The sequence below is a fragment of the Macaca fascicularis genome, chromosome 18 (genome assembly GCF_037993035.2).
Source record: "Macaca fascicularis isolate 582-1 chromosome 18, T2T-MFA8v1.1".
NCBI classification, from domain to species: domain Eukaryota; kingdom Metazoa; phylum Chordata; class Mammalia; order Primates; family Cercopithecidae; genus Macaca; species Macaca fascicularis.
The window spans coordinates 33,144,652-33,433,009 of record NC_088392.1 but is presented as its reverse complement, the minus strand read 5'-3'; positions in this window follow the sequence as shown (position 1 = coordinate 33,433,009).

Genomic DNA, 288,358 nt, shown 5'->3' with positions numbered 1-288,358 from the left:
AAAGTGATATTTGGAAGCCCATAGAGGGTATGGTGAAAAAGGAAATATCCTCACATGAAATATGGAAAGAAGCTTTCTGAGAAACTGCTTGGTGTTCTGTTAATTCATCTCACAGAGTTCCATCTGTATTTCGTGGATCTCTTTGCGAGCCTTATTTCTGTGGAATCTGGGAACAGATATTTCTGATCCCTTAGAAGACTCTAGGGCCAAAGGAAATATCCTCCGATAACAAAGAGAAAGAAGCTTTCTGAGAAACTTCTTTGTGTTCTGTGAAATCATCTCACAGAGTTACAGTTTTCCCCACTTGAAGCCTTTCGCTATGATAGTTCTTGTGGAGTTGGCAAAGTGATATTTGGAAGCGCATAGAGGGCTATGGTGAAAAAGGAAATATCCTCAGCTGAAATCTGGAAGGAAGCTTTCTGAGAAACAGCTTAGTGTTCTGTTAATTCATCTCACAGAGTTACATCTGTATTTCGTGGATCTGTTTGCTAGCCTTATTTCTTTGGAATCTGAGAACAGATATTTCGGATCCCTTTGAAGACTGTTGGGCCAAAGGAAATATCCTCCGATAACAAATAGAAAGAAGCTTTCCGAGAAACTTCTATGTGTTCTGTGAAATCATCTCACAGAGTTACAGCTTTCCCCTCAAGAAGCCTTTCGCTAAGACAGTTCTTGTGGAATTGGCAAAGTGATATTTGGAAGACCATAGAGGGCTATGGTGAAAAAGGAAATATCCTCAGATGAAATCTGGAAAGAAGCTTTCTGGGAAACTGCTTAGTGTTCTGTTAATTCATCTCACAGAGTTACATCTGTATTTCGTGGATCTCTTTGCTAGCCTTATTTCTGTTGGATCTGAGAAGAGATATTTCGGATCCCTCAGAAGACAAAAAACCAAAGGAAATATCCTCCGATAACAAAGAGAAAGAAGCTTTCTGAGAAACTTCTTTGTGTTCTGTGAAATCATCTCACAAAGTTACAGCTTTCCCCTCAAGAAGCCTTTCGCTAAGACAGTTCTTGTGGAATTGGTAAAGTGCTATTTGGAAGCCCTTAGAGGGCTAAGGTGAAAAAGGAAATATCCTCAGATGAAATCTGGAAACAAGCTTTCTGAGAAACTGCTTAGTGTTCTGTTAATTCATCTCACAGAGTTACATCTCTATTTCGTGGATATCTTTGCTAGCCTTATTTCTCTGGAACCTGAGAACAGATATTTCGGATTCCTTAGAACACTACAGGGGCAAAGAAAATATCCTCCGATAACAAAGAGAAAGAAGCTTTCTGAGAATCTAATTTGTTTTCTGTGAAATAATCTCACAGAGTTACAGCTTTACCCACAAGAAGCCTTTCGCTAAGACAGTTCTTGTGGAATTGGAAAAGTGATATTTGGAAGCCCATAGAGGGCTATGGTGAAAAAGGAAATAGCCTCAGATGAAATCTGGAAAGAAGCTTTCTGAGAAACTGCTTAGTGTTCTGTTAATTCATCTCACAGAGTTACATCTGTATTTCGTGGATCTCTTTGCTAGCCTTATTTCTGTGGAATCTGAGAACAGATATTTCGGATCCCTTTGAAGACTATAGGGCCAAAGAAAATATCCTCCGATAAAAAATAGAAAGAAGCTTTCCGAGAAACTTCTTTGTGTTCTGTGAAATCATCTCACAGAGTTACAACTTTCCCCTCAAGAAGCCTTTCGCTAAGACAGTTCTTGTGGAATTGGCAAAGTGATATTTGGAAGCCCATAGAGGGCTACGGTGAAAAAGGAAATATCCTCAGATGAAATCTGGGAAGAAAGTTTCTGGGAAACTGCTTAGTGTTCTGTTATTTCATCTCACAGAGTTACATCTGTATTTCGTGGATCTCTTTGCTAGCCTTATTTCTGTGGAATCTGAGAACAGGTATTTCGGATCCCTTAGAAGATTATAGGGAGAAAGGAAATATCCTCCCATAACAAAGAGAAATAAGCTTTCTGAGAAACTTCTTTGTGTTCTGTGAGATCATGTCCCAGAGTTACAGCTTTCCCCTCAAGAAGCCTTTCGCTAAGACTGTTTTTGTGGTATTGGCAAAGTGATATTTGGAAGCCCATAGAGGGTATGGTGAAAAAGGAAATATCCTTAGATGAAATATGGAAAGAAGCTTTCTGAGAAACTGCTTAGTGTTCTGTTAATTCATCTCACAGAGTTACATCTGTATTTCGTGGATCTCTTTGCCAGCCTTATTTCTGTGGAATCTGAGAACAGATATTTCTGATCCCTTAGAAGACTATAGGGCAAAGGAAATATCCTCCGATAACAAAGAGAAAGAAGCTTTCTGAGAAACTTCTTTGTGTTCTCTGAAATCATCTCACAGAGTTAGAGTTTGCCCTCATGAAGGCTTTCGCTAAGATAGTTCTTGTGGATTTGGCAAAGTGATATTTGGAAGCGCATAGAGGGCTATGGTGAAAAAGGAAATATCCTCAGGTGAAATCTGGAAAGAATCTTTCAGAGAAACTGCTTAGTGTTCTGTTAATTCATCTCACAGAGTTACATCTGTATTTCGTGGATCTCTTTGCTAGCCTTATTTCTGTGGAATCTGAGAAGAGATATTTCGGATCCCTTAGAAGACAATAGAACCAAAGGAAATATCCTCCGATAACAAAGAGAAAGAAGCTTTCTGAGAAACTTCTTTGTGTTCTGTGAAATCATCTCACAGAGTTACAGTTTTCCCCACTTGAAGCCTTTCGCTATGATAGTTCTTGTGGAGTTGGCAAAGTGATATTTGGAAGCGCATAGAGGGCTATGGTGAAAAAGGAAATATCCTCAGCTGAAATCTGGAAGGAAGCTTTCTGAGAAACAGCTTAGTGTTCTGTTAATTCATCTCACAGAGTTACATCTGTATTTCGTGGATCTGTTTGCTAGCCTTATTTCTTTGGAATCTGAGAACAGATATTTCGGATCCCTTTGAAGACTGTTGGGCCAAAGGAAATATCCTCCGATAACAAATAGAAAGAAGCTTTCCGAGAAACTTCTATGTGTTCTGTGAAATCATCTCACAGAGTTACAGCTTTCCCCTCAAGAAGCCTTTCGCTAAGACAGTTCTTGTGGAATTGGCAAAGTGATATTTGGAAGACCATAGAGGGCTATGGTGAAAAAGGAAATATCCTCAGATGAAATCTGGAAAGAAGCTTTCTGGGAAACTGCTTAGTGTTCTGTTAATTCATCTCACAGAGTTACATCTGTATTTCGTGGATCTCTTTGCTAGCCTTATTTCTGTTGGATCTGAGAAGAGATATTTCGGATCCCTCAGAAGACAAAAAACCAAAGGAAATATCCTCCGATAACAAAGAGAAAGAAGCTTTCTGAGAAACTTCTTTGTGTTCTGTGAAATCATCTCACAAAGTTACAGCTTTCCCCTCAAGAAGCCTTTCGCTAAGACAGTTCTTGTGGAATTGGTAAAGTGCTATTTGGAAGCCCTTAGAGGGCTAAGGTGAAAAAGGAAATATCCTCAGATGAAATCTGGAAACAAGCTTTCTGAGAAACTGCTTAGTGTTCTGTTAATTCATCTCACAGAGTTACATCTCTATTTCGTGGATATCTTTGCTAGCCTTATTTCTCTGGAACCTGAGAACAGATATTTCGGATTCCTTAGAACACTACAGGGGCAAAGAAAATATCCTCCGATAACAAAGAGAAAGAAGCTTTCTGAGAATCTAATTTGTTTTCTGTGAAATAATCTCACAGAGTTACAGCTTTACCCACAAGAAGCCTTTCGCTAAGACAGTTCTTGTGGAATTGGAAAAGTGATATTTGGAAGCCCATAGAGGGCTATGGTGAAAAAGGAAATAGCCTCAGATGAAATCTGGAAAGAAGCTTTCTGAGAAACTGCTTAGTGTTCTGTTAATTCATCTCACAGAGTTACATCTGTATTTCGTGGATCTCTTTGCTAGCCTTATTTCTGTGGAATCTGAGAACAGATATTTCGGATCCCTTTGAAGACTATAGGGCCAAAGAAAATATCCTCCGATAAAAAATAGAAAGAAGCTTTCCGAGAAACTTCTTTGTGTTCTGTGAAATCATCTCACAGAGTTACAACTTTCCCCTCAAGAAGCCTTTCGCTAAGACAGTTCTTGTGGAATTGGCAAAGTGATATTTGGAAGCCCATAGAGGGCTACGGTGAAAAAGGAAATATCCTCAGATGAAATCTGGGAAGAAAGTTTCTGGGAAACTGCTTAGTGTTCTGTTATTTCATCTCACAGAGTTACATCTGTATTTCGTGGATCTCTTTGCTAGCCTTATTTCTGTGGAATCTGAGAACAGGTATTTCGGATCCCTTAGAAGATTATAGGGAGAAAGGAAATATCCTCCCATAACAAAGAGAAATAAGCTTTCTGAGAAACTTCTTTGTGTTCTGTGAGATCATGTCCCAGAGTTACAGCTTTCCCCTCAAGAAGCCTTTCGCTAAGACTGTTTTTGTGGTATTGGCAAAGTGATATTTGGAAGCCCATAGAGGGTATGGTGAAAAAGGAAATATCCTTAGATGAAATATGGAAAGAAGCTTTCTGAGAAACTGCTTAGTGTTCTGTTAATTCATCTCACAGAGTTACATCTGTATTTCGTGGATCTCTTTGCCAGCCTTATTTCTGTGGAATCTGAGAACAGATATTTCTGATCCCTTAGAAGACTATAGGGCAAAGGAAATATCCTCCGATAACAAAGAGAAAGAAGCTTTCTGAGAAACTTCTTTGTGTTCTCTGAAATCATCTCACAGAGTTAGAGTTTGCCCTCATGAAGGCTTTCGCTAAGATAGTTCTTGTGGATTTGGCAAAGTGATATTTGGAAGCGCATAGAGGGCTATGGTGAAAAAGGAAATATCCTCAGGTGAAATCTGGAAAGAATCTTTCAGAGAAACTGCTTAGTGTTCTGTTAATTCATCTCACAGAGTTACATCTGTATTTCGTGGATCTCTTTGCTAGCCTTATTTCTGTGGAATCTGAGAAGAGATATTTCGGATCCCTTAGAAGACAATAGAACCAAAGGAAATATCCTCCGATAACAAAGAGAAAGAAGCTTTCTGAGAAACTTCTTTGTGTTCTGTGAAATCATCTCACAGAGTTACAGCTTTCTCCTCAAGAAGCCTTTCGCTATGACAGTTCTTGTGGAATTGGCAAAGTGATATTTGGAAGCCCCTAGAGGGCTATGGTGAAAAAGGAAATATCGTCAGATGAAATCTGGAAAGAAGCTTTCTGAGAAACTGCTTAGTGTTCTGTTAATTCATCTCACAGAGTTACATCTGTATTTCGTGGATCTCTTTGCGAGCCTTATTTCTGTGGAATCTGAGAACAGATATTTCGGATCCCTTAGAAGATTATAGGGCCAAAGGAAATATCCTCCCATAAGAAAGAGAAAGAATCTTTCTGAGAAACTTCTTTGTGTTCTGTGAAATCATCTCACAGAGTTACAGCTTTCCACTCAAGAAGCCTTTCGCTAAGACAGCTTTTGTGGTATTGGCAAAGTGATATTTGGAAGCCCATAGAGGGTATGGTGAAAAAGGAAATATCCTCACATGAAATATGGAAAGAAGCTTTCTGAGAAACTGCTTGGTGTTCTGTTAATTCATCTCACAGAGTTCCATCTGTATTTCGTGGATCTCTTTGCGAGCCTTATTTCTGTGGAATCTGGGAACAGATATTTCTGATCCGTTAGAAGACTCTAGGGCCAAAGGAAATATCCTCCGATAACAAAGAGAAAGAAGCTTTCTGAGAAACTTCTTTGTGTTCTGTGAAATCATCTCACAGAGTTACAGTTTTCCCCACTTGAAGCCTTTCGCTAAGATAGTTCTTGTGGAGTTGGCAAAGTGATATTTGGAAGCGCATAGAGGGCTATGGTGAAAAAGGAAATATCCTCAGCTGAAATCTGGAAAGAAGCTTTCTGAGAAACAGCTTAGTGTTCTGTTAATTCATCTCACAGAGTTACATCTGTATTTCGTGGATCTGTTTGCTAGCCTTATTTCTTTGGAATCTGAGAACAGATATTTCGGATCCCTTTGAAGACTATTGGGCCAAAGGAAATATCCTCCGATAACAAATAGAAAGAAGCTTTCCGAGAAACTTCTATGTGTTCTGTGAAATCATCTCACAGAGTTACAGCTTTCCCCTCAAGAAGCCTTTCGCTAAGACAGTTCTTGTGGAATTGGCAAAGTGATATTTGGAAGACCATAGAGGGCTATGGTGAAAAAGGAAATATCCTCAGATGAAATCTGGAAAGAAGCTTTCAGGGAAACTGCTTAGTGTTCTGTTAATTCATCTCACAGAGTTACATCTGTATTTCATGGATCTCTTTGCGAGCCTTATTTCTGTGGAATCTGAGAAGAGATATTTCGGATCCCTCAGAAGACAAAAAACCAAAGGAAATATCCTCCGATAACAAAGAGAAAGAAGCTTTATGAGAAACTTCTTGTGTTCTGTGAAATAATCTCACAGAGTTACAGCTTTCCCCTCAAGAAGCCTTTCGCTAAGACAGTTCTTGTGGAATTGACAAAGTGCTATTTGGAAGCCCTTAGAGGGCTACGGTGAAAAAGGAAATATCCTCAGATGAAATCTGGAAAGAAAGTTTCTGGGAAACTGCTTAGTGTTCTGTTATTTCATCTCACAGAGTTACATCTGTATTTCGTGGATCTCTTTGCTAGCCTTATTTCTGTGGAATCTGAGAACAGGTATTTCGGATCCCTTAGAAGATTATAGGGACAAAGGAAATATCCTCCCATAACAAAGAGAAATAAGCTTTCTGAGAAACTTCTTTGTGTTCTGTGAAATCATGTCCCAGAGTTACAGCTTTCCCCTCAAGAAGCCTTTCGCTAAGACTGTTTTTGTGGTATTGGCAAAGTGATATTTGGAAGCCCATAGAGGGTATGGTGAAAAAGGAAATATCCTAAGATGAAATATGGAAAGAAGCTTTCTGAGAAACTGCTTAGTGTTCTGTTAATTCATCTCACAGAGTTACATCTGTATTTCGTGGATCTCTTTGCTAGCCTTATTTCTGTGGAATCTGAGCACAGATATTTCGGATCCCTTTGAAGACTATAGGGCCAAAGAAAATATCCTCCGATAAAAAATAGAAAGAAGCTTTCCGAGAAACTTCTTTGTGTTCTGTGAAATCATCTCACAGAGTTACAACTTTCCCCTCAAGAAGCCTTTCGCTAAGACAGTTCTTGTGGAATTGGCAAAGTGATATTTGGAAGCCCATAGAGGGCTACGGTGAAAAAGGAAATATCCTCAGATGAAATCTGGAAAGAATCTTTCAGAGAAACGGCTTAGTGTTCTGTTAATTCATCTCACAGAGTTACATCTGTATTTCGTGGATCTCTTTGCTAGCCTTATTTCTGTGGAATCTGAGAAGAGATATTTCGGATCCCTTAGAAGACAATAGAACCAAAGGAAATATCCTCCGATAACAAAGAGAAAGAAGCTTTCTGAGAAACTTCTTTGTGTTCTGTGAAATCATCTCACAGAGTTACAGCTTTCCCCTCAAGAAGCCTTTCGCTATGACAGTTCTTGTGGAATTGGCAAAGTGATATTTGGAAGCCCCTAGAGGGCAATGGTGAAAAAGGAAATATCCTCAGATGAAATCTGGAAAGAAGCTTTCTGAGAAACTGCTTAGTGTTCTGTTAATTCATTTCACAGAGTTACATCTGTATTTCGTGGATCTCTTTGCGAGCCTTATTTCTGTGGAATCTGAGAACAGATATTTCGGATCCCTTTGAAAACTATAGGGCCAAAGGAAAATCCTCCCATCACAAAGAGAAAGAATCTTTCTGAGAAACTTCTTTGTGTTCTGTGAAATCATCTCACAGAGTTACAGCTTTCCACTCAAGAAGCCTTTCGCTAAGACAGTTTTTGTGGTATTGGCAAAGTGATATTTGGAAGCCCATAGAGGGTATGGTGAAAAAGGAAATATCCTCACATGAAATATGGAAAGAAGCTTTCTGAGAAACTGCTTGGTGTTCTGTTAATTCATCTCACAGAGTTCCATCTGTATTTCGTGGATCTCTTTGCGAGCCTTATTTCTGTGGAATCTGGGAACAGATATTTCTGATCCCTTAGAAGACTCTAGGGCCAAAGGAAATATCCTCCGATAACAAAGAGAAAGAAGCTTTCTGAGAAACTTCTTTGTGTTCTGTGAAATCATCTCACAGAGTTACAGTTTTCCCCACTTGAAGCCTTTCGCTATGATAGTTCTTGTGGAGTTGGCAAAGTGATATTTGGAAGCGCCTAGAGGGCTATGGTGAAAAAGGAAATATCCTCAGCTGAAATCTGGAAAGAAGCTTTCTGAGAAACAGCTTAGTGTTCTGTTAATTCATCTCACAGAGTTACATCTGTATTTCGTGGATCTGTTTGCTAGCCTTATTTCTTTGGAATCTGAGAACAGATATTTCGGATCCCTTTGAAGACTGTTGGGCCAAAGGAAATATCCTCCGATAACAAATAGAAAGAAGCTTTCCGAGAAACTTCTATGTGTTCTGTGAAATCATCTCACAGAGTTACAGCTTTCCCCTCAAGAAGCCTTTCGCTAAGACAGTTCTTGTGGAATTGGCAAAGTGATATTTGGAAGACCATAGAGGGCTATGGTGAAAAAGGAAATATCCTCAGATGAAATCTGGAAAGAAGCTTTCTGGGAAACTGCTTAGTGTTCTGTTAATTCATCTCACAGAGTTACAACTGTATTTCGTGGATCTCTTTGCTAGCCTTATTTCTGTGGAATCTGAAGAGAGATATTTCGGATCCCTCAGAAGACAATAGAACCAAAGGAAATATCCTCCGATAACAATGAGAAAGAAGCTTTCTGAGAAACTTCTTTGTGTTCTGTGAAATCATCTCACAGAGTTACAGCTTTCCCCTCAAGAAGCCTTTCGCTAAGACAGTTCTTGTGGAATTGGCAAAGTGATATTTGGAAGCGCATAGAGGGCTATGATGAAAAAGGAAATATCCTCAGATGAAATCTGGAAAGAATCTTTCTGAGAAACTGCTTAGTCTTCTTTTAATTCATCTCAGAGAGTTACATCTGTATTTCGTGGATCTCTTTGCTAGCCTTATTTCCGTGGAATCTGAGAACAGATATTTCGGATCCCTTTGAAAACTATAGGGCCAAAGGAAATATCCTCCGATAACAAAGAGAAAGATGGATTCTGAGAAACTTCTTTGTGTTCTATGAAATCATCTCACAGAGTTACAGCTTTCCCCTCAAGAAGCCTTTCGCTAAGACAGTTGTTGTGGAATTGGCAAAGTGATATTTGGAAGCCCAAAGAGGGCTATGGTGAAAAAGAAAATGTCCTCAGATGAAATCTGGAAAGAAGCTTTCTGAGAAACTGCTTAGTGTTCTGTTAATTCATCTCACAGAGTTACATCTGTATTTTGTGGATCTCTTTACTAGCCTTATTTCTGTGGAATCTGAGAACAGATATTTCGGATCCCTTTGAAGACTATAGGGCCAAAGGAAATATCCTCCGATAACAAAGAGAAAGAAGGTTTCCGAGAAACTTCTTTGTGTTCTGTGAGATCATCTCACAGAGTTACAGCTTTCCCCTCAAGAAGCCTTTCTCTAGGACAGTTCTTGTGGAATTGGGAAAGTGATATTTGGAAGCCCTTAGAGGTCTATGGTGAAAAAGGAAATATCCTCAGATGAAATCTGGAAAGAAGCTTTCTGAGAAACTGCTTAGTGTTCTGTTAATTCATCTCACAGAGTTACATCTGTATTTCGTGGATCTCTTTGCGAGCCTTATTTCTGTGGAATCTTGGAACAGATATTTCTGATCCCTTAGAAGACTCTAGGGCCAAAGGAAATATCCTCCGATAACAAAGAGAAAGAAGCTTTCTGAGAAACTTCTTTGTGTTCTGTGAAATCATCTCACAGAGTTACAGTTTTCCCCACTTGAAGCCTTTCGGTAAGAGAGTTCTTGTGGAGTTGGCAAAGTGATATTTGGAAGCGCATAGAGGGCTACGGTGAAAAAGGAAATATCCTCAGCTGAAATCTGGAAAGAAGCTTTCTGAGAAACAGCTTAGTGTTCTGTTAATTCATCTCACAGAGTTACATCTGTATTTCGTGGATCTGTTTGCTAGCCTTATTTCTTTGGAATCTGAGAACAGATATTTCGGATCCCTTTGAAGACTATTGGGCCAAAGGAAATATCCTCCGATAACAAAGAGAAAGAAGCTTTCCGAGAAACTTCTATGTGTTCTGTGAAATCATCTCACAGAGTTACAGCTTTCCCCTCAAGAAGCCTTTCGCTAAGACAGTTCTTGTGGAATTGGCAAAGTGATATTTGGAAGACCATAGAGGGCTACGGTGAAAAAGGAAATATCCTCAGATGAAATCTGGAAAGAAGGTTTCTGGGAAACTGCTTAGTGTTCTGTTATTTCATCTCACAGAGTTACATCTGTATTTCGTGGATCTCTTTGCTAGCCTTATTTCTGTGGAATCTGAGAAGAGATATTTCGGATCCCTCCGAAGACAAAAGAACCAAAGGAAATATCCTCCGATAACAAAGAGAAAGAAGCTTTCTGAGAAACTTCTTTGTGTTCTGTGAAATCATCTCACAGAGTTACATTTTTCCCGTCAAGAAGCCTTTCGCTAAGACAGTTCTTGTGGAATTGGCAAAGTGATATTTGGAAGCGCATAGAGGGCTATGATGAAAAAGGAAATATCCTCTGATGAAATCTGGAAAGAAGCTTTCTGAGAAACTGCTTAGTGTTCTGTTAATTCATCTCACAGAGTTACATCTGTATTTCGTGGATCTCTTTGCTAGCCATATTTCTGTGGAATCTGAGAAGAGATATTTCGGATCCCTTTGAAGACTACAGGGCCAAAGGAAATATCCCCCGATAACAAAGAGAAAGAAGCTTTCTGAGAAACTCCTTTGTGTTCTGTGAAATCATCTCAAAGAGTTACAGCTTAACCCACAAGAAGCCTTTCGCTAAGACAGTTCTTGTGGAATTGGCATAGTGATATTTGGAAGTCCAAAGAGTGCTATTGTGAAAAAGGAAATATCCTCAGATGAAATCTGGAAAGAAGCTTTCTGAGAAACTGCTTAGTGTTCTCTTAATTCATCTCACAGAGTTACAACTGTATTTCGTGGATCTCTTTGCTAGCCTTATTTCTGTGGAATCTGAAAAGAGATATTTCGGATCCCTCAGAAGACAATAGAACCAAAGGAAATATCCTCCGATAACAAAGAGAAAGAAGCTTTCTGAGAAACTTCTTTGTGTTCTGTGAAATCATCTCACAGAGTTACAGCTTTCCCCTCAAGAAGCCTTTCTCTAGGACAGTTCTTTTGGAATTGGGAAAGTGATATTTGGAAGCCCATAGAGGTCTACGGTGAAAAAGGAAATATCCTCACATGAAATCTGGAAAGAAGCTTTCTGATAAACTGCTTAGTGTTCTGTTAATTCATCTCACAGAGTTACATCTGTATTTCGTGGATCTCTTTGCTAGCCTTTTTTCTGTGGAATCTGAGAACAGATATTTCGGATCCCTTTGAAGACTATAGGGCCAAAGAAAATATCCTCCGATAAGAAATAGAAAGAAGCTTTCCGAGAAACTTCTATGTGTTCTGTGAAATCATCTCACAGAGTTACAGCTTTCCCCTCAAGAAGCCTTTCGCTGAGACAGTTCTTGTGGAATTGGCAAAGTGATATTTGGAAGCCCATAGAGGGCTATGGTGAAAAAGGAAATATCCTCAGATGAAATCTGGAAAGAAGGTTTCTGGGAAACTGCTTAGTGTTCTGTTAATTCACCTCACAGAGTTACATCTGTATTTCGTGGATCTCTTTGCTAGCCTTATTTCTGTGGAATCTGAAAAGAGATATTTCGGATCCCTCAGAAGACAATAGAACCAAAGGAAATATCCTCCGATAGCAAAGAGAAACAAGCTTTCTGAGAAACTTCTTTGTGTTCTGTGAAAACATCTCACAGAGTTACAGCTTTCCCGTCAAGAAGCCTTTCGGTAAGACAGTTCTTGTGGAATTGGCAAAGTGATATTTGGAAGCGCATAGAGGGCTATGGTGAAAAAGGAAATATCCTCAGATAAAATCTGGAGAGAAGCTTTCTGAGAAACTGCTTAGTGTTCTGTTAATTCATCTCACAGAGTTACATCTGTATTTCGTGGATCACTTTGCTAGCCTTATTTCTGTGGAATCTGAGAACAGATATTTCGGATCCCTTTGAAGACTATAGGGCCAAAGAAAATATCCTCCGATAAGAAATAGAAAGAAGCTTTCCGAGAAACTTCTTTGTGTTCTGTGAAATCATCTCACAGAGTTACAGCTTTCCCCTCAAGAAGCCTTTCGCTGAGACAGTTCTTGTGGAATTGGCAAAGTGATATTTGGAAGCCCATAGAGGGCTATGGTGAAAAAGGAAATATCCTCAGATGAAATCTGGAAAGAAGGTTTCTGGGAAACTGCTTAGTGTTCTGTTAATTCACCTCACAGAGTTACATCTGTATTTCGTGGATCTCTTTGCTAGCCTTATTTCTGTAGAATCTGAAAAGAGATATTTCGGATCCCTCAGAAGACAATAGAACCAAAGGAAATATCCTCCGATAGCAAAGAGAAACAAGCTTTCTGAGAAACTTCTTTGTGTTCTGTGAAAACATCTCACAGAGTTACAGCTTTCCCGTCAAGAAGCCTTTCGCTAAGACAGTTATTGTGGAATTGGTAAAGTGATATTTGGAAGCCCATAGAGGGCTATGGTGAAAAAGAAAATGTCCTCAGATGAAATCTGGAAAGAAGCTTTCTGAGAAACTGCTTAGTGTTCTGTTAATTCATCTCACAGAGTTCCATCTGTATTTCGTGGATCTCTTTGCTAGACTTATTTCTGTGGAATCTGAGAAGAGATATTTCGGATCCCTTAGAAGACTATAGGGCCAAAGGAAATATCCTCCGATAACAAAGAGAAAGAAGCTTTCCGAGAAACTTCTTTGTGTTCTGTGAGATCATCTCACAGATTTACAGCTTTCCCCTTAGAAGCCTTTCTCTAGGTCAGTTCTTGTGGAATTGGCAAAGTGATATTTGGAAGCCCATAAAGGGCTGTCGGGAAAAAGGAAATATCCTAAGATGAAATCTGGAAAGAAGCTTTCTTAGAAACTGCTTAGTGTTCTGTTAATTCATCTCACAGAGTTACAACTGTATTTCTTGGATCTCTTTGCTAGCCTTATTTCTGTGGAATCTGAGAACAGGTATTTCGGATCCCTTAGAAGATTATAGGGACAAAGGAAATATCCTCCCATAACAAAGAGAAATAAGCTTTCTGAGAAACTTCTTTGTGTTCTGTGAAATCATGTCCCAGAGTTACAGGTTTCCCCTCAAGAAGCCTTTCGCTAAGACAGTTTTTGTGGTATTGGCAAAGTGATATTTGGAAGCCCATAGAGGGTATGGTGAAAAAGGAAATATCCTAAGATGAAATATGGAAAGAAGCTTTCTGAGAAACTGCTTAGTGTTCTGTTAATTCATCTCACAGAGTTACATCTGTATTTCGTGGATCTCTTTGCTAGCCATATTTCTGTGGAATCTGAGAAGAGATATTTCGGATCCCTTTGAAGACTACAGGGCCAAAGGAAATATCCCCCGATAACAAAGAGAAAGAAGCTTTCTGAGAAACTCCTTTGTGTTCTGTGAAATCATCTCAAAGAGTTACAGCTTAACCCACAAGAAGCCTTTCTCTAAGACAGTTCTTGTGGAATTGGCATAGTGATATTTGGAAGTCCAAAGAGCGCTATTGTGAAAAAGGAAATATCCTCAGATGAAATCTGGAAAGAAGCTTTCTGAGAAACTGCTTAGTGTTCTCTTAATTCATCTCACAGAGTTACAACTGTATTTCGTGGATCTCTTTGCTAGCCTTATTTCTGTGGAATCTGAAAAGAGATATTTCGGATCCCTCAGAAGACAATAGAACCAAAGGAAATATCCTCCGATAACAAAGAGAGAGAAGCTTTCTGAGAAACTTCTTTGTGTTCTGTGAAATCATCTCACAGAGTTACAGCTTTCCCCTCAAGAAGCCTTTCTCTAGGACAGTTCTTTTGGAATTGGGAAAGTGATATTTGGAAGCCCATAGAGGTCTACGGTGAAAAAGGAAATATCCTCACATGAAATCTGGAAAGAAGCTTTCTGATAAACTGCTTAGTGTTCTGTTAATTCATCTCACAGAGTTCCATCTGTATTTCGTGGATCTCTTTGCTAGACTTTTTTCTGTGGAATCTGAGAACAGATATTTCGGATCCCTTTGAAGACTATAGGGCCAAAGAAAATATCCTCCGATAAGAAATAGAAAGAAGCTTTCCGAGAAACTTCTTTGTGTTCTGTGAAATCATCTCACAGAGTTACAGCTTTCCCCTCAAGAAGCCTTTCGCTGAGACAGTTCTTGTGGAATTGGCAAAGTGATATTTGGAAGCCCATAGAGGGCTACGGTGAAAAAGGAAATATCCCCAGATGAAATCTGGAAAGAAGGTTTCTGGGAAACTGCTTAGTGTTCTGTTAATTCACCTCACAGAGTTACATCTGTATTTCGTGGATCTCTTTGCTAGCCTTATTTCTGTGGAATCTGAAAAGAGATATTTCGGATCCCTCAGAAGACAATAGAACCAAAGGAAATATCCTCCGATAGCAAAGAGAAACAAGCTTTCTGAGAAACTTCTTTGTGTTCTGTGAAAACATCTCACAGAGTTACAGCTTTCCCGTCAAGAAGCCTTTCGGTAAGACAGTTCTTGTGGAATTGGCAAAGTGATATTTGGAAGCCCATAGAGGGCTATGGTGAAAAAGGAAATATCCTCAGATAAAATCTGGAGAGAAGCTTTCTGAGAAACTGCTTAGTGTTCTGTTAATTCATCTCACAGAGTTACATCTGTATTTCGTGGATCACTTTGCTAGCCTTATTTCTGTGGAATCTGAGAACAGATATTTCGGATCCCTTTGAAGACTATAGGGCCAAAGAAAATATCCTCCGATAAGAAATAGAAAGAAGCTTTCCGAGAAACTTCTTTGTGTTCTGTGAAATCATCTCACAGAGTTACAGCTTTCCCCTCAAGAAGCCTTTCGCTGAGACAGTTCTTGTGGAATTGGCAAAGTGATATTTGGAAGCCCATAGAGGGCTATGGTGAAAAAGGAAATATCCTCAGATGAAATCTGGAAAGAAGGTTTCTGGGAAACTGCTTAGTGTTCTGTTAATTCACCTCACAGAGTTACATCTGTATTTCGTGGATCTCTTTGCTAGCCTTATTTCTGTAGAATCTGAAAAGAGATATTTCGGATCCCTCAGAAGACAATAGAACCAAAGGAAATATCCTCCGATAGCAAAGAGAAACAAGCTTTCTGAGAAACTTCTTTGTGTTCTGTGAAAACATCTCACAGAGTTACAGCTTTCCCCTCAAGAAGCCTTTCGCTAAGACAGTTATTGTGGAATTGGTAAAGTGATATTTGGAAGCCCATAGAGGGCTATGGTGAAAAAGAAAATGTCCTCAGATGAAATCTGGAAAGAAGCTTTCTGAGAAACTGCTTAGTGTTCTCTTAATTCATCTCACAGAGTTCCATCTGTATTTCGTGGATCTCTTTGCTAGCCTTATTTCTGTGGAATCTGAGAAGAGATATTTCGGATCCCTTAGAAGACTATAGGGCCAAAGGAAATATCCTCCGATAACAAAGAGAAAGAAGCTTTCCGAGAAACCTCTTTGTGTTCTGTGAGATCATCTCACAGATTTACAGCTTTCCCCTTAGAAGCCTTTCTCTAGGTCAGTTCTTGTGGAATTGGCAAAGTGATATTTGGAAGCCCATAAAGGGCTGTCGGGAAAAAGGAAATATCCTAAGATGAAATCTGGAAAGAAGCTTTCTTAGAAACTGCTTAGTGTTCTGTTAATTCATCTCACAGAGTTACAACTGTATTTCTTGGATCTCTTTGCTAGCCTTATTTCTGTGGAATCTGAGAACAGGTATTTCGGATCCCTTAGAAGATAATAGGGACAAAGGAAATATCCTCCCATAACAAAGAGAAATAAGCTTTCTGAGAAACTTCTTTGTGTTCTGTGAAATCATGTCCCAGAGTTACAGCTTTCCCCTCAAGAAGCCTTTCGCTAAGACAGTTTTTGTGGTATTGGCAAAGTGATATTTGGAAGCCCATAGAGGGTATGGTGAAAAAGGAAATATCCTAAGATGAAATATGGAAAGAAGCTTTCTGAGAAACTGCTTAGTGTTCTGTTAATTCATCTCACAGAGTTACATCTGTATTTCGTGGATCTCTTTGCCAGCCTTATTTCTGTGGAATCTGAGAACAGATATTTCTGATCCCTTAGAAGTCTATAGGGCAAAGGAAATATCCTCCGATAACAAAGAGAAAGAAGCTTTCTGAGAAACTTCTTTGTGTTCTCTGAAATCATCTCACAGAGTTACAGTTTTCCCCTCATGAAGGCTTTCACTAAGATAGTTCTTGTGGATTTGGCAAAGTGATATTTGGAAGCGCATAGAGGGCTATGGTGAAAAAGGAAATATCCTCAGATGAAATCTGGAAAGAATCTTTCAGAGATACTGCTTAGTGTTCTGTTAATTCATCTCACAGAGTTACATCTGTATTTCGTGGATCTCTTTGCTAGCCTTATTTCTGTGGAATCTGAGAAGAGATATTTCGGATCCCTTAGAAGACAATAGAACCAAAGAAATATCCTCCGATAACAAAGAGAAAGAAGCTTTCTGAGAAACTTCTTTGTGTTCTGTGAAGTCATCTCACAGAGTTACAGCTTTCCCCTCAAGAAGCCTTTCGCTATGACAGTTCTTGTGGAATTGGCAAAGTGATATTTGGAAGCCCCTAGAGGGCTATGGTGAAAAAGGAAATATCCTCAGATGAAATCTGGAAAGAAGCTTTCTGAGAAACTGCTTAGTGTTCTCTTAATTCATCTCACAGAGTTACAACTGTATTTCGTGGATCTCTTTGCTAGCCTTATTTCTGTGGAATCTGAAAAGAGATATTTCGGATCCCTCAGAAGACAATAGAACCAAAGGAAATATCCTCCGATAACAAAGAGAAAGAAGCTTTCTGAGAAACTTCTTTGTGTTCTGTGAAATCATCTCACAGAGTTACAGCTTTCCCCTCAAGAAGCCTTTCTCTAGGACAGTTCTTTTGGAATTGGGAAAGTGATATTTGGAAGCCCATAGAGGTCTACGGTGAAAAAGGAAATATCCTCAGATGAAATCTGGAAAGAAGCTTTCTGATAAACTGCTTAGTGTTCTGTTAATTCATCTCACAGAGTTCCATCTGTATTTCGTGGATCTCTTTGCGAGCCTTATTTCTGTGGAATCTGGGAACAGATATTTCTGATCCCTTAGAAGACTCTAGGGCCAAAGGAAATATCCTCCGATAACAAAGAGAAAGAAGCTTTCTGAGAAACTTCTTTGTGTTCTGTGAAATCATCTCACAGAGTTACAGTTTTCCCCACTTGAAGCCTTTCGCTAAGATAGTTCTTGTGGAGTTGGCAAAGTGATATTTGGAAGCGCATAGAGGGCTATGGTGAAAAAGGAAATATCCTCAGCTGAAATCTGGAAAGAAGCTTTCTGAGAAACTGCTTAGTGTTCTGTTAATTCATCTCACAGAGATACATCTGTATTTCGTGGATCTCTTTGCGAGCCTTATTTCTGTGGAATCTGAGAACAGATATTTCGGATCCCTTAGAAGATTATAGGGCCAAAGGAAATATCCTCCCATAAGAAAGAGAAAGAATCTTTCTGAGAAACTTCTTTGTGTTCTGTGAAATCATCTCACAGAGTTACAGCTTTCCACTCAAGAAGTCTTTCGCTAAGACAGCTTTTGTGGTATTGGCAAAGTGATATTTGGAAGCCCATAGAGGGTATGGTGAAAAAGGAAATATCCTCACATGAAATATGGAAAGAAGCTTTCTGAGAAACTGCTTGGTGTTCTGTTAATTCATCTCACAGAGTTCCATCTGTATTTCGTGGATCTCTTTGCGAGCCTTATTTCTGTGGAATCTGGGAACAGATATTTCTGATCCGTTAGAAGACTCTAGGGCCAAAGGAAATATCCTCCGATAACAAAGAGAAAGAAGCTTTCTGAGAAACTTCTTTGTGTTCTGTGAAATCATCTCACAGAGTTACAGTTTTCCCCACTTGAAGCCTTTCGCTAAGATAGTTCTTGTGGAGTTGGCAAAGTGATATTTGGAAGCGCATAGAGGGCTATGGTGAAAAAGGAAATATCCTCAGCTGAAATCTGGAAAGAAGCTTTCTGAGAAACAGCTTAGTGTTCTGTTAATTCATCTCACAGAGTTACATCTGTATTTCGTGGATCTGTTTGCTAGCCTTATTTCTTTGGAATCTGAGAACAGATATTTCGGATCCCTTTGAAGACTATTGGGCCAAAGGAAATATCCTCCGATAACAAATAGAAAGAAGCTTTCCGAGAAACTTCTATGTGTTCTGTGAAATCATCTCACAGAGTTACAGCTTTCCCCTCAAGAAGCCTTTCGCTAAGACAGTTCTTGTGGAATTGGCAAAGTGATATTTGGAAGACCATAGAGGGCTATGGTGAAAAAGGAAATATCCTCAGATGAAATCTGGAAAGAAGCTTTCAGGGAAACTGCTTAGTGTTCTGTTAATTCATCTCACAGAGTTACATCTGTATTTCATGGATCTCTTTGCGAGCCTTATTTCTGTGGAATCTGAGAAGAGATATTTCGGATCCCTCAGAAGACAAAAAACCAAAGGAAATATCCTCCGATAACAAAGAGAAAGAAGCTTTATGAGAAACTTCTTGTGTTCTGTGAAATAATCTCACAGAGTTACAGCTTTCCCCTCAAGAAGCCTTTCGCTAAGACAGTTCTTGTGGAATTGACAAAGTGCTATTTGGAAGCCCTTAGAGGGCTACGGTGAAAAAGGAAATATCCTCAGATGAAATCTGGAAAGAAAGTTTCTGGTAAACTGCTTAGTGTTCTGTTATTTCATCTCACAGAGTTACATCTGTATTTCGTGGATCTCTTTGCTAGCCTTATTTCTGTGGAATCTGAGAACAGGTATTTCGGATCCCTTAGAAGATTATAGGGACAAAGGAAATATCCTCCCATAACAAAGAGAAATAAGCTTTCTGAGAAACTTCTTTGTGTTCTGTGAAATCATGTCCCAGAGTTACAGCTTTCCCCTCAAGAAGCCTTTCGCTAAGACTGTTTTTGTGGTATTGGCAAAGTGATATTTGGAAGCCCATAGAGGGTATGGTGAAAAAGGAAATATCCTAAGATGAAATATGGAAAGAAGCTTTCTGAGAAACTGCTTAGTGTTCTGTTAATTCATCTCACAGAGTTACATCTGTATTTCGTGGATCTCTTTGCTAGCCTTATTTCTGTGGAATCTGAGCACAGATATTTCGGATCCCTTTGAAGACTATAGGGCCAAAGAAAATATCCTCCGATAAAAAATAGAAAGAAGCTTTCCGAGAAACTTCTTTGTGTTCTGTGAAATCATCTCACAGAGTTACAACTTTCCCCTCAAGAAGCCTTTCGCTAAGACAGTTCTTGTGGAATTGGCAAAGTGATATTTGGAAGCCCATAGAGGGCTACGGTGAAAAAGGAAATATCCTCAGATGAAATCTGGAAAGAATCTTTCAGAGAAACGGCTTAGTGTTCTGTTAATTCATCTCACAGAGTTACATCTGTATTTCGTGGATCTCTTTGCTAGCCTTATTTCTGTGGAATCTGAGAAGAGATATTTCGGATCCCTTAGAAGACAATAGAACCAAAGGAAATATCCTCCGATAACAAAGAGAAAGAAGCTTTCTGAGAAACTTCTTTGTGTTCTGTGAAATCATCTCACAGAGTTACAGCTTTCCCCTCAAGAAGCCTTTCGCTATGACAGTTCTTGTGGAATTGGCAAAGTGATATTTGGAAGCCCCTAGAGGGCAATGGTGAAAAAGGAAATATCCTCAGATGAAATCTGGAAAGAAGCTTTCTGAGAAACTGCTTAGTGTTCTGTTAATTCATTTCACAGAGTTACATCTGTATTTCGTGGATCTCTTTGCGAGCCTTATTTCTGTGGAATCTGAGAACAGATATTTCGGATCCCTTTGAAAACTATAGGGCCAAAGGAAAATCCTCCCATCACAAAGAGAAAGAATCTTTCTGAGAAACTTCTTTGTGTTCTATGAAATCATCTCACAGAGTTACAGCTTTCCCCTCAAGAAGCCTTTCGCTAAGACAGTTTTTGTGGTATTGGCAAAGTGATATTTGGAAGCCCATAGAGGGTATGGTGAAAAAGGAAATATCCTCACATGAAATATGGAAAGAAGCTTTCTGAGAAACTGCTTGGTGTTCTGTTAATTCATCTCACAGAGTTCCATCTGTATTTCGTGGATCTCTTTGCGAGCCTTATTTCTGTGGAATCTGGGAACAGATATTTCTGATCCCTTAGAAGACTCTAGGGCCAAAGGAAATATCCTCCGATAACAAAGAGAAAGAAGCTTTCTGAGAAACTTCTTTGTGTTCTGTGAAATCATCTCACAGAGTTACAGTTTTCCCCACTTGAAGCCTTTCGCTATGATAGTTCTTGTGGAGTTGGCAAAGTGATATTTGGAAGCGCCTAGAGGGCTATGGTGAAAAAGGAAATATCCTCAGCTGAAATCTGGAAAGAAGCCTTCTGAGAAACAGCTTAGTGTTCTGTTAATTCATCTCACAGAGTTACATCTGTATTTCGTGGATCTGTTTGCTAGCCTTATTTCTTTGGAATCTGAGAACAGATATTTCGGATCCCTTTGAAGACTGTTGGGCCAAAGGAAATATCCTCCGATAACAAATAGAAAGAAGCTTTCCGAGAAACTTCTATGTGTTCTGTGAAATCATCTCACAGAGTTACAGCTTTCCCCTCAAGAAGCCTTTCGCTAAGACAGTTCTTGTGGAATTGGCAAAGTGATATTTGGAAGACCATAGAGGGCTATGGTGAAAAAGGAAATATCCTCAGATGAAATCTGGAAAGAAGCTTTCTGGGAAACTGCTTAGTGTTCTGTTAATTCATCTCACAGAGTTACAACTGTATTTCGTGGATCTCTTTGCTAGCCTTATTTCTGTGGAATCTGAAGAGAGATATTTCGGATCCCTCAGAAGACAATAGAACCAAAGGAAATATCCTCCGATAACAATGAGAAAGAAGCTTTCTGAGAAACTTCTTTGTGTTCTGTGAAATCATCTCACAGAGTTACAGCTTTCCCCTCAAGAAGCCTTTCGCTAAGACAGTTCTTGTGGAATTGGCAAAGTGATATTTGGAAGCGCATAGAGGGCTATGATGAAAAAGGAAATATCCTCAGATGAAATCTGGAAAGAATCTTTCTGAGAAACTGCTTAGTGTTCTTTTAATTCATCTCAGAGAGTTACATCTGTATTTCGTGGATCTCTTTGCTAGCCTTATTTCCGTGGAATCTGAGAACAGATATTTCGGATCCCTTTGAAAACTATAGGGCCAAAGGAAATATCCTCCGATAACAAAGAGAAAGATGGATTCTGAGAAACTTCTTTGTGTTCTATGAAATCATCTCACAGAGTTACAGCTTTCCCCTCAAGAAGCCTTTCGCTAAGACAGTTGTTGTGGAATTGGCAAAGTGATATTTGGAAGCCCATAGAGGGCTATGGTGAAAAAGAAAATGTCCTCAGATGAAATCTGGAAAGAAGCTTTCTGAGAAACTGCTTAGTGATCTGTTAGTTCATCTCACAGAGTTACATCTGTATTTCGTGGATCTCTTTGCTAGCCTTATTTCTGTGGAATCTGAGAACAGATATTTCGGATCCCTTTGAAGACTATATGGGTAAAGGAAATATCCTCCGATAACAAAGAGAAAGATGCTTTCTGAGAAACTTCTTTGTGTTCTATGAGATCATCTCACAGAGTTACAGCTTTCCCCTCAAGAAGCCTTTCGCTAAGACAGTTGTTGTGGAATTGGCAAAGTGATATTTGGAAGCCCAAAGAGGGCTATGGTGAAAAAGAAAATGTCCTCAGATGAAATCTGGAAAGAAGCTTTCTGAGAAACTGCTTAGTGTTCTGTTAATTCATCTCACAGAGTTACATCTGTATTTTGTGGATCTCTTTGCTAGCCTTATTTCTGTGGAATCTGAGAACAGATATTTCGGATCCCTTTGAAGACTATAGGGCCAAAGGAAATATCCTCCGATAACAAAGAGAAAGAAGGTTTCCGAGAAACTTCTTTGTGTTCTGTGAGATCATCTCACAGAGTTACAGCTTTCCCCTCAAGAAGCCTTTCTCTAGGACAGTTCTTGTGGAATTGGGAAAGTGATATTTGGAAGCCCATAGAGGTCTATGGTGAAAAAGGAAATATCCTCAGATGAAATCTGGAAAGAAGCTTTCTGAGAAACTGCTTAGTGTTCTGTTAATTCATCTCACAGAGTTACATCTGTATTTCGTGGATCTCTTTGCGAGCCTTATTTCTGTGGAATCTTGGAACAGATATTTCTGATCCCTTAGAAGACTCTAGGGCCAAAGGAAATATCCTCCGATAACAAAGAGAAAGAAGCTTTCTGAGAAACTTCTTTGTGTTCTGTGAAATCATCTCACAGAGTTACAGTTTTCCCCACTTGAAGCCTTTCGGTAAGAGAGTTCTTGTGGAGTTGGCAAAGTGATATTTGGAAGCGCATAGAGGGCTACGGTGAAAAAGGAAATATCCTCAGCTGAAATCTGGAAAGAAGCTTTCTGAGAAACAGCTTAGTGTTCTGTTAATTCATCTCACAGAGTTACATCTGTATTTCGTGGATCTGTTTGCTAGCCTTATTTCTTTGGAATCTGAGAACAGATATTTCGGATCCCTTTGAAGACTATTGGGCCAAAGGAAATATCCTCCGATAACAAAGAGAAAGAAGCTTTCCGAGAAACTTCTATGTGTTCTGTGAAATCATCTCACAGAGTTACAGCTTTCCCCTCAAGAAGCCTTTCGCTAAGACAGTTCTTGTGGAATTGGCAAAGTGATATTTGGAAGACCATAGAGGGCTACGGTGAAAAAGGAAATATCCTCAGATGAAATCTGGAAAGAAGGTTTCTGGGAAACTGCTTAGTGTTCTGTTATTTCATCTCACAGAGTTACATCTGTATTTCGTGGATCTCTTTGCTAGCCTTATTTCTGTGGAATCTGAGAAGAGATATTTCGGATCCCTCCGAAGACAAAAGAACCAAAGGAAATATCCTCCGATAACAAAGAGAAAGAAGCTTTCTGAGAAACTTCTTTGTGTTCTGTGAAATCATCTCACAGAGTTACATTTTTCCCGTCAAGAAGCCTTTCGCTAAGACAGTTCTTGTGGAATTGGCAAAGTGATATTTGGAAGCGCATAGAGGGCTATGATGAAAAAGGAAATATCCTCTGATGAAATCTGGAAAGAAGCTTTCTGAGAAACTGCTTAGTGTTCTGTTAATTCATCTCACAGAGTTACATCTGTATTTCGTGGATCTCTTTGCTAGCCATATTTCTGTGGAATCTGAGAAGAGATATTTCGGATCCCTTTGAAGACTACAGGGCCAAAGGAAATATCCCCCGATAACAAAGAGAAAGAAGCTTTCTGAGAAACTCCTTTGTGTTCTGTGAAATCATCTCAAAGAGTTACAGCTTAACCCACAAGAAGCCTTTCGCTAAGACAGTTCTTGTGGAATTGGCATAGTGATATTTGGAAGTCCAAAGAGTGCTATTGTGAAAAAGGAAATATCCTCAGATGAAATCTGGAAAGAAGCTTTCTGAGAAACTGCTTAGTGTTCTCTTAATTCATCTCACAGAGTTACAACTGTATTTCGTGGATCTCTTTGCTAGCCTTATTTCTGTGGAATCTGAAAAGAGATATTTCGGATCCCTCAGAAGACAATAGAACCAAAGGAAATATCCTCCGATAACAAAGAGAAAGAAGCTTTCTGAGAAACTTCTTTGTGTTCTGTGAAATCATCTCACAGAGTTACAGCTTTCCCCTCAAGAAGCCTTTCTCTAGGACAGTTCTTTTGGAATTGGGAAAGTGATATTTGGAAGCCCATAGAGGTCTACGGTGAAAAAGGAAATATCCTCACATGAAATCTGGAAAGAAGCTTTCTGATAAACTGCTTAGTGTTCTGTTAATTCATCTCACAGAGTTACATCTGTATTTCGTGGATCTCTTTGCTAGCCTTTTTTCTGTGGAATCTGAGAACAGATATTTCGGATCCCTTTGAAGACTATAGGGCCAAAGAAAATATCCTCCGATAAGAAATAGAAAGAAGCTTTCCGAGAAACTTCTATGTGTTCTGTGAAATCATCTCACAGAGTTACAGCTTTCCCCTCAAGAAGCCTTTCGCTGAGACAGTTCTTGTGGAATTGGCAAAGTGATATTTGGAAGCCCATAGAGGGCTATGGTGAAAAAGGAAATATCCTCAGATGAAATCTGGAAAGAAGGTTTCTGGGAAACTGCTTAGTGTTCTGTTAATTCACCTCACAGAGTTACATCTGTATTTCGTGGATCTCTTTGCTAGCCTTATTTCTGTGGAATCTGAAAAGAGATATTTCGGATCCCTCAGAAGACAATAGAACCAAAGGAAATATCCTCCGATAGCAAAGAGAAACAAGCTTTCTGAGAAACTTCTTTGTGTTCTGTGAAAACATCTCACAGAGTTACAGCTTTCCCGTCAAGAAGCCTTTCGGTAAGACAGTTCTTGTGGAATTGGCAAAGTGATATTTGGAAGCGCATAGAGGGCTATGGTGAAAAAGGAAATATCCTCAGATAAAATCTGGAGAGAAGCTTTCTGAGAAACTGCTTAGTGTTCTGTTAATTCATCTCACAGAGTTACATCTGTATTTCGTGGATCACTTTGCTAGCCTTATTTCTGTGGAATCTGAGAACAGATATTTCGGATCCCTTTGAAGACTATAGGGCCAAAGAAAATATCCTCCGATAAGAAATAGAAAGAAGCTTTCCGAGAAACTTCTTTGTGTTCTGTGAAATCATCTCACAGAGTTACAGCTTTCCCCTCAAGAAGCCTTTCGCTGAGACAGTTCTTGTGGAATTGGCAAAGTGATATTTGGAAGCCCATAGAGGGCTATGGTGAAAAAGGAAATATCCTCAGATGAAATCTGGAAAGAAGGTTTCTGGGAAACTGCTTAGTGTTCTGTTAATTCACCTCACAGAGTTACATCTGTATTTCGTGGATCTCTTTGCTAGCCTTATTTCTGTAGAATCTGAAAAGAGATATTTCGGATCCCTCAGAAGACAATAGAACCAAAGGAAATATCCTCCGATAGCAAAGAGAAACAAGCTTTCTGAGAAACTTCTTTGTGTTCTGTGAAAACATCTCACAGAGTTACAGCTTTCCCGTCAAGAAGCCTTTCGCTAAGACAGTTATTGTGGAATTGGTAAAGTGATATTTGGAAGCCCATAGAGGGCTATGGTGAAAAAGAAAATGTCCTCAGATGAAATCTGGAAAGAAGCTTTCTGAGAAACTGCTTAGTGTTCTGTTAATTCATCTCACAGAGTTCCATCTGTATTTCGTGGATCTCTTTGCTAGACTTATTTCTGTGGAATCTGAGAAGAGATATTTCGGATCCCTTAGAAGACTATAGGGCCAAAGGAAATATCCTCCGATAACAAAGAGAAAGAAGCTTTCCGAGAAACTTCTTTGTGTTCTGTGAGATCATCTCACAGATTTACAGCTTTCCCCTTAGAAGCCTTTCTCTAGGTCAGTTCTTGTGGAATTGGCAAAGTGATATTTGGAAGCCCATAAAGGGCTGTCGGGAAAAAGGAAATATCCTAAGATGAAATCTGGAAAGAAGCTTTCTTAGAAACTGCTTAGTGTTCTGTTAATTCATCTCACAGAGTTACAACTGTATTTCTTGGATCTCTTTGCTAGCCTTATTTCTGTGGAATCTGAGAACAGGTATTTCGGATCCCTTAGAAGATTATAGGGACAAAGGAAATATCCTCCCATAACAAAGAGAAATAAGCTTTCTGAGAAACTTCTTTGTGTTCTGTGAAATCATGTCCCAGAGTTACAGCTTTCCCCTCAAGAAGCCTTTCGCTAAGACAGTTTTTGTGGTATTGGCAAAGTGATATTTGGAAGCCCATAGAGGGTATGGTGAAAAAGGAAATATCCTAAGATGAAATATGGAAAGAAGCTTTCTGAGAAACTGCTTAGTGTTCTGTTAATTCATCTCACAGAGTTACATCTGTATTTCGTGGATCTCTTTGCTAGCCATATTTCTGTGGAATCTGAGAAGAGATATTTCGGATCCCTTTGAAGACTACAGGGCCAAAGGAAATATCCCCCGATAACAAAGAGAAAGAAGCTTTCTGAGAAACTCCTTTGTGTTCTGTGAAATCATCTCAAAGAGTTACAGCTTAACCCACAAGAAGCCTTTCGCTAAGACAGTTCTTGTGGAATTGGCATAGTGATATTTGGAAGTCCAAAGAGCGCTCTTGTGAAAAAGGAAATATCCTCAGATGAAATCTGGAAAGAAGCTTTCTGAGAAACTGCTTAGTGTTCTCTTAATTCATCTCACAGAGTTACAACTGTATTTCGTGGATCTCTTTGCTAGCCTTATTTCTGTGGAATCTGAAAAGAGATATTTCGGATCCCTCAGAAGACAATAGAACCAAAGGAAATATCCTCCGATAACAAAGAGAAAGAAGCTTTCTGAGAAACTTCTTTGTGTTCTGTGAAATCATCTCACAGAGTTACAGCTTTCCCCTCAAGAAGCCTTTCTCTAGGACAGTTCTTTTGGAATTGGGAAAGTGATATTTGGAAGCCCATAGAGGTCTACGGTGAAAAAGGAAATATCCTCACATGAAATCTGGAAAGAAGCTTTCTGATAAACTGCTTAGTGTTCTGTTAATTCATCTCACAGAGTTCCATCTGTATTTCGTGGATCTCTTTGCTAGCCTTTTTTCTGTGGAATCTGAGAACAGATATTTCGGATCCCTTTGAAGACTATAGGGCCAAAGAAAATATCCTCCGATAAGAAATAGAAAGAAGCTTTCCGAGAAACTTCTTTGTGTTCTGTGAAATCATCTCACAGAGTTACAGCTTTCCCCTCAAGAAGCCTTTCGCTGAGACAGTTCTTGTGGAATTGGCAAAGTGATATTTGGAAGCCCATAGAGGGCTACGGTGAAAAAGGAAATATCCTCAGATGAAATCTGGAAAGAAGGTTTCTGGGAAACTGCTTAGTGTTCTGTTAATTCACCTCACAGAGTTACATCTGTATTTCGTGGATCTCTTTGCTAGCCTTATTTCTGTGGAATCTGAAAAGAGATATTTCGGATCCCTCAGAAGACAATAGAACCAAAGGAAATATCCTCCGATAGCAAAGAGAAACAAGCTTTCTGAGAAACTTCTTTGTGTTCTGTGAAAACATCTCACAGAGTTACAGCTTTCCCGTCAAGAAGCCTTTCGGTAAGACAGTTCTTGTGGAATTGGCAAAGTGATATTTGGAAGCGCATAGAGGGCTATGGTGAAAAAGGAAATATCCTCAGATAAAATCTGGAGAGAAGCTTTCTGAGAAACTGCTTAGTGTTCTGTTAATTCATCTCACAGAGTTACATCTGTATTTCGTGGATCACTTTGCTAGCCTTATTTCTGTGGAATCTGAGAACAGATATTTCGGATCCCTTTGAAGACTATAGGGCCAAAGAAAATATCCTCCGATAAGAAATAGAAAGAAGCTTTCCGAGAAACTTCTTTGTGTTCTGTGAAATCATCTCACAGAGTTACAGCTTTCCCCTCAAGAAGCCTTTCGCTGAGACAGTTCTTGTGGAATTGGCAAAGTGATATTTGGAAGCCCATAGAGGGCTATGGTGAAAAAGGAAATATCCTCAGATGAAATCTGGAAAGAAGGTTTCTGGGAAACTGCTTAGTGTTCTGTTAATTCACCTCACAGAGTTACATCTGTATTTCGTGGATCTCTTTGCTAGCCTTATTTCTGTAGAATCTGAAAAGAGATATTTCGGATCCCTCAGAAGACAATAGAACCAAAGGAAATATCCTCCGATAGCAAAGAGAAACAAGCTTTCTGAGAAACTTCTTTGTGTTCTGTGAAAACATCTCACAGAGTTACAGCTTTCCCGTCAAGAAGCCTTTCGCTAAGACAGTTATTGTGGAATTGGTAAAGTGATATTTGGAAGCCCATAGAGGGCTATGGTGAAAAAGAAAATGTCCTCAGATGAAATCTGGAAAGAAGCTTTCTGAGAAACTGCTTAGTGTTCTGTTAATTCATCTCACAGAGTTCCATCTGTATTTCGTGGATCTCTTTGCTAGCCTTATTTCTGTGGAATCTGAGAAGAGATATTTCGGATCCCTTAGAAGACTATAGGGCCAAAGGAAATATCCTCCGATAACAAAGAGAAAGAAGCTTTCCGAGAAACCTCTTTGTGTTCTGTGAGATCATCTCACAGATTTACAGCTTTCCCCTTAGAAGCCTTTCTCTAGGTCAGTTCTTGTGGAATTGGCAAAGTGATATTTGGAAGCCCATAAAGGGCTGTCGGGAAAAAGGAAATATCCTAAGATGAAATCTGGAAAGAAGCTTTCTTAGAAACTGCTTAGTGTTCTGTTAATTCATCTCACAGAGTTACAACTGTATTTCTTGGATCTCTTTGCTAGCCTTATTTCTGTGGAATCTGAGAACAGGTATTTCGGATCCCTTAGAAGATTATAGGGACAAAGGAAATATCCTCCCATAACAAAGAGAAATAAGCTTTCTGAGAAACTTCTTTGTGTTCTGTGAAATCATGTCCCAGAGTTACAGCTTTCCCCTCAAGAAGCCTTTCGCTAAGACAGTTTTTGTGGTATTGGCAAAGTGATATTTGGAAGCCCATAGAGGGTATGGTGAAAAAGGAAATATCCTAAGATGAAATATGGAAAGAAGCTTTCTGAGAAACTGCTTAGTGTTCTGTTAATTCATCTCACAGAGTTACATCTGTATTTCGTGGATCTCTTTGCCAGCCTTATTTCTGTGGAATCTGAGAACAGATATTTCTGATCCCTTAGAAGACTATAGGGCAAAGGAAATATCCTCCGATAACAAAGAGAAAGAAGCTTTCTGAGAAACTTCTTTGTGTTCTCTGAAATCATCTCACAGAGTTACAGTTTTCCCCTCATGAAGGCTTTCACTAAGATAGTTCTTGTGGATTTGGCAAAGTGATATTTGGAAGCGCATAGAGGGCTATGGTGAAAAAGGAAATATCCTCAGATGAAATCTGGAAAGAATCTTTCAGAGATACTGCTTAGTGTTCTGTTAATTCATCTCACAGAGTTACATCTGTATTTCGTGGATCTCTTTGCTAGCCTTATTTCTGTGGAATCTGAGAAGAGATATTTCGGATCCCTTAGAAGACAATAGAACCAAAGAAATATCCTCCGATAACAAAGAGAAAGAAGCTTTCTGAGAAACTTCTTTGTGTTCTGTGAAGTCATCTCACAGAGTTACAGCTTTCCCCTCAAGAAGCCTTTCGCTATGACAGTTCTTGTGGAATTGGCAAAGTGATATTTGGAAGCCCCTAGAGGGCTATGGTGAAAAAGGAAATATCCTCAGATGAAATCTGGAAAGAAGCTTTCTGAGAAACTGCTTAGTGTTCTCTTAATTCATCTCACAGAGTTACAACTGTATTTCGTGGATCTCTTTGCTAGCCTTATTTCTGTGGAATCTGAAAAGAGATATTTCGGATCCCTCAGAAGACAATAGAACCAAAGGAAATATCCTCCGATAACAAAGAGAAAGAAGCTTTCTGAGAAACTTCTTTGTGTTCTGTGAAATCATCTCACAGAGTTACAGCTTTCCCCTCAAGAAGCCTTTCTCTAGGACAGTTCTTTTGGAATTGGGAAAGTGATATTTGGAAGCCCATAGAGGTCTACGGTGAAAAAGGAAATATCCTCAGATGAAATCTGGAAAGAAGCTTTCTGATAAACTGCTTAGTGTTCTGTTAATTCATCTCACAGAGTTCCATCTGTATTTCGTGGATCTCTTTGCGAGCCTTATTTCTGTGGAATCTGGGAACAGATATTTCTGATCCCTCAGAAGACAATAGAACCAAAGGAAATATCCTCCGATAACAAAGAGAAAGAAGCTTTCTGAGAAACTTCTTTGTGTTCTGTGAAATCATCTCACAGAGTTACAGCTTTCCCCTCAAGAAGCCTTTCTCTAGGACAGTTCTTTTGGAATTGGGAAAGTGATATTTGGAAGCCCATAGAGGTCTACGGTGAAAAAGGAAATATCCTCACATGAAATCTGGAAAGAAGCTTTCTGATAAACTGCTTAGTGTTCTGTTAATTCATCTCACAGAGTTCCATCTGTATTTCGTGGATCTCTTTGCTAGCCTTTTTTCTGTGGAATCTGAGAACAGATATTTCGGATCCCTTTGAAGACTATAGGGCCAAAGAAAATATCCTCCGATAAGAAATAGAAAGAAGCTTTCCGAGAAACTTCTTTGTGTTCTGTGAAATCATCTCACAGAGTTACAGCTTTCCCCTCAAGAAGCCTTTCGCTGAGACAGTTCTTGTGGAATTGGCAAAGTGATATTTGGAAGCCCATAGAGGGCTACGGTGAAAAAGGAAATATCCTCAGATGAAATCTGGAAAGAAGGTTTCTGGGAAACTGCTTAGTGTTCTGTTAATTCACCTCACAGAGTTACATCTGTATTTCGTGGATCTCTTTGCTAGCCTTATTTCTGTGGAATCTGAAAAGAGATATTTCGGATCCCTCAGAAGACAATAGAACCAAAGGAAATATCCTCCGATAGCAAAGAGAAACAAGCTTTCTGAGAAACTTCTTTGTGTTCTGTGAAAACATCTCACAGAGTTACAGCTTTCCCGTCAAGAAGCCTTTCGGTAAGACAGTTCTTGTGGAATTGGCAAAGTGATATTTGGAAGCGCATAGAGGGCTATGGTGAAAAAGGAAATATCCTCAGATAAAATCTGGAGAGAAGCTTTCTGAGAAACTGCTTAGTGTTCTGTTAATTCATCTCACAGAGTTACATCTGTATTTCGTGGATCACTTTGCTAGCCTTATTTCTGTGGAATCTGAGAACAGATATTTCGGATCCCTTTGAAGACTATAGGGCCAAAGAAAATATCCTCCGATAAGAAATAGAAAGAAGCTTTCCGAGAAACTTCTTTGTGTTCTGTGAAATCATCTCACAGAGTTACAGCTTTCCCCTCAAGAAGCCTTTCGCTGAGACAGTTCTTGTGGAATTGGCAAAGTGATATTTGGAAGCCCATAGAGGGCTATGGTGAAAAAGGAAATATCCTCAGATGAAATCTGGAAAGAAGGTTTCTGGGAAACTGCTTAGTGTTCTGTTAATTCACCTCACAGAGTTACATCTGTATTTCGTGGATCTCTTTGCTAGCCTTATTTCTGTAGAATCTGAAAAGAGATATTTCGGATCCCTCAGAAGACAATAGAACCAAAGGAAATATCCTCCGATAGCAAAGAGAAACAAGCTTTCTGAGAAACTTCTTTGTGTTCTGTGAAAACATCTCACAGAGTTACAGCTTTCCCGTCAAGAAGCCTTTCGCTAAGACAGTTATTGTGGAATTGGTAAAGTGATATTTGGAAGCCCATAGAGGGCTATGGTGAAAAAGAAAATGTCCTCAGATGAAATCTGGAAAGAAGCTTTCTGAGAAACTGCTTAGTGTTCTGTTAATTCATCTCACAGAGTTCCATCTGTATTTCGTGGATCTCTTTGCTAGCCTTATTTCTGTGGAATCTGAGAAGAGATATTTCGGATCCCTTAGAAGACTATAGGGCCAAAGGAAATATCCTCCGATAACAAAGAGAAAGAAGCTTTCCGAGAAACCTCTTTGTGTTCTGTGAGATCATCTCACAGATTTACAGCTTTCCCCTTAGAAGCCTTTCTCTAGGTCAGTTCTTGTGGAATTGGCAAAGTGATATTTGGAAGCCCATAAAGGGCTGTCGGGAAAAAGGAAATATCCTAAGATGAAATCTGGAAAGAAGCTTTCTTAGAAACTGCTTAGTGTTCTGTTAATTCATCTCACAGAGTTACAACTGTATTTCTTGGATCTCTTTGCTAGCCTTATTTCTGTGGAATCTGAGAACAGGTATTTCGGATCCCTTAGAAGATTATAGGGACAAAGGAAATATCCTCCCATAACAAAGAGAAATAAGCTTTCTGAGAAACTTCTTTGTGTTCTGTGAAATCAAGTCCCAGAGTTACAGCTTTCCCCTCAAGAAGCCTTTCGCTAAGACAGTTTTTGTGGTATTGGCAAAGTGATATTTGGAAGCCCATAGAGGGTATGGTGAAAAAGGAAATATCCTAAGATGAAATATGGAAAGAAGCTTTCTGAGAAACTGCTTAGTGTTCTGTTAATTCATCTCACAGAGTTACATCTGTATTTCGTGGATCTCTTTGCCAGCCTTATTTCTGTGGAATCTGAGAACAGATATTTCTGATCCCTTAGAAGACTATAGGGCAAAGGAAATATCCTCCGATAACAAAGAGAAAGAAGCTTTCTGAGAAACTTCTTTGTGTTCTCTGAAATCATCTCACAGAGTTACAGTTTTCCCCTCATGAAGGCTTTCACTAAGATAGTTCTTGTGGATTTGGCAAAGTGATATTTGGAAGCGCATAGAGGGCTATGGTGAAAAAGGAAATATCCTCAGATGAAATCTGGAAAGAATCTTTCAGAGATACTGCTTAGTGTTCTGTTAATTCATCTCACAGAGTTACATCTGTATTTCGTGGATCTCTTTGCTAGCCTTATTTCTGTGGAATCTGAGAAGAGATATTTCGGATCCCTTAGAAGACAATAGAACCAAAGAAATATCCTCCGATAACAAAGAGAAAGAAGCTTTCTGAGAAACTTCTTTGTGTTCTGTGAAGTCATCTCACAGAGTTACAGCTTTCCCCTCAAGAAGCCTTTCGCTATGACAGTTCTTGTGGAATTGGCAAAGTGATATTTGGAAGCCCCTAGAGGGCTATGGTGAAAAAGGAAATATCCTCAGATGAAATCTGGAAAGAAGCTTTCTGAGAAACTGCTTAGTGTTCTCTTAATTCATCTCACAGAGTTACAACTGTATTTCGTGGATCTCTTTGCTAGCCTTATTTCTGTGGAATCTGAAAAGAGATATTTCGGATCCCTCAGAAGACAATAGAACCAAAGGAAATATCCTCCGATAACAAAGAGAAAGAAGCTTTCTGAGAAACTTCTTTGTGTTCTGTGAAATCATCTCACAGAGTTACAGCTTTCCCCTCAAGAAGCCTTTCTCTAGGACAGTTCTTTTGGAATTGGGAAAGTGATATTTGGAAGCCCATAGAGGTCTACGGTGAAAAAGGAAATATCCTCAGATGAAATCTGGAAAGAAGCTTTCTGATAAACTGCTTAGTGTTCTGTTAATTCATCTCACAGAGTTCCATCTGTATTTCGTGGATCTCTTTGCGAGCCTTATTTCTGTGGAATCTGGGAACAGATATTTCTGATCCCTTAGAAGACTCTAGGGCCAAAGGAAATATCCTCCGATAACAAAGAGAAAGAAGCTTTCTGAGAAACTTCTTTGTGTTCTGTGAAATCATCTCACAGAGTTACAGTTTTCCCCACTTGAAGCCTTTCGCTAAGATAGTTCTTGTGGAGTTGGCAAAGTGATATTTGGAAGCGCATAGAGGGCTATGGTGAAAAAGGAAATATCCTCAGCTGAAATCTGGAAAGAAGCTTTCTGAGAAACTGCTTAGTGTTCTGTTAATTCATCTCACAGAGATACATCTGTATTTCGTGGATCTCTTTGCTAGCCTTATTTCTGTGGAATCTGAGAACAGATATTTCGGATCCCTTTGAAGACTAAAGGGCCAAAGAAAATATCCTCCGATAAGAAATAGGAAGAAGCTTTCCGAGAAACTTCTTTGTGTTCTGTGAAATCATCTCACAGAGTTACAGCTTTCCCCTCAAGAAGCCTTTCGCTGAGACAGTTCTTGTGGAATTGGCAAAGTGATATTTGGAAGCCCATAGAGGGCTATGGTGAAAAAGGAAATATCCTCAGATGAAATCTGGAAAGAAGGTTTCTGGGAAACTGCTTAGTGTTTTGTTAATTCATCTCACAGAGTTACATCTGTATTTCGTGGATCTCTTTGCTAGCCTTATTTCTGTGGAATCTGAGAAGAGATATTTCGGATCCCTCAGAAGACAATAGAACCAAAGGAAATATCCTCCGATAACAAATAGAAAGAAGCTTTCCGAGAAACTTCTATGTGTTCTTTGAAATCATCTCACAGAGTTACAGCTTTCCCCTCAAGAAGCCTTTCGCTAAGACAGTTCTTGTGGAATTGGCAAAGTGATATTTGGAAGACCATAGAGGGCTACGGTGAAAAAGGAAATATCCTCAGATGAAATCTGGAAAGAAGGTTTCTGGGAAACTGCTTAGTGTTCTGTTATTTCATCTCACAGAGTTACATCTGTATTTCGTGGATCTCTTTGCTAGCCTTATTTCTGTGGAATCTGAGAATAGATATTTCGGATCCCTCAGAAGACAAAAGAACCAAAGGAAATATCCTCCGATAACAAAGAGAAAGAAGCTTTCTGAGAAACTTCTTTGTGTTCTGTGAAATCATCTCACAGAGTTACATCTTTCCCGTCAAGAAGCCTTTCGCTAAGACAGTTCTTGTGGAATTGGCAAAGTGATATTTGGAAGCGCATAGAGGGCTATGATGAAAAAGGAAATATCCTCTGATGAAATCTGGAAAGAAGCTTTCTGAGAAACTGCTTAGTGTTCTGTTAATTCATCTCACAGAGTTACATCTGTATTTCGTGGATCTCTTTGCTAGCCATATTTCTGTGGAATCTGAGAAGAGATATTTCGGATCCCTTTGAAGACTACAGGGCCAAAGGAAATATCCCCCGATAACAAAGAGAAAGAAGCTTTCTGAGAAACTCCTTTGTGTTCTGTGAAATCATCTCACAGAGTTACAGTTTTCCCCACTTGAAGCCTTTCGCTAAGATAGTTCTTGTGGAGTTGGCAAAGTGATATTTGGAAGCGCATAGAGGGCTACGGTGAAAAAGGAAATATCCTCAGCTGAAATGTGGAAAGAAGCTTTCTGAGAAACAGCTTAGTGTTCTGTTAATTCATCTCACAGAGTTACATCTGTATTTCGTGGATCTGTTTGCTAGCCTTATTTCTTTGGAATCTGAGAACAGATATTTCGGATCCCTTTGAAGACTATTGGGCCAAAGGAAATATCCTCCGATAACAAATAGAAAGAAGCTTTCCGAGAAACTTCTATGTGTTCTGTGAAATCATCTCACAGAGTTACAGCTTTCCCCTCAAGAAGCCTTTCGCTAAGACAGTTCTTGTGGAATTGGCAAAGTGATATTTGGAAGACCATAGAGGGCTATGGTGAAAAAGGAAATATCCTCAGATGAAATCTGGAAAGAAGCTTTCAGGGAAACTGCTTAGTGTTCTGTTAATTCATCTCACAGAGTTACATCTGTATTTCGTGGATCTCTTTGCGAGCCTTATTTCTGTGGAATCTGAGAAGAGATATTTCGGATCCCTCAGAAGACAAAAAACCAAAGGAAATATCCTCCGATAACAAAGAGAAAGAAGCTTTCTGAGAAACTTCTTTGTGTTCTGTGAAATAATCTCACAGAGTTACAGCTTTCCCTTCAAGAAACCTTTCGCTAAGACAGTTCTTGTGGAATTGGCAAAGTACTATTTGGAAGCCCTTAGAGGGCTAAGGTGAAAAAGGAAATATCCTCAGATGAAATCTGGAAAGAAGCTTTCTGAGAAACTGCTTAGTGTTCTGTTAATTCATCTCAGAGAGTTACATCTCTATTTCGTGGATCTCTTTGCTAGCCTTATTTCTGTGGAACCTGAGAACAGATATTTCGGATTCCTTAGAACACTACAGGGGCAAAGAAAATATCCTCCGATAACAAAGAGAAAGAAGCTTTCTGAGAATCTAATTTGTTTTCTGTGAAATAATCTCACAGACTTACAGCTTTACCCACAAGAAGCCTTTCGCTAAGACAGTTCTTGTGGAATTGGAAAAGTGATATTTGGAAGCCCATAGAGGGCTATGGTGAAAAAGGAAATAGCCTCAGATGAAATCTGGAAAGAAGCTTTCTGAGAAACTGCTTAGTGTTCTGTTAATTCATCTCAGAGAGTTACATCTGTATTTCGTGGATCTCTTTGCTAGCCTTATTTCTGTGGAATGTGAGCACAGATATTTCGGATCCCTTTGAAGACTATAGGGCCAAAGAAAATATCCTCCGATAAAAAATAGAAAGAAGCTTTCCGAGAAGCTTCTTTGTGTTCTGTGAAATCATCTCACAGAGTTACAACTTTCCCCTCAAGAAGCCTTTCGCTAAGACAGTTCTTGTGGAATTGGCAAAGTGCTATTTGGAAGCCCTTAGAGGGCTACGGTGAAAAAGGAAATATCCTCAGATGAAATCTGGAAAGAAAGTTTCTGGGAAACTGCTTAGTGTTCTGTTATTTCATCTCACAGAGTTACATCTGTATTTCGTGGATCTCTTTGCTAGCCTTATTTCTGTGGAATCTGAGAACAGGTATTTCGGATCCCTTAGAAGATTATAGGGACAAAGGAAATATCCTCCCATAACAAAGAGAAATAAGCTTTCTGAGAAACTTCTTTGTGTTCTGTGAAATCATGTCCCAGAGTTACAGCTTTCCCCTCAAGAAGCCTTTCGCTAAGACTGTTTTTGTGGTATTGGCAAAGTGATATTTGGAAGCCCATAGAGGGTATGGTGAAAAAGGAAATATCCTAAGATGAAATATGGAAAGAAGCTTTCTGAGAAACTGCTTAGTGTTCTGTTAATTCATCTCACAGAGTTACATCTGTATTTCGTGGATCTCTTTGCTAGCCTTATTTCTGTGGAATCTGAGCACAGATATTTCGGATCCCTTTGAAGACTATAGGGCCAAAGAAAATATCCTCCGATAAAAAATAGAAAGAAGCTTTCCGAGAAACTTCTTTGTGTTCTGTGAAATCATCTCACAGAGTTACAACTTTCCCCTCAAGAAGCCTTTCGCTAAGACAGTTCTTGTGGAATTGGCAAAGTGATATTTGGAAGCCCATAGAGGGCTACGGTGAAAAAGGAAATATCCTCAGATGAAATCTGGAAAGAATCTTTCAGAGAAACGGCTTAGTGTTCTGTTAATTCATCTCACAGAGTTACATCTGTATTTCGTGGATCTCTTTGCTAGCCTTATTTCTGTGGAATCTGAGAAGAGATATTTCGGATCCCTTAGAAGACAATAGAACCAAAGGAAATATCCTCCGATAACAAAGAGAAAGAAGCTTTCTGAGAAACTTCTTTGTGTTCTGTGAAATCATCTCACAGAGTTACAGCTTTCCCCTCAAAAAGCCTTTCGCTATGACAGTTCTTGTGGAATTGGCAAAGTGATATTTGGAAGCCCCTAGAGGGCAATGGTGAAAAAGGAAATATCGTCAGATGAAATCTGGAAAGAAGCTTTCTGAGAAACTGCTTAGTGTTCTGTTAATTCATCTCACAGAGTTACATCTGTATTTCGTGGATCTCTTTGCGAGCCTTATTTCTGTGGAATCTGAGAACAGATATTTCGGATCCCTTTGAAAACTATAGGGCCAAAGGAAAATCCTCCCATAACAAAGAGAAAGAATCTTTCTGAGAAACTTCTTTGTGTTCTGTGAAATCATCTCACAGAGTTACAGCTTTCCACTCAAGAAGCCTTTCGCTAAGACAGTTTTTGTGGTATTGACAAAGTGATATTTGGAAGCCCATAGAGGGTATGGTGAAAAAGGAAATATCCTCACATGAAATATGGAAAGAAGCTTTCTGAGAAACTGCTTGGTGTTCTGTTAATTCATCTCACAGAGTTCCATCTGTATTTCGTGGATCTCTTTGCGAGCCTTATTTCTGTGGAATCTGGGAACAGATATTTCTGATCCCTTAGAAGACTCTAGGGCCAAAGGAAATATCCTCCGATAACAAAGAGAAAGAAGCTTTCTGAGAAACTTCTTTGTGTTCTGTGAAATCATCTCACAGAGTTACAGTTTTCCCCACTTGAAGCCTTTCGCTATGATAGTTCTTGTGGAGTTGGCAAAGTGATATTTGGAAGCGCATAGAGGGCTATGGTGAAAAAGGAAATATCCTCAGCTGAAATCTGGAAAGAAGCTTTCTGAGAAACAGCTTAGTGTTCTGTTAATTCATCTCACAGAGTTACATCTGTATTTCGTGGATCTGTTTGCTAGCCTTATTTCTTTGGAATCTGAGAACAGATATTTCGGATCCCTTTGAAGACTGTTGGGCCAAAGGAAATATCCTCCGATAACAAATAGAAAGAAGCTTTCCGAGAAACTTCTATGTGTTCTGTGAAATCATCTCACAGAGTTACAGCTTTCCCCTCAAGAAGCCTTTCGCTAAGACAGTTCTTGTGGAATTGGCAAAGTGATATTTGGAAGACCATAGAGGGCTATGGTGAAAAAGGAAATATCCTCAGATGAAATCTGGAAAGAAGCTTTCTGGGAAACTGCTTAGTGTTCTGTTAATTCATCTCACAGAGTTACATCTGTATTTCGTGGATCTCTTTGCTAGCCTTATTTCTGTTGGATCTGAGAAGACATATTTCGGATCCCTCAGAAGACAAAAAACCAAAGGAAATATCCTCCGATAACAAAGAGAAAGAAGCTTTCTGAGAAACTTCTTTGTGTTCTGTGAAATCATCTCACAAAGTTACAGCTTTCCCCTCAAGAAGGCTTTCGCTAAGACAGTTCTTGTGGAATTGGTAAAGTGCTATTTGGAAGCCCTTAGAGGGCTAAGGTGAAAAAGGAAATATCCTCAGATGAAATCTGGAAACAAGCTTTCTGAGAAACTGCTTAGTGTTCTGTTAATTCATCTCACAGAGTTACATCTCTATTTCGTGGATATCTTTGCTAGCCTTATTTCTCTGGAACCTGAGAACAGATATTTCGGATTCCTTAGAACACTACAGGGGCAAAGAAAATATCCTCCGATAACAAAGAGAAAAAAGCTTTCTGAGAATCTAATTTGTTTTCTGTGAAATCATCTCACAGAGTTACAGCTTTACCCACAAGAAGCCTTTCGCTAAGACAGTTCTTGTGGAATTGGAAAAGTGATATTTGGAAGCCCATAGAGGGCTATGGTGAAAAAGGAAATAGCCTCAGATGAAATCTGGAAAGAAGCTTTCTGAGAAACTGCTTAGTGTTCTGTTAATTCATCTCACAGAGTTACATCTGTATTTCGTGGATCTCTTTGCTAGCCTTATTTCTGTGGAATCTGAGAACAGATATTTCGGATCCCTTTTAAGACTATAGGGCCAAAGAAAATATCCTCCGATAAAAAATAGAAAGAAGCTTTCCGAGAAACTTCTTTGTGTTCTGTGAAATCATCTCACAGAGTTACAACTTTCCCCTCAAGAAGCCTTTCGCTAAGACAGTTCTTGTGGAATTGGCAAAGTGATATTTGGAAGCCCATAGAGGGCTACGGTGAAAAAGGAAATATCCTCAGATGAAATCTGGAAAGAAGGTTTCTGGGAAACTGCTTAGTGTTCTGTTATTTCATCTCACAGAGTTACATCTGTATTTCGTGGATCTCTTTGCTAGCCTTATTTCTGTGGAATCTGAGAAGAGATATTTCGGATCCCTCAGAAGACAAAAGAACCAAAGGAAATATCCTCCGATAACAAATAGAAAGAAGCTTTCTGAGAAACTTCTTTGTGTTCTGTGAAATCATCTCACAGTGTTACAGCTTTCCCGTCAAGAAGCCTTTCGCTAAGACAGTTCTTGTGGAATTGGCAAAGTGATATTTGGAAGCGCATAGAGGGCTATGATGAAAAAGGAAATATCCTCTGATGAAATCTGGAAAGAAGCTTTCTGAGAAACTGCTTAGTGTTCTGTTAATTCATCTCACAGAGTTACATCTGTATTTCGTGGATCTCTTTGCTAGCCTTATTTCCGTGGAATCTGAGAAGAGATATTTCGGATCCCTTTGAAGACTACAGGGCCAAAGGAAATATCCCCCAATAACAAAGAGAAAGAAGCTTTCTGAGAAACTCCTTTGTGTTCTGTGAAATCATCTCACAGAGTCACAGCTTAACCCACAAGAAGCCTTTCGCTAAGACAGTTCTTGTGGAATTGGCATAGTGATATTTGGAAGTCCAAAGAACGCTATTGTGCAAAAGGAAATATCCTCAGATGAAATCTGGAAAGAAGCTTTCTAAGAAACTGCTTAGTGTTCTCTTAATTCATCTCACAGAGTTACAACTGTATTTCGTGGATCTCTTTGCTAGCGTTATTTCTGTGGAATCTGAAGAGAGATATTTCGGATCCCTCAGAAGACAATAGAACCAAAGGAAATATCCTCCGATAACAATGAGAAAGAAGCTTTCTGAGAAACTTCTTTGTGTTCTGTGAAACCATCTCACAGAGTTACAGCTTTCCCCTCAAGAAGCCTTTCGCTAAGACAGTTCTTGTGGAATTGGCAAAGTGATATTTGGAAGCGCATAGAGGGCTATGATGAAAAAGGAAATATCCTCAGATGAAATCTGGAAAGAATCTTTCTGAGAAACTGCTTAGTGTTCTTTTAATTCATCTCAGAGAGTTACATCTGTATTTCGTGGATCTCTTTGCTAGCCTTATTTCCGTGGAATCTGAGAACAGATATTTCGGATCCCTTTGAAAACTATAGGGCCAAAGGAAATATCCTCCGATAACAAAGAGAAAGATGGATTCTGAGAAACTTCTTTGTGTTCTATGAAATCATCTCACAGAGTTACAGCTTTCCCCTCAAGAAGCCTTTCGCTAAGACAGTTGTTGTGGAATTGGCAAAGTGATATTTGGAAGCCCATAGAGGGCTATGGTGAAAAAGAAAATGTCCTCAGATGAAATCTGGAAAGAAGCTTTCTGAGAAACTGCTTAGTGTTCTGTTAGTTCATCTCACAGAGTTACATCTGTATTTCGTGGATCTCTTTGCTAGCCTTATTTCTGTGGAATCTGAGAACAGATATTTCGGATCCCTTTGAAGACTATATGGGTAAAGGAAATATCCTCCGATAACAAAGAGAAAGATGCTTTCTGAGAAACTTCTTTGTGTTCTATGAGATCATCTCACAGAGTTACAGCTTTCCCCTCAAGAAGCCTTTCGCTAAGACAGTTGTTGTGGAATTGGCAAAGTGATATTTGGAAGCCCAAAGAGGGCTATGGTGAAAAAGAAAATGTCCTCAGATGAAATCTGGAAAGAAGCTTTCTGAGAAACTGCTTAGTGTTCTGTTAGTTCATCTCACAGAGTTACATCTGTATTTCGTGGATCTCTTTGCTAGCCTTATTTCTGTGGAATCTGAGAACAGATATTTCGGATCCCTTTGAAGACTATATGGGTAAAGGAAATATCCTCCGATAACAAAGAGAAAGATGCTTTCTGAGAAACTTCTTTGTGTTCTATGAGATCATCTCACAGAGTTACAGCTTTCCCCTCAAGAAGCCTTTCGCTAAGACAGTTGTTGTGGAATTGGCAAAGTGATATTTGGAAGCCCAAAGAGGGCTATGGTGAAAAAGAAAATGTCCTCAGATGAAATCTGGAAAGAAGCTTTCTGAGAAACTGCTTAGTGTTCTGTTAATTCATCTCACAGAGTTACATCTGTATTTTGTGGATCTCTTTGCTAGCCTTATTTCTGTGGAATCTGAGAACAGATATTTCGGATCCCTTTGAAGACTATAGGGCCAAAGGAAATATCCTCCGATAACAAAGAGAAAGAAGGTTTCCGAGAAACTTCTTTGTGTTCTGTGAGATCATCTCACAGAGTTACAGCTTTCCCCTCAAGAAGCCTTTCTCTAGGACAGTTCTTGTGGAATTGGGAAAGTGATATTTGGAAGCCCATAGAGGTCTATGGTGAAAAAGGAAATATCCTCAGATGAAATCTGGAAAGAAGCTTTCTGAGAAACTGCTTAGTGTTCTGTTAATTCATCTCACAGAGTTACATCTGTATTTCGTGGATCTCTTTGGTAGTCTTATTATTGTGGAATCTGAGAACAGATATTTCGGGTCCCTTTGAAGACTATATTGCCAAAGGAAATATCCTCCGATAACAAAGAGAAAGAAGCTTTCTGAGAAACTTCTTTGTTTTCTGTGAAATCATATCACAGAGTTACAGCTTTCCCCTCAAGAAGCCTTTCGCTAAGACAGTTCTTGTGGAATTGGCAAAGTGAGATTTTTGAAGCGCATAGAGGGCTATGGTGAAAAAGGAAATATCCTCAGATGAAATCTGGAAAGAAGCTTTCTGAGAAACTGCTTAGCGTTCTGTTAATTCATCTCAGAGAGTTACATCTGTATTTCGTGGATCTCTTTGCTAGCCTTATTTCTGTGGAATCTGAGAAGAGATATTTCGGATCCCTTAGAAGACAATAGAACCAAAGAAAATATCCTCCGATAACAAAGAGAAAGAAGCTTTCTGAGAAACTTCTTTGTGTTCTGTGAAATCATCTCACAGAGTTACAGCTTTCCCCTCAAGAATCCTTTCGCTAAGACAGTTCTTGTGGAATTGGCAAAGTGATATTTGGAAGCCCATAGAGGGCTATGGTGAAAAAGGAAATATCCTCAGATGAAATCTGGAAAGAAGATATCTGAGAAACTGCTTAGTGTTCTGTTAATTCATCTCACAGAGTTACATCTGTATTTCGTGGATCTCTTTGCTAGCCTTATTTCTGTGGAATCTGAGAACAGATATTTCGGATCCCTTAGAAGACTATAGGACCAAAGGAAATATCCTCCGATAACAAAGAGAAAGAAGCTTTCTGAGAAACTTCTTTGGGTTCTGTGAAATCATTTCACAGAGTTACAGCTTTCTTCTCAAGAAGCCTTTCTCTAGGACAGTTCTTGTGGAATTGGCAAAGTGATATTTGGAAGCGCTTAGAGGGCTATTATGAAAAAGGAAATATCCTCAGATGAAATCTGGAAAGAAGCTTTCTGAGAAAGTGCTTAGTGTTCTGTTAATTCGTCTCACAGAGTTACATCTGTATTTCGTAGATCTCTTTGGTAGTCTTATTATTGTGGAATCTGAGAACAGATATTTCTTTTCCCTTTGAAGACTATAGGGCCAAAGGAAATATCCACCGATAACAACGAGAAGGAAGCTTTCTGAGAAACTTCTTTGTGTTCTGTGAAATCATCTCACAGAGTTATGCTTTCCCCTTAAGAAGCCTTTCTCTAAGACAGTTCTTGTGGAATTGGCAAAGTGATATATGGAAGCCCTTAGAGGGCTATGGTGAAAAAAGAAATATCCTCAGATGAAATCTGGAAAGAAGCTTTCTGAGAAACTGCTTAGTGTTCTGTTAATTTATCTCACATAGTTACATCTGTATTTCGTGGATCTCTTTGCTAGCCTTATTTCTGTGGAATCTGAGAAGAGATATTTCGGATCCCTTAGAAGACAATACAACCAAAGGAAAGATCCTCTGATAACAAAGAGAAAGAAGCTTTCTGAGAAACTTCTTTGTGTTCTGTGAAATAATCTCACAAAATTACAGCTTTCACCTCAAGAAGCCTTTCGCTAAGACAGTTTTTGTGGAATTGGCAAAGTGATATTTGGAAACTCATAGAGGGCTATGGTGGAAAAGGAAATATCCTCAGATGAAATCTGGAAAGTAGCTGTCTGAGAAACTGCTTAGTGTTCTGTTAATTCATCTCACAGAGGTACATCTGTATAGCGTGGATCTCTTTGCTAGACTTATTTCTTTGGAATCTGAGAACAGATATTTCGGATCCCTTTGAACACTATAGTTCCAAAGGAAATATCCTCCGATAACAAAGAGAGAGAAGCTTTCTGAGAAACTTCTTTGTGTTATGTGAAATCATCTCAAAGAGATACAGCTTTCCTCTCAAGAAGCCTTTCGCTAAGACAGTTCTTGTGGAATTGGCAAAGTGATATTTGGAAGCCCATAGAGGGCTATGGTGAAAAAGGAAATATCCTCAGATGAAATCTGGAAAGAAGCTTTCTGAGAAACTGCTTAGTGTTCTGTTAATTCATCTCACAGAGTTACATCTGTATTTTGTGGATCTCTTTGCTAGCGTTATTTCCGTGGAATCTGAGAGCAGATATTTTGGATCCCTTTGAAGACTCTAGGGCCAAAGGAAATATCCTCCGATAACAAAGAGAAAGAAGCTTTCTGAGAAACTTCTTTGTGTTCTGTGAATTCATCTCACAGAGTTACAGCTTTCCCCTCAAGAAGCCTTTCGCTAAGACAGTTGTTGTGGAATTGGCAAAGTGATATTTGGAAGCCCATAGAGGGCTATGGTGAAAAAGGAAATGTTCTCAGATGAAATCTGGAAAGAAGCTTTCTGAGAAACTGCTTAGTTTTCTGTTAATTCATCTCTCAGAGTTACATCTGTATTTCGTGGATCTCATTGCTATCCTTATTTCTGTGGAATCTGAGAACAGATATTTCGGATCCCTTAGAAGACTATAGGGCCAAAGTAAATATCCTCCGATAACAAAGAGAAAGAAGCTTTCTGAGAAACTTCTTTGTGTTCTGTGAAATCATCTCACAGAGTTACAGCTTTCCCCTCAAGAAGACTTTCGCTAAGACAGTTCTTGTGGAATTGGCAAAGTGATATTTGGAAGCGCATAGAGGGCAATGGTGAAAAAGGAAATATCCTCAGATGAAATTTGGAAAGAAGCTTTCTGAGAAACTGCCAGTGTTCTGTTAATTCATCTCACAGAGTTACATTTGTATTTCGTGGATCTCTTTGCTAGCCTTATTTCTGTGGAATCTGAGAACAGATATTTCGGATCCCTTTGAAGACTATAGGGCCAAAGGAAATATCCTCCGATAACAAAGAGAAAGAAGCTTTCTGAGAAACTCCTTTGTGTTCTGTGAAATCATCTCACAGAGTTACAGCTTTCCCCTCAAGAAGCCTTTCGCTAAGACAGTTGTTGTGGAATTAGCAAAGTGATATTTGGAAGCGCATAGAGGGCTATGGTGAAAAAGGAAATGTCCTCTGATGAAATCTGGAAAGAAGTTTTCGGAGAAAATGCTTAGTGTTCTGTTAATTCATCTCACAGAGTTACATCTGTATTTCGTGGATCTCTTTGCTAGCCTTATTTTACTGGAATCTGATAACAGATATTTCGGATCCCTTTGAAGACTATAGGGCCAAAGAAAATAAACTCCGATATCAAAGAGAAAGAAACTTTCTGCGAAACTTCTTTGTGTTCTATGAAATCATCTCACAGAGTTACAGCTTTCCCCTCAAGAAGCCTTTTGCTAAGACAGTTCTTGTGGAATTGGCAAAGTGATATTTGGAAGCCCATAGAGGGCTATTGTGAAAAAGGAAATATCCTCAGATGAAATCTGGAAAGAAGCTTTCTGAGAAACTGCTTAGTGTTCTGTTAATTCATCTCAAAGAGTTACATATGAATTTCGTGGATCTCTACGCTAGCGTTATTTCTGTGGAATCTGAGAACGGATATTTGGATCCTTTGAAGACTCTAGGGCCAAAGGAAATATGCTCCGATGACAAAGAGAAAGAAGCTTTCGGAGAAACTTCTTTGTGTTCTGTGAAATCATCTCACAGAGTTACAGCTTTCCCCTCAAGAAGCCTGTCGCTAAGACAGTTATTGTGGAATTGGCAAAGTGATATTTGGAAGCCCATAGAGGGCTGTGGTGAAAAAGGAAATATCCTAAGAGGAAATCTGTAAAGAAGCTTTCTGAGAAACTGCTTAGTGTTCTGCTAATTCATCTCACAGAGTTACATATGAATTTCGTGGATCTCTTTGCTAGCCTTATTTCTATGGAATCTGAGAACAGATATTTCGGATCCCTTAGAAGAATATGGGGCCAAAGGAAATATCCTCCGATAACAAAGAGAAAGAAGCTTTCTGAGAAACTTCTTTGTGTTCTGTGAATTCATCTCACAGAGTTACAGCTTTCCCCTCAAGAAGCCTTTCGATAAGACAGTTCTTGTGGAATTGGCAAAGTGATATTTGGAAGCCCATAGAGGGCTATGGTGAAAAAGGAAATGTTCTCAGATGAAATCTGGAAAGAAACTTTCTGAGAAACTGCTTAGTTTTCTGTAAATTCATCTCTCAGAGTTACATCTGTATTTCGTGGATCTCATTGCTAGCCTTATTTCTGTGGAATCTGAGAACAGATATTTCGGATCCCTTTGAAGACTATAGGGCCAAAGTAAATATCCTCCGATAACAAAGAGAAAGAAGCTTTCTGAGAAACTTCTTTGTGTTCTGTGAAATCATCTCACAGAGTTACAGCTTTCCCCTCAAGAAGACTTTCGCTAAGACAGTTCTTGTGGAATTGGCAAAGTGATATTGGGAAGCGCATAGAGGGCAATGGTGAAAAAGGAAATATCCTCAGATGAAATTTGGAAAGAAGCTTTCTGAGAAACTGCTTAGTGTTCTGTTAATTCATCTCACAGAGTTACATCTGTATTTCGTGGATCTCTTTGCTAGCCTTATTTCTGTGGAATCTGAGAACAGATATTTCGGATCCCTTTGAAGACTATAGGGCCAAAGGAAATATCCTCCGATAACAAAGAGAAAGAAGCTTTCTGAGAAACTCCTTTGTGTTCTGTGAAATCATCTCACAGAGTTACAGCTTTCCCCTCAAGAAGCCTTTCGCTAAGACAGTTGTTGTGGAATTAGCAAAGTGATATTTGGAAGCGCATAGAGGGCTATGGTGAAAAAGGAAATGTCCTCAGATGAAATCTGGAAAGAAGTTTTCGGAGAAAATGCTTAGTGTTCTGTTAATTCATCTCACAGAGTTACATCGGTATTTCGTGGATCTCTTTGCTAGCTTTATTTCAGTGGAATCTGATAACAGATATTTCGGATCCCTTTGAAGACTATAGGGCCAAAGAAAATAAACTCCGATATCAAAGAGAAAGAAACTTTCTGCGAAACTTCTTTGTGTTCTATGAAATCATCTCACAGAGTTACAGCTTTCCCCTCAAGAAGCCTTTTGCTAAGACAGTTCTTGTGGAATTGGCAAAGTGATATTTGGAAGCCCATAGAGGGCTATTGTGAAAAAGGAAATATCCTCAGATGAAATCTGGAAAGAAGCTTTCTGAGAAACTGCTTAGTGTTCTGTTAATTCATCTCACAGAGTTACATATGAATTTCGTGGATCTCTACGCTAGCGTTATTTCTGTGGAATCTGAGAACGGATATTTGGATCCTTTGAAGACTCTAGGGCCAAAAGAAATATGCTCCGATGACAAAGAGAAAGAAGCTTTCGGAGAAACTTCTTTGTGTTCTGTGAAATCATCTCACAGAGTTACAGCTTTCCCCTCAAGAAGACTTTCGCTAAGACAGTTCTTGTGGAATTGGCAAAGTGATATTTGGAAGCGCATAGAGGGCAATGGTGAAAAAGGAAATATCCTCAGATGAAATTTGGAAAGAAGCTTTCTGAGAAACTGCTTAGTGTTCTGTTAATTCATCTCAGAGAGTTACATTTGTATTTCGTGAATCTCTTTGCTAGCCTTATTTCTGTGGAATCTGAGAACAGATATTTCGGATCCCTTTGAAGACTATAGGGCCAAAGGAAATATCCTCCGATAACAAAGAGAAAGAAGCTTTCTGAGAAACTCCTTTGTGTTCTGTGAAATCATCTCACAGAGTTACAGCTTTCCCCTCAAGAAGCCTTTCGCTAAGACAGTTCTTGTGGAATTGGCAAAGAGATATTTGGAAGCCCATAGAGGGGTAAGTTGAAAAACGAAATATCCTCAGATGAAATCTGAAAAGAAGGTATCTGAGAAACTGCTTAGTGTTCTGTTAATTCATCTCACAGAGTTACATCTGTATTTCGTGGATCTCTTTGCTAGCCTTATTTCTGTGGAATCTGAGAACAGATATTTCGGATCCCTTTGAAGACTCTAGGGCCAAAGGAAATATCCTCCGATAACAAAGAGAAAGAAGTTTTCCGAGAAACTTCCTGTGTTCTGTGAAATCATCTCACAGAGTTACAGCTTTCCCCTCTAGAAGCCTTTCTCTAGGACAGTTCTTGTGGAATTGGGAAAGTGGTATTTGGAAGCCCATGGTGGGCTATGGTGAAAAAGGAAATATCCTCAGGTGAAATCTGGAAAGAAGCTTTCTGAGAAACTCCTTAGTGTTCTGTTAATTCATCTCACAGAGTTACCTCTGTATTTCGTGGATCTCTTTGCTAGCCTTATTTCTGTGGATTCTGAGAAGAGATATTTCGGATCCTTTAGAAGACAATAGAACCAAAGGAAATATCCTCCGATAACAAAGAGAAAGAAGCTTTCTGAGAAACTTCTTTGTGTTCTGTGAAATCATTTCACAGAGTTACAGCTTTCCCCTAAAGAAGCCTTTCGCTAAGACAGTTCTTATGGAATTGGCAAAGTGATATTTGGAAGCCCATAGAGGGCTAAGGTGAAAAAGGAAATATCCTCAGATGAAATCTGGAAAGAAGCTTTGTGAGAAACTGCTTAGTGTTCTGTTAATTCATCTCACAGGGTTACATCTGTATTTCGTGGATCTCTTTGCTAGCCTTATTTCTGTGGAATCTGAGAACAGATATTTCGGATCCCTTTGAAGACTATAGGGCCAAAGAAAATATCCTCCAATAAAAAATAGAAAGAAGTTTTCTGAGAAACTTCTTTGTGTTCTGTGAAATCATCTCACAAAATTACAGCTTTCACCTCAAGAAGCCTTTCGCTAAGACATTTTTTGTGGAATTGGGAAAGTGATATTTGGAAACTCATAGAGGGCTATGGTGGAAAAGGAAATATCCTCAGATGAAATCTGGAAAGAAGCTGTCTGAGAAACTGCTTAGTGTTCTGTTAATTCATCTCACAGAGGTACATCTGTATTGCGTGGATGTCTTTGCTAGACTTATTTCTGTGGAATCTGAGAACAGATATTTCGGATCCCTTTGAACACTATAGTTCCAAAGGAAATATCCTCCGATAACAAAGAGAGAGAAGCTTTCTGAGAAACTTCTTTGTGTTATGTGAAATCATCTCAAAGAGTTACAGCTTTCCTCTCAAGAAGCCTTTCGCTAAGACAGTTCTTGTGGAATTGGCAAAGTGATATTTGGAAGCCCATAGAGGGCTATGGTGAAAAAGGAAACATCCTCAGATGAAATCTGGAAAGAAGCTTTCTGAGAAACTGCTTAGTGTTCTGTTAATTCATCTCACAGAGTTACATCTGTATTTTGTGGATCTCTTTGCTAGCGTTATTTCTGTGGAATCTCAGAGCAGATATTTTGGATCCCTTTGAAGACTCTAGGGCCAAAGGAAATATCCTCCGATAACAAAGAGAACGAAGCTTTCTGAGAAACTTCTTTGTGTTCTGTGAAATCATCTCACAGTGTTACAGCTTTCCCCTCAAGAAACCTTTCGATAAGACAGTTCTTGTGGAATTGGCAAAGTGATATTTGGAAGCCCATAGAGGGCTATGGTGAAAAAGGAAATGTTCTCAGATAAAATCTGGAAAGAAGCTTTCTGAGAAACTGCTTAGTGTTCTGTTAATTCATCTCACAGAGTTACATCTGTATTTCGTGGATCTCTTTGCTACCCTTATTTCTGTGGAATCTGAGAACAGATATTTCGGATCCCTTTGAAGACTACAGGGCCAAAGGAAATATCCTCCGATAACAAAGAGAAAGATGCTATCTGAGAAACTGCTTTGAGTTCTGTGAAATCATCTCACAGAGTTACAGCTTTCCCCTCAAGGAGCCTTTCGCTAAGACAGTTCTTGTGGAATTGGCAAAGTGATTTTTGGAAGGCCATAGAGGGCTATGGTGAAAAAGGAAATATCCTCAGATGAAATCTGGAAAGAAGCTTTCTGAGAAACTGCTTAGTGTTCTGTTAATTCATCTCACAGAGTTACATCTGTATTTCGTGTATCTCTTTGCTAGCCTTATTTCTGTGGAATCTGAGAACAGATATTTGGGATCCCTTTGAAGACTATAGGGCCAAAGGAAATAAACTCCGATATCACAGAGAAAGAAACTTTCTGAGAAACTTCTTTGTGTTCTGTGAAATCATCACACAGAATTACAGCTTTCCCCTCAAGAAACCTTTCGCTAAGACAGTTCTTGTGGAATTGGCAAAGTGATATTTGGAAGCCAATAGAGGGCTATGGTGAAAAAGGAAATATCCTCAGATGAAATCTGGAAAGAAGCTTTCTGAGAAACTGCTTAGTGTTCTGTTAATTCATCTCACAGAGTTACATCTGTATTTTGTGGATCTCTTTGCTAGCGTTATTTCTGTGGAATCTAAGAACAGATATTTTGGATCCCTTTGAAGACTCTAGGGCCAAAGGAAATATGCTCCGATAACAAAGAGAAAGAAGCTTTCTGAGAAACTTCTTTTTGTTCTGTGAAATCATCTCACAGAGTTACAGCTTTCCCCTCAAGAAGCCTTTCGCTAAGACAGTTCTTGTGGAATTGGCAAAGTGATATTTGGAAGCCCATAGAGAGCTATGGTGAAAAAGGAAATGTTCTCAGATGAAATCTGTAAAGAATCTTTCTGAGAAACTGCTTAGTGTTCTGTTAATTCATCTCACAGAGTTACATCTGTATTTCGTGGATCTCTTTGCTAGCCTTATTTCTGTGGAATCTGAGAACAGATATTTCGGATCGCTTAGAAGATTATAGGGCCAAAGGAAATATCCTCCGATAACAAAGAGAAAGAAGCTTTCTGAGAAACTTCTTTGTGTTCTGTGAAATCATCTCACAGAATTACAGGTTTCCCCTCAAGAAGCCTTTCGCTAAGAGAGTTTTTGTGGAATTGGCAAAGTGATATTTTGAAGCGCATAGAGGGCTATGGTGAAAAAGGAAATATCCTCAGATGAAATCTCGAAAGAAGCTTTCTGAGAAACTGCTTAGTGTTCTGTTAATTCATCTCACAGAGTTACATCTGTATTTCGTGGATCTCTTTGCTAGCCTTATTTCTGTGGAATCTGAGAACAGATATTTCGGATCCCTTTGAAGACTATAGGGCCAAAGGAAATATCCTCCGATAACAAAGACAAAGAAGCTTTCTGAGAAACTTCTTTGTGTTCTGTGAAATCATCACACAGAGTTACAGCTTTCCCCTCAAGAAACCTTTCGCTAAGACAGTTCTTGTGGAATTGGCAAAGTGATATTTGGAAGCCCATAGAGGGCTATGGTGAAAAGGGAAATATCCTCAGAAGAAATCTGGAAAGAAGATTTCTGAGAAACTTCTTTGTTTTCTGTTAGTTCATCTCACAGAGTTACATCTGTATTTCGTGGATCTCTTTGCTAGCCTTATTTCTGTGGAATCTGAGAACAGATATTTCGGATCCCTTTGAAGAATATAGGGCCAAAGGAAATATCCTCCGATAACAAAGAGAAAGAAGCTTTCTGAGAAACTCCTTTGTGTTCTGTGAAATCATCTCACAGAGTTACAGCTTTCCCCTCAAGAAGCCTTTCGCTAAGACAGTTGTTGTGGAATTAGCAAAGTGATATTTGGAAGCGCATAGAGGGCTATGGTGAAAAAGGAAATGTCCTCAGATGAAATCTGGAAAGAAGTTTTCGGAGAAAATGCTTAGTGTTCTGTTAATTCATCTCACAGAGTTACATCGGTATTTCGTGGATCTCTTTGCTAGCTTTATTTCAGTGGAATCTGATAACAGATATTTCGGATCCCTTTGAAGACTATAGGGCCAAAGAAAATAAACTCCGATATCAAAGAGAAAGAAACTTTCTGCGAAACTTCTTTGTGTTCTATGAAATCATCTCACAGAGTTACAGCTTTCCCCTCAAGAAGCCTTTTGCTAAGACAGTTCTTGTGGAATTGGCAAAGTGATATTTGGAAGCCCATAGAGGGCTATTGTGAAAAAGGAAATATCCTCAGATGAAATCTGGAAAGAAGCTTTCTGAGAAACTGCTTAGTGTTCTGTTAATTCATCTCACAGAGTTACATATGAATTTCGTGGATCTCTACGCTAGCGTTATTTCTGTGGAATCTGAGAACGGATATTTGGATCCTTTGAAGACTCTAGGGCCAAAAGAAATATGCTCCGATGACAAAGAGAAAGAAGCTTTCGGAGAAACTTCTTTGTGTTCTGTGAAATCATCTCACAGAGTTACAGCTTTCCCCTCAAGAAGACTTTCGCTAAGACAGTTCTTGTGGAATTGGCAAAGTGATATTTGGAAGCGCATAGAGGGCAATGGTGAAAAAGGAAATATCCTCAGATGAAATTTGGAAAGAAGCTTTCTGAGAAACTGCTTAGTGTTCTGTTAATTCATCTCAGAGAGTTACATTTGTATTTCGTGGATCTCTTTGCTAGCCTTATTTCTGTGGAATCTGAGAACAGATATTTCGGATCCCTTTGAAGACTATAGGGCCAAAGGAAATATCCTCCGATAACAAAGAGAAAGAAGCTTTCTGAGAAACTCCTTTGTGTTCTGTGAAATCATCTCACAGAGTTACAGCTTTCCCCTCAAGAAGCCTTTCGCTAAGACAGTTCTTGTGGAATTGGCAAAGAGATATTTGGAAGCCCATAGAGGGGTAAGTTGAAAAACGAAATATCCTCAGATGAAATCTGAAAAGAAGGTATCTGAGAAACTGCTTAGTGTTCTGTTAATTCATCTCACAGAGTTACATCTGTATTTCGTGGATCTCTTTGCTAGCCTTATTTCTGTGGAATCTGAGAACAGATATTTCGGATCCCTTTGAAGACTCTAGGGCCAAAGGAAATATCCTCCGATAACAAAGAGAAAGAAGTTTTCCGAGAAACTTCCTGTGTTCTGTGAAATCATCTCACAGAGTTACAGCTTTCCCCTCTAGAAGCCTTTCTCTAGGACAGTTCTTGTGGAATTGGGAAAGTGGTATTTGGAAGCCCATGGTGGGCTATGGTGAAAAAGGAAATATCCTCAGGTGAAATCTGGAAAGAAGCTTTCTGAGAAACTCCTTAGTGTTCTGTTAATTCATCTCACAGAGTTACCTCTGTATTTCGTGGATCTCTTTGCTAGCCTTATTTCTGTGGATTCTGAGAAGAGATATTTCGGATCCTTTAGAAGACAATAGAACCAAAGGAAATATCCTCCGATAACAAAGAGAAAGAAGCTTTCTGAGAAACTTCTTTGTGTTCTGTGAAATCATTTCACAGAGTTACAGCTTTCCCCTAAAGAAGCCTTTCGCTAAGACAGTTCTTATGGAATTGGCAAAGTGATATTTGGAAGCCCATAGAGGGCTAAGGTGAAAAAGGAAATATCCTCAGATGAAATCTGGAAAGAAGCTTTGTGAGAAACTGCTTAGTGTTCTGTTAATTCATCTCACAGGGTTACATCTGTATTTCGTGGATCTCTTTGCTAGCCTTATTTCTGTGGAATCTGAGAACAGATATTTCGGATCCCTTTGAAGACTATAGGGCCAAAGAAAATATCCTCCAATAAAAAATAGAAAGAAGTTTTCTGAGAAACTTCTTTGTGTTCTGTGAAATCATCTCACAAAATTACAGCTTTCACCTCAAGAAGCCTTTCGCTAAGACATTTTTTGTGGAATTGGGAAAGTGATATTTGGAAACTCATAGAGGGCTATGGTGGAAAAGGAAATATCCTCAGATGAAATCTGGAAAGAAGCTGTCTGAGAAACTGCTTAGTGTTCTGTTAATTCATCTCACAGAGGTACATCTGTATTGCGTGGATCTCTTTGCTAGACTTATTTCTGTGGAATCTGAGAACAGATATTTCGGATCCCTTTGAACACTATAGTTCCAAAGGAAATATCCTCCGATAACAAAGAGAGAGAAGCTTTCTGAGAAACTTCTTTGTGTTATGTGAAATCATCTCAAAGAGTTACAGCTTTCCTCTCAAGAAGCCTTTCGCTAAGACAGTTCTTGTGGAATTGGCAAAGTGATATTTGGAAGCCCATAGAGGGCTATGGTGAAAAAGGAAACATCCTCAGATGAAATCTGGAAAGAAGCTTTCTGAGAAACTGCTTAGTGTTCTGTTAATTCATCTCACAGAGTTACATCTGTATTTTGTGGATCTCTTTGCTAGCGTTATTTCTGTGGAATCTCAGAGCAGATATTTTGGATCCCTTTGAAGACTCTAGGGCCAAAGGAAATATCCTCCGATAACAAAGAGAACGAAGCTTTCTGAGAAACTTCTTTGTGTTCTGTGAAATCATCTCACAGTGTTACAGCTTTCCCCTCAAGAAACCTTTCGATAAGACAGTTCTTGTGGAATTGGCAAAGTGATATTTGGAAGCCCATAGAGGGCTATGGTGAAAAAGGAAATGTTCTCAGATAAAATCTGGAAAGAAGCTTTCTGAGAAACTGCTTAGTGTTCTGTTAATTCATCTCACAGAGTTACATCTGTATTTCGTGGATCTCATTGCTAGCCTTATTTCTGTGGAATCTGAGAACAGATATTTCGGATCCCTTAGAAGACTATAGGGCCAAAGGAAATATCCTCCGATAACAAAGAGAAAGAAGCTTTCTGAGAAACTTCTTTGTGTTCTGTGAAATCATATCACAGAGTTACAGCTTTACCCTCAAGAAGCCTTTCGCTAAGACAGTTGTTGTGGAATTAGCCAAGTGATATTTGGAAGCGCATAGGGGGCAATGGTGAAAAAGGAAATATCCTCAGATGAAATCTGGAAAGAAGCTTTCTGAGAAACTGCTTAGTGTTCTGTTAATTCATCTCACAGAGTTACATCTGTATTTCGTGGATCTCTTTGTTAGCCTTATTTCTGTGGAATCTGAGAACAGATATTTCGGATCCCTTTGAGGACTATATGGCCAAAGGAAATATCCTCCGATAACAAAGAGAAAGAAGCTTTCTGAGAAACTCCTTTGTGTTCTGTGAAATCATCTCACAGAGTTACAGCTTTCCCCTCAAGAAGCCTTTCGCTAAGACAGTTGTTGTGGAATTAGCAAAGTGATATTTGTAAACGCATAGAGGGCTATGTTGAAAAAGGAAATATCCTCAGATGAAATCTGGAAAGAAGCTTTCTGAGAAACTGCTTAGTGTTCTGTTAATTCATCTCACAGAGTTACATCTGTATTTCGTGGATCTCTTTGCTAGCCTTATTTCTGTGGAATCTGAGAACAGATATTTCGGATCCCTTTGAGGACTATATGGCCAAAGGAAATATCCTCCGATAACAAAGAGAAAGAAGCTTTCTGAGAAACTCCTTTGTGTTCTGTGAAATCATCTCACAGAGTTACAGCTTTCCCCACAAGAAGCCTTTCGCTAAGACAGTTTTTGTGGAATTAGCAAAGTGATATTTGTAAACGCATAGAGGGCTATGTTGAAAAAGGAAATATTCTCAGATGAAATCTGGAAAGAAGCTTTCTGAGAAACTGCTTAGTGTTCTGTTAATTCATCTCACAGAGTTACATCTGTATTTCGTGGATCTCTTTGCTAGCCTTATTTCTGTGGAATCTGAGAACAGATATTTCGGATCCCTTTGAAGACTATAGGGCCAAATGAAATATCCTCGGATAACAAAGAGAAAGAAGCTTTCTGAGAAACTCCTTCGTGTTCTGTGAAATCATCTCACAGAGTTACAGCTTTCCCCTCAAGAAGCCTGTCGCTAAGACAGTTATTGTGGAATTAGCAAAGTGATATTTGGAAGCCCATAGAGGGCTGTGGTGAAAAAGGAAATATCCTAAGAGGAAATCTGTAAAGAAGCTTTCTGAGAAACTGCTTAGTGTTCTGCTAATTCATCTCACAGAGTTACATATGAATTTCGTGGATCTCTTTGCTAGCCTTATTTCTATGGAATCTGAGAACAGATATTTCGGATCCCTTAGAAGAATATGGGGCCAAAGGAAATATCCTCCGATAACAAAGAGAAAGAAGCTTTCTGAGAAACTTCTTTGTGTTCTGTGAATTCATCTCACAGAGTTACAGCTTTCCCCTCAAGAAGCCTTTCGATAAGACAGTTCTTGTGGAATTGGCAAAGTGATATTTGGAAGCCCATAGAGGGCTATGGTGAAAAAGGAAATGTTCTCAGATAAAATCTGGAAAGAAGCTTTCTGAGAAACTGCTTAGTGTTCTGTTAATTCATCTCACAGAGTTACATCTGTATTTCGTGGATCTCATTGCTAGCCTTATTTCTGTGGAATCTGAGAACAGATATTTCGGATCCCTTAGAAGACTATAGGGCCAAAGGAAATATCCTCCGATAACAAAGAGAAAGAAGCTTTCTGAGAAACTTCTTTGTGTTCTGTGAAATCATATCACAGAGTTACAGCTTTACCCTCAAGAAGCCTTTCGCTAAGACAGTTGTTGTGGAATTAGGCAAGTGATATTTGGAAGCGCATAGGGGGCAATGGTGAAAAAGGAAATATCCTCAGATGAAATCTGGAAAGAAGCTTTCTGAGAAACTGCTTAGTGTTCTGTTAATTCATCTCACAGAGTTACATCTGTATTTCGTGGATCTCTTTGTTAGCCTTATTTCTGTGGAATCTGAGAACAGATATTTCGGATCCCTTTGAGGACTATATGGCCAAAGGAAATATCCTCCGATAACAAAGAGAAAGAAGCTTTCTGAGAAACTCCTTTGTGTTCTGTGAAATCATCTCACAGAGTTACAGCTTTCCCCTCAAGAAGCCTTTCGCTAAGACAGTTGTTGTGGAATTAGCAAAGTGATATTTGTAAACGCATAGAGGGCTATGTTGAAAAAGGAAATATCCTCAGATGAAATCTGGAAAGAAGCTTTCTGAGAAACTGCTTAGTGTTCTGTTAATTCATCTCACAGAGTTACATATGAATTTCGTGGATCTCTACGCTAGCGTTATTTCTGTGGAATCTGAGAACGGGTATTTGGATCCTTTGAAGACTCTAGGGCCAAAGGAAATATGCTCCGATGACAAAGAGAAAGAAGCTTTCTGAGAAACTTCTTTGTGTTCTGTGAATTCATCTCACAGAGTTACAGCTTTCCTCTCAAGAAGCCTTTCGCTAAGACAGTTCTTGTGGAATTGGCAAAGTGATATTTGGAAGCCCATAGAGGGCTATGGTGAAAAAGGAAATATTCTCAGATGAAATCTGGAAAGAAGCTTTCTGAGAAACTGCTTAGTGTTCTGTTAATTCATTCTCAGAGTTACATCTGTATTTTGTGGATCTCTTTGCTAGCGTTATTTCTGTGGAATCTGAGAGCAGATATTTTGGATCCCTTTGAAGACTCTAGTGCCAAAGAAAATATCCTCCGATAACAAAGAGAAAGAAGCTTTCTGAGAAACTTCTTTGTGTTCTGTGAAATCACCTCACAGAGTTACAGCTTTCCCCTCAAGAAGCCTTTCGCTAAGACAGTTGTTGTGGAATTGGCAAAGTGATATTTGGAAGCCCATAGAGGGCTATGGTGAAAAAGGAAATGTTCTCAGATGAAATCTGGAAAGAAGCTTTCTGAGAAACTGCTTAGTTTTCTGTTAATTCATCTCAGAGAGTTACATCTGTATTTCGTGGATCTCATTGCTAGCCTTATTTCTGTGGAATCTGAGAACAGATATTTCGGATCCCTTAGAAGACTATAGGGCCAAAGGAAATATCCTCCGATAACAAAGAGAAAGAAGCTTTCTGAGAAACTTCTTTGTGTTCTGTGAAATCATATCACAGAGTTACAGCTTTACCCTCAAAAAGCCTTTCGCTGAGACAGTTGTTGTGGAATTGGCAAAGTGATATTTGGATGTCCATAGAGGGCAATGGTGAAAAAGGAAATATCCTCAGATGAAATCTGGAAAGAAGCTTTCTGAGAAACTGCTTAGTGTTCTGTTAATTCATCTCACAGAGTTACATCTGTATTTCGTGGATTTCTTTGCTAGCCTTATTTCTGTGGAATCTGAGAGCAGATATTTTGGATCCCTTTGAAGACTCTAGTGCCAAAGGAAATATCCTCCGATAACAAAGAGAAAGAAGCTTTCTGAGAAACTTCTTTGTGTTCTGTGAAATCATCTCACAGAGTTACAGCTTTCCCCTCAAGAAGCCTTTCGCTAAGACAGTTCTTGTGGAATTGGCAAAGTGATATTTGGAAGCCCATAGACGACTATGGTGAAAAAGGAAATGTTCTCAGATGAAATATGGAAAGAAGCTTTCTGAGAAACTGCTTAGTTTTCTGTTAATTCATCTAACAGAGTTACATCTGTATTTCGTGGATCTCATTGCTAGCCTTATTTCTGTGGAATCTGAGAACAGATATTTCGGATCCCTTAGAAGACTATAGGGCCAAAGGAAATATCCTCCGATAACAAAGAGAAAGAAGCTTTCTGAGAAACTTCTTTGTGTTCTGTGAAATCATCTCACAGAGTTACAGCTTTCCCCTCAAGAAGCCTTTCGCTAAGACAGTTCTCGTGGAATTGGCAAAGTGATATTTGGAAGCGCATAGAGGGCTATGATGAAAAAGGAAATATCGTCAGATGAAATCTGGAAAGAAGCCTTCTGAGAAACTGCTTAGTGTTCTGTTAATTCATCTCACAGAGTTACATATAAATTTCTTGGATCTCTTTGCTAGCCTTATTTCTGCGGAATCTGAAAACAGATATTTTGGAACCCTTTGAAGACTATAGGCCCAAAGGAAATATCCTCCGATACCAAAGAGAATGAAGCTTTCTGAGAAACTTCTTTGTGTTCTGTGAAATCATCTCAGAGAGTTATATCTGTATTTTGTGGATCTCTTTGCTATCCTTATTTCTGTGGAATCTGAGAACAGATATTTCGGATCCCTTTGAAGAATATAGGGCCAAAGAAAATATCCTCCGATAACAAAGAGAAGGAAGCTTTCTGAGAAACTCCTTTGTGTTCTGTGAAATCATCTCACAGAGTTACAGCTTTCCCCTCAAGAAGTCTTTCTCTAAGACAGCTCTTGTGGAATTGCCAAAGTGATATTTGGAAGGGCATAGAAGGCCATGGTGAAAAAGGAATTATCCTCAGATGAAATCTGGAAAGAAGCTTTCTGAGAAACTGCTTAGTGTTCTGTTAATTCATCTCACAGAGTTACATCTATATTTCGTGGATCTCTTTGCTAGCCTTATTTCTGTGGAATCTGAGAACAGATATTTCGGATCCCTTTGAAGACTATAGGGCCAAAGGAAATAAACTCTGATATCAAAGAGAAAGAAGCTTTCTGAGAAACTTCTTTGTGTTCTGTGAAATCATCTCACAGAGTTACAGCTTTCCCCTCAAGAAGCCTTTCGCTAAGACAGTTCTTGTGGAATTGGCAAAGTGATATTTGGAAGCCCTTAGAGGGCTATGGTGAAAAAGGAAATATCCTCAGAAGAAATCTGGAACGAAGATGTCTCAGAAACTTCTTAGTTTTCTGTTAATTCATCTCACAGAGTTACATCTGTATTTCGTGCATCTCTTTGCTAGCCTTATTTCTGTGGAATCTGAGAACAGATATTTTGGATCCCTTTGAAGACTCTAGGGCCAAAAGAAATATCCTCCGATAAAAAAGAGAAAGAAGCTTTCTGAGAAACCCCTTTGTGTTCTGTGAAATCATCTCACAGAGTTACAGCTTTCCCCTCAGACTCCTTTCGCTAAGACAGTTCTTGTGGAATTGGCAAAGTGATACTTGGAAGGGCATAGAGGGCTACGGTGAAAAAGGAATTATCCTCAAATGAAATCTGGAAAGAAGCTTTCTGAGAAACTGCTTAGTGTTCTGTTAATTCATCTCACAGAGTTACATCTGTATTTCGTGGATCTCTTTGCTAGCCTTATTTCTGTGGAATCTGAGAAAAGATATTTCTGATCCCTTTGAAGACTATAGGGCCAAAGGAAATAAACTCCGATATCAAAGAGAAAGAAACTTTCAGAGAAACTCCTTTGTGTTCTGTGAAATCATCTCACAGAGTTACAGCTTTCCCCTCAAGAAGCCTGTCGCTAAGACAGTTGTTGTGGAATTGGCAAAGTGATATTTGGAAGCCCATAGAGGGCTGTGGTGAAAAAGGAATTATCCTCAGATGAAATCTGGAAAGAAGCTTTCTGAGAAACTGCTTAGTGTTCTGTTAATTCATCTCACAGAGTTACATCTGTATTTCGTGGATCTCTTTGCTAGCCTTATTTCTGTGGAATCTGAGAACAGATATTTCGGATCCCTTAGAACACTATAGGGCCAAAGGAAATATCCTCAAATAACGAAGAGAAAGAAGCTTTCTGAGAAACTTCTTTGTGTTCTGTGAAATCATCTCACAGAGTTACAGCTTTCCCTTCAAGAAGCCTTTCGCTAAGACGGTTCTGGTGGAATTGGCAAAGTGATATTTCGAAGCGCATAGAGGGCTATGGTGAAAAAGGAAATATCCTCAGATGAAATGTGGAAAGAAGCTTTCTGAGAAACTGCTTAGTGTTCTGTTAATTCATCTCACAGTGTTAAATCTGTATTTCGTGGATCTCTTTGCTAGCCTTATTTCTGTGGAATCTGAGAACAGATATTTCGGATCCCTTTGAAGACTATAGGGCCAAAGGAAATATCCTCCGATAACAAAGAGAATGAAGCTTTCTGAGAAACTTCCTTGTGTTCTGTGAAATCATCTCACAGAGTTACATCTGTATTTCGTGGATCTCTTTCCTAGCCTTATTTCTGTGGAATCTGAGAACAGATATTTCGGATCCCTTAGAAGACTATAGGGCCAAAGGTATTATCCTCCGATAACAAAGAGAAAGAAGGTTTCTGAGAAACTTATTTGTGTCCTGTGAAATCATCTCACAGAGTTACAGCTTTCCCCTCAAGAACCCTTTCGCTAAGACAGTTCTTGTGGAATTGGCAAAGTGATATTTGGAAGCGCATAGCAGGCTATGGTGAATAAGGAAATATCCTCAGATGAAATCTGGAAAGAAGATTTCTGAGAAACTGCTTAGTGTTCTGTTAATTCATCTCACAGAGTTAGGTCTGTATTTCGTGGATCTCTTTGCTAGTCTTATTTCTGTGGTATCTGATAACAGATATTTCGGATCCCTTTCAAGACTATTGAGCCAAAGGAAATATCCTGCGATAACAAAGAAAAGAAGCTTTATGAGAAACTTCTTTGTGTTCTGTGAAATCATCTCACAGAGTTACAGCTTTCCCTTCAAGAAGCCTTTCGCTAAGACAGTTCTTGTGGAATTGGCAAAGTGATATTTGGAAGCCCAAAGAGGGCTATGGTGAAAAAGGAAATATCCTCAGATCAAATGTTGAAAGAAGCTTTCTGAGAAACTGCTTAGTGTTCTGTTAATTCATCTCACAGAGTTACATCTGTATTTCGTGGATCTCTTTGCTACCCTTATTTCTGTGGAATCTGAGAACAGATATTTCGGATCCCTTTGAAGACTACAGGGCCAAAGGAAATATCCTCCGATAACAAAGAGAAAGATGCTATCTGAGAAACTGCTTTGAGTTCTGTGAAATCATCTCACAGAGTTACAGCTTTCCCCTCAAGGAGCCTTTCGCTAAGACAGTTCTTGTGGAATTGGCAAAGTGATTTTTGGAAGGCCATAGAGGGCTATGGTGAAAAAGGAAATATCCTCAGATGAAATCTGGAAAGAAGCTTTCTGAGAAACTGCTTAGTGTTCTGTTAATTCATCTCACAGAGTTACATCTGTATTTCGTGTATCTCTTTGCTAGCCTTATTTCTGTGGAATCTGAGAACAGATATTTGGGATCCCTTTGAAGACTATAGGGCCAAAGGAAATAAACTCCGATATCACAGAGAAAGAAACTTTCTGAGAAACTTCTTTGTGTTCTGTGAAATCATCACACAGAATTACAGCTTTCCCCTCAAGAAACCTTTCGCTAAGACAGTTCTTGTGGAATTGGCAAAGTGATATTTGGAAGCCAATAGAGGGCTATGGTGAAAAAGGAAATATCCTCAGATGAAATCTGGAAAGAAGCTTTCTGAGAAACTGCTTAGTGTTCTGTTAATTCATCTCACAGAGTTACATCTGTATTTTGTGGATCTCTTTGCTAGCGTTATTTCTGTGGAATCTAAGAACAGATATTTTGGATCCCTTTGAAGACTCTAGGGCCAAAGGAAATATGCTCCGATAACAAAGAGAAAGAAGCTTTCTGAGAAACTTCTTTTTGTTCTGTGAAATCATCTCACAGAGTTACAGCTTTCCCCTCAAGAAGCCTTTCGCTAAGACAGTTCTTGTGGAATTGGCAAAGTGATATTTGGAAGCCCATAGAGGGCTATGGTGAAAAAGGAAATGTTCTCAGATGAAATTTGGAAAGAAGCTTTCTGAGAAACTGCTTAGTGTTCTGTTAATTCATCTCACAGAGTTACATCTGTATTTCGTGGATCTCTTTGCTAGCCTTATTTCTGTGGAATCTGAGAACAGATATTTCGGATCGCTTAGAAGATTATAGGGCCAAAGGAAATATCCTCCGATAACAAAGAGAAAGAAGCTTTCTGAGAAACTTCTTTGTGTTCTGTGAAATCATCTCACAGAATTACAGGTTTCCCCTCAAGAAGCCTTTCGCTAAGAGAGTTTTTGTGGAATTTGCAAAGTGATATTTTGAAGCGCATAGAGGGCTATGGTGAAAAAGGAAATATCCTCAGATGAAATCTCGAAAGAAGCTTTCTGAGAAACTGCTTAGTGTTCTGTTAATTCATCTCACAGAGTTACATCTGTATTTCGTGGATCTCTTTGCTAGCCTTATTTCTGTGGAATCTGAGAACAGATATTTCGGATCCCTTTGAAGACTATAGGGCCAAAGGAAATATCCTCCGATAACAAAGACAAAGAAGCTTTCTGAGAAACTTCTTTGTGTTCTGTGAAATCATCACACAGAGTTACAGCTTTCCCCTCAAGAAACCTTTCGCTAAGACAGTTCTTGTGGAATTGGCAAAGTGATATTTGGAAGCCCATAGAGGGCTATGGTGAAAAGGGAAATATCCTCAGAAGAAATCTGGAAAGAAGATTTCTGAGAAACTTCTTTGTTTTCTGTTAGTTCATCTCACAGAGTTACATCTGTATTTCGTGGATCTCTTTGCTAGCCTTATTTCTGTGGAATCTGAGAACAGATATTTCGGATCCCTTTGAAGAATATAGGGCCAAAGGAAATATCCTCCGATAACAAAGAGAAAGAAGATTTCCGAGAAACCCCTTTGTGTTCTGTGAAATCATCTCACTTAGTTACAGCTTTCCCCTCAAGACGCCTTTCGCTAAGACAGTTGTTGTGGAATTGGCAAAGTGATACTTGGAAGGGCATAGAGGGCTACGGTGAAAAAGGAATTATCCTCAAATGAAATCTGGAAAGAAGCTTTCTGAGAAACTGCTTAGTGTTCTGTTGATTCATCTCACAGAGTTACATCTGTATTTTGTGGATCTCTTTGCTAGCCTTATTTCTGTGGAATCTGAGAACAGATATTTCGGATCCCTTTGAAGACTCTAGGGCCAAAGGAAGTAAACTCCGATATCAAAGATTAAGACACTTTCTGAGAAACTTCTTTGTGTTCTGTGAAATCATCTCACAGAGTTAAAGCTTTCTCCTCAAGAAGCCTTTCGCTAAGAGAGTTTTGTGGTATTGGCAAAGTGATATTTGGAAGCGCATAAAGGGCTATGGTGAAAAAGGAAATATCCTCAGATGAAATCTGGAAAGAAGCTTTCTGAGAAACTGCTTAGTGTTCTGTTAATTCATCTCACAGAGTTACATCTGTATTTTGTGGATCTCTTTGCTAGCGTTATTTCTGTGGAATCTGAGAACAGATATTTTGGATCCTTTGAAGACTCTAGGGCCAAAGGAAATATCCTCCGATGACAAAGAGAAAGAAGCTTTCTGAGAAACTTCTTTGTGTTCTGTGAAATCATCTCACAGAGTTACAGCTTTCCCCTCAAGAAGCCTTTCGCTAAGAGAGTTCTTGTGGAATTGGCAAAGTGATATTTGGAAGCGCACAGAGGGCTATGGTGATAAAGGAAATATCCTCAGATGAAATCTGGAAAGAAGCTTTCTGAGAAACTGCTTAGTGTTCTGTTAATTCATCTCACAGAGTTACATCTGTATTTTGTGGATCTCTTTGCTAGCGTTATTTCTGTGGAATCTAAGAACAGATATTTTGGATCCCTTTGAAGACTTTAGGGCCAAAGGAAATATCCTCCGATAACAAAGAGAAAGAAGCTTTCTGAGAAACTTCTTTGTGTTCTGTGAAATCATCTCACAGAGTTACAGCTTTCCCCTCAAGAAGCCTTTCGCTAAGACAGTTGTTGTGGAATTGGAAAAGTGATATTTGGAAGCCCATAGAGGGCTATGGTGAAAAAGGAAATGTTCTCAGATGAAATCTGGAAAGAAGCTTTCTGAGAAACTGCTTAGTGTTCTGTTAATTCATCTCACAGAGTTACATCTGTATTTCGTGGATCTCTTTGCTACCCTTATTTCTGTGGAATCTGAGAACAGATATTTCGGATCGCTTAGAAGATTATAGGGCCAAAGGAAATATCCTCCGATAACAAAGAGAAAGAAGCTTTCTGAGAAACTCCTTTGTGTTTTGTGAAATCATCTCACAGAGTTACAGCTTTCCCCTCAAGAAACCTTTCGCTAAGACAGTTCTTGTGGAATTGGCAAAGTGATATTTGGAAGCCCAGAGAGGGCTATGGTGAAAAAGGAAATATCCTCAGAAGAAATCTGGAAAGAAGATTTCTGAGAAACTTCTTTGTTTTCTGTTAATTCATCTCACAGAGTTACATCTGTATTTCATGGATCTCTTTGCTAGCCTTATTTCTGTGGAATCTGAGAACAGATATTTCGGATCCCTTTGAAGAATATAGGGCCAAAGGAAATATCGTCCGATTACAAAGAGAAAGGAGATTTCTGAGAAACCCCTTTTTGTTCTGAGAAATCATCTCACTTAGTTACAGCTTTCCCCTCAAGACACCTTTCGCTAAGACAGTTCTTGTGGAATTGGCAAAGTGATACTTGGAAGGGCCTAGAGGGCTACGGTGAAAAAGAAATTATCCACAAATGAAATCTGGAAAGAAGCTTTCTGAGAAACTGCTTAGTGTTCTGTTAATTCATCTCACAGAGTTACATCTGTATTTCGTGGATCTCTTTGCTAGCCTTATTTCTGTGGAATCTGAGAACAGATATTTCGGATCCCTTTGAAGACTATAGGGCCAAAGGAAATAAACTCCGATATCAAAGAGAAAGAAACTTTCTGAGAAACTTCTTTGTGTTCTGTGAAATCATCTCACAGAGTTAAAGCTTTCTCCTCAAGAAGTCTTTCGCTAAGAGAGTTCTTGTGGTATTGGAAAAGTGATATTTGGAAGCGCATAAATGGCTATGGTGAAAAAGGAAATATCCTCAGATGAAATCTGGAAAGAAGCTTTCTGAGAAACTGCTTAGTGTTCTGTTAATTCATCTCACAGAGTTACATCTGTATTTCGTGGATTTCTTTGCTAGCCTTATTTCTGTGGAATCTGAGAACTGATATTTCGGATCCCTTAGAAGACTATAGGGCCAAAGGAAATATCCTCCGATAACAAAGAGAAAGAAACTTTCTGAGAAACTTCTTTGTGTTCTGTGAAATCATCTCATAGAGTTACAGCATTCCCTTCAAGAAGCCTTTCGCTAAGACAGTTCTTGTGGAATTGGCAAAGTGATATTTAGAAGCGCATAGAGGGCTATGGTGAAAAAGGAAATATCCCCCGATGAAATCTCGAAAGAAGCTTTCTGAGGAACTGCTTAGTGTTCTGTTAATTCATCTCACAGATTTACATCTGTATTTTGTGGATCTCTTTGCTTGCGTTATTTCTGTGGAATCTGAGAACAGATATTTTGGATCCCTTTGAAGACTCTAGGGCCAAAGGAAATATCCTCCGATAACAAAGAGAAAGAAGCTTTCTGAGAAACTTCTTTGTGTTCTGTGAAATCATCTCACAGAGTTACAGCTTTCCCCTCAAGAAGCCTTTCGATAAGACAGTTCTTGTGGAATTGGCACAGTGATATTTTGAAACGAATAGTAGGCTATGGTGAAAAAGGAAATATCCTCAGATGAAATCTGGAAAGAAGCTTCCTGAGAAACTGCTTAGTGTTCTGTTAATTCATCTCACAGAGTTACATCTGTATTTCGTGGATCTCTTTGCTAGCGTTATTTCTGTGGAATCTGAGAACAGATATTTTTGATCCCTTTGAAGACTCTAGGGCCAAAGGAAATATCCTCCGATAACAAAGAGAAAGAAGCTTTCTGAGAAACTTCTTTGTGTTTTGTGAAATCGTCACACAGAGTTACAGCTTTCCCCTCAAGAAACCTTTCGCTAAGACAGTTGTTGTGGAATTGGCAAAGTGATATTTGGAAGCCCATAGAGGGCTAGGGTGAAAAAGGAAATATTCTCAGAAGAAATCTGGAAAGAAAATTTCTGAGAAACTTCTTAGTTTTCTGTTAATTCATCTCACAGAGTTACATCTGTATTTCGTGGATCTCTTTGCTAGCCTTATTTCTGTGGAACCTGAGAACAGATATTTCGGATCCCTTTGAAGAATATAGGGCCGAAGGAAATATCCTCCGATAACAAAGAGAAAGAAGCTTTCTGAGAAACCCCTTTGTGTTCTCTGAAATCACCTCATAGAGTTACAGCTTTCCCCTCAAGAAGCCTTTCGCTAAGACAGTTGTTGTGGAATTGGCAAGGTGATATTTGGAAGCCCATAGAGGGCTATGTTGAAGAAGGAAATGTTCTCAGATGAAATCTGGAAAGAAGCTTTCTGAGAAACTGCTTAGTGTTCTGTTAATTCATCTCACAGAGTTACATCTGTATTTCGTGGATCTCTTTGCTAGCCTTATTTCTGTGGCATCAGAGAACAGATATTTTGGATCCCTTTGAAGACTATAGGGCCAAAGGAAATATCCTCCGATAACAAAGAGAAAGAAGCTTTCTGAGAAACTTCTTTGTGTTCTGTGAAATCATCTCACAGAGTTACAGCTTTCCCCTCAAGAAGCCTGTCGCTAAGACAGTTGTTGTGGAATTGGCAAAGTGATATTTGGAAGCCCATAGAGGGCTGTGGTGAAAAAGGAAATATCCTAAGATGAAATCTGTAAAGAAGCTTTCTGAGAAACTGCTTAGTGTTCTGTTAATTCATCTCACAGAGTTACATCTGTATTTCGTGGATCTCTTTGCTAGCCTTATTTCTGTGGAATCTGAGAACAGATATTTCGGATTCCTTAGAAGAATACGGGGCCAAAGGAATATCCTCCGATAACAAAGAGAAAGAAGCTTTCTGAGAAACTTCTTTGTGTTCTGTGAAATCATCTCAGAGAGTTACAGCTTTCCTCTCAAGAAGCCTTTCGCTAAGACAGTTCTTGTGGAATTGGCAAAGTGATATTTGGAAGCGCATAGAGGGTTATGGTGAAAAAGGAAATATCCTCAGATGAAATCTGGAAAGAAGCTTTCTGAGAAACTGCTTAGTGTTCTGTTAATTCATCTCACAGAGTTACATCTGTATTTTGTGGATCTCTTTGATAGCGTTATTTCTGTGGAATCTGAGAACAGATATTTTGGATCCCTTTGAAGACTCTAGAGCTAAAGGAAATATCCTCTGATAACAAAGAGAAAGAAGCTTTCTGAGAAACTTCTTTGTGTTCTGTGAAATCATCTCACAGAGTTACAGCTTTCCCCTCAAGAAGCCTTTCGCTAAGACAGTTGTTGTGGAATTGGCAAAGTGATATTTGGGAGCCCATAGAGGGCTATGCTGAAAAAGGAAATATTCTCAGATGAAATCTGGAAAGAAGCTTTCTGAGAAACTGCTTAGTGTTCTGTTAATTCATCTCACGGAGTTACATGTGTATTTCGTGGATCTCATGGCTAGCCTTATTTCTGTGGAATCTGAGAACAAATATTTCGGATCCCTTTGAAGAATACAGGGCCGAAGGAAATATCCTCCGATAACAAAGACAAAGAAGCTTTCTGAGAAACCCCTTTGTGTTCTGTGAAATCATCTCACAGAGTTACAGCTTTCCCCTCAAGACGCCTTTCGCTAAGACAGTTGTTGTGGAATTGGCAAGGTGATATTTGGAAGCCCATAGAGGGCTATGGTGAAAAAGGAAATATCCTCAGATGAAATCTGGAAAGAAGCTTTCTGAGAAACTGCTTAGTGTTCTGTTAATTCAACTCAGAGAGTTACATCTGTATTTCGTGGATCTCTTTGCTAGCCTCATTTCTGTGGAATCTGAGAACAGATATTTCGGATCCCTTTGAAGGCTATAGGGCCAAAGGAAATAAACTCCGATATCACAGAGAAAGAAACTTTCTGAGAAACTTCTTTGTGTTCTGTGAAATCATCACACAGAGTTACAGCTTTCCCCTCAAGAAACCTTTTGCTAAGACAGTTCTTGTGGAATTGGCAAAGTGATATTTGGAAGCCCATAGAGGGCTATGGTGAAAAAGGAAATATTCTCAGAAGAAATCTGGAAAGAAGATTTCTGAGAAACTTCTTAGTTTTCTGTTAATTCATCTCACAGTGTTACATCTGTATTTCGTGGATCTCTTTGCTAGCCTTATTTCTGTGGTATCTGAGAACAGATATTTCGGATCCCTTTGAAGAATATAGGGCCGAAGGAAATATCCTCCGATAACAAAGAGAAAGAAGCTTTCTGAGAAACCCCTTTGTGTTCTGTGAAATCATCTCACAGAGTTACAGCTTTCCCCTCAAGACGCCTTTCGCTAAGACAGTTGTTGTGGAATTGGCAAGGTGATATTTGGAAGCCCATAGAGGGCTATGGTGAAAAAGGAAATGTTCTCAGATGAAATCTGGAAAGAAGCTTTCTGAGAAACTGCTTAGTGTTCTGTTAATTCATCTCACAGATATACATCTGTATTTCGTGGATCTCTTTGCTAGCCTTATTTCTGTGGAATCTGAGAACAGATATTTCGGATCCCTTTGAAGACTATAGGGCCAAAGAAAATAAATTCCGATATCAAAGAGAAAGAAACTTTCTGAGAAACTTCTTTGTGTTCTGTGAAATCATCTCACAGAGTTACAGCTTTCCCCTCAAGAAGCCTTTCGCTAAGACAGTTCTTGTGGAATTGGCAAAGTGATATTTGGAAGCCCATAGAGGGCTATGGTGAAAAAGGAAATATCCTCAGATGAAATCTGCAAAGAAGCTTTCTGAGAAACTGCTTAGTGTTCTTTTAATTCACTCACAGAGTTACATCTGTATTTTGTGGATCTCTTTGCTAGCGTTATTTCTGTGGAATCTAAGAACAGATATTTTGGATCCCTTTGAAGACTCTAGGGCCAAAGGAAATATCCTCCGATAACAAATAGAAAGAAGCTTTCAGAGAAACTTCTTTGTGTTCTGTGAAATCATCTCACAGAGTTACAGCTTTCCCCTCAAGAAGCCTTTCGCTAAGACAGTTGTTGTGGAATTGGAAAAGTGATATTTGGAAGCCCATAGAGGGCTGTGGTGAAAAAGGAAATGTTCTCAGATGAAATCTGGAAAGAAGCTTTCTGAGAAACTGCTTAGTGTTCTGTTAATTCATCTCACAGAGTTACATCTGTATTTCGTGGATCTCTTTGCTAGCCTTATTTCTGTGGAATCTGAGAACAGATATTTCGGATCCCTTAGAAGATTATAGGGCCAAAGGAAATGTCCTCCGATAACAAAGAGAAAGAAGCTTTCTGAGAAACTTCTTTGTGTTCTGTGAAATCATCTCACAGAGTTACAGGTTTCCCCTCAAGAAGCCTTTCGCTAAGAGAGTTTTTGTGGAATTGGCAAAGTGATATTTGGAAGCGCATAGAGGGCTATGGTGAAAAAGGAAATATTATCAGATGAAATCTCGAAAGACGCCTTCTGAGAAACTGCTTAGTGTTCTGTTAATTCATCTCACAGAGTTACATCTGTATTTCGTGGATCTCTTTGCTAGCCTTCTTTCTGTGGAATCTGAGAACAGATATTTCGGATCCCTTTGAAGGCTATAGGGCCAAAGGAAATAAACTCCGATATCACAGAGAAAGAAACTTTCTGAGAAACTTCTTTGTGTTCTGTGAAATCATCACACAGAGTTACAGCTTTCCCCTCAAGAAACCTTTCGCTAAGACAGTTCTTGTGGAATTGGCAAAGTGATATTTGGAAGCCCATAGAGGGCTATGGTGAAAAAGGAAATATTCTCAGAAGAAATCTGGAAAGAAGATTCCTGAGAAACTTCTTAGTTTTCTGTTAATTCATCTCACAGTGTTACATCTGTATTTCGTGGATCTCTTTGCTAGCCTTATTTCTGTGGAATCTGAGAACAGATATTTCGGATCCCTTTGAAGAATATAGGACCGAAGGAAATATCCTCCGATAAAAAAGAGAAAGAAACTTTCTGAGAAACCCCTTTGTGTTCTGTGAAATCATCTCCCAGAGTTACAGCTTTCCCCTCAAGACGCCTTTCGCTAAGACAGTTGTTGTGGAATTGGCAAGGTGATATATGAAAGCCCTTAGAGGGCTATGGTGAAAATGGAAATGTTCTCAGATGAAATCTGGAAAGAAGCTTTCTGAGAAACTGCTTACTGTTCTGTTAATTCATCTCACAGAGATACATCTGTATTTCGTGGATCTCTTTGCTAGCCTTATTTCTGTGGAATCTGAGAACAGATATTTCGGATCCCTTTGAAGACTATAGGGCCAAAGAAAATAAATTCCGATATCAAAGAGAAAGAAACTTTCTGAGAAACTTCTTTGTGTTCTGTGAAATCATCTCACAGAGTTACAGCTTTCCCCTAAAGAAGCCTTTCGCTAAGACAATTCTTGTGGAATTGGCAAAGTGATATTTGGAAGCCCTTAGAGGGCTATGGTGAAAAAGGAAATATCCTCAGATGAAATCTGGAAAGAAGCTTTCTGAGAAACTGCTTAGTGTTCTTTTAATTCATCTCACAGAGTTACATCTGTATTTTGTGGATCTCTTTGCTAGCGTTATTTCTGTTGAATCTAAGAACAGATATTTTGGATCCCTTTGAAGACTCTAGGGCCAAAGGAAATATCCTCCGATAATAAAGAGAAAGACGCTTTCTGAGAAACTTCTTTGTGTTCTGTGATATCATCTCACAGAGTTACAGCTTTCCCCTCAAGAAGCCTTTCACTAAGACAGTTGTTGTGGAATTGGCAAAGTGATATTTGGAAGCCCATAGAGGGCTGTGGTGAAAAAGGAAATGTTCTCAGATGAAATCTGGAAAGAAGCTTTCTGAGAAACTGCTTAGTGTTCTGTAAATTCATCTCACAGAGTTACATCTGTATTTCGTGGATCTCTTTGCTAGCCTTATTTCTGTGGAATCTGAGAACAGATATTTCGGATCCCTTAGAAGATTATTGGGCCAAAGGAATTATCCCCCGATAACAAAGAGAAAGAAGCTTTCTGAGAAACTTCTTTGTGTTCTGTGAAATCATCTCACAGAGTTACAGGTTTCCCCTCAAGAAGCCTTTCGCTAAGAGAGTTTTTGTGGAATTGGCAAAGTGATATTTGGAAGCGCATAGAGGGCTATGGTGAAAAAGGAAATATCCTCAGATGAAATCTCGAAAGAAGCCTTCTGAGAAACTGCTTAGTGTTCTGTTAATTCATCTCACAGAGTTACATCTGTATTTCGTGGATCTCTTTGCTAGCCTTATTTCTGTGGAATCTGAGAACAGATATTTCGGATCCCTTTGAAGATTATAGGGCCAAAGGAAATATCCTCCGATAACAAAGAGAAAGAAGCTTTCTGAGAAACTTCTTTGTGTTCTGTGAAATCATCACACAGAGTTGCAGCTTTCCCCTCAAGAATCCTTTCGCTAAGACAGTTCTTGTGGAATTGGCAAAGTGATATTTGGAAGCCCATAGAGGGCTATGGTGAAAAAGGAAATATCCTCAGTAGCAATCTGGAAAGAAGATTTCTGAGAAACTTCTTTGTTTTCTGTTAATTCATCTCACAGAGTTACATCTGTATTTCGTGGATCTCTTTGCTAGCCTTATTTCTGTGGAATCTGAGAACAGATATTTCGGATCCCTTTGAAGAATATAGGGCCAAGGGAAATATCCTCCGATAACAAAGAGAAAGAAGCTTTCTGAGAAACCCCTTTGTTTTCTGTGAAATCATCTCACAGAGTTACAGCTTTCCCCTCAAGAGGCCTTTCGCTAAGACAGTTCTTGTGGAATTGGCAAAGTGATACTTGGTAGGGCATAGAGGGCTACGGTGAAAAAGGAATTATCCTCAAATGAAATCTGGAAAGAAGCTTTCTGAGAAACTGCTTAGTGTTCTGTTAATTCATCTCACAGAGTTACATCTGTATTTCGTGGATCTCTTTGCTAGCCTTCTTTCTGTGGAATCTGAGAACAGATATTTCGGATCCCTTTGAAGGCTATAGGGCCAAAGGAAATAAACTCCGATATCACAGAGAAAGAAATTTTCTGAGAAACTTCTTTCTGTTCTGTGAAATCATCACACAGAGTTACAGCTTTCCCCTCAAGAAACCTTTCGCTAAGACAGTTCTTGTGGAATTGGCAAAGTGATATTTGGAAGCCCATAGAGGGCTATGGTGAAAAAGGAAATATTCTCAGAAGAAATCTGGAAAGAAGATTTCTGAGAAACTTCTTAGTTTTCTGTTAATTCATCTCACAGTGTTACATCTGTATTTCGTGGATCTCTTTGCTAGCCTTATTTCTGTGGAATCTGAGAACAGATATTTCGGATCCCTTTGAAGAATATAGGACCGAAGGAAATATCCTCCGATAACAAAGAGAAAGAAGCTTTCTGAGAAACCCCTTTGTGTTCTGTGAAATCATCTCACAGAGATACAGCTTTCCCCTCAAGAGGCCTTTCGCTAAGACAGTTCTTGTGGAATTGGCAAAGTGATACTTGGTAGGGCATAGAGGGCTACGGTGAAAAAGGAATTATCATCAAATGAAATCTGGAAAGAAGCTTTCTGAGAAACTGCTTAGTGTTCTGTTAATTCATCTCACAGAGTTACATCTGTATTTCGTGGATCTCTTTGCTAGCCTTCTTTCTGTGGAATCTGAGAACAGATATTTCGGATCCCTTTGAAGGCTATAGGGCCAAAGGAAATAAACTCCGATATCACAGAGAAAGAAACTTTCTGAGAAACTTCTTTGTGTTCTGTGAAATCATCACACAGAGTTACAGCTTTCCCCTCAAGAAACCTTTCGCTAAGACAGTTCTTGTGGAATTGGCAAAGTGATATTTGGAAGCCCATAGAGGGCTATGGTGAAAAAGGAAATATTCTCAGAAGAAATCTGGAAAGAAGATTCCTGAGAAACTTCTTAGTTTTCTGTTAATTCATCTCACAGTGTTACATCTGTATTTCGTGGATCTCTTTGCTAGCCTTATTTCCGTGGAATCTGAGAACAGATATTTCGGATCCCTTTGAAGAATATAGGACCGAAGGAAATATCCTCCGATAACAAAGAGAAAGAAACTTTCTGAGAAACCCCTTTGTGTTCTGTGAAATCATCTCCCAGAGTTACAGCTTTCCCCTCAAGACGCCTTTCGCTAAGACAGTTGTTGTGGAATTGGCAAGGTGATATTTGAAAGCCCATAGAGGGCTATGGTGAAAATGGAAATGTTCTCAGATGAAATCTGGAAAGAAGCTTTCTGAGAAACTGCTTACTGTTCTGTTAATTCATCTCACAGAGATACATCTGTATTTCGTGGATCTCTTTGCTAGCCTTATTTCTGTGGAATCTGAGAACAGATATTTCGGATCCCTTTGAAGACTATAGGGCCAAAGAAAATAAATTCCGATATCAAAGAGAAAGAAACTTTCTGAGAAACTTCTTTGTGTTCTGTGAAATCATCTCACAGAGTTACAGCTTTCCCCTAAAGAAGCCTTTCGCTAAGACAATTCTTGTGGAATTGGCAAAGTGATATTTGGAAGCCCATAGAGGGCTATGGTGAAAAAGGAAATATCCTCAGATGAAATCTGGAAAGAAGCTTTCTGAGAAACTGCTTAGTGTTCTTTTAATTCATCTCACAGAGTTACATCTGTATTTTGTGGATCTCTTTGCTAGCGTTATTTCTGTTGAATCTAAGAACAGATATTTTGGATCCCTTTGAAGTCTCTAGGGCCAAAGGAAATATCCTCCGATAATAAAGAGAAAGACGCTTTCTGAGAAACTTCTTTGTGTTCTGTGATATCATCTCACAGAGTTACAGCTTTCCCCTCAAGAAGCCTTTCACTAAGACAGTTGTTGTGGAATTGGCAAAGTGATATTTGGAAGCCCATAGAGGGCTGTGGTGAAAAAGGAAATGTTCTCAGATGAAATCTGGAAAGAAGCTTTCTGAGAAACTGCTTAGTGTTCTGTTAATTTATCTCACAGAGTTACATCTGTATTTCGTGGATCTCTTTGCTAGTCTTATTATTGTGGAATCTGAGAACAGATATTTCGGATCCCTTAGAAGATTATTGGGCCAAAGGAATTATCCCCCGATAACAAAGAGAAAGAAGCTTTCTGAGAAACTTCTTTGTGTTCTGTGAAATCATCTCACAGAGTTACAGGTTTCCCCTCAAGAAGCCTTTCGCTAAGAGAGTTTTTGTGGAATTGGCAAAGTGATATTTGGAAGCGCATAGAGGGCTATGGTGAAAAAGGAAATATCCTCAGATGAAATCTCGAAAGAAGCCTTCTGAGAAACTGCTTAGTGTTCTGTTAATTCATCTCACAGAGTTACATCTGTATTTCGTGGATCTCTTTGCTAGCCTTATTTCTGTGGAATCGGAGAACAGATATTTCGGATCCCTTTAAAGAATATAGGGCCAAGGGAAATATCCTCCGATAACAAAGAGAAAGAGGCTTTCTGAGAAACCCCTTTGTGTTCTGTGAAATCATCTCACAGAGTTACAGCTTTCCCCTCAAGAGGCCTTTCGCTAAGACAGTTCTTGTGGAATTGGCAAAGTGATACTTGGTAGGGCATAGAGGGCTACGGTGAAAAAGGAATTATCCTCAAATGAAATCCGGAAAGAAGCTTTCTGAGAAACTGCTTAGTGTTCTGTTAATTCAACTCACAGAGTTACATCTGTATTTCGTGGATCTCTTTGCTAGCCTTATTTCTATGGCATCAGAGAACAGATATTTTGGATCCCTTTGAAGACTATAGGGCCAAAGGAAATACCCTCCGATAACAAAGAGAAAGAAGCTTTCTGAGAAACTCCTTTGTGTTCTGTGAAATCATCTCACAGAGTTACAGCTTTCCCCTCAAGAAGCCTGTCGCTAAGACAGTTGTTGTGGAATTGGCAAAGTGATATTTGGAAGCCCATAGAGGGCTGTGGTGAAAAAGGAAATATCCTAAGATGAAATCTGTAAAGAAGCTTTCTGAGAAACTGCTTAGTGTTCTGTTAATTCATCTCACAGAGTTACATCTGTATTTCGTGGATCTCTTTGCTAGCCTTATTTCTGTGGAATCTGAGAACAGATATTTCGGATCCCTTAGAAGAATACGGGGCCAAAGGAATATCCTCCGATAACAAAGAGAAAGAAGCTTTCTGAGAAACTTCTTTGTGTTCTGTGAAATCATCTCACAGAGTTACAGCTTTCCTCTCAAGAAGCCTTTCGCTAAGACAGTTCTTGTGGAATTGGCAAAGTGATATTTGGAAGCGCATAGAGGGTTATGGTGAAAAAGGAAATATCCTCAGATGAAATCTGGAAAGAAGCTTTCTGAGAAACTGCTTAGTGTTCTGTTAATTCATCTCACAGAGTTACATCTGTATTTTGTGGATCTCTTTGCTAGCGTTATTTCTGTGGAATCTGAGAACAGATATTTTGGATCCCTTTGAAGACTCTAGAGCCAAAGGAAATATCCTCTGATAACAAAGAGAAAGAAGCTTTCTTAGAAACTTCTTTGTGTTCTGTGAAATCATCTCACAGAGTTACAGCTTTTCCCTCAAGAAGCCTTTCGCTAAGACAGTTGTTGTGGAATTGGCAAAGTGATATTTGGGAGCCCATAGAGGGCTATGCTGAAAAAGGAAATGTTCTCAGATGAAATCTAGAAAGAAGCTTTCTGAGAAACTGCTTAGTGTTCTGTTAATTCATCTCACGGAGTTACATGTGTATTTCGTGGATCTCATGGCTAGCCTTATTTCTGTGGAATCTGAGAACAAATATTTCGGATCCCTTTGAAGAATACAGGGCCGAAGGAAATATCCTCCGATAACAAAGAGAAAGAAGCTTTCTGAGAAACCCCTTTGTGTTCTGTGAAATCATCTCACAGAGTTACAGCTTTCCCCTCAAGACGCCTTTCGCTAAGACAGTTGTTGTGGAATTGGCAAGGTGATATTTGGAAGCCCATAGAGGGCTATGGTGAAAAAGGAAATATCCTCAGATGAAATCTGGAAAGAAGCTTTCTGAGAAACTGCTTAGTGTTCTGTTAATTCAACTCAGAAAGTTACATCTGTATTTCGTGGATCTCTTTGCTAGCCTTATTTCTGTGGAATCTGAGAACAGATATTTCGGATCCCTTAGAAGACTATAGGGCCAAAGGAAATATCCTCCGATAACAAAGAGAAAGAAGCTTTCTGAGAAACTCCTTTGTGTTCTGTGAAATCATCTCACAGAGTTACAGCTTTCCACTCAAGAAGCCTGTCGCTAAGACAGTTGTTGTGGAATTGGCAAAGTGATATTTGGAAGCCCATAGAGGGCTATAGTGAAAAAGGAAATATCCTAAGAAGAAATCTGGAAAGAAGCTTTCAGAGAAACTGCTTAGTGTTCTGTTAATTCATCTCACAGAGTTACATCTGTATTTCGTGGATTTCTTTGCTAGCCTTATTTCTGTGGAATCTGAGAACTGATATTTCGGATCCCTTAGAAGACTATAGGGCCAAAGGAAATATCCTCCGATAACAAAGAGAAAGAAGCTTTCTGAGAAACTTCTTTGTGTTCTGTGGAATCATCTCACAGAGTTACAGCTTTCCCCTCAAGAAGCCTTTCGCTAAGACAGTTCTTGTGGAATTGGCAAAGTGATATTTGGAAGCCCATAGAGGGCTATGGTGAAAAAGGAAATATCCTCAGATGAAATCTGGAAAGAAGCTTTCTGAGAAACTGCTTAGTGTTCTTTTAATTCATCTCACAGAGTTACATCTGTATTTTGTGGATCTCTTTGCTAGCGTTATTTCTGTGGAATCTGAGAACAGATATTTTGGATCCCTTTGAAGACTCTAGGGCCAAAGGAAATATCCTCCGATAACAAAGAGAAAGAAGCTTTCTGAGAAACTTCTTTGTGTTCTGTGAAATCATCACACAGAGTTACAGCTTTCCCCTCAAGAAGCCTTTCGCTAAGACAGTTCTTGTGGAATTGGCAAAGTGATATTTGGAAGCCCACAGAGGGCTATGGTGAAAAAGGAAATATCCTCAGTAGAAATCTGGAAAGAAGATTTCTGAGAAACTTCTTTGTTTTCTGTTAATTCATCTCACAGAGTTACATCTGTATTTCGTGGATCTCTTTGCTAGCCTTATTTCTGTGGAATCTGAGAACAGATATTTCGGATCCCTTTGAAGAATATAGGGCCAAGGGAAATATCCTCCGATAACAAAGAGAAAGAAGCTTTCTGAGAAACCCCTTTGTGTTCTGTGAAATCATCTCACAGAGTTACAGCTTTCCCCTCAAGAGGCCTTTCGCTAAGACAGTTCTTGTGGAATTGGCAAAGTGATACTTGGTAGGGCATAGAGGGCTACGGTGAAAAAGGAATTATCCTCAAATGAAATCTGGAAAGAAGCTTTCTGAGAAACTGCTTAGTGTTCTGTTAATTCATCTCACAGAGTTACATCTGTATTTCGTGGATCTCTTTGCTAGCGTTATTTCTGTGGAATCTGAGAACAGATATTTCGGATCCCTTTGAAGGCTATAGGGCCAAAGGAAATAAACTCCGATATCACAGAGAAAGAATCTTTCTGAGAAACTCCTTTGTGTTCTGTGAAATCATCTCACAGAGTTACAGCTTTCCCCGCAATAAGCCTGTCGCTAAGACAGTTGTTGTGGAAATGGCAAAGTGATATTTGGAAGCCCATAGAGGGCTGTGATGAAAAAGGAAATATCCTAAGATGAAATCTGGAAAGAAGCTTTCTGAGAAACTGCTTAGTGTTCTGTTAATTCATCTCACAGAGTTACATCTGTATTTCGTGGATTTCTTTGCTAGCCTTATTTCTGTGGAATCTGAGAACTGATATTTCGGATCCCTTAGAAGACTATAGGGCCAAAGGAAATATCCTCCGATAACAAAGAGAAAGAAACTTTCTGAGAAATTCCTTTGTGTTCTGTGAAATCATCTCACAGAGTTACAGCATTCCTCTCAAGAAGCCTTTCGCTAAGACAGTTCTTGTGGAATTGGCAAAGTGATATGTAGAAGCCCATAGAGGGCTATGGTGAAAAAGGAAATATCCCCCGATGAAATCTCGAAAGAAGCTTTCTGAGAAACTGCTTAGTGTTCTGTTAATTCATCTCACAGAGTTACATCTGTATTTTGTGGATCTCTTCGCTAGCGTTATTTCTGTGGAATCTAAGAACAGATATTTTGGATCCCTTTGAAGACTCTAGGACCAAAGGAAATATCCTCCAATAACAAAGAGAAAGAAGCTTTCTGAGAAACTTCTTTGTGTTCTGTGAAATCATCTCACAGAGTTACAGCTTTCCCCTCAAGAAGCCTTTCGCTAAGACAGTTGTGGAATTGGCAAAGTGATATTTGGAAGCCCATAGAGGGCTATGGTGAAAAAGGAAATGTTCTCAGATGAAATCTGGAAAGAAGCTTTCTGAGAAACTGCTTAGTGTTCTGTTATTTCATCTCACAGAGTTACATCTGTATTTCGTGGATCTCTTTGCTAGCCTTATTTCTGTGGAATCTGAGAACAGATATTTCGGATCCCTTAGAAGATTATAGGGCCAAAGGAAATATCCTCCGATAACAAAGAGAAAGAAGCTTTCTGAGAAACTTCTTTGTGTTCTGTGAAATCATCTCACAGAGTTACAGGTTTCCCCTCAAGAAGCCTTTCGCTAAGAGAGTTTTGTGGAATTGGCAAAATGATATTTGGAAGCGCATAGAGGGCTATGGTGAAAGAGGAAATATCCTCAGATGAAATCTCGAAAGAAGCCTTCTGAGAAACTGCTTAGTGTTCTGTTAATTCATCTCACAGAGTTACATCTGTATTTCGTGGATCTCTTTGCTAGCCTTATTTCTGTGGAATCTGAGAACAGATATTTCGGATCCCTTTGAAGACTATAGGGCCAAAGGAAATAAACTCCGATATCAAAGAGAAAGAAACTTTCTGAGAAACTCCTTTGTGTTCTGTGAAATCATCTCACAGAGTTACAGCTTTCCCCTCAAGAAGCCTTTCGCTAAGACAGTTCTTGTGGAATTGGCAAAGTGATATTTGGAAGCGCATAGAGGGCTATGGTGAAAAAGGAAATATCCTCAGATGAAATCTGGAAAGAAGATTTCTGAGAAACTTCTTTGTTTTCTGTTAATTCATCTCACAGAGTTACATCTGTATTTCGTGGATCTCTTTGCTAGCCTTATTTCTGTGGAATCTGAGCACAGATATTTCGGATCCCTTTGAAGAATATAGGGCCAAAGGAAATATCCTCCGATAACAAAGAGAAAGAAGATTTCTGAGAAACCCCTTTGTGTTCTGTGAAATCATCTCACTTAGTTACAGCTTTCCCCTCAAGACGCCTTTCTCTAAGACAGTTATTGTGGAATTGGCAAAGTGATACTTGGAAGGGCATAGAGGGCTACGGTGAAAAAGGAATTATCCTCAAATGATATCTGGAAAGAAGCTTTCTGAGAAACTGCTTAGTGTTCTGTTAATTCATCTCACAGTGTTACATCTGTATTTCGTGGATCTCTTTGCTAGCCTTATTTCTGTGGAATCTAAGAACAGATATTTTGGATCCCTTTGAAGACTCTAGGGCCAAAGGAAATATCCTCCGATAACAAATAGAAAGAAGCTTTCTGAGAAACTTCTTTGTGTTCTGTGAAATCATCTCACAGAGTTACAGCTTTCCCCTCAAGAAGCCTTTCGCTAAGACAGTTGTTGTGGAATTGGCAAAGTGATATTTGGAAGCCCATAGAGGGCTATGGTGAAAAAGGAAATGTTCTCAGATGAAATCTGGAAAGAAGCTTTCTGAGAAACTGCTTAGTGTTCTGTTAATTCATCTCACAGAGTTACATCTGTATTTCGTGGATCTCTTTGCTAGCCTTATTTCTGTGGAATCTGAGAACAGATATTTCGGATTCCTTAGAAGAATATGGGGCCAAAGGAATATCCTCCGATAACAAAGAGAAAGAAGCTTTCTGAGAAACTTCTTTGTGTTCTGTCAAATCATCTCACAGAGTTACAGCTTTCCTCTCAAGAAGCCTTTCGCTAAGACAGTTCTTGTGTAATTGGCAAAGTGATATTTGGAAGCGCATAGAGGGTTATGGTGAAAAAGGAAATATCCTCAGATGAAATCTGGAAAGAAGCTTTCTGAGAAACTGCTTAGTGTTTTGTTAATTCATCTCACAGAGTTACATCTGTATTTTGTGGATCTCTTTGCTAGCGTTATTTTTGTGGAATCTGAGAACAGATATTTTGGATCCCTTTTAAGACTCTAGAGCCAAAGGAAATATCCTCTGATAACAAAGAGAAAGAAGCATTCTGAGAAACTTCTTTGTGTTCTGTGAAATCATCTCACAGAGTTACAGCTTTCGCCTCAAGAAGCCTTTCGCTAAGACAGTTGTTGTGGAATTGGCAAAGTGATATTTGGAAGCCCATAGAGGGCTATGCTGATAAAGGAAATGTTCTCAGATGAAATCTGGAAAGAAGCTTTCTGAGAAACGGCTTAGTGTTCTGTTAATTCATCTCACAGAGTTACATCTGTATTTCGTGGATCTCATGGCTAGCCTTGTTTCTGTGGAATCTGAGAATAGATATTTCGGATCCCTTAGAAGACTATAGGGCCAAAGGAAATATCCTCCGATAACAAAGAGAAAGAAGCTTTCTGAGAAACTCCTTTGTGTTCTGTGAAATCATCTCACAGAGTTACAGCTTTCCACTCAAGAAGCCTGTCGCTAAGACAGTTGTTGTGGAATTGGCAAAGTGATATTTGGAAGCCCATAGAGGGTTGTGGTGAAAAAGGAAATATCCTAAGAAGAAATCTGGAAAGAAGCTTTCAGAGAAACTGCTTAGTGTTCTGTTAATTCATCTCACAGAGTTACATCTGTATTTCGTGGATTTCTTTGCTAGCCTTATTTCTGTGGAATCTGAGAACTGATATTTCGGATCCCTTAGAAGACTAGAGGGCCAAAGGAAATATCCTCCGATAACAAAGAGAAAGAAGCTTTCTGAGAAACTTCTTTGTGTTCTGTGAAATCATCTCACAGAGTTACAGCATTCCCCTCTAGAAGCCTTTCGCTAAGACAGTTGTTGTGGAATTGGCAAAGTGATATTTAGAAGCCCATAGAGGGCTACGGTGAAAAAGGAAAAATCCCCCGATGAAATCTCGAAAGAAGCTTTCTGAGAAACTGCTTAGTGTTCTGTTAATTCATCTCACAGAGTTACATCCGTATTTCGTGGATCTCTTTGCTAGCCTTATTTCTGTGGAATCTGAGAACAGATATTTCGGATCCCTTAGAAGAATATAGGGCCAAAGGAAATATCCTCCGATAACAAAGAGAAAGAAGCTTTCTGAGAAACTTCTTTGTGTTCTGTGAAATCATCTCACAGAGTTACAGCTTTCCTCTCAAGAAGCCTTTCGCTAAGACAGTTCTTGTGGAATTGGCAAAGTGATATTGGGAAGCCCATAGAGGGCTATGGTGAAAAAGGAAATATCCTCAGATGAAATCTGGAAAGAAGCTTTCTGAGAAACTCCTTAGTGTTCTGTTAATTCATCTCACAGAGTTACATCTGTATTTTCTGGATCTCTTTGGTAGCGTTATTTCTGTGGAATCTGAGAACAGATATTTTGGATCCCTTTGAAGTCTCTAGGGCCAAAGAAAATATCCTCCGATAACAAAGAGAAAGAAGCTTTCTGAGAAACTTCTTTGTGTTCTGTGAAATCATCTCACAGAGTTACAGCTTTCCCCTCAATAAGCCTTTCGCTAAGACAGTTGTGGAATTGGCAAAGTGATATTTGGAAGCCCATAGAGGGCTATGGAGAAAAAGGAAATGTTCTCAGATGAAATCTGGACAGAAGCTTTCTGAGAAACTGCTTAGTGTTCTGTTAATTCATCTCACAGAGTTACATCTGTATTTCGTGGATCTCTTTGCTAGCCTTATTTCTGTGGCATCAGAGAACAGATATTTCGGATCCCTTTGAAGACTATAGGGCCAAAGGAAATATCCTCCGATGACAAAGAGAAAGAAGCTTTCTGAGAAACTTCTTTGTGCTCCGTGAAATCATCTCACAGAGTTACAGCTTTCCACTCAAGAAGCCTTTCGCTAAGACAGTTCTTGTGGAATTGGCAAAGTGATATTTGGAAGCCCATAGAGGGCTATGGTGAAAAAGGAAATATCCTCAGATGAAATCTGGAGAGAAGCTTTCTGAGAAACTGCTTAGTGTTCTGTTAATTCATCTCACAGAGTTACATCTGTATTTCGTGGATCTCTTTGCTAGCCTTATTTCTGTGGAATCTGAGAACAGATATTTCGGATCCCTTAGAAGAATACCTGGCCAAAGGAATATCCTCCGATAACAAAGAGAAAGAAGCTTTCTGAGAAACTTCTTTGTGTTCTGTCAAATCATCTCACAGAGTTACAGCTTTCCTCTCAAGAAGCCTTTCGCTAAGACAGTTCTTGTGGAATTGGCAAAGTGATATTTGGAAGCGCATAGAGGGTTATGGTGAAAAAGGAAATATCCTCAGATGAAATCTGGAAAGAAGCTTTCTGAGAAACTGCTTAGTGTTCTGTTAATTCATCTCACAGAGTTACATCTGTATTTTGTGGATCTCTTTGCTAGCGTTATTTCTGTGGAATCTGAGAACAGATATATTGGATCCCTTTGAAGACTCTAGAGCCAAAGGAAATATCCTCTGATAACAAAGAGAAAGAAGCTTTCTGAGAAACTTCTTTGTGTTCTGTGAAATCATCTCAAAGAGTTACAGCTTTCCCCGCAAGAAGCCTTTCGCTAAGACAGTTGTTGTGGAATTGGTAAAGTGATATTTGGAAGCCCATAGAGGGCTATGCTGAAAAAGGAAATGTTCTCAGATGAAATCTGGAAAGAAGCTTTCTGAGAAACTGCTTAGTGTTCTGTTAATTCATCTCACAGTGTTACATTTGTATTTCGTGGATCTCATGGCTAGCCTTATTTCTGTGGAATCTGAGAATAGATATTTCGGATCCCTTAGAAGACTATAGGGCCAAAGGAAATATCCTCCGATAACAAAGAGAAAGAAGCTTTCTGAGAAACTTCTTTGTGTTCTGTGAAGTCATCTCACAGAGTTACAGCTTTCCCCTCAAGAAGCCTTTCGCTAAGACAGTTCTTGTGGAATTGGCAAAGTGATATTTGTAAGCCCATAGAGGGCTATGTTGAAAAAGGAAGTATCCTCAGATGAAATCTGGAAAGAAGCTTTCTGAGAAACTGCTTAGTGTTCTGTTAATTCATCTCACAGAGTTACATCTGTATTTCGTGGATCTCTTTGCTAGTCTTATTTCTGTGGAATCTGATAACAGATATTTCGGATCCCTTTGAAGACTCTAGGGTCAAAGGAAATATCCTCCGATAACAAAGAGAAAGAAGCTTTCTGAGAAACTTCTTTGTGTTCTGTGAAATCATCTCACAGAGTTACAGCATTCCCCTGTAGAAGCCTTTCGCTAAGACCGTTGTTGTGGAATTGGCAAAGTGATATTTAGAAGCCCATAGAGGGCTACGTTGAAAAAGGAAATATCCTCCGATGAAATCTCGAAAGAAGCTTTCTGAGAAACTGCTTAGTGTTCTGTTAATTCATCTCACAGAGTTACATCTGTATTTCGTGGATCTCTTTGCTAGCCTTATTTCTGTGGAATCTGAGAACAGATATTTCGGATCCCTTAGAAGAATATAGGGCCAAAGGAAATATCCACCGATAACAAGGAGAAAGAAGCTTTCTGAGAAACTTCTTTGTGTTCTGTGAAATCATCTCACAGAGTTACAGCTTTCCTCTCAAGAACCTTTCGCTAAGACAGTTCTTGTGGAATTGGCAAAGTGATATTTGGAAGCCCATGGAGGGCTATGGTGAAAAAGGAAATATCCTCAGATGAAATCTGGAAAGAAGCTTTCTGAGAAACTGCTTAGTGTTCTGTTAATTCATCTCACAGAGTTACATCTGTATTTAGTAGATTTCTTTGCTAGCGTTATTTCTGTGGAATCTGAGAACAGATATTTTGGATCCCTTTCAAGTCTCTAGGGCCAAAGAAAATATCCTCCGATAACAAAGAGAAAGAAGCTTTCTGAGAAACTTCTTTGTGTTCTGTATAATCATCTCACAGAGTTACAGCTTTTCCCTCAAGAAGCCTTTCGCTAAGACAGTTCTTGTGGAATTGGCAAAGTGATATTTGGAAGCCCATAGAGGGCTATATTGAAAAAGGAAGTATCCTCAGATGAAATCTGGAAAGAAGCTTTCTGAGAAACTGCTTAGTGTTCTGTTAATTCATCTCACAGAATTACATCTGTATTTCGTGGATCTCTTTGCTAGCCTTATTTCTGTGGAATCTGAGAACAGATATTTCGGATCCCTTTGAAGACTATAGGGCCAAAGGAAATATCCTCCGATAACAAAGAGAAAGAAGCTTTCTGAGAAACTCCTTTGTGTTCTGTGAAATCATCTCACAGAGATACAGCTTTCCACTCAAGAAGCCTGTCGCTAAGACAGTTGTTGTGGAATTGGCAAAGTGATATTTGGAAGCCCATAGAGGGCTGTGTTGAAAAAGGAAATATCCTAAGATGAAATCTGGAAAGAAGCTTTCAGAGAAAATGCTTAGTGTTCTGTTAATTCATCTCACAGAGTTACATCTGTATTTCGTGGATTTCTTTGCTAGCCTTATTTCTGTGGAATCTGAGAACTGATATTTCGGATCCCTTAGAAGACTATAGGGCCAAAGGAAATATCCTCTGATAACAAAGAAAAAGAATCTTTCTGAGAAACTTCTTTGTGTTCTGTGAAATCATCTCACAGAGTTACAGCATTCCCCTCTAGAAGCCTTTCGCTAAGACAGTTGTTGTGGAATTGGCAAAGTGATATTTAGAAGCCCATAGAGGGCTACGTTGAAAAAGGAAAAATCCCCCGATGAAATCTCGAAAGAAGCTTTCTGAGAAACTGCTTAGTGTTCTGTTAATTCATCTCACAGAGTTACATCCGTATTTCGTGGATCTCTTTGCTAGCCTTATTTCTGTGGAATCTGAGAACAGATATTTCGGATCCCTTAGAAGAATATAGGGCCAAAGGAAATATCCTCCGATAACAAAGAGAAAGAAGCTTTCTGAGAAACTTCTTTGTGTTCTGTGAAATCATCTCACAGAGTTACAGCTTTCCTCTCAAGAAGCCTTTCGCTAAGACAGTTGTTGTGGAATTGGCAAAGTGATATTTGGAAGCCCATAGAGGGCTATGGTGAAAAAGGAAATATCCTCAGATGAAATCTGGAAAGAAGCTTTCTGAGAAACTGCTTAGTGTTCTGTTAATTCATCTCACAGAGTTACATCTGTATTTTCTGGATCTCTTTGCTAGCGTTATTTCTGTGGAATCTGAGAACAGATATTTTGGATCCCTTTGAAGTCTCTAGGGCCAAAGAAAATATCCTCCGATAACAAAGAGAAAGAAGCTTTCTGAGAAACTTCTTTGTGTTCTGTGAAATCATCTCACAGAGTTACAGCTTTCCTCTCAAGAAGCCTTTCGCTAAGACAGTTGTTGTGGAATTGGCAAAGTGATATTTGGAAGCCCATAGAGGGCTGTGGTGAAAAAGGAAATATGCTCAGATGAAATCTGGAAAGAAGCTTTCGGAGAAACTGCTTAGTGTTCTGTTAATTCATCTCACAGAGTTACATCTGTATTTTGTGGATCTCTTTGCTAGCGTTATTTCTGTGGAATCTGAGAACAGATATTTTGGATCCCTTTGAAGACTCTAGGGCCAAAGGAAATATCCTCCGATAACAAAGAGAAAGAAGCTTTCTGAGAAACTTCTTTGTGTTCTGTGAAATCATCTCACAGAGTTACAGCGTTCCCCTCAAGAAGCCTTTCGCTAAGAGAGTTGTGGAATTGGCAAAGTGATATTTTGAAGCCCATAGAGGGCTATGGAGAAAAAGGAAATGTTCTCAGATGAAATCTGGACAGAAGCTTTCTGAGAAACTGCTTAGTGTTCTGTTAATTCATCTCACAGAGTTACATCTGTATTTCGTGGATCTCTTTGCTAGCCTTATTTCTGTGGCATCAGAGAACAGATATTTCGGATCCCTTTGAAGACTATAGGGCCAAAGGAAATATCCTCCAATAACAAAGAGAAAGAAGCTTTCTGAGAAACTTCTTTGTGCTCCGTGAAATCATCTCACAGAGTTACAGCTTTCCACTCAAGAAGCCTTTCGCTAAGACAGTTCTTGTGGAATTGGCAAAGTGATATTTGGAAGCCCATAGAGGGCTATGGTGAAAAAGGAAATATCCTCAGATGAAATCTGGAAAGAAGCTTTCTGAGAAACTGCTTAGTGTTCTGTTAATTCATCTCACAGAGTTACATCTGTATTTTGTCTATCTCTTTGCTAGCGTTATTTCTGTGGAATCTGAGAACAGATATTTTGGATCCTTTGAAGACTATAGGGCCAAAGGAAATATCCTCCGATGACAAAGAGAAAGAAGCTTTCTGAGAAACTTCTTTGTGTTCTGTGAAATCATCTCACAGAGTTACAGCTTTCCTCTCAAGAAGCCTTTCGCTAAGACAGTTCTTCTGGAATTGGCAAAGTGATATTTGGAAGCCCATAGAGGGCTGTGGTGAAAAAGGAAATATCCTAAGATGAAATATGTAAAGAAGCTTTCTGAGAAACTGCTTAGTGTTCTGTTAATTCATCTCACAGGGTTACATCCGTATTTCGTGGATCTCTTTGCTAGCCTTATTTCTGTGGAATCTGAGAACAGATATTTCGGATCCCTTAGAAGAATACGGGGCCAAAGGAATATCCTCCGATAACAAAGAGAAAGAAGCTTTCTGAGAAACTTCTTTGTGTTCTGTCAAATCATCTCACAGAGTTACAGCTTTCCTCTCAAGAAGCCTTTCGCTAAGACAGTTCTTGTGGAATTGGCAAAGTGATATTTGGAAGCGCATAGAGGGTTATGGTGAAAAAGGAAATATCCTCAGATGAAATCTGGAAAGAAGCTTTCTGAGAAACTGCTTAGTGTTCTGTTAATTCATCTCACAGAGTTACATCTGTATTTTGTGGATCTCTTTGCTAGCGTTATTTCTGTGGAATCTGAGAACAGATATATTGGATCCCTTTGAAGACTCTAGAGCCAAAGGAAATATCCTCTGATAACAAAGAGAAAGAAGCTTTCTGAGAAACTTCTTTGTGTTCTGTGAAATCATCTCAAAGAGTTACAGCTTTCCCCTAAAGAAGCCTTTCGCTAAGACAGTTGTTGCGGAATTGGTAAAGTGATATTTGGAAGCCCATAGAGGGCTATGCTGAAAAAGGAAATGTTCTCAGATGAAATCTGGAAAGAAGCTTTCTGAGAAACTGCTTAGTGTTCTGTTAATTCATCTCACAGTGTTACATCTGTATTTCGTGGATCTCATGGCTAGCCTTATTTCTGTGGAATCTGAGAATAGATATTTCGGATCCATTAGAAGACTATAGGGCCAAAGGAAATATCCTCCGATAACAAAGAGAAAGAAGCTTTCTGAGAAACTTCTTTGTGTTCTGTGAAGTCATCTCACAGAGTTACAGCTTTCCCCTCAGGAAGCCTTTCGCTAAGACAGTTCTTGTGGAATTGGCAAAGTGATATTTGTAAGCCTATAGAGGGCTATGTTGAAAAAGGAAGTATCTTCAGATGAAATCTGGAAAGAAGCTTTCTGAGAAACTGCTTAGTGTTCTGTTAATTCATCTCACAGAGTTACATCTGTATTTCGTGGATCTCTTTGCTAGTCTTATTTCTGTGGAATCTGATAACAGATATTTCGGATCCCTTTGAAGACTCTAGGGTCAAAGGAAATATCCTCCGATAACAAAGAGAAAGAAGCTTTCTGAGAAACTTCTTTGTGTTCTGTGAAATCATCTCACAGAGTTACAGCATTCCCCTCTAGAAGCCTTTCGCTAAGACCGTTGTTGTGGAATTGGCAAAGTGATATTTAGAAGCCCATAGAGGGCTACGTTGAAAAAGAAAATATCCTCTGATGAAATCTCGAAAGAAGCTTTCTGAGAAACTGCTTAGTGTTCTGTTAATTCATCTCACAGCGTTACATCTGTATTTCGTGGATCTCTTTGCTAGCCTTATTTCTGTGGAATCTGAGAACAGATATTTCGGATCCCTTAGAAGAATATAGGGCCAAAGGAAATATCCACCGATAACAAAGAGAAAGAAGCTTTCTGAGAAACTTCTTTGTGTTCTGTGATATCATCTCACAGAGTTACAGCTTTCCTCTCAAGAAGCCTTTCGCTAAGACAGTTCTTGTGGAATTGGCAAAGTGATATTTGGAAGCCCATAGAGGGCTATGGTGAAAAAGGAAATATCCTCAGATGAAATCTGGAAAGAAGCTTTCTGAGAAACTGCTTAGTGTTCTGTTAATTCATCTCACAGAGTTACATCTTTATTTTCTGGATCTCTTTGCTAGCGTTATTTCTGTGGAATCTGAGAACAGATATTTTGGATCCCTTTGAAGTCTCTAGGGCCAAAGAAAATATCCTCCGATAACAAAGAGAAAGAAGCTTTCTGAGAAACTTCTTTGTGTTCTGTGAAATCATCTCACAGAGTTACAGCTTTCCCTTCAAGAAGCCATTCGCTAAGACAGTTCTTGTGGAATTGGCAAAGTGATATTTGGAAGCCCATAGAGGGCTACGGTGAAAATGGAAATATCCTAAGATGCAATGTGTAAAGAAGTTTTCTGAGAAACTGCTTAGTGTTCTGTTAATTCATCTCACATAGTTACATCTGTATTTCGTGGATCTCTTTGCTAGCCTTATTTCTGTGGAATCTGAGAACAGATATTTTGGATCCTTTGAAGACTCTAGGGCCAAAGGAAATATCCTCCGATAACAAAGAGAAAGAAGCTTTCTTAGAAACTTCTTTGTGTTCTGTGAAATCATCTCACAGAGTTACAGCTTTCCCCTCAAGAAGCCTTTCGCTAAGACAGTTCTTGTGGAATTGGCAAAGTGATATTTGGAAGCGCTTAGAGGGCTATGGTGAAAAAGGAAATATCCTCAGATGAAATCTGGAAAGAAGCTTTCTGAGAAACTGCTTAGTGTTCTGTTAATTCATCTCACAGAGTTACATCTGTATTTCGTGGATCTCTTTGCTAGCCTTATTTCTGTGGAATCTGAGAACAGATATTTCGGATCCCTTAGAAGAATATGGGGCCAAAAGAATATCCTCCGATAACAAAGAGAAAGAAGCTTTCTGAGAAACTCCTTGGTGTTCTGTGAAATCACTTCACAGAGTTACAGCTTTCCACTCAAGAAGCCTGTCGCTAAGACAGTTGTTGTGGAATTGGCAAAGTGATATTTGGAAGCCCATAGAGGGCTGTGGTGAAAAAGGAAATATCCTAAGAAGAAATCTGGAAAGAAGCTTTCTGAGAAACTGCTTAGTGTTCTGTTAATTCATCTCACAGAGTTACATCTGTATTTCGTGGATTTCTTTGCTAGCCTTATTTCTGTGGAATCTGAGAACTGATATTTCGGATCCCTTAGAAGACTATAGAGCCAAAGGAAATATCCTCCGATAACAAAGAGAAAGAAGCTTTCTGAGAAACTTCTTTGTGTTCTGTGAAATCATCTCACAGAGTTACAGCATTCCCCTCTAGAAGCCTTTCGCTAAGACAGTTGTTGTGGAATTGGCAAGGTGATATTTAGAAGCCCATAGAGGGCTACGGTGAAAAAGGAAAAATGCCCGATGAAATCTCGAAAGAAGCTTTCTGAGAAACTGCTTAGTGTTCTGTTAATTCATCTCACAGAGTTACATCCGTATTTCGTGGATCTCTTTGCTAGCCTTATTTCTGTGGAATCTGAGAACAGATATTTCGGATCCCTTAGAAGAATATAGGGCCAAAGGAAATATCCTCCGATAACAAAGAGAAAGAAGCTTTCTGAGAAACTTCTTTGTGTTCTGTGAAATCATCTCACAGAGTTACAGCTTTCCTCTCAAGAAGCCTTTCGCTAAGACAGTTCTTGTGGAATTGGCAAAGTGATATTTGGAAGCCCATAGAGGGCTATGGTGAAAAAGGAAATATCCTCAGATGAAATCTGGAAAGAAGCTTTCTGAGAAACTGCTTAGTGTTCTGTTAATTCATCTCACAGAGTTACATCTGCATTTTCTGGATCTCTTTGCTAGCGTTATTTCTGTGGAATCTGAGAACAGATATTTTGGATCCCTTTGAAGTCTCTAGGGCCAAAGAAAATATCCTCCGATAACAAAGAGAAAGAAGCTTTCTGAGAAACTTCTTTGTGTTCTCTCAAATCATCTCACAGAGTTACAGCTTTCCTCTGAAGAAGCCTTTCGCTAAGACAGTTGTTGTGGAATTGGCAAAGTGATATTTGGAAACCCATAGAGGGCTATGCTGAAAAAGGAAATGTTCTCAGATGAAATCTGGAAAGAAGCTTTCTGAGAAACTGCTTAGTGTTCTGTTAATTCATCTCACAGAGTTACATCTGTATTTCGTGGATCTCATGGCTAGCCTTATTTCTGTGGAATCTGAAAATAGATATTTCGGATCCCTTAGAAGACTATAGGGCCAAAGGAAATATCCTCCGATTACAAAGAGAAAGAAGCTTTCTGAGAAACTCCTTTGTGTTCTGTGAAATCATCTCACAGAGTTACAGCTTTCCACTCAAGAAGCCTGTCGCTAAGACAGTTGTTGTGGAATTGGCAAAGTGATATTTGGAAGCCCATAGAGGGCTGTGGTGAAAAAGGAAATATCCTCAGATGAAATCTGGAAAGAAGCTTTCAGAGAAACTGCTTAGTGTTCTGTTAATTCATCTCACAGAGTTACATCTGTATTTTGTGGATCTCTTTGCTAGCGTTATTTCTGTGGAATCTGAGAACTGATATTTCGGATCCCTTTGAAGACTCTAGGGCCAAAGGAAATATCCTCCGATAACAAAGAGGAAGAAGCTTTCTGAGAAACTTCTTTGGGTTCTGTGAAATCATCTCACAGAGTTACAGCTTTCCCCTCAAGAAGCCTTTCGCTAAGACAGTTGTGGAATTGGCAAAGTGATATTTTGAAGCCCATAGAGGGCTATGGAGAAAAAGGAAATGTTCTCAGATGAAATCTGGAAAGAAGCTTTCTGAGAAACTGCTTAGTGTTCTGTTAATTCATCTCACAGAGTTACATCTGTATTTCGTGGATCTCTTTGCTAGCCTTATTTCTGTGGCATCAGAGAACAGATATTTCGGATCCCTTTGAAGACTATAGGGCCAAAGGAAATATCCTCCAATAACAAAGAGAAAGAAGCTTTCTGAGAAACTTCTTTGTGCTCCGTGAAATCATCTCACAGAGTTACAGCTTTCCACTCAAGAAGCCTTTCGCTAAGACAGTTCTTGTGGAATTGGCAAAGTGATATTTGGAAGCCCATAGAGGGCTATGTTGAAAAAGGAAATATCCTCAGATGAAATCTGGAAAGAAGCTTTCTGAGAAACTGCTTAGTGTTCTGTTAATTCATCTCACAGAGATACATCTGTATTTTGTCTATCTCTTTGCTAGCGTTATTTCTGTGGAATCTGAGAACAGATATTTTGGATCCTTTGAAGACTCTAGGGCCAAAGGAAATATCCTCCAATAACAAAGAGAAAGAAGCTTTCTGAGAAACTTCTTTGTGCTCCGTGAAATCATCACACAGAGTTACAGCTTTCCACTCAAGAAGCCTTTCGCTAAGACAGTTCTTGTGGAATTGGCAAAGTGATATTTGGAAGCCCATAGAGGGCTATGTTGAAAAAGGAAATATCCTCAGATGCAATCTGTAAAGAAGCTTTCTGAGAAACTGCTTAGTGTTCTGTTAATTCATCTCACAGAGTTACATCTGTATTTTGTGGATCTCTTTGATAGCGTTATTTCTGTGGAATCTGAGAACAGATATTTTGGATCCCTTTGAAGACTCTAGAGCCAACGGAAATATCCTCTGATAACAAAGAGAAAGAAGCTTTCTGAGAAACTTCTTTGTGTTCTGTGAAATCATCTCAAAGAGTTACAGCTTTCCCCTCAAGAAGCCTTTCGCTAAGACAGTTGTGGAATTGGCAAAGTGATATTTGGAAGCCCATAGAGGGCTATGCTGAAAAAGGAAATGTTCTCAGATGAAATCTGGAAAGAAGCTTTCTGGGAAACTGCTTAGTGTTCTGTTAATTCATCTCACAGTGTTACATCTGTATTTCGTGGATCTCATGGCTAGCCTTATTTCTGTGGAATCTGAGAATAGATATTTCGGATCCCTTAGAAGACTATAGGGCCAAAGGAAATATCCTCCGATAACAAAGAGAAAGAAGCTTTCTGAGAAACTTCTTTGTGTTCTGTGAAGTCATCTCACAGAGTTACAGCTTTCCCCTCAAGAAGCCTTTCGCTAAGACAGTTGTTGTGGAATTGGCAAAGTGATATTTGTAAGCCCATACAGGGCTATGTTGAAAAAGGAAGTATCCTCAGATGAAATCTGGAAAGAAGCTTTCTGAGAAACTGCTTAGTGTTCTGTTAATTCATCTCACAGAGTTACATCTGTATTTCGTGGATCTCTTTGCGAGTCTTATTTCTGTGGAATCTGATAACAGATATTTCGGATCCCTTTGAAGACTCTAGGGTCAAAGGAAATATCCTCCGATAACAAAGAGAAAGAAGCTTTCTGAGAAACTCCTTTGTGTTCTGTGAAATCATCTCACAGAGTTACAGCTTTCCACTCAAGAAGCCTGTCGCTAAGACAGTTGTTTTGGAATTGGCAAAGTGATATTTGGAAGCCCATAGAGGGCTGTGGTGAAAAAGGAAATATCCTCAGATGAAATCTGGAAAGAAGCTTTCAGAGAAAATGCTTAGTGTTCTGTTAATTCATTTCACAGAGTTGCATCTGTATTTCGTGGATTTCTTTGCTAGCCTTATTTCTGTGGAATCTGAGAACTGATATTTCGGATCCCTTAGAAGACTATAGGGCCAAAGGAAATATCCTCTGATAACAAAGAGAAAGAAGCTTTCTCAGAAACTTCTTTGTGTTCTGTGAAATCATCTCACAGAGTTACAGCATTCCCGTCTAGAAGCCTTTCGCTAAGACCGTTGTTGTGGAATTGGCAAAGTGATATTTAGAAGCCCATAGAGGGCTACGTTGAAAAAGGAAAAATCCCCCGATGAAATCTCGAAAGAAGCTTTCTGAGAAACTGCTTAGTGTTCTGTTAATTCATCTCACAGAGTTACATCCGTATTTCGTGGATCTCTTTGCTAGCCTTATTTCTGTGGAATCTGAGAACAGATATTTCGGATCCCTTTGAAGAATATAGGGCCAAAGGAAATATCCTCCGATAACAAAGAGAAAGAAGCTTTCTGAGAAACTTCTTTGTGTTCTGTGAAATCATCTCACAGAGTTACAGCTTTCCTCTCAAGAAGCCTTTCGCTAAGACAGTTCTTGTGGAATTGGCAAAGTGATATTTGGAAGCGCATAGAGGGCTATGGTGAAAAAGGAAATATCCTCAGATGAAATCTGGAAAGAAGCTTTCTGAGAAACTGCTTAGTGTTCTGTTAATTCATCTCACAGAGTTACTTCTGTATTTTCTGTATCTCTTTGCTAGCGTTATTTCTGTGGAATCTGAGAAGAGATATTTTGGATCCCTTTGAAGTCTCTAGGGCCAAAGAAAATATCCTCCGATAACAAAGAGAAAGAAGCTTTCTGAGAAACTTCTTTGTGTTCTGTGAAATCATCTCACAGAGTTACAGCTTTCCCTTCAAGAAGCCTTTCGCTAAGACAGTTCTTGTGGAATTGGCAAAGTGATATTTGGAAGCCCATAGAGGGATACGGTGAAAAAGGAAATATCCTCAGATGAAATCTGGAAAGAAGCTTTCTGAGAAACTGCTTAGTGTTCTGTTAATTCATCTCACAGATTTACATCTGTATTTCGTGGATCTCTTTGCTAGCCTTATTTCTGTGGAATCTGAGAACAGATATTTCGGATCCCTTTGAAGACTATAGGGCCAAAGGAAATATCCTCCGATAACAAAGAGAAAGAAGTTTTCTGAGAAACTTCTTTGTGTTCTGTGAAATCATCTCACAGAGTTACAGCTTTCCCCTCAAGAAGCCTGTCGCTAAGACAGTTGTTGTGGAATTGGCAAAGTGATATTTGGAAGCCCATAGAGGGCTGTGGTGAAAAAGGAAATATCCTAAGATGCAATCTGTAAAGAAGCTTTCTGAGAAACTGCTTAGTGTTCTGTTAATTCATCTCACGTAGTTACATCTGTATTTCGTGGATCTCTTTGCTAGCCTTATTTCTGTGGAATCTGAGAACAGATATTTCGGATCCCTTAGAAGAATATGGGGCCAAAGGAAATATCCTCCGATAACAAAGAGAAAGAAGCTTTCTGAGAAACTTCTTTGTGTTCTGTGAAATCATCTCACAGAGTTACAGCTTTCCTCTCAAGAAGCCTTTCGCTAAGACAGTTCTTGTGGAATTGGCAAAGTGATATTTGGAAGCCCATAGAGGGCTGTGGTGAAAAAAGAAATATCCTCAGATGAAATCTGGAAAGAAGCTTTCTGAGAAACTGCTTAGTGTTCTGTTAATTCATCTCACAGAGTTACATCTGTATTTTGTGGATCTCTTTGCTACCGTTATTTCTGTGGAATCTGAGAACAGATATTTTGGATCCTTTGAAGACTCTAGGGCCAAAGGAAATATCCTCCGATAACAAAGAGAAAGAAGCTTTCTTAGAAACTTCTTTGTGTTCTGTGAAATCATCTCACAGAGTTACAGCTTTCCCCTCAAGAAGCCTTTCGCTAAGACAGTTCTTGTGGAATTGGCAAAGTGATATTAGGAAGCGCTTAGAGGGCTCGGTGAAAAAGGAAATATCCTCAGATGAAATCTGGAAAGAAGGTTTCTGAGAAACTGCTTAGTGTTCTGTTAATTCATCTCACAGAGTTACATCTGTATTTCGGGGATTTCTTTGCTAGCCTAATTTCTCTGGAATCTGAGAACTGATATTTCGGATCCCTTAGAAGACTATAGGGCCAAAGGAAATATCCTCCGATAACAAAGAGAAAGAAGCTTTCTGAGAAACATCTTTGTGTTCTGTGAAATCATCTCACAGAGTTACAGCATTCCCCTCTAGAAGTCTTTCGCTAAGACAGTTGTTGTGGAATTGGCAAAGTGATATTTAGAAGCCCATAGAAGGCTACGGTGAAAAAGGAAATATCCCCCGATGAAATCTCGAAAGAAGCTTTCTGAGAAACTGCTTAGTGTTCTGTTAATTCATCTCACAGAGTTACATCTGTATTTCGTAGATCTCTTTGCTAGCATTATTTCTGTGGAATCTGAGAACAGATATTTCGGATCCCTTAGAAGAATATAGGGCCAAAGGAAATATCCTCCGATAACAAAGAGAAAGAAGCTTTCTGAGAAACTTCTTTGTGTTCTGTGAAATCATCTCACAGAGTTACAGCTTTCCTCTCAAGAAGCCTTTCGCTAAGACAGTTCTTGTGGAATTGGCAAAGTGATATTTGGAAGCCCATAGAGGGCTATGGTGAAAAAGGAAATATCCTCAGATGAAATCTGGAAAGAAGCTTTCTGAGAAACTGCTTAGTGTTCTCTTAATTCATCTCACAGAGTTACATATGTATTTTGTGGATCACTTTGCTAGCGTTATTTCTGTGGAATCTGAGAACAGATATTTTGGATCCCTTTGAAGTCTCTAGGGCTAAAGAAAATATCCTCCGATAACAAAGAGAAAGAAGCTTTCTGCGAAACCCCTTCTTGTTCTGTGACATCAGCTCACAGAGTTACAGCTTTCCCCCCAAGACGCCTTTCGCTAAGACAGTTGTTGTGGAATTGGCAAGGTGATATTTGGAAGCCCATAGAGGGCTATGGTGAAAAAGGAAATGTTCTCAGATGAAATCTGGAAAGAAGCTTTCTGAGAAACTGCTTAGTGTTCTGTTAATTCATCTCACAGAGTTACATCTGTATTTCGTGGATCATTTTGCTAGCCTTATTTCTGTGGCATCTGAGAACAGATATTTCGGATCCCTTTGAAGACTATAGGGCCAAAGAAAATAAACTCCGATATCAAAGAGAAAGAAACTTTCTGAGAAACTTCTTTGTGTTCTGTGAAATCATCTCACAGAGTTACAGCTTTCCCCTCAAGAAGCCTTTCGCTAAGACAGTTCTTGTGGAATTGGCAAAGTGATATTTGGAAGCCCATAGAGGGCTATGGTGAAAATGGAAATATCCTCAGATGAAATCTGGAAAGAAGCTTTCTGAGAAACTGCTTAGTGTTCTGTTAATTCATCTCACAGTGTTACATCTGTAGTTTTTGGATCTCTTTGCTAGCGTTATTTCTGTGGAATCTGAGAACAGATATTTTGGATCCCTTTGAAGACTCTAGAGCCAAAGGAAATATCCTCTGATAACAAAGAGAAAGAAGCTTTCTGAGAAACTTCTTTGGGTTCTGTGAAATCATCTCAAAGAGTTACAGCTTTCCCCTCAAGAAGCCTTTCGCTAAGACAGTTGTTGTGGAATTGGCAAAGTGATATTTGAAAGCCCATAGAGGGCTATGCTGAAAAAGGAAATGTTCTCAGATGAAATCTGGAAAGAAGCTTTCTGAGAAACTGCTTAGTGTTCTGTTAATTCATCTCACAGTGTTACATCTGTATTTCGTGGATCTCATGGCTAGCCTTATTTCTGTGGAATCTGAGAATAGATATTTCGGATCCCTTAGAAGACTATAGGGCCAAAGGAAATATCCTCCGATAACAAAGAGAAAGAAGCTTTCTGAGAAACTTCTTTGTGTTCTGTGAAGTCATCTCACAGAGTTACAGCTTTCCCCTCAAGAAGCCTTTCGCTAAGACAGTTCTTGTGGAATTGGCAAAGTGATATTTGTAAGCCCATAGAGGGCTATGGTGAGAAAGGAAATATTCTCAGAAGAAATCTGGAAAGAAGCTTTCTGAGAAACTTCTTAGTTTTCTGTTAATTCATCTCACAGAGTTACATCTGTATTTCGTGGATCTCTTTGCTAGCCTTATTTCTGTGGAATCTGAGAACAGATATTTCGGATCCCTTTGAAGAATATAGGGCCGAAGGAAATATCCTCCGATAACAAAGAGAAAGAAGCTTTCTGAGAAACCCCTTTGTGTCTGTGAAATCATCTCACAGAGTTACAGCTTTCCCCTCAAGACGCCTTTCGCTAAGACAGTTGTTGTGGAATTGGCAAGGTGATATTTGGAAGCCCATAGAGGGCTATGGTGAAAAAGGAAATATCCTAAGATGAAATCTGTAAAGAAGCTTTCTGAGAAACTGCTTAGTGTTCTGTTAATTCATCTCACAGAGTTACATCTGTATTTCGTGGACCTCTTTGCTAGCCTTATTTCTGTGGAATCTGAGAACAGATATTTCGGATCCCTTAGAAGAATATGGGGCCAAAGGAATATCCTCCGATAACACAGAGAAAGAAGCTTTCTGAGAAACTTCTTTGTGTTCTGTGAAATCATCTCACAGAGTTACAGCTTTCCTCTCAAGAAGCCTTTCGCTAAGACAGTTCTTGTGGAATTGGCAAAGTGATATTTGGAAGCCCATAGAGGGTTATGGTGAAAAAGGAAATATCCTCAGATGAAATCTGGAAAGAAGATTTCTGAGAAACTGCTTAGTGTTCTGTTAATTCATCTCACAGAGTTACAACTGTATTTCGTGGATCTCTTTGCTCGCCTTATTTCTGTGGAATCTGAGAACAGATATTTCGGATCCCTTTGAAGAATACAGGGCCGAAGGAAATATCCTCCGATAACAAAGAGAAAGAAGCTTTCTGAGAAACCCCTTTGTGTTTTGTGAAATCATCTCACAGAGTTACAGCTTTCCCCTCAAGAAGCGTTTCGCTAAGAGAGTTCTTGTGGAATTGGCAAAGTGATAATTGGAAGCCCATAGAGGGCTATGTTGAAAAAGGAAGTATCCTCAGATAAAATCTGGAAAGAAGCTTTCTGAGAAACTGCTTAGTGTTCTGTTAATTCATCTCACAGAATTACATCTGTATTTCGTGGATCTCTTTGCTAGCCTTATTTCTGTGGAATCTGAGAACAGATATTTCGGATCCCTTTGAAGACTATAGGGCCAAAGGAAATATCCTCCGATAACAAAGAGAAAGAAGCTTTCTGAGAAATTCCTTTGTGTTCTGTGAAATCATCTCACAGAGTTACAGCTTTCCACTCAAGAAGCCTGAAGCTAAGCAGTTGTTGTGGAATTGGCAAAGTGATATGTGGAAGCCCATAGAGGGCTGTGGTGAAAAAGGAAATATCCTCAGATGAAATCTGGAAAGAAGCATTCTGAGAAACTGCTTAGTGTTCTGTTAATTCGTCTCACAGAGTTACATCTGTATTTCGTGGATTTCTTTGCTAGCCTAATTTCTCTGGAATCTGAGAACTGATATTTCGGATCCCTTAGAAGACTATAGGGCCAAAGGAAATATCCTCCGATAACAAAGAGAAAGAAGCTTTCTGAGAAACTTCTTTGTGTTCTGTGAAATCATCTCACAGAGTTACAGCATTCCTCTCTAGAAGTCTTTCGCTAAGACAGTTGTTGTGGAATTGGCAAAGTGATATTTAGAAGCCCATAGAAGTCTACGGTGAAAAAGGAAATATCCCCCGATGAAATCTCGAAAGAAGCTTTCTGAGAAACTGCTTAGTGTTCTCTTAATTCATCTCACAGAGTTACATCTGTATTTCGTAGATCTCTTTGCTAGCATTATTTCTGTGGAATCTGAGAAGAGATATTTCGGATCCCTTAGAAGAATATAGGGCCAAAGGAAATATCCTCCGATAACAAAGAGAAAGAAGCTTTCTGAGAAACTTCTTTGTGTTCTGTGAAATCATCTCACAGAGTTACAGCTTTCCTCTCAAGAAGCCTTTCGCTAAGACAGTTCTTGTGGAATTGGCAAAGTGATATTTGGAAGCCCATAGAGGGCTATGGTGAAAAAGGAAATATCCTCAGATGAAATCTGGAAAGAAGCTTTCTGAGAAACTGCTTAGTGTTCTCTTAATTCATCTCACAGAGTTACATATGTATTTTGTGGATCTCTTTGCTAGCGTTATTTCTGTGGAATCTGAGAACAGATATTTTGGATCCCTTTGAAGTCTCTAGGGCCAAAGAAAATATCCTCCGATAACAAAGAGAAAGAAGCTTTCTGCGAAACCCCTTCGTGTTCTGTGACATCATCTCACAGAGTTACAGCATTCCCCTCAAGACGCCTTTCGCTAAGACAGTTGTTGTGGAATTGGCAAGGTGATATTTGGAAGCCCATAGAGGGCTATGGTGAAAAAGGAAATGTTCTCAGTTGAAATCTGGAAAGAAGCTTTCTGAGAAACTGCTTAGTGTTCTGTTAATTCATCTCACAGAGTTACATCTGTATTTCGTGGATCTCTTTGCTAGCCTTATTTCTGTGGCATCTGAGAACAGATATTTCGGATCCCTTTGAAGACTAATGGGCCAAAGAAAATAAACTCCGATATCAAAGAGAAAGAAACTTTCTGAGAAACTTCTTTGTGTTCTGTGAAATCATCTCACAGAGTTACAGCTTTCCCCTCAAGAAGCCTTTCGCTAAGACAGTTCTTGTGGAATTGGCAAAGTGATATTTGGAAGCCCATAGAGGGCTATGGTGAAAATGGAAATATCCTCAGATGAAATCTGGAAAGAAGCTTTCTGAGAAACTGCTTAGTGTTCTGTTAATTCATCTCACAGAGTTACATCTGTAGTTTGTGGATCTCTTTGCTAGCGTTATTTCTGTGGAATCTGAGAACAGATATTTTGGATCCCTTTGAAGACTCTAGAGCCAAAGGAAATATCCTCTGATAACAAAGAGAAAGAAGCTTTCTGAGAAACTTCTTTGTGTTCTGTGAAATCATCTCAAAGAGTTACAGCTTTCCCCTCAAGAAGCCTTTCGCTAAGACAGTTGTTGTGGAATTGGCAAAGTGATATTTGGAAGCCCTTAGAGGGCTATGCTGAAAAAGGAAATGTTCTCAGATGAAATCTGAAAAGAAGCTTTCTGAGAACCTGCTTAGTGTTCTGGTAATTCATCTCACAGTGTTACATCTGTATTTCGTGGATCTCATGGCTAGCCTTATTTCTGTGGAATCTGAGAATAGATATTTCGGATCCCTTAGAAGACTATAGGGCCAAAGGAAATATCCTCCGATAACAAAGAGAAAGAAGCTTTCTGAGAAACTTCTTTGTGTTCTGTGAAGTCATCTCACAGAGTTACAGCTTTCCCCTCAAGAAGCCTTTCGCTAAGACAGTTCTTGTGGAATTGGCAAAGTGATATTTGTAAGCCCATAGAGGGCTATGTGGAAAAAGGAATTATCCTCAGATGAAATCTGGAAAGAAGCTTTCTGAGAAACTGCTTAGTGTTCTGTTAATTCATCTCACAGAGTTACATCTGTATTTCGTGGATCTCTTTGCTAGTCTTATTTCTGTGGAATCTGATAACAGATATTTCGGATCCCTTTGAAGACTCTAGGGTCAAAGGAAATATCCTCCGATAACAAAGAGAAAGAAGCTTTCTGAGAAACTTCTTTGTGTTCTGTGAAATCATCTCACAGAGTTACAGCATCCCCTCTAGAAGCCTTTCACTAAGACCGTTGTTGTGGAATTGGCAAAGTGATATTTAGAAGCCCATAGAGGGCTACGGTGAAAAAAGAAATATCCTCCGATGAAATCTCGAAAGAAGCTTTCTGAGAAACTGCTTAGTGTTCTGTTAATTCATCTCACAGAGTTACATCTGTATTTCGTGGATCTCTTTGCTAGCCTTATTTCTGTGGAATCTGAGAACAGATATTTCGGATCCCTTAGAAGAATATAGGGCCAAAGGAAATATCCACCGATAACAAAGAGAAAGAAGCTTTCTGAGAAACTTCTTTGTGTTCTGTGAAATCATCTCACAGAGTTACAGCTTTCCTCTCAAGAACCTTTCGCTAAGACAGTTCTTGTGGAATTGGCAAAGTGATATTTGGAAGCCCATGGAGGGCTATGGTGAAAAAGGAAATATCCTCAGATGAAATCTGGAAAGAAGCTTTCTGAGAAACTGCTTAGTGTTCTGTTAATTCATCTCACAGAGTTACATCTGTATTTAGTGGATCTCTTTGCTAGCGTTATTTCTGTGGAATCTGAGAACAGATATTTGGGATCCCTTTGAAGTCTCTAGGGCCAAAGAAAATATCCTCCGATAACAAAGAGAAAGAAGTTTTCTGAGAAACTTCTTTGTGTTCTGTGAAATCATCTCACAGAGTTACAGCTTTCCCCTCAAGAAGCCTTTCGCTAAGACAGTTCTTGTGGAATTGGCAAAGTGATATTTGGAAGCCCATAGAGGGCTATATTGAAAAAGGAAGTATCCTCAGATGAAATCTGGAAAGAAGCTTTCTGAGAAACTGCTTAGTGTTCTGTTAATTCATCTCACAGAGTTACATCTGTATTTCGTGGATTTCTTTGCTAGCCTTATTTCTGTGGAATCTGAGAACTGATATTTCGGATCCCTTAGAAGACTATAGGGCCAAAGGAAATATCCTCTGAAAACAAAGAGAAAGAAGCTTTCTGAGAAACTTCTTTGTGTTCTGTGAAATCATCTCACAGAGTTACAGCATTCCCCTCTAGAAGCCTTTCGCTAAGACAGTTGTTGTGGAATTGGCAAAGTGATATTTAGAAGCCCATAGAGGGCCACGGTGAAAAAGGAAAAATCCCCCGATTAAATCTCGAAAGAAGCCTTCTGAGAAACTGCTTAGTGTTCTGTTAATTCATCTCACAGAGTTACATTCGTATTTCGTGGATCTCTTTGCTAGCCTTATTACTGTGGAATCTGAGAACAGATATTTCGGATCCCATAGAAGAATATAGGGCCAAAGGAAATATCCTCCGATAACAAAGAGAAAGAAGCTTTCTGAGAAACTTCTTTGTGTTCTGTGAAATCATCTCACAGAGTTACAGCTTTCCTCTCAAGAAGACTTTCGCTAAGACAGTTCTTGTGGAATTGGCAAAGTGATATTTGGAAGCCCATAGAGGGCTATGGTGAAAAAGGAAATATCCTCAGATGAAATCTGGAAAGAAGCTTTCTGAGAAACTGCTTAGTGTTCTGTTAATTCATCCCACCGAGTTACATCTGTATTTTCTGGATCTCTTTGCTAGCGTTATTTCTGTGGAATCTGAGAACAGATATTTTGGATCCCTTTGAAGTCTCTAGGGCCAAAGAAAATATCCTCCGATAACAAAGAGAAAGAAGCTTTCTGCGAAACCCCTTCGTGTTCTGTGACATCATCTCACAGAGTTACAGCTTTCCCCTCAAGACGCCTTTCGCTAAGACAGTTGTTGTGGAATTGGCAAGGTGATATTTGGAAGCCCATAGAGGGCTATGGTGAAAAAGGAAATATCCTCAGATGAAATCTGGAAAGAAGCTTTCTGAGAAACTGCTTAGTGTTCTGTTAATTCATCTCACACAATTACATCGGTATTTCGTGGATCTCTTTGCTAGCCTTATTTCTGTGGAATCTGAGAACAGATATTTCGGATCCCTTAGAAGAATATAGGGCCAAAGGAAATATCCACCGATAATAAAGAGAAAGAAGCATTCTGAGAAACTTCTTTGTGTTCTGTGAAATCATCTCACAGAGTTACAGCTTTCCTCTCAAGAACCTTTCGCTAAGACAGTTCTTGTGGAATTGGCAAAGTGATATTTGGAAGCCCATGGAGGGCTATGGTGAAAAAGGAAATATCCTCGGATGAAATCTGGAAAGAAGCTCTCTGAGAAACTGCTTAGTGTTCTGTTAATTCATCTCACAGAGTTACATCTGTATTTAGTGGATCTCTTTGCTAGCGTTATTTCTGTGGAATCTGAGAACAGATATTTTGGATCCCTTTGAAGTCTCTAGGGCCAAAGAAAATATCCTCCGATAACAAAGAGAAAGAAGCTTTCTGAGAAACTTATTTGTGTTCTGTGAAATCATCTCACAGAGTTACAGCTTTCCCCTCAAGAAGCCTTTCGCTAAGACAGTTCTTGTGGAATTGGCAAAGTGATATTTGGAAGCCCATAGAGGGCTATATTGAAAAAGGAAGTATCCTCAGATGAAATCTGGAAAGAAGCTTTCTGAGAAACTGCTTAGTGTTCTGTTAATTCATCTCACAGAATTACATCGGTATTTCGTGGATCTCTTTGCTAGCCTTATTTCTGTGGAATCTGAGAACAGATATTTCGGATCCCTTTGAAGACTATACGGCCAAAGGAAATATCCTCCGATAACAAAGAGAAAGAAGCTTTCTGAGAAACTCCTTTGTGTTCTGTGAAATCATCTCACAGAGTTACAGCTTTCCACTCAAGAAGCCTTTCGCTAAGACAGTTGTTGTGGAATTGGCAAAGTGATATTTGGAAGCCCATAGAGGGCTGTGGTGAAAAAGGAAATATCCTAAGATGAAATCTGGAAAGAAGCTTTCAGAGAAAATGCTTAGTGTTCTGTTAATTCATCTCACAGAGTTACATCTGTATTTCGTGGATTTCTTTGCTAGCCTTATTTCTGTGGAATCTGAGAACTGATATTTCGGATCCCTTAGAAGACTATAGGGCCAAAGGAAATATCCTCTGATAACAAAGAGAAAGAAGCTTTCTGAGAAACTTCTTTGTGTTCTGTGAAATCATCTCACAGAGTTACAGCATTCCCCTCTAGAAGCCTTTCGCTAAGACAGTTGTTGTGGAATTGGCAAAGTGATATTTAGAAGCCCATAGAGGGCAACGGTGAAAAAGGAAAAATCCCCCGATGAAATCTCGAAAGAAGCCTTCTGAGAAACTGCTTAGTGTTCTGTTAATTCATCTCACAGAGTTACATCCGTATTTCGTGGATCTCTTTGCTAGCCTTATTTCTGTGGAATCTGAGAACAGATATTTCGGATCCCTTAGAAGAATATAGGGCCAAAGGAAATATCCTCCGATAACAAAGAGAAAGAAGCTTTCTGAGAAACTTCTTTGTGTTCTGTGAAATCATCTCACAGAGTTACAGCTTTCCCTTCAAGAAGCCTTTCGCTAAGACAGTTCTTGTGGAATTGGCAAAGTGATATTTGGAAGCCCATAGAGGGCTACGGTGAAAAAGGAAATATCCTCAGATGAAATCTGGAAAGAAGCTTTCTGAGAAACTTCTTAGTGTTCTGTTAATTCATCTCACAGAGTTACATCTGTATTTCGTGGATCTCTTTGCTCGCCTTATTTCTGTGGAATCTGAGAACAGATATTTCGGATCCCTTTGAAGAATACAGGGCCGAAGGAAATATCCTCCGATAACAAAGAGAAAGAAGCTTTCTGAGAAACCCCTTTGTGTTCTGTGAAATCATCTCACAGAGTTACAGCTTTCCCCTCAAGAAGCGTTTCGCTAAGACAGTTCTTGTGGAATTGGCAAAGTGATATTTGGAAGCCCATAGAGGGCTATGTTGAAAAAGGAAGTATCCTCAGATGAAATCTGGAAAGAAGCTTTCTGAGAAACTGCTTAGTGTTCTGTTAATTCATCTCACAGAATTACATCTGTATTTCGTGGATCTCTTTGCTAGCCTTATTTCTGTGGAATCTGAGAACAGAAATTTCGGATCCCTTTGAAGACTATAGGGCCAAAGGAAATATCCTCCGATAACAAAGAGAAAGAAGCTTTCTGAGAAATTCCTTTGTGTTCTGTGAAATCATCTCACAGAGTTACAGTTTCCACTCAAGAAGCCTGAAGCTAAGCAGTTGTTGTGGAATTGGCAAAGTGATATGTGGAAGCCCATAGAGGGCTGTGGTGAAAAAGGAAATATCCTCAGATGAAATCTGGAAAGAAGCATTCTGAGAAACTGCTTAGTGTTCTGATAATTCATCTCACAGAGTTACATCTGTATTTCGTGGATTTCTTTGCTAGCCTAATTTCTCTGGAATCTGAGAACTGATATTTCGGATCCCTTAGAAGACTATAGGGCCAAAGGAAATACCCTCCGATAACAAAGAGAAAGAAGCTTTCTGAGAAACTTCTTTGTGTTCTGTGAAATCATCTCACAGAGTTACAGCATTCCCCTCTAGAAGTCTTTCGCGAAGACAGTTGTTGTGGAATTGGCAAAGTGATATTTAGAAGCCCATAGAAGTCTACGGTGAAAAAGGAAATATCCCCCGATGAAATCTCGAAAGAAGCTTTCTGAGAAACTGCTTAGTGTTCTGTTAATTCATCTCACAGAGTTACATCTGTATTTCGTAGATTTCTTTGCTAGCATTATTTCTGTGGAATCTGAGAACAGATATTTCGGATCCCTTAGAAGAATATAGGGCCAAAGGAAATATCCTCCGATAACAAAGAGAAAGAAGCTTTCTGAGAAACTTCTTTGTCTTCTGTGAAATCATCTCACAGAGTTACAGCTTTCCTCTCCAGAAGCCTTTCGCTAAGACAGTTCTTGTGGAAGTGGCAAAGTGATATTTGGAAGCCCATAGAGGGCTATGGTGAAAAAGGAAATATCCTCAGATGAAATCTGGAAAGAAGCTTTCTGAGAAACTGCTTAGTGTTCTCTTAATTCATCTCACAGAGTTACATATGTATTTTGTGGATCTCTTTGCTAGCGTTATTTCTGTGGAATCTGAGAACAGATATTTTGGATCCCTTTGAAGTCTCTAGGGCCAAAGAAAATATCCTCCGATAACAAAGAGAAAGAAGCTTTCTGCGAAACCCCTTCGTGTTCTGTGACATCATCTCACAGAGTTACAGCTTTCCCTTCAAGACGCCTTTCGCTAAGACAGTTGTTGTGGAATTGGCAAGGTGATATTTGGAAGCCCATAGAGGGCTATGGTGAAAAAGGAAATGTTCTCAGTTGAAATCTGGAAAGAAGCTTTCTGAGAAACTGCTTAGTGTTCTGTTAATTCATCTCACAGAGTTACATCTGTATTTCGTGGATCTCTTTGCTAGCCTTATTTCTGTGGCATCTGAGAACAGATATTTCGGATCCCTTTGAAGACTATAGGGCCAAAGAAAATAAACTCCGATATCAAAGAGAAAGAAACTTTCTGAGAAACTTCTTTGTGTTCTGTGAAATCATCTCACAGAGTTACAGCTTTCCCCTCAAGAAGCCTTTCGCTAAGACAGTTCTTGTGGAATTGGCAAAGTGATATTTGGAAGCCCATAGAGGGCTATGGTGAAAATGGAAATATCCTCAGATGAAATCTGGAAAGAAGCTTTCTGAGAAACTGCTTAGTGTTCTGTTAATTCATCTCACAGAGTTACATCTGTAGTTTGTGGATCTCTTTGCTAGCGTTATTTCTGTGGAATCTGAGAACAGATATTTTGGATCCCTTTGAAGACTCTAGAGCCAAAGGAAATATCCTCTGATAACAAAGAGAAAGAAGCTTTCTGAGAAACTTCTTTGTGTTCTGTGAAATCATCTCAAAGAGATACAGCTTTCCCCTCAAGAAGCCTTTCGCTAAGTCAGTTGTTGTGGAATTGGCAAAGTGATATTTGGAAGCCCATAGAGGGCTATGCTGAAAAAGGAAATGTTCTCAGATGAAATCTGGAAAGAAGCTTTCTGAGAACCTGCTTAGTGTTCTGGTAATTCATCTCACAGTGTTACATCTGTATTTCGTGGATCTCATGGCTAGCCTTATTTCTGTGGAATCTGAGAATAGATATTTCGGATCCCTTAGAAGACTATAGGGCCAAAGGAAATATCCTCCGATAACAAAGAGAAAGAAGCTTTCTGAGAAACTTCTTTGTGTTCTGTGAAGTCATCTCACAGAGTTACAGCTTTCCCCTCAAGAAGCCTTTCGCTAAGACAGTTCTTGTGGAATTGGCAAAGTGATATTTGTAAGCCCATAGAGGGCTATGTGGAAAAAGGAATTATCCTCAGATGAAATCTGGAAAGAAGCTTTCTGAGAAACTGCTTAGTGTTCTGTTAATTCATCTCACAGAGTTACATCTGTATTTCGTGGATCTCTTTGCTAGTCTTATTTCTGTGGAATCTGATAACAGATATTTCGGATCCCTTTGAAGACTCTAGGGTCAAAGGAAATATCCTCCGATAACAAAGAGAAAGAAGCTTTCTGAGAAACTTCTTTGTGTTCTGTGAAATCATCTCACAGAGTTACAGCATTCCCCTCTAGAAGCCTTTCGCTAAGACCGTTGTTGTGGAATTGGCAAAGTGATATTTAGAAGCCCATAGAGGGCTACGGTGAAAAAAGAAATATCCTCCGATGAAATCTCGAAAGAAGCTTTCTGAGAAACTGCTTAGTGTTCTGTTAATTCATCTCACAGAGTTACATCTGTATTTCGTGGATCTCTTTGCTAGCCTTATTTCTGTGGAATCTGAGAACAGATATTTCGGATCCCTTAGAAGAATATAGGGCCAAAGGAAATATCCACCGATAACAAAGAGAAAGAAGCTTTCTGAGAAACTTCTTTGTGTTCTGTGAAATCATCTCACAGAGTTACAGCTTTCCTCTCAAGAACCTTTCGCTAAGACAGTTCTTGTGGAATTGGCAAAGTGATATTTGGAAGCCCATGGAGGGCTATGGTGAAAAAGGAAATATCCTCAGATGAAATCTGGAAAGAAGCTTTCTGAGAAACTGCTTAGTGTTCTGTTTATTCATCTCACAGAGTTACATCTGTATTTAGTGGATCTCTTTGCTAGCGTTATTTCTGTGGTATCTGAGAACAGATATTTGGGATCCCTTTGAAGTCTCTAGGGCCAAAGAAAATATCCTCCGATAACAAAGAGAAAGAAGTTTTCTGAGAAACTTCTTTGTGTTCTGTGAAATCATCTCACAGAGTTACAGCTTTCCCCTCAAGAAGCCTTTCGCTAAGACAGTTCTTGTGGAATTGGCAAAGTGATATTTGGAAGCCCATAGAGGGCTATATTGAAAAAGGAAGTATCCTCAGATGAAATCTGGAAAGAAGCTTTCTGAGAAACTGCTTAGTGTTCTGTTAATTCATCTCACAGAGTTACATCTGTATTTCGTGGATTTCTTTGCTAGCCTTATTTCTGTGGAATCTGAGAACTGATATTTCGGATCCCTTAGAAGACTATAGGGCCAAAGGAAATATCCTCTGAAAACAAAGAGAAAGAAGCTTTCTGAGAAACTTCTTTGTGTTCTGTGAAATCATCTCACAGAGTTACAGCATTCCCCTCTAGAAGCGTTTCGCTAAGACAGTTGTTGTGGAATTGGCAAAGTGATATTTAGAAGCCCATAGAGGGCCACGGTGAAAAAGGAAAAATCCCCCGATGAAATCTCGAAAGAAGCCTTCTGAGAAACTGCTTAGTGTTCTGTTAATTCATCTCACAGAGTTACATTCGTATTTCGTGGATCTCTTTGCTAGCCTTATTTCTGTGGAATCTGAGAACAGATATTTCGGATCCCATAGAAGAATATAGGGCCAAAGGAAATATCCTCCGATAACAAAGAGAAAGAAGCTTTCTGAGAAACTTCTTTGTGTTCTTTGAAATCATCTCACAGGGTTACAGCTTTCCTCTCAAGAAGACTTTCGCTAAGACAGTTCTTGTGGAATTGGCAAAGTGATATTTGGAAGCCCATAGAGGGCTATGGTGAAAAAGGAAATATCCTCAGATGAAATCTGGAAAGAAGCTTTCTGAGAAACTGCTTAGTGTTCTGTTAATTCATCCCACCGAGTTACATCTGTATTTTCTGGATCTCTTTGCTAGCGTTATTTCTGTGGAATCTGAGAACAGATATTTTGGATCCCTTTGAAGTCTCTAGGGCCAAAGAAAATATCCTCCGATAACAAAGAGAAAGAAGCTTTCTGCGAAACCCCTTCGTGTTCTGTGACATCATCTCACAGAGTTACAGCTTTCCCCTCAAGACGCCTTTCGCTAAGACAGTTGTTGTGGAATTGGCAAGGTGATATTTGGAAGCCCATAGAGGGCTATGGTGAAAAAGGAAATATCCTCAGATGAAATCTGGAAAGAAGCTTTCTGAGAAACTGCTTAGTGTTCTGTTAATTCATCTCACAGAGTTACATCTGTATTTCGTGGAACTCTTTGCTAGCCTTATTTCTGTGGCATCTGAGAACAGATATTTCGGATCCCTTTGAAGACTATAGGGCCAAAGAAAATAAACTCCGATATCAAAGAGAAAGAAACTTTCTGAGAAACTTCTTTGTGTTCTGTGAAATCATCTCACAGAGTTACAGCTTTCCCCTCAAGAAGCCTTTCGCTAAGACAGTTCTTGTGGAATTGGCAAAGTGATATTTGGAAGCCCATAGAGGGCTATGGTGAAAATGGAAATATCCTCAGATGAAATCTGGAAAGAAGCTTTCTGAGAAACTGCTTAGTGTTCTGTTAATTCATCTCACAGAGTTACATCTGTATTTTGTGGATCTCTTTGCTAGCGTTATTTCTGTGGAATCTGAGAACAGATATTTTGGATCCCTTTGAAGACTCTGGAGCCAAAGGAAATATCCTCTGATAACAAAGAGAAAGAAGCTTTCTGAGAAACTTCTTTGTGTTCTGTGAAATCATCTCAAAGAGTTACAGCTTTCCCCTCAAGAAGCCTTTCGCTAAGACAGTTGTTGTGGAATTGGCAAAGTGATATTTGGAAGCCCATAGAGGGCTATGCTGAAAAAGGAAATGTTCTCAGATGAAATCTGGAAAGAAGCTTTCTGAGAAACTGCTTAGTGTTCTGTTAGTTCATCTCACAGTGTTACATCTGTATTTCGTGGATCTCATGGCTAGCCTTATTTCTGTGGAATCTGAGAATAGATATTTCGGTTCCCTTAGAAGACTATAGGGCCAAAGGAAATATCCTCCGATAACAAAGAGAAAGAAGCTTTCTGAGAAACTTCTTTGTGTTCTGTGAAGTCATCTCACAGAGTTACAGCTTTCCCCTCAAGAAGCCTTTCGCTAAGACAGTTCTTGTGGAATTGGCAAAGTGATATTTGTAAGCCCATAGAGGGCTATGTTGAAAAAGGAAGTATCCTCAGATGAAATCTGGAAAGAAGCTTTCTGAGAAACTGCTTAGTGTTCTGTTAATTCATCTCACAGAGTTACATCTGTATTTCGTGGATCTCTTTGCTAATCTTATTTCTGTGGAATCTGATAACAGATATTTCGGATCCCTTTGAAGACTCTAGGGTCAAAGGAAATATCCTCCGATAACAAAGAGAAAGAAGCTTTCTGAGAAACTTCTTTGTGTTCTGTGAAATCATCTCACAGAGTTACAGCATTCCCCTCTAGAAGCCTTTCGCTAAGACCGTTGTTGTGGAATTGGCAAAGTGATATTTAGAAGCCCATAGAGGGCTACGGTGAAAAAGGAAATATCCTCCGATGAAATCTCGAAAGAAGCTTTCTGAGAAACTGCTTAGTGTTCTGTTAATTCATCTCACAGAGTTACATCTGTATTTCGTGGATCTCTTTGCTAGCCTTATTTCTGTGGAATCTGAGAACAGATATTTCGGATCCCTTAGAAGAATATAGGGCCAAAGGAAATATCCACCGATAATAAAGAGAAAGAAGCGTTCTGAGAAACTTCTTTGTGTTCTGTGAAATCATCTCACAGAGTTACAGCTTTCCTCTCAAGAACCTTTCGCTAAGACAGTTCTTGTGGAATTGGCAAAGTGATATTTGGAAGCCCATGGAGGGCTGTGGTGAAAAAGGAAATATCCTCGGATGAAATCTGGAAAGAAGCTTTCTGAGAAACTGCTTAGTGTTCTGTTAATTCATCTCACAGAGTTACATCTGTATTTAGTGAATCTCTTTGCTAGCGTTATTTCTGTGGAATCTGAGAACAGATATTTTGGATCCCTTTGAAGTCTCTAGGGCCAAAGAAAATATCCTCCGATAACAAAGAGAAAGAAGCTTTCTGAGAAACTTATTTGTATTCTGTGAAATCATCTCACAGAGTTACAGCTTTCCCCTCAAGAAGCCTTTCGCTAAGACAGTTCTTGTGGAATTGGCAAAGTGATATTTGGAAGCCCATAGAGGGCTATATTGAAAAAGGAAGTATCCTCAGATGAAATCTGGAAAGAAGCTTTCTGAGAAACTGCTTAGTGTTCTGTTAATTCATCTCACAGAATTACATCGGTATTTCGTGGATCTCTTTGCTAGCCTTATTTCTGTGGAATCTGAGAACAGATATTTCGGATCCCTTTGAAGACTATAGGGCCAAAGGAAATATCCTCCGATAACAAAGAGAAAGAAGCTTTCTGAGAAACTACTTTGTGTTCTGTGAAATCATCTCACAGAGTTACAGCTTTCCACTCAAGAAGCCTTTCGCTAAGACAGTTGTTGTGGAATTGGCAAAGTGATATTTGGAAGCCCATAGAGGGCTGTGGTGAAAAAGGAAATATCCTAAGATGAAATCTGGAAAGAAGCTTTCAGAGAAAATGCTTAGTGTTCTGTTAATTCATCTCACAGAGTTACATCTGTATTTCGTGGATTTCTTTGCTAGCCTTATTTCTGTGGAATCTGAGAACTGATATTTCGGATCCCTTAGAAGACTATAGGGCCAAAGGAAATATCCTCTGATAACAAAGAGAAAGAAGCTTTCTGAGAAACTTCTTTGTGTTCTGTGAAATCATCTCACAGAGTTACAGCATTCCCCTCTAGAAGCCTTTCGCTAAGACAGTTGTTGTGGAATTGGCAAAGTGATATTTAGAAGCCCATAGAGGGCTACGGTGAAAAAGGAAAAATCCCCCGATGAAATCTCGAAAGAAGCCTTCTGAGAAACTGCTTAGTGTTCTGTTAATTCATCTCACAGAGTTACATCCGTATTTCGTGGATCTCTTTGCTAGCCTTATTTCTGTGGAATCTGAGAACAGATATTTCGGATCCCTTAGAAGAATATAGGGCCAAAGGAAATATCCTCCGATAACAAAGAGAAAGAAGCTTTCTGAGAAACTTCTTTGTGTTCTGTGAAATCATCTCACAGAGTTACAGCTTTCCCTTCAAGAAGCCTTTCGCTAAGACAGTTCTTGTGGAATTGGCAAAGTGATATTTGGAAGCCCATAGAGGGCTACGGTGAAAAAGGAAATATCCTCAGATGAAATCTGGAAAGAAGCTTTCTGAGAAACTTCTTAGTGTTCTGTTAATTCATCTCACAGAGTTACATCTGTATTTCGTGGATCTCTTTGCTCGCCTTATTTCTGTGGAATCTGAGAACAGATATTTCGGATCCCTTTGAAGAATACAGGGCCGAAGGAAATATCCTCCGATAACAAAGAGAAAGAAGCTTTCTGAGAAACCCCTTTGTGTTCTGTGACATCATCTCACAGAGTTACAGCTTTCCCCTCAAGACGCCTTTCGCTAAGACAGTTGTTGTGGAATTGGCAAAGTGATATTTGGAAGCCCATAGAGGGCTATGTTGAAAAAGGAAGTATCCTCAGATGAAATCTGGAAAGAAGCTTTCTGAGAAACTGCTTAGTGTTCTGTTAATTCATCTCACAGAATTACATCTGTATTTCGTGGATCTCTTTGCTAGCCTTATTTCTGTGGAATCTGAGAACAGATATTTCGGATCCCTTTGAAGACTATAGGGCCAAAGGAAATATCCTCCGATAACAAAGAGAAAGAAGCTTTCTGAGAAATTCCTTTGTGTTCTGTGAAATCATCTCACAGAGTTACAGCTTTCCACTCAAGAGGCCTGAAGCTAAGCAGTTGTTGTGGAATTGGCAAAGTGATATGTGGAAGCCCATAGAGGGCTGTGGTGAAAAAGGAAATATCCTCAGATGAAATCTGGAAAGAAGCATTCTGAGAAACTGCTTAGTGTTCTGTTAATTCATCTCACAGAGTTACATCTGTATTTCGTGGATTTCTTTGCTAGCCTAATTTCTCTGGAATCTGAGAAGTGATATTTCGGATCCCTTAGAAGACTATAGGGCCAAAGGAAATATCCTCCGATAACAAAGAGAAAGAAGCTTTCTGAGAAACTTCTTTGTGTTCTGTGAAATCATCTCACAGAGTTACAGCATTCCCCTCTAGAAGTCTTTCGCTAAGACAGTTGTTGTGGAATTGGCAAAGTGATATTTAGAAGCCCATAGAAGTCTACGGTGAAAAAGGAAATATCCCCCGATGAAATCTCTAAAGAAGCTTTCTGAGAAACTGCTTAGTGTTCTGTTAATTCATCTCACAGAGTTACATCTGTATTTCGTAGATCTCTTTGCTAGCATTATTTCTGTGGAATCTGAGAACAGATATTTCGGATCCCTTAGAAGAATATAGGGCCAAAGGAAATATCCTCCGATAACAAAGAGAAAGAAGCTTTCTGAGAAACTTCTTTGTGTTCTGTGAAATCATCTCACAGAGTTACAGCTTTCCTCTCAAGAAGCCTTTCGCTAAGACAGTTCTTGTGGAATTGGCAAAGTGATATTTGGAAGCCCATAGAGGGCTGTGGTGAAAAAGGAAATATCCTCAGATGAAATCTGGAAAGAAGCTTTCTGAGAAACTGCTTAGTGTTCTGTTAATTCATCTAACAGAGTTACATCTGTATTTTGTGGATGTATTTGCTAGCGTTATTTCTGTGGAATCTGAGAACAGATATTTTGGATCCCTTTGAAGACTCTAGGGCCAAAGGAAATATCCTCCGATAACAAAGAGAAAGAAGCTTTCTGAGAAACTTCTTTCTGTTCTGTGAAATCATCTCACAGAGTTACAGCTTTCCACTCAAGAAGCCTGAAGCTAAGCAGTTCTTGTGGAATTGGCAAAGTGATATTTGGAAGCGCTTAAAGGGCTATGGTGAAAAAGGAAATATCCTCAGATGAAATCTGGAAAGAAGCTTTCTGAGAAACTGCTTAGTGTTCTGTTAATTCATCTCACAGAGTTACATCTGTATTTCGTGGATCTCTTTGCTAGCATTATTTCTGTGGAATCTGAGAACAGATATTTCGAATCCCTTTGAAGAATATAGGGCCGAAGGAAATATCCTCCGATAACAAAGAGAAAGAAGTTTTCTGAGAAACCCCTTTGTGTTCTGTGAAATCATCTCACAGAGTTACAGCTTTCTCCTCAAGACGCCTTTCGCTAAGACAGTTGTTGTGGAATTGGCAAGGTGATATTTGGAAGCCCATAGAGGGCTATGGTGAAAAAGGAAATATCCTAAGATGAAATCTGTAAAGAAGCTTTCTGACAAACTGCTTAGTGTTCTGTTAATTCATCTCACAGAGTTACATCTGTATTTCGTGGATCTCTTTGCTAGACTTATTTCTGTGGAATCTGAGAACAGATATTTCGGATCCCTTAGAAGAATATGGGGCCAAAGGAATATCCTCCGATAACAAAGAGAAAGAAGCTTTCTGAGAAACTTCTTTGTGTTCTGTGAAATCATCTCACAGAGTTACAGCTTTCCTCTCAAGATGCCTTTCGCTAAGACAGTTCTTGTGGAATTGGCAAAGTGATATTTGGAAGCCCATAGAGGGTTATGGTGAAAAAGGAAATATCCTCAGATGAAAACTGGAAAGAAGCTTTCTGAGAAACTGCTTAGTGTTCTGTTAATTCATCTCACAGAGTTACATCTGTATTTCGTGGATCTCTTTGCTAGCCTTATTTCTGTGGAATCTGAGAACAGATATTTCGAATCCCTTTGAAGAATATAGGGCCGAAGGAAATATCCTCCGATAACAAAGAGAAAGAAGCTTTCTGAGAAACCCCTTTGTGTTCTGTGAAATCATCTCACAGAGTTACAGCTTTCCCCTCAAGACGCCTTTCGCTAAGACAGTTGTTGTGGAATTGGCAAAGTGATATTTTGAAGCCCATAGAGGGCTATGGTGAAAAAGGAAATATCCTAAGATGAAATCTGTAAAGAAGCTTTCTGAGAAACTGCTTAGTGTTCTGTTAATTCATCTCACAGAGTTACATCTGTATTTCGTGGATCTCTTTGCTAGCCTTATTTCTGTGGAATCTGAGAACAGATATTTCGGATCACTTAGAAGAATATGGGGCCAAAGGAATATCCTCCGATAACAAAGAGAAAGAAGCTTTCTGAGAAACTTCTTTGTGTTCTGTGAAATCATCTCACAGAGTTACAGCTTTCCTCTCAAGAAGCCTTTCGCTAAGACAGTTCTTGTGGAATTGGCAAAGTGATATTTGGAAGCCCATAGAGGGTTATGGTGAAAAAGGAAATATCCTCAGATGAAATCTGGAAAGAAGCTTTCTGAGAAACTGCTTAGTGTTCTGTTAATTCATCTCACAGAGTTACATCTGTATTTCGTGGATCTCATTGCTAGCCTTATTTCTGTGGAATCTGAGAACAGATATTTCGGATCCCTTAGAAGAATATGGGGCCAAGGGAATATCCTCCGATAACAAAGAGAAAGAATCTTTCTGAGAAACTTCTTTGTGTTCTGTGAAATCATCTCACAGAGTTACAGCATTCCCCTCTAGAAGTCTTTCGCTAAGACAGTTGTTGTGGAATTGGCAAAGTGATATTTAGAAGCCCATAGAAGGCTACGGTGAAAAAGGAAATATCCCCCGATGAAATCTCGAAAGAAGCTTTCTGAGAAACTGCTTAGTGTTCTGTTAATTCATCTCACAGAGTTACATCTGTATTTCGTAGATCTCTTTGCTAGCATTATTTCTTTGGAATCTGAGAACAGATATTTCGGATCCCTTAGAAGAATATAGGGCCAAAGGAAATATCCTCCGATAACAAAGAGAAAGAAGCTTTCTGAGAAACTTCTTTGTGTTCTGTGAAATCATCTCACAGAGTTACAGCTTTCCTCTCAAGAAGCCTTTCGCTAAGACAGTTCTTGTGGAATTGGCAAAGTGATATTTGGAAGCCCATAGAGGGCTATGGTGAAAAAGGAAATATCCTCAGATGAAATCTGGAAAGAAGCTTTCTGAGAAACTGCTTAGTGTTCTGTTAATTCATCTCACAGAGTTACATATGTATTTTGTGGATCTCTTTGCTAGCGTTATTTCTGTGGAATCTGAGAACAGATATTTTGGATCCCTTTGAATTCTCTAGGGCCAAAGAAAATATCCTCCGATAACAAAGAGAAAGAAGCTTTCTGCGAAACCCCTTCGTGTTCTGTGACATCATCTCACAGAGTTACAGCTTTCCCCTCAAGACGCCTTTCGCTAAGACAGTTGTTGTGGAATTGGCAAGGTGATATTTGGAAGCCCATAGAGGGCTATGGTGAAAAAGGAAATGTTCTCAGATGAAATCTGGAAAGAAGCTTTCTGAGAAACTACTTAGTGTTCTGCTAATTCATCTCACAGAGTTACATCTGTATTTCGTGGATCTCATTGCTAGCCTTATTTCTGTGGAATCTGAGAACAGATATTTCGGATCCCTTAGAAGACTGTAGGGCCAAAGGAAATATCCTCCGATAACAAAGAGAAAGAAGCTTTCTGAGAAACTTCTTTGTGTTCTGTGAAATCATCTCACAGAGTTACAGCTTTCCCCTCAAGAAGCCTTTCGCTAAGACAGTTCTTGTGGAATTGGCAAAGTGATATTTGGAAGCCCATAGAGGGCTATGTTGAAAAAGGAAGTATCCTCAGATGAAATCTGGAAAGAAGCTTTCTGAGAAACTGCTTAGTGTTCTGTTAATTCATCTCACAGAATTACATCTGTATTTCGTGGATCTCTTTGCTAGCCTTATTTCTGTGGAATCTGAGAACAGATATTTCGGATCCCTTAGAAGAATATGGGGCCAAGGGAATATCCTCCGATAACAAAGAGAAAGAATCTTTCTGAGAAACTTCTTTGTGTTCTGTGAAATCATCTCACAGAGTTACAGCATTCCCCTCTAGAAGTCTTTCGCTAAGACAGTTGTTGTGGAATTGGCAAAGTGATATTTAGAAGCCCATAGAAGGCTACGGTGAAAAAGGAAATATCCCCCGATGAAATCTCGAAAGTAGCTTTCTGAGAAACTGCTTAGTGTTCTGTTAATTCATCTCACAGAGTTACAACTGTATTTCGTAAATCTCTTTGCTAGCATTATTTCTGTGGAATCTGAGAACAGATATTTCGGATCCCTTAGAAGAATATAGGGCCAAAGGAAATATCCTCCGATAACAAAGAGAAAGAAGCTTTCTGAGAAACTTCTTTGTGTTCTGTGAAATCATCTCACAGAGTTACAGCTTTCCTCTCAAGAAGCCTTTCGCTAAGACAGTTCTTGTGGAATTGGCAAAGTGATATTTGGAAGCCCATAGAGGGCTATGGTGAAAAAGGAAATATCCTCAGATGAAATCTGGAAAGAAGCTTTCTGAGAAACTGCTTAGTGTTCTGTTAATTCATCTCACAGAGTTACATATGTATTTTGTGGATCTCTTTGCTAGCGTTATTTCTGTGGAATCTGAGAACAGATATTTTGGATCCCTTTGAAGTCTCTAGGGCCAAAGAAAATATCCTCCGATAACAAAGAGAAAGAAGCTTTCTGCGAAACCCCTTCATGTTCTGTGACATCATCTCACAGAGTTACAGCTTTCCCCTCAAGACGCCTTTCGCTAAGACCGTTGTTGTGGAATTGGCAAGGTGATATTTGGAAGCCCATAGAGGGCTATGGTGAAAAAGGAAATGTTCTCAGATGAAATCTGGAAAGAAGCTTTCTGAGAAACTGCTTAGTGTTCTGTTAATTCATCTCACAGAGTTACATCTGTATTTCGTGGATCTCTTTGCTAGCCTTATTTCTGTGGCATCTGAGAACAGATATTTCGGATCCCTTTGAAGACTATAGGGCCAAAGAAAATAAACTCCGATATCAAAGAGAAAGAATCTTTCTGAGAAACTTCTTTGTGTTCTGTGAAATCATCTCACAGAGTTACAGCTTTCCCCTCAAGAAGCCTTTCGCTAAGACAGTTCTTGTGGAATTGGCAAAGTGATATTTGGAAGCCCATAGAGGGCTATGGTGAAAATGGAAATATCCTCAGATGAAACATGGAAGAAGCTTTCTGAGAAACTGCTTAGTGTTCTGTTAATTCATCTCACAGAGTTACATCTGTATTTTGTGGATCTCTTTGCTAGCGTTATTTCTGTGGAATCTGAGAACAGATATTTTGGATCCTTTGAAGACTCTAGGGCCAAAGGAAATATCCTCCGATGACAAAGAGAAAGAAGCTTTCTGAGAAACTTCTTTGTGTTCTGTGAAATCATCTCACAGAGTTACAGCTTTCCCCTCAAGAAGCCTTTCACTAAGAGAATTCTTGTGGAATTGGCAAAGTGATATTTGGAAGCGCATAGAGGGCTATGGTGAAAAAGGAAATATCTTCAGATGAAATCTGGAAAGAAGCTTTCTGAGAAACTCCTTTGTGTTCTGTGAAATCATCTCACAGAGTTACAGCTTTCCACTCAAGAAGGCTGTCGCTAAGACAGTTGTTGTGGAATTGGCAAAGAGATATTTGGAAGCCCATAGAGGGCTATGGAGAAAAAGGAAATGTTCTCAGATGAAATCTGGAAAGAAGCTTTCAGAGAAACTGCTTAGTGTTCTGTTAATTCATCTCACAGAGTTACATCTGTATTTCGTGGATCTCTTTGCTAGCCTTATTTCTGTGGCATCTGAGAACAGATATTTTGGATCCCTTTGAAGACTCTAGGGCCAAAGGAAATATCCTCCGATAACAAAGAGAAAGAAGCTTTCTGAGAAACTTCTTTGTGTTCTTAGAAATCATCTCACAGAGTTACAGCTTTCCCCTCAAGAAGCCTTTCGCTAAGACAGTTCTTGTGGAATTGGCAAGGTGATATTTGGAAGCCCATAGACGGCTATGGTGAAAAAGGAAATGTTCTCAGATGAAATCTGGAAAGAAGCTTTCTGAGAAACTGCTTAGTGTTCTGTTAATTCATCTCACAGAGTTACATCTGTATTTCGTGGATCTCTTTGCTAGCCTTATTTCTGTGGAATCTGAGAACAGATATTTCGTATCCCTTTGAAGACTATAGGGCCAAAGGAAATATCCTCCGATAACAAAGAGAAAGAAGCTGTCTGAGAAATTCCTTTGTGTTCTGTGAAATCGTCTCACAGAGTTACAGCTTTCCACTCAAGAATCCTGTCGCTAAGCAGTTGTTGTGGAATTGGCAAAGTGATATGTGGAAGCCCATAGAGGGCTGTGGTGAAAAAGGAAATATCCTAAGATGAAATCTGGAAAGAAGCTTTCTGAGAAACTGCTTAGTGTTCTGTTAATTCATCGCACAGAGTTACATCTGTATTTCGTGGATTTCTTTGCTAGCCTAATTTCTCTGGAATCTGAGAACTGATATTTCGGATCCCTTAGAAGACTATAGGGCCAAAGGAAATATCCTCCGATAGCAAAGAGAAAGAAGCTTTCTGAGAAACTTCTTTGTGTTCTGTGAAATCATCTCACAGAGTTACAGCATTCCCCTCTAGAAGTCTTTCGCTAAGACAGTTGTTGTGGAATTGGCAAAGTGATATTTAGAAGCCCATAGAAGGCTACGGTGAAAAAGGAAATATCCCCCGATGAAATCTCGAAAGAAGCTTTCTGAGAAACTGCTTAGTGTTCTGTTAATTCATCTCACAGAGTTACATCTGTATTTCGTAGATCTCTTTGCTAGCATTATTTCTGTGGAATCTGAGAACAGATATTTCGGATCCCTTAGAAGAATATAGGGCCAAAGGAAATATCCTCCGATAACAAAGAGAAAGAAGCTTTCTGAGAAACTTCTTTGTGTTCTGTGAAATCATCTCACAGAGTTACAGCTTTCCTCTCAAGAAGCCTTTCGCTAAGACAGTTCTTGTGGAATTGGCAAAGTGATATTTGGAAGCCCATAGAGGGCTATGGTGAAAAAGGAAATATCCTCAGATGAAATCTGGAAAGAAGCTTTCTGAGAAACTGCTTAGTGTTCTGTTAATTCATCTCACAGAGTTACATATGTATTTTGTGGATCTCTTTGCTAGCGTTATTTCTGTGGAATCTGAGAACAGATATTTTGGATCCCTTTGAAGTCTCTAGGGCCAAAGAAAATATCCTCCGATAACAAAGAGAAAGAAGCTTTCTGCGAAACCCCTTCGTGTTCTGTGACATCATGTCACAGATTTACAGCTTTCCCCTCAAGACGCCTTTCGCTAAGACAGTTGTTGTGGAATTGGCAAAGTGATATTTGGAAGCCCATAGAGGGCTATGTAGAAAAAGGAAATGTTCTCAGATGAAATCTGGAAAGAAGCTTTCTGAGAAACTGCTTAGTGTTCTGTTAATTCATCTCACAGAGTTACATCTGTATTTCGTGGATCTCTTTGCTAGCCTTATTTCTGTGGCATCTGAGAACAGATATTTCGGATCCCTTTGAAGACTATAGGGCCAAAGAAAATAAACTCCGATATCAAAGAGAAAGAATCTTTCTGAGAAACTTCTTTGTGTTCTGTGAAATCATCTCACAGAGTTACAGCTTTCCCCTCAAGAAGCCTTTCGCTAAGACAGTTCTTGTGGAATTGGCAAAGTGATATTTGGAAGCCCATAGAGGGCTATGGTGAAAATGGAAATATCCTCAGATGAAACATGGAAGAAGCTTTCTGAGAAACTGCTTAGTGTTCTGTTAATTCATCTCACAGAGTTACATCTGTATTTTGTGGATCTCTTTGCTAGCGTTATTTCTGTGGAATCTGAGAACAGATATTTTGGATCCTTTGAAGACTCTAGGGCCAAAGGAAATATCCTCCGATGACAAAGAGAAAGAAGCTTTCTGAGAAACTTCTTTGTGTTCTGTGAAATCATCTCACAGAGTTACAGCTTTCCCCTCAAGAAGCCTTTCACTAAGAGAATTCTTGTGGAATTGGCAAAGTGATATTTGGAAGCGCATAGAGGGCTATGGTGAAAAAGGAAATATCTTCAGATGAAATCTGGAAAGAAGCTTTCTGAGAAACTCCTTTGTGTTCTGTGAAATCATCTCACAGAGTTACAGCTTTCCACTCAAGAAGGCTGTCGCTAAGACAGTTGTTGTGGAATTGGCAAAGAGATATTTGGAAGCCCATAGAGGGCTATGGAGAAAAAGGAAATGTTCTCAGATGAAATCTGGAAAGAAGCTTTCTGAGAAACTGCTTAGTGTTCTGTTAATTCATCTCACAGAGTTACATCTGTATTTCGTGGATCTCTTTGCTAGCCTTATTTCTGTGGCATCTGAGAACAGATATTTTGGATCCCTTTGAAGACTCTAGGGCCAAAGGAAATATCCTCCGATAACAAAGAGAAAGAAGCTTTCTGAGAAACTTCTTTGTGTTCTTAGAAATCATCTCACAGAGTTACAGCTTTCCCCTCAAGAAGCCTTTCGCTAAGACAGTTCTTGTGGAATTGGCAAGGTGATATTTGGAAGCCCATAGACGGCTATGGTGAAAAAGGAAATGTTCTCAGATGAAATCTGGAAAGAAGCTTTCTGAGAAACTGCTTAGTGTTCTGTTAATTCATCTCACAGAGTTACATCTGTATTTCGTGGATCTCTTTGCTAGCCTTATTTCTGTGGAATCTGAGAACAGATATTTCGTATCCCTTTGAAGACTATAGGGCCAAAGGAAATATCCTCCGATAACAAAGAGAAAGAAGCTGTCTGAGAAATTCCTTTGTGTTCTGTGAAATCGTCTCACAGAGTTACAGCTTTCCACTCAAGAATCCTGTCGCTAAGCAGTTGTTGTGGAATTGGCAAAGTGATATGTGGAAGCCCATAGAGGGCTGTGGTGAAAAAGGAAATATCCTAAGATGAAATCTGGAAAGAAGCTTTCTGAGAAACTGCTTAGTGTTCTGTTAATTCATCGCACAGAGTTACATCTGTATTTCGTGGATTTCTTTGCTAGCCTAATTTCTCTGGAATCTGAGAACTGATATTTCGGATCCCTTAGAAGACTATAGGGCCAAAGGAAATATCCTCCGATAGCAAAGAGAAAGAAGCTTTCTGAGAAACTTCTTTGTGTTCTGTGAAATCATCTCACAGAGTTACAGCATTCCCCTCTAGAAGTCTTTCGCTAAGACAGTTGTTGTGGAATTGGCAAAGTGATATTTAGAAGCCCATAGAAGGCTACGGTGAAAAAGGAAATATCCCCCGATGAAATCTCGAAAGAAGCTTTCTGAGAAACTGCTTAGTGTTCTGTTAATTCATCTCACAGAGTTACATCTGTATTTCGTAGATCTCTTTGCTAGCATTATTTCTGTGGAATCTGAGAACAGATATTTCGGATCCCTTAGAAGAATATAGGGCCAAAGGAAATATCCTCCGATAACAAAGAGAAAGAAGCTTTCTGAGAAACTTCTTTGTGTTCTGTGAAATCATCTCACAGAGTTACAGCTTTCCTCTCAAGAAGCCTTTCGCTAAGACAGTTCTTGTGGAATTGGCAAAGTGATATTTGGAAGCCCATAGAGGGCTATGGTGAAAAAGGAAATATCCTCAGATGAAATCTGGAAAGAAGCTTTCTGAGAAACTGCTTAGTGTTCTGTTAATTCATCTCACAGAGTTACATATGTATTTTGTGGATCTCTTTGCTAGCGTTATTTCTGTGGAATCTGAGAACAGATATTTTGGATCCCTTTGAAGTCTCTAGGGCCAAAGAAAATATCCTCCGATAACAAAGAGAAAGAAGCTTTCTGCGAAACCCCTTCGTGTTCTGTGACATCATGTCACAGATTTACAGCTTTCCCCTCAAGACGCCTTTCGCTAAGACAGTTGTTGTGGAATTGGCAAAGTGATATTTGGAAGCCCATAGAGGGCTATGTAGAAAAAGGAAATGTTCTCAGATGAAATCTGGAAAGAAGCTTTCTGAGAAACTGCTTAGTGTTCTGTTAATTCATCTCACAGAATTACATCTGTATTTCGTGGATCTCTTTGCTAGCCTTATTTCTGTGGCATCTGAGAACAGATATTTCGGATCCCTTTGAAGACTATAGGGCCAAAGAAAATAAACTCCGATATCAAAGAGAAAGAAACTTTCTGAGAAACTTCTTTGTGTTCTGTGAAATCATCTCACAGAGTTACAGCTTTCCCCTCAAGAAGCCTTTCGCTAAGACAGTTCTTGTGGAATTGGCAAAGTGATATTTGGAAGCCCATAGAGGGCTATGGTGAAAATGGAAATATCCTCAGATGAAATCTGGAAAGAAGCTTTCTGAGAAACTGCTTAGTGTTCTGTTAATTCATCTCACAGAGTTACATCTGTATTTTGTGGATCTCTTTGCTAGCGTTATTTCTGTGGAATCTGAGAACAGATATTTTGGATCCCTTTGAAGACTCTAGAGCCAAAGGAAATATCCTCTGATAACAAAGAGAAACAAGCTTTCTGAGAAACTTCTTTGTGTTCTGTGAAATCATCTCAAAGAGTTACAGCTTTCCCCTCAAGAAGCCTTTCGCTAAGACAGTTGTTGTGGAATTGGCAAGGTGATATTTGGAAGCCCATAGAGGGCTATGGTGAAAAAGGAAATATCCTAAGATGAAATCTGTAAAGAAGCTTTCTGAGAAACTGCTTCGTGTTCTGTTAATTCATCTCACAGAGTTACATCTGTATTTCGTGGATCTCTTTGCTAGCCTTATTTCTGTGGAATCTGAGAACAGATATTTCGGATCCCTTAGAAGAATATGGGGCCAAAGGAATATCCTCCGATAACAAAGAGAAAGAAGCTTTCTGAGAAACTTCTTTGTGTTCTGTGAAGTCATCTCACAGAGTTACAGCTTTCCTCTCAAGAAGCCATTCGCTAAGACAGTTCTTGTGGAATTGGCAAAGTGATATTTGGAAGCCCATAGAGGGTTATGGTGAAAAAGGAAATATCCTCAGATGAAATCTGGAAAGAAGCTTTCTGAGAAACTGCTTAGTGTTCTGTTAATTCATCTCACAGAGTTACATCTGTATTTCGTGGATCTCTTTGCTAGCCTTATTTCTGTGGAATCTGAGAACAGATATTTCGAATCCCTTTGAAGAATATAGGGCCGAAGGAAATATCCTCCGATAACAAAGAGAAAGAAGCTTTCTGAGAAACCCCTTTGTGTTCTGTGAAATCATCTCACAGAGTTACAGCTTTCCCCTCAAGACGCCTTTCGCTAAGACAGTTGTTGTGGAATTGGCAAAGGGATATTTGGAAGCCCATAGAGGGCTATGGAGAAAAAGGAAATGTTCTCAGATGAAATCTGGAAAGTAGCTTTCTGAGAAACTGCTTGATGTTCTATTAATTCATCTCACAGAGTTACATCTGTATTTCGTGGATCTCTTTGCTAGCCTTATTTCTGTGGAATCTGAGAACAGATATTTCGGATCCCTTTAAAGGCTATAGGGCCAAAGGAAATAAACTCCGATATCACAGAGAAAGAAACTTTCTGAGAAACTTCTTTGTGTTCTGCGAAATCATCACACAGAGTTAAAGCTTTCCCCTCAAGAAACCTTTCGCTAAGACAGTTCTTGTGGAATTGGCAAAGTGATATTTGGAAGCCCATAGAGGGCTGTGGTGAAAAAGGAAATATTCTCAGAAGAAATCTGGAAAGAAGATTTCTGAGAAACTTCTTAGTTTTCTGTTAATTCATCTCACAGAGTTACATCTGTATTTCGTGGATCTCTTTGCTAACCTTATTTCTGTGGAATCTGAGAACAGATATTTCGGATCCCTTTGAAGACTACAGGGCCAAAGGAAATATCCTCCGATAACAAAGAGAAAGATGCTATCTGAGAAACTTCTTTGTGTTCTGTGAAATCATCTCACAGAGTTACAGCTTTCCCCTCAAGAAGCCTTTCGCTAAGACAGTTCTTGTGGAATTGGCAAAGTGATATTTGGAAGCCCATAGAAGGCTATGGTGAAAAAGGAAATATCCTCAGATGAAATCTGGAAAGAAGCTTTCTGAGAAACTGCTTGATGTTCTATTAATTCATCTCACAGAGTTACATCTGTATTTCGTGGATCTCTTTGCTAGCCTTATTTCTGTGGAATCTGAGAACAGATATTTCGGATCCCTTTGAAGACTACAGGGCCAAAGGAAATATCCTCCGATAACAAAGAGAAAGATGCTATCTGAGAAACTTCTTTGTGTTCTGTGAAATCATCTCACAGAGTTACAGCTTTCCCCTCATGAAGCCTTTCGCTAAGACAGTTCTTGTGGAATTGGCAAAGTGATATTTGGAAGCCCATAGAAGGCTATGGTGAAAAAGGAAATATCCTCAGATGAAATCTGGAAAGAAGCTTTCTGAGAAACTGCTTGATGTTCTATTAATTCATCTCACAGAGTTACATCTGTATTTCGTGGATCTCTTTGCTAGCCTTATTTCTGTGGAATCTGAGAACAGATATTTCGGATCCCTTTAAAGGCTATAGGGCCAAAGGAAATAAACTCCGATATCACAGAGAAAGAAACTTTCTGAGAAACTTCTTTGTGTTCTGCGAAATCATCACACAGAGTTAAAGCTTTCCCCTCAAGAAACCTTTCGCTAAGACAGTTCTTGTGGAATTGGCAAAGTGATATTTGGAAGCCCATAGAGGGCTGTGGTGAAAAAGGAAATATTCTCAGAAGAAATCTGGAAAGAAGATTTCTGAGAAACTTCTTAGTTTTCTGTTAATTCATCTCACAGAGTTACATCTGTATTTCGTGGATCTCTTTGCTAGCCTTATTTCTGTGGAATCTGAGAACAGATATTTCGGATCCCTTTGAAGAATATAGGGCTGCAGGAAATGTCCTCCGATAACAAAGAGAAACAATTTCTGAGAAACCCCTTTGTGTTCTGTGAAATCATCTCACAGAGTTACAACTTTCCCCTCAAGACGCCTTTCGCTAAGACAGTTGTTGTGGAATTGGCAAGGTGATATTTGGAAGCCCATAGAGGGCTATGGTGAAAAAGGAAATGTTCTCAGATGAAATCTGGAAAGAAGCTTTCTGAGAAACTGCTTAGTGTTCTGTTAATTCATCTCACAGAGTTACATCTGTATTTCGTGGATCTCTTTGCTAGCCTTATTTCTGTGGAATCTGAGAACAGATATTTCGGATCCCTTTGAAGACTATAGGGCCAAAGGAAATATCCTCCGATAACAAAGAGAAAGAAGCTGTCTGAGAAATTCCTTTGTGTTCTGTGAAATCGTCTCACAGAGTTACAGCTTTCCACTCAAGAAGCCTGTCGCTAAGCAGTTGTTGTGGAATTGGCAAAGTGATATGTGGAAGCCCATAGAGGGCTGTGGTGAAAAAGGAAATATCCTAAGATGAAATCTGGAAAGAAGCTTTCTGAGAAACTGCTTAGTGTTCTGTTAATTCATCGCACAGAGTTACATCTGTATTTCGTGGATTTCTTTGCTAGCCTAATTTCTCTGGAATCTGAGAACTGATATTTCGGATCCCTTAGAAGACTATAGGGCCAAAGGAAATATCCTCCGATAACAAAGAGAAAGAAGCTTTCTGTGAAACTTCTTTGTGTTCTGTGAAGTCATCTCACAGAGTTACAGCTTTCCTCTCCAGAAGCCATTCGCTAAGACAGTTCTTGTGGAATTGGCAAAGTGATATTTGGAAGCCCATAGAGGGTTATGGTGAAAAAGGAAATATCCTCAGATGAAATCTGGAAAGAAGCTTTCTGAGAAACTGCTTAGTTTTCTGTTAATTCATCTCACAGAGTTACATCTGTATTTCGTGGATCTCTTTGCTAGCCTTATTTCTGTGGAATCTGAGAACAGATATTTCGAATCCCTTTGAAGAATATAGGGCCGAAGGAAATATCCTCCGATAACAAAGAGAAAGAAGCTTTCTGAGAAACCCCTTTGTGTTCTGTGAAATCATCTCACAGAGTTACAGCTTTCCCCTCAAGACGCCTTTCGCTAAGACAGTTGTTGTGGAATTGGCAAAGGGATATTTGGAAGCCCATAGAGGGCTATGGAGAAAAAGGAAATGTTCTCAGATGAAATCTGGAAAGAAGATTTCTGAGAAACTGCTTAGTGTTCCGTTAATTCATCTCACAGTGTTACATCTGTATTTCATGGATCTCATTGCTAGCCTTATTTCTGTGGAATCTGAGAACAGATATTTCGGATCCCTTAGAAGACTACAGGGCCAAAGGAAATATCCTCCTATAACAAAGAGAAAGAAGCTTTCTAAGAAAGTTCATTGTGTTCTGTGAAATCATCTCACAGAGTTACAGCTTTCCCCTCAAGAAGCCTTTCGCTAAGACAGTTCTTGTGGAATTGGCAAAGTGATATTTGGAAGCCCATAGAGGGCTATGGTGAAAAAGGAAATATCCTCAGATGAAATGTGGAAAGAAGCTTTCTGAGAAACTGCTTAGTGTTCTGTTAATTCAACTCAGAGAGTTACATCTGTAATTCGTGGATCTCTTTGCTAGCCTTATTTCTGTGGAATCTGAGAACAGATATTTCGGATCCCTTTGAAGACTACAGGGCCAAAGGAAATATCCTCCGATAACAAAGAGAAAGATGCTATCTGAGAAACTTCTTTGTGTTCTGTGAAATCATCTCACAGAGTTACAGCTTTCCCCTCAAGAAGCCTTTCGCTAAGACAGTTCTTGTGGAATTGGCAAAGTGATATTTGGAAGCCCATAGAAGGCTATGGTGAAAAAGGAAATATCCTCAGATGAAATCTGGAAAGAAGCTTTCTGAGAAACTGCTTGATGTTCTATTAATTCATCTCACAGAGTTACATCTGTATTTCGTGGATCTCTTTGCTAGCCTTATTTCTGTGGAATCTGAGAACAGATATTTCGGATCCCTTTGAAGGCTACAGGGCCAAAGGAAATAAACTCCGATATCACAGAGAAAGAAACTTTCTGAGAAACTTCTTTGTGTTCTGCGAAATCATCACACAGAGTTAAAGCTTTCCCCTCAAAAAACCTTTCGCTAAGACAGTTCTTGTGGAATTGGCAAAGTGATATTTGGAAGCCCATAGAGGGCTGTGGTGAAAAAGGAAATATTCTCAGAAGAAATCTGGAAAGAAGATTTCTGAGAAACTTCTTAGTTTTCTGTTAATTCATCTCACAGAGTTACATCTGTATTTCGTGGATCTCTTTGCTAGCCTTATTTCTGTGGAATCTGAGAACAGATATTTCGGATCCCTTTGAAGAATATAGGGCCGGAGGAAATGTCCTCCGATAACAAAGAGAAACAATTTCTGAGAAACCCCTTTGTGTTCTGTGAAATCATCTCACAGAGTTACAACTTTCCCCTCAAGACGCCTTTCGCTAAGACAGTTGTTGTGGAATTGGCAAGGTGATATTTGGAAGCCCATAGAGGGCTATGGTGAAAAAGGAAATGTTCTCAGATGAAATCTGGAAAGAAGCTTTCTGAGAAACTGCTTAGTGTTCTGTTAATTCATCTCACAGAGTTACATCTGTATTTCGTGGATCTCTTTGCTAGCCTTATTTCTGTGGAATCTGAGAACAGATATTTCGGATCCCTTTGAAGACTATAGGGCCAAAGGAAATATCCTCCGATAACAAAGAGAAAGAAGCTGTCTGAGAAATTCCTTTGTGTTCTGTGAAATCGTCTCACAGAGTTACAGCTTTCCACTCAAGAAGCCTGTCGCTAAGCAGTTGTTGTGGAATTGGCAAAGTGATATGTGGAAGCCCATAGAGGGCTGTGGTGAAAAAGGAAATATCCTAAGATGAAATCTGGAAAGAAGCTTTCTGAGAAACTGCTTAGTGTTCTGTTAATTCATCGCACAGAGTTACATCTGTATTTCGTGGATTTCTTTGCTAGCCTAATTTCTCTGGAATCTGAGAACTGATATTTCGGATCCCTTAGAAGACTATAGGGCCAAAGGAAATATCCTCCGATAACAAAGAGAAAGAAGCTTTCAGAGAAACTTCTTTGTGTTCTGTGAAATCATCTCACAGAGTTACAGCATTCCCCTCTAGAAGTCTTTCGCTAAGACAGTTGTTGTGGAATTGGCAAAGTGATATTTAGAAGCCCATAGAAGGCTACGGTGAAAAAGGAAATATCCCCCGATGAAATCACGAAAGAAGCTTTCTGAGAAACTGCTTAGTGTTCTGTGAAGTCATCTCACAGAGTTACAGCTTTCCTCTCAAGAAGCCATTCGCTAAGACAGTTCTTGTGGAATTGGCAAAGTGATATTTGGAAGACCATAGAGGGTTATGGTGAAAAAGGAAATATCCTCAGATGAAATCTGGAAAGAAGCTTTCTGAGAAACTGCTTAGTGTTCTGTTAATTCATCTCACAGAGTTACATCTGTATTTCGTGGATCTCTTCGCTAGCCTTATTTCTGTGGAATCTGAGAACAGATATTTCGAATCCCTTTGAAGAATATAGGGCCGAAGGAAATATCCTCCGATAACAAAGAGAAAGAAGCTTTCTGAGAAACCCCTTTGTGTTCTGTGAAATCATCTCACAGAGTTACAGCTTTCCCCTCAAGACGTCTTTCGCTAAGACAGTTGTTGTGGAATTGGCAAAGGGATATTTGGAAGCCCATAGAGGGCTATGGTGAAAAAGGAAATATCCTCAGATGAAATGTGGAAAGAAGCTTTCTGAGAAACTGCTTAGTGTTCTGTTAATTCAACTCAGAGAGTTACATCTGTATTTCGTGGATCTCTTTGCTAGCCTTATTTCTGTGGAATCTGAGAACAGATATTTCGGATCCCTTTGAAGACTACAGGGCCAAAGGAAATATCCTCCGATAACAAAGAGAAAGATGCTATCTGAGAAACTTCTTTGTGTTCTGTGAAATCATCTCACAGAGTTACAGCTTTCCCCTCAAGAAGCCTTTCGCTAAGACAGTTCTTGTGGAATTGGCAAAGTGATATTTGGAAGCCCATAGAAGGCTATGGTGAAAAAGGAAATATCCTCAGATGAAATCTGGAAAGAAGCTTTCTGAGAAACTGCTTGGTGTTCTATTAATTCATCTCACAGAGTTACATCTGTATTTCGTGGATCTCTTTGCTAGCCTTATTTCTGTGGAATCTGAGAACAGATATTTCGGATCCCTTTGAAGGCTATAGGGCCAAAGGAAATAAACTCCGATATCACAGAGAAAGAAACTTTCTGAGAAACTTCTTTGTGTTCTGCGAAATCATCACACAGAGTTAAAGCTTTCCCCTCAAGAAACCTTTCGCTAAGACAGTTCTTGTGGAATTGGCAAAGTGATATTTGGAAGCCCATAGAGGGCTGTGGTGAAAAAGGAAATATTCTCAGAAGAAATCTGGAAAGAAGATTTCTGAGAAACTTCTTAGTTTTCTGTTAATTCATCTCACAGAATTACATCTGTATTTCGTGGATCTCTTTGCTAGCCTTATTTCTGTGGAATCTGAGAACAGATATTTCGGATCCCTTTGAAGAATATAGGGCCGAAGGAAATGTCCTCCGATAACAAAGAGAAAGAATTTCTGAGAAACCCCTTTGTGTTCTGTGAAATCATCTCACAGAGTTACAACTTTCCCCTCAAGACGCCTTTCGCTAAGACAGTTGTTGTGGAATTGGCAAGGTGATATTTGGAAGCCCATAGAGGGCTATGGTGAAAAAGAAATGTTCTCAGATGAAATCTGGAAAGAAGCTTTCTGAGAAACTGCTTAGTGTTCTGTTAATTCATCTCACAGAGTTACATCTGTATTTCGTGGATCTCTTTGCTAGCCTTATTTCTGTGGAATCTGAGAACAGATATTTCGGATCCCTTTGAAGACTATAGGGCCAAAGGAAATATCCTCCGATAACAAAGAGAAAGAAGCTGTCTGAGAAATTCCTTTGTGTTCTGTGAAATCGTCTCACAGAGTTACAGCTTTCCACTCAAGAAGCCTGTCGCTAAGCAGTTGTTGTGGAATTGGCAAAGTGATATGTGGAAGCCCATAGAGGGCTGTGGTGAAAAAGGAAATATCCTAAGATGAAATCTGGAAAGAAGCTTTCTGAGAAACTGCTTAGTGTTCTGTTAATTCATCGCACAGAGTTACATCTGTATTTCGTGGATTTCGTTGCTAGCCTAATTTTTCTGGAATCTGAGAACTGATATTTCGGATCCCTTAGAAGACTATAGGGCCAAAGGAAATATCCTCCGATAACAAAGAGAAAGAAGCTTTCTGAGAAACTTCTTTGTGTTCTGTGAAATCATCTCACAGAGTTACAGCATTCCCCTCTAGAAGTCTTTCGCTAAGACAGTTGTTGTGGAATTGGCAAAGTGATATTTAGAAGCCCATAGAAGGCTACGGTGAAAAAGGAAATATCCCCCGATGAAATCTCGAAAGAAGCTTTCTGAGAAACTGGTTAGTGTTCTGTTAATTCATCTCACAGAGTTACATCTGTATTTCGTAGATCTCTTTGCTAGCATTATTTCTGTGGAATCTGAGAACAGATATTTCGGATCCCTTAGAAGAATATAGGGCCAAAGGAAATATCCTCCGATAACAAAGAGAAAGAAGCTTTCTGAGAAACTTCTTTGTGTTCTGTGAAATCATCTCACAGAGTTACAGCTTTCCTCTCAAGAAGCCTTTCGCTAAGACAGTTCTTGTGGAATTGGCAAAGTGATATTTGGAAGCCCATAGAGGGCTATGGTGAAAAAGGAAATATCCTCAGATGAAATCTGGAAAGAAGCTTTCTGAGAAACTGCTTAGTGTTCTGTTAATTCATCTCACAGAGTTACATATGTATTTTGTGGATCTCTTTGCTAGCGTTATTTCTGTGGAATCTGAGAACAGATATTTTGGATCCCTTTGAAGTCTCTAGGGCTAAAGAAAATATCCTCCGATAACAAAGAGAAAGAAGCTTTCTGCGAAACCCCTTCGTGTTCTGTGACATCATCTCACAGATTTACAGCTTTCCCCTCAAGACGCCTTTCGCTAAGACAGTTGTTGTGGAATTGGCAAAGTGATATTTGGAAGCCCATAGAGGGCTATGGTGAAAAAGGAAATGTCCTCAGATGAAATCTGGAAAGAAGCTTTCTGTAAACTGCTTAGTGTTCTGTTAATTCATCTCACAGAGTTACATCTGTATTTCGTGGATCTCTTTGCTAGCCTTATTTCTGTGGCATCTGAGAACAGATATTTCGGATCCCTTTGAAGACTATAGGGCCAAAGAAAATAAACTCCGATATCAAAGAGAAAGAAACTTTCTGAGAAACTTCTTTGTGTTCTGTGAAATCATCTCACAGAGTTACAGCTTTCCCCTCAAGAAGCCTTTCGCTAAGACAGTTCTTGTGGAATTGGCAAAGTGATATTTGGAAGCCCATAGAGGGCTATGGTGAAAATGGAAATATCCTCAGATGAAATCTGGAAAGAAGCTTTCTGAGAAACTGCTTAGTGTTCTGTTAATTCATCTCACAGAGTTACATCTGTATTTTGTGGATCTCTTTGCTAGCGTTATTTCTGTGGAATCTGAGAACAGATATTTTGGATCCCTTTGAAGACTCTAGAGCCAAAGGAAATATCCTCTGATAACAAAGAGAAACAAGCTTTCTGAGAAACTTCTTTGTGTTCTGTGAAATCATCTCAAAGAGTTACAGCTTTCCCCTCAAGAAGCCTTTCGCTAAGACAGTTGTTGTGGAATTGGCAAAGTGATATTTGGAAGCCCATAGAGGGCTATGCTGAAAAAGAAAATGTTCTCAGATGAAATCTGGAAAGAAGCTTTCTGAGAAACTGCTTAGTGTTCTCTTAAGTCATCTCACAGTGTTACATCTGTATTTCGTGGATCTCATGGCTAGCCTTATTTCTGTGGAATCTGAGAATAGATATTTCGGATCCCTTAGAAGACTATAGGGCCAAAGGAAATATCCTCCGATAACAAAGAGAAAGAAGCTTTCTGAGAAACTTCTTTGTGTTCTGTGAAGTCATCTCACAGAGTTACAGCTTTCCCCTCAAGAAGCCTTTCGCTAAGACAGTTGTTGTGGAATTGGCAAAGTGATATTTGTAAGCCCATAGAGGGCTATGGTGAAAAAGGAAATATTCTCTGAAGAAATCTGGAAAGAAGATTTCTGAGAAACTTCTTAGTTTTCTGTTAATTCATCTCACAGAGTTACATCTGTATTTCGTGGATCTCTTTGCTAGCCTTATTTCTGTGGAATCTGAAAACAGATATTTCGGATCCCTTTGAAGAATATAGGGCCGAAGGAAATATCCTCCGATAACAAAGAGAAAGAAGCTTTCTGAGAAACTCCTTTGTGTTCTGTGAAATCATCTCACAGAGTTACAGCTCTCCCCTCAAGACGCCTTTCGCTAAGACAGTTGTTGTGGAATTGGCAAGGTGATATTTGGAAGCCCATAGAGGGCTATGGTGAAAAAGGAAATATCCTAAGATGAAATTTGTAAAGAAGCTTTCTGAGAAACTGCTTCGTGTTCTGTTAATTCATCTCACAGAGTTACATCTGTATTTCGTGGATCCCTTTGCTAGCCTTATTTCTGTCGAATCTGAGAACAGATATTTCGGATCCCTTAGAAGAATATGGGGCCAAAGGAATATCCTCCGATAACAAAGAGAAAGAAGCTTTCTGAGAAACTTCTTTGTGTTCTGTGAAGTCATCTCACAGAGTTACAGCTTTCCTCTCAAGAAGCCTTTCGCTAAGACAGTTCTTGTGGAATTGGCAAAGTGATATTTGGAAGCCCATAGAGGGTTATGGTGAAAAAGGAAATATCCTCAGATGAAATCTGGAAAGAAGCTTTCTGAGAAACTGCTTAGTGTTCTGTTAATTCATCTCACAGAGTTACATCTGTATTTTGTGGATCTCTTTGCTAGCGTTATTTCTGTGGAATCTGAGAACAGATATTTTGGATCGCTTTGAAGTCTCCAGGGCCAAAGAAAATATCCTCCGATATCAAAGAGAAAGAAGCTTTCTGAGAAACTTCTTTGTGTTCTGTGAAATCATCTCACAGAGTTACAGCTTTCCCTTCAAGAAGCCTTTCGCTAAGAAAGTTCTTGTGGAATTGGCAAAGTGATATTTGGAAGCCCCTAGAGGGCTATGGTGAAAAAGGAAATATCCTAAGATGAAATCTGGAAAGAAGCTTTCTGAGAAACTGCTTAGTGTTCTGTTAATTCATCGCACAGAGTTACAACTGTATTTCGTGGATTTCTTTGCTAGCCCAATTTCTCTGGAATCTGAGAACTGATATTTCGGATCCCTTAGAAGACTATAGGGCCAAAGGAAATATCCTCCGATAACAAAGAGAAAGAAGCTTTCTGACAAACTTCTTTGTGTTCTGTGAAATCATCTCACAGAGTTACAGCTTTCCTCTCAAGAAGCCTTTCGCTAAGACAGTTCTTATGGAATTGGCAAAGTGATATTTGGAAGCCCATAGAGGGCTATGGTGAAAAAGGAAGTATCCTCAGATGAAATCTGGAAAGAAGCTTTCGGAGAAACTGCTTAGTGTTCTGTTAATTCATCTCACAGAGTTACATCTGTATTTTGTGGATCTCTTTTCTAGCGTTATTTCTGTGGAATCTGAGAACAGATATTTTGGATCCCTTTGAAGATATAGGGCCAAAGGAAATATCCTCCTATAACAAAGAGAAAGAAGCTTTCTAAGAAACTTCTTTGTGTTCTGTGAAATCATCTCACGGAGTTACAGCTTTCACCTCAAGAAGCCTTTCGCTAAGAGAGTTCTTTTGGAATTGGCAAAGTGATATTTGGAAGCGCATAGAGGGCTATGGTGAAAAAGGAAATATCCTCAGATGAAATCTGGAAAGAAGCTTTCTGAGAAACTGCTTAGTGTTCTGTTAATTCATCTCACAGAGTTACATCTGTATTTCGTGGATCTCTTTGCTAGCCTTATTTCTGTGGAATCTGAGAACAGATATTTCGGATCCCTTTGAAGACTATAGGGCCAAAGGAAATATCCTCCGATAACAAAGAGAAAGAAGTTTTCTGAGAAACTTCTTTGTGTTCTGTGAAATCATCTCACAGAGTTACAGCTTTCCCCTCAAGAAGCCTGTCGCTAAGATAGTTGTTGTGGAATTGGCAAAGTGATATTTGGAAGTCCATAGAGGGCTGTGGTGAAAAAGGAAATATCCTAAGATGCAATCTGTAAAGAAGCTTTCTGAGAAACTGCTTAGTGTTCTGTTAATTCATCTCACAGAGTTACATCTGTATTTCGTGGATCTCTTTGCTAGCCTTATTTCTGTGGAATCTGAGAACAGATATTTCGGATCCCTTAGAAGAATATGGGGCCAAAGGAAATATCCTCCGATAACAAAGAGAAAGAAGCTTTCTGAGAAACTTCTTTGTGTTCTGTGAAATCATCTCACAGAGTTACAGCTTTCCTCTCAAGAAGCCTTTCGCTAAGACAGTTCTTGTGGAATTGGCAAAGTGATATTTGGAAGCCCATAGAGGGCTATGGTGAAAAAGGAAATATCCTCAGATGAAATCTGGAAGGAAGCTTTCTGAGAAACTGCTTAGTGTTCTGTTAATTCATCTCACAGAGTTACATCTGTATTTTGTGGATCTCTTTGCTAGCGTTATTTCTGTGGAATCTGAGAACAGATATTTTGGATCCTTTGAAGACTCTAGGGCCAAAGGAAATATCCTCCGATGACAAAGAGAAAGAAGCTTTCTGAGAAACTTCTTTGTGTTCTGTGAAATCATCTCACAGAGTTACAGCTTTCCCCTCAAGAAGCCTTTCACTAAGAGAATTCTTGTGGAATTGGCAAAGTGATATTTGGAAGCGCATAGAGGGCTGTGGTGAAAAAGGAAATATCCTCAGATGAAATCTGGAAAGAAGCTTTCTGAGAAACTGCTTAGTGTTCTGTTAATTCATCTCACAGTGTTACATCTGTATTTTGTGGATCTCTTTGCTAGCGTTATTTCTGTGGAATCTGAGAACAGATATTTTGGATCCCTTTGAAGACTCTAGGGCCAAAGGAAATATCCTCCGATAACAAAGAGAAAGAAGCTTTCTGAGAAACTTCTTTGTGTTCTGTGAAATCATCTCACAGAGTTACAGCTTTCCCCTCAAGAAGCCTTTCGCTAAGACAGTTGTTGTGGAATAGGCAAAGTGATATTTGGAAGCCCATAGAGGGCTATTGAGAAAAAGGAAATGTTCTCAGATGAAATCTGGAAAGAAGATTTCTGAGAAACTGCTTAGTGTTCTGTTAATTCATCTCACAGTGTTACATCTGTATTTCGTGGATCTCATTGCTAGCCTTATTTCTGTCGAATCTGAGAACAGATATTTCGGATCCCTTAGAAGACTATAGGGCCAAAGGAAATATCCTCCTATAACAAAGAGAAAGAAGCTTTCTAAGAAAGTTCATTGTGTTCTGTGAAATCATCTCACAGAGTTACAGCTTTCCCCTCAAGAAGCCTTTCGCTAAGACAGTTCTTGTGAAATTGCAAAGTGATATTTGGAAGCCCTTAGAGGGCTATGGTGAAAAAGGAAATATCCTCAGATGAAATCTGGAAAGAAGCTTTCTGAGAAACTGCTTAGTGTTCTGTTAATTCATCTCACAGAGTTACATCTGTATTTCGTGGATCTCTTTGCTAGTCTTATTTCTGTGGAATCTGATAACAGATATTTCGGATCCCTTTGAAGACTATAGAGCCAAAGGAAATATCCTCCGATAACAAGGAAAAGAAGCTTTATGAGAAACTTCTTTGTGTTCTGTGAAATCACCTCACAGAGTTACAGCTTTCCCTTCAAGAAGCCTTTCGCTAAGACAGTTCTTGTGGAATTGGCAAAGTGATATTTGGAAGCCCATAGAGGGCTATGGTGAAAAAGGAAATATCCTCAGATGAAAGGTGGAAAGAAGCTTTCTGAGAAACTGCTTAGTGTTCTGTTAATTCAACTCAGAGAGTTACATCTGTATTTCGTGGATCTCTTTGCTAGCCTTATTTCTGTGGAATCTGAGAACAGATATTTCGGATCCCTTTGAAGACTATAGGGGCAAAGGAAATATCCTCCGATAACAAAGAGAAAGATGCTATCTGAGAAACTTCTTTGTGTTCTGTGAAATCATCTCACAGAGTTACAGCTTTCCCCTCAAGAAGCCTTTCGCTAAGACAGTTCTTGTGGAATTGGCAAAGTGATATTTGGAAGCCCATAGAGGGCTATGGTGAAAAAGGAAATATCCTCCGATGAAATCTGGAAAGAAGCTTTCTGAGAAACTGCTTTGTGCTCTGTTAATTCATCTCACAGAGTTACATCTGTATTTTGTGGATCTTTTTGCTAGCGTTATTTCTGTGGAATCTGAGAACAGATATTTTGGAACCCTTTGAAGTCTCCAGGGCCAAAGAAAATATCCTCCGATATCAAAGAGAAAGAAGCTTTCTGAGAAACTTCTTTGTGTTCTGTGAAATCATCTCACAGAGTTACAGCTTTCCCTTCAATAAGCCTTTCGCTAAGAAAGTTCTTGTGGAATTGGCAAAGTGATATTTGGAAGCCCCTAGAGGGCTATGGTGAAAAAGGAAATATCCTCAGATGAAATCTGGAAAGAAGCGTTCTGAGAAACTGCTTAGTGTTCTCTTAATTCATCTCACAGAGTTACATCTGTATTTCGTGGATCTCTTTGCTAGCCTTATTTCTGTGGAATCTGAGAAAAGATATTTCCGATCCCTTAGAAGAATATGGGGCCAAAGGAAATATCCTCCGATAACAAAGAGAAAGAAGCTTTCTGAGAAACTTCTTTGTGTTCTGTGAAATCATCTCACAGAGTTACAGCTTTCCTCTCAAGAAGCCTTTCGCTAAGACAGTTCTTATGGAATTGGCAAAGTGATATTTGGAAGCCCATAGAGGGCTATGGTGAAAAAGGAAATATCCTCAGATGAAATCTGGAAAGAAGCTTTCGGAGAAACTGCTTAGTGTTCTGTTAATTCATCTCACAGAGTTACATCTGTATTTTGTGGATCTCTTTTCTAGCGTTATTTCTGTGGAATCTGAGAACAGATATTTTGGATCCCTTTGAAGACTATAGGGCCAAAGGAAATATCCTCCTATAACAAAGAGAAAGAAGCTTTCTAAGAAACTTCTTTGTGTTCTTTGAAATCATCTCAAGGAGTTACAGCTTTCACCTCAAGAAGCCTTTCGCTAAGACAGTTCTTGTGGAATTGGCAAAGTGATATTTGGAAGCCCATAGAGGTCTATGGTGAAAAAGGAAATATCCTCAGATGAAATCTGGAAAGAAGCTTTCTGAGAAACAGCTTAGTGTTCTGTTAATTCATCTCACAGAGTTACATCTGTATTTTGTGGATCTCTTTGCTAGCGTTATTTCTGTGGAATCTGAGAACAGATATTTTGGATCCTTTCAAGACTCTAGGGCCAAAGGAAATATCCTCCGATAACAAAGAGAAAGAAGCTTTCTGAGAAACTTCTTTGTGTTCTGTGAAATCATCTCACAGAGTTACAGCTTTCCCCTCAAGAAGCCTTTCGCTAAGAGAGTTCTTTTGGAATTGGCAAAGTGATATTTAGAAGCGCATAGAGGGCTATGGTGAAAAAGGAAATATCCTCAGATGAAATCAGGAAAGAAGCTTTCTGAGAAACCGCTTAGTGTTCTGTTAATTCATCTCACAGAGTTACATCTGTATTTCGTGGATCTCTTTGCTAGCCTTATTTCTGAGGAATCTGAGAACAGATATTTCGGATCCCTTAGAAGAATATGGGGCCAAAGGAAATATCCTCCGATAACAAAGAGAAAGAAGCTTTCTGAGAAACTTCTTTGTGTTCTGTGAAATCATCTCACAGAGTTACAGCTTTCCTCTCAAGAAGCCTTTCGCTAAGACAGTTCTTGTGGAATTGGCAAAGTGATATTTGGAAGCCCATAGAGGGCTATGGTGAAAAAGGAAATATCCTCAGATGAAATCTGGAAAGAAGCTTCCTGAGAAACTGCTTAGTGTTCTGTTAATTCATCTCACAGAGTTACATCTGTATTTTGTGGATCTCTTTGCTAGCGTTATTTCTGTGGAATCTGAGAACAGATATTTTGGATCCCTTTGAAGACTCTAGGGCCAAAGGAAATATCCTCCGATAACAAAGAGAAAGAAGATTTCTGAGAAACTTCTTTGTGTTCTGTGAAATCATCTCACAGAGTTACAGCTTTCCCCTCAAGAAGCCTTTCGCTACGACAGTTGTTGTGGAATTGGCAAAGTGATATTTGGAAGCCCTTAGAGGGCTATGGAGAAAAAGGAAATGTTCTCAGATGAAATCTGGAAAGAAGCTTTCTGAGAAACTGCTTAGTGTTCTGTTACTTCATCTCACAGAGTTACATCTGTATTTTGTGGATCTCTTTGCTAGCGTTATTTCTGTGGAATCTGAGAACAGATATTTTGGATCCTTTGAAGACTCTAGGGCCAAAGGAAATATCCTCCGATAACAAAGAGAAAGAAGCTTTCTGAGAAACTTCTTTGTGTTCTGTGAAATCATCTCACAGAGTTACAGCATTCCCCTCTAGAAGCCTTTCGCTAAGACAGTTGTTGTGGAATTGGCAAAGTGATATTTAGAAGCCCATAGAGGGCTACGGTGAAAAAGGAAATATCCCCTGTTGAAATCTCGAAAGAAGCTTTCTGAGAAACTGCTTAGTGTTCTGTTAATTCATCTCACAGAGTTACATCTGTATTTCGTGATCTCTTTGCTAGCCTTATTTCTGTGGAATCTGAGAACAGATATTTTGGATCCCTTTGAAGTCTCTAGGGCCAAAGGAAATATCCTCCGATAACAAAGAGAAAGAACCTTTCTGAGAAAATTCTTTGCGTTCTGTGAAATCATCTCACAGAGTTACAGCTTTCCTCTCAAGAAGCCTTTCGCTAAGAGAGTTCTTTTGGAATTGGCAAAGTGATATTTGGAAGCGCATAGAGGGCTATGGTGAAAAAGGAAATATCCTCAGATGAAATCTGGAAAGAAGCTTTCTGAGAAACTGCTTAGTGTTCTGTTAATTCATCTCACAGAGTTACATCTGTATTTCGTGGATCTCTTTGCTAGCCTTATTTCTGTGGAATCTGAGAACAGATATTTCGGATCCCTTTGAAGACTATAGGGCCAAAGGAAATATCCTCCGATAACAAAGAGAAAGAAGTTTTCTGAGAAACTCCTTTGTGTTCTGTGAAATCATCTCACAGAGTTACAGCTTTCCCCTCAAGAAGCCTGTCGCTAAGACAGTTGTTGTGGAATTGGCAAAGTGATATTTGGAAGTCCATAGAGGGCTGTGGTGAAAAAGGAAATATCCTAAGATGCAATCTGTAAAGAAGCTTTCTGAGAAACTGCTTAGTGTTCTGTTAATTCATCTCACAGAGTTACATCTGTATTTCGTGGATCTCTTTGCTAGCCTTATTTCTGTGGAATCTGAGAACAGATATTTCGGATCCCTTAGAAGAATATGGGGCCAAAGGAAATATCCTCCGATAACAAAGAGAAAGAAGCTTTCTGAGAAACTTCTTTGTGTTCTGTGAAATCATCTCACAGAGTTACAGCTTTCCTCTCAAGAAGACCTTCGCTAAGACAGTTCTTGTGGAATTGACAAAGTGATATTTGGAAGCCCATAGAGGGCTATGGTGAAAAAGGAAATATCCTCAGATGAAATCTGGAAAGAAGCTTTCTGAGAAACTGCTTAGTGTTCTGTTAATTCATCTCACAGAGTTACATCTGTATTTTGTGGATCTCTTTGCTAGCGTTATTTCTGTGGAATCTGAGAACAGATATTTTGGATCCTTTGAAGACTCTAGGGCCAAAGGAAATATCCTCCGATGACAAAGAGAAAGAAGCTTTCTGAGAAACTTCTTTGTGTTCTGTGAAATCATCTCACAGAGTTACAGCTTTCCCCTCAAGAAGCCTTTCACTAAGAGAATTCTTGTGGAATTGGCAAAGTGATATTTGGAAGCGCATAGAGGGCTATGGTGAAAAAGGAAATATCCTCTGATGAAATCTGGAAAGAAGCGTTCTGAGAAACTGCTTAGTGTTCTGTTAATTCATCTCACAGAGTTACATCTGTATTTCGTGGATCTCTTTGCTAGCCTTATTTCTGTGGAATCTGAGAACAGATATTTCGGATCCCTTTGAAGACTATAGGGCCAAAGGAAATATCCTCCGATAACAAAGAGAAAGAAGCTTTCTGAGAAACTCCTTTGTGTTCTGTGAAATCATCTCACAGAGTTACAGCTTTCCACTCAAGAAGCCTGTCGCTAAGACAGTTGTTGTGGAATTGGCAAAGTGATATTTGGAAGCCCATAGAGGGCTGTGGTGAAAAAGGAAATATCCTCAGATGAAATCTGGAAAGAAGCTTTCTGAGAAACTGCTTAGTGTTCTGTTAATTCATCTCACAGAGTTACATCTGTATTTTGTGGATCTCTTTGCTAGCGTTATTTCTGTGGAATCTGAGAACAGATATTTTGGATCCCTTTGAAGACTCTAGGGCCAAAGGAAATATCCTCCGATAACAAAGAGAAAGAAGCTTTCTGAGAAACTTCTTTGTGTTCTGTGAAATCATCTCACAGAGTTACAGCTTTCCCCTCAAGAAGCCTTTCGCTAAGACAGTTGTTGTGGAATTGGCAAAGTGATATTTGGAAGCCCATAGAGGGCTATTGAGAAAAAGGAAATGTTCTCAGATGAAATCTGGAAAGAAGATTTCTGAGAAACTGCTTAGTGTTCTGTTAATTCATCTCACAGTGTTACATCTGTATTTTTGGATCTCATTGCTAGCCTTATATCTGTCGAATCTGAGAACAGATATTTCGGATCCTTTAGAAGACTATAGGGCCAAAGGAAATATCCTCCTATAACAAAGAGAAAGAAGCTTTCTAAGAAAGTTCATTGTGTTCTGTGAAATCATCTCACAGAGTTACAGCTTTCCCCTCAAGAAGCCTTTCTCTAAGACAGTTCTTGTGGAATTGGCAAAGTGATATTTGGAAGCCCTTAGAGGGCTATGGTGAAAAAGGAAATATCCTCAGATGAAATCTGGAAAGAAGCTTTCTGAGAAACTGCTTAGTGTTCTGTTAATTCATCTCACAGAGTTACATCTGTATTTTGTGCATCTCTTTGCTACCGTTATTTCTGTGGAATCTGAGAACAGATATTTTGGATCCTTTGAAGACTCTAGGGCCAAAGGAAATATCCTCCGATAACAAAGAGAAAGAAGCTTTCTGAGAAACTTCTTTGTGTTCTGTGAAATCATCTCACAGAGTTACAGCTTTCCCCTCAAGAAGCCTTTCGCTAAGACAGTTGTTGTGGAATTGGCAAAGTGATATTTGGAAGCCCATAGTGGCCTGTGGTGAAAAAGGAAATATCCTAAGATGAAATCTGGAAAGAAGCTTTCTGAGAAACTGCTTAGTGTTCTGTTAATTCATCTCACAGTGTTACATCTGTATTTCGTGGATCTCATTGCTAGCCTTATATCTGTCGAATCTGAGAACAGATATTTCGGATCCCTTAGAAGACTATAGGGCCAAAGGAAATATCCTCCTATAACAAAGAGAAAGAAGCTTTCTAAGAAAGTTCATTGTGTTCTGTGAAATCATCTCACAGAGTTACAGCTTTCCCCTCAAGAAGCCTTTCTCTAAGACAGTTCTTGTGGAATTGGCAAAGTGATATTTGGAAGCCCTTAGAGGGCTATGGTGAAAAAGGAAATATCCTCAGATGAAAGGTGGAAAGAAGATTTCTGAGAAACTGCTTAGTGTTCTGTTAATTCAACTCAGAGAGTTACATCTGTATATCGTGGATCTCTTTGCTAGCCTTATTTCTGTGGAATCTGAGAACAGATATTTCGGATCCCTTTGAAGACTACAGGGCCAAAGGAAATATCCTCCGATAACAAAGAGAAAGATGCTATCTGAGAAACTTCTTTGTGTTCTGTGAAATCATCTCACAGAGTTACAGCTTTACCCTCAAGCAGCCTTTCGCTAAGAGAGTTCTTGTGGAATTGGCAAAGTGATATTTGAAAGCACATAGAGGGCTATGGTGAAAAAGGAAATATCCTCAGAAGAAATCTGGAAAGAAGCTTTCTGAGAAACTGCTTAGTGTTCTGTTAATTCATCTCACAGAGTTACATCTGTATTTCGTGGATCTCTTTGCTAGTCTTATTTCTGTGGAATCTGATAACAGATATTTCGGATCCCTTTGAAGACTATAGAGCCAAAGGAAATATCCTCCGATAACAAGGAAAAGAAACTTTATGAGAAACTTCTTTGTGTTCTGTGAAATCACCTCACAGATTTAAAGCTTTCCCTTCAAGAAGCCTTTCGCTAAGACAGTTCTTGTGGAATTGGCAAAGTGATATTTGGAAGCCCATAGAGGGCTATGGTGAAAAAGGAAATATCCTCAGATGAAAGGTGGAAAGAAGATTTCTGAGAAACTGCTTAGTGTTCTGTTAATTCAACTCAGAGAGTTACATCTGTATTTCGTGGATCTCTTTGCTAGCCTTATTTCTGTGGAATCTGAGAACAGATATTTCGGATCCCTTTGAAGACTACAGGGCCAAAGGAAATATCCTCCGATAACAAAGAGAAAGATGCTATCTGAGAAACTTCTTTGTGTTCTGTGAAATCATCTCACAGAGTTACAGCTTTCCCCTCAAGAAGCCTTTCGCTAAGACAGTTCTTGTGGAATTGGCAAAGTGATATTTGGAAGCCCATAGAGGGCTATGGTGAAAAAGGAAATATCCTCCGATGAAATCTGGAAAGAAGCTTTCTGAGAAACTGCTTTGTGCTCTGTTAATTCATCTCACAGAGTTACATCTGTATTTTGTGGATCTCTTTGCTAGCGTTATTTCTGTGGAATCTGAGAACAGATATTTTGGATCCCTTTGAAGTCTCCAGGGCCAAAGAAAATATCCTCCGATATCAAAGAGAAAGAAGCTTTCTGAGAAACTTCTTTGTGTTCTGTGAAATCATCTCACAGAGTTACAGCTTTCCCTTCAAGAAGCCTTTCGCTAAGAAAGTTCTTGTGGAATTGGCAAAGTGATCTTTGGAAGCCCCTAGAGGGCTATGGTGAAAAAGGAAATATCCTCAGATGAAATCTGGAAAGAAGCGTTCTGAGAAACTGCTTAGTGTTCTGTTAATTCATCTCACAGAGTTACATCTGTATTTCGTGGATCTCTTTGCTAGCCTTATTTCTGTGGAATCTGAGAAAAGATATTTCCGATCCCTTAGAAGAATATGGGGCCAAAGGAAATATGCTCCGATAACAAAGAGAAAGAAGCTTTCTGAGAAACTTCTTTGTGTTCTGTGAAATCATCTCACAGAGTTACAGCTTTCCTCTCAAGAAGCCTTTCGCTAAGACAGTTCTTATGGAATTGGCAGAGTGATATTTGAAAGCCCATAGAGGGCTATGGTGAAAAAGGAAATATCCTCAGATGAAATCTGGAAAGAAGCTTTCGGAGAAACTGCTTAGTGTTCTGTTAATTCATCTCACAGAGTTATATCTGTATTTTGTGGATCTCTTTTCTAGCGTTATTTCCGTGGAATCTGAGAACAGATATTTTGGATCCCTTTGAAGACTATAGGGCCAAAGGAAATATCCTCCTATAACAAAGAGAAAGAAGCTTTCTGAGAAACTTCTTTGTGTTCTGTGAAATCATCTCACGGAGTTACATCTTTCACTTCAAGAAGCCTTTCGCTAAGACAGTTCTTGTGGAATTGGCAAAGTGATATTTGGAAGCCCATAGAGGTCTATGGTGAAAAAGGAAATATCCTCAGATGAAATCTGGAAAGAAGCTTTCTGAGAAACTGCTTAGTGTTCTGTTAATTCATCTCACAGAGTTACATCTGTATTTTGTGGATCTCTTTGCTAGCGTTATTTCTGTGGAATCTGAGAACAGATATTTTGGATCCTTTGAAGACTCTAGGGCCAAAGGAAATATCCTCCGATAACAAAGAGAAAGAAGTTTTCTGAGAAACTCCTTTGTGTTCTATGAGATCATCTCACAGAGTTACAGCTTTCCCCTCAAGAAGCCTGTCGCTAAGTCAGTTGTTGTGGAATTGGCAAAGTGATATTTGGAAGCCCATAGAGGGCTGTGGTGAAAAAGGAAATATCCTAAGATGCAATCTGTAAAGAAGCTTTCTGAGAAACTGCTTAGTGTTCTGTTAATTCATCTCACAGAGTTACATCTGTATTTCGTGGATCTCTTTGCTAGCCTTATTTCTGTGGAATCTGAGAACAGATATTTCGGATCCCTTAGAAGAATATGGGGCCAAAGGAAATATCCTCCGATAACAAAGAGAAAGAAACTTTCTGAGAAACTTCTTTGTGTTCTGTGAAATCATCTCACAGAGTTACAGCTTTCCTCTCAAGAAGCCTTTCGCTAAGACAGTTCTTGTGGAATTGGCAAAGTGATATTTGGAAGCCCATAGAGGGCTATGGTGAAAAAGGAAATATCCTCAGATGAAATCTGGAAAGAAGCTTTCTGAGAAACTGCTTAGTGTTCTGTTAATTCATCTCACAGAGTTACATCTGTATTTTGTGGATCTCTTTGCTAGCGTTATTTCTGTGGAATCTGAGAACAGATATTTTGCATCCTTTGAAGACTCTAGGGCCAAAGGAAATATCCTCCGATAACAAAGAGAAAGAAGCTTTCTGAGAAACTACTTTGTGTTCTGTGAAATCATCTCACAGAGTTACAGCTTTTCCGTCAAGAAGCCTTTCGCTAAGATAGTTCTTGTGGAATTGGCAAAGTGATATTTGGAAGCCCCTAGAGGGCTATGGTGAAAAAGGAAATATCCTCCGATGAAATCTGGAAAGAAGCTTTCTGAGAAACTGCTTTGTGCTCTGTTAATTCATCTCACAGAGTTACATCTGTATTTTGTGGATCTCTTTGCTAGCGTTATTTCTGTGGAATCTGAGAACAGATATTTTGGATCCCTTTGAAGTCTCCAGGGCCAAAGAAAATATCCTCCGATATCAAAGAGAAAGAAGCTTTCTGAGAAACTTCTTTGTGTTCTGTGAAATCATCTCACAGAGTTACAGCTTTCCCTTCAAGAAGCCTTTCGCTAAGAAAGTTCTTGTGAAATTGGCAAAGTGATATTTGGAAGCCCCTACAGGGCTATGGTGAAAAAGGAAATATCCTCAGATGAAATCTGGAAAGAAGCGTTCTGAGAATCTGCTTAGTGTTCTGTTAATTCATCTCACAGAGTTACATCTGTATTTCGTCGATCTCTTTGCTAGCCTTATTTCTGTGGAATCTGAGAACAGATATTTCCGATCCCTTAGAAGAATATGGGGCCAAAGGAAATATCCTCCGATAACAAAGAGAAAGAAGCTTTCTGAGAAACTTCTTTGTGTTCTGTGAAATCATCTCACAGAGTTACAGCTTTCCTCTCAAGAAGCCTTTCGCTAAGACAGTTCTTGTGGAATTGGCAAAGTGATATTTGGAAGCCCATAGAGGTCTATGGTGAAAAAGGAAATATCCTCAGATGAAATCTGGAAAGAAGCTTTCTGAGAAACTGCTTAGTGTTCTGTTAATTCATCTCACAGAGTTACATCTTTATTTTGTGGATCTCTTTGCTAGCGTTATTTCTGTGGAATCTGAGAACAGATATTTTGGATCCTTTGAAGACTCTAGGGCCAAAGGAAATATCCTCCGATAACAAAGAGAAAGAAGTTTTCTGAGAAACTCCTTTGTGTTCTATGAGATCATCTCACAGAGTTACAGCTTTCCCCTCAAGAAGCCTGTCGCTAAGTCAGTTGTTGTGGAATTGGCAAAGTGATATTTGGAAGCCCATAGAGGGCTGTGGTGAAAAAGGAAATATCCTAAGATGCAATCTGTAAAGAAGCTTTCTGAGAAACTGCTTAGTGTTCTGTTAATTCATCTCACAGAGTTACATCTGTATTTCGTGGATCTCTTTGCTAGCCTTATTTCTGTGGAATCTGAGAACAGATATTTCGGATCCCTTAGAAGAATATGGGGCCAAAGGAAATATCCTCCGATAACAAAGAGAAAGAAACTTTCTGAGAAACTTCTTTGTGTTCTGTGAAATCATCTCACAGAGTTACAGCTTTCCTCTGAAGAAGCCTTTCGCTAAGACAGTTCTTGTGGAATTGGCAAAGTGATATTTGGAAGCCCATAGAGGGCTATGGTGAAAAAGGAAATATCCTCAGATGAAATCTGGAAAGAAGCTTTCTGAGAAACTGCTTAGTGTTCTGTTAATTCATCTCACAGAGTTACATCTGTATTTTGTGGATCTCTTTGCTAGCGTTATTTCTGTGGAATCTGAGAACAGATATTTTGCATCCTTTGAAGACTCTAGGGCCAAAGGAAATATCCTCCGATAACAAAGAGAAAGAAGTTTTCTGAGAAACTACTTTGTGTTCTGTGAAATCTTCTCACAGAGTTACAGCTTTTCCCTCAAGAAGCCTTTCGCTAAGATAGTTCTTGTGGAATTGGCAAAGTGATATTTGGAAGCCCCTACAGGGCTATGGTGAAAAAGGAAATATCCTCCGATGAAATCTGGAAAGAAGCTTTCTGAGAAACTGCTTTGTGCTCTGTTAATTCATCTCACAGAGTTACATCTGTATTTTGTGGATCTCTTTGCTAGCGTTATTTCTGTGGAATCTGAGAACAGATATTTTGGATCCCTTTGAAGTCTCCAGGGCCAAAGAAAATATCCTCCGATATCAAAGAGAAAGAAGCTTTCTGAGGAACTTCTTTGTGTTCTGTGAAATCATGTCACAGAGTTACAGCTTTCCCTTCAAGAAGCCTTTCGCTAAGAAAGTTCTTGTGAAATTGGCAAAGTGATATTTGGAAGCCCCTACAGGGCTCTGGTGAAAAAGGAAATATCCTCAGATGAAATCTGTAAAGAAGCGATCTGAGAAACTGCTTAGTGTTCTGTTAATTCATCTCACAGAGTTACATCTGTATTTCGTCGATCTCTTTGCTAGCCTTATTTCTGTGGAATCTGAGAACAGATATTTCCGATCCCTTAGAAGAATATGGGGCCAAAGGAAATATCCTCCGATAACAAAGAGAAAGAAGCTTTCTGAGAAACTTCTTTGTGTTCTGTGAAATCATCTCACAGAGTTACAGCTTTCCTCTCAAGAAGCCTTTCGCTAAGACAGTTCTTGTGGAATTGGCAAAGTGATATTTGGAAGCCCATAGAGGGCTATGGTGAAAAAGGAAATATCCTCAGATGAAATCTGGAAAGAAGCTTTCTGAGAAACTGCTTAGTGTTCTGTTAATTCATCTCACAGAGTTACATCTGTATTTTGTGGATCTCTTTGCTAGCGTTATTTCTGTGGAATCTGAGAACAGATATTTTGCATCCTTTGAAGACTCTAGGGCCAAAGGAAATATCCTCCGATAACAAAGAGAAAGAAGCTTTCTGAGAAACTACTTTGTGTTCTGTGAAATCATCTCACAGAGTTACAGCTTTCCCCTCAAGAAGCCTTTCGCTAAGATAGTTCTTGTGGAATTGGCAAAGTGATATTTGGAAGCCCCTAGAGGGCTATGGTGAAAAAGGAAGTATCCTCCGATGAAATCTGGATAGAAGCTTTCTGAGAAACTGCTTTGTGCTCTGTTAATTCATCTCACAGAGTTACATCTGTATTTTGTGGATCTCTTTGCTAGCGTTATTTCTGTGGAATCTGAGAACAGATATTTTGGATCCCTTTGAAGTCTCCAGGGCCAAAGAAAATATCCTCCGATATCAAAGAGAAAGAAGCTTTCTGAGAAACTTCTTTGTGTTCTGTGAAATCATCTCACAGAGTTACAGCTTTCCCCTCAAGAAGCCTTTCACTAAGAGAATTCTTGTGGAATTGGCAAAGTGATATTTGGAAGCGCATAGAGGGCTATGGTGAAAAAGGAAATATCCTCTGATGAAATCTGGAAAGAAGCTTTCTGAGAAACTGCTTAGTGTTCTGTTAATTCATCGCACAGAGTTACAACTGTATTTCGTGGATTTCTTTGCTAGCCCAATTTCTCTGGAATCTGAGAACTGATATTTCGGATCCCTTAGAAGACTATAGGGCCAAAGGAAATATCCTCCGATAACAAAGAGAAAGAAGCTTTCTGACAAACTTCTTTGTGTTCTGTGAAATCATCTCACAGAGTTACAGCTTTCCTCTCAAGAAGCCTTTCGCTAAGACAGTTCTTATGGAATTGGCAAAGTGATATTTGGAAGCCCATAGAGGGCTATGGTGAAAAAGGAAGTATCCTCAGATGAAATCTGGAAAGAAGCTTTCGGAGAAACTGCTTAGTGTTCTGTTAATTCATCTCACAGAGTTACATCTGTATTTTGTGGATCTCTTTTCTAGCGTTATTTCTGTGGAATCTGAGAACAGATATTTTGGATCCCTTTGAAGATATAGGGCCAAAGGAAATATCCTCCTATAACAAAGAGAAAGAAGCTTTCTAAGAAACTTCTTTGTGTTCTGTGAAATCATCTCACGGAGTTACAGCTTTCACCTCAAGAAGCCTTTCGCTAAGAGAGTTCTTTTGGAATTGGCAAAGTGATATTTGGAAGCGCATAGAGGGCTATGGTGAAAAAGGAAATATCCTCAGATGAAATCTGGAAAGAAGCTTTCTGAGAAACTGCTTAGTGTTCTGTTAATTCATCTCACAGAGTTACATCTGTATTTCGTGGATCTCTTTGCTAGCCTTATTTCTGTGGAATCTGAGAACAGATATTTCGGATCCCTTTGAAGACTATAGGGCCAAAGGAAATATCCTCCGATAACAAAGAGAAAGAAGTTTTCTGAGAAACTTCTTTGTGTTCTGTGAAATCATCTCACAGAGTTACAGCTTTCCCCTCAAGAAGCCTGTCGCTAAGATAGTTGTTGTGGAATTGGCAAAGTGATATTTGGAAGTCCATAGAGGGCTGTGGTGAAAAAGGAAATATCCTAAGATGCAATCTGTAAAGAAGCTTTCTGAGAAACTGCTTAGTGTTCTGTTAATTCATCTCACAGAGTTACATCTGTATTTCGTGGATCTCTTTGCTAGCCTTATTTCTGTGGAATCTGAGAACAGATATTTCGGATCCCTTAGAAGAATATGGGGCCAAAGGAAATATCCTCCGATAACAAAGAGAAAGAAGCTTTCTGAGAAACTTCTTTGTGTTCTGTGAAATCATCTCACAGAGTTACAGCTTTCCTCTCAAGAAGCCTTTCGCTAAGACAGTTCTTGTGGAATTGGCAAAGTGATATTTGGAAGCCCATAGAGGGCTATGGTGAAAAAGGAAATATCCTCAGATGAAATCTGGAAGGAAGCTTTCTGAGAAACTGCTTAGTGTTCTGTTAATTCATCTCACAGAGTTACATCTGTATTTTGTGGATCTCTTTGCTAGCGTTATTTCTGTGGAATCTGAGAACAGATATTTTGGATCCTTTGAAGACTCTAGGGCCAAAGGAAATATCCTCCGATGACAAAGAGAAAGAAGCTTTCTGAGAAACTTCTTTGTGTTCTGTGAAATCATCTCACAGAGTTACAGCTTTCCCCTCAAGAAGCCTTTCACTAAGAGAATTCTTGTGGAATTGGCAAAGTGATATTTGGAAGCGCATAGAGGGCTGTGGTGAAAAAGGAAATATCCTCAGATGAAATCTGGAAAGAAGCTTTCTGAGAAACTGCTTAGTGTTCTGTTAATTCATCTCACAGTGTTACATCTGTATTTTGTGGATCTCTTTGCTAGCGTTATTTCTGTGGAATCTGAGAACAGATATTTTGGATCCCTTTGAAGACTCTAGGGCCAAAGGAAATATCCTCCGATAACAAAGAGAAAGAAGCTTTCTGAGAAACTTCTTTGTGTTCTGTGAAATCATCTCACAGAGTTACAGCTTTCCCCTCAAGAAGCCTTTCGCTAAGACAGTTGTTGTGGAATAGGCAAAGTGATATTTGGAAGCCCATAGAGGGCTATTGAGAAAAAGGAAATGTTCTCAGATGAAATCTGGAAAGAAGATTTCTGAGAAACTGCTTAGTGTTCTGTTAATTCATCTCACAGTGTTACATCTGTATTTCGTGGATCTCATTGCTAGCCTTATTTCTGTCGAATCTGAGAACAGATATTTCGGATCCCTTAGAAGACTATAGGGCCAAAGGAAATATCCTCCTATAACAAAGAGAAAGAAGCTTTCTAAGAAAGTTCATTGTGTTCTGTGAAATCATCTCACAGAGTTACAGCTTTCCCCTCAAGAAGCCTTTCGCTAAGACAGTTCTTGTGAAATTGCAAAGTGATATTTGGAAGCCCTTAGAGGGCTATGGTGAAAAAGGAAATATCCTCAGATGAAATCTGGAAAGAAGCTTTCTGAGAAACTGCTTAGTGTTCTGTTAATTCATCTCACAGAGTTACATCTGTATTTCGTGGATCTCTTTGCTAGTCTTATTTCTGTGGAATCTGATAACAGATATTTCGGATCCCTTTGAAGACTATAGAGCCAAAGGAAATATCCTCCGATAACAAGGAAAAGAAGCTTTATGAGAAACTTCTTTGTGTTCTGTGAAATCACCTCACAGAGTTACAGCTTTCCCTTCAAGAAGCCTTTCGCTAAGACAGTTCTTGTGGAATTGGCAAAGTGATATTTGGAAGCCCATAGAGGGCTATGGTGAAAAAGGAAATATCCTCAGATGAAAGGTGGAAAGAAGCTTTCTGAGAAACTGCTTAGTGTTCTGTTAATTCAACTCAGAGAGTTACATCTGTATTTCGTGGATCTCTTTGCTAGCCTTATTTCTGTGGAATCTGAGAACAGATATTTCGGATCCCTTTGAAGACTATAGGGGCAAAGGAAATATCCTCCGATAACAAAGAGAAAGATGCTATCTGAGAAACTTCTTTGTGTTCTGTGAAATCATCTCACAGAGTTACAGCTTTCCCCTCAAGAAGCCTTTCGCTAAGACAGTTCTTGTGGAATTGGCAAAGTGATATTTGGAAGCCCATAGAGGGCTATGGTGAAAAAGGAAATATCCTCCGATGAAATCTGGAAAGAAGCTTTCTGAGAAACTGCTTTGTGCTCTGTTAATTCATCTCACAGAGTTACATCTGTATTTTGTGGATCTTTTTGCTAGCGTTATTTCTGTGGAATCTGAGAACAGATATTTTGGAACCCTTTGAAGTCTCCAGGGCCAAAGAAAATATCCTCCGATATCAAAGAGAAAGAAGCTTTCTGAGAAACTTCTTTGTGTTCTGTGAAATCATCTCACAGAGTTACAGCTTTCCCTTCAATAAGCCTTTCGCTAAGAAAGTTCTTGTGGAATTGGCAAAGTGATATTTGGAAGCCCCTAGAGGGCTATGGTGAAAAAGGAAATATCCTCAGATGAAATCTGGAAAGAAGCGTTCTGAGAAACTGCTTAGTGTTCTCTTAATTCATCTCACAGAGTTACATCTGTATTTCGTGGATCTCTTTGCTAGCCTTATTTCTGTGGAATCTGAGAAAAGATATTTCCGATCCCTTAGAAGAATATGGGGCCAAAGGAAATATCCTCCGATAACAAAGAGAAAGAAGCTTTCTGAGAAACTTCTTTGTGTTCTGTGAAATCATCTCACAGAGTTACAGCTTTCCTCTCAAGAAGCCTTTCGCTAAGACAGTTCTTATGGAATTGGCAAAGTGATATTTGGAAGCCCATAGAGGGCTATGGTGAAAAAGGAAATATCCTCAGATGAAATCTGGAAAGAAGCTTTCGGAGAAACTGCTTAGTGTTCTGTTAATTCATCTCACAGAGTTACATCTGTATTTTGTGGATCTCTTTTCTAGCGTTATTTCTGTGGAATCTGAGAACAGATATTTTGGATCCCTTTGAAGACTATAGGGCCAAAGGAAATATCCTCCTATAACAAAGAGAAAGAAGCTTTCTAAGAAACTTCTTTGTGTTCTTTGAAATCATCTCAAGGAGTTACAGCTTTCACCTCAAGAAGCCTTTCGCTAAGACAGTTCTTGTGGAATTGGCAAAGTGATATTTGGAAGCCCATAGAGGTCTATGGTGAAAAAGGAAATATCCTCAGATGAAATCTGGAAAGAAGCTTTCTGAGAAACAGCTTAGTGTTCTGTTAATTCATCTCACAGAGTTACATCTGTATTTTGTGGATCTCTTTGCTAGCGTTATTTCTGTGGAATCTGAGAACAGATATTTTGGATCCTTTCAAGACTCTAGGGCCAAAGGAAATATCCTCCGATAACAAAGAGAAAGAAGCTTTCTGAGAAACTTCTTTGTGTTCTGTGAAATCATCTCACAGAGTTACAGCTTTCCCCTCAAGAAGCCTTTCGCTAAGAGAGTTCTTTTGGAATTGGCAAAGTGATATTTAGAAGCGCATAGAGGGCTATGGTGAAAAAGGAAATATCCTCAGATGAAATCAGGAAAGAAGCTTTCTGAGAAACCGCTTAGTGTTCTGTTAATTCATCTCACAGAGTTACATCTGTATTTCGTGGATCTCTTTGCTAGCCTTATTTCTGAGGAATCTGAGAACAGATATTTCGGATCCCTTAGAAGAATATGGGGCCAAAGGAAATATCCTCCGATAACAAAGAGAAAGAAGCTTTCTGAGAAACTTCTTTGTGTTCTGTGAAATCATCTCACAGAGTTACAGCTTTCCTCTCAAGAAGCCTTTCGCTAAGACAGTTCTTGTGGAATTGGCAAAGTGATATTTGGAAGCCCATAGAGGGCTATGGTGAAAAAGGAAATATCCTCAGATGAAATCTGGAAAGAAGCTTCCTGAGAAACTGCTTAGTGTTCTGTTAATTCATCTCACAGAGTTACATCTGTATTTTGTGGATCTCTTTGCTAGCGTTATTTCTGTGGAATCTGAGAACAGATATTTTGGATCCCTTTGAAGACTCTAGGGCCAAAGGAAATATCCTCCGATAACAAAGAGAAAGAAGATTTCTGAGAAACTTCTTTGTGTTCTGTGAAATCATCTCACAGAGTTACAGCTTTCCCCTCAAGAAGCCTTTCGCTACGACAGTTGTTGTGGAATTGGCAAAGTGATATTTGGAAGCCCTTAGAGGGCTATGGAGAAAAAGGAAATGTTCTCAGATGAAATCTGGAAAGAAGCTTTCTGAGAAACTGCTTAGTGTTCTGTTACTTCATCTCACAGAGTTACATCTGTATTTTGTGGATCTCTTTGCTAGCGTTATTTCTGTGGAATCTGAGAACAGATATTTTGGATCCTTTGAAGACTCTAGGGCCAAAGGAAATATCCTCCGATAACAAAGAGAAAGAAGCTTTCTGAGAAACTTCTTTGTGTTCTGTGAAATCATCTCACAGAGTTACAGCATTCCCCTCTAGAAGCCTTTCGCTAAGACAGTTGTTGTGGAATTGGCAAAGTGATATTTAGAAGCCCATAGAGGGCTACGGTGAAAAAGGAAATATCCCCTGTTGAAATCTCGAAAGAAGCTTTCTGAGAAACTGCTTAGTGTTCTGTTAATTCATCTCACAGAGTTACATCTGTATTTCGTGATCTCTTTGCTAGCCTTATTTCTGTGGAATCTGAGAACAGATATTTTGGATCCCTTTGAAGTCTCTAGGGCCAAAGGAAATATCCTCCGATAACAAAGAGAAAGAACCTTTCTGAGAAAATTCTTTGCGTTCTGTGAAATCATCTCACAGAGTTACAGCTTTCCTCTCAAGAAGCCTTTCGCTAAGAGAGTTCTTTTGGAATTGGCAAAGTGATATTTGGAAGCGCATAGAGGGCTATGGTGAAAAAGGAAATATCCTCAGATGAAATCTGGAAAGAAGCTTTCTGAGAAACTGCTTAGTGTTCTGTTAATTCATCTCACAGAGTTACATCTGTATTTCGTGGATCTCTTTGCTAGCCTTATTTCTGTGGAATCTGAGAACAGATATTTCGGATCCCTTTGAAGACTATAGGGCCAAAGGAAATATCCTCCGATAACAAAGAGAAAGAAGTTTTCTGAGAAACTCCTTTGTGTTCTGTGAAATCATCTCACAGAGTTACAGCTTTCCCCTCAAGAAGCCTGTCGCTAAGACAGTTGTTGTGGAATTGGCAAAGTGATATTTGGAAGTCCATAGAGGGCTGTGGTGAAAAAGGAAATATCCTAAGATGCAATCTGTAAAGAAGCTTTCTGAGAAACTGCTTAGTGTTCTGTTAATTCATCTCACAGAGTTACATCTGTATTTCGTGGATCTCTTTGCTAGCCTTATTTCTGTGGAATCTGAGAACAGATATTTCGGATCCCTTAGAAGAATATGGGGCCAAAGGAAATATCCTCCGATAACAAAGAGAAAGAAGCTTTCTGAGAAACTTCTTTGTGTTCTGTGAAATCATCTCACAGAGTTACAGCTTTCCTCTCAAGAAGACCTTCGCTAAGACAGTTCTTGTGGAATTGACAAAGTGATATTTGGAAGCCCATAGAGGGCTATGGTGAAAAAGGAAATATCCTCAGATGAAATCTGGAAAGAAGCTTTCTGAGAAACTGCTTAGTGTTCTGTTAATTCATCTCACAGAGTTACATCTGTATTTTGTGGATCTCTTTGCTAGCGTTATTTCTGTGGAATCTGAGAACAGATATTTTGGATCCTTTGAAGACTCTAGGGCCAAAGGAAATATCCTCCGATGACAAAGAGAAAGAAGCTTTCTGAGAAACTTCTTTGTGTTCTGTGAAATCATCTCACAGAGTTACAGCTTTCCCCTCAAGAAGCCTTTCACTAAGAGAATTCTTGTGGAATTGGCAAAGTGATATTTGGAAGCGCATAGAGGGCTATGGTGAAAAAGGAAATATCCTCTGATGAAATCTGGAAAGAAGCGTTCTGAGAAACTGCTTAGTGTTCTGTTAATTCATCTCACAGAGTTACATCTGTATTTCGTGGATCTCTTTGCTAGCCTTATTTCTGTGGAATCTGAGAACAGATATTTCGGATCCCTTTGAAGACTATAGGGCCAAAGGAAATATCCTCCGATAACAAAGAGAAAGAAGCTTTCTGAGAAACTCCTTTGTGTTCTGTGAAATCATCTCACAGAGTTACAGCTTTCCACTCAAGAAGCCTGTCGCTAAGACAGTTGTTGTGGAATTGGCAAAGTGATATTTGGAAGCCCATAGAGGGCTGTGGTGAAAAAGGAAATATCCTCAGATGAAATCTGGAAAGAAGCTTTCTGAGAAACTGCTTAGTGTTCTGTTAATTCATCTCACAGAGTTACATCTGTATTTTGTGGATCTCTTTGCTAGCGTTATTTCTGTGGAATCTGAGAACAGATATTTTGGATCCCTTTGAAGACTCTAGGGCCAAAGGAAATATCCTCCGATAACAAAGAGAAAGAAGCTTTCTGAGAAACTTCTTTGTGTTCTGTGAAATCATCTCACAGAGTTACAGCTTTCCCCTCAAGAAGCCTTTCGCTAAGACAGTTGTTGTGGAATTGGCAAAGTGATATTTGGAAGCCCATAGAGGGCTATTGAGAAAAAGGAAATGTTCTCAGATGAAATCTGGAAAGAAGATTTCTGAGAAACTGCTTAGTGTTCTGTTAATTCATCTCACAGTGTTACATCTGTATTTTTGGATCTCATTGCTAGCCTTATATCTGTCGAATCTGAGAACAGATATTTCGGATCCTTTAGAAGACTATAGGGCCAAAGGAAATATCCTCCTATAACAAAGAGAAAGAAGCTTTCTAAGAAAGTTCATTGTGTTCTGTGAAATCATCTCACAGAGTTACAGCTTTCCCCTCAAGAAGCCTTTCTCTAAGACAGTTCTTGTGGAATTGGCAAAGTGATATTTGGAAGCCCTTAGAGGGCTATGGTGAAAAAGGAAATATCCTCAGATGAAATCTGGAAAGAAGCTTTCTGAGAAACTGCTTAGTGTTCTGTTAATTCATCTCACAGAGTTACATCTGTATTTTGTGCATCTCTTTGCTACCGTTATTTCTGTGGAATCTGAGAACAGATATTTTGGATCCTTTGAAGACTCTAGGGCCAAAGGAAATATCCTCCGATAACAAAGAGAAAGAAGCTTTCTGAGAAACTTCTTTGTGTTCTGTGAAATCATCTCACAGAGTTACAGCTTTCCCCTCAAGAAGCCTTTCGCTAAGACAGTTGTTGTGGAATTGGCAAAGTGATATTTGGAAGCCCATAGTGGCCTGTGGTGAAAAAGGAAATATCCTAAGATGAAATCTGGAAAGAAGCTTTCTGAGAAACTGCTTAGTGTTCTGTTAATTCATCTCACAGTGTTACATCTGTATTTCGTGGATCTCATTGCTAGCCTTATATCTGTCGAATCTGAGAACAGATATTTCGGATCCCTTAGAAGACTATAGGGCCAAAGGAAATATCCTCCTATAACAAAGAGAAAGAAGCTTTCTAAGAAAGTTCATTGTGTTCTGTGAAATCATCTCACAGAGTTACAGCTTTCCCCTCAAGAAGCCTTTCTCTAAGACAGTTCTTGTGGAATTGGCAAAGTGATATTTGGAAGCCCTTAGAGGGCTATGGTGAAAAAGGAAATATCCTCAGATGAAAGGTGGAAAGAAGATTTCTGAGAAACTGCTTAGTGTTCTGTTAATTCAACTCAGAGAGTTACATCTGTATTTCGTGGATCTCTTTGCTAGCCTTATTTCTGTGGAATCTGAGAACAGATATTTCGGATCCCTTTGAAGACTACAGGGCCAAAGGAAATATCCTCCGATAACAAAGAGAAAGATGCTATCTGAGAAACTTCTTTGTGTTCTGTGAAATCATCTCACAGAGTTACAGCTTTACCCTCAAGCAGCCTTTCGCTAAGAGAGTTCTTGTGGAATTGGCAAAGTGATATTTGAAAGCACATAGAGGGCTATGGTGAAAAAGGAAATATCCTCAGAAGAAATCTGGAAAGAAGCTTTCTGAGAAACTGCTTAGTGTTCTGTTAATTCATCTCACAGAGTTACATCTGTATTTCGTGGATCTCTTTGCTAGTCTTATTTCTGTGGAATCTGATAACAGATATTTCGGATCCCTTTGAAGACTATAGAGCCAAAGGAAATATCCTCCGATAACAAGGAAAAGAAACTTTATGAGAAACTTCTTTGTGTTCTGTGAAATCACCTCACAGATTTAAAGCTTTCCCTTCAAGAAGCCTTTCGCTAAGACAGTTCTTGTGGAATTGGCAAAGTGATATTTGGAAGCCCATAGAGGGCTATGGTGAAAAAGGAAATATCCTCAGATGAAAGGTGGAAAGAAGATTTCTGAGAAACTGCTTAGTGTTCTGTTAATTCAACTCAGAGAGTTACATCTGTATTTCGTGGATCTCTCTGCTAGCCTTATTTCTGTGGAATCTGAGAACAGATATTTCGGATCCCTTTGAAGACTACAGGGCCAAAGGAAATATCCTCCGATAACAAAGAGAAAGATGCTATCTGAGAAACTTCTTTGTGTTCTGTGAAATCATCTCACAGAGTTACAGCTTTCCCCTCAAGAAGCCTTTCGCTAAGACAGTTCTTGTGGAATTGGCAAAGTGATATTTGGAAGCCCATAGAGGGCTATGGTGAAAAAGGAAATATCCTCCGATGAAATCTGGAAAGAAGCTTTCTGAGAAACTGCTTTGTGCTCTGTTAATTCATCTCACAGAGTTACATCTGTATTTTGTGGATCTCTTTGCTAGCGTTATTTCTGTGGAATCTGAGAACAGATATTTTGGATCCCTTTGAAGTCTCCAGGGCCAAAGAAAATATCCTCCGATATCAAAGAGAAAGAAGCTTTCTGAGAAACTTCTTTGTGTTCTGTGAAATCATCTCACAGAGTTACAGCTTTCCCTTCAAGAAGCCTTTCGCTAAGAAAGTTCTTGTGGAATTGGCAAAGTGATCTTTGGAAGCCCCTAGAGGGCTATGGTGAAAAAGGAAATATCCTCAGATGAAATCTGGAAAGAAGCGTTCTGAGAAACTGCTTAGTGTTCTGTTAATTCATCTCACAGAGTTACATCTGTATTTCGTGGATCTCTTTGCTAGCCTTATTTCTGTGGAATCTGAGAAAAGATATTTCCGATCCCTTAGAAGAATATGGGGCCAAAGGAAATATGCTCCGATAACAAAGAGAAAGAAGCTTTCTGAGAAACTTCTTTGTGTTCTGTGAAATCATCTCACAGAGTTACAGCTTTCCTCTCAAGAAGCCTTTCGCTAAGACAGTTCTTATGGAATTGGCAGAGTGATATTTGAAAGCCCATAGAGGGCTATGGTGAAAAAGGAAATATCCTCAGATGAAATCTGGAAAGAAGCTTTCGGAGAAACTGCTTAGTGTTCTGTTAATTCATCTCACAGAGTTATATCTGTATTTTGTGGATCTCTTTTCTAGCGTTATTTCCGTGGAATCTGAGAACAGATATTTTGGATCCCTTTGAAGACTATAGGGCCAAAGGAAATATCCTCCTATAACAAAGAGAAAGAAGCTTTCTGAGAAACTTCTTTGTGTTCTGTGAAATCATCTCACGGAGTTACATCTTTCACTTCAAGAAGCCTTTCGCTAAGACAGTTCTTGTGGAATTGGCAAAGTGATATTTGGAAGCCCATAGAGGTCTATGGTGAAAAAGGAAATATCCTCAGATGAAATCTGGAAAGAAGCTTTCTGAGAAACTGCTTAGTGTTCTGTTAATTCATCTCACAGAGTTACATCTGTATTTTGTGGATCTCTTTGCTAGCGTTATTTCTGTGGAATCTGAGAACAGATATTTTGGATCCTTTGAAGACTCTAGGGCCAAAGGAAATATCCTCCGATAACAAAGAGAAAGAAGTTTTCTGAGAAACTCCTTTGTGTTCTATGAGATCATCTCACAGAGTTACAGCTTTCCCCTCAAGAAGCCTGTCGCTAAGTCAGTTGTTGTGGAATTGGCAAAGTGATATTTGGAAGCCCATAGAGGGCTGTGGTGAAAAAGGAAATATCCTAAGATGCAATCTGTAAAGAAGCTTTCTGAGAAACTGCTTAGTGTTCTGTTAATTCATCTCACAGAGTTACATCTGTATTTCGTGGATCTCTTTGCTAGCCTTATTTCTGTGGAATCTGAGAACAGATATTTCGGATCCCTTAGAAGAATATGGGGCCAAAGGAAATATCCTCCGATAACAAAGAGAAAGAAACTTTCTGAGAAACTTCTTTGTGTTCTGTGAAATCATCTCACAGAGTTACAGCTTTCCTCTCAAGAAGCCTTTCGCTAAGACAGTTCTTGTGGAATTGGCAAAGTGATATTTGGAAGCCCATAGAGGGCTATGGTGAAAAAGGAAATATCCTCAGATGAAATCTGGAAAGAAGCTTTCTGAGAAACTGCTTAGTGTTCTGTTAATTCATCTCACAGAGTTACATCTGTATTTTGTGGATCTCTTTGCTAGCGTTATTTCTGTGGAATCTGAGAACAGATATTTTGCATCCTTTGAAGACTCTAGGGCCAAAGGAAATATCCTCCGATAACAAAGAGAAAGAAGCTTTCTGAGAAACTACTTTGTGTTCTGTGAAATCATCTCACAGAGTTACAGCTTTTCCGTCAAGAAGCCTTTCGCTAAGATAGTTCTTGTGGAATTGGCAAAGTGATATTTGGAAGCCCCTAGAGGGCTATGGTGAAAAAGGAAATATCCTCCGATGAAATCTGGAAAGAAGCTTTCTGAGAAACTGCTTTGTGCTCTGTTAATTCATCTCACAGAGTTACATCTGTATTTTGTGGATCTCTTTGCTAGCGTTATTTCTGTGGAATCTGAGAACAGATATTTTGGATCCCTTTGAAGTCTCCAGGGCCAAAGAAAATATCCTCCGATATCAAAGAGAAAGAAGCTTTCTGAGAAACTTCTTTGTGTTCTGTGAAATCATCTCACAGAGTTACAGCTTTCCCTTCAAGAAGCCTTTCGCTAAGAAAGTTCTTGTGAAATTGGCAAAGTGATATTTGGAAGCCCCTACAGGGCTATGGTGAAAAAGGAAATATCCTCAGATGAAATCTGGAAAGAAGCGTTCTGAGAATCTGCTTAGTGTTCTGTTAATTCATCTCACAGAGTTACATCTGTATTTCGTCGATCTCTTTGCTAGCCTTATTTCTGTGGAATCTGAGAACAGATATTTCCGATCCCTTAGAAGAATATGGGGCCAAAGGAAATATCCTCCGATAACAAAGAGAAAGAAGCTTTCTGAGAAACTTCTTTGTGTTCTGTGAAATCATCTCACAGAGTTACAGCTTTCCTCTCAAGAAGCCTTTCGCTAAGACAGTTCTTGTGGAATTGGCAAAGTGATATTTGGAAGCCCATAGAGGTCTATGGTGAAAAAGGAAATATCCTCAGATGAAATCTGGAAAGAAGCTTTCTGAGAAACTGCTTAGTGTTCTGTTAATTCATCTCACAGAGTTACATCTGTATTTTGTGGATCTCTTTGCTAGCGTTATTTCTGTGGAATCTGAGAACAGATATTTTGGATCCTTTGAAGACTCTAGGGCCAAAGGAAATATCCTCCGATAACAAAGAGAAAGAAGTTTTCTGAGAAACTCCTTTGTGTTCTATGAGATCATCTCACAGAGTTACAGCTTTCCCCTCAAGAAGCCTGTCGCTAAGTCAGTTGTTGTGGAATTGGCAAAGTGATATTTGGAAGCCCATAGAGGGCTGTGGTGAAAAAGGAAATATCCTAAGATGCAATCTGTAAAGAAGCTTTCTGAGAAACTGCTTAGTGTTCTGTTAATTCATCTCACAGAGTTACATCTGTATTTCGTGGATCTCTTTGCTAGCCTTATTTCTGTGGAATCTGAGAACAGATATTTCGGATCCCTTAGAAGAATATGGGGCCAAAGGAAATATCCTCCGATAACAAAGAGAAAGAAACTTTCTGAGAAACTTCTTTGTGTTCTGTGAAATCATCTCACAGAGTTACAGCTTTCCTCTGAAGAAGCCTTTCGCTAAGACAGTTCTTGTGGAATTGGCAAAGTGATATTTGGAAGCCCATAGAGGGCTATGGTGAAAAAGGAAATATCCTCAGATGAAATCTGGAAAGAAGCTTTCTGAGAAACTGCTTAGTGTTCTGTTAATTCATCTCACAGAGTTACATCTGTATTTTGTGGATCTCTTTGCTAGCGTTATTTCTGTGGAATCTGAGAACAGATATTTTGCATCCTTTGAAGACTCTAGGGCCAAAGGAAATATCCTCTGATAACAAAGAGAAAGAAGTTTTCTGAGAAACTACTTTGTGTTCTGTGAAATCTTCTCACAGAGTTACAGCTTTTCCCTCAAGAAGCCTTTCGCTAAGATAGTTCTTGTGGAATTGGCAAAGTGATATTTGGAAGCCCCTACAGGGCTATGGTGAAAAAGGAAATATCCTCCGATGAAATCTGGAAAGAAGCTTTCTGAGAAACTGCTTTGTGCTCTGTTAATTCATCTCACAGAGTTACATCTGTATTTTGTGGATCTCTTTGCTAGCGTTATTTCTGTGGAATCTGAGAACAGATATTTTGGATCCCTTTGAAGTCTCCAGGGCCAAAGAAAATATCCTCCGATATCAAAGAGAAAGAAGCTTTCTGAGGAACTTCTTTGTGTTCTGTGAAATCATGTCACAGAGTTACAGCTTTCCCTTCAAGAAGCCTTTCGCTAAGAAAGTTCTTGTGAAATTGGCAAAGTGATATTTGGAAGCCCCTACAGGGCTCTGGTGAAAAAGGAAATATCCTCAGATGAAATCTGTAAAGAAGCGTTCTGAGAAACTGCTTAGTGTTCTGTTAATTCATCTCACAGAGTTACATCTGTATTTCGTCGATCTCTTTGCTAGCCTTATTTCTGTGGAATCTGAGAACAGATATTTCCGATCCCTTAGAAGAATATGGGGCCAAAGGAAATATCCTCCGATAACAAAGAGAAAGAAGCTTTCTGAGAAACTTCTTTGTGTTCTGTGAAATCATCTCACAGAGTTACAGCTTTCCTCTCAAGAAGCCTTTCGCTAAGACAGTTCTTGTGGAATTGGCAAAGTGATATTTGGAAGCCCATAGAGGGCTATGGTGAAAAAGGAAATATCCTCAGATGAAATCTGGAAAGAAGCTTTCTGAGAAACTGCTTAGTGTTCTGTTAATTCATCTCACAGAGTTACATCTGTATTTTGTGGATCTCTTTGCTAGCGTTATTTCTGTGGAATCTGAGAACAGATATTTTGCATCCTTTGAAGACTCTAGGGCCAAAGGAAATATCCTCCGATAACAAAGAGAAAGAAGCTTTCTGAGAAACTACTTTGTGTTCTGTGAAATCATCTCACAGAGTTACAGCTTTCCCCTCAAGAAGCCTTTCGCTAAGATAGTTCTTGTGGAATTGGCAAAGTGATATTTGGAAGCCCCTAGAGGGCTATGGTGAAAAAGGAAGTATCCTCCGATGAAATCTGGATAGAAGCTTTCTGAGAAACTGCTTTGTGCTCTGTTAATTCATCTCACAGAGTTACATCTGTATTTTGTGGATCTCTTTGCTAGCGTTATTTCTGTGGAATCTGAGAACAGATATTTTGGATCCCTTTGAAGTCTCCAGGGCCAAAGAAAATATCCTCCGATATCAAAGAGAAAGAAGCTTTCTGAGAAACTTCTTTGTGTTCTGTGAAATCATCTCACAGAGTTACAGCTTTCCCCTCAAGAAGCCTTTCACTAAGAGAATTCTTGTGGAATTGGCAAAGTGATATTTGGAAGCGCATAGAGGGCTATGGTGAAAAAGGAAATATCCTCTGATGAAATCTGGAAAGAAGCTTTCTGAGAAACTGCTTAGTGTTCTGTTAATTCATCTCACAGAGTTACATCTGTATTTCGTGGATCTCTTTGCTAGCCTTATTTCTGTGGAATCTGAGAACAGATATTTCGGATCCCTTTGAAGACTATAGGGCCAAAGGAAATATCCTCCGATAACAAAGAGAAAGAAGCTTTCTGAGAAACTTCTTTGTGTTCTGTGAAATCATCTCACAGAGTTACAGCTTTCCCTTCAAGAAGCCTTTCGCTAAGACAGTTGTTGTGGAATTGGCAAAGTGATATTTGGAAGCCCTTAGAGGGCTATGGAGAAAAAGGAAATGTTCTCAGATGAAATCTGTAAAGAAGCTTTCTGAGAAACTGCTTAGTGTTCTGTTACTTCATCTCACAGAGTTACATCTGTATTTCGTGGATCTCTTTGCTAGTCTTATTATTGTGGAGTCTGAGAATAGATATTTCGTTTCCCTTTGCAGACTCTAGGGCCAAAGGAAATATCCTCCGATAACAAAGAGAAAGAAGCTTTCTGAGAAACTTCTTTGTGTTCTGTGAAATCATCTCACAGAGTTACAGCATTCCCCTCTAGAAGCCTTTCGCTAAGACAGTTGTTGTGGAAATGGCAAAGTGATATTTAGAAGCCCATAGAGGGCTACGGTGAAAAAGGAAATATCCCCTGTTGAAATCTCGAAAGAAGCTTTCTGAGAAACTGCTTAGTGTTCTGTTAATTCATCTCACAGAGTTACATCTGTATTTCGTGGATCTCTTTGCTAGCCTTATTTCTGTGGAATCTGAGAACAGATATTTCGGATCCCTTAGAAGAATATAGGGCCAAAGGTAATATCCTCCGATAACAAAGAGAAAGAAGCTTTCTGAGAAACTTCTTTGTGTTCTGTGAAATCATCTCACAGAGTTACAGCTTTCCTCTCAAGAAGCCTTTCGCTAAGACAGTTCTTGTGGAATTGGCAAAGTGATATTTGGAAGCCCATAGAGGGCTATGGTGAAAAAGGAAATATCCTCAGATGAAATCTGGAAAGAAGCTTTCTGAGAAACTGCTTAGTGTTCTGTTAATTCATCTCACAGAGTTACATCTGTATTTTGTGGATCTCTTTGCTAGCGTTATTTCTGTGGAATCTGAGAACAGATATTTTGGATCCCTTTGAAGTCTCTAGGGCCAAAGGAAATATCCTCCGATAACAAAGAGAAAGAAGCTTTCTGAGAAAATTCTTTGTGTTCTGTGAAATCATCTCACAGAGTTACAGCTTTCCCCTCAAGAAGCCTTTCGCTAAGACACTTGTTGTGGAATTGGCAAAGTGATATTTGGAAGCCCATAGAGGGCTATGGTGAAAAAGGAAATGTTCTCAGATGAAGTCTGGAAAGAAGCTTTCTGTGAAATTACTTAGTGTTCTGTTAATTCATCTCACAGAGTTACATATGTATTTCGTGGATCTCTTTGCTAGCCTTATTTCTGTGGAATCTGAGAACAGATATTTCGGATCCCTTAGAAGATTATAGGGCCAAAGGAAATATCCTCCGATAACAAAGAGAAAGAAGTTTTCTGAGAAACTCCTTTGTGTTCTGTGAGATCATCTCACAGAGTTACAGCTTTCCCCTCAAGAAGCCTGTCGCTAAGACAGTTGTTGTGGAATTGGCAAAGTGATATTTGGAAGCCCATAGAGGGCTGTGGTGAAAAAGGAAATATCCTAAGATGCAATCTGTAAAGAAGCTTTCTGAGAAACTGCTTAGTGTTCTGTTAATTCATCTCACAGAGTTACATCTGTATTTCGTGGATCTCTTTGCTAGCCTTATTTCTGTGGAATCTGAGAACAGATATTTCGGATCCCTTAGAAGAATATGGGGCCAAAGGAAATATCCTCCGATAACAAAGAGAAAGAAACTTTCTGAGAAACTTCTTTGTGTTCTGTGAAATCATCTCACAGAGTTACAGCTTTCCTCTCAAGAAGCCTTTCGCTAAGACAGTTCTTGTGGAATTGGCAAAGTGATATTTGGAATCCCATAGAGGGCTATGGTGAAAAAGGAAATATCCTCAGATGAAATCTGGAAAGAAGCTTTCTGAGAAACTGCTTAGTGTTCTGTTAATTCATCTCACAGAGTTACATCTGTATTTTGTGGATCTCTTTGCTAGCGTTATTTCTGTGGAATCTGAGAACAGATATTTTGGATCCCTTTGAAGACTCTAGGGCCAAAGGAAATATCCTCCGATAACAAAGAGAAAGAAGCTTTCTGAGAAACTTCTTTGTGTTCTGTGAAATCATCTCACAGAGTTACAGCTTTCCCCTCAAGAAGCCTTTCGCTAAGACAGTTGTTGTCGAATTGGCAAAGTGATATTTGGAAGCCCTTAGAGGGCTATGGAGAAAAAGGAAATGTTCTCAGATGAAATCTCGAAAGAAGCTTTCTGAGAAACTGCTTAGTGTTCTGTTAATTCATCTCACAGAGTTACATCTGTATTTTGTGGATCTCTTTGCTAGCCTTATTTCTGTGGAATCTGAGAACAGATATTTTGGATCCTTTGAAGACTCTAGGGCCAAAGGAAATATCCTCCGATAACAAAGAGAAAGAAGCTTTCTGAGAAACTTCTTTGTGTTCTGTGAAATCATCTCACAGACTTGCAGCTTTCCCCTCATGAAGCCTTTCGCTAAGACAGTTGTTGTGGAATTGGAAAAGTGATATTTAGAAGCCCATAGAGGGCTACCGTGAAAAAGGAAATATCCCCTGTTTAAATCTCGAAAGAAGCTTTCTGAGAAACTGCTTAGTGTTCTGTTAATTCATCTCACAGAGTTACATCTGTATTTCGTGGATCTCTTTGCTAGCCTTATTTCTGTGGAATCTGAGAACAGATATTTCGGATCCCTTAGAAGATTATAGGGCCAAAGGAAATATCCTCCGATAACAAAGAGAAAGAAGCTTTCTGAGAAACTTCTTTGTGTTCTGCGAAATCATCTCACAGAGTTACAGCTTTCCCCTCAAGAAGCCTTTCCCTAAGTGAGTTCTTGTGGAATTGGCAAAGTGATATTTGGAAGCGAAAAGAGGGCTATGTTGAAAAAGGAAATATCCTCAGATGAAATCTGGAAAGAAGCTTTCTGAGAAACTGCTTAGTGTTCTGTTAATTCATCTCACAGAGTTACATCTGTATTTCGTGGATGTCTTTGCTAGCCTTATTTCTGTGGAATCTGAGAACAGATATTTCGGATCCCTTAGAAGAATATTGGGACAAAGGAAATATCCTCTGATAACAAAGAGAAAGAAGCTTTCTGAGAAACTACTTTGTGTTCTGTGAAATCATCTCACAGAGTTACAGCTTTCCTCTCCAGAAGCCTTTCGCTAAGACTGTTCTTGTGGAATTGGCAAAGTGATATTTGGAATCCCATAGAGGGCTATGGTGAAAAAGGAAATATCCTCAGATGAAATCTGGAAAGAAGCTTTCTGAGAAACTGCTTAGTGTTCTGTTAATTCATCTCACAGAGTTACATCTGTATTCTGTGGATCTCTTTGCTAGCGTTATTTCTGTGGAATCTGAGAACAGATATTTTGGATCCCTTTGAAGTCTCTAGGGCCAAAGGAAATATCCTCCGATAACAAAGAGAAAGAAGCTTTCTGAGAAAATTCTTTGTGTTCTGTGAAATCACCTCAAAGAGTTACAGCTTTCCCCTCAAGAAGCCTTTCGCTAAGACAGTTGTTGTGGAATTGGCAAAGTGATATTTGGAAGCCCATAGAGGGCTATGGTGAAAAAGGAAATGTTCTCACATGAAGTCTGGAAAGAAGCTTTCTGTGAAAATACTTAGTGATCTGTTAATTCATCTCACAGAGTTACATCTGTATTTCGTGGATCTCTATGCTAGCCTTATTTCTGTGGAATCTGAGAACAGATATTTCGGATCCCTTAGAAGATTATAGGGCCAAAGGAAATATCCTCCGATAACAAAGAGAAAGAAGCTTTCTGAGAAACTTCTTTGTGTTCTGCGAAATCATCTCACAGAGTTACAGCTTTCCCCTCAAGAAGCCTTTCCCTAAGTGAGTTCTTGTGGAATTGGCAAAGTGATATTTGGAAGCGAAAAGAGGGCTATGTTGAAAAAGGAAATATCCTCAGATGAAATCTGGAAAGAAGCTTTCTGAGAAACTGCTTAGTGTTCTGTTAATTCATCTCAAAGAGTTACATCTGTATTCCCTGGATCTCTTTGCTAGCCTTATTTCTGTGGAATCTGAGAACAGATATTCGGATCCCTTTGAAGAATATAGGGCCAAAGGAAATATCCTCAGATAACAAAGAGAAAGAAGCTTTCTGAGAAACTCCTTTGTGTTCTGTGAAATCGTCTCACAGAGTTACAGCTTTCCCCTCAAGAAGCCTGTCGCTAAGTCAGTTCTTGTGGAATTGGCAAAGTGATATTTGGAAGCCCATAGAGGGCTATGGTGAAAAAGGAAATATCCTCAGATGAAATCTGGAAAGAAGCTTCCTGAGAAACTGCTTAGTGTTCTGTTAATTCATCTCACAGAGTTACATCTGTATTTTGTGGATCTCTTTGCTAGCGTTATTTCTGTGGAATCTGAGAACAGATATTTCGGATCCCTTTGAACACTATAGGGCCAAAGAAAATAAACTCCGATAACAATGAGAAAGAAACTTTCTGAGAAACTTCTTTTTGTTCTGTGAAATCATCTCACAGAGATACAGCTTGCCCCTCAAGAAGCCTTTCGCTAAAACAGTTCTTGTGGAATTGGCAAAGTGATATTTGGAAGCCCATAGAGGGCTATGGTGAAAAAGGAAATATCCTCAGAAGAAATATGGAAAGAAGCTTTCTGAGAAACTGCTTAGTGTTCTGTTAATTCATCTCACAGAGTTACATCTGTATTTTGTGGATCTCTTTCCTAGCGTTATTTCTGTGGAATCTGAGAACAGATATTTTGGATCCTTTGAAGACTATAGGGCCAAAGGAAATATCCTCCGATGACAAAGAGAAAGAAGCTTTCTGAGAAACCTCTTTGTGTTCTGTGAAATCATCTCACAGAGTTACAGCTTTCCCCTCAAGAAGCCTTTCGCTAAGACAGTTGTTGTGGAATTGGCAAAGTGATATTTGGAAGCGCATAGAGGGCTATGGTGAAAAAGGAAATATCCTCAGTTGAAATCTGGAAAGAAGCTTTCTGAGAAACTGCTTAGTGTTCTGTTAATTCATCTCACAGAGTTACATCTGTATTTCGTGGATCTCTTTGCTAGCCTTATTTCTGTGGAATCTGAGAACAGATATTTCGGATCCCTTTGAAGACTATAGGGCCAAAGGAAATATCCTCCGATAACAAAGAGAAAGAAGCTTTCTGAGAAACTCATTTGTGTTCTGTGAAATCATCTCACAGACTTGCAGCTTTCCCCTCATGAAGCCTTTCGCTAAGACAGTTCTTGTGGAATTGGAAAAGTGATATTTGGAAGCCCATAGAGGGCTGCGGTGAAAAAGGAAATATCATCAGATGAAATCTGTAAAGAAGCTTTCTTAGAAACTGCTTAGTGTTCTGTTAATTCAACTCACAGAGTTACATCTGTATTTCGTGGATCTCTTTGCTAGCCTTATTTCTGTGGAATCTGAGAACAGATATTTCGGATCCCTTAGAAGAATATGAGGCCAAAGGAAATATCCTCCGATAACAAAGAGAAAGAAGCTTTCTGAGAAACTTCTTTGTGTTCTGTGAAATCATCTCACAGAGTTACAGCTTTCCTCTCAAGAAGCCTTTCCCTAGGTGAGTTCTTGTGGAATTGGCAAAGTGATATTTGGAAGCGAAAAGAGGGCTATGTTGAAAAAGGAAATATCCTCAGATGAAATCTGGAAAGAAGCTTTCTGAGAAACTGCTTAGTGTTCTGTTAATTCATCTCACAGAGTTACATCTGTATTTCGTGGATGTCTCTGCTAGCCTTATTTCTGTGGAATCTGAGAACAGATATTTCGGATCCCTTAGAAGAATATAGGGACAAAGGAAATATCCTCTGATAACAAAGAGAAAGAAGCTTTCTGAGAAACTACTTTGTGTTCTGTGAAATCATCTCACAGAGTTACAGCTTTCCTCTCCAGAAGCCTTTCCCTAAGACTGTTCTTGTGGAATTGGCAAAGTGATATTTCGAATCCCATAGAGGGCTATGGTGAAAAAGGAAATATCCTCAGATGAAATCTGGAAAGAAGCTTTCTGAGAAACTGCTTAGTGTTCTGTTAATTCATCTCACAGAGTTACATCTGTATTCTGTGGATCTCTTTGCTAGCGTTATTTCTGTGGAATCTGAGAACAGATATTTTGGATCCCTTTGAAGTCTCTAGGGCCAAAGGAAATATCCTCCGATAACAAAGAGAAAGAAGCTTTCTGAGAAAATTCTTTGTGTTCTGTGAAATCATCTCAAAGAGTTACAGCTTTCCCCTCAAGAAGCCTTTCGCTAAGACAGTTGTTGTGGAATTGGCAAAGTGATATTTGGAAGCCCATAGAGGGCTATGGTGAAAAAGGAAATGTTCTCACATGAAGTCTGGAAAGAAGCTTTCTGTGAAAATACTTAGTGATCTGTTAATTCATCTCACAGAGTTACATCTGTATTTCGTGGATCTCTATGCTAGCCTTATTTCTGTGGAATCTGAGAACAGATATTTCGGATCCCTTAGAAGATTATAGGGCCAAAGGAAATATCCTCCGATAACAAAGAGAAAGAAGCTTTCTGAGAAACTTCTTTGTGTTCTGCGAAATCATCTCACAGAGTTACAGCTTTCCCCTCAAGAAGCCTTTCCCTGAGACAGTTCTTGTGGAATTGGCAAAGTGATATTTGGAAGCCCATAGAGGGCTACGGTGAAAAAGGAAATGTTTTCAGATGAAATCTGGAGAGAAGCTTTCTGAGAAACTGCTTAGTGTTCTGTTAATTCATCTAACAGAGTTGCATCTGTATTTCGTGGATCTCTTTGCTAGCCTTATTTCTGTGGAATCTGAGAACAGATATTTCGGATCCCTTTGAACACTATAGGGCCAAAGAAAATAAACTCCGATAACAATGAGAAAGAAACTTTCTGAGAAACTTCTTTTTGTTCTGTGAAATCATCTCACAGAGATACAGCTTGCCCCTCAAGAAGCCTTTCGCTAAAACAGTTCTTGTGGAATTGGCAAAGTGATATTTGGAAGCCCATAGAGGGCTATTTTGAAAAAGGAAGTATCCTCAGATGAAATCTGGAAAGAAGCTTTCTGAGAAACTGCTTAGTGTTCTGTTAATTCATCTCACAGAGTTACATCTGTATTTCGTGGATCTCTTTGCTAGCCTTATTTCTGTGGAATCTGAGAACAGATATTTCGGATCCCTTAGAAGAATATGAGGCCAAAGGAAATATCCTCCGATAACAAAGAGAAAGAAGCTTTCTGAGAAACTTCTTTGTGTTCTGTGAAATCATCTCACAGAGTTACAGCTTTCCTCTCAAGAAGCCTTTCCCTAGGTGAGTTCTTGTGGAATTGGCAAAGTGATATTTGGAAGCGAAAAGAGGGCTATGTTGAAAAAGGAAATATCCTCAGATGAAATCTGGAAAGAAGCTTTCTGAGAAACTGCTTAGTGTTCTGTTAATTCATCTCACAGAGTTACATCTGTATTTCGTGGATGTCTTTGCTAGCCTTATTTCTGTGGAATCTGAGAACAGATATTTCGGATCCCTTAGAAGAATATAGGGACAAAGGAAATATCCTCTGATAACAAAGAGAAAGAAGCTTTCTGAGAAACTACTTTGTGTTCTGTGAAATCATCTCACAGAGTTACAGCTTTCCTCTCCAGAAGCCTTTCCCTAAGACTGTTCTTGTGGAATTGGCAAAGTGATATTTCGAATCCCATAGAGGGCTATGGTGAAAAAGGAAATATCCTCAGATGAAATCTGGAAAGAAGCTTTCTGAGAAACTGCTTAGTGTTCTGTTAATTCATCTCACAGAGTTACATCTGTATTCTGTGGATCTCTTTGCTAGCGTTATTTCTGTGGAATCTGAGAACAGATATTTTGGATCCCTTTGAAGTCTCTAGGGCCAAAGGAAATATCCTCCGATAACAAAGAGAAAGAAGCTTTCTGAGAAAATTCTTTGTGTTCTGTGAAATCATCTCAAAGAGTTACAGCTTTCCCCTCAAGAAGCCTTTCGCTAAGACAGTTGTTGTGGAATTGGCAAAGTGATATTTGGAAGCCCATAGAGGGCTATGGTGAAAAAGGAAATGTTCTCACATGAAGTCTGGAAAGAAGCTTTCTGTGAAAATACTTAGTGATCTGTTAATTCATCTCACAGAGTTACATCTGTATTTCGTGGATCTCTATGCTAGCCTTATTTCTGTGGAATCTGAGAACAGATATTTCGGATCCCTTAGAAGATTATAGGGCCAAAGGAAATATCCTCCGATAACAAAGAGAAAGAAGCTTTCTGAGAAACTTCTTTGTGTTCTGCGAAATCATCTCACAGAGTTACAGCTTTCCCCTCAAGAAGCCTTTCCCTAAGTAAGTTCTTGTGGAATTGGCAAAGTGATATTTGGAAGCGAAAAGAGGGCTATGTTGAAAAAGGAAATATCCTCAGATGAAATCTGGAAAGAAGCTTTCTGAGAAACTGCTTAGTGTTCTGTTAATTCATCTCAAAGAGTTACATCTGTATTCCCTGGATCTCTTTGCTAGCCTTATTTCTGTGGAATCTGAGAACAGATATTCGGATCCCTTTGAAGACTATAGGGCCAAAGGAAATATCCTCCGATAACAAAGAGAAAGAAGCTTTCTGAGAAACTCCTTTGTGTTCTGTGAAATCGTCTCACAGAGTTACAGCTTTCCCCTCAAGAAGCCTGTCGCTAAGTCAGTTCTTGTGGAATTGGCAAAGTGATATTTGGAAGCCCATAGAGGGCTATGGTGAAAAAGGAAATATCCTCAGATGAAATCTGGAAAGAAGCTTCCTGAGAAACTGCTTAGTGTTCTGTTAATTCATCTCACAGAGTTACATCTGTATTTTGTGGATCTCTTTGCTAGCGTTATTTCTGTGGAATCTGAGAACAGATATTTCGGATCCCTTTTAAGATTCTAGGGCCAAAGGAAATATCCTCCGATAACAAAGAGATAGAAGCTTTCTGAGAAACTTCTTTGTGTTCTGTGAAATCATCTCACAGAGTTACAGCTTTCCCCTCAAGAAGCCTTTCCCTGAGACAGTTCTTGTGGAATTGGCAAAGTGATATTTGGAAGCCCATAGAGGGCTACGGTGAAAAAGGAAATGTTTTCAGATGAAATCTGGAGAGAAGCTTTCTGAGAAACTGCTTAGTGTTCTGTTAATTCTTCTAACAGAGTTGCATCTGTATTTCGTGGATCTCTTTGCTAGCCTTATTTCTGTGGAATCTGAGAACAGATATTTCGGATCCCTTTGAACACTATAGGGCCAAAGAAAATAAACTCCGATAACAATGAGAAAGAAACTTTCTGAGAAACTTCTTTTTGTTCTGTGAAATCATCTCACAGAGATACAGCTTGCCCCTCAAGAAGCCTTTCGCTAAAACAGTTCTTGTGGAATTGGCAAAGTGATATTTGGAAGCCCATAGAGGGCTATTTTGAAAAAGGAAGTATCCTCAGATGAAATCTGGAAAGAAGCTTTCTGAGAAACTGCTTAGTGTTCTGTTAATTCATCTCACAGAGTTACATCTGTATTTTGTGGATCTCTTTGCTAGCGTTATTTCTGTGGAATCTGAGAACAGATATTTTGGATCCTTTGAAAACTATAGGGCCAAAGGAAATATCCTCCGATGACAAAGAGAAAGAAGCTTTCTGAGAAACCTCTTTGTGTTCTGTGAAATCATCTCACAGAGTTACAGCTTTCCCCTCAAGAAGCCTTTCGCTAAGACAGTTGTTGTGGAATTGGCAAAGTGATATTTGGAAGCGCATAGAGGGCTATGGTGAAAAAGGAAATATCCTCAGTTGAAATCTGGAAAGAAGCTTTATGAGAAACTGCTTAGTGTTCTGTTAATTCATCTCACAGAGTTACATCTGTATTTCGTGGATCTCTTTGCTAGCCTTATTTCTGTGGAATCTGAGAACAGATATTTCGGATCCCTTTGAAAACTATAGGGCCAAAGGAAATATCCTCCGATAACAAAGAGAAAGAAGCTTTCTGAGAAACTCATTTGTGTTCTGTGAAATCATCTCACAGACTTGCAGCTTTCCCCTCATGAAGCCTTTCGCTAAGACAGTTCTTGTGGAATTGGAAAAGTGATATTTGGAAGCCCATAGAGGGCTGCGGTGAAAAAGGAAATATCATCAGATAAAATCTGTAAAGAAGCTTTCTTAGAAACTGCTTAGTGTTCTGTTAATTCATCTCACAGAGTTACATCTGTATTTCGTGGATCTCTTTGCTAGCCTTATTTCTGTGGAATCTGAGAACAGATATTTCGGTTCCCTTAGAAGAATATGAGGCCAAAGGAAATATCCTCCGATAACAAAGAGAAAGAAGCTTTCTGAGAAACTTCTTTGTGTTCTGTGAAATCATCTCACAGAGTTACAGCTTTCCTCTCAAGAAGCCTTTCGCTAAGACAGTTCTTGTAGAATTGGCAAAGTGATATTTGGAAGCCCATAGAGGGCTATGGTGAAAAAGGTAATATCCTCATATGAAATCTGGAAAGAAGCTTTCTGAGAAACTGCTTAGTGTTCTGTTAATTCATCTCACAGAATTACATCTGTATTTTGTGGATCTCTTTGCTAGCGTTATTTCTGTGGAATCTGAGAACAGATATTTTGGATCCCTTTGAAGACTCTAGGGCCAAAGGAAATATCCTCCGATAACAAAGAGAAAGAAGCTTTCTGAGAAACTTCTTTGTGTTCTGTGAAATCATCTCACAGAGTTACAGCTTTCCCCTCAAGAAGCCTTTCGCTAAGACAGTTGTTGTGGAATTGGCAAAGTGATATTTGGAAGCGCATAGAGGGCTATGATGAAAAAGGAAATATCCTAAGATGAAATCTGGAAAGAAGCTTTCTGAGAAACTGCTTAGTGTTCTGTTAATTTATCTCACAGTGTTACATCTGTATTTCGTGGATTTCCTGATTAGCCTTATTTCTGTGGAATCTGAGAACTGATATTTCGGATCCCTTAGAAGACTATAGGGCCAAAGGAAATATCCTCCGATGACAAAGAGAAAGAAACTTTCTGAGAAACTTCTTTGTGTTCTGTGAAATCATCTCACAGAGTTACAGCTTCCCCCTCAAGAAACCTTTCGCTAAGACAGTTCTTGTGGAATTGGCAAAATGATATTTGGAAGCGCATAGAGGGCTATGGTTAAAAAGGAAATATCCTCAGATGAAATCTGCAAAGAAGCTTTCTGAGAAACTGGTTAGTGTTCTGTTAATTCATCTCACAGAGTTACATATGAATTTCGAGGATCTCTTTGCTAGCCTTATTTCTGTGGAATCTGAGAACAGATATTTCAGATCCCTTTGAAGACTATAGGGCGAAAGGAAATATCCTCCGATAACAAAGAGAAAGAAGCTTTCTGAGAAACTTCTTTGTGTTCTTTGAAATCATCTCACAGAGTTACAGCTTTCCCCTCAAGAAGCCTTTCGCTAAGACAGTTCTTGTGGAATTGGAAAAGTGATATTTGGAAGCGCATAGAGGGCTATAGTGAAAAAGGAAATATTCTCAGATGAAATCTAGAAAGAAGCTTTCTGAGAAACTGCTTAGTGTTCTGTTAATTCATCTCACAGAGTTACATCGGTATTTCGTGGATCTCTTTGCTAGCCTTATTTCTGTGGAATCTGAGAACAGATATTTCGGATCCCTTTGAAGACTATAGGGCCAAAGGAAATATCCTCCGATAACAAAGAGAAAGGAGCTTCCTAAGAAACTCCTTTGTGTTCTGTGAAATCATCTCACAGAGTTACAGCGTTCCCCTCAAGAAGGCTGTCGCTAAGACAGTTGTTGTGGAATTGGCAAAGTGATATTTGGCAGCCCATAGAGGGCTGTGGTGAAAAAGGAAATATCCTGAGATGAAATCTGGAAAGAAGCTTTCTGAGAAACTGCTTAGTGTTCTGTTAATTTATTTCACAGTGTTACATCTGTATTTCTTGGATTTCTTTGCTAGCCTTATTTCTGTGTAATCTGAGAACTGATAATTCGGATCCCTTAGAAGACTATAGGGCCAAAGGAAATATCCTCCGATGACAAAGAGAAAGAAACTTTCTGAGAAACTTCTTTGTGTTCTGTGAAATCATCTCACAGAGTTACAGCTTTCCCCTCAAGAAGCCTTTCGCTAAGACAGTTCTTGTGGGATTGGCAAAGTGATATTTGGAAGCGCATAGAGGGCTATGGTGAAAAAGGAAATATCCTCAGATGAAATCTGGAAAGAAGCTTTCTGAGAAACTGCTTAGTGTTCTGTTAATTCACCTCACAGAGTTACATAAGTATTCCGTGGATCTCTTTGCTAGCCTTATTTCTGTGGAATCTGAGAACATATATTTCGGATCCCTTAGAAGAATATAGGGCCAAAGGAAATATCCTCCAATAACAAAGAGAAAAAAGCTTTCTGAGAAACTTCTTTGTGTTCTGTGAAATCATCTCACAGATTTACAGCTATCCTCTCAAGAAGCGTTTCGCTAAGACAGTTCTTGTGGAATTGGCAAAGTGATATTTGGAAGCGCATAGAGGGCTATGGTGAAAAAGGAAATATCCTCAGATGAAGTCTGGAAAGAAGCTTTCTGAGAAACTGCTTAGTGTTCCGTTAATTCATCTCACAGAGTTACATCTGTATTTCGTGGATCTCTTTGCTAGCCTTATTTCTGTGGAATCTGTGAACAGATATTTCGGATCCCTTAGAAGAATATAGTGCCAAAGGAAATATCCTCCGATAACAAAGAGAAAGAAGCTTTCTTAGAAACTTCTTTGTGTTCTGTGAAATCATCTCAAAGAGTTACAGCTTTCCCATCAAGAAGCCTTTCGCTAAGACAGTTGTTGTGGAATTGGCAAAGTGATATTTGGAAGCCCATAGTGGGCTATGGTGAAAAAGGAAATATTCCACGATGAAATCTGGAAAGAAGCTTTCAGAGAAACTGGTTAGTGTTCTGTTAATTAATCTCACAGAGTTACATCTGTATTTCGTGGATCTCTTGGCTAGCCTTATTTCTGTGGAATCTGAGAACAGATATTTCGGATGCCTTAGAAGAATATAGGGCCAAAGGAAATATCCTCCGATAAGAAAGAGAAAGAAGCTTTCTGAGAAACTTCTTTGTGTTCTGTGAAATCATCTCACAGAGTTACAGCTTTCCCCTGAAGAAGCCTTTCGCTAAGACAGTTGTTGCGGAATTGGCAAAGTGATATTTGGAAGACCATAGAGGGCCATGGTGAAAAAGGAAATATCCTCAGAAGAAATCTGGAAAGAAGCTTTCTGAGAAACTGCTTAGTGTTCTGTTAATTCATCTCACAGGGTTACATATGAATTTCGTGGATCTCTTTGCTAGCCTTATTTCTGTGGAATCTGAGAACTGATATTTCGGTTCCCTTAGAATACTATAGGGCCAAAGGAAATATCCTGCGATAACAAAGAGAAAGAAGCTTTCTGAGAAACTCCTTTGTGTTCTGTGAAATCATCTCACAGAGTTACAGCTTTCCCCTCAAGAAGGATGTCGCTAAGACAGTTGTTGTGGAATTGGCAAAGTGATATTTGGAAGCCCATAGTGGGCTGTGGTGGAAAAGGAAATATTCTAAGATGAAATCTGGAAAGAAGCTTTCTTAGAAACTTCTTTGTTTTCTGTTAATTCATCTCACAGAGTTACATCTGTATTTCGTGGATCTCATTGCTAGCCTTATTTCTGTGGAATCTGAGAACAGATATTTCGGATCCCTTAGAAGACTATAGGGCCAAAGGAAATATCCTCTGATAATAAAGAGAAAGAAGCTTTCTGAGAAACTTCTTTGTGTTCTGTGAAATCATCTCACAGAGTTACAGCTTTCCCCTCAAGAAGCCTTTCGCTAAGACAGTTCTTGTGGAATTGGCAAAGTGATATTTGGAAGCCCATAGAGGGCTATTTTGAAAAAGGAAGTATCCTCAGATGAAATCTGGAAAGAAGCTTTCTGAGAAACTGCTTAGTGTTCTGTTAATTCATCTCACAGAGTTACATCTGTATTTTGTGGATCTCTTTGCTAGCGTTATTTCTGTGGAATCTGAGAACAGATATTTTGGATCCTTTGAAGACTCTAGGGCCAAAGGAAATATCCTCCGATAACAAAGAGAAAGAAGCTTTCTGAGAAACTTCTTTGTGTTCTGTGAAATCATCTCACAGAGTTACAGCTTTCCCCTCAAGAAACCTTTCCCTTAGTGAGTTCTTGTGGAATTGGCAAAGTGATATTTGGAAGCGCATAGAGGGCTATGTTGAAAAAGGAAATATCCTCAGATGAAATCTGGAAAGAAGCTTTCTGAGAAACTGCTTAGTGTTCTGTTAATTCATCTCACAGAGTTACATCTGTATTTCGTGGATCTCTTTGCTAGCCTTATTTCTGTGGAATCTGAGAACTGATATTTCGGATCCCTTTGAAGACTATAGGGCCAAAGGAAATATCCTCCGATGACAAAGAGAAAGAAACTTTCTGAGAAACTTCTTTGTGTTCTGTTAAATCATCTCACAGAGTTACAGCTTTCCCCTCAAGAAGCCTTTCGCTAAGACAGTTCTTGTGGAATTGGCAAAGTGATATTTGGAAGCGCATAGAGGGCTATGGTTAAAAAGGAAATATCCTCAGATGAAATCTGCAAAAAAGCTTTCTGAGAAACTGGTTAGTGTTCTGTTAATTCATCTCACAGAGTTACATATGAATTTCGAGGATCTCTTTGCTAGCCTTATTTCTGTGGAATCTGAGAACAGATATTTTGGATCCCTTTGAAGACTCTAGGGCCAAAGGAAATATCCTCCGATAACAAAGAGAAAGAAGCTTTCTGAGAAACTTCCTTGTGTTCTGTGAAATCATCTCACAGAGTTACAGCTTTCCCCTCAAGAACCCTTTCGCTAAGACAGTTGTTGTGGAATTGGCAAAGTGATATTTGGAAGCCCATAGAGGGCTATGGTGAAAAAGGAAATATCCTAAGATGAAATCTTCAAAGAAGCTTTCTGAGAAACTGCTTAGTGTTCTGTTAATTTATCTCACAGTGTTACCTCTGTATTTCTTGGATTTCTTTGCTAGCCTTATTTCTGTGTAATCTGAGAACTGATATTTCGGATCCCTTAGAAGACTATAGGGCCAAAGGAAATATCCTCCGATGACAAAGAGAAAGAAACTTTCTGAGAAACTTCTTTGTGTTCTGTGAAATCATCTCACAGAGTTACAGCTTTCCCCTCAAGAAGCCTTTCGCTAAGACAGTTCTTGTGGGATTGGCAAAGTGATATTTAGAAGAGCATAGAGGGCTATGGTGAAAAAGGAAATATCCTCAGATGAAATCTGGAAAGAAGCTTTCTGAGGAACTGCTTAGTGTTCTCTTAATTCATCTCACAGAGTTACATATGAGTTTCGTGGATCTCTTTGCAAGACTTATTTCTCTGGAATCTGAGAACAGATATTTCGGATCCCTTTGAAGACTATAGGGCCAAAGGAAATATCCTCCGATAACAAAGAGAAAGAAGCTTTCTGAGAAACTCCTTTGTGTTCTGTGAAATCATCTCACAGATTTACAGCTTTCCCCTCAAGAAGCCTTTCGCTAAGACAGCTGTTGTGGAATTGAGAAAGTGATATTTGGAAGCCCATAAAGGGCTATGGTGAAAAAGGAAATATCCACAGATGAAATCTGGAAATAAGCTTTCTGAGAAACTGCTTAGTGTTCTGTTAATTCACCTCACAGAGTTGCATAAGTATTTCGTGGATCTCTTTGCTAGCCTTATTTCTGTGGAATCTGAGAACAGATATTTCGGATCCCTTAGAAGAATATAGGGCCAAAGGAAATATCCTCCGATAACAAAGAGAAAAAAGCTTTCTGAGAAACTTCTTTGTGTTCTGTGAAATCATCTCACAGATTTACAGCTATCCTCTCAAGAAGCCTTTCGCTAAGACAGTTCTTGTGGAATTGGCAAAGTGATATTTGGAAGCGCATAGAGGGCTATGGTGAAAAAGGAAATATCCTCAGATGAAGTCTGGAAAGAAGCTTTCTGAGAAACTGCTTAGTGTTCCGTTAATTCATCTCACAGAGTTACATCTGTATTTCGTGGATCTCTTTGCTAGCCTTATTTCTGTGGAATCTCTGAACAGATATTTCGGATCCCTTAGAAGAATATAGTGCCAAAGGAATTATCGTCCGATAACAAAGAGAAAGAAGCTTTCTTAGAAACTTCTTTGTGTTCTGTGAAATCATCTCAAAGAGTTACAGCTTTCCCCTCAAGAAGCCTTTCGCTAAGACAGTTGTTGTGGAATTGGCAAAGTGATATTTGGAAGCCCATAGTGGGCTATGGTGAAAAAGGAAATATCCCACGATGAAATCTGGAAAGAAGCTTTCTGAGAAACTTGTTAGTGTTCTGTTAATTAATCTCACAGAGTTACATCTGTATTTCGTGGATCTCTTTGCTAGCCTTATTTCTGTGGAATCTGAGAACAGATATTTCGGATCCCTTAGAAGAATATAGGGCCAAAGGAAATATCCTCCGATACGAAAGAGAAAGAAGCTTTCTGAGAAACTTCTTTGCGTTCTGTGAAATCATCTCACAGAGTTACAGCTTTCCCCTCAGGAAGCCTTTCGCTAAGACAATTGTTGTGGTATTGGCAAAGTGATATTTGGAAGACCATAGAGGGCCATGGGGAAAAAGGAAATATCCTCAGAAGAAATCTGGAAAGAAGCTTTCTGAGAAACTGCTTAGTGTTCTGTTAATTCATCTCACAGAGTTACATATGAATTTCGTGGATCTCTTTGCTAGCCTTATTTCTGTGGAATCTGAGAACTGATATTTCGGATCCCTTTGAAGACTATAGGGCCAAAGGAAATATCCTCCGATAACAAAGAGAAAGAAGCTTTCTGAGAAACTTCTTTGTGTTCTGTGAAATCATCTCACAGAGTTACAGCTTTCCTCTCAAGAAGCCTTTCGCTAAGACAGTTGTTGTGGAATTGGCAAAGTGATATTTGGAAGCCCATAGAGGGCTATGGTGAAAAAGGAAATATCCTCAGATGAAATCTGGAAAGAAGCTTCCTGAAAAACTGCTTAGTGTTCTGTTAATTCATCTCACAGACTTACATCTGTATTTTGTGGATCTCTTTGCTAGCGTTATTTCTGTGGAATCTGGGAACAGATATTTTGGATTCCTTTGAAGACTATAGGGCCAAAGGAAATATCCTCCGATAACAAAGAGAAAGAAGCTTTCTGAGAAACTTCTTTGTGTTCTGTGAAATCATCTCACAGAGTTACAGCTTTCCCCTCTAGAATCCTTTCGCTAAGACAGTTGTTGTGGAATTGGCAAAGTGATATTTGGAAGCCCATAGAGGGCTATGGTGAAAAAGGAAATGTTCTCAGATGAAATCTGGAAAGAAGCTTTCTGAGAAACTGCTTAGTGTTCTGTTAATTCATCTCACAGAGTTACATCTGTATTTCGTGGATCTCTTTGCTAGCCTTATTTCTGTGGAATCTGAGAACTGATATTTCCGATCCCTTTGAAGACTATAGGGCCAAAGAAAATAAACTCCGATATCAAAGAGAAAGAAACTTTCTGAGAAACTTCTTTGTGTTCTGTGAAATCATCTCACAGAGTTACAGCTTTCCCCTCAAGAAGCCTTTCGCTAAGACAGTTCTTGTGGAATTGGCAAAGTGATATTTGGAAGCCCATAGAGGGCTATGGTGAAAAAGGAAATATCCTCAGATGAAATCTGGAGAGAAGCTTTCTGAGAAACTGCTTAATGTTCTGTTAATTCATCTCTCAGAGTTACATCTCTATTTTGTGGATGTCTTTGCTAGCGTTATTTCTGTGGAATCTGAGAACAGATATTTTGGATCCTTTGAAGACTCTAGGGCCAAAGGAAATATCGTCCGATGACAAAGAGAAAGAAGATTTCTGAGAAACTTCTTTGTGTTCTGTGAAATCATCTCACAGAGTTACAGCTTTCCCCTCAAGAAGCCTTTCGCTAAGACAGTTGTTGTGGAATTGGCAAAGTGATATTTGGAAGCCCATACAGGGCTATGGTGAAAAAGGAAATGTTCTCAGATGAAATCTGGAAAGAAGCTTTCTGAGAAACTGCTTAGTGTTCTGTTAATTCATCTCAAAGAGTTACATCTGTATTTCTTGGATCTCATTGCTAGCCTTATTTCTGTGGAATCTGAGAATAGATATTTCGGATCCCTTTGAAGACTATAGGGCCAAAGGAAATATCCTCCGATAACAAAGAGAAAGAAGCTTTCTAAGAAACTTCTTTGTGTTCTGTGAAATCGTCTCCCACAGTTACAGCTTCCCCCTCAAGAAGACTTTCGCTAAGACAGTTCTTGTGGAATTGGCAAAGTGATATTTGGAAGTGCATAGAGGGCTATGGTGAAAAAGGAAATATTCTCAGATGAAATCTGGAAGGAATCTTTCTGAGAAATTGCTTAGTGTTCTGTTAATTCATCTCACAGAGTTATATCTCTATTTCGTGGATCTCTTTGCTACCCTTATTTCTGTGGAATCTGAGAACAGACATTTCGAATCCCTTAGAAGTATATAGGGTCAAAGGAAATATCCTCCGATAACAAAGAGAAAGAAGCTTTCTGAGAAAATTCTTTGTGTTCTGTGAAATCATCTCACAGAGTTACAGCTTTCCCCTCAAGAAGCCTTTCGCTAAGACAGTTCTTGTGGAAATTTCAAAGTGATATTTGGAAGCCCACAGAGGGCTGTGGTGAAAAAGGAAATATCCTCAGATGAAATCTGGAAAGAAGCTTTCTGAGAAACTGCTTAGTGTTCTGTTAATTCATCTCACAGAGTTACATCTGTATTTCGTGGATCTCTTTGATAGCGTTATTTCTGTGGAATCTGAGAACAGATATTTCGGATCCCTTTGAAGACTATAGGGGAAAGGAAATATCCTCCGATAACAAATAGAAAGAAGCTTTCTGAGAAACTTCTTTGTGTTCTTTGAAATCATCTCACAGAGTTACAGCTTTCCCCTCAAGAAGACTTTCGCTAAGAGAGTTCTTGTGGAATTGGCAAAGTGATATTTGGAAGCGCATAGAGGGCTACGGTGAAAAAGGAAATATCCTCAGATGAAATCTGGAAAGAAGCTTTCTGAGAAACTGCTTAGTGTTCTGTTAATTCATCTCACAGAGTTACATCTGTATTTCGTGGATCTCTTTGCTAGCCTTTTTTCTGTGGAATCTGAGAACAGATATTTCGGATCCCTTTGAAGACTATAGGGCCAAAGGAAATATCCTCCGATAACAAAGAGAGAGAAGCTTTCTGAGAAACTCCTTTGTGTTCTGTGAAATCATCTCACAGAGTTACAGCTTTCCCCTCAAGAGGCGTGTCGCTAAGACAGTTCTAGTGGAATTGGCAAAGTGATATTTGGAAGCCCATGGAGGGCTATGGTGAAAAAGGAAATGTTCTCAGATGAAATCTGGAAAGAAACTTTCTGAGAAACTGCTTAGTGTTCTGTTAATTCATCTCACAGAGTTACATCTGTATTTCGTGGATCTCTTTGCTAGCCTTATTTCTGTTTAATCTGAGAAGAGATATTTCGGATCCCTTTGAAGACTATAGTGCCAAAGCAAATAAACTCCGATATCAAAGAGAAAGAAACTTTCTGAAAAACTTCTTTGTTTTCTGTGAAATCATCTCACAGAGTTACAGCTTTCCCCTCAAGAAGCTTTTCGCTACAACACTTCTTGTGGAATTGGCAAAGTGATATTTGGAAGCCCAGAGAGGGCTATGGTGAAAAAGGAAATATCCTCAGATGAAATCTTGAAAGAAGCTTTCTGAGAAACTGCTTAGTGTTCTGTTAATTCATCTCACAGAGTTACATCTCTATTTTGTGGATCTCTTTGCTAGCGTTATTTCTGTGGAATCTGAGAACAGATATTTCGGATCCTTTGAAGACTCTAGGGCCAAAGGAAATATCCTCCGATGACAAAGAGAAAGAAGCTTTCTGCGAAACTTCTTTGTGTTCTGTGAAATCATCTCACAGAGTTACAGCTTTCCCCTCAAGAAGCCTTTCGCTAAGAGAGTTCTTGTGGAATTGGCAAAGTGATATTTGGAAGCGCATAGAGGGCTATGGTGAAAAAGGAAATATCCTCAGATGAAATCTGGAATGAAGCTTTCTGAGAAACTGCTTAGTGTTCTGTTAATTCATCTCACAGAGTTACATCTGTATTTCGTGGATCTCTTTGCTAGCCTTATTTCTGTGGAATCTGAGAACAGATATTTCGGATCCCTTTGAAGACTATAGGGCCAAAGAAATATCCTCCGATAACAAAGAGAAAGAAGCTTTCTGAGAAACTCCTTTGTGTTCTGTGAAATCATCTCACAGAGTTACAGCTTTCCCCTCAAGAAGCCTGTCGCTAAGACAGTTGTTGTGGAATTGGCAAAGTGATGTTTGGAAGCCCATAGAGGGCTGTGGTGAAAAAGGAAATATCCTAAGATGAAATCTGTAAAGAAGCTTTCTGAGAAACTGCTTAGTGTTCTGTTAATTCATCTCACAGAGTTACATCTGTATTTCGTGGATCTCTTTGCTAGCCTTATTTCTGTGGAACCTGAGAACAGATATTTCGGATGCCTTTGAAGACTATAGGACCAATTGAAATATCCTCCGATAAAAAAGGGAAAGAAGCTTTCTGAGATACTCCTTTGTGTTCTGTGAAATAATCTCACAGAGTTACAGCTTTCCCCTCAAGACGCCTTTCGCTAAGACAGTTCTTGTGGAATTGGCAAAGTGATATTTGGAAGGGCATAGAGGGCTACGGTGAAAAAGGAATTATCCTCAGATGAAATCTGGAAAGAAGGTTTCTGAGAAACTGCTTAGTGTTCTTTTAATTCATCTCACAGAGTTACATCTGTATTTTGTGGATCTCTTTGCTAGCCTTATTTCTGTGGAATCTGAGAACAGATATTTTGGATCCCCTTGAAGACTCTAGGGCCAAAGGAAATATACTCCGATAACAAGGAGAAAGAAGCTTTCTGAGAAACTTCTTTGTGTTCTGTGACATCATCTCACAGAGTTACAGCTTTCCCCTCAAGAAGCCTTTCGGTAAGACAGTTCTTGTGGAATTGGCAAAGTGATATTTGGAAGCCCATAGAGGGCTATGGTGAAAAAGGAAATATCCTCAGTTGAAATCTGGAAAGAAGCTTTCTGATAAACTGCTTAGTGTTCTGTAAATTCATCTCACAGAGTTACATCTGTATTTCGTGGATCTCTTTGCTAGCCTTATTTCTTTGGAATCTCTGAAGAGATATTTCGTATCCCTTAGAAGACAATAGAACCAAAGGAAATATCCTCTGATAACAAAGAGAAAGAAGCTTTCTGAGAAACTTCTTGGTGTTCTGTGAAATCATCACACAGAGTTACAGCTTTCCACTCCAGAAGCCTTTCGCTAAGACAGTTCTTGTGGAATTGGCAAAGTGATATTTGGAAGCGCATAGAGGGCTATGTTGAAAAAGGAAATATCCTCAGATGAAATCTGGAAGAAGCGTTCTGAGAAACTGCTTAGTGTTCCGTTAATTCATCTCACAGTGTTACATCTGTATTTCGTGGATCTCTTTGCTAGCCTTATTTCTGTGGAATCTGAGAACAGATATTTTGGATCCCTTTGAAGACTCTAGGGCCAAAGGAAATATACTCCGATAACAAAGGGAAAGAAGCTTTCTTAGAAACTTCTTTGTGTTCTGTGAAATCATCTCACAGAATTATAGCTATCCCCTCAAGAAGCCTTTCGCTAAGACAGTTGTTGTGGAATTGGCAAAGTGATATTTGGAAGCCCATAGAGGGCTATGCTGAAAAAGGAAATGTTCTCAGATGAAATCTGGAAAGAAGCTTTCTGAGAAACTGCTTAGTGTTCTGTTAATTCACCTCACAGAGTTACATCTGTATTTCGTGGATCTCTTTGCTAGCATTATTTCTGTGGAATCTGAGAACAGATATTTCGGATCCCTTAGAAGACTGTAGGGCCAAAGGAAATATCCTCCGATAAAAAAAGAAAGAAGCTTTCTAAGAAACTTCTTTGTGTTCTCTGAAATAATCTAACAGAGTTACAGCTTTCCCCTCAAGAAGTCTTTCGCTAAGACAGTTCTTGTGGAATTGGCAAAGTGATATTTGGAAGTGCATAGAGGGCTATGGTGAAAAAGGAAATGTTCTCAGATGAAATCTGGAAAGAAGCTTTCTGAGAAACTGCTTAGTGTTCTGTTAATTCATCTCACAGAGTTACATCTGTATTTCGAGGATCTCTTTGCTAGCCTCATTTCTGTGGAATCTGAGAACAGATATTTCGGATCCCTTAGAAGATAATAGGCCAAAGGAAATATCCTCCGATAACAAAGAGAAAGAAGCTTTCTGAGAAACTTCTTTGTGTTCTGTGAAATCATCTCACAGAGTTACGCCTTTCCCCTCAAGAAGCCTTTCGGTAAGACAGTTCTTGTGGAATTGGCAAAGTGATATTTGGAAGCACAGAGAGGGCTATGGTGAAAAAGGAAGTATCCTCAGATGAAATCCGAAAAGAAGCTTTCTGAGAAACTACTTAGTGTTCTGTTAATTCATCTCACAGAGTTACATCTGTATTTCTTGGATCTCTTTGCTAGCCTTATTTCTGTGGAATCTGTGAACAGATATTTCGGATCCCTTAGAAGAATATAGGGCCAAAGGAAATATCCTCCGATAACAAAGAGAAAGAAGCTTTCTGAGAAACTTCTTTGTGTTCTGTGAAATCATCTCACAGAGTTACAGCTTTCCCCTCAAGAAGCCTTTCGCTAAGACAGTTCTTGTGGAATTGGCAAAGTGATATTTGGAAGCACATAGAGGGCTATGGTGAAAAAGGAAATATCCTCAGATGAAATCTGTAAAGAAGCTTTCTGAGAAACTGCTTAGTGTTCTGTTAATTCATCTCACAGAGTTACATCTGTATTTCGTGGATCTCTTTGCTAGCCTTATTTCTGTGGAACCTGAGAACAGATATTTCGGATCCCTTTGAAGACTATAGGGCCAAAGGAAATATCCTCCGATAAAAAAGAGAAAGAAGCTTTCTGAGAAACTCCTTTGTGTTCTGTGAAATCATCTCACAGAGTTACAGCTTTCCCCTCAAGAAGCCTTTCGCTGCGACAGTTGTTGTGGAATTGACAAAGTGATATTTGGAAGCCCATAGAGGGCTATGCTGAAAAAGGAAATGTTCTCAGATGAAATCTGGAAAGAAGCTTTCTGAGAAACTGCTTAGTGTTCTGTTAATTCACCTCACAGAGTTACATTTGTATTTTGTGGATCTCTTTGCTAGCGTTATTTCTGTGGAATCTGAGAAGAGATATTTCGGATCCCTTTGAAGGCTATAGGGCCAAAGGAAATAACCTCCGATAACAAAGAGAAAGAAGCTTCTTGAGAAACTCCTTTGTGTTTTGTGAAATCATCTCACAGAGTTACAGCTTTACCCACAAGAAGCCTTTCGCTAAGACAGTTCTTGTGGAATTGGCAAAGTGATATTTGGGAGCGCATAGAGGGCTATGGTGAAAAAGGAAATATCCTCAGATGAAATCTGGAAAGTAGCTTTCTGAGAAATTTCTTAGTGTTCTGTTAATTCATCTCAAAGAGTTACATCTGTATTTCGTGGATCTCTTTGCTAGCCTTATTTCTGTGGAACCTGAGAACAGATATTTCGGATCCCTTTGAAGACTATAGGGCCAAAGGAAATATCCTCCGATAAAAAAGAGAAAGAAGCTTTATGAGAAACTCCTTTGTGTTCTGTGAAATAATCTCACAGAGTTACAGCTTTCCCCTCAAGACGCCTTTCGCTAAGACAGTTCTTGTGGAATTCGCAAAGTGATATTTGGAAGGGCATAGAGGGCTACGGTGAAAAAGGCAATATCCTCAGATGAAATCTGGAAAGAAGCTTTCTGAGAAACTGCTTAGTTTTCTTTTAATTCATCTCACAGAGTTACATCTGTATTTTGTGGATCTCTTTGCTAGCCTTATTTCTGTGGAATCTGAGAACAGATATGTTGGATCCCTTTGAAGACTCTAGGGCCAAAGAACATATACTCTGATAACAAAGAGAAAGAAGCTTTCTGAGAAACTTCTTTGTGTTCTGTGAAATCATCTCACAGAGTTACAGCTTTCCCCTCAAGAAGCCTTTGCTAAGACAGTTCTTGTGGAATTGGCAAAGTGATGTTTGGAAGCCCATAGAGGGCTATGGTGAAAAAGGAAATATTCTCTCATGAAATCTGGAAAGAAGCTTTCTGAGAAACTGCTTAGTGTTCTGTTAATTCATCTCACAGAGTAACATCTGTATTTCGTGGATCTCTTTACTAGCCTTATTTCTGTGGAATTTGAGAACAGATATTTCGGATCCCTTAGAAGACTATAGGGCCAAAGGAAATATCCTCCGATAACAAAGAGAAAGAAGCTTTCTAAGAAACTTCTTTGTGTTCTGTGAAATCATCTCACAGAGTTACAACTTTCCCCTCAAGAAGCCTTTCGCTAAGACAGTTCTTGTGGAATTGGCAAAGTGATATTTGGAAGTGCATAGAGGGCTTTGGTGAAAAAGGAAATATCCTCAGCTGAAATCTGGAAAGAAGCTTTCTGAGAAACTGCTTAGTGTTCTGTTAATTCATCTCACAGAGTTATATCTGTATTTCGTGCATCTCTTTGCTAGCGTTATTTCTGTGGAATCTGAGAACAGATATTTCGGATCCCTTAGAAGACTATAGGGCCAAAGGAAATATCCTCCGATAAAAGGAGAAAGAAGCTTTCTAAGAAACTTCTTTGTGTTCTGTGAAATCATCTCACAGAGTTACAGCTTACCCCTCAAGAAGCCTTTCGCGAAGACAGTTGTTGTGGAATTGGCAAAGTGATATTTGGAAGCCCATAGAGGGCTATGCTGAAAAAGGAAATGTTTTCAGATGAAATCTGGAAAGAAGCTTTCTGAGAAACTGCTTAGGGTTCTGTTAATTCATCTCACAGAGTTACATCTGTATTTCGTGGATCTCTTTGCTAGCGTTATTTCTGTGGCATATGAGAACAGATATTTCGGATCTCTTTGAAGACTATAGGGCCAAAGGAAATATCCTCCGATAACAAAGAGAAAGAAGCTTCTTGAGAAACTCCTTTGTGTTTTGTGAAATCATCTCACAGAGTTGCAGCTTTACCCACAAAAAGCCTTTCGCTAAGACAGTTCTTGTGGAATTGGCAAAGTGATATTTGGAAGCCCGTAGAGGACTGGGGTTAAAAAGGAAATATCCTCAGATGATATCTGGAAAGAAGATTTCTGAGAAACTGCTTAGTGTTCTGTTAATTCATCTCACAGAGTTACATCTGTATTTCTTGGAATTCTTTGCTAGCCTTATTTCCGTGGAATCTGAGAATAGATATTTCGGATCCCTTAGAAGACTATAGAGTCAAACGAAATATCCTCCGATAACAAAGAGAAAGAAGCTTTCTGAGAAACTTCTTTGTGTTCTGTGAAATCATCTCACAGAGTTAAGCTTTCCCCTCAAGAAGCCTTTCGCTAAGACATTTCTTGTGGTATTGGCAAAGTGATATTTGGAAGCGCATAGAGGGCTATGATGAAAAAGGAAATATCCTCAGATGAAATCTGGAAAGAAGCTTTCTGAGAAACTGCTTAGTGTTCTGTTAATTCATCTCACAGAGTTACATATGAATTTCGTGGATCTCTTTCCTAGCCTTATTTCTGCGGAATCTGAGAACAGATATTTCGGATCCCTTAGAAGACTATAGGGCCAAAGGAAATATCCTCCGATAAGAAAGAGAAAGAAGCTTTCTGAGAAACTTCTTTGTGTTCTGTGAAATCATCTCACAGAGTTACAGCTTTCCCCTCAAGAAGCCTTTCGCTAAGACAGTTCTTGTGGAATTGGCAAAGTGATATTTGGAAGACCATTGTGGGCTACGGTGAAAAAGGAAATATCCTCAGATGAAATCTGGAAAGAAGCTTTCTGAGAAACTTCTTAGTGTTCTGTTAATTCATCTCACAGAGTTACATCTGTATTTCGTGGATTTCTTTGCTAACCTTATTTCTGTGGAATCTGGGAACAGATATTTCGGATCCCTTAGAAGACTATAGGGCCAAAGGAAATATCCTCCGATAACAAAGAGAAAGAAGCTTTCTGAGAAACTTCTTTGTGTTCTGTGAAATCATCTCACAGAGTTACACCTTTCCCCTCAAGAAGCCTTTCGCTAAGACAGTTCTTGTGGAATTGGCAAGGTGATATTTGGAAGCGCATAGAGGGCTATGATGAAAAAGGAAATATCCTCAGATGAAATCTGGAAAGAAGCTTTCTGAGAAACTGCTTAGTGTTCTGTTAATTCATCTCACAGAGTTACATCTGTATTTAGTTGATCTCTTTGCTAGCCTTATTTCTGTGGAATCTGTGAACAGCTATTTCGGATCCCGTTGAAGACAATAGGGCCAAAGGAAATATCCTCCGATAACAAAGAGAAAGAAGCTTTCTGAGAAATTTCTTTGTGTTCTGTGAAATCATTTTACAGAGTTACAGCTTTCTCCTCAAGAAGCCTTTCGCTTAGACAGTTCTTGTGGAATTTGCAAATTGATATTTGAAATCCCATGGAGGGCTATGGTGAAAAAGGAAATATCCTCAGATGAAATCTGGAAATAAGCTTTCCGAGAAACTGCTTAGTGTTCTGCTAATTCATCTCACAGAGTTACATCTGTATTTAGTTGATCTCTTTGCTAGCCTTATTTCTGTGGAATCTGAGAACAGATATTTCGGATCCGTTTGAAGAATATAGGGTCAAAGGAAATATCCCCCGATAACAAAGAGAAGGAAGCTTTCTGAGAAACTTCTTTGTGTTCTGTGAAATCATCTCACAGAGTTACAGCTTTCCCCTCAAGAAGCCTTTCGCTAAGACAGTTCTTGTGGAATTGGCAAGGTGAAATTTGGAAGTGCATAGAGGGCTATGATGAAAAAGGAAATATCCTCAGATGAAATCTGGAAAGAAGCTTTCTGAGAAACTGCTTAGTGTTCTGTTAATTCATCTCACAGAGTTACATCTGTATTTCGTGGATATGTTTGCTAGCCTTATTTCTGTGGAATCTGAGAACAGATATTTCGGATCCCTTTGAAGACTGTAGGGCCAAAGGAAATAAACTCGGATATCAAAGAGAAAGAAGCTTTCTGAGAAACTTCTTTGTGTTCTGTGAAATCATCTCACAGAGTTACAGCTTTCCCCTCAGAAGCCTTTCGCTAAGACAGTTGTTTTGGAATTGGCAAAGTGATATTTGGTAGCCCTTAGAGGGCTAGGGTGAAAAAGGAAATGTTCTCAGATGAAATCTGGAAAGAAGCTTTCTGAGAAAATACTTAGTGTTCTGTTAATTCATCTCAAATACTTACATCTGTATTTCGTGGATCTCTTTGCTAGCCTTATTTCTGTGGAATCTGAGAACAGATATTTCGGATCCCTTAGAAGACCATAGGGCCAAAGGAAATATCCTCCGATATCAAAGAGAAAGAAGCTTTCTGAGAAACTTCTTTGTGTACTGTGAAATCATCTCACAGAGTTACAGCTTTCCCCTCAAGAAGCCTTTCGCTAAGACAGTTCTTGTGGAATTGGCAAGGTGATATTTGGAAGTGCATAGAGGGCTATGATGAAAAAGGAAATATCCTCAGATGAAATCTGGAAAGAAGCTTTCTGAGAAACTGCTTAGTGTTCTGTTAATTCATCTCACAGAGTTACATCTGTATTTCGTGGATCTGTTTGCTAGCCTTATTTCTGTGGAATCTGAGAACAGATATTTCGGATCCATTTGAAGACTGTAGGGCCAAAGGAAATAAACTCCGATATCAAAGAGAAAGAAGCTTTCTGAGAAATTTCTTTGTGTTCTGTGAAATCATCTCACAGAGTTACAGCTTTCCCCTCAAGAAGCCTGTCTCTAAGACAGTTCTTGTGGAATTGGCAAGGTGATATTTGGAAGCCCTTAGAGGGCTATGGTGAAAAAGGAAATATCCTCAGTTGAAATCTGGAAAGAGGCTTTCTGAGAAACTGCTTAGTGTTCTGTTATTTCATCTCACAGAGTTACATCTGTATTTAGTTGATCTCTTTGCTAGCCTTATTTCTGTGGAATCTGAGAACAGCTATTTCGGATCCCGTTGAAGACTATAGGGCCAAAGGAAATATCCTCTGATAACAAAGAGAAAGAAGCTTTCTGAAAAATTTCTTTGTGTTCTGTGAAATCATCTCACAGAGTTACAGCTTTCTCCTCAAGAAGCCTTTCGCTTAGACAGTTCTTGTGGAATTGGCAAATTGATATTTGAAATCCCTTGGAGGGCTATGGTTAAAAAAGGAAATATCCTCAGATGAAATCTGTAAAGAAGCTTTCTGAGAAACTCCTTAGTGTTCTGTTAACTCATCTCACAGAGTTACATCTGTATTTCGTGGATCTCTTTGCTAGCATTATTTCTGTGGAATCTGAGAACATATATTTCGGTTCCCTTTGAAGACTATAGGGTCAAAGGAAATATCCTCCGATAACAAATAGAAGGAAGTTTTCTGAAAAACTTCTTTGTGTCTGTGAAATCATCTCACAGAGTTACAGCTTTCCCCTCAAGAAGCCTTTCGCTAAGACAGTTCTTGTGGAATTGGCAAAGTGATATTTGGAAGCCCATAGAGGGCAATGGTGAAAAAGGAAATGTTCTCAGATGAAATCTGGAAAGAAGAGTTCTGAGAAAATTCTTAGTGTTCTGTTAATTCATCTCAAATACTTACATCTGTATTTCGTGGATCTCTTTGCTAGCCTTATTTCTGTGGAATCTGAGAACAGATATTTCGGATCCCTTAGAAGACTATAGGGCCAAAGGAAATATCCTCCGATAAAAAAGAGAAAGAAGCTTTCTGAGAAACTCCTTTGTGTTCTGTGAAATCATCTCACAGAGTTACAGCTTTCCCCTCAAGAAGCCTTTCGCTGCGACAGTTGTTGTGGAATTGACAAAGTGATATTTGGAAGCCCATAGAGGGCTATGCTGAAAAAGGAAATGTTCTCAGATGAAATCTGGAAAGAAGCTTTCTGAGAAACTGCTTAGTGTTCTGTTAATTCACCTCACAGAGTTACATTTGTATTTTGTGGATCTCTTTGCTAGCGTTATTTCTGTGGAATCTGAGAACAGATATTTCGGATCCCTTTGAAGGCTATAGGGCCAAAGGAAATAACCTCCGATAACAAAGAGAAAGAAGCTTCTTGAGAAACTCCTTTGTGTTTTGTGAAATCATCTCACAGAGTTACAGCTTTACCCACAAGAAGCCTTTCGCTAAGACAGTTCTTGTGGAATTGGCAAAGTGATATTTGGGAGCGCATAGAGGGCTACGGTGAAAAAGGAAATATCCTCAGATGAAATCTGGAAAGAAGCTTTCTGAGAAATTTCTTAGTGTTCTGTTAATTCATCTCAAAGAGTTACATCTGTATTTCGTGGATCTCTTTGCTAGCCTTATTTCTGTGGAACCTGAGAACAGATATTTCGGATCCCTTTGAAGACTATAGGGCCAAAGGAAATATCCTCCGATAAAAAAGAGAAAGAAGCTTTATGAGAAACTCCTTTGTGTTCTGTGAAATAATCTCACAGAGTTACAGCTTTCCCCTCAAGACGCCTTTCGCTAAGACAGTTCTTGTGGAATTGGCAAAGTGATATTTGGAAGGGCATAGAGGGCTACGGTGAAAAAGGCAATATCCTCAGATGAAATCTGGAAAGAAGCTTTCTGAGAAACTGCTTAGTTTTCTTTTAATTCATCTCACAGAGTTACATCTGTATTTTGTGGATCTCTTTGCTAGCCTTATTTCTGTGGAATCTGAGAACAGATATGTTGGATCCCTTTGAAGACTCTAGGGCCAAAGAACATATACTCTGATAACAAAGAGAAAGAAGCTTTCTGAGAAACTTCTTTGTGTTCTGTGAAATCATCTCACAGAGTTACAGCTTTCCCCTCAAGAAGCCTTTGCTAAGACAGTTCTTGTGGAATTGGCAAAGTGATGTTTGGAAGCCCATAGAGGGCTATGGTGAAAAAGGAAATATTCTCTCATGAAATCTGGAAAGAAGCTTTCTGAGAAACTGCTTAGTGTTCTGTTAATTCATCTCACAGAGTAACATCTGTATTTCGTGGATCTCTTTACTAGCCTTATTTCTGTGGAATTTGAGAACAGATATTTCGGATCCCTTAGAAGACTATAGGGCCAAAGGAAATATCCTCCGATAACAAAGAGAAAGAAGCTTTCTAAGAAACTTCTTTGTGTTCTGTGAAATCATCTCACAGAGTTACAACTTTCCCCTCAAGAAGCCTTTCGCTAAGACAGTTCTTGTGGAATTGGCAAAGTGATATTTGGAAGTGCATAGAGGGCTTTGGTGAAAAAGGAAATATCCTCAGCTGAAATCTGGAAAGAAGCTTTCTGAGAAACTGCTTAGTGTTCTGTTAATTCATCTCACAGAGTTATATCTGTATTTCGTGCATCTCTTTGCTAGCGTTATTTCTGTGGAATCTGAGAACAGATATTTCGGATCCCTTAGAAGACTATAGGGCCAAAGGAAATATCCTCCGATAAAAGGAGAAAGAAGCTTTCTAAGAAACTTCTTTGTGTTCTGTGAAATCATCTCACAGAGTTACAGCTTACCCCTCAAGAAGCCTTTCGCGAAGACAGTTGTTGTGGAATTGGCAAAGTGATATTTGGAAGCCCATAGAGGGCTATGCTGAAAAAGGAAATGTTTTCAGATGAAATCTGGAAAGAAGCTTTCTGAGAAACTGCTTAGGGTTCTGTTAATTCATCTCACAGAGTTACATCTGTATTTCGTGGATCTCTTTGCTAGCGTTATTTCTGTGGCATATGAGAACAGATATTTCGGATCTCTTTGAAGACTATAGGGCCAAAGGAAATATCCTCCGATAACAAAGAGAAAGAAGCTTCTTGAGAAACTCCTTTGTGTTTTGTGAAATCATCTCACAGAGTTGCAGCTTTACCCACAAGAAGCCTTTCGCTAAGACAGTTCTTGTGGAATTGGCAAAGTGATATTTGGAAGCCCGTAGAGGACTGGGGTTAAAAAGGAAATATCCTCAGATGATATCTGGAAAGAAGATTTCTGAGAAACTGCTTAGTGTTCTGTTAATTCATCTCACAGAGTTACATCTGTATTTCTTGGAATTCTTTGCTAGCCTTATTTCCGTGGAATCTGAGAATAGATATTTCGGATCCCTTAGAAGACTATAGAGTCAAACGAAATATCCTCCGATAACAAAGAGAAAGAAGCTTTCTGAGAAACTTCTTTGTGTTCTGTGAAATCATCTCACAGAGTTAAGCTTTCCCCTCAAGAAGCCTTTCGCTAAGACATTTCTTGTGGTATTGGCAAAGTGATATTTGGAAGCGCATAGAGGGCTATGATGAAAAAGGAAATATCCTCAGATGAAATCTGGAAAGAAGCTTTCTGAGAAACTGCTTAGTGTTCTGTTAATTCATCTCACAGAGTTACATATGAATTTCGTGGATCTCTTTCCTAGCCTTATTTCTGCGGAATCTGAGAACAGATATTTCGGATCCCTTAGAAGACTATAGGGCCAAAGGAAATATCCTCCGATAAGAAAGAGAAAGAAGCTTTCTGAGAAACTTCTTTGTGTTCTGTGAAATCATCTCACAGAGTTACAGCTTTCCCCTCAAGAAGCCTTTCGCTAAGACAGTTCTTGTGGAATTGGCAAAGTGATATTTGGAAGACCATTGTGGGCTACGGTGAAAAAGGAAATATCCTCAGATGAAATCTGGAAAGAAGCTTTCTGAGAAACTTCTTAGTGTTCTGTTAATTCATCTCACAGAGTTACATCTGTATTTCGTGGATTTCTTTGCTAACCTTATTTCTGTGGAATCTGGGAACAGATATTTCGGATCCCTTAGAAGACTATAGGGCCAAAGGAAATATCCTCCGATAACAAAGAGAAAGAAGCTTTCTGAGAAACTTCTTTGTGTTCTGTGAAATCATCTCACAGAGTTACACCTTTCCCCTCAAGAAGCCTTTCGCTAAGACAGTTCTTGTGGAATTGGCAAGGTGATATTTGGAAGCGCATAGAGGGCTATGATGAAAAAGGAAATATCCTCAGATGAAATCTGGAAAGAAGCTTTCTGAGAAACTGCTTAGTGTTCTGTTAATTCATCTCACAGAGTTACATCTGTATTTAGTTGATCTCTTTGCTAGCCTTATTTCTGTGGAATCTGTGAACAGCTATTTCGGATCCCGTTGAAGACAATAGGGCCAAAGGAAATATCCTCCGATAACAAAGAGAAAGAAGCTTTCTGAGAAATTTCTTTGTGTTCTGTGAAATCATTTTACAGAGTTACAGCTTTCTCCTCAAGAAGCCTTTCGCTTAGACAGTTCTTGTGGAATTTGCAAATTGATATTTGAAATCCCATGGAGGGCTATGGTGAAAAAGGAAATATCCTCAGATGAAATCTGGAAATAAGCTTTCCGAGAAACTGCTTAGTGTTCTGCTAATTCATCTCACAGAGTTACATCTGTATTTAGTTGATCTCTTTGCTAGCCTTATTTCTGTGGAATCTGAGAACAGATATTTCGGATCCGTTTGAAGAATATAGGGTCAAAGGAAATATCCCCCGATAACAAAGAGAAGGAAGCTTTCTGAGAAACTTCTTTGTGTTCTGTGAAATCATCTCACAGAGTTACAGCTTTCCCCTCAAGAAGCCTTTCGCTAAGACAGTTCTTGTGGAATTGGCAAGGTGAAATTTGGAAGTGCATAGAGGGCTATGATGAAAAAGGAAATATCCTCAGATGAAATCTGGAAAGAAGCTTTCTGAGAAACTGCTTAGTGTTCTGTTAATTCATCTCACAGAGTTACATCTGTATTTCGTGGATCTGTTTGCTAGCCTTATTTCTGTGGAATCTGAGAACAGATATTTCGGATCCCTTTGAAGACTGTAGGGCCAAAGGAAATAAACTCGGATATCAAAGAGAAAGAAGCTTTCTGAGAAACTTCTTTGTGTTCTGTGAAATCATCTCACAGAGTTACAGCTTTCCCCTCAGAAGCCTTTCGCTAAGACAGTTGTTTTGGAATTGGCAAAGTGATATTTGGTAGCCCTTAGAGGGCTAGGGTGAAAAAGGAAATGTTCTCAGATGAAATCTGGAAAGAAGCTTTCTGAGAAAATACTTAGTGTTCTGTTAATTCATCTCAAATACTTACATCTGTATTTCGTGGATCTCTTTGCTAGCCTTATTTCTGTGGAATCTGAGAACAGATATTTCGGATCCCTTAGAAGACCATAGGGCCAAAGGAAATATCCTCCGATATCAAAGAGAAAGAAGCTTTCTGAGAAACTTCTTTGTGTACTGTGAAATCATCTCACAGAGTTACAGCTTTCCCCTCAAGAAGCCTTTCGCTAAGACAGTTCTTGTGGAATTGGCAAGGTGATATTTGGAAGTGCATAGAGGGCTATGATGAAAAAGGAAATATCCTCAGATGAAATCTGGAAAGAAGCTTTCTGAGAAACTGCTTAGTGTTCTGTTAATTCATCTCACAGAGTTACATCTGTATTTCGTGGATCTGTTTGCTAGCCTTATTTCTGTGGAATCTGAGAACAGATATTTCGGATCCATTTGAAGACTGTAGGGCCAAAGGAAATAAACTCCGATATCAAAGAGAAAGAAGCTTTCTGAGAAATTTCTTTGTGTTCTGTGAAATCATCTCACAGAGTTACAGCTTTCCCCTCAAGAAGCCTGTCTCTAAGACAGTTCTTGTGGAATTGGCAAGGTGATATTTGGAAGCCCTTAGAGGGCTATGGTGAAAAAGGAAATATCCTCAGTTGAAATCTGGAAAGAGGCTTTCTGAGAAACTGCTTAGTGTTCTGTTATTTCATCTCACAGAGTTACATCTGTATTTAGTTGATCTCTTTGCTAGCCTTATTTCTGTGGAATCTGAGAACAGCTATTTCGGATCCCGTTGAAGACTATAGGGCCAAAGGAAATATCCTCTGATAACAAAGAGAAAGAAGCTTTCTGAAAAATTTCTTTGTGTTCTGTGAAATCATCTCACAGAGTTACAGCTTTCTCCTCAAGAAGCCTTTCGCTTAGACAGTTCTTGTGGAATTGGCAAATTGATATTTGAAATCCCTTGGAGGGCTATGGTTAAAAAAGGAAATATCCTCAGATGAAATCTGTAAAGAAGCTTTCTGAGAAACTCCTTAGTGTTCTGTTAACTCATCTCACAGAGTTACATCTGTATTTCGTGGATCTCTTTGCTAGCATTATTTCTGTGGAATCTGAGAACATATATTTCGGTTCCCTTTGAAGACTATAGGGTCAAAGGAAATATCCTCCGATAACAAATAGAAGGAAGTTTTCTGAAAAACTTCTTTGTGTCTGTGAAATCATCTCACAGAGTTACAGCTTTCCCCTCAAGAAGCCTTTCGCTAAGACAGTTCTTGTGGAATTGGCAAAGTGATATTTGGAAGCCCATAGAGGGCAATGGTGAAAAAGGAAATGTTCTCAGATGAAATCTGGAAAGAAGAGTTCTGAGAAAATTCTTAGTGTTCTGTTAATTCATCTCAAATACTTACATCTGTATTTCGTGGATCTCTTTGCTAGCCTTATTTCTGTGGAATCTGAGAACAGATATTTCGGATCCCTTAGAAGACCATAGGTCCAAAGGAAATATCCTCCGATAACAAAGAGAAAGAAGCTTTCTGAGAAACTTCTTTGTGTTCTGTGAAATCATCTCACAGAGTCACAGCTTTCCCCTCAAGAAGCCTTTCGCTAAGACACTTCTTGTGGAATTGGCAATGTGATATTTGGAAGCGCATAGAGGGCTATGATGAAAAAGGAAATATCCTCAGATGAAATCTGGAAAGAAGCTTTCTGAGAAACTGCTTAGTGTTCTGTTAATTCATCTCACAGAGTTACATCTGTATTTCGTGGATCTCTTTGCTAGCCTTATTTCTGTGGTATCTGAGAACAGATATTTCTGATCCCTTAGAAGACTGTAGGGCCAAAGGAAATATCCTCCGATAACAAAGAGAAAGAAGCTTTCTGAGAAACTTCTTTGTGTTCTGTGAAATCATCTCACAGAGTTACAGCTTTCCCCTCAAGAAGCCTTTCGCTAAGACAGTTGTTGTGGAATTGGCAAAGTGATATTTGGAAGCCCTTAGAGGGCTAGGGTGAAAAAGGAAACGTTCTCAGATGAAATCTGGAAAGAAGCTTTCTGAGAAACTGCTTAGTGTTCTGTTAATTCATCCCACAGAGTTACATCTGTATTTCGTGGATCTCTTTGCTAGCCTTATTTCTGTGGAATCTAAGAACAGATATTTCGGATCCCTTAGAAGACCATAGGGCCAAAGGAAATATCATCCGATATCAAAGAGAAAGAAGCTTTCTGAGAAACTTCTTTGTGTACTGTGAAATCATCTCACAGAGTTACAGCTTTCCCCTCAAGAAGCCTTTCGCTAAGACAGTTCTTGCCGAATTTGCAAAGTGATATTTGGAAGCGCATAGAGGGCTATGGTGAAAAAGGAAATATCCTCAGATGAAATCTGGAAAAAAGCTTTCTGAGAAACTGCTTAGTGTTCTGTTGATTCATATCACAGATTTACATCTGTATTTCGTGGATCTCTTTGCTAGCCTTATTTCTGTGGAATCTGAGAAGAGATATTTCAGATCCCTTAGAAGACAATAGGGCCAAAGGAAATATCCTCCGATAACAAAGAGAAAGAAGCTTTTTCAGAAACTCCTTTGTGTTCTGTGAAATCATCTCTCAGAGTTACAGCTTTTCCCTCAAGAAGCCTTTCGCTAAGACAGTTCTTGTGGAATTGGCAAAGTGATATTTGGAAGCCCATAGGGGGCTGTGGTGAAAAAGGAAATGTTCTCAGATGAAATCTGGAAAGAAGCTTTCTGAGAAACTGCTTAGTGTTCTGTTAATTCATCTCACAGAGTTACATCTGTATTTCGTGGATCTGTTTGCTAGCCTTATTTCTGTGGAATCTGAGAACAGATATTTCGGATCCCTTTGAAGACTATAGGGCCAAAGGAAATATCCTCCGATATCAAAGAGAAAGAAGCTTTCTGAGAAACTGCTTTGTCTTCTGTGAAATCATCTCACAGAGTCACAACTTTCCCCTCAAGAAGCCTTTCGCTAAGACATTTCTTGTGGTATTGGCAAAGTGATATTTGGAAGCGCATAGAGGGCTATGATGAAAAAGGAAATATCCTCAGATGAAATCTGGAAAGAAGCTTTCTGAGAAACTGCTTAGGGTTCTGTTAATTCATCTCTCCGAATTACATCTGTATATCGTGGATCTCTTTATAGCCTTATTTCTGTGGAATCTAAGAACAGATATTTCGGTTCCCTTTGAAGACTATAGGGCCAAAGGAAATATCCTCCGATAACAAAGAGAAAGAAGCTTCTTGAGAAACTCCTTTGTGTTTTGTGAAATCATCTCACAGAGTTACAGCTTTACCCACAAGAAGCCTTTCGCTAAGACAGTTCTTGTGGAATTGGCAAAGTGATATTTGGAAGCCCATAGACGGCTGGGGTGAAAAAGGAAATATCCTCAGATGATATCTGGAAAGAAGATTTCTGAGAAACTGCTTAGTGTTCTGTTAATTCATCTCACAGAGTTACATCTGTATTTCTTGGAATTCTTTGCTAGCCTTATTTCCGTGGAATCTGAGAATAGATATTTTGGATCCCTTAGAAGACTATAGGGTCAAAGGAAATATCCTCCGATACCAAAGAGAAAGAAGCTTTCTGAGAAACTTCTTTGTATTCTGTGAAATCATCTCACAGAGTTACAGCTTTCCCTTCAAGAAGCCTTTCGCTAAGACAGTTCTTGTGGAATTGGCAAAGTGATATTTGGAAGACCATTGTGGGCTACGGTGAAAAAGGAAATATCCTCAGATGAAATCTGTAAAGAAGCTTTCTGAGAAACTTTTTAGTGTTCTGTTAATTCATCTCACAGAGTTACATCTGTATTTCGTGGATTTCTTTGATAGCCTTATTTCTGTGGAATCTGGGAACAGATATTTCGGATCCCTTAGAAGACTATAGGGCCAAAGGAAATATCCTCCGATAACAAAGAGAAAGAAGCTTTCTGAGAAACTTCTTTGTGTTCTGTGAAATCATCTCACAGAGTTACAGCTTTCCCCTCAAGAAGCCTTTCGCTAACACAGTTCTTGTGGAATTGGCAAGGTGATATTTGGAAGCGCATAGAGGGCTATGATGAAAAAGGAAATATCCTCAGATGAAATCTGGAAAGAAGCTTTCTGAGAAACTGCTTAGTGTTCTGTTAATTCATCTCACAGAGTTACATCTGTATTTAGTTGATCACTTTGCTAGCCTTATTTCTGTGGAATCTGAGAACAGCTATTTCGGATCCCGTTGAAGACTATAGGGCCAAAGGAAATATCCTCCGATAACAAAGAGAAAGAAGCTTTCTGAGAAATTTCTTTGTGTTCTGTGAAATCATTTCACAGAGTTACAGCTTTCTCCTCAAGAAGCCTTTCACTTAGACAGTTCTTGTGGAATTTGCAAATTGATATTTGAAATCCCATGGAGGGCTATGGTGAAAAAGGAAATACCCTCAGATGAAATCTGGAAAAAAGCATTCCGAGAAACTGCTTAGTGTTCTGTTAATTTATCTCACAGAGTTACATCTGTATTTAGTTGATCTCTTTGCTAGCCTTATTTCTGTGGTATCTGAGAACAGGTATTTCGGATCCGTTTGAAGACTATAGGGTCAAAGGAAATATCCTCCGATAACAAAGAGAAGGAAGCTTTCTGAGAAACTTCTTTGGGTTCTGTGAAATCATCTCACAGAGTTACAGCTTTCCCCTCAAGAAGCCTTTCGCTAAGACAGTTCTTGTGGAATTGGCAAGGTGATATTTGGAAGCGCTTAGAGGGCTATGATGAAAAAGGATATATCCTCACATGAAATCTGGAAAGAAGCTTTCTGAGAAACTGCTTAGTGTTCTGTTAATTCATCTAACAGAGTTACGTCTGTATTTCGTGGATCTGTTTGCTAGCCTTATTTCTGTGGAATCTGAGAACAGATATTTCGGATCCCTTTGAAGACTGTAGGGCCAAAGGAAATAAACTCGGATATCAAAGAGAAAGAAGCTTTCTGAGAAACTTCTTTGTGTTCTGTGAAATCATCTCACAGAGTTACAGCTTTCCCCTCAGAAGCCTTTCGCTAAGACAGTTCTTGTGGAATTGGCAAAGTGATATTTGGTAGCCCTTAGAGGGCTAGGGTGAAAAAGGAAATGTTCTCAGATGAAATCTGGAAAGAAGCTTTCTGAGAAAATTCTTAGTGTTCTGTTAATTCATCGCAAATACTTACATCTGTATTTCGTGGATCTCTTTGCTAGCCTTATTTCTGTGGAATCTGAGAACAGATATTTCGGATCCCTTAGAAGACCGTAGGGCCAAAGGAAATATCCTTCGATATCAAAGAGAAAGAAGCTTTCTTAGAAACTTCTTTGTGTACTGTGAAATCATCTCACAGAGTTACAGCTTTCCCCTCAAGAAGCCTTTCGCTAAGACAGTTCTTGTGGAATTGGCAAGGTGATATTTGGAAGTGCATAGAGGGCTATGATGAAAAAGGAAATATCCTCAGATGAAATCTGGAAAGAAGCTTTCTGAGAAACTGCTTAGTGTTCTGTTAATTCATCTCACAGAGTTACATCTGTATTTCGTGGATCTGTTTGCTAGCCTTATTTCTGTGGAATCTGAGAACAGATATTTCGGATCCATTTGAAGACTGTAGGGCCAAAGGAAATAAACTCCGATAACAAAGAGAAAGAAGCTTTCTGAGAAACTTCTTTGTGTTCTGTGAAATCATCTCACAGAGTTACAGCTTTCCCCTCAAGAAGCCTGTCGCTAAGACAGTTCTTGTGGAATTGGCAAGGTGATATTTGGAAGCCCATAGAGGGCTATGGTGAAAAAGGAAATATCCTCAGATGAAATCTGGAAAGAGGCTTTCTGAGAAACTGCTTAGTGTTCTGTTAATTCATCTCACAGAGTTACATCTGTATTTAGTTGATCTCTTTGCTAGACTTATTTCTGTGGAATCTGAGAACACCTATTTCGGATCCCGTTGAAGACTATAGGGCCAAAGGAAATATCCTCTGATAACAAAGAGAAAGAAGCTTTCTGAGAAACTTCTTTGTGTTCTGTGAAATCATCTCACAGAGTTACGCCTTTCCCCTCAAGAAGCCTTTCGGTAAGACAGTTCTTGTGGAATTGGCAAAGTGATATTTGGAAGCACAGAGAGGGCTATGGTGAAAAAGGAAGTATCCTCAGATGAAATCCGAAAAGAAGCTTTCTGAGAAACTACTTAGTGTTCTGTAAATTCATCTCACAGAGTTACATCTGTATTTCTTGGATCTCTTTGCTAGCCTTATTTCTGTGGAATCTGTGAACAGATATTTCGGATCCCTTAGAAGAATATAGGGCCAAAGGAAATATCCTCCGATAACAAAGAGAAAGAAGCTTTCTGAGAAACTTCTTTGTGTTCTGTGAAATCATCTCACAGAGTTACAGCTTTCCCCTCAAGAAGCCTTTCGCTAAGACAGTTCTTGTGGAATTGGCAAAGTGATATTTGGAAGCACATAGAGGGCTATGGTGAAAAAGGAAATATCCTCAGATGAAATCTGTAAAGAAGCTTTCTGAGAAACTGCTTAGTGTTCTGTTAATTCATCTCACAGAGTTACATCTGTATTTCGTGGATCTCTTTGCTAGCCTTATTTCTGTGGAACCTGAGAACAGATATTTCGGATCCCTTTGAAGACTATAGGGCCAAAGGAAATATCCTCCGATAAAAAAGAGAAAGAAGCTTTCTGAGAAACTCCTTTGTGTTCTGTGAAATCATCTCACAGAGTTACAGCTTTCCCCTCAAGAAGCCTTTCGCTGCGACAGTTGTTGTGGAATTGACAAAGTGATATTTGGAAGCCCATAGAGGGCTATGCTGAAGAAGGAAATGTTCTCAGATGAAATCTGGAAAGAAGCTTTCTGAGAAACTGCTTAGTGTTCTGTTAATTCACCTCACAGAGTTACATCTGTATTTCGTGGATCTCTTTGCTAGCGTTATTTCTGTGGAATCTGAGAACAAATATTTCGGATCCCTTAGAAGACTATAGGGCCAAAGGAAATATCCTCCGACAACAAAGAGAAAGAAGCTTTCTAAGAAACTTCTTTGTGTTCTGTGAAATCATCTCACAGAGTTACAGCTTTCCCCTCAAGAAGCCTTTCGCTAAGACAGTTCTTGTGGAATTGGCAAAGTGATATGTGGAAGTGCATAGAGGGCTATGGTGAAAAAGGAAATGTTCTCAGATGAAATCTGGAAAGAAGCTTTCTGAGAAACTGCTTAGTGTTCTGTTAATTCATCTCACAGAGTTACATCTGTATTTCGAGGATCTCTTTGCTAGCCTCATTTCTGTGGATTCTGAGAACAGATATTTCGGATCCCTTTGAAGACTGTAGGGCCAAAGGAAATATCCTCCGATAACAAAGAGAAAGAAGCTTTCTGAGAAACTTCTTTGTGTTCTGTGAAATCATCTCACAGAGTTACGCCTTTCCCCTCAAGAAGCCTTTCGGTAAGACAGTTGTTGTGGAATTGGCAAAGTGATATTTGGAAGCACAGAGAGGGCTATGGTGAAAAAGGAAATATCCTCAGATGAAATCTGAAAAGAAGCTTTCTGAGAAACTACTTAGTGTTCTGCTAATTCATCTCACAGAGTTACATCTGTATTTCGAAAATCTCTTTGCTAGCCTTATTTCTGTGGAATCTGTGAACAGATATTTCGGATCCCTTAGAAGAATATAGGGCCAAAGGAAATATCCTCCGATAAAAAAGAGAAAGAAGGTTTCTGAGAAACTTCTTTATGTTCTGTGAAATCATCTAACAGAGTTACAGCTTTACCCTCAAGAAGCCTTTCGCTAAGACAGTTCTTGTGGAATTGGAAAAGTGATATTTGGAAGCACATAGAGGGCTATGGTGAAAAAGGAAATATCCTCAGATGAAATCTGGAAAGAAGCTTTCTGAGAAACTGCTTAGTGTTCTGTTAATTCATCTCACAGAGTTACATCTATATTCCGTGGATCTTTTTGCTAGCCTTATTTCTGTGGAATCTGTGAACAGATATTTCGGATCCCTTTGAGGAATATAGGGCCAAAGGAAATATCCTCCGATAACAAAGAGAAAGAAGCTTTCTGAGAAACTTCTTAGTGTTCTGTTAATTGATCTCACAGAGTTACATCTGTATTTCGTGGATCTCTTTGCTAGCCTTATTTCTGTGGAACCTGAGAACAGATATTTCGGATCCCTTTGAAGACTATAGGGCCAAAGGAAATATCCTAAGATAAAAAAGAGAAAGAAGCTTTCTGAGAAACTCCTTTGTGTTCTGTGAAATAATCTCACAGAGTTACAGCTTTCCCCTCAAGACGCCTTTCGCTAAGACAGTTCTTGTGGAATTGGCAAAGTGATATTTGGAAGGGCATAGAGGGCTACGGTGAAAATGGAATTGTCCTCAGATGAAATCTGGAAAGAAGCTTTCTGAGAAACTACTTAGTGTTCTTTTAATTCATCTCACAGAGTTACATCTGTATTTTGTGGATCTCTTTGCTAGCCTTATTTCTGTGTAATCTGAGAACAGATATTTTGGATCCCTTAGAAGACTATAGGGTCAAGGAAATATCCTCCGATAACAAAGAGAAAGTAGCTTTCTGAGAAACTTCTTTGTCTTCTGTGAAATCATCTCACAGAGTTACAGCTTTCCCCTCAAGAAGCCTTTCGCTAAGACAGTTCTTGTGGTATTGGCAAAGTGATATTTGGAAGCGCATAGAGGGCTATGATGAAAAAGGAAATATTCTCAGATGAAATCTGGAAACAAGCTTTCTGAGAAACTGCTTAGTGTTCTCTTAATTCATCTCACAGATTTACATATGAATTTCGTGGATCTCTTTGCTAGCCTTTTTTCTGCGGAATCTGAGAACAGATATTTCGAATCCCTTAGAAGACTATAGGGCCAAAGGAAATATCCTCCGATAACAAAGAGAAAGAAGCTTTCTGAGAAACTTCTTTGTGTTCTGTGAAATCATCTCACAGAGTTACAGCTTTCCCCTCAAGAGGCCTTTCGCTAAGACAGTTCTTGTGGAATTGGCAAAGTGATATTTGGAAGGGCATAGAGGGCTACGGTGAAAATGGAATTGTCCTCAGATGAAATCTGGAAAGAAGCTTTCTGAGAAACTACTTAGTGTTCTTTTAATTCATCTCACAGAGTTACATCTGTATTTTGTGGATCTCTTTGCTAGCCTTATTTCTGTGTAATCTGAGAACAGATATTTTGGATCCCTTAGAAGACTATAGGGTCAAGGAAATATCCTCCGATAACAAAGAGAAAGTAGCTTTCTGAGAAACTTCTTTGTCTTCTGTGAAATCATCTCACAGAGTTACAGCTTTCCCCTCAAGAAGCCTTTCGCTAAGACAGTTCTTGTGGTATTGGCAAAGTGATATTTGGAAGCGCATAGAGGGCTATGATGAAAAAGGAAATATTCTCAGATGAAATCTGGAAACAAGCTTTCTGAGAAACTGCTTAGTGTTCTCTTAATTCATCTCACAGATTTACATATGAATTTCGTGGATCTCTTTGCTAGCCTTTTTTCTGCGGAATCTGAGAACAGATATTTCGAATCCCTTAGAAGACTATAGGGCCAAAGGAAATATCCTCCGATAACAAAGAGAAAGAAGCTTTCTGAGAAACTTCTTTGTGTTCTGTGAAATCATCTCACAGAGTTACAGCTTTCCCCTCAAGAAGCCTTTCGCTAAGACAGTTCTTGTGGAATTGGCAAAGTGATATTTGGAAGCCCATATAGGGCTACGGTGAAAACGGAAATATCCTCAGGTGAAATCTGGAAAGAAGCTTTCTGAGAAACTGCTTAGTGTTCTGTTAATTCATCTCACAGAGTTACATCTGTATTTCGTGGATCTCTTTGCTAGCGTTATTTCTGTGGAATCTGAGAACAGATATTTCAGATCCCTGAGAAGACTATAGGGCCAAAGGAAATATCCTCCGATAACAAAGAGAAAGAAGCTTTCTAAGAATCTTCTTTGTGTTCTGTTAAATCATCTCACAGAGTTACAGCTTTCCCCTAAAGAAGCCTTTGGCTAAGACAGTTCTTGTGGAGTTGGCAAAGTGATATTTGGAAGTGCATAGAGGGCTATGGTGAAAAAGGAATTGTTCTCAGATGAAATCTGGAAAGAAGCTTTCTGAGAAACTGCTTAGTGTTCTGTTAATTCATCTCACAGAGTTATATCTGTATTTCGTTGATCTCTTTGCCAGCGTTATTTCTGTGGAATCTGAGAACAGATATTTCGGATCCCTTAGAAGACTATAGGGCCAAAGGAAATATCCTCCGATACAAAGAGAAAGCAGCTTTCTAAGAAACTTCTTTGTGTTCTGTGAAATCATCTCACAGAGTTACAGCTTTCCTCTCAAGAAGCCTTTCGCTAAGACAGTTGTTGTGGAACTGGCAAAGTGATATTAGGAAGCCCATAGAGGGCTATGCTGAAAAAGGAAATGTTCTCAGATGAAATCAGGAAAGAAACTTTCTGAGAAACTGCTTAGTGTTCTGTTAATTCATCTCACAGAGTTACATTTGTATTTTGTGGATCTCTTTGCTAGCGTTATTTCTGTGGAATCTGAGAAGAGATATTTTGGATCCCTTTGAAGACTCTAGGGCCAAAGAAAATATACTCTGATAACAAAGAGAAAGAAGCTTTCTGAGAAACTTCTTTGTGTTCTGTGAAATCATCTCACAGAGTTACAGCTTTCCCCTCAAGAAGCCTTTGCTAAGACAGTTCTTGTGGAATTGGCAAAGTGATGTTTGGGAGCCCATAGAGGGCTATGGTGAAAAAGGAAATATTCTTTGATGAAATCTGGAAAGAAGCTTTCTGAGAAACTGCTTAGTGTTCTGTTAATTCATCTCACAGAGTTATATCTGTATTTAGTTGATCTCTTTGCTAGCCTTATTTCTGTGGAATCTGTGAACAGCTATTTCGGATCCCGTTGAAGACTATAGGGCCAAAGGAAATATCCTCCGATAACAAAGAGAAAGAAGCTTCTTGAGAAACTCCTTTGTGTTTTGTGAAATCATCTCACAGAGTTGCAGCTTTACCCACAAGAAGCCTTTCGCTAAGACAGTTCTTGTGGAATTGGCAAAGTGATATTTGGAAGCCCATAGAGGACTGGGGTTAAAAAGGAAATATCCTCAGATGATATCTGGAAAGAAGATTTCTGAGAAACTGCTTAGTGTTCTGTTAATTCATCTCACAGAGTTACATCTGTATTTCTTGGAATTCTTTGCTAGCCTTATTTCCGTGGAATCTGAGAATAGATATTTCGGATCCCTTAGAAGACTATAGAGTCAAAGGAAATATCCTCCGATAACAAAGAGAAAGAAGCTTTCTGAGAAACTTCTTTGTGTTCTGTGAAATCATCTCACAGAGTTACAGCTTTCCCCTCAAGAAGCCTTTCGCTAAGACATTTCTTGTGGTATTGGCAAAGTGATATTTGGAAGCGCATAGAGGGCTATGATGAAAAAGGAAATATCCTCAGATGAAATCTGGAAAGAAGCTTTCTGAGAAACTTCGTAGTGTTCTGTTAATTCATCTCACAGAGTTACATCTGTATTTCGTGGATTTCTTTGCTAGCCTTATTTCTGTGGAATCTGGGAACAGATATTTCGGATCCCTTAGAAGACTATAGGGCCAAAGGAAATATCCTCCGATAACAAAGAGAAAGAAGTTTTCTGAGAAACTTCTTTGTGTTCTGTGAAATCATCTCACAGAGTTACACCTTTCCCCTCAAGAAGCCTTTCGCTAAGACAGTTCTTGTGGAATTGGCAAGGTGATATTTGGAAGCGCATAGAGGGCTATGATGAAAAAGGAAATATCCTCAGATGAAATCTGGAAAGAAGCTTTCTGAGAAACTGCTTAGTGTTCTGTTAATTCATCTCACAGAGTTACATCTGTATTTAGTTGATCTCTTTGCTAGCCTTATTTCTGTGGAATCTGTGAACAGCTATTTCGGATCCCGTTGAAGACTATAGGGCCAAAGGAAATATCCTCCGATAACAAAGAGAAAGAAGCTTTCTGAGAAATTTCTTTGTGTTCTGTGAAATCATTTTACAGAGTTACAGCTTTCTCCTCAAGAAGCCTTTCGCTTAGACAGTTCTTGTGGAATTTGCAAATTGATATTTGATATCCCATGGAGGGCTATGGTGAAAAAGGAAATATCCTCAGATGAAATCTGGAAATAAGCTTTCCGAGAAACTGCTTAGTGTTCTGCTAATTCATCTCACAGAGTTACATCTGTATTTAGTTGATCTCTTTGCTAGCCTTATTTCTGTGGAATCTGAGAACAGATATTTCGGATCCGTTTGAAGACTATAGGGTCAAAGGAAATATCCCCCGATAACAAAGAGAAGGAAGCTTTCTGAGAAACTTCTTTGTGTTCTGTGAAATCATCTCACAGAGTTACAGCTTTCCCCTCAAGAAGCCTTTCGCTAAGACAGTTCTTGTGGAATAGGCAAGGTGAAATTTGGAAGTGCATAGAGGGCTATGATGAAAAAGGAAATATCCTCAGATGAAATCTGGAAAGAAGCTTTCTGAGAAACTGCTTAGTGTTCTGTTAATTCATCTCACAGAGTTACATCTGTATTTCGTGGATCTGTTTGCTAGCCTTATTTCTGTGGAATCTGAGAACAGATATTTCGGATCCATTTGAAGACTGTAGGGCCAAAGGAAATAAACTCCGATATCAAAGAGAAAGAAGCTTTCTGAGAAACTTCTTTCTGTTCTGTGAAATCATCTCACAGAGTTACAGCTTTCCCCTCAAGAAGCCTGTCGCTAAGACAGTTCTTGTGGAATTGGCAAGGTGATATTTGCAAGCCCATAGAGGGCTATGGTGAAAAAGGAAATATCCTCAGATGAAATCTGGAAAGAGGCTTTCTGAGAAACTGCTTAGTGTTCTGTTATTTCATCTCACAGAGTTACATCTGTATTTAGTTGATCTCTTTGCTAGCCTTATTTCTGTGGAATCTGAGAACAGCTATTTCGGATCCCGTTGAAGACTATAGGGCCAAAGGAAATATCCTCTGATAACAAAGAGAAAGAAGCTTTCTGAAAAATTTCTTTGTGTTCTGTGAAATCATCTCACAGAGTTACAGCTTTCTCCTCAAGAAGCCTTTCGCTTAGACAGTTCTTGTGGAATTGGCAAATTGATATTTGAAATCCCTTGGAGGGCTATGGTGAAAAAGGAAATATCCTCAGATGAAATCTGTAAAGAAGCTTTCTGAGAAACTCCTTAGTGTTCTGTTAACTCATCTCACAGAGTTACATCTGTATTTCGTGGATCTCTTTGCTAGCATTATTTCTGTGGAATCTGAGAAGAGATATTTCGGATCCCTTTGAAGACTATAGGGTCAAAGGAAATATCCTCCGATAACAAATAGAAGGAAGTTTTCTGAGAAACTTCTTTGTGTCTGTGAAATCATCTCACAGAGTTACAGCTTTCCCCTCAAGAAGCCTTTCGCTAAGACAGTTCTTGTAGAATTGGCAAAGTGATATTTGGAAGCCCATAGAGGGCAATGGTGAAAAAGGAAATGTTCTCAGATGAAATCTGGAAAGAAGAGTTCTGAGAAAATTCTTAGTGTTCTGTTAATTCATCTCAAATACTTACATCTGTATTTCGTGGATCTCTTTGCTAGCCTTATTTCTGTGGAATCTGAGAACAGATATTTCGGATCCCTTAGAAGACCATAGGTCCAAAGGAAATATCCTCCGATAACAAAGAGAAAGAAGCTTTCTGAGAAACTTCTTTGTGTTCTGTGAAATCATCTCACAGAGTCACAGCTTTCCCCTCAAGAAGCCTTTCGCTAAGACACTTCTTGTGGAATTGGCAATGTGATATTTGGAAGCGCATAGAGGGCTATGATGAAAAAGGAAATATCCTCAGATGAAATCTGGAAAGAAGCTTTCTGAGAAACTGCTTAGTGTTCTGTTAATTCATCTCACAGAGTTACATCTGTATTTCGTGGATCTCTTTGCTAGCCTTATTTCTGTGGAATCTGAGAACAGATATTTCTGATCCTTTAGAAGACTGTAGGGCCAAAGGAAATATCCTCCGATAACAAAGAGAAAGAAGCTTTCTGAGAAACTTCTTTGTGTTCTGTGAAATCATCTCACAGAGTTACAGCTTTCTCCTCAAGAAGCCTTTCGCTTAGACAGTTCTTGTGGAATTGGCAAATTGATATTTGAAATCCCTTGGAGGGCTATGGTGAAAAAGGAAATATCCTCAGATGAAATCTGTAAAGAAGCTTTCTGAGAAACTCCTTAGTGTTCTGTTAACTCATCTCACAGAGTTACATCTGTATTTCGTGGATCTCTTAGCTAGCATTATTTCTGTGGAATCTGAGAAGAGATATTTCGGATCCCTTTGAAGACTATAGGGTCAAAGGAAATATCCTCCGATAACAAATAGAAGGAAGTTTTCTGAGAAACTTCTTTGTGTCTGTGAAATCATCTCACAGAGTTACAGCTTTCCCCTCAAGAAGCCTTTCGCTAAGACAGTTCTTGTAGAATTGGCAAAGTGATATTTGGAAGCCCATAGAGGGCAATGGTGAAAAAGGAAATGTTCTCAGATGAAATCTGGAAAGAAGAGTTCTGAGAAAATTCTTAGTGTTCTGTTAATTCATCTCAAATACTTACATCTGTATTTCGTGGATCTCTTTGCTAGCCTTATTTCTGTGGAATCTGAGAACAGATATTTCGGATCCCTTAGAAGACCATAGGTCCAAAGGAAATATCCTCCGATAACAAAGAGAAAGAAGCTTTCTGAGAAACTTCTTTGTGTTCTGTGAAATCATCTCACAGAGTCACAGCTTTCCCCTCAAGAAGCCTTTCGCTAAGACACTTCTTGTGGAATTGGCAATGTGATATTTGGAAGCGCATAGAGGGCTATGATGAAAAAGGAAATATCCTCAGATGAAATCTGGAAAGAAGCTTTCTGAGAAACTGCTTAGTGTTCTGTTAATTCATCTCACAGAGTTACATCTGTATTTCGTGGATCTCTTTGCTAGCCTTATTTCTGTGGAATCTGAGAACAGATATTTCTGATCCCTTAGAAGACTGTAGGGCCAAAGGAAATATCCTCCGATAACAAAGAGAAAGAAGCTTTCTGAGAAACTTCTTTGTGTTCTGTGAAATCATCTCACAGAGTTACAGCTTTCCCCTCAAGAAGCCTTTCGCTAAGACAGTTGTTGTGGAATTGGCAAAGTGATATTTGGAAGCCCTTAGAGGGCTAGGGTGAAAAAGGAAACGTTCTCAGATGAAATCTGGAAAGAAGCTTTCTGAGAAACTGCTTAGTGTTCTGTTAATTCATCCCACAGAGTTACATCTGTATTTCGTGGATCTCTTTGCTAGCCTTATTTCTGTGGAATCTGAGAACAGATATTTCGGATCCCTTAGAAGACCATAGGGCCAAAGGAAATATCCTCCGATATCAAAGAGAAAGAAGCTTTCTGAGAAACTTCTTTGTGTACTGTGAAATCATCTCACAGAGTTACAGCTTTCCCTTCAAGAAGCCTTTCGCTAAGACAGTTCTTGCCGAATTTGCAAAGTGATATTTGGAAGCGCATAGAGGGCTATGGTGAAAAAGGAAATATCCTCAGATGAAATCTGGAAAAAAGCTTTCTGAGAAACTGCTTAGTGTTCTGTGGATTCATATCACAGATTTACATCTGTATTTCGTGGATCTCTTTGCTAGCCTTATTTCTGTGGAATCTGAGAAGAGATATTTCGGATCCCTTAGAAGACAATAGGGCCAAAGGATATATCCTCCGATAACAAAGAGAAAGAAGCTTTTTCAGAAACTCCTTTGTGTTCTGTGAAATCATCTCTCAGAGTTACAGCTTTTCCCTCAAGAAGCCTTTCGCTAAGACAGTTCTTGTGGAATTGGCAAAGTGATATTTGGAAGCCCATAGGGGGCTGTGGTGAAAAAGGAAATGTTCTCAGATGAAATCTGGAAAGAAGCTTTCTGAGAAACTGCTTAGTGTTCTGTTAATTCATCTCACAGAGTTACATCTGTATTTCGTGGATCTCTTTGCTAGCGTTATTTCAGTGGAATCTGAGAACAGATATTTCGGATCCCTTTGAAGACTGTAGGGTCAAAGGAAATATCCTCCGATAACAAAGAGAAAGAAGCTTTCTGAGAAACTTCTTTGTCTTCTGTGAAATCATCTCACAGAGTTACAGCTTTCCCCTCAAGAAGCCTTTCGCTAAGACATTTCTTGTGGTATTGGCAAAGTGATATTTGGAAGCGCATAGAGGGCTATGATGAAAAAGGAAATATCCTCAGATGAAATCTGGAAAGAAGATTTCTGAGAAACTGCTTAGTGTTCTGTTAATTCATCTCACAGAGTTACATATGAATTTCGTGGATCTCTTTCCTAGCCTTATTTCTGCGGAATCTGAGAACAGATATTTCGGATCCCTTAGAAGACTATAGGGCCAAAGGAAATATCCTCCGAAAACAAAGAGAAAGAAGCTTTCTGAGAAACTTCTTTGTGTTCTGTGAAATCATCTCACAGAGTTACAGCTTTCCCCTCAAGAAGCCTTTCGCTAAGACAGTTCTTGTGGAATTGGCAAAGTGATATTTGGAAGAACATAGTGGGCTACGGTGAAAAAGGATATATCCTCAGATGAAATCTGGAAAGAAGCTTTCTGAGAAACTTCTTAGTGTTCTGTTAATTCATCTCACAGAGTTACATCTGTATTTCGTGGATCTGTTTGCTAGCCTTATTTCTGTGGAATCTGAGAACAGATATTTCGGATCCCTTTGAAGACTATAGGGCCAAAGGAAATATCCTCCGATATCAAAGAGAAAGAAGCTTTCTGAGAAACTTCTTTGTCTTCTGGGAAATCATCTCACAGAGTCACAACTTTCCCCTCAAGAAGCCTTTCGCTAAGACATTTCTTGTGGTATTGGCAAAGTGATATTTGGAAGCGCATAGAGGGCTATGATGAAAAAGGAAATATCCTCAGTTGAAATCTGGAAAGAAGCTTTCTGAGAAACTGCTTAGTGTTCTGTTAATTCATCTCACAGAGTTACATATGAATTTCGTGGATCTCTTTCCTAGCCTTATTTCTGCGGAATCTGAGAACAGATATTTCGGATCCCTTAGAAGACTATAGGGCCAAAGGAAATATCCTCCGATAACAAAGAGAAAGAAGCTTTCTGAGAAACTTCTTTGTGTTCTGTGAAATCATCTCACAGAGTTACAGCTTTCCCCTCAAGAAGCCTTTCGCTAAGACAGTTCTTGTGGAATTGGCAAAGTGATATTTGGAAGACCATTGTGGGCTACGGTGAAAAAGGAAATATCCTCAGATGAAATCTGTAAAGAAGCTTTCTGAGAAACTTTTTAGTGTTCTGTTAATTCATCTCACAGAGTTACATCTGTATTTCGTGGATTTCTTTGATAGCCTTATTTCTGTGGAATCTGGGAACAGATATTTCGGATCCCTTAGAAGACTATAGGGCCAAAGGAAATATCCTCCGATAACACAGAGAAAGAAGCTTTCTGAGAAACTTCTTTGTGTTCTGTGAAATCATCTCACAGAGTTACAGCTTTCCCCTCAAGAAGCCTTTCGCTAACACAGTTCTTGTGGAATTGGCAAGGTGATATTTGGAAGCGCATAGAGGGCTATGATGAAAAAGGAAATATCCTCAGATGAAATCTGGAAATAAGCTTTCTGAGAAACTGCTTAGTGTTCTGTTAATTCATCTCACAGAGTTACATCTGTATTTAGTTGATCACTTTGCTAGCCTTATTTCTGTGGAATCTGAGAACAGCTATTTCGGATCCCGTTGAAGACTATAGGGCCAAAGGAAATATCCTCCGATAACAAAAAGAAAGAAGCTTTCTGAGAAATTTCTTTGTGTTCTGTGAAATCATTTCACAGAGTTACAGCTTTCTCCTCAAGAAGCCTTTCACTTAGACAGTTCTTGTGGAATTTGTAAATTGATATTTGAAATCCCATGGAGGGCTATGCTGAAAAAGGAAATACCCTCAGATGAAATCTGGAAATAAGCTTTCCGAGAAACTGCTTAGTGTTCTGTTAATTCATCTCACAGAGTTACATCTGTATTTAGTTGATCTCTTTGCTAGCCTTATTTCTGTGGTATCTGAGAACAGATATTTCGGATCCGTTTGAAGACTATAGGGTCAAAGGAAATATCCTCCGATAACAAAGAGAAGGAAGCTTTCTGAGAAACTTCTTTGTGTTCTGTGAAATCATCTCACAGAGTTACAGCTTTCCCCTCAAGAAGCCTTTCGCTAAGACAGTTCTTGTGGAATTGGCAAGGTGATATTTGGAAGCGCATAGAGGGCTATGATGAAAAAGGATATATCCTCAGATGAAATCTGGAAAGAAGCTTTCTGAGAAACTGCTTAGTGTTCTGTTAATTCATCTCACAGAGTTACGTCTGTATTTCGTGGATGTGTTTGCTAGCCTTATTTCTGTGGAATCTGAGAACAGATATTTCGGATCCCTTTGAAGACTGTAGGGCCAAAGGAAATAAACTCGGATATCAAAGAGAAAGAAGCTTTCTGAGAAACTTCTTTGTGTTCTGTGAAATCATCTCACAGAGTTACAGCTTTCCCCTCAGAAGCCTTTCGCTAAGACAGTTCTTGTGGAATTGGCAAAGTGATATTTGGTAGCCCTTAGAGGGCTAGGGTGAAAAAGGAAATATCCTCAGATGAAATCTGGAAAGAAGCTTTCTGAGAAACTGCTTAGTGTTCTGTTAACTCATCTCACGGAGATACATCTGTATTTCGTGGATCTCTTTGCTAGCCTTATTTCTGTGGAATCTGAGAACAGATATTTCGGATCCCTTTGAAGACTATACGGTCAAAGGAAATATCCTCCGATAACAAAGAGAATGAAGCTTTCTGAGAAACTTCTTTGTGTTCTGTGAAATCATCTCACAGAGTTACAGCTTTCCCCTCAAGAAGCCTTTCGCTAAGACAGTTGTTGTGGAATTGGCAAAGTGATATTTGGAAGCCCATAGAGGGCTATGGTGAAAAAGGAAATGTTCTCAGATGAAATCTGGAAAGAAGATTTCTGAGAAACTTCTTAGTGTTCTGTTAATTCATCTCACATACTTACATCTGTATTTCGTGGATCTCTTTGCTAGCCTTATTTCTGTGGAATCTGAGAACAGATATTTCGGATCCCTTAGAAGACCATAGGGCCAAAGGAAATATCCTCTGATAACAAAGAGAAAGAAGCTTTCTGAGAAACTATTTTGTGTTCTGTGAAATCATCTCACAGAGTTACAGCTTTCCCCTCAAGAAGCCTTTCGCAATGACAGTTCTTGTGGAATTGGCAATGTGATATTTGGAAGCGCATAGAGGGCTATGATGAAAAAGGAAATATCCTCAGATGAAATCTGGAAAGAAGCTTTCTGAGAAACTGCTTAGTGTTCTGTTAATTCATCTCACAGAGTTACATCTGTATTTCGTGTATCTGTTTGCTAGCCTTATTTCTGTGGAATCTGAGAACAGATATTTCGGATCCCTTTGAAGACAGTTGGGCCAAAGGAAATAAACTCCGATATCAAAGAGAAAGAAGCATTCTGAGAAACTACTTTGTGTTCTGTGAAATCATCTCACAGAGTTACAGCTTTCCCCTCAAGAAGCCTTTCGCTAAGACAATTGTTGTGGAATTGGCAAAGTGATATTTGGAAGCCCTTAGAGGGCTAGGGTGAAAAAGGAAATGTTCTCAGATGAAATCTGGAAAGAAGCTTTCTGAGAAAATTCTTAGTGTTCTGTTAATTCATCTCACATACTTACATCTGTATTTCGTGGATCTCTTTGCTAGCCTTATTTCTGTGGAATCTGAGAACAGATATTTCGGATCCCTTAGAAGACCATAGGGCCAAAGGAAATATCCTCCGATATCAAAGAGAAAGAAGCTTTCTGAGAAACTTCTTTGTGTACTGTGAAATCATCTCACAGAGTTACAGCATTCCCCTCAAGAAGCCTTTCGCTAAGACAGTTCTTGTCGAATTTGCAAAGTGATATTTGGAAGCGCCTAGAGGGCTATGGTGAAAAAGGAAATATCCTTAGATGAAATCTGGAAAAAAGCTTTCTGAGAAACTGCTTAGTGTTCTGTTAATTCATCTCACAGATTTACATCTGTATTTCGTGGATCTCTTTGCTAGCCTTATTTTTGTGGAATCTGAGAAGAGATATTTCGAATCCCTTAGAAGACTATAGGGCCAAAGGAAATATCCTCCGATAACAAAGAGAAAGATGCTTTTTGAGAAACTCCTTTGTGTTCTGTGAAATCATCTCTCAGAGTTACAGCTTTCCCCTCAAGAAGCCTTTTGCTAAGACAGTTGTTGTGGAATTGGCAAAGTGATATTTGGAAGCTCATAGAGGGCTGTGGTGAAAAAGGAAATATCATCAGATGAAATCTGGAAAGAAGCTTTCTGAGAAACTGCTTGATGTTCTGTTAATTCATCTCACAGAGTTATATATGAATATCGTGGATCTCTTTGCTAGCCTTATTTCTGTGGAATCTGAGAACAGATATTTCGGATCCCTTAGAAGACTATAGGGCCAAAGGAATTATCCTCCGATAACAAAGAAAAAGAAGCTTTCTGAGAAACTTCTTTGTGTTCTGTGAAATCATCTCACAGAGTTGCAGCTTTCCCCTCAAGAAGCCTTTCGCTAAGACAGTTGTTGTGGAATTGGAAAAGTGATATTTGGAAGCCCTTAGAGGGCTATGGTGAAAAAGGAAATGTTCTCAGATGAAATGTGGAAAGAAGCTTTCTGAGAAAATTCTTAGTGTTCTGTTAATTCATCTCACATACTTACATCTGTATTTCGTGGATCTCTTTGCTAGCCTTATTTCTGTGGAATCTGAGAACAGATATTTCGGATCCCTTAGAAGACCATAGGGCCAAAGGAAATATCCTCCGATATCAAAGAGAAAGAAGCTTTCTGAGAAACTTCTTTGTGTACTGTGAAATCATCTCACAGAGTTACAGCTTTCCCCTCAAGAAGCCTTTCGCTAAGACAGTTCTTGTTGAATTTGCAAAGTGATATTTGGAAGCGCATAGAGGGCTACGGTGAAAAAGGAAATATCCTCAGATGAAATCTGGAAAAAAGCTTTCTGAGAAAATGCTTAGTGTTCTGTTAATTCATCTCACAGAGTTACATCTGTATTTCGTGGATCTCTTTGCTAGCCTTATTTCTGTGGAATCTGAGAAGAGATATTTCGGATCCCTTTGAAGACTATAGGGCCAAAGGAAATATCCTCGGATAACAAAGAGAAAGAAGCTTTCTGAGAAACTTCTTTGTTGTCTGTGAAATCATCTCACAGAGTTGCAGCTTTCCCCTCAAGAAGCCTTTCGCTAAGACAGTTCTTGTTAAATTAGCAAGGTGATATTTGGAAGCCCATAGAGGGCTATGGTGAAAAAGGAAATATCCTCAGATGAAATCTGGAAAGAAGCTTTCTGAGAAACTGCTTGGTGTTCTGTTAATTCATCTCACAGACTTACATCTGTATTTAGTTGATCTCTTTGCTAGCCTTATTTCTGTGGAATCTGAGAACAGCTATTTCGGATCCCGTTGAAGACTATAGGGCCAAAGGAAATATCCTCTGCTAACACAGAGAAAGAAGCTTTCTGAGAAATTTCTTTGTGTTCTTTGAAATCATCTCACAGGGTTACAGCTTTCTCCTCAAGAAGCCTTTCGCTCAGAACTTTTTGTGGAATTGGCAAAGGGATATTTGGAGGCCCTTAGAGGGCTATGGTGAAAAAGGAAATATCCTCAGATGAAATCTGGAAAGAAGCTTTCTGAGAAACTACTAAGTGTTCTGTTAATTCATCTCACAGAGTTACATCTGTTTTTAATGGATCTCTTTGTTAGCCTTATTTCTGTGGAATCTGAGAACAGATATTTCGGATCCCTTTGAAGACTATAGGGCCAAAGGAAATATCCTCCGATAACAAAGAGAAAGAAGTTTTCTGAGAAACTCCTTTGTGTTCTGTGAAATCATCTCACAGAGTTACAGCTTTACCCACAAGAAGCCTTTCGCTATGACAGTTCTTGTGGAATTGGCAAAGTGATATTTGGAAGACCATAGGGGGCTGTGGTGAAAAAGGAAATATCCTAAGATGAAATCTGGAAAGAAGCTTTCTGAGAAAATGCTTAGGGTTCTGTTAATTCATCTCACAGAGTTACATCTGTATTTCGTCGATTTTTTTGCTAGCCTTATTTCTGTGGAATCTGAGAACAGATATTTCGGATCCCTTAGAAGACTATAGGGCCAAAGGAAATATCCTCCGATAACAAAGAGAAAGAAGCTTTCTGAGAATCTTCTTTGTGTTCTGTGAAATCATCTCACAGAGTTACAGCTTTCCCCTCAAGAAGCCTTTCGCAATGACAGTTCTTGTGGAATTGGCAAAGTGATATTTGGAAGCCCATAGAGGGCTTTGGTGATAAAGGAAATATCCTCCGATGAAATCTGGAAAGAAGCTTTCTGAGAAACTGCTTAGTGTTCTGTTAATTCATCTCACAGAGTTACATCTGTATTTCGTGGATCTTTTTGCTAGCCTTATTTCTCTGGAATCTGAGAACAGATATTTCGGATCCCTTTCAAGACTATAGGGCCAAAGGAAATATCCTCCGATAACAAAGAGAAAGATGCTTTCTGAGAAATTCTTTGTGTTCTGTGAAATCATCTCACAGAGTTACAGCTTTCCCCTCAAGAAGCCTTTCGCTCAGACAGTTTTTGTGGAATTGGCAAAGTGATATTTGGAAGCCCATAGAGGGCTATGGTGAAAAAGGAAATATCCACAGATGAAATCTGGAAAGAAACGTTCTGAGAAACTGCTTAGTGTTCAGTTAATTCATCTCACCGAGTTACATCTGCATTTCGTGGGTCTCTTTCTAGCCTTATTTCTGTGGAATCTGAGAACAGATATTTCGGATCCCTTAGAAGAATATAGGGCCAAAGGAAATATCCTCCGATAACAAAGAGAAAGAAGCTTTCTGAGAAACTTCTTTGTGTTCTGTGAAATCATCTCACAGAGTTACAGCTTTCCCCTCAAGAAGCCTTTCGCTAAGACAGTTCTTGTGGAATTGGCAAAGTGATATTTGGAAGCCCATAGAGGGCTAAGGTGAAAAAGGAAATATCCACAGATGAAATCTGGAAAGATGCTTTCTGAGAAACTGCCTAGTGTTCTGTTAATTCATCTCACAGAGTTACATCTTTATTTCGTGGATGTCTTTGCTAGCCTTATTTCTGTGGAATCTGAGAACAGATATTTCGGATCCTTTTGAAGATTATAGGGCCAAAGGAAATATCCTCCGATAACAAAGAGAAAGAAGCTTTATGAGAAACTTCTTTGTGTTCTGTGAAATCATCTCACAGAGTTACAGCTTTCCCTTCAAGAAGCCTTTCGCTAAGACAGTTCTTGTGTAATTGGCAAAGTGTTATTTGGAAGCCCATAGAGGGCTATGGTGAAAAAGGAAATATCCTCAGATGAAATCTGGAAAGAAGCTTTTGAGAAACTGCTTAGTGTTCTGTTAATTCATCTCACAGAGTTACATCTGTATTTCGTGGATCTCTTTGCTAGCCTTATTTCTGTGGAATCTGAGAACAGATATTTCGGATCCCTTTGAAGACTATAGGGCCAAAGGAAATATCCTCCGATAACAAAGAGAAAGATGCTTTCGGAGAAACTTCTTTGTGACCTGTGAAATCATCTCACAGAGTTACAGCTTTCCCCTCAAGAAGCCGTTCGCTAAGACAGTTGTTGTGGAATTGGCAAAGTGATATTTGGAAGCCCTTAGAGGGCTATGGTTAAAAATGAAATATCCTCAGAAGAAATCTGGAAAGAAGCTTTCTCAGAAACTGCTTAGTGTTCTGTTAATTCATCTCACAGAGTTACATCTGTATTTCGTGGATCTCTTTGCTAGCCTTATTTCTGTGGAATCTGAGAACAGATTTTTCGGATCCCTTTGAAGACTATAGGGCCAAAGGAAATATCCTCCGATATCAAAGAGAAAGAAGCTTTCTGAGAAACTTCTTTGTGTTCTGTGAAATCATCTCACAGAGTTACAGCTTTCCCCTCAAGAACCCTTTCGCTAAGACAGTTGTTGTGGAATTGGCAAAGTGATATTTGGAAGCCCATAGAGAGCTATGGTGATAAAGGAAATATCCTCCGATGAAATCTGGAAAGAAGCTTTCTGAGAAACTGCTTAGTGTTCCGTTAATTCATCTCACAGAGTTACATCTGGATTTCGTGGATCTCTTTGCTAGCCTTATTTCTGTGGGATCTGAGAACAGATATTTCGGATCCCTTAGAAGTATATAGGGCCAGAGGAAATATCCTCCGATAACAAAGAGAAAGAAGCTTTCTGAGAAACTTCTTTGTGTTCTGTGAAATCATCTCACAGAGTTACAGCTTTCCCCTCAAGAAGCCTTTCGCTAAGACAGTTCTTGTGGAATTGGCAAAGTGATATTTGGAAGCCCATAGAGGGCTATGGTGAAAAAGGAAATATCCTCAGATGAAATCTGGAAAGAAGCTTTCTGAGAAACTGCTTAGTGTTCTGTTAATTCATCTCACAGAGTTACATCTCTATTTCGTGGATCTCTTTGCTAGCCTTATTTCTGTGGAATCTGAGAACAGATATTTCGGATACCTTAGAAGACTATAGGGCCAAAGGAAATATCCTCCGATAACAAAGAGAAAGAAGCTTTTTGAGAAACTTCTTTGTGTTCTGTGAAATCATCTCACAGAGTTACAGCTTTACCCACAAGAAGCCTTTCGCTAAGACAGTTCTTGTGGAATTGGTAAAGTGATATTTGAAAGCCCATAGAGGCCTGTGGTGAAAAAGGAAGTATCCTCAGATGAAATCTGGAAAGAAGCTTTCTGAGAAACTGCTTAGTCTTCTGTTAATTCATCTCACAGAGTTACGTCTGTATTTCGTGGAATTCTTAGCTAGCCTTATTTCTGTTGAATCTGAGAATAGATATTTCGGATCCCTTTGAAGACTATAGGGCCAAAGGAAATATCCTCCGATAACAAAGAGAAAGAAGCTTTCTGAGAAACTTCTTTGTGTTCTGTGAAATCATCTCAAAGAGTTACAGCTTTCCCCTCTAGAAGCCTTTCGCTAAGACAGTTGTTGTGGAATTGGCAAAGTGATATCTGGAAGCGCATAGAGGGCTATGGTGATAAAGGAAATATCCTCAAATGAAATCTGGAAAGAAGCTTTCTGAGAAACTGCTTAGTGTTCTGTTAATTCATCTCACATAGTTACATCTGTATTTCGTGGATTTCTTTGCTATCCTTATTTCTGTGGAATCTGAGAACAGATATTTCAGATCCCTTTGAAGACTATAGGGCCAAAGGAAATATTCTGCGATAACAAAGAGAAAGATGCTTTCTGAAAAACTTCTTTGTGTTCTGTGAAATCATCTCACAGAGTTACAGCTTTCCACTCAAGAAGCCTTTCGCTAAGACAGTTGTTGTGGAATTGGAAAAGTGATATTTGGAAGCCCTTAGAGGGCTATGGTGAAAAAGGAAATGTTCTCAGATGAAATGTGGAAAGAAGCTTTCTGAGAAAATTCTTAGTGTTCTGTTAATTCATCTCACATACTTACATCTGTATTTCGTGGATCTCTTTGCTAGCCTTATTTCTGTGGAATCTGAGAACAGATATTTCGGATCCCTTAGAAGACCATAGGGCCAAAGGAAATATCCTCCGATATCAAAGAGAAAGAAGCTTTCTGAGAAACTTCTTTGTGTATTGTGAAATCATCTCACAGAGTTACAGCTTTCCCCTCAAGAAGCCTTTCGCTAAGACAGTTCTTATTGAATTTGCAAAGTGATATTTGGAAGCGCATAGAGGGCTATGGTGAAAAAGGAAATATCCTCAGATGAAATCTGGAAAAAAGCTTTCTGAGAAAATGCTTAGTGTTCTGTTAATTCATCTCACAGAGTTACATCTGTATTTCGTGGATCTCTTTTCTAGCCTTATTTCTGTGGAATCTGAGAAGAGATATTTCGGATCCCTTTGAAGACTATAGGGCCAAAGGAAATATCCTCGGATAACAAAGAGAAAGAAGCTTTCTGAGAAACTTCTTTGTTGTCTGTGAAATCATCTCACAGAGTTGCAGCTTTCCCCTCAAGAAGCCTTTCGCTAAGACAGTTCTTGTTAAATTAGCAAGGTGATATTTGGAAGCCCATAGAGGGCTATGGTGAAAAGGAAATATCCTCAGATGAAATCTGGAAAGAAGCTTTCTGAGAAACTGCTTAGTGTTCTGTTTATTCATCTCACAGAGTTACATCTGTATTTAGTTGATCTCTTTGCTAGCCTTATTTCTGTGGAATCTGAGAACAGCTATTTCGGATCCCGTTGAAGACTATAGGGCCAAAGGAAATATCCTCTGCTAACAAAGAGAAAGAAGCTTTCTGAGAAATTTCTTTGTGTTCTTTGAAATCATCTCACAGGGTTACAGCTTTCTCCTCAAGAAGCCTTTCGCTCAGAAGTTTTTGTGGAATTGGCAAAGGGATATTTGGAGGCCCTTAGAGGGCTATGGTGAAAAAGGAAAAATCCTCACATGAAATCTGGAAAGAAGCTTTCTGAGAAACTACTAAGTGTTCTGTTAATTCATCTCACAGAGTTACATCTGTTTTTAATGGATCTCTTTGTTAGCCTTATTTCTGTGGAATCTGAGAACAGATATTTCGGATCCCTTTGAAGACTATAGGGCCAAAGGAAATATCCTCCGATAACAAAGAGAAAGAAGTTTTCTGAGAAACTCCTTTGTTTTCTGTGAAATCATCTCACAGAGTTACAGCTTTACCCACAAGAAGCCTTTCGCTATGACAGTTCTTGTGGAATTGGTAAAGTGATATTTGGAAGACCATAGGGGGCTGTGGTGAAAAAGGAAATATCCTAAGATGAAATCTGGAAAGAAGCTTTCTGAGAAAATGCTTAGGGTTCTGTTAATTCATCTCACAGAGTTACATCTGTATTTCGTCGATTTTTTTGCTAGCCTTATTTCTGTGGAATCTGAGAACAGATATTTCGGATCCCTTATAAGTCTATAGGGCCAAAGGAAATATCCTCCGATAACAAAGAGAAAGAAGCTTTCTGAGAATCTTCTTTGTGTTCTGTGAAATCATCTCACAGAGTTACAGCTTTCCTCTCAAGAAGCCTGTCGCTAAGACTGTTCTTGTGGAATTGGCAGAGTGATATTTGGAACCCCTAGAGGGCTATGGTGAAAAAAGAAAATATCCTCAGATTAAATCTGGAAAGAAGCTTTCTGAGAAACTTCTTTGTGTTCTGTTAACTCATCTCACAGAGTTACATCTGTATTTCGTGGATCTCTTTGCTAGCTTTATTTCTTTGGAATCTGAGAACAGATATATCGGATCCCTTAGAAAACTATATGGCCAAAGGAAATATCCTCGGATAACAAAGAGAAAGAAGCTTTATGAGAAACTTCTTTGTGTTCTGTGAAATCATCTCACAGAGTTACAGCTTTCCCCTCAAGAACCCTTTCGCTAAGACAGTTCTTGTGGAATTGGCCAATTGATATTTGGAAGCCCTTAGAGGGCTATGTTGAAAAAGGAAATATCCTCAGATGAAATCTGGAAAAAAGCTTTCTGAGAAACTGCTTAGTGTTCTGTTAATTCATCTCACAGAGTTACATCTGTATTTCGTGGATCTCTTTGGTATCGTTATTTCTGTGGAATCTGAGAACAGATATTTCGGATCCCTTTGAAGACTATAGGGCCATAGGAAATATCCTAAGATACAAAGAGAAAGAAGCTTTCTGAGAAACTTCTTTGTGTTCTGTGAAATCATCTCACAGAGTTACAGCTTTCCCCTCAAGAAGCCTTTCGCTAAAACAGTTGTTGTGGAATTGGCAAAGTGATATTTGGAAGCCCATAGAGGGCTATGGTGAAAAAGGAAATATCCTCAGATGAAATCTGGAAAGAAGCTTTCAGAAAATGCTTAGTGTTCTGTTAATTCATCTCACAGAGTTACCTCTGTATTTCCTGGATCTCTTTGCTAGCCTTATTTCTGTGGAATCTGAGAAGAGATATTTCGGATCCCTTAGAAGAATATAGGGCCAAAGGAAATATCCTCCGATAACAAAGAGAAAGAAGCTTTCTGAGAAACTTCTTTGTGTTCTGTGAAATCATCTCACAGAGTTACAGCTTTCCCCTCAAGAAGCCTTTCGCTAAGGCAGTTGTTGTGGAATTGGCAAAGTGATATTTGGAAGACCATAGAGAGCTATGGTGAAAAAGGAAATATCCTCAGATGAAATCTGGAAAGAAGCTTTCTGAGAAACTGCTTAGTGTTCTTTTAATTCATCTCACAGTGTTACATCTGTATTTCGTGGATCTCTTTGCTAGCCTTATTTCTGTGGAACCTGAGAACAGATATTTCGGATCCCTTTGAAGACTATAGGGCCAAAGGAAATATTCTGCGATAACAAAGAGAAAGATGCTTTCTGAAAAACTCCTTTGTGTTCTGTGAAATCATCTCACAGAGTTTCAGCTTTTCCCTCAAGAAGCCTTTCGCTAAGACAGTTCTTGTGGTATTGGCAAAGTGATATTTGGAAGCCCATAGAGGGCTATGGTGAAAAAGGAAATATCCTCCGATGAAATCTGGAAAGAAGCTTTCTGAGAAACTGCTTAGTGTTCTGTTAATTCATCTCACAGAGTTACATCTGTATTTCGTGGATCTCTTTGCTAGCCTTATTTCTGTGGAATCTGAGAACAGATATTTCGGATCCCTTAGAAGAATATAGGGCCAAAGGAAATATCCTCCGATAACAAAGAGAAAGAAGCTTTCTGAGAAACTTCTTTGTGTTCTATGAAATCATCTCACAGAGTTACAGCTTTCCCCTCAAGAAGCTTTTCGCTAAGGCAGTTCTTGTGGAATTGGCAAAGTGATATTTGGAAGCCCATAGAGGGCTATGTTGAAAAAGGAAATATCCTCAGATGAAATCTGGAAAGAAGCTTTCTGAGAAACTGCTAAGTGTTCTGTTAATTCATCACACAGATTTACACCTGTGTTTCGTGGATTTCTTTGCTCGCCTTATTTCTGTGGAATCTGAGAACAGATATTTCGGATCCCTCAGAGGACTATAGTTCCAAAGGAAATATGCTCCAATAACAAAGAGAAAGAAGCTTTCCGAGAAACTTCTTTGTGTTCTGTGCAATCATCTCACAGAGTTACAGCTTTCCTCTCAAGAAGCCTTTCGCTCAGAAGTTTTTGTGGAATTGGCAAAGGGATATTTGCAAGCCCTTAGAGGGCTATGGTGAAAAAGGAAATATCCTCAGATGAAATCTGGAAAGAAGCTTTCTGAGAAACTGCTTAGTGTTCTGTTAATTCATCTCACAGAGTTACATCTGTATTTCGTGGATCTCTTTGCCAGCGTTATTTCTGTGAAGTCTGAGAACAGATATTTCGCATGCCTTAGAAGACTATAGGGCCAAAGGAAATATCCTCCGATAACAAAGAGAAAGAAGCTTTCTGAGAAACTTCTTTGTGTTCTCTGAAATTATCTCACAGAGTTACAGCTTTCCCCTCAAGAAACCTTTCGCTAAGACAGTTCTTGTTGAATTGGCAAAGTGATATTTGGAAGCCCATAGAGGGCTATGGTGAAAATGGAAATATCCTCAGATGAAATCTGGAAAGAAGCTTTCTGAGAAACTGCTTAGTGTTCTTTTAATTCATCTCACAGAGTTACATCTGTATTTCGTGGATCTCTTTGCTAGCGTTATTTTTGTGGAATCTGAGAACAGATATTTCGGATCCCTTTGAAGACTATAGGGCCAAGGGAAATATCCTCCGAAAACAAAGAGAAAGAAGCTTTCTTAGAAACTTCTTTGTGTTCTTTGAAATCATCTCACAGAGTTACAGCTTTCCCCTCAAGAAGCCTTTCGCTTAGACAGTTGTTGTGGAATTGGCAAAGTGATATTTGGAAGCCCTTAGAGGGCTATGGTGAAAAAGGAAATATCCTCCAATGAAATCTGGAAAGAAGCTTTCTGAGAAACTGCTTAGTGTTCTGTTAATTCATCTCACCGAATTACATCTGTATTTCGTGGATCTCTTTACTAGCCTTACTTCTGTGGAATCTGAGAACAGATATTTCGGATCACTTGGAAAACTATAGGGCCAAAGGAAATATCCTCCGATAACAAAAAGAAAGAAGCTTTCTGAGAAACTCCTTTGTGTTCTGTGAAATCATCTCACAGAGTTACAGCTTTCCCCTCAAGAAACGTTTCGCTAAGACAGTTCTTGTGGAATTGGCAAAGTGATATTTGGAAGCCCATAGAGGGCTATGGTGAAAATGGAAATATCCTCAGATGAAATCTGGAAAGGAGCTTTCTCAGAGACTGCTTAGTGTTCTTTTTATTCATCTCACAGAGTTACATCTGTATTTCGTGGATCTCTTTGCTAGCGTTATTTCTGTGGAATCTGAGAACAGATATTTTGGATCCCTTTGAAGTCTATAGGGCCAAAGGAAATATCCTCCGAAAACAAAGAGAAAGAAGCTTTCTTAGAAACTTCTTTGTGTTCTTTGAAATCATCTCACAGAGTTACAGCTTTCCCCTCAAGAAGCCTTTCGCTAAGACAGTTCTTGTGGAATTGGCAAAGTGATATTTGGAAGCCCATAGAGGGCTACGGTGAAAAAGGAAATATCCTCCGATGAAATCTGGAAAGAAGCTTTCTGAGAAACTCCTTAGTGTTCTGTTAATTCATCTCACAGAGTTACTTCTGTATTTCGTGCATCTCTTTGATAGCCTTATTTCTGTGGAATCTGAGAACAGATATTTCGGATCCCTTAGAAGAATATAGGGCCAAAGGTATTTTCCTCCGATAAGAAAGAGAAAGAAGCTTTCTGAGAAACTTCTTTGTGTTCTTTGAAATGATCTCACAGAGTTACAGCTTTCCCCTCAAGAAGCCTTTCGCTAAAACAGTTCTTGTGGAATTGGTAAAGTGATATTTGGAAGCCCATAGAGGGCTATGTTGAAAAAGGAAATATCCTCAGATGAAATCTGGAACGAAGCTTTCTGAGAAACTGCTAAGTGTTCTGTTAATTCATCTCACAGAGTTACATCTGTATTTCGTGGATTTCTTTGCTCGCCTTATTTCTGTGGTATCTGAGAACAGATATTTCGGATCCCTCAGAGGACTATAGTTCCAAAGGAGATATCCACCAATAACAAAGTGAAAGAAGCTTTCCGAGAAACTTCTTTGTGTTCTCTGAAATCATCTCACAGAGTTACTGCTTTTCCCTCAAGAAACCTTTCGCTAAGACAGTTCTTGTGGAATTGGCAAAGTGATATTTGGAAGCCCATAGAGGGCTATGGTGAATATGGAAATATCCTCAGATGAAATCTGGAAGGAAGCTTTCTGAGAGACTGCTTGGCGTTCTTTTAATTCATCTCACAGAGTTACATCTGTATTTCGTGGATCTCGGTGCTAGCGTTATTTCTGTGGAATCTGAGAACAGATATATCTGATCCCTTTGAAGACTATAGGGCCAAAGGAAATATCCTCCGAAAAAAAAGAGAAAGAAGCTTTCTGAGAAATTCTTTGTGTTCTTTGAAATCATCTGACAGAGTTACAGTTTTCCCCTCAAGAAGCCTTTCGCTAAGACAGTTGTTGTGTAACTGGCAAAGTGATAGTTGGAAGCCCATAGAGGGCTGTGGTAAAATAGGAAACATCCTCAGATGAAATCTGGAAAGAAGCTTTCTTAGAAACTGCTTAGTGTTCAGTTAATTCATCTCACCGAGTTACATCTGTATTTCGTGGGTCTCTTTTCTACCCTGATTTCTGTGGAATCTGAGAAAAGATATTTCTGATCCCTTAGAAGAATATAGGGCCAAAGGAAATATCCTCCGATAACAAAGAGAAAGAAGCTTTCTGAGAAACTTCTTTGTGTTCTGTGAAATCATCTCACAGAGTTACAGCTTTCCCCTCAAGAATCCTTTCGCTAAGACGGTTCTTGTGGAATTGGCAAAGTGATATTTGGAAGCCCATAGAGGGCTAAGGTGAAAAAGGAAATATCCACAGATGAAACCTGGAAAGAATCTTTCTGAGAAACTGCTTAGTGTTTTGTTAATTCATCTGACCGAGTTACATCTGTATTTCGTGGATCTCTTTGCTTACCTTATTTCTGTGGAATCTGAGAACAGATATTTCCGATCCCTTAGAAGACTATAGGGCTAAAGGAAATATCCTCCGATAACAAAGAGAAAGAAGCTTTCTGAGAAACTTCTCTGTTTTCTGTGAAATCATCTCACAGAGTTACAGCTTTCCCCTCAAGAAGCCTTTCGCTCAGACAGTTTTTGTGGAATTGGCAAAGTGATATTTGGAAGCCCATAGAGGGCTATGGTGAAAAAGGAAATATCCTCAGATGAAATCTGGAAAGAAGCTTTCTGAGAAACTGCTTAGTGTTCAGTTAATTCATCTCACCGAGATACATCTGCATTTCGTGGGTCTCTTTCTAGCCTTATTTCTGTGGAATCTGAGAACAGATATTTCGGATCCCTTAGAAGAATATAGGGCCAAAGGAAATATCCTCCGATAACAAAGAGAAAGAAGCTTTCTGAGAAACTTCTTTGTGTTCTGTGAAATCATCTCACAGAGTTACAGCTTTCCCCTCAAGAAGACTTTCGCTAAGACAGCTCTTGTGGAATTGGCAAAGTGATATTTGGAAGCCCATAGAGGGCTAAGGTGAAAAAGGAAATATCCACAGATGAAACCTGGAAAGAAGCTTTCTGAGAAACTGCTTACTGTTATGTTAATTCATCTGACCGAGTTACATCTGTGTTTCGTGGATCTCTTTGCTTGCCTTATTTCTGTGGAATCTGAGAACAGATATTTCGGATCCCTTAGAAGACTATAGGGCCAAAGGAAATATCCTCCGATAACAAAGAGAAAGAAGCTTTCTGAGAAACTTCTTTTTGTTCTTTGAAATCATCTCACAGAGTTACAGCTTTCCCCTCAAGAAGCCTTTCACTAAGACAGTTCTTGTGGAATTGGCAAAGAAATATTTGGAAGCCCATAGAGGGCTATGGTGAAAAAGGAAATATCCTCAGATGAAATCTGGAAAGATGCTTTCTGAGAAACTGCCTAGTGTTCTGTTAATTCATCTCACAGAGTTACATCTGTATTTCGTGGATCTCTTTGCTAGCCTTATTTCTGTGGAATCTGAGAACAGATATTTCGGATCCTTTTGAAGGCTATAGGGCCAAAGGAAATATCCTCCGATAACAAAGAGAAAGAAGCTTTATGAGAAACTTCTTTGTGTTCTGTGAAATCATCTCACAGAGTTACAGCTTTCCCTTCAAGAAGCCTTTCGCTAAGACAGTTCTTGTGTAATTGGCAAAGTGTTTTTTGGAAGCCCATAGAGGGCTATGGTGAAAAAGGAAATATCCTCAGATGAAATCTGGAAAGAAGCTTTTGAGAAACTACTTGGTGTTCTGTTAATTCATCTCACAGAGTTACATCTGTATTTCGTGGATCTCTTTGCTAGCGTTATTTCTGTGGAATCTGAGAACAGATATTTCGGATCCCTTTGAAGACTATAGGGCCATAGGAAATATCCTTCGATAACAAAGCGAAAGAAGCTTTCTGAGAAACTTCTTTGTGTTCTTTGAAATCATCTCACAGAGTTACAGCTTTCCCCTCAAGAAGCCTTTCGCTAAGACAGTTGTTGAGGAATTGGCAAAGTGAATTTTGGAAGCCCATAGAGAGCTATGGTGATAAAGGAAATATCCTCCGATGAAATCTGGAAAGAAGCTTTCTGAGAAACTGCTTAGTGTTCTGTTAATTCATCTCACAGAGTTACATCTGTATTTCGTGGATCTCTTTGCTAGCCTTATTTCTGTGGAATCTGAGAACAGATATTTCGCATCCCTTTGAAGACTATAGGGCCAAAGGAAATATCCTCTGATAACAAAGAGAAAGATGCTTTCGGAGAAACTTCTTTGTGACCTGTGAAATCATCTCACAGAGTTACAGCTTTCCCCTCAAGAAGCCGTTCGCTAAACAGTTGTTGTGGAATTGGCAAAGTGATATTTGGAAGCCCATAGAGGGCTATGGTTAAAAATGAAATATCCTCAGAAGAAATCTGGAAAGAAGCTTTCTCAGAAACTGCTTAGTGTTCTGTTAATTCATCTCACAGAGTTACATCTGTATTTCGTGGATCTCTTTGCTAGCCTTATTTCTGTGGAATCTGAGAACAGATATTTCGGATCCCTTTGAAGACTATAGGGCCAAAGGAAATATCCTCCGATATCAAAGAGAAAGAAGCTTTCTGAGAAACTTCTTTGTGTTCTGTGAAATCATCTCACAGAGTTACAGCTTTCCCCTCAAGAAGCCTTTCGCTAAGACAGTTGTTGTGGAATTGGCAAAGTGATATTTGGAAGCCCATAGAGAGCTATGGTGATAAAGGAAATATCCTCCGATGAAATCTGGAAAGAAGCTTTCTGAGAAACTGCTTAGTGTTCTGTTAATTCATCTCACAGAGTTACATCTGGATTTCGTGGATCTCTTTGCTAGCCTTATTTCTGTGGGATCTGAGAACAGATATTTCGGATCCCTTAGAAGAATATAGGGCCAGAGGAAATATCCTCCGATAACAAAGAGAAAGAAGCTTTCTGAGAAACTTCTTTGTGTTCTGTGAAATCATCTCACAGAGTTACAGCTTTCCCCTCAAGAAGCCTTTCGCTAAGACAGTTCTTGTGGAATTGGCAAAGTGATATTTGGAAGCCCATAGAGGGCTATGGTGAAAAAGGAAATATCCTCAGATGAAATCTGGAAAGAAGCTTTCTGAGAAACTGCTTAGTGTTCTGTTAATTCATCTCACAGAGTTACATCTCTATTTCGTGGATCTCTTTGCTAGCCTTATTTCTGTGGAATCTGAGAACAGATATTTCGGATCACTTTGAAGACTATAGGGCCAAAGGAAATATCCTCCGATAACAAAGAGAAAGAAGCTTTTTGAGAAACTCCTTTGTGTTCTGTGAAATCATCTCACAGAGTTACAGCTTTACCCACAAGAAGCCTTTCGCTAAGACAGTTCTTGTGGAATTGGTATAGTGATATTTGAAAGCCCATAGAGGGCTGTGGTGAAAAAGGAAGTATCCTCAGATGAAATCTGGAAAGAAGCTTTCTGAGAAACTGCTTAGTCTTCTGTTAATTCACCTCACAGAGTTACGTCTGTATTTCGTGGAATTCTTAGCTAGCCTTATTTCTGTTGAATCTGAGAATAGATATTTCGGATCCCTTAGAAGACTATAGGGCCAAAGGAAATATCCTCCGATAACAAAGAGAAAGAAGCTTTCTGAGAAACTTCTTTGTGTTCTGTGAAATCATCTCACGGAGTTACAGCTTTCCCCTCAAGAAACCTTTCGCTAAGACCGTTCTTGTGGAATTGGCAAAGTGATATTTGGAAGCCAATAGAGGGCTATGGTGAAAAAGGAAATACCCTCAGATGAAATCTGGAAAGAAGCTTTCTGAGAAACTGCTTAGTGTTCAGTTAATTCATCTCACCGAGTTACATCTGTATTTCGTGGGTCTCTTTTCTAGCCTTATTTCTGTGGACTCTGAGAAAAGATATTTCGGATCCCTTAGAAGAATATAGGGCCAAAGGAAATATCCTCCGATAACAAAGAGAAAGAAGCTTTCTGAGAAACTTCTTTGTGTTCTGTGAAATCATCTCACAGAGTTACAGCTTTCCCCTCAAGAAGCCTTTCGCTAAGACAGTTCTTGTGGAATTGGCAAAGTGATATTTGGAAGCCCATAGAGGGCTATGGTGAAAAAGGAAATATCCTCAGATGAAATCTGGAAAGAAGCTTTCTGAGAAACTGCTTAGTGTTCTGTTAATTCATCTCACAGAGTTACATCTCTATTTCGTGGATCTCTTTGCTAGCCTTATTTCTGTGGAATCTGAGAACAGATATTTCGGATCACTTTGAAGACTATAGGGCCAAAGGAAATATCCTCCGATAACAAAGAGAAAGAAGCTTTTTGAGAAACTCCTTTGTGTTCTGTGAAATCATCTCACAGAGTTACAGCTTTACCCACAAGAAGCCTTTCGCTAAGACAGTTCTTGTGGAATTGGTATAGTGATATTTGAAAGCCCATAGAGGGCTGTGGTGAAAAAGGAAGCATCCTCAGATGAAATCTGGAAAGAAGCTTTCTGAGAAACTGCTTAGTCTTCTGTTAATTCACCTCACAGAGTTACGTCTGTATTTCGTGGAATTCTTAGCTAGCCTTATTTCTGTTGAATCTGAGAATAGATATTTCGGATCCCTTAGAAGACTATAGGGCCAAAGGAAATATCCTCCGATAACAAAGAGAAAGAAGCTTTCTGAGAAACTTCTTTGTGTTCTGTGAAATCATCTCACGGAGTTACAGCTTTCCCCTCAAGAAACCTTTCGCTAAGACCGTTCTTGTGGAATTGGCAAAGTGATATTTGGAAGCCAATAGAGGGCTATGGTGAAAAAGGAAATACCCTCAGATGAAATCTGGAAAGAAGCTTTCTGAGAAACTGCTTAGTGTTCAGTTAATTCATCTCACCGAGTTACATCTGTATTTCGTGGGTCTCTTTTCTAGCCTTATTTCTGTGGACTCTGAGAAAAGATATTTCGGATCCCTTAGAAGAATATAGGGCCAAAGGAAATATCCTCCGATAACAAAGAGAAAGAAGCTTTCTGAGAAACTCCTTTGTGTTCTGTGAAATCATCTCACAGAGTTACAGCTTTAACCAAAAGAAGCCTTTCACTAAGACAGTTCTTGTGGAATTGGCAAAGTGATATTTGGAAGCCCATAGAGGGCTATGGTGAAAAAGGAAATATCCTAAGATGAAATCTGGAAAGAAGCTTTCTGAGAAACTGCTTAGTGTTCTGTTAATTCATCTCACATAGTTACATCTGTATTTCGTGGATTTCTTTGCTAACCTTATTTCTGTGGAATCTGAGAACAGATATTTCAGATTCCTTTGAAGATTATAGGGCCAAAGGAAATATTCTGCGATAACAAAGAGAAAGATGCTTTCTGAAAAACTTCTTTGTGTTCTCTGAAATCATCTCACAGAGTTACAGCTTTCCCCTCAAGAAGCCTTTCGCTATGACAGTTCTTGTGGAATTGGCAAAGTGTTATTTGGAAGCCCTTAGAGGGCTATGGTGAAAAAGGAAATATACTCCGAGGAAATCTGGAAAGAAGCTTTCTGAGAAACTGCTTAGTGTTCTGTTAATTCATCTCACAGAGTTACATCTGTATTTCGTGGATCTCTTTGCTAGCCTTATTTCTGTGGAATCTGAGAACAGATATTTCGGATCCCTTAGAAGAATATAGGGCCAAAGGAAATATCCTCCGATAAGAAAGAGAAAGAAGCTTTCTGAGAAACTTCTTTGTATTCTTTGAAAACATCTCACAGAGTTACAGCTTTCCCCTCAAGAAGCCTTTCGCTAAGACAGTTCTTGTGGAATTGGCAAAGTGATATTTGGAAGCCCATAGAGGGCTATATTGAAAAAGGAAATATCCTCAGATGAAATCTGGAAAGAAGCTTTCTGAGAAACTGCTAAGTGTTCTGTTAATTCATCTCCCACAGTTACATCTGCATTTCGTGGATTTCTTTGCTCGACTTATATCTGTTAAATCTGAGAACAGATATTTCGGATCTCTCAGAGGACTATAGTTCCAAGGGAAATATCCTCCAATAACAAAAAGAAAGAAGCTTTCTGAGAAATTCTTTGTGTTCTGTGAAATCATCTCACAGAGTTACAGCTTTCCCCTCAAGAAGGCTTTCGCTAAGACCGTTCTTGTGGAATTGGCAAAGTGATATTTGGAAGCCCATAGAGGGTTATGGTGAAAAAGGAAATATCCTCAGATGAAATCTGGAAAGAAGCTTTCTGAGAAACTCCTTAGTGTTCTGTTAATTCATCTCACAGAGTTACATCTGTATTTCGTGGATGTCTTTGCTAACCTTATTTCTGTGGAATCTGAGAACAGATATTTCGGATCCCTTAGAAGACTACAGGGCCAAAGGAAATATCCTCCGATAACAAAGAGAAAGAAGCTTTCTGAGAAACCCCTTTGTGTTCTGTGAAATCATCTCACAGAGTTACAGCTTTCCCCTCAAGAAGCCTTTCTGTAAGACAGTTCTTGTGGATTTGTCAAAGTAATATTTGGAAGCCCATAGAGGGCTATGGTGAAAAAGGAAATATCCTCAGATGAAATCTGGAAAGATGCTTTCTGAGAAACTGCCTAGTGTTCTCTTAATTCATCTCACAGAGTTACATCTGTATTTCGTGGATCTCTTTGCTAGCCTTAATTCTGTGGAATTTGAGAACAGATATTTCGGATCCCTTTGAAGACTATAGGGCCAAAGGAAATAACCTCCGATAACAAAGAGAAAGATGCTTTCGGAGAAACTTCTTTGTGTTCTGTGAAATCATCTCACAGAGTTACAGCTTTCCCCTCAAGAAGCCTTTCGCTAAGACAGTTTTTGTGGAATTGGCAAAGGGATATTTGGAAGCCCTTAGAGAGCTATGGTGAAAAAGGAAATATCCTCAGATGAAATCTGGAAAGAAGCTTTCTGAGAAACTGCTTAGTGTTCTGTTAATTCACCTCACAGAGTTACATCTGTATTTCGTGGATCTCTTTGCTAACGTTATTTCTGTGAAGTCTGAGAACAGATATTTCGGATCCCTTAGAAGACTATAGGGCCAAAGGAATTATTCTCCGATAACAAAGAGAAAGAAGCTTTCTGAGAAACTTCTTTGTGTTCTCTGAAATCATCTCACGGAGTTACAGCTTTCCCCTCAAGAAACCTTTCGCTAAGACAGTTCTTGTGGAATTGGTAAAGTGATATTTGGAAGCCCATAGAGGGCTATGTCGAAAAAGGAAATATCCTCAGATGAAAACTGGAACGAAGCTTTCTGAGAAAGTGCTAAGTGTTCTGTTAATTCATCTCACAGAGTTACATCTGTATTTCGTGGATTTCTTTGCTCGCCTTATTTCTGTGGAATCTGAGAACAGATATTTCGGATCCCTCAGAGGACTATAGTTCCAAAGGAGATATCCACCAATAACAAAGTGAAAGAAGCTTTCCGAGAAACTTCTTTGTGTTCTGTGAAATCATCTCACAGAGTTACTGCTTTTCCCTCAAGAAACCTTTCGCTAAGACAGTTCTTGTGGAATTGGCAAAGTGATATTTGGAAGCCCATAGAGGGCTATGGTGAATATGGAAATATCCTCAGATGAAATCTGGAAGGAAGCTTTCTGAGAGACTGCTTGGCGTTCTTTTAATTCATCTCACAGAGTTACATCTGTATTTCGTGGATCTCGGTGCTAGCGTTATTTCTGTGGAATCTGAGAACAGATATATTTGATCCCTTTGAAGACTATAGGGCCAAAGGAAATATCCTCCGAAAAAAAAGAGAAAGAAGCTTTCTGAGAAACTTCTTTGTGTTCTTTGAAATCATCTGACAGAGTTACAGTTTTCCCCTCAAGAAGCCTTTCGCTAAGACAGTTGTTGTGTAACTGGCAAAGTGATAGTTGGAAGCCCATAGAGGGCTGTGGTAAAATAGGAAACATCCTCAGATGAAATCTGGAAAGAAGCTTTCTTAGAAACTGCTTAGTGTTCAGTTAATTCATCTCACCGAGTTACATCTGTATTTCGTGGGTCTCTTTTCTACCCTTATTTCTGTGGAATCTGAGAAAAGATATTTCTGATCCCTTAGAAGAATATAGGGCCAAAGGAAATATCCTCCGATAACAAAGAGAAAGAAGCTTTCTGAGAAACTTCTTTGTGTTCTGTGAAATCATCTCACAGAGTTACAGCTTTCCCCTCAAGAAGCCTTTCGCTAAGACGGTTCTTGTGGAATTGGCAAAGTGATATTTGGAAGCCCATAGAGGGCTAAGGTGAAAAAGGAAATATCCACAGATGAAACCTGGAAAGAATCTTTCTGAGAAACTGCTTAGTGTTTTGTTAATTCATCTGACCGAGTTACATCTGTATTTCGTGGATCTCTTTGCTTACCTTATTTCTGTGGAATCTGAGAACAGATATTTCCGATCCCTTAGAAGACTATAGGGCTAAAGGAAATATCCTCCGATAACAAAGAGAAAGAAGCTTTCTGAGAAACTTCTCTGTTTTCTGTGAAATCATCTCACAGAGTTACAGCTTTCCCCTCAAGAAGCCTTTCGCTAAGACAGTTCTTGTGGAATTGGCAAAGTGATATTTGGAAGCCCATAGAGGGCTATATTGAAAAAGGAAATATCCTCAGATGAAATCTGGAAAGAAGCTTTCTGAGAAACTGCTAAGTGTTCTGTTAATTCATCTCACAGAGTTACATCTGTATTTCGTGGATTTCTTTGCTCGACTTATATCTGTTAAATCTGAGAACAGATATTTCGGATCTCTCAGAGGACTATAGTTCCAAGGGAAATATCCTCCAATAACAAAAAGAAAGAAGCTTTCTGAGAAATTCTTTGTGTTCTGTGAAATCATCTCACAGAGTTACAGCTTTCCCCTCAAGAAGGCTTTCGCTAAGACCGTTCTTGTGGAATTGGCAAAGTGATATTTGGAAGCCCATAGAGGGTTATGGTGAAAAAGGAAATATCCTCAGATGAAATCTGGAAAGAAGCTTTCTGAGAAACTCCTTAGTGTTCTGTTAATTCATCTCACAGAGTTACATCTGTATTTCGTGGATGTCTTTGCTAACCTTATTTCTGTGGAATCTGAGAACAGATATTTCGGATCCCTTAGAAGACTACAGGGCCAAAGGAAATATCCTCCGATAACAAAGAGAAAGAAGCTTTCTGAGAAACCCCTTTGTGTTCTGTGAAATCATCTCACAGAGTTACAGCTTTCCCCTCAAGAAGCCTTTCTGTAAGACAGTTCTTGTGGATTTGTCAAAGTAATATTTGGAAGCCCATAGAGGGCTATGGTGAAAAAGGAAATATCCTCAGATGAAATCTGGAAAGATGCTTTCTGAGAAACTGCCTAGTGTTCTCTTAATTCATCTCACAGAGTTACATCTGTATTTCGTGGATCTCTTTGCTAGCCTTAATTCTGTGGAATTTGAGAACAGATATTTCGGATCCCTTTGAAGACTATAGGGCCAAAGGAAATAACCTCCGATAACAAAGAGAAAGATGCTTTCGGAGAAACTTCTTTGTGTTCTGTGAAATCATCTCACAGAGTTACAGCTTTCCCCTCAAGAAGCCTTTCGCTAAGACAGTTTTTGTGGAATTCGCAAAGGGATATTTGGAAGCCCTTAGAGAGCTATGGTGAAAAAGGAAATATCCTCAGATGAAATCTGGAAAGAAGCTTTCTGAGAAACTGCTTAGTGTTCTGTTAATTCACCTCACAGAGTTACATCTGTATTTCGTGGATCTCTTTGCTAACGTTATTTCTGTGAAGTCTGAGAACAGATATTTCGGATCCCTTAGAAGACTATAGGGCCAAAGGAATTATTCTCCGATAACAAAGAGAAAGAAGCTTTCTGAGAAACTTCTTTGTGTTCTCTGAAATCATCTCACGGAGTTACAGCTTTCCCCTCAAGAAACCTTTCGCTAAGACAGTTCTTGTGGAATTGGTAAAGTGATATTTGGAAGCCCATAGAGGGCTATGTCGAAAAAGGAAATATCCTCAGATGAAAACTGGAACGAAGCTTTCTGAGAAAGTGCTAAGTGTTCTGTTAATTCATCTCACAGAGTTACATCTGTATTTCGTGGATTTCTTTGCTCGCCTTATTTCTGTGGAATCTGAGAACAGATATTTCGGATCCCTCAGAGGACTATAGTTCCAAAGGAGATATCCACCAATAACAAAGTGAAAGAAGCTTTCCGAGAAACTTCTTTGTGTTCTGTGAAATCATCTCACAGAGTTACTGCTTTTCCCTCAAGAAACCTTTCGCTAAGACAGTTCTTGTGGAATTGGCAAAGTGATATTTGGAAGCCCATAGAGGGCTATGGTGAATATGGAAATATCCTCAGATGAAATCTGGAAGGAAGCTTTCTGAGAGACTGCTTGGCGTTCTTTTAATTCATCTCACAGAGTTACATCTGTATTTCGTGGATCTCGGTGCTAGCGTTATTTCTGTGGAATCTGAGAACAGATATATTTGATCCCTTTGAAGACTATAGGGCCAAAGGAAATATCCTCCGAAAAAAAAGAGAAAGAAGCTTTCTGAGAAACTTCTTTGTGTTCTTTGAAATCATCTGACAGAGTTACAGTTTTCCCCTCAAGAAGCCTTTCGCTAAGACAGTTGTTGTGTAACTGGCAAAGTGATAGTTGGAAGCCCATAGAGGGCTGTGGTAAAATAGGAAACATCCTCAGATGAAATCTGGAAAGAAGCTTTCTTAGAAACTGCTTAGTGTTCAGTTAATTCATCTCACCGAGTTACATCTGTATTTCGTGGGTCTCTTTTCTACCCTTATTTCTGTGGAATCTGAGAAAAGATATTTCTGATCCCTTAGAAGAATATAGGGCCAAAGGAAATATCCTCCGATAACAAAGAGAAAGAAGCTTTCTGAGAAACTTCTTTGTGTTCTGTGAAATCATCTCACAGAGTTACAGCTTTCCCCTCAAGAAGCCTTTCGCTAAGACGGTTCTTGTGGAATTGGCAAAGTGATATTTGGAAGCCCATAGAGGGCTAAGGTGAAAAAGGAAATATCCACAGATGAAACCTGGAAAGAATCTTTCTGAGAAACTGCTTAGTGTTTTGTTAATTCATCTGACCGAGTTACATCTGTATTTCGTGGATCTCTTTGCTTACCTTATTTCTGTGGAATCTGAGAACAGATATTTCCGATCCCTTAGAAGACTATAGGGCTAAAGGAAATATCCTCCGATAACAAAGAGAAAGAAGCTTTCTGAGAAACTTCTCTGTTTTCTGTGAAATCATCTCACAGAGTTACAGCTTTCCCCTCAAGAAGCCTTTCGCTAAGACAGTTCTTGTGGAATTGGCAAAGTGATATTTGGAAGCCCATAGAGGGCTATATTGAAAAAGGAAATATCCTCAGATGAAATCTGGAAAGAAGCTTTCTGAGAAACTGCTAAGTGTTCTGTTAATTCATCTCCCACAGTTACATCTGCATTTCGTGGATTTCTTTGCTCGACTTATATCTGTTAAATCTGAGAACAGATATTTCGGATCTCTCAGAGGACTATAGTTCCAAGGGAAATATCCTCCAATAACAAAAAGAAAGAAGCTTTCTGAGAAATTCTTTGTGTTCTGTGAAATCATCTCACAGAGTTACAGCTTTCCCCTCAAGAAGGCTTTCGCTAAGACCGTTCTTGTGGAATTGGCAAAGTGATATTTGGAAGCCCATAGAGGGTTATGGTGAAAAAGGAAATATCCTCAGATGAAATCTGGAAAGAAGCTTTCTGAGAAACTCCTTAGTGTTCTGTTAATTCATCTCACAGAGTTACATCTGTATTTCGTGGATGTCTTTGCTAACCTTATTTCTGTGGAATCTGAGAACAGATATTTCGGATCCCTTAGAAGACTACAGGGCCAAAGGAAATATCCTCCGATAACAAAGAGAAAGAAGCTTTCTGAGAAACCCCTTTGTGTTCTGTGAAATCATCTCACAGAGTTACAGCTTTCCCCTCAAGAAGCCTTTCTGTAAGACAGTTCTTGTGGATTTGTCAAAGTAATATTTGGAAGCCCATAGAGGGCTATGGTGAAAAAGGAAATATCCTCAGATGAAATCTGGAAAGATGCTTTCTGAGAAACTGCCTAGTGTTCTCTTAATTCATCTCACAGAGTTACATCTGTATTTCGTGGATCTCTTTGCTAGCCTTAATTCTGTGGAATTTGAGAACAGATATTTCGGATCCCTTTGAAGACTATAGGGCCAAAGGAAATAACCTCCGATAACAAAGAGAAAGATGCTTTCGGAGAAACTTCTTTGTGTTCTGTGAAATCATCTCACAGAGTTACAGCTTTCCCCTCAAGAAGCCTTTCGCTAAGACAGTTTTTGTGGAATTCGCAAAGGGATATTTGGAAGCCCTTAGAGAGCTATGGTGAAAAAGGAAATATCCTCAGATGAAATCTGGAAAGAAGCTTTCTGAGAAACTGCTTAGTGTTCTGTTAATTCACCTCACAGAGTTACATCTGTATTTCGTGGATCTCTTTGCTAACGTTATTTCTGTGAAGTCTGAGAACAGATATTTCGGATCCCTTAGAAGACTATAGGGCCAAAGGAATTATTCTCCGATAACAAAGAGAAAGAAGCTTTCTGAGAAACTTCTTTGTGTTCTCTGAAATCATCTCACGGAGTTACAGCTTTCCCCTCAAGAAACCTTTCGCTAAGACAGTTCTTGTGGAATTGGTAAAGTGATATTTGGAAGCCCATAGAGGGCTATGTCGAAAAAGGAAATATCCTCAGATGAAAACTGGAACGAAGCTTTCTGAGAAAGTGCTAAGTGTTCTGTTAATTCATCTCACAGAGTTACATCTGTATTTCGTGGATTTCTTTGCTCGCCTTATTTCTGTGGAATCTGAGAAAAGATATTTCGGATCCCTCAGAGGACTATAGTTCCAAAGGAGATATCCACCAATAACAAAGTGAAAGAAGCTTTCCGAGAAACTTCTTTGTGTTCTGTGAAATCATCTCACAGAGTTACTGCTTTTCCCTCAAGAAACCTTTCGCTAAGACAGTTCTTGTGGAATTGGCAAAGTGATATTTGGAAGCCCATAGAGGGCTATGGTGAATATGGAAATATCCTCAGATGAAATCTGGAAGGAAGCTTTCTGAGAGACTGCTTGGCGTTCTTTTAATTCATCTCACAGAGTTACATCTGTATTTCGTGGATCTCGGTGCTAGCGTTATTTCTGTGGAATCTGAGAACAGATATATTTGATCCCTTTGAAGACTATAGGGCCAAAGGAAATATCCTCCGAAAAAAAAGAGAAAGAAGCTTTCTGAGAAACTTCTTTGTGTTCTTTGAAATCATCTGACAGAGTTACAGTTTTCCCCTCAAGAAGCCTTTCGCTAAGACAGTTGTTGTGTAACTGGCAAAGTGATAGTTGGAAGCCCATAGAGGGCTGTGGTAAAATAGGAAACATCCTCAGATGAAATCTGGAAAGAAGCTTTCTTAGAAACTGCTTAGTGTTCAGTTAATTCATCTCACCGAGTTACATCTGTATTTCGTGGGTCTCTTTTCTACCCTTATTTCTGTGGAATCTGAGAAAAGATATTTCTGATCCCTTAGAAGAATATAGGGCCAAAGGAAATATCCTCCGATAACAAAGAGAAAGAAGCTTTCTGAGAAACTTCTTTGTGTTCTGTGAAATCATCTCACAGAGTTACAGCTTTCCCCTCAAGAAGCCTTTCGCTAAGACGGTTCTTGTGGAATTGGCAAAGTGATATTTGGAAGCCCATAGAGGGCTAAGGTGAAAAAGGAAATATCCACAGATGAAACCTGGAAAGAATCTTTCTGAGAAACTGCTTAGTGTTTTGTTAATTCATCTGACCGAGTTACATCTGTATTTCGTGGATCTCTTTGCTTACCTTATTTCTGTGGAATCTGAGAACAGATATTTCCGATCCCTTAGAAGACTATAGGGCTAAAGGAAATATCCTCCGATAACAAAGAGAAAGAAGCTTTCTGAGAAACTTCTCTGTTTTCTGTGAAATCATCTCACAGAGTTACAGCTTTCGCCTCAAGAAGAATTTCGCTAAGACAGTTCTTGTGGAATTGGCAAAGTGTTATTTGGAAGCCCATAGAGGGCTATGGTGAAAAAGGAAATATCCTCAGATGAAATCTTGAAAGATGCTTTCTGAGAAACTGCCTAGTGTTCTGTTAATTCATCTCACAGAGTTACATCTGTATTTCGTGGATCTCTTTGCTAGCCTTCTTTCTGTGGAATCTGAGAACAGATATTTCGGATCCCTTTGATGGCTATAGGGCTAAAGGAAATATCCTCCGATAACAAGGAGAAAGAAGCTTTATGAGAAACTTCTTTGTGTTCTGTGAAATCATGTCACAGAGTTACAGCTTTCCCCTCAAGAAGCCTTTCGCAATGACAGTTCTTGTGGAATTGGCAAAGTGATATTTGGAAGCCCATAGAGGGCTTTGGTGATAAAGGAAATATCCTCCGATGAAATCTGGAAAGAAGCTTTCTGAGAAACTTCTTAGTTTTCTATTAATTCATCTCACAGAGTTACATCTGTATTTCGTGGATCTTTTTGCTAGCCTTATTTCTCTGGAATCTGAGAACAGATATTTCGGATCCCTTTCAAGACTATAGGGCCAAAGGAAATATCCTCCGATAACAAAGAGAAAGATGCTTTCTGAGAAATTCTTTGTGTTCTGTGAAATCATCTCACAGAGTTACAGCTTTCCCCTCAAGAAGCCTTTCGCTCAGACAGTTTTTGTGGAATTGGCAAAGTGATATTTGGAAGCCCATAGAGGGCTATGGTGAAAAAGGAAATATCCTCAGATGAAATCTGGAAAGAAGCTTTCTGAGAAACTGCTTAGTGTTCAGTTAATTCATCTCACCGAGATACATCTGCATTTCGTGGGTCTCTTTCTAGCCTTATTTCTGTGGAATCTGAGAACAGATATTTCGGATCCCTTAGAAGAATATAGGGCCAAAGGAAATATCCTCCGATAACAAAGAGAAAGAAGCTTTCTGAGAAACTCCTTTGTGTTCTGTGAAATCATCTCACAGAGTTACAGCTTTCCCCTCAAGAAGACTTTCTCTAAGACAGCTCTTGTGGAATTGGCAAAGTGATATTTGGAAGGCCATAGAGGGCTAAGGTGAAAAAGGAAATATCCACAGATGAAACCTGGAAAGAAGCTTTCTGAGAAACTGCTTACTGTTATGTTAATTCATCTGACCGAGTTACATCTGTGTTTCGTGGATCTCTTTGCTTGCCTTATTTCTGTGGAATCTGAGAACAGATATTTCGGATCCCTTAGAAGACTATAGGGCCAAAGGAAATATCCTCCGATAACAAAGAGAAAGAACTTTCTGATAAACTTCTTTTTGTTCTTTGAAATCATCTCACAGAGTTACAGCTTTCCCCTCAAGAAGCCTTTCACTAAGACAGTTCTTGTGGAATTGGCAAAGAAATATTTGGAAGCCCATAGAGGGCTATGGTGAAAAAGGAAATATCCTCAGATGAAATCTGGAAAGATGCTTTCTGAGAAACTACCTAGTGTTCTGTTAATTCATCTCACAGAGTTACATCTGTATTTCGTGGATCTCTTTGCTAGCCTTATTTCTGTGGAATCTGAGAACAGATATTTCGGATCCTTTTGAAGGCTATAGGGCCAAAGGAAATATCCTCCGATAACAAAGAGAAAGAAGCTTTATGAGAAACTTCTTTGTGTTCTGTGAAATCATCTCACAGAGTTACAGCTTTCCCTTCAAGAAGCCTTTCGCTAAGACAGTTCTTGTGTAATTGGCAAAGTATTTTTGGAAGCCCATAGAGGGCTATGGTGAAAAAGGAAATATCCTCAGATGAAATCTGGAAAGAAGCTTTTGAGAAACTACTTGGTGTTCTGTTAATTCATCTCACAGAGTTACATCTGTATTTCGTGGATCTCTTTGCTAGCGTTATTTCTGTGGAATCTGAGAACAGATATTTCGGATCCCTTTGAAGACTATAGGGCCATAGGAAATATCCTTCGATAACAAAGCGAAAGAAGCTTTCTGAGAAACTTCTTTGTGTTCTTTGAAATCATCTCACAGAGTTACAGCTTTCCCCTCAAGAAGCCTTTCGCTAAGACAGTTGTTGAGGAATTGGCAAAGTGATATTTGGAAGCCCATAGAGAGCTATGGTGATAAAGGAAATATCCTCCGATGAAATCTGGAAAGAAGCTTTCTGAGAAACTGCTTAGTGTTCTGTTAATTCATCTCACAGAGTTACATCTGTATTTCGTGGATCTCTTTGCTAGCCTTATTTCTGTGGAATCTGAGAACAGATATTTCGCATCCCTTTGAAGACTATAGGGCCAAAGGAAATATCCTCCGATAACAAAGAGAAAGATGCTTTCGGAGAAACTTCTTTGTGACCTGTGAAATCATCTCACAGAGTTACAGCTTTCCCCTCAAGAAGCCGTTCGCTAAGACAGTTGTTGTGGAATTGGCAAAGTGATATTTGGAAGCCCATAGAGGGCTATGGTTAAAAATGAAATATCCTCAGAAGAAATCTGGAAAGAAGCTTTCTCAGAAACTGCTTAGTGTTCTGTTAATTCATCTCACAGAGTTACATCTGTATTTCGTGGATCTCTTTGCTAGCCTTATTTCTGTGGGATCTGAGAACAGATATTTCGGATCCCTTAGAAGAATATAGGGCCAGAGGAAATATCCTCCGATAAAAAAGAGAAAGAAGCTTTCTGAGAAACTACTTTGTGTTCTGTGAAATCATCTCACAGAGTTACAGCTTTCCCCTCAAGAAGCCTTTCGCTAAGACAGTTCTTGTGGAATTGGCAAAGTGATATTTGGAAGCCCATAGAGGGCTATGGTGAAAAAGGAAATATCCTCAGATGAAATCTGGAAAGAAGCTTTCTGAGAAACTGCTTAGTGTTCTGTTAATTCATCTCACATAGTTACATCTGTATTTCGTGGATTTCTTTGCTAACCTTATTTCTGAGGAATCTGAGAACAGATATTTCAGATTCCTTTGAAGATTATAGGGCCAAAGGAAATATTCTGCGATAACAAAGAGAAAGATGCTTTCTGAAAAACTTCTTTGTGTTCTCTGAAATCATCTCACAGAGTTACAGCTTTCCCCTCAAGAAGCCTTTCGCTATGACAGTTCTTGTGGAATTGGCAAAGTGTTATTTGGAAGCCCTTAGAGGGCTATGGTGAAAAAGGAAATATCCTCCGATGAAATCTGGAAAGAAGCTTTCTGAGAAACTGCTTAGTGTTCTGTTAATTCATCTCACAGAGTTACATCTGTATTTCGTGGATCTCTTTGCTAGCCTTATTTCTGTGGAATCTGAGAACAGATATTTCGGATCCCTTAGAAGAATATAGGGCCAAAGGAAATATCCTCCGATAAGAAAGAGAAAGAAGCTTTCTGAGAAACTTCTTTGTGTTCTTTGAAAACATCTCACAGAGTTACAGCTTTCCCCTCAAGAAGCCTTTCGCTAAGACAGTTCTTGTGGAATTGGCAAAGTGATATTTGGAAGCCCATAGAGGGCTATATTGAAAAAGGAAATATCCTCAGATGAAATCTGGAAAGAAGCTTTCTGAGAAACTGCTAAGTGTTCTGTTAATTCATCTCACAGAGTTACATCTGTATTTCGTGGATTTCTTTGCTCGACTTATATCTGTTAAATCTGAGAACAGATATTTCGGATCTCTCAGAGGACTATAGTTCCAAGGGAAATATCCTCCAATAACAAAAAGAAAGAAGCTTTCTGAGAAACTTCTTTGTGTTCTGTGAAATCATCTCACAGAGTTACAGCTTTCCCCTCAAGAAGGCTTTCGCTAAGACCGTTCTTGTGGAATTGGCAAAGTGATATTTGGAAGCCCATAGAGGGCTATGGTGAAAAAGGAAATATCCTCAGATGAAATCTGGAAAGAAGCTTTCTGAGAAACTCCTTAGTGTTCTGTTAATTCATCTCACAGAGTTACATCTGTATTTCGTGGATGTCTTTGCTAACCTTATTTCTGTGGAATCTGAGAACAGATATTTCGGATCCCTTAGAAGACTATAGGGCCAAAGGAAATATCCTCCGATAACAAAGAGAAAGAAGCTTTCTGAGAAACCCCTTTGTGTTCTGTGAAATCATCTCACAGAGTTACAGCTTTCCCCTCAAGAAGCCTTTCTGTAAGACAGTTCTTGTGGAATTGACAAAGTAATATTTGGAAGCCCATAGAGCGCTATGGTGAAAAAGGAAATATCCTCAGATGAAATCTGGAAAGATGCTTTCTGAGAAACTGCCTAGTGTTCTCTTAATTCATCTCACAGAGTTACATCTGTATTTCGTGGATCTCTTTGCTAGCCTTAATTCTGTGGAATTTGAGAACAGATATTTCGGATCCCTTTGAAGACTATAGGGCCAAAGGAAACATCCTCCGATAACAAAGAGAAAGAAGCTTTCTGAGAAACTTCTTTGTGTTCTCTGAAATCATCTCACGGAGTTACAGCTTTCCCCTCAAGAAACCTTTCGCTAAGACAGTTCTTGTGGAATTGGCAAAGTGATATTTGGAAGCCCATAGAGGGCTATGGTGAAAATGGAAATATCCTCAGATGAAATCTGGAAAGAAGCTTTCTGAGAGACTGCTTAGTGTTCTTTTAATTCATCTCAAAGAGTTACATCTGTATTTCGTGGATCTCTTTGCTAGCGTTATTTCTGTGGTATCTGAGAACAGATATTTCGGATCCCTTTGAAGACTATAGGGCCAAAGGAAATATCCTCCGAAAACAAAGAGAAAGAAGCTGTCTTAGAAACTTCTTTGTGTTCTTTGAAATCATCTCACAGAGTTACAGCTTTCCCCTCAAGAAGCCTTTCGCTAAGACAGTTGTTGTGGAATTGGCAAAGTGATATTTAGAAGCACATAGAGGGCTATGGTGAAAAAGGAAATATCCTCAGATGAAATCTGGAAAGAAGCTTTCTGAGAAACTGCTTAGTGTTCTGTTAATTCATCTCACTGAGTTACATGTGTATTTCGTGGATCTCCTTGCTAGCCTTACTTCTGTGGAATCTGAAAACAGATATTTCGGATCACACTGAAAACTATAGGGCCAAAGGAAATATCGTCCGATAACAAAAGAAAGAAGCTTTCTGAGAAACTTCTTTGTGTTCTGTGAAATCATCTCACAGAGTTTCTGCTTTCCCCTCAAGAAGCCTTTCGCTAAGACCGTTCTTGTGGAATTGGCAAAGTGATATTTGGAAGCCAATAGAGGGCTATGGTGAAAAAGGAAATATCCTCAGATGAAATCTGGAAAGAAGCTTTATGAGAAACTTCTTAGTGTTCTGTTAATTCATCTCACAGAGTTACATCTGTATTTCGTGGATGTCTTTGCTAGCCTTATTTCTGTGGAATCTGAGAACAGATATTTCGGATCCCTTAGAAGAATATAGGGCCAAAGGAAATATCCTCCGATAACAAAGAGAAAGAAGCTTTCTGAGAAACTCCTTTGTGTTCTGTGAAATCATCTCACAGAGTTACAGCTTAAACCACAAGAAGCCTTTCGCTAAGACAGTTCTTGTGGAATTGGCAAAGTGATATTTGGAAGCCCATTGAGGGCTATGGTGAAAAAGGAAATATCCTCAGATGAAATCTGGAAAGAAGCTTTCTGAGAAACTGCTTATTGTTCAGTTAATTCTTCTCACCGAGTTACATCTGTATTTCGTGGGTCTCTTTTCTAGCCTTATTTCTGTGGACTCTGAGAAAAGATATTTCGGATCCCTTAGAAGAATATAGGGCCAAAGGAAATATCCTCCGATAACAAAGAGAAAGAAGCTTTCTGAGAAACTTCTTTGTGTTCTTTGAAAACATCTCACAGAGTTACAGCTTTCCCCTCAAGAAGCCTTTCGCTAAGACAGTTCTTGTGGAATTGGCAAAGTGATATTTGGAAGCCCATAGAGGGCTATATTGAAAAAGGAAATATCCTCAGATGAAATCTGGAAAGAAGCTTTCTGAGAAACTGCGAAGTGTTCTGTTAATTCATCTCACAGAGTTACATCTGTATTTCGTGGATTTCTTTGCTCGACTTATATCTGTTAAATCTGAGAACAGATATTTCGAAACTCTCAGAGGACTATAGTTCCAAAGGAAATATCCTCCGATAACAAAGAGAAAGAAGCTTTCTGAGAAACTTCTTTGTTTTCTGTGAAATCATCTCACAGAGTTACAGCTTTCCCCTCAAGAAGCCTGTCGCTAAGACGGTTCATGTGGAATTGGCAAAGTGATATTTGGAAGCCCATAGAGGGCTAATGTGAAAAAGGAAATATCCACAGATGAAACCTGGAAAGAAGCTTTCTGAGAAACTGCTTAGTGTTTTGTTAATTTATCTGACCGTGTTACATCTGTATGTCGTGGATCTCTTTGCTTGCCTTACTTCTGTGGAATCTGAGAACAGATATTTTGGATCCCTTAGAAGACTATAGGGCTAAAGGAAATATCCTCCGATAACAAAGAGAAAGAAGCTTTCTGACAAACTTCTTTGTTTTCTGTGAAATCATCTCACAGAGTTACAGCTTTCCCCTCAAGAAGCCTTTCGCTAAGACAGTTCTTGCGGAATTGGCAAAGTGATATTTTGAAGCGCATAGAGGGCTATGCAGAAAAAGGAAATATCCTCAGATGAAATCTGGAAAGAAGATTTCGGAGAAACTACTTAGTGTTCTGTTAATTCATCTCACAGAGTTACATCTGTATTTCGTGAATCTCTTTGCTAGTCTTATTATTGTGGAATCTGAGAACAGATATTTCGTTTCCCTTTGAAGACTATACGGCCAAAGGTAATATCCTCCGATAACAAAGAGAAAGAAGCTTTCTGAGAATCTTCTTTGTGTTCTGTGAAATCATGTCACAGAGTTACAGTTTTCCCCTCAAGAAGCCTTTCGCTAAGACACATCTTGTGGAATTGGCAAAGTGATATTTGGAACCGCATAGATGGCTATGGTGAAAAAGGAAATATCCTCAGATGAAATATGGAAAGAAGCTTTCTGAGAAAATGCTTAGTGTTCTGTTAATTCATCTCACAGTGTTACATCTGTATTTCGTGGATTTTTTTGCTAGCCTTATTTCCGTGGAATCTGAGAACAGATATTTCGGATCCCTTAGAAGACTATAGGGCCAAAGGAAATATCCTCAGATAACAAAGAGAAAGAAGCTTTCTGACAATATTCTTTGTGTTCTGTGAAATCATCTCACAGAGTTACAGCTTTCCCCGCAAGAAGCCTTTCGCTCAGACAGTTCTTGTGGAATTGGCAAAGGGATATTTCGAAGCCCTTAGAGGGCTATGGTGAAAAAGGAAATATCCTCAGATGAAATCTGGAAAGAAGCTTTCTGAGAAACTGCTTAGTGTTCTGTTCATTCATCTCACAGAGTTACATCTGTATTTCGTGGATCTCTTTGCTAGCGTTATTTCTGTGAAGTCTGAGAACAGATATTTCGGATCCCTTAGAAGACTATAGGGCCAAAGGAAATATCCTCCGATAACAAAGAGAAAGAAGCTTTCTGAGAAACTTCTTTTTGTTCTCTGAAATCATCTCACAGAGTTACAGCTTTCACCTCAAGAAGCCTTTCGCTACGACAGCTTTTCTGGAATTGGCAAAGGGATATTTGGAAGCCCTTAGAGGGCTGTGGTGAAAGAGAAAATATCCTCAGATGAAATCTGGAAAGAAGCTTTCTGAGAAACTGCTTAGTGTTCTGTTAATTCATCTCACAGAGTTACATCTGTATTTCGTGGATCTCTTTGCTAGCGTTATTTCTTTGAAGTCTGAGAACAGATATTTCGGATCCCTTACAAGACTATAGGGCCAAAGGAAATATCCTCCGATAACAAAGAGAAAGAAGCTTTCTGAGAAACTTCATTGTGTTCGCTGAAATCATCTCACGGAGTTACAGCTTTCCCCTCAAGAAACCTTTCGCTAAGACAGTTCTTGTGGAATTGGCAAAGTGATAAATGGAAGCCCTTAGAGGGCTATGGTGAAAATGGAAATATCCTCAGATGAAATCTGGAAAGAAGCTTTCGGAGAGACTGCTTAGTTTTCTTTTAATTCATCTCACAGAGTTACATCTGTGTTTCGTGGATCTCTTTGCTAGCGTTATTTCTGTGGAATCTGAGAACAGATATTTCGGATCCCTTTGAAGACTCTAGGGCCAAAGGAAATATCCTCCGAAAACAAAGAGAAAGAAGCTTTCTTAGAAACTTCTTTGTGTTCTTTGAAATCATCTCACAGAGTTACAGCTTTCCCCTCAAGAAGCCTTTCGCTAAGACAGTTGTTGTGGAATTGGCAAAGTGATATTTGGAAGCGCATAGAGGGCTATGGTGAAAAAGGAAATATCCTCAGATGAAATCTGGAACGAAGCTTACTGAGAAACTGCTTAGTGTTCTGTTAATTCATCTCACTGAGTTACATCTGTATTTCGTGGATCTCATTGCTAGCCTTACTTCTGTGGAATCTGAGAAGAGATATTTCGGATCACTTTGAAAACTATAGGGCCAAAGGAAATATCCTCCGATAAGAAAAAGAAAGAAGCTTTCTGAGAAACTTCTTTGTGTTCTATGAAATCATCTCACAGAGTTACAGCTTTCCCCTCAAGAAGCCTTTCGCTAAGACCGTTCTTGTGGAATTGGCAAAGTGATATTTGGAAGCGCTTGGAGGTCTATGGTGAAAAAGGAAATATCCTCAGATGAAATCTGGAAAGAAGCTTTCTGAGAAACTGCTAAGTGTTCTGTTAATTCATCTCACAGAGTTCCATCTGTGTTTCGTGGATTTCTTTGCTCGCCTTATTTCTGTGGAATCTGAGAACAGATATTTCGGATCCCTCAGAGGACTATAGTTCCAAAGGAAATATCCTCCAATAACAAAGAGAAAGAAGCTTTCCGAGAAACTTCTTTGTGTTCTGTGCAATCATCTCAGAGAGTTACATCTGTATTTCGTGGGTCTCTTTGCTAGCCTTATTTCTGTGGAATCTGATAAAAGATATTTCGGATCCCTTAGAAGAATATAGGGCCAAAGGAAATATCCTCCGATAACAAAGAGAAAGAAGCTTTCTGAGAAACTCCTTTGTGTTCTGTGAAATCATCTCACAGAGTTACAGCTTTAACCACAAGAAGCCTTTCGCTAAGACAGTTCTTGTGGAATTGGCAAAGTGATATTTGGAAGCCCATAGAGGGCTATGGTGAAAAAGGAAATATCCTAAGATGAAATCTGGAAAGAAGCTTTCTGAGAAACTGCTTAGTGTTCTGTTAATTCATCTCACATAGTTACATCTGTATTTCGTGGATTTCTTTGCTAGCCTTATTTCTGTGGAATATGAAAAACAGATATTTCGGATCCCTTAGAAGAATATAGGGCCAAAGGAAATATCCTCCGATAACAAAGAGAAAGAAGCTTTCTGAGAAACTCCTTTGTGTTCTGTGAAATCATCTCACAGAGTTACAGCTTTCCCCTCAAGAAGCCTTTCGCTAAGACAGTTCTTGTGGAATTGGCAAAGTGATATTTGGAAGCGCACAGAGGGCTATGGTGAAAAAGGAAATATCCTAAGATGAAATCTGGAAAGAAGGTTTCTGAGAAACTGCTTAGTGTTCTGTTAATTCATCTCACAGAGTTACATCTGTATTTCGTGGATCTCTTTGCTAGCGTTATTTCTGTGAAGTCTGAGAACAGATATTTCGGATCCCTTAGAAGACTATAGGGCCAAAGGAAATATCCTCCGATAACAAAGAGAAAGAAGCTTTCTGAGAAACTTCTTTGTGTTCTGTGAAATCATCTCACAGAGTTACAGCTTTCACCTCAAGAAGCCTTTCGCTAAGACTGTTCTTGTGGAATTGGCAAAGTGATATTTGGAAGCCCTTAGAGGGCTGTGGTGAAAAAGGAAATATCCTCCGATGAAATCTGGAAAGAAGCTTTCTGAGAAACTGCTTAGTGTTCTGTTAATTCATCTCACAGAGTTACATCTCTATTTCGTGGATCTCTTTGCTAGCCTTATTTCTGTGGAATCTGAGAGCAGATATTTCGGATCCCTTTGAAGAATATAGGGCCAAAGGAAATATCCTCCGATAAGAAAGAGAAAGAAGCTTTCTGAGAAACTTCTTTGTGTTCTTTGAAATGATCTCACAGAGTTACAGCTTTCCCCTCAAGAAGCCTTTCGCTAAAACAGTTCTTGTGGAATTGGCAAAGTGATATTTGGAAGCCCATAGAGGGCTATGTTGAAAAAGGAAATATCCTCAGATGAAATCTGGAAAGAAGCTTTCTGAGAAACTGCTAAGTGTTCTGTTAATCCATCTAACAGAGTTACATCTGTATTTCGTGGATTTCTTTGCTCGCCTTATTTCTGTGAAATCTGAGAACAGATATTTCGGATCCCTCAGAGGACTATAGTTCCAAAGGAAATATCCTCCAATAACAAAGAGAAAGAAGCTTTCCGAGAAACTTCTTTGTGTTCTGTGAAATCATCTCACAGAGTTACAGCTTTCCCCGCAAGAAGCCTTTTGCTCAGACAGTTCTTGTGGAATTGGCAAAGGGATATTTCGAAGCCCTTAGAGGGCTATGGTGAAAAAGGAAATATCCTCAGATGAAATCTGGAAAGAAGCTTTCTGAGAAACTGCTTAGTGTTCTGTTAATTCATCTCACAGAGTTACATCTGTATTTCGTGGATCTCTTTGCTAGCGTTATTTCTGTGAAGTCTGAGAACAGATATTTCGGATCCCTTAGAAGACTATAGGGCCAAAGGAAATATCCTCCGATAACAAAGAGAAAGAAGCTTTCTGAGAAACTTCTTTGTGTTCTGTGAAATCATCTCACAGAGTTACAGCTTTCACCTCAAGAAGCCTTTCGCTAAGACAGTTTTAGTGGAATTGGCAAAGGGATATTTGGAAGCCCTTAGAGGGCTGTGGTGAAAAAGGAAATATCCTCAGATGAAATCTGGAAAGAAGCTTTCTGAGAAACTGCTTAGTGTTCTGTTAATTCATCTCACAGAGTTACATCTGTATTTCGTGGATCTCTTTGCTAGCGTTATTTCTTTGAAGTCTGAGAACAGATATTTCGGATCCCTTAGAAGACTATAGGGCCAAAGGAAATATCCTCCGATAACAAAGAGAAAGAAGCTTTCTGAGAAACTTCATTGTGTTCGCTGAAATCATCTCACCGAGTTACAGCTTTCCCCTCAAGAAACCTTTCGCTAAGACAGTTCTTGTGGAGTTGGCAAAGTGATATTTGGAAGCCCTTAGAGGGCTATGGTGAAAATGGAAATATCCTCAGATGAAATCTGGAAAGAAGCTTTCTGAGAAAATGCCTAGTGTTCTGTTAATTCATCTCACAGAGTTACATCTGTATTTCGTGGATCTCTTTGCTAGCCTTATTTCTGTGGAATCTGAGAACAGATATTTCGGATCCCTTTGAAGGCTATAGGGCCAAAGGAAATATCCTCCGATAACAAAGAGAAAGAAGCTTTATGAGAAACTTCTTTGTGTTCTGTGAAATCATCTCACAGAGTTACAGCTTTCCCCTCAAGAAGCCTTTCGCTAAGACAGTTCTTGTGTAATTGGCAAAGTGATATTTGGAAGCCCAAGGAGGGCTATGATGAAAAAGGAAATATCCTCAGATGAAATCTGGAAAGAAGCTTTCTGAGAAACTGCTTAGTGTTCTGTTCATTCATCTCACAGAGTTACATCTGTATTTCGTGGATCTCTTTGCTAGCGTTATTTCTGTGGAATGTGAGAACAGATATTTCGGATCCCTTAGAAGACCATAGGGACATAGGAAATATCCTTCGATAACATAGAGAAAGAAGCTTTCTGAGAAACTTCTTTGTGTTCTGTGAAATCATCTCACAGAGTTACAGCTTTCCCCTCAAGAAGCCTTTCGCTAAGACAGTTGTTGTGGAATTGGCAAAGTGATACTTGGAAGCCCATAGAGGGCTATGGTGAAAAACGAAATATCCTCAGATGAAATCTGGAAAGAAGCTTCCTGAGAAACTGCTTAGTGTTCTGTTAATTCATCTCACAGAGTTACATCTGTATTTCGTGGATCTCCTTGCTAGCCTTACTTCTGTGGAATCTGAGAACAGATATTTCGGATCCCTCAGAGGACTATAGTTCCAAAGGAAATATCCTCCAATAACAAAGAGAAAGAAGCTTTCCGAGAAAATTCTTTGTGTTCTGTGAAATCATCTCACAGAGTTACAGCTTTCCCCGCAAGAAGCCTTTCGCTCAGACAGTTCTTGTGGAATTGGCAAAGGGATATTTCGAAGCCCTTAGAGGGCTATGGTGAAAAAGGAAATATCCTCAGATGAAATCTGGAAAGAAGCTTTCGGAGAAACTGCTTAGTGTTCTGTTAATTCATCTCACAGAGTTACATCTGTATTTCGTGGATCTCTTTGCTAGCCTTATTTCTGTGGAATCTGAGAACATATATTTCGGTTCCCTTAGAAGAATGTAGGGTCAAAGGAAATATCCTCCGATAACAAAGAGAAAGAAAGTTTCTGAGAAACTCCTTTGTGTTCTGTGAAATCATCTCACAGAATTACAGCTTTAACCACAAGAAGCCTTTCGCTAAGACAGTTCTTGTGGAATTTGCAAGGTGATATTTGGAAGCCCATAGAGGGCTATGGTGAAAAAGGAAATATCCTTAGATGAAACCTGGAAAGAAGCTTTCTGAGAAACTGCTTAGTGTTCAGTTAATTCATCTCACCGAGTTACATCTGTATTTCGTGGGTCTCTTTTCTAGCCTTATTTCTGTGGACTCTGAGAAAAGATATTTCGGATCCCTTAGAAGAATATAGGGCCAAAGGAAATATCCTCCGATAAGAAAGAGAAAGAAGCTTTCTGAGAAACTTCTTTGTGTTCTTTGAAAACATCTCACAGAGTTACAGCTTTCCCCTCAAGAAGCCTTTCGCTAAGACAGTTGTTGTGGAATTGGCAAAGTGATATTTGGAAGCCCATAGAGGGCTATGTTGAAAAAGGAAATATCCTCAGATGAAATCTGGAAAGAAGCTTTCTGAGAAACTGCTAAGTGTTCTGTTAATTCATCTCACAGAGTTACATCTGTATTTCGTGGATTTCTTTGCTCGACTTATTTCTGTGAAATCTGAGAACAGATATTTCGGATCCCTCAGAGGACTATAGTTCGAATGGAAATATCCTCCAATAACAAAGAGAAAGAAGCATTCCGAGAAACTTCTTTGTGTTCCGTGAAATCATCTCACAGAGTTACAGCTTTCCCCTCAAGAGGCCTTTCGCTAAGACAGTTTTTGTGGAATTGGCAAAGGGATATTTGGAAGCCCTTAGAGGGCTATGGAGAAAAAGGAAATATGCTCAGATGAAATCTGGAAAGAAGCTTTCTGAGAAACTGCTTAGTGTTCTGTTAATTCACCTCACAGAGTTACATCTGTATTTCGTGGATCTCTTTGCTAACGTTATTTCTGTGAAGTCTGAGAACAGATATTTCGGATCCCTTAGAAGAATATAGGGCCAAAGGAAATATCCTCCGATAACAAAGAGAAAGAAGCTTTCTGAGAAACATCTTTGTGTTCTCTGAAATCATATCACAGAGTTACAGCTTTCCCCTCAAGAAACCTTTCGCTAAGACAGTTCTTGTGGAATTTGCAAAGTGATATTTGGAAGCCCATAGAGGGCTATGATAAAAATGGAAATATCCTCAGATGAAATCTGGAGAGGAGCTTTCTGAGAGACTGCTTAGTGTTCTTTTAATTCATGTCACAGAGTTACATCTGTATTTCGTGGATCTCTTTGCTAGCGTTATTTCTGTGGTATCTGAGAACAGATATTTCGGATCCCTTTGAAGACTATAGGGCCAAAGGAAATATCCTCCGATAACAAAGAGAAAGAAGCTTTCTTAGAAACTTCTTTGTGTTCTTTGAAATCATCTCACAGAGTTACAGCTTTCCTCTCAAGAAGCCTTTCGCTAAGACAGTTGTTGTGGAATTGGCAAAGTGATATTTGGAAGCCCATAGAGGGCTACGGTGAAAAAGGAAATATCCTCAGATGAAATCTGGAAAGAAGCTTTCTGAGAAACTGCTTAGTGTTCTGTTAATTCATCTCACTGAGTTACATCTGCATTTCGTGGATCTCTTTCCTAGCCTTACTTCTGTGGTATCTGAGAACAGATATTTCGGATCACTTTGAAAACTATAGGGCCAAAGGAAATATCCTCCGATAACAAAAAGAAAGAAGCTTTCGGAGAAACTTCTTTGTGTTCTGTGAAATCATCTCGCAGAATTACAGCTTTCCCCTCAAGAAGCCTTTCGCTAAGACCGTTCTTGTGGAATTGGCAAAGTGATATTTGGAAGCCCATAGAGGGCTATGGTGAAAAAGGAAATATCCTCAGAAGAAATCTGGAAAGAAGCTTTCTGAGAAACTTCTTAGCGTTCTGTTAATTCATCTAACAGAGTTACATCTGTATTTCGTGGATGTCTTTGCTAACCTTATTTCTGTGGAATCTGAGAACAGATATTTCGGATCCCTTAGAAGACTATAGGGCGAAAGGAAATATCCTCCGATAACAAAGAGAAAGAAGCTTTCTGAGAAACTTCTTTGTTTTCTGTGAAATCATCTCACAGAGTTACAGCTTTCCCCTCAAGAAGCCTGTCTCTAAGACGGTTCATGTTGAATTGGCAAAGTGATATTTGGAAGCCCATAGAGGGCTAAGGTGAAAAAGGAAATATCCACAGATGAAACCTGGAAAGAAGCTTTCTGAGAAACTGCTTAGTGTTTTGTTAATTCATCTCACAGAGTTACATCTGTATTTCGTGGATCTCTTTGCTTGCCTTATTTCTGTGGAATCTGAGAACAGATATTTTGGATACCTTAGAAGACTATAGGGCTAAAGGAAATATCCTCCGATAACAAAGAGAAAGAAGCTTTCTGAGAAACTTCTTTGTGTTCTCTGAAATCATCTCACAGAGTTACAGCTTTCCCCTCAAGAAACCTTTCGCTAAGACAGTTCTTGTGGAATTGACAAAGTGATATTTGGAAGCCCATACAGGACTATGGTGAAAATGGAAATATCCTCAGATGAAATCTGGAAAGAAGCTTTCTGAGAGACTGCTTAGTGATCTTTTAATTCATCTCACAGAGTTACATCTGTGTTTCGTGGATCTCTTTGCTAGCGTTATTTCTGTGGTATCTGAGAACAGATATTTCGGATCCCTTTGAAGACTATAGAGCCAAAGGAAATATCCTCCAAAAACAAAAAGAAAGAAGCTTTCATAGAAACTTCTTTGTGTTCTTTGAAATCATCTCACAGAGTTACAGCTTTCCCCTCAAGAAGCCTTTCGCTAAGACAGTTGTTGTGGAATTGGCAAAGTGATATTTGGAAGCCCATAGAGGGCTATTGTGAAAAAGGAAATATCCTCAGATGAAATCTGGAAAGAAGCTTTCTGAGAAACTGCTTAGTGTTCTGTTAATTCATCTCACTGAGTTACATCTGTATTTCGTGGATCTCCTTGCTAGCCTTACTTCTGTGGAATCTGAGAACAGATATTTCGGATCACACTGAAAACTATAGGGCCAAAGGAAATATCCTCCGATAACAAAAAGAAAGAAGCTTTCTGAGAAACTTCTTTGCGTTCTGTGAAATCATCTCACAGAGTTTCAGCTTTCCCCTCAAGAAGCCTTTCGCTAAGACCGTTCTTGTGGAATTGGCAAAGTGATATTTGGAAGCCCATAGAGGGCTATGGTGAAAAAGGAAATATCCTCAGATGAAATCTGGAAAGAAGCTTTATGAGAAACTTCTTAGTGTTCTGTTAATTCATCTCACAGATTTACATCTGTATTTCGTGGATGTCTTTGCTAGCCTTATTTCTGTGGAATCTGAGAACATATATTTCGGTTCCCTTAGAAGAATATAGGTTCAAAGGAAATATCCTCCGATAACAAAGAGAAAGAAAGTTTCTGAGAAACTCCTTTGTGTTCTGTGAAATCATCTCACAGAATTACAGCTTTAACCACAAGAAGCCTTTCGCTAAGACAGTTCTTCTGGAATTTGCAAGGTGATATTTTGAAGCCCATAGAGGGCTATGGTGAAAAAGGAAATATCCTTAGATGAAATCTGGAAAGAAGCTTTCTGAGAAACTGCTTAGTGTTCAGTTAATTCATCTCACCGAGTTACATCTGTATTTCGTGGGTCTCTTTTCTAGCCTTATTTCTGTGGACTCTGAGAAAAGATATTTCGGATCCCTTAGAAGAATATAGGGCCAAAGGAAATATCCTCCGATAAGAAAGAGAAAGAAGCTTTCTGAGAAACTTCTTTGTGTTCTTTGTAAACATCTCACAGAGTTACAGCTTTCCCCTCAAGAAGCCTTTCGCTAAGACAGTTGTTGTGGAATTGGCAAAGTGATATTTGGAAGCCCATAGAGGGCTATGTTGAAAAAGGAAATATCCTCAGATGAAATCTGGAAAGAAGCTTTCTGAGAAACTGCTAAGTGTTCTGTTAATTCATCTCACAGAGTTACATCTGTATTTCGTGGATTTCTTTGCTCGACTTATTTCTGTGAAATCTGAGAACAGATATTTCGGATCCCTCAGAGGACTATAGTTCGAATGGAAATATCCTCCAATAACAAAGAGAAAGAAGCATTCCGAGAAACTTCTTTGTGTTCTGTGAAATCATCTCACAGAGTTACAGCTTTCCCCTCAAGAGGCCTTTCGCTAAGACAGTTTTTGTGGAATTGGCAAAGGGATATTTGGAAGCCCTTAGAGGGCTATGGAGAAAAAGGAAATATGCTCAGATGAAATCTGGAAAGAAGCTTTCTGAGAAACTGCTTAGTGTTCTGTTAATTCACCTAACAGAGTTACATCTGTATTTCGTGGATCTCTTTGCTAACGTTATTTCTGTGAAGTCTGAGAACAGATATTTCGGATCCCTTAGAAGAATATAGGGCCAAAGGAAATATCCTCCGATAACAAAGAGAAAGAAGCTTTCTTAGAAACTTCTTTGTGTTCTTTGAAATCATCTCACAGAGTTACAGCTTTCCTCTCAAGAAGCCTTTCGCTAAGACAGTTGTTGTGGAATTGGCAAAGTGATATTTGGAAGCCCATAGAGGGCTACGGTGAAAAAGGAAATATCCTCAGATGAAATCTGGAAAGAAGCTTTCTGAGAAACTGCTTAGTGTTCTGTTAATTCATCTCACTGAGTTACATCTGTATTTCGTGGATCTCTTTGCTAGCCTTACTTCTGTGGTATCTGAGAACAGATATTTCGGATCACTTTGAAAACTATAGGGCCAAAGGAAATATCCTCCGATAAGAAAAAGAAAGAAGCTTTCGGAGAAACTTCTTTGTGTTCTGTGAAATCATCTCACAGAATTGCAGCTTTCCCCTCAAGAAGCCTTTCGCTAAGACCGTTCTTGTGGAATTGGCAAAGTGATATTTGGAAGCCCATAGAGGGCTATGGTGAAAAAGGAAATATCCTCAGAAGAAATCTGGAAAGAAGCTTTCTGAGAAACTTCTTAGCGTTCTGTTAATTCATCTAACAGAGTTACATCTGTATTTCGTGAATGTCTTTGCTAACCTTATTTCTGTGGAAACTGAGAACAGATATTTCGGATCCCTTAGAAGACTATAGGGCGAAAGGAAATATCCTCCGATAACAAAGAGAAAGAAGCTTTCTGAGAAACTTCTTTGTTTTCTGTGAAATCATCTCACAGAGTTACAGCTTTCCCCTCAAGAAGCCTGTCTCTAAGACGGTTCATGTTGAATTGGCAAAGTGATATTTGGAAGCCCATAGAGGGCTAAGGTGAAAAAGGAAATATCCACAGATGAAACCTGGAAACAAGCTTTCTGAGAAACTGCTTAGTGTTTTCTTAATTCATCTCACAGAGTTACATCTGTATTTCGTGGATCTCTTTGCTTGCCTTATTTCTGTGGAATCTGAGAACAGATATTTTGGAAACCTTAGAAGACTATAGGGCTAAAGGAAATATCCTCCGATAGCAAAGAGAAAGAAGCTTTCTGAGAAACTTCTTTGTTTTCTGTGAAATCATCTCACAGAGTTACAGCTTTCCCCTCAAGAAGCCTTTCGCTAAGACAGTTCTTGTGGAATTGGCAAAGTGATATTTGGAAGCGCATAGAGGGCTATGGAGAAAAAGGAAATATCCTCAGATGAAATCTGGAAAGAAGATTTCTGAGAAACTACTTAGTGTTCTGTTAATTCATCTCACAGAGTTACATCTGTATTTCGTGGATCTCTTTGCTAGTCTTATTATTGTGGAATCTGAGAACAGATATTTCGTTTCCCTTTGAAAACTATAGGGCCAAAGGTAATATCCTCCGATAACAAAGAGAAAGAAGCTTTCTGAGAAACTTCTTTGTGTTCTGTGAAATCATGTCACAGAGTTACAGCTTTCCCCTCAAGAAGCCTTTCTCTAAGACAGATCTTGTGGAATTGGCAAAGTGATATTTGGAACCGCATAGATGGCTATGGTGAAAAAGGAAATATCCTCAGATGAAATGTGGAAAGAAGCTTTCTGAGAAACTGCTTAGTGTTCTGTTAATTCATCTCACAGAGTTACATCTGTATTTCGTGGATGTTTTTGCTAGCCTTATTTCTGTGGAATCTGAGAACAGATATTTCGGATCCCTTAGAAGACTATAGGGCCAAAGGAAATATCCTCAGATAACAAAGAGAAAGAAGCTTTCTGAGAATCTTCTTTGTGTTCTGTGAAATCATCTCACAGAGTTACAGCTTTCCTCTCAAGAAGCCTTTCGCTAAGACAGTTCTTGTGGAATTGGCAGAGTGATATTTGGAACCCTTAGAGGGGTATGGTGAAAAAGGAGATATCCTCAGATGAAATCTGGAAAGAAGCTTTCTGAGAAACTTCTTTGTGTTCTGTTAATTCATCTCACAGAGTTACATCTGTATTTCGTGGATCTCTTTGCTAGCCTTATTTCTTTGGAATCTGAGAACAGATATATCGGATCCCTTAGAAGTCTATAGGGCCAAAGGAAATATCCTCCGATTACAAAGAGAAAGAAGCTTTCTGAGAAACTTCTTTGTGTTCTGTGAAATCATCTCACAGAGTTACACCTTTCACCTCTAGAAGCCTTCCGCTAAGACAGTTCTTGTGGAATTTACAAAGTGATATTTGGAAGCCCATAGAGGGCTAAGGTGAAAAAGGAAATATCCTCAGATGAAATCTGGAAAGAAGCTTTCTGAGAAACTGCTTAGTGTTCTGTTAATTCATCTCACAGAGTTTCATCTGTATTTCGTGGATCTCTTTGCTAGCATTATTTCTGTGGAATCTGAGAACAGATATTTCGGATCCCTTTGAGGACTATAGGGCCAAAGGAAATATCCTCCGATAACAAACAGAAAAAAGCTTTATGAGAAATTTCTTTGTGTTCTGTGAAATCATCTCACAGAGTTACAGCTTTCCCCTCAAGAAGCCTTTCTCTAAGACAGTTCTTGTGGAATTTGCAAAGTGATATTTGGAAGCCCTTAGAGGGATATGGTAAAAAATGAAATATCCTCAGATGAAATCTGGAAAGAAGCTTTCTGAGAAACTGCTTAGTATTCTGTTAATTCATCTGACAGAGTTACATCTGTATTTCCTGGATCTCTTTGCTAGCCTTATTTCTGTGGAATCTGAGAACAGATATTTCGGATCCCTTAGAAGACTATAGGGCCAAAGGAAATATCCTCCGATAACAAAGCGAAAGAAGCTTTATGAGAAACTTCTTTGTGTTCTGTGAAATCATCTCACAGAGTTACAGCTTTCCCCTCAAGAAGCCTTTCGCTAAGACAGTTCTTGTGGAATTGGCAAAGTGATATTTGGTACCCCTAGAGGGTCATGGTGAAAAAGGAAATATCCTCAGATGAAATCTGGAAAGAAACTTTCTGAGAAACTGCTAAGAGTTCTGTTAATTCATCTCACAGAGTTTCATGTGTATTTCGTGGATCTCTTTGCTAGCGTTATTTCAGTGGAATCTGACAACAGATATTTCGGATCCCTTTGAAGACTATAGGGCCAAAGGAAATATCTTCCGAAACAAAGAGAACGATGCTTTCGGAGAAACTTCTTTGTGTTCTGTGAAATCATCGCACAGAGTTACAGCTTTCCCCTCAAGAAGCCTTTCGCTAAGACAGTTCTTGTGGAATTGGCAAAGTGATATTTGGAAGCCCATAGAGAGCTATGGTGATAAAGGAAGTATCCTCCGATGAACTCTGGAAAGAAGCTTTCTGAGAAACTTCTTAGTGTTCTGTTAATTCATCTCACAGAGTTACATCTGTATTTCGTGGATCTCTTTGCTAGCCTTATTTCTGTGGAATCTGAGAACAGATATTTCGGATCCCTTAGAAGAAAATAGGGCCAAAGGAAATATCCTCCGATAACAAAGAGAAAGAAGCTTTCTGAGAATCTTCTTTGTGTTCTGTGAAATCATCTCACAGAGTTACAGCTTTCCCCTCAAGAAGCCTTTCGCAAAGACAGTTCTTGTGGAATTGGCAAAGTGATATTTGGAAGCCCTTAGAGGGCTATGGTGAAAAAGGAAATATCCTCAGATGAAATCTGGAAAGAAGCTTTTTGAGAAACTGCTTAGTGTTCTGTTAATTCATCTCACAGAGTTACATCTGTATTTCGTGGATCTCTTTGCTAGCCTTATTTCGGTGGAATCTGAGAACAGATATTTCGGATCCCTTTGAAGACTATAGGGCCAAAGGAAATATCCTCCGATAACAAAGAGAAAGAAGCTTTTTGAGAAACTTCTTTGTGTTCTTTGAAATCATCTCACAGAGTTACAGCTTTCCCCTCAAGAAGCCTTTCGCTAAGACAGTTCTTGTGGAATTGGCAAAGTGATATTTGGAAGCCCATAGAGGGCTATGGTGAAAAAGGAAATATCCTCTGATGAAATTTGGAAAGAAACTTTCTGAGAGACTGCTTAGTGTTCTTTGAATTCATCTCACAGAGTTACATCTCTATTTCGTGGATCTCTTTGCTAGCGTTATTTCTGTGGTATCTGAGAATAGATATTTCGGATCCCTTTGAAGACTATAGGGCCAAAGGAAATATCCTCCGAAAACAAAGAGAAAGAAGCTTTCTTAGAAACTTCTTTGTGTTCTTTGAAATCATCTCACAGAGTTACATCTTTCCCCTCAAGAAGCCTTTCGCTAAGACAGTTCTTGTGGAATTGGCAAAGTGATATTTGGAAGCGCTAGAGGGCTATGGTGAAAAATGAAATATCCTCAGATGAAATGTGGAAAGAAGCTTCCTGAGAAACTGCTTAGTGTTCTGTTAATTCATCTCACTGAGTTACATCTGTATTTCGTGGATCTCCTTGCTAGCCTTACTTCTGTGGAATCTGAGAACAGATATTTCGTTTCCCTTTGATGACTATAGGGCCATTGGAAATATCCTTCGATAACAAAGAGAAAGAAGCTTTCAGAGAAACTTCTTTGTGTTCTTTGAAATCATCTCAGAGAGTTACAGCTTTCCCCTCAAGAAGCCTTTCGCTAAGACAGTTGTTGTGGAATTGGCAAAGTGATATTTGGAAGCGCATAGAGAGCTATGGTGATAAAGGAAATATCCTCAGATGAAATATGGAAAGAAGCTTTTTGAGAAACTGCTTAGTGTTCTGTTAATTCATCTCACAGAGTTACATCTGTATTTCGTGGAACTCTTTGCTAGCCTTAATTCTGTGGAATCTGAGAACAGATATTTCGGATCCCTTTGAGGACTATAGGGCCAAAGGAAATATCCTCCGATAACAAAGAGAAAGATGCTTTCGGAGAAACTTCTTTGTGTTCTGTGAAATCATCTCACAGAGTTACAGCTTTCCCCTCAAGAAGCCTTTCGCTAAGACAGTTCTTGTGGAATTGGCAAAGTAATATTTGGAAGCCCATAGAGGGCTATATGAAAAAGGAAATATCCTCAGATGAAATCTGGAAAGATGCTTTCTGAGAAAATGCCTAGTGTTCTGTTAATTCATCTCACAGAGTTACATCTGTATTTCGTGGATCTCTTTGCTAGCCTTATTTCTGTGGAATCTGAGAACAGATATTTCGGATCCCTTTGAAGGCTATAGGGCCAAAGGAAATATCCTTCGATAACAAAGAGAAAGAAGCTTTATGAGAAACTTCTTTGTGTTCTGTGAAATCATCTCACAGAGTTACAGCTTTCCCCTCAAGAAGCCTTTCGCTAAGACAGTTCTAGTGGAATTGGCAAAGTGATATTTGGAATCCCATAGAGGGCTATGGTGAAAAAGGAAATATCCTCAGATGAAATCTGGAAAGAAGCTTTCTGAGAGACTGCTTAGTGTTCTTTTAATTCATCTCACAGAGTTACATCTGTATTTTCGTGGATCTCTTTGCTAGCGTTATTTCTGTGGTATCTGAGAACAGATATTTCGGATCCCTTTGAAGACTATAGGGCCAAAGGAAATATCCTCCGATAACAAAGAGAAAGAAGCTTTCTTAGAAACTTCTTTGTGTTCTTTGAAATCATCTCACAGAGTTACAGCTTTCCCCTCAAGAAGCCTTTTGCTAAGACAGTTCTTGTGGAATTGGCAAAGTGATAGTTGGAAGCGCATAGAGGGCTATGGTGAAAAATGAAATATCCTCAGATGAAATGTGGAAAGAAGCTTTTTGAGAAACTGCTTAGTGTTCTGTTAATTCATCTCACTGTGTTACATCTGTATTTCGTGGATCTCCTTGCTAGCCTTACTTCTGTGGAATCTGAGAACAGATATTTCGGATCACGCTGAAAACTATAGGGCCAAAGGAAATATCCTCCGAAAACAAAAAGAAAGAAGCTTTCTGAGAAACTTCTTTGTGTTCTGTGAAATCATCTCACAGAGTTTCAGCTTTCCCCGCAAGAAGCCTTTCGCTAAGACCGTTCTTGTGGAATTGGCAAAGTGATATTTGGAAGCCCATAGAGGGCTATGGTGAAAAAGGAAATATCCTCAGATGAAATCTGGAAAGAAGCTTTCTGAGAAACTGCTTAGTGTTCTGTTAATTCATCTCACAGAGTTACATCTGTATTTCGTGGATGTCTTTGCTAGCCTTATTTCCGTGGAATCTGAGAACAGATATTTCGGATCCCTTAGAAGAATATAGGGCCAAAGGAAATATCCTCCGATAACAAAGAGAAAGAAGCTTTCTGAGAAACTCCTTTGTGTTCTGTGAAATCATCTCACAGAGTTACAGCTTTAACCACAAGAAGCCTTTCGCTAAGACAGTTGTTGTGGCATTGGCAAAGTGATATTTGGAAGCCCATAGAGGGCTATGGTGAAAAAGGAAATATCCTCAGATGAAATGTGGAAAGAAGCTTTCTGAGAAACTGCTTAGTGTTCTGTTAATTCATCTCACAGAGTTACATCTGTATTTCGTGGATTTCTTTGCTAGCCTTATTTCTGTGGAATCTGAGAACAGATATTTCAGATTCCTTTGAAGACGATAGGGCCAAAGCAAATATTCTGCGATAACAAAGAGAAAGAAGATTTCCGAGAAACTTCTTTGTGTTCTGTGAAATCATCTAACAGAGTTACAGCTTTCCCTTCAAGAAGCCTTTCGCTAAGACAGTTTTTGTGGAATTGGCAAAGGGATATTTGGAAGCCCTTAGAGGGCTATGGTGAAAAAGGAAATATCCTCAGATGAAATCTGGAAAGAAGCTTTCTGAGAAACTGCTTAGTGTTCTGTTAATTCACCTCACAGAGTTACATCTGTATTTCGTGGATCTCTTTGCTAACGTTATTTCTGTGAAGTCTGAGAACAGATATTTCGGATCCCTTAGAAGACTATAGGGACAAAGGAAATATCCTCCGATAACAAAGAGAAAGAAGCTTTCTGAGAAACTTCTTTGTGTTCTCTGAAATCATCTCACAGAGTTACAGCTTTCCCCTCAAGAAACCTTTCGCTAAGACAGTTCTTGTGGAATTGGCAAAGTGATATTTGGAAGCCCATACAGGGCTATGGTGAAAATGGAAATATCCTCAGATGAAATCTGGAAAGAAGCTTTCTGAGAGACTGCTTAGTGATCTTTCAATTCATCTCACAGAGTTACATCTGTGTTTCGTGGATCTCTTTGCTAGCGTTATTTCTGTGGTATCTGAGAACAGACATTTCGGATCCCTTTGAAGACTATAGGGCCAAAGGAAATATCCTCCGAAAACAAAGAGAAAGAAGCTTTCATAGAAACTTCTTTGTGTTCTTTGAAATCATCTCACAGAGTTACAGCTTTCCCCTCAAGAAGCCTTTCGCCAAGACAGTTGTTGTGGAATTGGCAAAGTGATATTTGGAAGCGCATAGAGGGCTATTGTGAAAAAGAAAATATCCTCAGATGAAATCTGGAAAGAAGCTTTCTGAGAAACTGCTTAGTGTTCTGTTAATTCATCTCACTGAGTTACATCTGTATTTCGTGGATCTCCTTGCTAGCCTTACTTCTGTGGAATCTGAGAACAGATATTTCGGATCACACTGAAAACTATAGGGCCAAAGGAAATATCCTCCGATAACAAAAAGAAAGAAGCTTTCTGAGAAACTTCTTTGTGTTCTGTGAAATCATCTCACAGAGTTTCAGCTTTCCCCTCAAGAAGCCTTTCACTAAGACCGTTCTTGTGGAATTGGCAAAGTGATATTTGGAAGCCCATAGAGGGCTATGGTGAAAAAGGAAATATCCTCAGATGAAATCTGGAAAGAAGCTTTATGAGAAACAACTTAGTGTTCTGTTAATTCATCTCACAGATTTACATCTGTATTTCGTGGATGTCTTTGCTAGTCTTATTTCTGTGGAATCTGAGAACATATATTTCGGTTCCCTTAGAAGAATATAGGGCCAAAGGAAATATCCTCCGATAACAAAGAGAAAGAAAGTTTCTGAGAAACTCCTTTGTGTTCTGTGAAATCATCTCACAGAATTACAGCTTTAACCACAAGAAGCCTTTCGCTAAGACAGCTCTTGTGGAATTTGCAAGGTGATATTTGGAAGCCCTTAGAGGGCTATGGTGAAAAAGGAAATATCCTTAGATGAAATCTGGAAAGAAGTTTTCTGAGAAACTGCTTAGTGTTCAGTTAATTCATCTCACCGAGTTACAACTGTATTTCGTGGGTCTCTTTTCTAGCCTTATTTCTGCGGACTCTGAGAAAAGATATTTCGGATCCCTTAGAAGAATATAGGGCCAAAGGAAATATCCTCCGATAACAAAGAGAAAGAAGCTTTCTGAGAAACTCCTTTGTGTTTTGTGAAATCATCTCACAGAGTTACAGCTTTAACCACAAGAAGCCTTTCGCTAAGACAGTTCTTGTGGAATTGGCAAAGTGTTATTTGGAAGCCCATAGAGGGCTATGGTGAAAAAGGAAATATCCTCAGATGAAATCTGGAAAGAAGCTTTCTGAGAAACTGCTTAGTGTTCTGTTAATTCATCTCACAGAGTTACATCTGTATTTCGTGGATCTCTTTGCTAGCCTTATTTCTGTGGAATCTGAGAACAGATATTTCGGATCCCTTAGAAGAATATAGGGCCAAAGGAAATATCCTCCGATAAGAAAGAGAAAGAAGCTTTCTGAGAAACTTCTTTGTGTTCTTTGAAAACATCTCACAGAGTTACAGCTTTCCCCTCAAGAAGCCTTTCGCTAAGACAGTTGTTGTGGAATTGGCAAAGTGATATTTGGAAGCCCATAGAGGGCTATGTTGAAAAAGGAAATATCCTCAGATGAAATCTGGAAAGAAGCTTTCTGAGAAACTGCTAAGTGTTCTGTTAATTCATCTCACAGAGTTACATCTGTATTTCGTGGATTTCTTTGGTCGACTTATTTCTGTGAAATCTGAGAACAGATAATTCGGATCCCTCAGAGGACTATAGTTCGAATGGAAATATCCTGCAATAACAAAGAGAAAGAAGCATTCCGAGAAACTTCTTTGTGTTCTGTGAAATCATCTCACAGAGTTACAGCTTTCCCCTCAAGAGGCCTTTCGCTAAGACAGTTTTTGTGGAATTGGCAAAGGGATATTTGGAAGCCCTTAGAGGGCTATGGAGAAAAAGGAAATATCCTCAGATGAAATCTGGAAAGAAGCTTTCTGAGAAACTACTTAGTGTTCTGTTAATTCACCTCACAGAGTTACATCTGTATTTCGTGGATCTCTTTGCTAACGTTATTTCTGTGAAGTCTGAGAACAGATATTTCGGATCCCTTAGAAGACTATAGGGCCAAAGGAAATATCCTCCGATAACAAAGAGAAAGAAGCTTTCTGAAAAACTTCTTTGTGTTCTCTGAAATCATCTCACAGAGTTACAGCTTTCCCCTCAAGAAACCTTTCGCTAAGACAGTTCTTGTGGAATTTGCAAAGTGATATTTTGAAGCCCATAGAGGGCTATGATGAAAATGGAAATATCCTCAGATGAATTCTGGAAAGAAGCTTTCTGAGAGACTGCTTAGTGTTCTTTTAATTCATCTCACAGAGTTAAATCTGTATTTCGTGGATCTCTTTGCTAGCGTTATTTCTGTGGTATCTGAGAACAGATATTTCGGATCCCTTTGAAGACTATAGGGCCAAAGGAAATATCCTCCGATAACAAAGAGAAAGAAGCCTTCTTAGAAACTTCTTTGTGTTCTTTGAAATCATCTCACAGAGTTACAGCTTTCCTCTCAAGAAGCCTTTCGCTAAGACAGTTCTTGTGGAATTGGCAAAGTGATATTTGGAAGCCCATAGAGGGCTACGGTGAAAAAGGAAATATCCTCAGATGAAATCTGGAAAGAAGCTTTCTGAGAAACTGCTTAGTGTTCTGTTAATTCATCTCACTGAGTTACATCTGTATTTCGTGGATCTCTTTGCTAGCCTTACTTCTGTGGAATCTGAGAACAGATATTTCGGATCACTTTGAAAACTATAGGGCCAAAGGAAATATCCTCCGATAACAAAAAGAAAGAAGCTTTCGGAGAAACTTCTTTGTGTTCTGTGAAATCATCTCACAGAATTAAAGCTTTCCCCTCAAGAAGCCTTTCGCTAAGACCGTTCTTGTGGAAATGGCAAACTGATATTTGGAAGCCCATAGAGGGCTATGGTGAAAAAGGAAATATCCTCAGATGAAATCTGGAAGGAAGCTTTCTGAGAAACTTCTTAGCGTTCTGTTAATTCATCTCACAGAGTTACATCTGTATTTCGTGGATGTCTTTGCTAACCTTATTTCAGTGGAATCTGAGAACAGATATTTCGGATCCCTTAGAAGACTATAGGGCCAAAGGAAATATCCTCCGATAACAAAGAGAAAGAAGCTTTCTGAGAAACTTCTTTGTTTTCTGTGAAATCATCTCACAGAGTTACAGATTTCCCCTCAAGTAGCCTGTCGCTAAGACGGTTCATGTTGAATTGGCAAAGTGATATTTGGAAGCCCATAGAGGGCTAAGGTGAAAAAGGAAATATCCACAGATGAAACCTGGAAAGAAGCTTTCTGAGAAACTGCTTAGTGTTTTGTTAATTCATCGGACCGTGTTACATCTGTATTTCGTGGATCTCTTTGCTTGCCTTATTTCTGTGGAATCTGAGAACAGATATTTTGGATACCTTAGAAGACTATAGGGCTAAAGGAAATATCCTCCGATAACAAAGAGAAAGAAGCTTTCTGAGAAACTTCTTTGTTTTCTGTGAAATCATCTCACAGAGTTACAGCTTTCCCCTCAAGAAGCCTTTCGCTAAGACAGTTCTTGTGGAATTGGCAAAGTGATATTTGGAAGCGCATAGAGGGCTATGGAGAAAAAGGAAATATCCTCAGATGAAATCTGGAAAGAAGATTTCTGAGAAACTATTTAGTGTTCTGTTAATTCATCTCACAGAGTTACATCTGTATTTCGTGGATCTCTTTGCTAGTCTTATTATTGTGGAATCTGAGAACAGGTATTTCGTTTCCCTTTGAAAACTATAGGGCCAAAGGTAATATCCTCCGATAACAAAGAGAAAGAAGCTTTCTGAGAAACTTCTTTGTGTTCTGTGAAATCACCTCACAGAGTTTCAGCTTTGCCCTCAAGAAGCCTTTCGCTAAGACCGTTCTTGTGGAATTGGCAAAGTGATATTTGGAAGCCCATAGAGGGCTATGGTGAAAATGGAAATATCCTCAGATGAAATCTGGAAAGAAGCTTTCTGAGAGACTGCTTAGTGATCTTTCAATTCATCTCACAGAGTTACATCTGTGTTTCGTGGATCTCTTTGCTAACGTTATTTCTGTGGTATCTGAGAACAGACATTTCGGATCCCTTTGAAGACTATAGGGCCAAAGGAAATATCCTCCGAAAACAAAGAGAAAGAAGCTTTCATAGAAACTTCTTTGTGTTCTTTGAAATCATCTCACAGAGTTACAGCTTTCCCCTCAAGAAGCCTTTCCCTAAGACAGTTGTTGTGGAATTGGCAAAGTGATATTTGGAAGCGCATAGAGGGCTATTGTGAAAAAGAAAATATCCTCAGATGAAATCTGGAAAGAAGCTTTCTGAGGAACTGCTTAGTGTTCTGTTAATTCATCTCACTGAGTTACATCTGTATTTCGTGGATCTCCTTGCTAGCCTTACTTCTGTGGAATCTGAGATCAGATATTTCGGATCACACTGAAAACTAAAGGGCCAAAGGAAATATCCTCCGATAACAAAAAGAAAGAAGCTTTCTGAGAAACTTCTTTGTGTTCTGTGAAATCATCTCACAGAGTTTCAGCTTTCCCCTCAAGAAGCCTTTCGCTAAGACCGTTCTTGTGGAATTGGCAAAGTGATATTTGGAAGCCCATAGAGGGCTATGGTGAAAAAGGAAATATCCTCAGATGAAATCTGGAAAGAAGCTTTATGAGAAACAACTTAGTGTTCTGTTAATTCATCTCACAGATTTACATCTGTATTTCGTGGATGTCTTTGCTAGTCTTATTTCTGTGGAATCTGAGAACATATATTTCGGTTCCCTTAGAAGAATATAGGGCCAAAGGAAATATCCTCCGATAACAAAGAGAAAGAAAGTTTCTGAGAAACTCCTTTGTGTTCTGTGAAATCATCTCACAGAATTACAGCTTTAACCACATGAAGCCTTTCGCTAAGACAGTTCTTGTGGAATTTGCAAGGTGATATTTGGAAGCCCTTAGAGGGCTATGGTGAAAAAGGAAATATCCTTAGATGAAATCTGGAAAGAAGTTTTCTGAGAAACTGCTTAGTGTTCAGTTAATTCATCTCACCGAGTTACAACTGTATTTCGTGGGTCTCTTTTCTAGCCTTATTTCTGCGGACTCTGAGAAAAGATATTTCGGATCCCTTAGAAGAATATAGGGCCAAAGGAAATATCCTCCGATAACAAAGAGAAAGAAGCTTTCTGAGAAACTCCTTTGTGTTTTGTGAAATCATCTCACAGAGTTACAGCTTTAACCACAAGAAGCCTTTCGCTAAGACAGTTCTTGTGGAATTGGCAAAGTGTTATTTGGAAGCCCATAGAGGGCTATGGTGAAAAAGGAAATATCCTCAGATGAAATCTGGAAAGAAGCTTTCTGAGAAACTGCTTAGTGTTCTGTTAATTCATCTCACAGAGTTACATCTGTATTTCGTGGATCTCTTTGCTAGCCTTATTTCTGTGGAATCTGAGAACAGATATTTCGGATCCCTTAGAAGAATATAGGGCCAAAGGAAATATCCTCCGATAAGAAAGAGAAAGAAGCTTTCTGAGAAACTTCTTTGTGTTCTTTGAAAACATCTCACAGAGTTACAGCTTTCCCCTCAAGAAGCCTTTCGCTAAGATAGTTGTTGTGGAATTGGCAAAGTGATATTTGGAAGCCCATAGAGGGCTATGTTGAAAAAGGAAATATCCTCAGATGAAATCTGGAAAGAAGCTTTCTGAGAAACTGCTAAGTGTTCTGTTAATTCATCTCACAGAGTTACATCTGTATTTCGTGGATTTCTTTGGTCGACTTATTTCTGTGAAATCTGAGAACAGATAATTCGGATCCCTCAGAGGACTATAGTTCGAATGGAAATATCCTGCAATAACAAAGAGAAAGAAGCATTCCGAGAAACTTCTTTGTGTTCTGTGAAATCATCTCACAGAGTTACAGCTTTCCCCTCAAGAGGCCTTTCGCTAAGACAGTTTTTGTGGAATTGGCAAAGGGATATTTGGAAGCCCTTAGAGGGCTATGGAGAAAAAGGAAATATCCTCAGATGAAATCTGGAAAGAAGCTTTCTGAGAAACTACTTAGTGTTCTGTTAATTCACCTCACAGAGTTACATCTGTATTTCGTGGATCTCTTTGCTAACGTTATTTCTGTGAAGTCTGAGAACAGATATTTCGGATCCCTTAGAAGACTATAGGGCCAAAGGAAATATCCTCCGATAACAAAGAGAAAGAAGCTTTCTGAAAAACTTCTTTGTGTTCTCTGAAATCATCTCACAGAGTTACAGCTTTCCCCTCAAGAAACCTTTCGCTAAGACAGTTCTTGTGGAATTTGCAAAGTGATATTTTGAAGCCCATAGAGGGCTATGATGAAAATGGAAATATCCTCAGATGAATTCTGGAAAGAAGCTTTCTGAGAGACTGCTTAGTGTTCTTTTAATTCATCTCACAGAGTTAAATCTGTATTTCGTGGATCTCTTTGCTAGCGTTATTTCTGTGGTATCTGAGAACAGATATTTCGGATCCCTTTGAAGACTATAGGGCCAAAGGAAATATCCTCCGATAACAAAGAGAAAGAAGCTTTCTTAGAAACTTCTTTGTGTTCTTTGAAATCATCTCACAGAGTTACAGCTTTCCTCTCAAGAAGCCTTTCGCTAAGACAGTTCTTGTGGAATTTGCAAAGTGATATTTGGAAGCCCATAGAGGGCTACGGTGAAAAAGGAAATATCCTCAGATGAAATCTGGAAAGAAGCTTTCTGAGAAACTGCTTAGTGTTCTGTTAATTCATCTCACTGAGTTACATCTGTATTTCGTGGATCTCTTTGCTAGCCTTACTTCTGTGGAATCTGAGAACAGATATTTCGGATCACTTTGAAAACTATAGGGCCAAAGGAAATATCCTCCGATAACAAAAAGAAAGAAGCTTTCGGAGAAACTTCTTTGTGTTCTGTGAAATCATCTCACAGAATTAAAGCTTTCCCCTAAAGAAGCCTTTCGCTAAGACCGTTCTTGTGGAATTGGCAAAGTGATATTTGGAAGCCCATAGAGGGCTATGGTGAAAAAGGAAATATCCTCAGATGAAATCTGGAAGGAAGCTTTCTGAGAAACTTCTTAGCGTTCTGTTAATTCATCTCACAGAGTTACATCTGTATTTCGTGGATGTCTTTGCTAACCTTATTTCTGTGGAATCTGAGAACAGATATTTCGGATCCCTTAGAAGACTATAGGGCCAAAGGAAATATCCTCCGATAACAAAGAGAAAGAAGCTTTCTGAGAAACTTCTTTGTTTTCTGTGAAATCATCTCACAGAGTTACAGCTTTCCCCTCAAGAAGCCTGTCGCTAAGACGGTTCATGTTGAATTGGCAAAGTGATATTTGGAAGCCCATAGAGGGCTAAGGTGAAAAAGGAAATATCCACAGATGAAACCTGGAAAGAAGATTTCTGAGAAACTGCTTAGTGTTTTGTTAATTCATCGGACCGTGTTACATCTGTATTTCGTGGATCTCTTTGCTTGCCTTATTTCTGTGGAATCTGAGAACAGATATTTTGGATACCTTAGAAGACTATAGGGCTAAAGGAAATATCCTCCGATAACAAAGAGAGAGAAGCTTTCTGAGAAACTTCTTTGTTTTCGGTGAAATCATCTCACAGAGTTACAGCTTTCCCCTCAAGAAGCCTTTCGCTAAGACAGTTCTTGTGGAATTGGCAAAGTGATATTTGGAAGCGCATAGAGGGCTATGGAGAAAAAGGAAATATCCTCAGATGAAATCTGGAAAGAAGATTTCTGAGAAACTATTTAGTGTTCTGTTAATTCATCTCACAGAGTTACATCTGTATTTCGTGGATCTCTTTGCTAGTCTTATTATTGTGGAATCTGAGAACAGGTATTTCGTTTCCCTTTGAAAACTATAGGGCCAAAGGTAATATCCTCCGATAACAAAGAGAAAGAAGCTTTCTGAGAAACTCCTTTGTGTTCTGAGAAATCATCTCACAGAGTTATAGCTTTAACCACAAGAAGCCTTTCGCTAAGACAGTTCTTGTGGAATTGGCAAAGTGATATTTGGAAGCCCATAGAGGGCTATGGTGAAAAAGGAAATATCCTCTGATGAAATCTGGAAAGAAGCTTTCTGAGAAACTGCTTAGTGTTCTGTTAATTCATCTCACCGAGTTACATCTGTATTTCGTGGGTCTCTTTTCTAGCCTTATTTCTGTGGACTCTGAGAAAAGATATTTCGGATCCCTTAGAAGAATATAGGACCAAAGGAAATATCCTCCGATAACAAAGAGAAAGAAGCTTTCTGAGAAACTCCTTTGGGTTCTGTGAAATCACCTCACAGAGTTACAGCTTTAACCACAAGAAGCCTTTCGCTAAGACAGTTCTTGTGGAATTGACAAAGTGATATTTGGAAGCCCATAGAGGGCTATGGTGAAAAAGGAAATATCCTAAGATGAAATCTGGAAAGAAGCTTTCTGAGAAACTGCTTAGTGTTCTGTTAATTCATCTCACATAGTTACATCTGTATTTCGTGGATTCTTTGCTAGCCTTATCTCTGTGGAATCTGAGAACAGATATTTCAGATTCCTTTGAAGACTATAGGGCCAAAGGAAATATTCTGCGATAACAAAGAGAAAGATGCTTTCTGAAAAACTTCTTTGTGTTCTCTGAAATCATCTCAGAGAGTTACAGCTTTTCCCTCAAGAAGCCTTTCGCTAAGACAGTTCTTGTGGAATTTGCAAAGTGTTATTTGGAAACCCATAGAGGGCTATGGTGAAAAAGGAAATATCCTCCGATAAAATCTGGAAAGAAGCTTTCTGAGAAACTGCTTAGTGTTCTGTTAATTCATCTCACAGATTTGCATCTGTATTTCGTGGATCTCTTTGCTATCGTTATTTCTGTGGAATCTGAGAACAGATATTTCGGATCCCTTAGAAGACTATAGGGCCAAAGGAAATATCCTAGGATAACAAAGAGAAAGAAGCTTTCTGAGAAACTTCTTTGTGTTCTGTGAAATCATCTAACAGAGTTACAGCTTTCCCCTCAAGAAACCTTTCGCTAAGACAGTTCTTGTGGAATTGGCAAAGTGATATTTGGAAGCCCATAGAGGGCTATGGTGAAAATGGAAATATTCTCAGATGAAATCTGGAAAGAGGCTTTCTGAGAGACTGCTTAGTGTTCTTTTAATTCATCTCACAGAGTTACATCTGTGTTTCGTGGATCTCTTTGCTAGCGTTATTTCTGTGGTATCTGAGAACAGATATTTCGGATCTCTTTGAAGACTATAGGGCCAAAGGAAATATTCTCCGAAAACAAAAGGAAAGAAGCTTTCTTAGAAACTTCCTTGTGTTCTTTGAAATCATCTCACAGAGTTACAGCTTTCCCCTCAAGAAGCCTTTCGCTAAGACAGTTCTTGTGGAATTGGCAAAGTGATATTTGGAAGCCCATAGAGGGCTATGGTGAAAAAGGAAATATACTCAGATGAAATCTGGAAAGAAGCTTTCTGAGAAACTGCCTAGTGTTCTGTTAATTGATCTCACAGAGTTACATCTGTATTTCGTGAATCTCCTTGCTAGCCTTACTTCTGTGGAATCTGAGAACAGATATTTCGGATCACACTGAAAACTACAGGGCCAAAGGAAATATCCTCCGATAACAAAAAGAAAGAAGCTTTCTGAGAAACTTCTTTGTGTTCTGTGAAATCATCTCTCAGAGTTTCAGCTTTCCCCTCAAGAAGCCTTTCGCTAAGACCGTTCTTGTGGAATTGGCTAAGTGATATTTGGAAGCCCATAGAGGGCTATGGTGAAAAAGGAAATATCGTCAGATGAAATCTGGAAAGAAGCTTTATGAGAAACTTCTTAGTGTTCTGTTAATTCATCTCACAGAGTTACATCTGTATTTCGTGGATGTCTTTGCTAGCCTTATTTCTGTGGAATCTGAGAAGAGATATTCCGGATCCCTTAGAAGAATATAGGGCCAAAGGAAATATCCTCCGATAACAAAGAGAAAGAAGCTTTCTGAGAGACTCCTTTGTGTTGTGTGAAATCATCTCACAGAGTTACAGCTTTAACCACAAGAAGCCTTTCGCTAAGACAGTTCTTGTGGAATTGGCAAAGTGATATTTGGAAGCCCATAGAGGGCTATGGTGAAAAAGGAAATATCCTCAGATGAAATCTGGAAAGAAGCTTTCTGAGAAACTGCTTAGTGTTCAGTTAATTCATCTCACCGAGTTACAACTGTATTTCGTGGGTCTCCTTGCAAGCCTTATTTCTGTGGACTCTGAGAAAAGATATTTCGGATCCCTTAGAAGAATATAGGGCCAAAGGAAATGTCGTCAGATAACAAAGAGAAAGAAGCTTTCTGAGAAACTCCTTTGTGTTCTGTGAAATCATCTCACAGAGTTACAGCTTTCCCCTCAAGAAGCCTGTCGCTAAGACGGTTCATGTGGAATTGGCAAAGTGATATTTGGAAGCCCATAGAACCTAAGGTGAAAAAGGAAATATCCACAGATGAAACCTGGAAAGAAGCTTTCTGAGAAACTGCTTAGTGTTTTGTTAATTCATCTCACAGAGTTACATCTGTATGTCGTGGATTTTTTTGCTAGCCTTATTTCTGTGGAATCTGAGAACAGATATTTCGGATCCCTTAGAAGACTATAGGGCCAAAGGAAATATCCTCAGATAACAAAGAGAAAGAAGCTTTCTGAGAAACTTCGTTGTGTTCTTTGAAATCATCTCACAGAGTTACAGCTTTCCCCTCAAGAAGCCTTTCGCTACGACAGTCGTTGTGGAATTGGCAAAGTGATATTTGAAATCCCATAGAGAGCTATGGTGATAAAGGAAATATCCTCCGATGAAATCTGGAAAGAAGCTTTCTGAGAAACTGCGTAGTGTTCTGTTAATTCATCTCACAGAGTTACATCTGTATTTCGTGGATCTCTTTGCTAGCCTTATTTCTGTGGAATCTGAGAACAGATATTTCGGATCCCTTAGAAGACTATAGGGCCAAAGGAAATATCCTCCTATAATAAAGAGAAAGAAGCCTTCTGAGAAACTTCTTTGTGTTCTTTGAAATCATCTCACAGAGTTACAGCTTTCCCCTCAAGAAGCCTTTCGCTAAGACAGTTCTTGTGGAATTGGCAAGCTAATATTTGAAAGCCCATAGAGGGCTATGGTGAAAAAGGAAATATCCTCAGATGAAATCTGGAAAGATGCTTTCTGAGAAACTGCCTAGTGTTCTGTTAATTCATCTCAGAGAGTTACATCTGTATTTCGTGGATCTCTTTGCTAGCCTTATTTCTGTGGAATCTGAGAACAGATATTTCGGATCCCTTTGAAGGCTATAGGGCCAAAGGAAATATCCTCCGATAACAAAGAGAAAGAAGCTTTATGAGAAAATTCTTTGTGTTCTGTGAAATCATCTCACAGAGTTACAGCTTTCCCCTCAAGAAGCCTTTCGCTAAGACAGTGCTTGTGTAATTGGCAAAGTGATATTTGGAAGCCCATAGAGGGCTATGGTGAAAAAGGAAGTATCCTCAGATGAAATCTGGAAAGAAGCTTTTGAGAAACTGCTTAGTGTTCTGTTCATTCATCTCACAGAGTTACATCTGTATTTCGTGGATCTCTTTGCAAGCGTTATTTCTGTGGAATCTGAGAACAGATATTTCGGATCCCTTTGGAGACTATAGGGCCAAAGGAAATATCCTCCGATAACAAAGAGAAAGAAGCTTTCTGAGAAACTTCTTTGTGTTCTGTGAAATCATCTCACAGAGTTACAGCTTTCCCCTCAAGAAGCCTTTCGCTAAGACAGTTCTTGTAAAATTGGCAAAGTGATATTTGGAAGCCCTTAGAGGGCTATGGTGAAAAGGGAAATATGCTCAGATGAAATCTGGAAAGAAGCTTTATGAGAAACTGCTTAGTGTTCTGTTAATTCATCTCACTGAGTTACATCTGTATTTCGTGGATCTCTTTGCTAGCCTTACTTCTGTGGAATCTGAGAACAGATATTTCGGATCACTTTGAAAACTATAGGGCCAAAGGAAATATCCTCCGATAACAAGAAGAAAGAAGCTTTCGGAGAAACTTCTTTGTGTTCTGTGAAATCATCTCACAGAATTACAGCTTTCCCCTCATGAAGCCTTTCGCTAAGACCGTTCTTGTGGAATTGGCAAAGTGATATTTGGAAGCCCATAGAGGGCTATGGTGAAAAAGGAAATATCCTCAGATGAAATCTGGAAAGAAGCTTTCTGAGAAACTTCTTAGCGTTCTGTTAATTCATCTCACAGAGTTACATCTGTATTTCGTGGATGTCTTTGCTAACCTTATTTCTGTGGAATCTGAGAACAGATATTTCGGATCCCTTAGAAGACTATAGGGCCAAAGGAAATATCCTCCGATAACAAAGAGAAAGAAGCTTTCTGAGAAACTTCTTTGTTTTCTGTGAAATCATCTCACAGAGTTACGGCTTTCCCTTCAAGAAGCCTGTCGCTAAGACGGTTCATGTTCAATTGGCAAAGTGATATTTGGATGCCCTTAGAGGGCTAAGGTGAAAAAGGAAATATCCACAGATGAAACCTGGAAAGAAGCTTTCTGAGAAACTGCTTAGTGTTTTGTTAATTCATCTGACCGTGTTACATCTGTATTTCGTGGATCTCTTTGCTTGCCTTATTTCTGTGGAATCTGAGAACAGATATTTTGGATACCTTAGAAGACTATAGGGCTAAAGGAAATATCCTCCGATAACAAAGAGAAAGATGCTTTCTGAGAAACTTCTTTGTTTTCTGTGAAATCATCTCACAGAGTTACAGCTTTCCCCTCAGGAAGCCTTTCGCTAAGACAGTTCTTGTGGAATTGGCAAAGTGATATTTGGAAGCGCATAGAGGGCTATGGAGAAAAAGGAAATATCCTCAGATGAAATCTGGAAAGAAGATTTCGGGGAAACTATTTAGTGTTCTGTTAGTTCATCTCACAGAGTTACATCTGTATTTCGTGGATCTCTTTGCTAGTCTTATTATTGTGGAATCTGAGAACAGATATTTCGTTTCCCTTTGAAAACTATAGGGCCAAAGGTAATATCCTCCGATAACAAAGAGAAAGAAGCTTTCTGAGAAACTTCTTTGTGTTCTGTGAAATCATCTCACAGAGTTTCAGCTTTCCCCTCAAGAAGCCTTTCGCTAAGACCGTTCTTGTGGAATTGGCAAAGTGATATTTGGAAGCCCATAGAGGGCTATGGTGAAAAAGGAAATATCCTCAGATGAAATCTGGAAAGAAGCTTTCTGAGAAACTGCTTAGTGTTCAGTTAATTCATCTCACCGAGTTACAACTGTATTTCGTGGGTCTCCTTTCTAGCCTTATTTCTGTGGACTCAGAGAAAAGATATTTCGGGTCCCTTAGAAGAATATAGGGCCAAAGGAAATATCGTCAGATAACAAAGAGAAAGAAGCTTTCTGAGAAACTCCTTTGTGTTCTGTGAAATCATCTCACAGAGTTACAGCTTTCCCCTCAAGAAGCCTGTCGCTAAGACGGTTCATGTGGAATTGGCAAAGTGATATTTGGAAGCCCATAGAACCTAAGGTGAAAAAGGAAATATCCACAGATGAAACCTGGAAAGAAGCTTTCTGAGAAACTGCTTAGTGTTTTGTTAATTCATCTCACAGAGTTACATCTGTATGTCGTGGATTTTTTTGCTAGCCTTATTTCTGTGGAAATTGAGAACAGATATTTCGGATCCCTTAGAAGACTATAGGGCCAAAGGAAGTATCCACAGATAACAAAGAGAAAGAAGCTTTCTGAGAAACTTCGTTGTGTGCTTTGAAATCATCTCACAGAGTTACAACTTTCCCCTCAAGAAGCCTTTCGCTACGACAGTCGTTGTGGAATTGGCAAAGTGATATTTGGAATCCCATAGAGAGGTATGGTGATAAAGGAAATATCCTCCGATGAAATCTGGAAAGAAGCTTTCTGAGAAACTGCGTAGTGTTCTGTTAATTCATCTCACAGAGTTACATCTGTATTTCGTGGATCTCTTTGCTAGCCTTATTTCTGTGGAATCTGAGAACAGATATTTCGGATCCCTTATAAGACTATAGGGCCAAAGGAAATATCCTCCTATAACAAAGAGAAAGAAGCCTTCTGAGAAACTTCTTTGTGTTCTTTGAAATCATCTCACAGAGTTACAGCTTTCCCCTCAAGAAGCCTTTCTCTAAGACAGTTCTTGTGGAATTGGCAAGCTAATATTTGGAAGCCCATAGAGGGCTATGGTGAAAAAGGAAATATCTTCAGATGAAATCTGGAAAGATGCTTTCTGAGAAACTGCCTAGTGTTCTGTTAATTCATCTCAGAGAGTTACATCTGTATTTCGTGGATCTCTTTGCTAGCCTTATTTCTGTGGAATCGGAGAACAGATATTTCGGATCCCTTTGAAGGCTATAGGGCCAAAGGAAATATCCTCCGATAACAAAGAGAAAGAAGCTTTATGAGAAACTTCTTTGTGTTCTGTGAAATCATCTCACAGAGTTACAGCTTTCCCCTCAAGAAGCCTTTCGCTAAGACAGTGCTTGTGTAATTGGCAAAGTGATATTTGGAAGCCCATAGAGGGCTATGGTGAAAAAGGAAATATCCTCAGATGAAATCTGGAAAGAAGCTTTTGAGAAACTGCTTAGTGTTCTGTTCATTCATCTCACAGAGTTACATCTGTATTTCGTGGATCTCTTTGCTAGCGTTATTTCTGTGGAATCTGAGAACAGATATTTCGGATCCCTTTGAAGACTATAGGGCCAAAGGAAATATCCTCCGATAACAAAGAGAAAGAAGCTTTCTGAGAAACTTCTTTGTGTTCTGTGAAATCATCTCACAGAGTTACAGTTTTCGCCTCAAGAAGCCTTTCGCTAAGACAGTTCTTGTGGAATTGGCAAAGTGATATTTGGAAGCGCACAGAGGGCTATGGTGAAAAAGGAAATATCCTCAGATGAAATCTGGAAAGAAATTTCTGAGAAACTGCTTAGTGTTCTGATAATTCATCTCACAGAGTTACATCTGTATTTCGTGGATCTCTTTGCTAGCCTTATTTCTGTGGAATCTGAGAACAGATATTTCGGATCCCTTTGAAGACTACAGGGCCAAAGGAAATATCCTCCTATAACAAAGAGAAAGAAGCTTTCTGAGAAACTTCTTTGTGTTCTTTGAAATCATCTCACAGAGTTACAGCTTTCCCTTCAAGAAGCCTTTCGCTAAGACAGTTCTTGTGGAATTGGCAAAGTGATATTTGGAAGCCCATAGAGGGCTATGGTGAAAAAGGAAATATCCTCAGATGAAATCTGGAAAGAAACTTTCTGAGAAACTGCTTAGTGTTCTGATAATTCATCTCACAGAGTTACATCTGTATTTCCTGGATCTCTTTGTTAGTCTTATTTCTGTGGAATCTGAGAACAGATATTTCGGATCCCTTTGAAGACTATAGGGCCAAAGGAAATATCCTCCGATAAAAAAGAGAAAGAAGATTTCTGAGAAACTTCTTTGTGTTCTTGGAAATCTGCTCACAGAGTTACAGATTTCCCCTCAAGAAGCCTTTCGCTAAGACAGTTCTTGTGGAATTGGCAAAGTGATATTTGGAAGCCCTTAGAGGGCTATGGTGAAAAAGGAAATATGCTCAGATGAAATCTGGAAAGAAGTTTATGAGAAACTGCTTAGTGTTCTGTTAATTCATCTCACAGAGTTACATCTGTATTTCGTGGATCTCTTTGCTAGCCTTTTTTCTGTGGAATCTGAGAACAGATATTTCGGATCCCTTTGAAGACTACAGGGCCAAAGGAAATATCCTTCGATAACAAAGAGAAAGAAGCTTTTTGAGAAACTCCGTTGTGTTCTGTGAAATCATCTCACAGAGTTACAGCTTTCCCCTCAAGGAGCCTTTCGGTAAGAGAGTTCTTGTGGAATTGGCAAAGTGATATTTAGAAGCGCGTAGAGGGCTATGGTGAAAAAGGAAATATCCTCAGATGAAATCTGGAAAGAAGCTTTCTGAGAAACTGCTTAGTGTTCCGTTAATTCATCTCACAGAGTTACATCTGTATTTCGTGGATCTCTTTGCTAGCCTTACTTCTGTGGAATCTGAGTACAGATATTTCGGATCACTTTGAAGACTATAGGGCCAAAGGAAATATACTCCGATAAGAAAGAGAAAGAAGCTTTCTGAGAAACTTCTTTGTGTTCTGTGAAATCATCTCACAGAGTTACAGCTTTCCCCTCAAGAAGCCTTTCGCTAAGACAGTTCTTGTGGAACTGGCAAAGTGATATTTGGAAGCCCATAGAGGGCTATGGTGAAAAAGGAAATATCCTCAGATGAAATCTGGAAAGAAGCTGTCTGAGAAACGTCTTAGTGTTCTGTTAATTCATCTCACAGTGTTACATATGTATTTCCTGCATCTCTTTGTTAGCCTTATTTCTGTGGAATATGAGAACAGATATTTCGGATCTCTTTGAAGACTATAGGGACAAAGGAAATATCCTCCGATAACAAAGAGAAAGAAGCTTCCTGAGAAGCTCCTTTGTGTTCTGTGAAATCATCTCACAGAGTTACAGCTTTCCTCTCAAGAAGCCTTTCGCTAAGACAGTTCTGGTGGAATTGGCAAAGTGATATTTGGAAGGGCATAGAGGGCCAAGTTGAAAAAGGAATTATCCTCAGATGAAATCTGGAAAGAAGCTTTCTGAGAAACTGCTTAGTGTTCTGTTAATTCATCTCACAGAGTTACATGTGTATTTCGTGGATCTCTTTGCTAGCCTCATTTCTGTGGAATCTGAGAACAGATATATCGGATCCCTTAGAAGAATACAGGGCCAAAGGAAATATCTTCCGATAACAAAGAAAAGGAAGCTTTCTGAGAAACTTCTTCGTGTTCTGTGAAATCGTCTCACAGATTTACAGCTTTCCCCTCAGGAAGCCTTTCGCTAAGACAGTTTTTGTGGAATTGGCAAAGTGATATTTGGAAGCCATTAGAGGGCTATGGTGAAAAAGGAAATATCTTCAGATGAAATCTGGAAAGAAGCTTTCTGAGAAACTCTTAGTGTTCTGTTAATTCATCTCACAGATTTACATCTGTATTTCGTGGATCTCTTTGCTAGCCTTATTACTGTGGAATCTGAGAACAGATATTTCGGATCCCTTTGAAGACTATAGGGCCAAAAGAAATATCCTCCGATAACAAAGAGAAAGAAGCTTTATGAGAAACTTATTTGTGTTCTGTGAAATCATCTCACAGAGTTACAGCTTTCCTCTCAAGAAGCCTTTCCCTAAGACAGTTTTTGTGGAATTGGCAAAGTGATGTTTGGAAGCCCACAGAGGGCTATGGTGAAAAAGGAAATATCCTCAGATGAAATCTGGAAAGAAGCTTTCTGAGAAACTGCTTAGTGTTCTGTTAATTCATCTCACAGAGTTACATATGTACTTCGTGGATCTCTTTGCTAGTCTTATTTCTGTGGAATCTGAGAACAGATATTTCGGATCCCTTTGAAGACTATAGGGCCAAAAGAAATATCCTCCGATAACAAAGAGAAAGAAGCTTTCTGAGAAACTTCTTTGTGTTCTGTGAAATCATCTTACAGAGTTACAACTTTCCCTTCAAGAAGCCTTTCGCTAAGACAGTTCTTGTGGAATTGGCAAAGTGATATTTGGAAGCGCATAGAGGACTATGGTGAAAAAGGAAATATCCTCAGATGAAATCTGGAAGGAAGCTTTCTGAGAAACTGCTTAGTGTTCTGTTAATTCATCTCACCGAGTTACTTCTGTATTTCGTGGATCTCTTTGCTAGCCTAATTTCTGTGGAATCTGAGAACAGATATTTCAGATCCCTTAGAAGACTATAGCGCCAAAGGAAATATCCTCCGATAACAAAGAGAAAGAAGCTTTCTGAGAAACTTCTTTGTGCTCTGTGAAATCATCTCACAGAGTTGCAGCTTTCCCCTCAAGAAGCCTTTCGCTAAGACAGTTTTTGTGGAATTGGCAAAGTGATATTTGGAAGCCCTTAGAGGGCTACGGTGAAAAAGGACATATCCTCAGATGAAATCTGGAAAGAAGCTTTCTGAGAAACTGCTAAGTGTTCTCCTAATTCATGTCACAGAGTTACATCTGTATTTCGTGGATCTCTTTGCAAGCCTTATTAATGTGGAATCTGAGAACAGATATTTCGGATCCCTTAGAAGACTATAGGGCCAAAGGAAATATCCTAAAATAATAAAGAGAAAGAAGCTTTCTGAGAAACTTCTTTGTGTTCTGTGAAATCATCTCACAGAGTTACAGCTTTCGCCTCAAGAAGAATTTCGTAAGACAGTTCTTGTGGAATTCGCAAAGTAATATTTGGAAGCCCATAGACGGCTACGGTGAAAAAGGAAATATCCTCAGATGAAATCTGGAAAGAAACTTTCTGAGAAACTGCTTAGTGTTCTGTTAATTCATCTCACAGAGTTACATCTGTATTTCGTGGATGTCTTTGCTAGCCTTATTTCTGTGGAATCTGAGAAGAGATATTCCGGATCCCTTAGAAGAATATAGGGCCAAAGGAAATATCCTCCGATAACAAAGAGAAAGAAGCTTTCTGAGATACTCCTTTGTGTTGTGTGAAATCATCTCACTGAGTTACAGCTTTAACCACAAGAAGCCTTTCGCTAAGACAGTTCTTGTGGAATTGGCAAAGTGATATTTGGAAGCCCATAGAGGGCTATGGTGAAAAAGGAAATATCCTCAGATGAAATCTGGAAAGAAGCTTTCTGAGAAACTGCTTAGTGTTCAGTTAATTCATCTCACCGAGTTACAACTGTATTTCGTGGGTCTCCTTGCAAGCCTTATTTCTGTGGACTCTGAGAAAAGATATTTCGGATCCCTTAGAAGAATATAGGGCCAAAGGAAATGTCGTCAGATAACAAAGAGAAAGAAGCTTTCTGAGAAACTCCTTTGTGTTCTGTGAAATCATCTCACAGAGTTACAGCTTTCCCCTCAAGAAGCCTGTCGCTAAGACGGTTCATGTGGAATTGGCAAAGTGATATTTGGAAGCCCATAGAACCTAAGGTGAAAAAGGAAATATCCACAGATGAAACCTGGAAAGAAGCTTTCTGAGAAACTGCTTAGTGTTTTGTTAATTCATCTCACAGAGTTACATCTGTATGTCGTGGATTTTTTTGCTAGCCTTATTTCTGTGGAATCTGAGAACAGATATTTCGGATCCCTTAGAAGACTATAGGGCCAAAGGAAATATCCTCAGATAACAAAGAGAAAGAAGCTTTCTGAGAAACTTCGTTGTGTTCTTTGAAATCAACTCACAGAGTTACAGCTTTCCCCTCAAGAAGCCTTTCGCTACGACAGTCGTTGTGGAATTGGCAAAGTGATATTTGAAATCCCATAGAGAGCTATGGTGATAAAGGAAATATCCTCCGATGAAATCTGGAAAGAAGCTTTCTGAGAAACTGCGTAGTGTTCTGTTAATTCATCTCACAGAGTTACATCTGTATTTCGTGGATCTCTTTGCTAGCCTTATTTCTGTGGAATCTGAGAACAGATATTTCGGATCCCTTAGAAGACTATAGGGCCAAAGGAAATATCCTCCTATAATAAAGAGAAAGAAGCCTTCTGAGAAACTTCTTTGTGTTCTTTGAAATCATCTCACAGAGTTACAGCTTTCCCCTCAAGAAGCCTTTCGCTAAGACAGTTCTTGTGGAATTGGCAAGCTAATATTTGAAAGCCCATAGAGGGCTATGGTGAAAAAGGAAATATCCTCAGATGAAATCTGGAAAGATGCTTTCTGAGAAACTGCCTAGTGTTCTGTTAATTCATCTCAGAGAGTTACATCTGTATTTCGTGGATCTCTTTGCTAGCCTTATTTCTGTGGAATCTGAGAACAGATATTTCGGATCCCTTTGAAGGCTATAGGGCCAAAGGAAATATCCTCCGATAACAAAGAGAAAGAAGCTTTATGAGAAACTTCTTTGTGTTCTGTGAAATCATCTCACAGAGTTACAGCTTTCCCCTCAAGAAGCCTTTCGCTAAGACAGTGCTTGTGTAATTGGCAAAGTGATATTTGGAAGCCCATAGAGGGCTATGGTGAAAAAGGAAATATCCTCAGATGAAATCTGGAAAGAAGCTTTTGAGAAACTGCTTAGTGTTCTGTTCATTCATCTCACAGAGTTACATCTGTATTTCGTGGATCTCTTTGCTAGCGTTATTTCTGTGGAATCTGAGAACAGATATTTCGGATCCCTTTGGAGACTATAGGGCCAAAGGAAATATCCTCCGATAACAAAGAGAAAGAAGCTTTCTGAGAAACTTCTTTGTGTTCTGTGAAATCATCTCACAGAGTTACAGCTTTCCCCTCAAGAAGCCTTTCGCTAAGACAGTTCTTGTGGAATTGGCAAAGTGATATTTGGAAGCCCTTAGAGGGCTATGGTGAAAAGGGAAATATGCTCAGATGAAATCTGGAAAGAAGCTTTATGGGAAACTGCTTAGTGTTCTGTTAATTCATCTCACTGAGTTACATCTGTATTTCGTGGATCTCTTTGCTAGCCTTACTTCTGTGGAATCTGAGAACAGATATTTCGGATCACTTTGAAAACTATAGGGCCAAAGGAAATATCCTCCGATAACAAAAAGAAAGAAGCTTTCGGAGAAACTTCTTTGTGTTCTGTGAAATCATCTCACAGAATTACAGCTTTCCCCTCATGAAGCCTTTCGCTAAGACCGTTCTTGTGGAATTGGCAAAGTGATATTTGGAAGCCCATAGAGGGCTATGGTGAAAAAGGAAATATCCTCAGATGAAATCTGGAAAGAAGCTTTCTGAGAAACTTCTTAGCGTTCTGTTAATTCATCTCACAGAGTTACATCTGTATTTCGTGGATGTCTTTGCTAACCTTATTTCTGTGGAATCTGAGAACAGATATTTCGGATCCCTTAGAAGACTATAGGGCCAAAGGAAATATCCTCCGATAACAAAGAGAAAGAAGCTTTCTGAGAAACTTCTTTGTTTTCTGTGAAATCATCTCACAGAGTTACGGCTTTCCCTTCAAGAAGCCTGTCGCTAAGACGGTTCATGTTCAATTGGCAAAGTGATATTTGGATGCCCTTAGAGGGCTAAGGTGAAAAAGGAAATATCCACAGATGAAACCTGGAAAGAAGCTTTCTGAGAAACTGCTTAGTGTTTTGTTAATTCATCTGACCGTGTTACATCTGTATTTCGTGGATCTCTTTGCTTGCCTTATTTCTGTGGAATCTGAGAACAGATATTTTGGATACCTTAGAAGACTATAGGGCTAAAGGAAATATCCTCCGATAACAAAGAGAAAGATGCTTTCTGAGAAACTTCTTTGTTTTCTGTGAAATCATCTCACAGAGTTACAGCTTTCCCCTCAGGAAGCCTTTCGCTAAGACAGTTCTTGTGGAATTGGCAAAGTGATATTTGGAAGCGCATAGAGGGCTATGGAGAAAAAGGAAATATCCTCAGATGAAATCTGGAAAGAAGATTTCGGGGAAACTATTTAGTGTTCTGTTAGTTCATCTCACAGAGTTACATCTGTATTTCGTGGATCTCTTTGCTAGTCTTATTATTGTGGAATCTGAGAACAGATATTTCGTTTCCCTTTGAAAACTATAGGGCCAAAGGTAATATCCTCCGATAACAAAGAGAAAGAAGCTTTCTGAGAAACTTCTTTGTGTTCTGTGAAATCATCTCACAGAGTTTCAGCTTTCCCCTCAAGAAGCCTTTCGCTAAGACCGTTCTTGTGGAATTGGCAAAGTGATATTTGGAAGCCCATAGAGGGCTATGGTGAAAAAGGAAATATCCTCAGATGAAATCTGGAAAGAAGCTTTCTGAGAAACTGCTTAGTGTTCAGTTAATTCATCTCACCGAGTTACAACTGTATTTCGTGGGTCTCCTTTCTAGCCTTATTTCTGTGGACTCTGAGAAAAGATATTTCGGATCCCTTAGAAGAATATAGGGCCAAAGGAAATATCGTCAGATAACAAAGAGAAAGAAGCTTTCTGAGAAACTCCTTTGTGTTCTGTGAAATCATCTCACAGAG